Genomic DNA, 246,727 nt, shown 5'->3' with positions numbered 1-246,727 from the left:
GCTGATTACAACACTGATACTCACTTCTCAGGGAGATAAGAGTCATTAAAGAGCACAAAGTCACTTCATATTTAAGAAATAAGAGTACAGGAGGAAATCTAAATCAAGTCAGACCTCATCATGATGATACTCCACATATTAATGATGTAAAATATAATATAAAGGTTTGGAAACATCCATGACCCTGTTCAGGCAAAACCCACAGTCTTTGGCTGCAGAAAAAAACTCAATGATGACCATCTAAGGCAACAAAGAGGCTAGAGATGAAAAAAAAAAAAATGGAGACTCATCTGCTCCAGAAGTAGAAGCAGACATAAGCCAGAATAACTCCACCATGAGGATGTCAGAGATCCTCCAGGGCATGTGCCGGTCCCGGGCTTTTATTGTTGCTATTGAACTGATCTTTCGCCTTTTCGCAATGTTTTAATAACTAGAGCTGAACAATTATGTCCTCCTTTTTCAGTCTGAGAGAAGTCTGCAAACTGAGGAGTGAGGACTCATGGAAACATTCTCTAAGAATACGGTTTTTCCTCGGGCAGTAGAAGACTCTGCGTAGCTCAGTTAGTAGAGTGAGTGCAAACATCGCTAGAGGGCTAGCAGTTTAAACATGACCCCGACCCCGACCATGCATGTGAAAACACATACATTCATTAAGCAGCAGTAATAAAACTTCAAGTCAGAACAACTACTTGCTTATGTGCATTATGCATTAAATGTGTGATTCATTAAATGGGTATTAAGTAAAGCAATTCAAGCTTTAAGCATTTTCTGAAAGTAGCAACTCTTTTTTTTTCTTCTTAATGTCCTCTTGAAAAAAAATGAAATATGTGAATTTAAGATTATGACTGACCACATTGGGCCTTTCAGAACAAAAAATGCATATCTGCAAATATAATGATTAATTCATATGTGAATAACATAAGACGTAGCAGTCTTAGTTGACAGGAGTGATAAATTATTCACTTGCAGCAACCATGAAATTGTTGAAAGTCAAACATATGTTGTGGTTTTTGTCGCATACACGCAAACCTCACCACAATCATCACAGCTACAGCTACTGCTATACATCCTGGTGCGATGGATTCACATGACACGCACTAATAAGCACAGGTTCCCCCCACTGTCTAGCAAATTTTAACACTGACAGGATAGCGGGAGGAATAAAAGTGAGCTCCTCTTTTCCCTTGTTCAGCACGACAGCAGCTTTGTTCTTAAAATAGTCGGCCTTGTGATTTAAATTCAGACTGGAGTATTGAGAGCAATGAGACAAGATCAAAGAGGTCTCTTTAGACTCACTTACCGCAGAAGAGAGAGGAGGCAGGAGGAGAGAGGAGAGAAAAGACAAGTCTCGCTGGATCACACAGGGAAATTGTTCTCTGCACACTTCCAGCAAATCATATTAGATAGAGTCACTGTGGCAACTGGAGAAGATAATCTTTAATGTGCTCTTTAATGAGAGGGAAAATGTTTGTCTCTTGTGATTGAAGCTCTCGCTGTGCAAATTATATCCAAATCAGTTCACCAGCGTGGTCTCTCCACTGATGAAAAGTGGCTGAGGGATAGCATTCAATTAGCGCGCTGGATTGACACAATCAGAACATGTAATAGGTTTTAAGGCTTTGGCTACAGGCTCATCACTTAACAACAGCGAATGGCCCCGAAAAAGGTCATTATTAGATAACTGACAGAGGAATATTCCTTTGGTCTGCCTCCATTAGGAGAGGAGGCTCCTGGCGGTTTTATGCCTCCACCTACTGTCACACACTGGGAGGTCTGGACACATGTATCAGGTTTGCTTTGAGGTCTGACTTCACCAATGAGACAAGTAAAAAATACATTTCCATCTCTTTCCATATCCATCTCCAACAACAAATCCATGTGAAGCTAACTCCATTGTTGAAACACATGTGGATAAATTCGAATTAATGCGCATGCTTTACACTTGATGAATGCCAATTTTAATGAGTAGGTTTGTGCTTGACATTTATTATTTATTTACTTGCATATTTGCACATGTATGACATCGCTATTGGGAAACCTTGAGTTGAACTGATTTACTGAAAACTGAGAGTTGAGTGTCAGAGTTGTGTGTTGTGCTTTTTCTTTTCTAACTTAATTGAACTGGGAGCTGCAAACTGAATTGCCCGTATGGGATAAATAAAGTTTTCTGAACTGAACTGAACTGAACTGAACTGAACAGAACTGAACATGTGACACCTGACTTTCTGCCCGTGAACTGTATGAGATGCTCCAGCCAGGTGCATTACAGGTGAAATTCACATGTGCATCTTCTTCCTGTAGCTAACTGACCGTGAACTGATGTGTGTCGCATTACAAGGGCTTGCCAGAGATTAAATATTGCACTTTTTAGTTGTGAGAGTCACAACAGTATAAAGTTGCAGAGTCCAAGATACCCTGACTTGCACTCTCTGTCATAGCTCAAAACATTGAGTTTTTTAATGGTTTAAGTGGAGTGGTGCAGGGTAGAGTAATGAACAACAGTCATAAAAAATAAAAAAATATATAAAAAAATAAATTTTTGGTTTTGGTGGACATTTGGTTAATGTAAAATTGGTAAGAAGTCCTTCAATCAAATTCAGTATCGGTATCCAAACTCTCCACCAGTATAATCTGCATGACGACGACTCATGCCTGTCTGTCAGACTCACAGCTGTCTGTGTGGAATACAGTTTAACTGACGTGGGGATTAAAATGATTAACTTCATATTCATAATCTGACTCCCTTGCTGAATTTAAATATACCCTATATATTAGGGTTTGAGTTTTGGATGCAGGTGTTTAACAAACAATCAGATCTGTTCTTAATCCAAGTTTGTTACACCTCTACAGTTATCCCAAAACCCATTTTAAAAAGGTGCCGTCAGAACAGATGTACAACACACACACACACACACATATATATATAATATATATATAGCCTACACAATCTATTTACAGAGACAGCAAAGCTAAAGCAATTATGGAGCATCTGCACAAGCCTAATTAAGGCTCTCCAGCCATTTTTCTGTCTATTGTTTTTGTTTTCATCTCTAACATGCAAATTATGCTAATCTGGCAAATTAAACACCTTGTCAAACAAACTCAACAGATAAAAGAGGATCCTTTCAAGAAGACTGTGCAATGCTGACGATAATGATGCAAAGAGCCACTTTTTTTTGTTCTGTGGTTTCGGGATTGTGATTTATTTCCATCCATTAGTTATTTAACAGTAATTGTCTGATCAAATGTAATGTGATTACTGATCAAAATCACCAAGAAAATGTTCTTTTGAGAGACATTTTTTCTTCTGGTTTGGTCTAAATAACACTGCAGGCCCCCCCACACTACAGGCTGTGTGACCTTTGACCCCTGTGCAGCATAGAGGCTCCTCCGAGAAATCAGCTGGACTCCCTGCAGAGTGGCCTGGACAGCTTCAGCCTACAGGTTGATTAAATGATTCCCAGTGGCTGGCAATGTCACAGCCGCCCCCCCGCCCGCCTGCCCATCTAGATTATCGATCAGCGGGACGTCAATGAATTTGGTTTTCTGGGGGGACAGGTGTGAGGGCCCTCCATGGAAATGCTGTATGACATCAACTCCTGCAGGCCACCCGACATGATTAACGACAAGCTGTCAGCACAGTGTAATCGCCGCCTCGCACCTCTCCCCTTTACTTCTTGTCTTTACCTTTCCGCTTCTACTTACAGTATAAAGCCAACTGCATAGCATTACACAGGCAGTGATAGTCTGAAGAGAGAGATTAGGACAAATGGGTGTCTGAAGAGTTGTGAAGTAGACCAAATCGCTTTACATAACACACTCACTGCTACAGTACATGGCGTATATAAGCAGTTCCTACAAGGCTATAGTCTCCTGGTAGTCTATAGTGCATGGAAACTTGTGGTTTCAGAGAGCTGAAAATAGGACACGGTATATAAAATGTAATTGTGCCTGTATCTTCTCTACATTTACTGCTAGGTCACGAATCAACACAAACCTCTCTGCGTGCGTTAGTGTCTTCTTTTCTTATGTTCCCAATAAGTTAGAGTACTTTCTACAACCGCAATAACAACTATCAGTTAGGGATGTCACAATTACTTGTTTTCACAATTAATCGCCACAATTAATCAATCGTAAAGATTCCTAAATACCCTCACTTTCCAAAAAGATTATGTTGGAACAATATCGGCAGATGTGCGCCAAAGTAAAAGGTACATGCACAGATCCTGGTCCATTTACGTAACATTGAACTGGTAGGAATTTCAATGCTAGAGTGTCATTTGTAATTTAAAAAAACAGATTAAAATTAACTTAAACATTTGGTATAGATGACAATTAATGACTTGAATATTTTAAACACCTCCGCTGGTGGATTAATAATTGATCATATTTTAATATTTTGTGTAAATATTAAGAAATGTTTTTTAATTTGGAATACATTTGATTTTACACATTAATAGTGTTGTGAAATTGATAAATGCATAATAATCGTGATAATCCTAACACCATGATTATTTCTGACAATAATCGTACCAAGAAAATCTATAATTATGACATCCCTACTATCAGTATTTCATAGGTTTAACACAGTCAGGGACTTTTCTGCCCTTCTCCACACCTGTGAAGTGGTTTAACATGATAGTAACTTCTACAGCACCTCAGCTTTTATTTGACAAATGTGTTTCCTTAACTTAAGTCAGTAAAAAAAATAATGAAGTGCTCACTTAAGGCAAACAGGCAGTGGCAGCAAAGGTACAAGCTTTCAAAAAAAAAAAAAAAAAAAGCTTTAGGTCATTGATGTCAAGCTCAAGCAATCTTTATACTCAATTTTTTTTTCTACTTGCCATTAAGCTCATTTCGCTCTGTGTGCGATTTTATAGAAACCCAAAATACTGCATTAAAAATTCATAGTGTCCGTTTAACCCCCGCTGCGACAACGGTGCCTGGAGAGGGGAATGAAAAGCTCATTTCTAGTTTGGATTGAGTGTTCAAGAAATGGAAAAATACAATTCTTTTCATAAAGGCTGAGCTTTCGTATCAGCCCTTAAATGAATCTCATCATACCAGCAGCTTTAGCGATCACTATTAATAATATCCACTTTTCATAAAGCTGCTGATTTCTTTTATTTACGCTCAGTCGTCTCTGCTGTCTGCCAGTGGAAAGCGGGCCTGCATAATCACTGCTAATAAATTAAACCCAATAGAACTGTCACATCTCATTTGGACTCATTTGCACATGATTGTGTTTGTTTATGTTCGGTCTGGCTGGAAAAAAAAAAAAAAGAAAAAAGAAGAAGAAGCAGCAGCTTTGACTGGCAAATCGCTAGAATTAATGAATTTCACTACCGTCCCACTCCCACCCTCCCCACCCTCCCCACCCTCCCCACGCTGCATGAGAAATCAAAGGCTTTCTCTCTGTTTCCTCTGGCAGAAACTCAACATGGTGGAGTGATCCTGAGTCGAACACAGCTGTCAGACGTCAACAGACATCTTTCTTTGATATGCTCTGTGTGTGTGTGAGTGTGTGGCTACCTGTCTTTCTGTGGTTGCGTGGACAAATCTGTTTAAACCTATAATTGTAAGAACATCCAGTCCGGTCTTCATGGCCTTAAATTGATGTTTCAGGGTTAAGGTCATGTAGCACAGGGTTGGGGTTTGGCATTTTAGTTGCGATTATGAAAGTGAGAGTAAATGTAATGTCAACGAGTGTCCTCACAACCATAGAAAAACCAGCATGTGTGTGTTTTCAAATGTGTGTGTGTTTGTCTCCTGGATCATAAGTGTGGTGTGTGCATGGAATAAAAAAAGCAATCAGGTGCCAGAGGGAAATGATTAGTCTGAAGATGATGACAGGCAGCGAGCTGAACAGTGAATGACAGTCTGCCTCTCACACAAACACACAACGTGCGTGCGTGCGGAGATGTGCAAAAACGTACGTCACAACAACTGTTTTCCTGTGCAGCGGTGGTTTTAGATCTTGACTCATGTGAAGTACATCTTTAGAAGTCATTACATTAGAAGCACTCGATCATTTACGTTTACCAAAGACTCGAGATCGAACGAGTGGACCAGCTGACTCAACACGATTCTGCGAAGCCACGAGCATGACTAATAATGTAAACCCTAATACTTAGTAATTACTTGCACAAGCTCTTGTTTGTACAAAGTAACAAGAAATGATTCATTTGAAAAGGATCCTTGAATCTAATTATCATGCTTTAAGATGTTTTCTAAGTCGATTCTATTGTTTTCTAAAAATGCACATTACCCTGTCTTTTACACATAATTAAGTGACTGTAAACTGCTGCAGACAGGGACATTTACTTTAAAGCAATCACACAGATCATAAAGATTTCTCCTCTGCAAAAACCTGAAAGAAGTATTAAAGATTTGTGTCCCATTTCCATTTATCTTTTAGCATTAGTCGAGGATTCTGCTGATGCCTTGTTATGTATTATAAACAGCCACCGAATCAGGTTTCACTCAATTTGTATAGTCTACTTTGAAGAATCTAGTAGCAGTGTAATACCACATGTATCATCCTGTAACTTCAGCTACAATCAGAAAGGATAAAGTGGAGCAAATTTATCTGCACTCAAGAGCTGTTTTTGGAAAAAAAGCTGGCAAAGTCTGTCTGGCTTTAGTCAATCAGCCGGCGAGAAACCCGACATCCATCACCTCGCGTCTCCTCCTGTCTGGGCCTGACCCGAACAGGAAGCAGGCCGCCAGGAAGAGCAGGCTGGTTAGGGTTCTCATCAATCAGCAGAGCAACATTGTGATATCTGAGCACATCAGCTCACGTCTCCTCCCTGTCTCCACAAATCACCGCTTCAAAACCTGAAGAGGAGAGAATATCAACACCACCTGGGGGACTGCAAGTTCATTTATCTGTCCATTGGTCCTGTCTGTCTGCTTGTTTGGCATCATTGAACAACACACTCTCTCTCGCACAAACACTTACACACACACGCAGCAGGTATTTATTTGTTGGCAGTATATAGTGCAGAAACACTGAGAAATTATTATTAGTTACTAAATAATTAGTAATTACTTGCACAATTGCTAATCATATGTGGTTGAAGGAGAGTACATTTAAAAGACAGTTTCAAATGTAGTTTTGTTTTAAAGCTACATTTTATTGACACTTTATATTGCACTGTACAGTTTGTGTAAAGATAACATTTAAAGGGGTAGTTCAACATTAGTTCAGAGATACGCTACGGAGGCTCATGGGATTTCTTGGTTTCCCTCATCAAACTCATCAAATACACAATCCAACAACTCCAAAACGCTTTGGTGGACAAGTTGTGACCTGCACATTCACCACGCTATGAGATAACAACGGAAAGTTAAGAGACAGAGTTATTTTAGAGGTAAATGCAGAGACTGCTTGCTGAAAAACTGTCCCCGACAGGAACGCACATCAGCAGTTTTGCAAGAATTTACCTCTAAAACAACTCTGTCTGGTAACGTTCTGTTATTATCTCATAGCGGTGAATGTGCAGATCACATCTTGTCCACCAGAGCGTTTTTGAGTTGTTGGATTGTGTATTTGATGAGTTTGATGAGGGAAACCAAGAAATCCCATGAGCCTCCGTAGCGTAGCTCTGAGCAGCTCGCGGCTCTGCTCCGCCGTTCTAAAAATAGCTTGCACCGACAATTAAAGGTAACAAACCTACTCCTAAAACTATAGGGATTATGGCAATGGGCCAATTTGCCAAAATGTTGAACTATCCCTTTAAAGAAGTGTGACTGCAAATAAGCTGCAATCATCTTTATCAAATACTCTTTACTTTCATTCCTCAGCCCAATATCTGCATGTAAACATAAAATATTCATGTGTTGAATGTGGAGAAAAAGAAAAAAATTGTGTGAACTGACCTGTCATCAGAGTGCGGGTTCGGTTTATAAAACATCTTCTACTAAAACCAGGTGACACAATATAGAAGTTAATGGCAAAAGCTATATTTATGCTAAAAAAATTCAGTTATAAAATTCATTTAAATAAATAAAAAACATTTAAAACAACACCCAGAACCATGGCTGAGTACACAGGAGTTCTCTTTCACTTTCAACACACGTCTGAGCACAATCTTGTGTCTGCAATTATCAATGTCAAATTGCTGCAAACTTCCACATTTCAACATTCCTCAGTGTCTGTTCTTGAGGTGCAGTTTAATCCTTGAGGTTTATCAAGGGCGTGGAGCTTTAAAAAAACAAAAAAACAAAATCCTTCTTGCAACAATGCTTGCAGCAACTGAACAACCCGCCTTTCCTCACTGCTCATCAACTATTCAGGTAAGACACGAACTGAGGTGGCGTGCTGTTCTGCTGCTGCTTACTCTGAGAGAGGAGAGCGCTTCAGCTGTACGGATAAATAATGTAATGCTTCACGAGGTGAGACATGTTTCCTGCCTAATCAACATGACTGCCTTTGATAGCTGCCTGTGTCAACATCCTTGCCCTGCGCTATACATCTCGCTCAGCTCAGCTGCTGCATCTTCCTACGTAACATCTTCCCGCTGCGGAGACAGAGACAATGAGATTAGAGGAGCCAGGAAAAGGGAGGAAGCAGTGTTTTCCCTTAAAGGAAGGAGACTAGAGCTACGTTAATGAGCGGAGAGGCCTGACAGTAGATTCTAATTAGGATGCCGACACCACGGCGAAGCCCTCCAAACGTCCTGTCCTCCATATTCCTGCTGTTGTGCTTCTCCTCTCCTCTGCTCTGCTCTGACTGCCAATTCTACCCATAACATTTCAGGACATCAACAAATCATTAACCACTGATTTAGAGGCAACCAAAGGGTAAAGCAAAAAATGAAAGATCGCCCATAAGATCACAAGCCTGTTGTTGTGGATGTTGTCTTGGTTGAGGTCAGAGATCAATCTTCAGACTATTAAATTGTCTTTCACAGAGCTCAATTAAAAACCAAGCGCACATCTCAAACAACAAGATACATGATAGGAGCACAAGGAGGCAGGAGGCTTTTTACCCTATACACACACATGTCAAGTAATCATCTTACCGGTGTGTCGCGTTCAATAAGAGGTTCAAAAACAAAGCACTGAGACATCTCTAACATTAAAGACGAACTAAGCAGGATTCCTCCCGTGGCTATGCTATATTTTTACCTTAATTAAAAAGCTCCGGAGTAATTGTGATAGTTAACTACATGACTTGTGACAGTGAGAATGGAGGCTCTCTGCACCGCGACACAAACGTGCTCCGTAACCCGCAATCTTTTTCTAACCCTCCTTTGATGTCTCTCAGTGAATTGCATTTGTTAATGCATTCCCATTGTTCTAGCTTCTAGTAAATCCTTTAACTCGCGTCTGACATCTTCTATTTGATGACAAGACGGTCAAGTGTTCACGGTTTCTATATTATTTTTGAATGGAATAATGGAACCAGTATCTGTGTAGCTATGGTATTTTACAGAGTGTGGGATTTTGGCTTAATGTTGCTATAGGCTAGTGAGTGTCTGTAAGTACAAGTACAGGTCATAGAGCGCTGTAGGGCTTTCTGAAGGCTGGTTTAATGTGCTTTTATGCTGAGGAAGTTATTTTAGGATGAAAACACAGCCGTCACAGACGATGAGCTCAAAAAAGGAGTGACTGAAAAATGCCAACTTGTTGAGAAAATGGTAATGGAGTGACAGTGAGAGAGGGATCCATTCTCATTTACACCGACTCATGACTCATGTCATCCAGGAAGCGACTTGCCTGGAGACTGGACAGAAATGTACCCAAATAAGACAAGTATTACATTGTCAAAAGACAATACATTCACTACAAGCCATGGTTTGACAATAGTACTCTGTAATGCACAGTGTGATTATGCACAAATATGTGAAGGATTACTTCAGGATTTGCTGCTCGGTGAGGACATTTGTTTATCTTGCTTGTGTCTGTGGCTATAACAAAATTATTTTAAAATGCTGTAATAGTCCAAAGCACCCCAACGCCCTTGACAAAATGACCGACGCAAGAAGCACAACCACAAACCAATATCACCATCTAAAGACGTGTTGTTTCTAAACAACTTGAACTCCAACTACTTGTTCCCAGCTCCCTTCTACACTAAGTCTCTCTGCTCGTTTTACAATAGGTTTATAGACCATATGATTGTGTGTATAAAGAAATAATGAAATGATGAGAACAGGAAATATCAAAGCAAGTCATCTCGCTTGGGGAGTAGGGTTACAGAGTCATCTCTGAAATGAGGTGATGCTGATTAAAGTCAGTTTGACTCCTCTCGCTCTGATTCCAACGAGCTTATAGACGATCATAACTGTCATTCTTCTACTTCTGCCTCGTTCTCTCTTCTCGTTTCCTGCCTTTGAAGTTTTACGCTGCAGGTTGTGACGACGGTGCATCTGTATTAAACAGCTCTAATGGATCAGATGCTATCACAGACTGAATCCCTTCCTTCAGTCACATCTATTCAGGTCAACTAATCTGCAGATCTGAGTACCAATGACTGGATCAGGGGGAAGGAGAGTGTGCACATGTGCTGCAGGACCCCGACTCTTGCACCCATCTGGCCGGCGCTGATGTTCCCTTTGAACCGAACCCTGGGAAAGATCAGTGACAACCTCTTCGCATGGGGCAAATGCTGATGCTTCACTGTCCTTAAGACTTGTGTGAGTAGTGGAGGCCGATCGGCACACAAGAAAAGAGCCTATTAAGGCGTATTCCCAAGAGTGGTGGGCTGGAAAACTGCAGGGCGCAAGGGCTGTCATGCTCAGTTGAGGCTTTTAGAGTGCAGTTTGGCACACAGTGTGACAGCAACACTGGAAGACTAAAGAGAAATGAGGAGTACTTAAGACACTGGCCACAGTCAGTGAATCATCATCGAAGCAAAAGATTTTCCAACAACTTTGCGTTGGTCCTCAGTTCTATGGGTGGCAAAGCATATTTATCCATTTCCCATGTGACTGCTGTCAAAGGATCTGTTACAAACAAACTGGAGCTTGTTTTAATACTAGTGGAGTAATATATGGCTGTGTGGAGACTTGACTAGAGACAGCGCTGTGATATAAAACTTCCCTTCATATCAGACGGACCATGTTGTCTGCCTCTTCCAGCCTGGCAGTGTTTTTATATCTTTTTATTATTAGTGCTTCAATCATAGTAGTAATGGTTCTTCTCCTTTCTGTCTTCAAGGAAACGGCCGCCGCCTCGTTTTAAATAAACTTTAATGGCACTTTTATGTGAGTGAGTTGATCTGTACAGATGGATTAAAAAGTATAGTGTGAGTTATGAAAACATACAAGATTCATGAAAACACACTGTCTGCCCAGCCTCACACAGAAAACATCTCATGTCGACTGCTCACAACAACAACCACCACGGCCGGTTCTGTGTTGTCAAAAATTTAAGATCTTTCTGTTTTTGAGGCTGATGCTGTGTTCACTAGGGTTGCATGATTATTTCAAAAAAAATTCTTGGTTCATGAGATGGTTCTTCTGTGTTTGTTTGGGCACCGAGATCCACTGCATCAGAACAATTGCTGCCATTGCCAAGCTGCATCAACTAATGGCAAGTACAAGTTTCTCTCTGTGACGGACAGGAGAGAGAGCAGAGCAGAGCATCAATGTGCTACACGGAAAGAAAAAGCTGTTCAGAAATGTGTCAGATGTGGAAACACAGTGGTGAGAAAGAACAAACATTTATCCACCTTCAGGCCTGACAAAAACAACGTACATGTGTCATTAATACATATCCAGTCTGCTGTTGTGTGGAAACAGATTCAGAGATAATATCGTACCATCGCAAATTAATGCAACCATCTGAAACAGAGACCTGGAAGAGCTCAATGGAAAATCGCTGTCATCCAACATTTGTCTGCCCAGCAGAGCCATGGAAATACACATCATATCATCACTTATCACAGAGTGATGCACACACTGTTGTGCTCAATAAATGCTACTCAGTACTGTTGGTGTTGTGTTACCCGCTCTAATGTTACACGTTAATGTTCAGCAGCTGAGGTCGAAGTTTGGGAAAAAAATACATCATTAGTCTGCAGCAGATTTATGGCCAAAGGCTGAGCTATGAAATCATACATGAGTGTGACAATGTTTTTTATCAGTGCTGACTTCACCACCTACAGCCTCTTAATAACTGCTGGCAGCATGTTGTGGGTGGAAAGTTTGTCTATAACATCGTGAAAGCAATTTCTCTCCACTCTTGACCTGATCAAGGCCTCCGTGTTTCGGGGCCACAGGCTGCATCTGGCTGCAGGTGAACTGTGTGATTATTATTTTCATCATCTTTGAAACACAAACAGGGAAGCAGCAGTGTACTGTATGTTTTACATGTTGTTAACCATTTTATTTTTTGCACTGTCTACATGGAGAAAATATAGATTAGATTGCAATAAATACCTTTTTGCAGAAAATGAAGTCATAGGAGAAAATATCTTAATTCTGATTCTCATTTGATCCCTAATTATGTAGCTCCATGTATCAGATGATAAATATTAGGCTACTAGTTTTGTGTTGAGCTGTCACTGAAAACCTTGCCTAAGAATTGTTATACATTACGGCTATTCAATTTTGCCCCAAAACAAAATGCAGATTTTCTTCTCTCAAAAACAGATTACTACGATTTTTTTGCGACCCCGCCCCCCCGCTGAAGAACTCAGCTGTAATGACTAAACCGAGTCGAGCCGAGCCGAGCTTTAACTGTGTAGTGGAAAAGGGCTGTTGGTCTTTTTGGCAACGAAATCCTTGCTGGCCTTAGCAAACACCGACATGTTTGTTTACAGTGTGTGTGGGGAGAGCGTGATGGGTGGAAGGAGGGGGAAGTCACTACGGTATAAACACACACACACACAAAGCACAGAGGGCAGCAGGTGTGAGGAGTTTATTCGTTTTACCTTATCTTAGTAATGGTTCCTTCCTTGTATCTTATTGTTACGCTATGTTGATGATTTAAGTTTCAGTTTAGTTTATTTGAAAGGGACAATGCACATTAATAAACACTGTATAAAAAACACACATGTAAATTTTGTAATTGAAGCTGTTTTTATCTATATTGCTAGCAACTGAGTCTATGTACTGTATGTTGTGCAGCACTTTGGGCAACTAAGGTTGTTTTTAAATGTGCTATATAAATACATTTTGAGTGGAGTTGAGGAGTCACTCAAGGCAACAACAAACGTATGCCCTGAGCTCCTCTAACAGGTTTATGGTCATGATGAAAGCATCTGTGCTTGTTAACTTGTAAAAGCCTTTCAATGAAGTCTACTGTGTACCTGAGCAGACTGTGATGGACTGTGTGCAATCATCATGATTCACAGGCAAACATCACCACCCTGTGGCCGTGCACACGTTTCCCTCTGCAGGTAAATGAGATGAGTGAGTTGACTCCCTTGCATTAGATCCATGTATTAATAATGAGCAGCTCTCTAACATCACATGATGACATTTCCCTAGAGTGTGTCTGTCGACTGTACGGGACACACAGAGTCAGCGGCTCCTGAGGCTTTCTGTACATTTATTCCTAATCTGTTACGGTGGTTTATGTGGGCAGCCGTCTGTCTATAAAAGAGGGGGAGGTGGGGAGGGGGTTAGAGGAAATGAAGGTCAACGTGGTCTAACTTTAAATTGATGTGACCCCTTTGGTGATTTCCCCATCAGCTGCGTCGAGCCTGTGAAACATCTGCGGCCATGAATCAGCGCCGTCGACAGGAACATTTGACAAGAAATGAGACGTGGCTTAATGACGGTCTGGCAGCATTTAATGGCTGGTGGAGACACACTGTTAAAAGATGGTTTAAACGATGACTCATTTTATGTGTCTGAAAAGCACTCATTTGCTGCCTTAAGTGGAATGTGTTTAACAACGCTAATACATTCCTGTGATCTGGGAGATGAATTCAACTATTGATTTTCTTTTCCCCCCGTCGGCTCCCTTAGTTTAATCACAGGCTGGACCACCAGAAAGCGCACACACGCACACGCACACACACACACACACACACACTTACTCTGAGCGGCACTTCTCATTCATCCTCACACTTGCTTCTACATTGATTCACCGCATGCTTCGGATTAGCCAACTCATTAGTCAACGGCGTTAGAGATTTTCAGCCATTTGGAATATTACATGGACGAGAGGGGGTTCAATGGAGAGCCTTTGTCTTTAAGGGGAGATGAGATTGAAAGAAATGGTTTGATAAGCCAAATGCATCCTTCTGTGCTTCTTTTCTTCAGGTCATGCCATCATATTTGTGTACTTTTTGTACAGGACCAGGCCTTTGAGCTCCATATTTACTGTAAAAACCACTGTGTTGCCTTCCTGAAAATGTCTGCAGCATTTAAAGTCTCTTACAATCTCCTGTAAATTGTTACATTACCAGTTTAATAAGAGGTAATGATTCTTCCTATAAACAGCTACAGCTATCTTGGGATTAGTTTCATTATACCAGTTTGTGATCTGTCAAAGGGATGGAGTAAATCTTCATTTCATTATAATTCAGTGTAGAGTCTTTAATGTGAAAAAAAAACTAAAACTAAAAAACTAAAAGCACTGATCTGCTGCAACGATGCTTTTAGGAGAAAATATAAGATGAGGAAACATAGAGATACAGCAACTAGGACTTCACAACAGTGGTGATCTTATATAATATATTTGCTTGAACTACAGAACAGAACACTTTTAATCTTTCACTATGCAGCCAGACTAAGATGTTTTATTATATTTACATCACATTACAGTTTTCATTACACTGCCTCTTTTTGTCCCTTAAAGAAAATGCTGTTGTCAGACAGCTGCCATTAACTAAAGCAAACTATGCATTTCCTTTTGTTAGTTAATCTTCCATCTTATGTTGCAGAGAAACTCAAATGAACTGTGGTCTGATGACTTAAGGGAGGTCTAAATATTTTCTTTCTGACTCAATGATTAAGCTATTTTTGCAACGTGGCAACTAAAGGTTTTTGAAAATATGAAAGCTCAGAACCTGAACCGAGCTTTAAGGGAACGTGGCCCCCTGAACAACACAATAGCAGAGCCCTACTACTGTATAGAAGTAAAAAAAAAAAAAAAAAAAAAAAACATGTCTGAACTTTAATATCGCGTGGTCACATCACATCTTGAGTAAACTTGGAATTTCTCATAACAGCACTTTCTCACATCCTCCTGAAATGAATCCCAATGAAAACGCCCCTCACAGGTTCATATAGTGTATATCATGTAACTGAAGGCTAATTCCCTCCCACTACCTCACATCGGCCACAAAGCGTTTCGATGCGGAGCAAACCCCTCCACCAGACCATTTGTCAAAAGGACAAAGTGCTCTTTGATTAAAACTGCTGTGAGCAATGCATTACAGTTGACAAATGGCCTCCCACTTATCCCTCTGCACCAGCACTATGATAAAGCTCCATCCTCGCGCCACCCCTAATAGGAGCCTCTGTCACCTTATAGAGACCCAATTTAACACATATCGTGTGGTGTAAATTGAATGATGATGGCTCTCTAATGGGCCAACAGTCAGTCCAGCCTCGGTAAAACTCGTCTGTTTGCTCTTTTATGGTCGGATATTTTTGCTTTTAGGAAATTGTTTCTGTGCAGAAGACCTCTAACTCTGGGTCGCTGTAGAGAGAAGGACATTTGTTTCTCTCCTCGTGTCACCGATGCAAAAATACAGAAAGACAAAAACCTTGCAGCAGATATTTTTGTGTTTTCTGTGCAGTGACAGGTCCTCTTGTCGACTCGACACAGTTTGACATTTGCAGATTTGCCAGCAGACACAGAGGAGGCTGGTGGAGAGATGACAGCTGGAGGCTGATTGTTGTTGATGAGAGGTTGATCGCTTCAACCTCTACATCACCACAATCAAACATATAGTATATTCTTGGATACACACACACAAACACACACAGCAGTCACTGGACCTGCTCACCATGAAGCACCCACTAAATGAACACAAATACCAATCATAACCACTAAAATCAACACTTCTCTTTTGAAGGACCTGTGGCACACACACAGTATTTCAAACCTTTTATATTCAATCTGTATAAATAGGTGAGAAGAGCAGTGAAAAGCTCTGCAACAATGGTTCTGCAACAAGGGCAAGCCAACAGTCAGAGCCCTGAATCAATGTGATAAAACCATTGATCTAGTTGATCCAAATCTGAGAAGTGGTGAAGAAGTGATGACATTCATAACACAAGCCATTATCCAACTTAATTCAAATACTAAACAGTTATGATACACTCTTATTTTTTTATTATTTTTTTTACCTTGATTGTATGCAACAGCTCCCAGTTTGCCCTCTGGGGTACTGCCATTCAATGTTGTTCAATGTTGTGTAGAGTTTGTGTGGATGTGCTCTATATGTTCTGTGTTCTTTTTGCCCTTCTGCAACATGAATTTCCCTTTGGGGACAAGAAAGTTTAAAGTTGAGTTGAAGATAATTGACTGTAGATTTGACTGGAGCAATTTTGGATGATAATTCTGAAAAAGAAAGCGAAATCAATACAGCATAAGAACCAAAAGACCCAGTGAAGCAATGGAGAGCGAGCTCAGCTTTCGATATGAGCTTACTGGTAGAGCTGCAGACTGACACCAGAACTGTTACATACACACTGATAAGGTGACCTGCACTGTGAAGATGAAAAAGCACTTTTCCCAACTACAGTACTGTGTCTATAACCAAAGTGGTATCCAAAGCTGCACCACAAGGGGTGTACTCCGTTTTTGTGGACAATGTGACCCCATCCATCACAGGCAATTTGTTACCAGGATAACACAGTTTCAGGATGAAACTTTGAAACTGAACAACAGTAAGAAACTAAAAACCTGCAGAAGCGAGTGCAGTGCACCACCCAAAACACTTCACTTCAGCGGTGAGGGCGGAAGCCGTAGCGTGGCAAAGGAAAATGAAATGGTCATAAAGCTCAACACTGCCGACATCAAAGCGAGAGAGGAACTCCCTTTCACACAAAAAAAATATGTGACTAAAATGACATGCTGGCGTGACCCGCTGAGAAGGTGGAAAATATAGTCGGAGCCCTGAGGTTCAGGTGGAGTGACAGTTTCAACAACATGTAAGTGGTTTTTTATCGTATTTATCCAGTGTTTAAGATTACAAATAAGGTGACCTATTGATTTATTATTGAGTTTAAATAAGAAATTCAATAATGTGTGGAATAATATAATATAAATCTGGACTCGTGCTCTTCTCATAATCTTTGGGTGAAGATTGTAAATTAATGTGGAATTCAGTGCAGTGCATTCGATCCTATGTGTTTTTTTTCCATTATTCTAAGACATCTTGAGATATCATCTGGATACTGCATCGTATACCTTTGTGGTCCATAAATTCTCCTCTCTGGGATGGAGAATGAGGCTATAGCTGAAACATTATCAAGTTTATACTGGATACATTTTCACAATAACGTGTCCCCAAACAATGTTAACAGCTGCACTCAATGCTTTTACAAGTCTGGGGGTGTTTATTCCGTTAGGCAGACTTTAGTTATCCAGCTCCTTTCCTCCTCCACTAGTGGCTGCCGTTGTCAAGACAAACAAATAAATGTCAAATTTAAAATTAAACCATCAGAATAATAGCAGAGCAGTGCATTTAAAAAGGCGCAGTAAAAAACATCACGCTGAACCGAAAAACCAAACATCATCACTCAGCTGCAGACACACATATAGTGTACTTATCTGCCCCCGATTCAAACACAGGAGCACATTTGTTTCTGTTGATCTTGAATTCTCTAAAGGACATGACCAATTTCAGGCAGCCTGAGTGAGAAGACAGAGTAAATTTCTCTCCCGCTCAGTCTCTGATCTCAGAGCGCGGGGCCTCAGGTGAAGACAGCTGTCACCCTGATCTACGGCTCCCTGCAGCCTTGGTAATGTAGGCCAGATTGCCTGAGTCGCTGGAAATGACGCAGTCATTGTGGAGGAAATTGGAAATCAATTCTTGTCATCACTGAACATAACTCCTTTTTTTTTTTTTTTTTTAGCAGAGCCGAGGCTCAGACGTATTTGTGTAGGCGACAGCAGCTTTTGACAAAGATACCTCGAATGTAGGAAAATGAAAGTGGACGGGGTGAAGAATTGAAAAAGAAACACAGCTGGAGGAAAAGCAAAGTAGCGCTGGGAGTTAAGAGCTTATTCTGGTGTCAGATTTTAAAGGGATAGTTCAACACTTTGGCCCATTGCCATAATTCCTATAGTCTTAGCAGTAGGTTCGTTACCTTTATTTGTCGGTGCAAGCTATTTTTAGAACAGCAGAGCCGATGAGTTTGATGAGGGAAACCAAGAAATCCCATGAGCCTCCATAGCGTAGCTCTGAGGGATTTTGGCAATGGGCCAATTTGCTAAAATGTTGAACTATCCCTTTAACATGCACCTGGGCTGGATGTACACATCACCATCATATGACACATCAATTAACAACAAAATTAATGTTGACGACTAATTTCGAAGCCAGTGAAGTTGTTAATTCTGCACAACCTTGAGGCAACATGTGACCCCTGAGATATTAATTTATAAATATAGAGACACTAAAACAATAAGGATTTCTCTGTCGTTATGTCCTCAGGGTGCAGACTGCTCATTAAACAGGGTTCCTCAACAGTAATTCTCAGTAATGAGTTTTTTTTTTTTTAACATATTGAAATAGCCCTTAGCAAGACTAGGGTTGGTTTCCTGGAGCTCATCTTAACATTGTTTACAACTTGATTTATTTGTTCAAGGAGACTTTCACTGACCCATGCAGAGTGTGGTACTAAAGGTAATAACAGTGCGTTAGTGAGCTGTAATTCAAGGGGAGAAGCTCTTGTGTAGACACAGTTACTGTTGATAGACTATTCCTAATGCATCTAGGTCATAGCATGAGCTATGACACAATACAGTGCTTCGGCATGGTGAGGGCTTCATAATGACAATCCCAAGGGCGCCTATGGGCTCAATAAGAAGCAATCAGCAATAGAGGCACACCCTCCTCAGGTCTGCTCCGTCTTCCCACAAGGCACTGCTCCCAGTCAGCCCCCCGCCATCCATTATGCATCAAAACCGGCGCTACAAATCTCCTCAAATAGAACAGAGTGTCAGGCGTGATGAAGAACAATCGACCAAGGGGAGGGAATCAAAGCAGCGAAATTCCCAGGATGAAAAATATTCCACTTTGCTCTCTGATGTTGTTCTTTGTTTTTCTTTGTTTGTGTTGTTATTCAAGTTGTATGTTCATGTCTCTCGTGGGATGCTTGCCTAGGCACAAGTCATCCGTCATCCTAATTGGTTGTGTTTAGAGAGCAACAGTTGTGTTTGATAGAGAAGCTTTTCCACTCCTTCGGTCAAAACAAAGCTGCATTTTCTGCTATCAAAGATGGATGGCTATGTAAATGGAGGTAGCCACAGATGTGATTATCCCGGCCTTGTCTGTTCATCTGAAAATTTTTCCCCCAGTGTGTTCAGCTGCTGTGATGTAGCATCCTTAATCTCTATATGCCTGGAGCACACACATTCAGATGGATGGAAGCCAGTAGCTGCTACGTCTGGTTTTAATGGGATTACGTTAGTTGATTAAGTTACTGGGTTTGTTAAGAGCAATGGGAATCTCAGGGTGGCTGCCACTTTCACAGAAAAACTGTTCCGAAAATTTGAGGGGAAAAAAACTTCAAACTTGAACACTTTAACCAGAGTTAAAAAGGGGGAAAAAAGGCAATTGTGTTTTAACTGTGCAGAAGAAATGGATCCCAAGAAGTTGAGAAATCCAGCAAGTAGGTAATAAACAGAACAAAAGCACACTGTGGCCCTCACCAAAACTATGTTTTACAGAAATATTACTTGTTGTTCTTGAACAAAAAAAAGCTTTCAAGTGAACAAATCTGTCTAAAAATGGCCTTTTGGGAAGTATAAATCAAATGGAAAACAGACCATCCTGCAGGAAAATCAAGGAAAACTGCAATTTTTTTTCAAATAAGAAAAAAAACATATAAAAGTTATAAAAATTGAACTACATTGATGTTTCTCTTGGCGTACAATGGGAGCTGAGTGACATTCTTGAACTGTTTTTAGCAACTTTTTGAGGTCGACTGTACTTATCAGGGTTTACAGTGAAGGACAAAGCCAGCCCCATGGTGATATATTGGACAGTAGGAAACTATGGGAAATCCATCTTTGTCAGTCTGCTACTTTACATGATAACAGCACTGCTCATAACGGCCCATTTTTCACTCCATCCAATCTCCTCACATCTTCCATTTCCTCCCACCATCTCCTGTCAGATGGACATTTAATGGCACTGACCACCCATCATTCATATTAATGTGTATTATCCAAGAAATCACATCACTTTTTACAACCCGACTGACTCATTTGGTCATTAAAATTTTAGATTCCTCAAGGTTTTTTGGGAAGTTTCAGAAAAGTCTGGAAACCTTTTTTCGCTTATACATCCAGGCCTGTGTGAATTTGGGATGCTCTTTACTACCAGAACTGGTTGTTTGATGAGATTCCTCAGAAGCAGCATGTTTGTACTTATGTCAACTAAAGCGTTTACACAAGCAGAACTGGAAATGGCAAGACGTCTTGTTGCCTTCTGTCTGTAGTTTTGAACTATCACACATCATTGATTTTACAACATCTCACCAAACGACTTCGATTTACCTCAAAAAACCTCAAAAAGAGTGCTCCGAACCAGAGACTTCACACTACCAACAGTCAGTGCTTGCTCATTTAATCCAGGTCAGCTAACCTCAACCAAGAAGTATTACTTTTTAAGAACAGGTATTACTTCATTCAAACAATATTTCCTGAGTGTGGCAGCTGCAGAACATGTCAACTTTCATTTCAGCCCCCATGTAAATGTAATAGAGCAGACATACAGGCATCTACAGCAAAGCACGCACTTCTGTCTTCCATGTCACCAGCTAACAACAAGAACAAGAACAACAACTCACTAACAACCCAGACAAATGTCATCCTGGTGGCTCATTTTCTCCGGCAATGACCAATTACTTGTTTTGTTGTTTACATTGGAGGACTTTTCAGTTTGACATTTAGCTAAACGAAATCTTCTATCAAGCTCTACTGAAGCCCATTAAAAATACTATTAAAAAACACTTTTCTCATCAGCAATGGAGAAAAAACAAATCCTCACATACTTAATTTATTCATACATCTTACGCTCTTACGTTTTTTATAGTGTTTTTAATTTATCTGTGACTGACTGGCAGCAGCAGCAGAACATAACCACATTTCTTCACCGACGCGTTGTGGAGGACAGCAGCGGTCCTCATTAGAGAGTTGCACACATGCAAAGCACGACATCTGGAAACCCACAGCAGTTGAGCCAGCTCAGTGTGTGACAGGTGTGAATGAAAATGCACATATAAAACAGAAGAGAGGAGTTTAAGTCACACTGAAGTTCTTGCAGATCAAGCACTGATGGTGGTTTCCCGCCCACCATCACACACACACACACACACACACAACTGGTGAGCCTACCTTTTCAGGCCAGCCTCCATCTGCTTGGCCTTCTCGGTGGCTCCAGCCAGGAGCCGCAGGACCATATGTCAGTGTTTGGATTGAAGAGCTGAATCAAGCTTTCTGGGTCAGCCTTTCATCTGGTCCTTTGATGGGCCTAACTGGCTCTGCAGCTGTGGATAAGAAGGTTGACAACACACACACACACACACACACTTGTTCATGTGTATACTTTATATGCAAAAATGTAATTGTGACATGTCATTGAGATTCAGATTGGGGCTTTTTCCATCCAGGAGCAAAAGGAACACATTTCCTCTTCACCCCTGTGCTCTTGGCTCAGGAATCCTTTGGGACCGGTCACTACATTAGTGTCCAGAAAACAACATGCATGAACATTTTTGGTAATAGCCAATTCGTTTTGGTAACAACTGACAGGTCTGCTACTAACGATTATTTTCATTGTCGATTAATCTTTCAAATATTTAAACGATTAATCGATTAGTTGTTTGGTAGGGATGGGCGATATGGACTAAAAAATTTATCACGATAATATCTGGCATTTATCCCGGTAACGATAAAAAAACATCAATTTACCTGTACTGCAAAACTGTAATGACTCAAATCAAACAAGTTTGAAATGTGAGAACAGATTCAACATTTATTCAAATGCTGGAGCCTCGTTTAGCAACGAGCTCCTCGCTCTCAGCTCTCAGCTCCACCTTCCGCCATGTTTGTTATTGTTCTTCACGTGAGTCAATAAAATGTAAAAAAAAAAAAAAAATGTCAATCAGTGTTTCCAAAACCACTAGATGACGTCCTCAAATGTCTTGTTTTGTCCAAAGAGAGACTCAGTTTATTGTCATAAAGGAACGAAGAAACAAATATTCACATTGAAGAAGCTGGAATCAGAGAATTTGGACTTTTCTTCTTTAAAAAAAAATACCGATTATTAGATTTTATCAAAATAGTTGCCGATTCATATAATAATCGATTATAGTTTGATTAATCGATTAATTGTTGCGGCTCTTCATAATATGGTGAAGCTACATGACTGGCTACTGATCATACTGCAATGAAAACTGGTACAAAATGTGATACTTTAAAAGTAACTGAAAACCAATGGCCAGATTTGTTCTGGCTATTTCTAGTCCAAGAAGGATAAAGGATAAAGATTTTTTTTTTTCAGGAACCGCAATTTGATTTGTGCATGAACATGTAATTTCTTTAAAGCACAAATTAGATATAAACATACGTATGTCACGGCACTCTCTTTCTTGCCTGAGTAACGCATCACTGCTTTAGCTGTGTGATCATGTAATTTGTTCTATGCTCTGCTGCTGTCACAGCATTTCAGGGAAGACCGGTAGGTATGCAAAGACGCTTAACGCTGTTAAGGTCACATTAGTCATGTCACTGTGCTTCTCCATACATAGTTATTCCTCCTCATCATAACTGCAGGTGGTAAGACACGAAGACATGAAGCAAAAATGAACGTGGATGAGGGGAATCAGACAAAGCCGATGCCACGACATCCGTGTCAAAACAGCAATTACACGCTGGCCTGATTCATAACGATAGACGCAGAGCTGGGTTACAGAGGCCGTGAACGCCGTCTCACTGCGCCAAGGTCTCCGAATTCAATTAGCGACACACACACACACACACATACAGTATATACACACATGCTCTCAGGGTGCTGGCAGCTCAATCAGGTGTGGAAACCTTGCCATCGCTGATTTAACTGAAAGACGGTTCTCATGAGTGTGTGTACTTCTTGCGCATGTGTCTTTGTGTGGACCCGTCTGAGCTTTAAAGGGATAGTTCAACATTTTGGCATGGGTGGTTTCACTTTTTGGGATTATGGCAATGGGCCACACACATATGGCAATGGGCCACATTGCCATAATCCCAAAAAGTGAAACCACCCTCCAGAGTGGAAATCTTAAAAACGCTCCGCCGTTGCGTCCAAAGGGTGAAAACGAATGCTATGACCTGAGGAGGGCACAGAGGGCAGCATTACGATGGCCGGCATACAGCCTGCCGGAAATCAAGGTAAACAAGAAGAAGATGAAAACATTATTGGTTGTACAGTACACAGGTGCAGTAGCAGTAGCAGCAGGTCAGACCTCTAAAACGACTCTGTCTGGTAACGTTCTGTTATTATTTCATAACGTGGTGAATGTGCAGGTCACAACTTGTCCACCAGAGCGTTTTCGAGTTGTTGGATTGTGTATTTGATGAGTTTGATCATGGGAAACCAAGAAATCCCATTAGCCTCCGTAGTGTAGCTCTGAGCAGCTCACGGCTCTGCTCTGCCGTTCTAAAAATAGCTTGCACCGACAATTAAAGGTAACGAACCTACTGCTATAGGCCTATAGGGATTATGGCAATGGGCCAATTTGCCAAAATGTTGAACTATCCCTTTAAATATTGGAGGCAGGGAAATGTGAGAGAGTCTGGACATTATGGCTGGTGTACACTGCTGGAGAGGAGGAGGTGGGGGCTCTCAGCTTGTCTCTTCAGCTACTCGACCACACACCGAGCTGTCACACAAACCTCATCCGGACTGTCAATTCAGTCTCATGCGATGGAGACTCCAGTCTAAGTCTGTCCAGTCTGTCTCAGATTGCCATGTCATGCCTGCAGCTGCATCCAATTCAGAAAACTTTGGTTTAAAAATCCAGACCAAGACCAAAAACACAAGAGCAAACATCTGCAATATGCCCTGGAGCAAGACCCTGAGATCCAATGTCTGAGGCTCCTTCACAGACGTGTTTCCCATACGGTAAGTTCATGAGGGAACTCTCTCAGAGACGCTCTAAGCCCTCAGTGACGCACGCATGCAGACCTTGGTTGAGAGAACAAGCCATGACTGATGCATTAAGGTTAAAAAATGAGAAGCCTTTTAGCCTCTATTGATTTTCAGTGGCAGCATCTTAAGGAATACAGAGCATGCAGTTCAATGAACGCAGGTTTACAACCTCTGATCTCTGCTGATGATGTGTAGCTACCTGCTGGCTTTGTTGGGAGAGGTTGCAGATAAGAGAGAGGGAAGCAGCTCCACAAAAAGAGGCCATGGTACTCAGCGGATGTGATTTCAGAAAAGACGTCACAAGATTGTTCAAATAGTGTAGATAAATATAGGTGGTGTAGGTGGCTCACTTATTACTCAAGCTAAGTCATTTACTGCACTGCAGCAGCCGTGGGTTTGAGTCTGACTCATGTCCCTTCACGGCCTGGCTGCATCCCATTCAATTTCTTTTTTCCCCAGCTTTCCTGTCACTCTGTCACTGCTGCTATCAAAATCAAACTGAAAACCTCAAAAGGTCAACAGAAAATAAGTACACAGCAATCTTCAGCAACACCAACCAAAGTTGCCTAACTTAACCCTCCTGTTGTCCTCCTGGGTAAAGGAAGGAAGGAAGGAGGAAGGGGTAGAAGGAAGGAAGGAAGGAAGGAAGGAAGGAAGGAAGGAAGGAAGGAAGGAAGGAAGGAAGGAAGGAAGGACAAAGGGAAAGATGGGAGAAAAGAAGGAAGGGAAAAGGGGAGGAAAGAAAGATGGAGGGAGGGAACAGATTGGGTCCAAGAAGTAAGGACGAAGGGAAGGAAGAAAGGGGAAAAGGATTGTGGAAAGAGGGAAGGGAAAAAGGAAGGAAAGAAAGATGGAGGGAGGAAACAGATTCATTCAAGGAAGGAAGAAGGGAAAGAAGGAAGAAAGGGTGGAAAAAAGGATTGTGGAAAGAGGGAAGGGAAAAATGAAGGAAAGAAAGATGGAGAGAGGGAACAGATCAGGTCAACTGGATCAAAAGAGGAAGGAAGAAGAAGTAAGGATGAAGGGAAGAAGGGAAAAAGGATTGTGGAAAGAAGGAAGGGAGAAAGGAAGGAAGGATGGGGGAAGGGACAATTTTGTTTGGGTCAATTTGAACCAGAAGGACAGCAGGAGGGTTAAATTGTCAAAAACTTCTGCAGGTCAAAGACAAAGACCATGCACAGAAGTTGCTTGAAGTATTATAAAGTCTCAACAATCCTGCGCTCAAGGCTGTGATGATCCTCCGTCTTCCCTGGTGGAGGCAGGAGGGAAACCGTCCTACTGGGCCTATCAGCTCAGTGCCATGATGAAAAGCACCATCTGATTCACTATTGCAGCTAATTGGAGCTCCAGTGTGCTAATTAAATCAAGGAGCCACCTGGCGTGTGACGTGCAGTGTGTGAGTATGTGTGTGTCCTTCCTTCCAGAGATTAAAAACTTCCCACTCCTGTTTATTATGGGGACATTCCAGATGATATTCCAGTTGATTTTCTTCACCGGCGTCTTCCATATGCACAAGCAGACTGTTCATCCCTTGTCTCATTTAAAAGCAACCGATAACACCGGAGCCTCGGCTGCTTGTGTGTCCTGAGCTCTCTGCAATCAGGACCATTTGAAAATGTCAGGCTCCCTTGTTAGCAATTCAAATCGGCAAAGAGGCAATTACACCATTTTCATGTTGCCACAGAGGCCCTTGCTGCCTCCGACACAACTCTGACACTGTGGTCCCGTGTTTTAATGCGGCCGACAGGAACATTACATTCCTCAGTAGCTGCGAAAAACTAAACCAAACCATATTAATGCCGCCACCACCACCCCCTCCTTCCCTTCCCTCCTCACCAGCCTCCATTCCCACACCGCCTCCCTCTCCTACCTCCCTCAATCACCCTTATCTCTCTTTCTCTAGCCCTCACCTCCTCTTTCATTTCCGAGACAGTCTATCATTTGGGCAACATGGCGGCGTGATTGTGGCTTCCGCTGAAGGGGGAGAGCCGAATGCTATCATCACTCCAGGGCCATAATCAATAGTGTCAGTAATGGCGATGGCGGGAGGAGAACAGTGGATTGCTGCAGGGTCCTCAGAGATCATATTGGAGGGCTTTGTCTTTTCCCTGGCTCTCCCCACAGTCCTGTTAAATTATTCTGCAGGCGTTCCAACTGTCAGGCTCAGTCCACCGAGGGCTGCAGGAAGAGAAACACTATTCTGTTATAAAAGGCTGTGGCGCTCGCTGCCTGTTGAAAGGCTTCCAAAGATACAGTCACTGGCAAGGGTGCATTTTGTGCATTTTTGTGCAGCCTGCAAAAATCCAACCTGTAACTAATGAGAAAATGCCCCCTCTGTGGTTATGACTATGTTATTTTTTTAAATGCTGGGATAGCTTGTTTTTTTTCCCCATTTCCAGGACACAGCTTCAGAAGTGTGTTTCCATACAGAAGTGATGTATTGCATGATGCAATATGCCAATGTTTTGTACTCCAGAGGATGTAAATCACACATGAGAAGCGCATCGGTGGGATAAACTTACATTTAGTAAATCATTCAATGCATTTGTCATCTGTAATTATGATCTCTCTACAATGTAACAGGTCTCCCTTTCTCACACAGGATTCACATTTCCTTTACACTCTGAAGGGATTAATTTAATTCTGCATTCTCATCGGTTGGTAATTAATCCAAAGCAACAAGTCTCTGGGCAACAAATTGAATCGAAGGCAACTGGACTTGTATTTGTCTAGGAAGACGTTTCCCCTCTTATCCAAGGGGCTTCTTCAGCAACATCAACCATCAAGCCAAAATGTAGAGTGGACTAATAAATAAACACAGCTAATAACTGAAACAAAAAAAGTTTAGGTTACTTGGTTAGAAAATTACTCGAAATGCCCATGCCCAGTGAGGACTGGTCAGACCGATTCGTTGTGAACTGATGAAGCCCCTACGATAACAGGCGAAGTCTTCCTAGACAAATACAAGTCCAGTTGCCTTTGATTCAATTTGTTGCCCATTATTATAATTATAATAACCCTTATTTAACCAGGTTTGTCCCATTAAGATCCAAGATCTCTTTTGCAAGAGAGACCTGGCCAAGAATAGCAGCAGCCCATAGATGACGATGACCTGGATGAATGAGAATATCCATAGACGTAGTCCTAAGCAGCAGGCACATTGCAAGAAGTTCATCCTAAATTCTGGTTTGTGACATCCGGAGGTACCGTTTACATTTCAGTAAGGTGAAATGTAAACAGAATATAAGAGAAAAGAAGCACTTTAAAGTCAGGCTAAGGATATACTGAAAATATGTGAGGTAAGGTTCATACTGAGCAAGTATTTTTGCTCTTTTGTGTTATGATTACTCAAACATTATGAATATGTCATGCAGGAAGAAAATCTAAATGTCAGACTGCTGCTGATGAGAAGTAGCTTCTGTCTGATGAGATCATTGTGAGTGAAATATTCATTTACAATCATGGCAACAGTCTGTGGACAATTTATAATAAAGGAACATCAGGAGCTTTAGTTTTTCTTTCTAATTATAATCAGAGTCCCCTCTGTGTTAAGTTATTCTGAGCTGCAGCGATGGAGGAAACGAATAAAAGAATCAACAGTGTCCTATCAGGACTCCTAGTGGGATTAAAGGATCTTTGTTTCATTAGAATTAAACTATAAGAGTTGTGTTATTAGTGTGATAAACTCTCTCTGTTAGAAGCTTCATTTTTTAAACCTGCAAAACAATTAAACTGATAAATGAAAATATCTATTACTCCTAATAATTTGTCACTTTATTGCAAGCTAAATGGCTCCCTGCTGGGATCTCATGGGAATGATGACTCAGTTATCCAGTTGGTTAGTTAATCTGGTTGATGACAGATTTGATCTGATCCTCAAAAGTTAACTTTCCCCAGAGCAGGTCAAGTTCGACATGACTTAACTTATGTAACCCTAAAAACCTAGAGTTAAACCTCAAGTTAACACACTAACCCTAACCACCTGCTGTTAAATTTCAGTCAGAGCTAAAAACTTGACAATGTGACAAATACACAATCTCTAATGTGAAGCTATTAGAGAGCTTTAAGATCCTTGGAGACTGACTGCATGTATCTTTGCACTTTAAAATCGATTTGCACTTCATTGATCTAACTTATTTCTATCTAGTTTTTCGTCTATCTATTATCTATTTATGATTTATTCTTGGATGATGGTGATGTTGTTTATTGTATGTTTCTTGTGTTTGTATGTTGTTTATTGATGATTTTATTTGATGCTCTCCGTAAAGTGTCCTTGAGTGGCTTGAAAGGCGCTTTTTAAATAAAATGTCATATTATTATTATTATTATTATTATTATTATTATGATGATGATGCCAAGCTGGAGCTGCTAAACTGCGTTTCATTGTTTTTAACAGTGACAGATAAATTCTATTCTATTATATCATCAATGAAGTCTCTGGCGTGTGAGGAGGAGTCGTCTGCTTTATGTATTCCAGCGCTGTGACATGTCATCCTTCAGGTCAGCGATGTATGAGCCATAAAGCTCCAAGCAAACGTGCCCCCCTGACAGCGTTGAGAGGTGTGGAAGAGCAATCTGTTCTCACAGGGGGGAGACATAGAGAAAATAGGGCATCACTGTCAAGACTTGGGAGAAGCCACAGAGGACCGGTGTAGGATTAGGCAAGCAGGGCCCCAAGCTGCCTGGCTGCACCAGCTCCACACTGCAGTGCACGGCGCTGCTAGAGATGTGCTCAACACACTTTGTAATGTTAACAGATAGCACCGTTTTGCTGTGCTTTCATTACATCTCAATTCAGATGTCCCCAGATGGAGCTTTGCAAGCTCTGTTCGGGATCCTTTTCCTCCGAGTGCTCTTACACGGAGACATTAACCCAGTCGGCTGGTAATATTACAAGTCATGACGGCAGCAGCAGTAGGCTACAGTCATCGTACTGCTGCTGCTGCCGTCTCGAGGTGTTTCTCAGCTTTGCCTTAATAGTTGCAAAAGAGGAACGTAGAAGAAGACACCTGATTATTCAGCTGTGGAGCAGAACAGTTTCACCTCACAGCAGGAAGCGCCACTATTTTTTTTTTTTTTTTAATGGCGAGGAAAAAAGCGTTTTGCCTTCTTTTGGAGGATGGGGAAGGGAGCTGGTATGGGAGGGGGCAGAGGGAGCAGAAAAGATGCAATTTCACAGCTGAGCACGCCCGCTTGGTTCTCCAGCGTGAGCGAGGAAGGATTTCACACCTGAGGTAATAACAGGGCGGAGGTAGGAGATGGGATCAAATTTTTACACTGCTACCCGTCTGTTTCTCTTCATCAGTGAAGACGGTGTTGCCCTTTACAAGGTCTTAAACTAGCACTCACTTTAAAAGAGCAACACAGTGTCTCACATTCACTTAACTCCACTTGTGCTCATTCTTTCCCCCCTTTTGCTCTTCATCTGGTGACATTACCTTATTGCGCAAGGGTGAGATATTTTTGCTTTGGTCTCTAATGACTGAATTTGTTTTTGATTTCATGGCTTTTTGTAATAGAAGTAGAAATATTAAATATGTTGATGAAATATGGTGATTTAATTAATGGTTTCCTATATTTTCCAGAGCCAGACAAGGAATCCCCATTAATCCACCAACAGAAAACCTTTGCCAATAAAAAAAAACGCGCTTTTAGGTGAAATTTCCTTTTAAATTCCTGCCATACTGTCGCCAATTAAGGAGATTTCTAATCCTGCATGTATGGTGTAAACGGATATCATTTCCTTAACTTAGTATTTCCACTATTGCTGAGCTGAAGAGACAACCAGATCACAGCTGCATATCCATTCTCACCAGCAATAATGCACTTATGACCATCTTCATATTCTCCACTGTCACCCTTTGACCCCGCTCCCTTCTAATGTTATGCAGAAGCTATTTCAGCTCATTAGTTGTTAGTCAGGCTAAGCACAGTCCTCAGCTGAAGAATCAATCTGCCATCTCAACGGGCCCGCCGGCACAGCAACACGCACACACACCTTATAGCTCTGGCGGAGGATAATCAAACTCCATAATTGCTTTCCAAATCACAACGTTAATGACAAGATCACTCGATTGTAATGCATTGTAATCACGCTATTAATATGGATATGACTGCAGCATTGGGAGCCATCTGTTTGGCTGAGGCAGCTCTGGACGTTTTCCAACAGACAGTCATTTCAAGGACTGTATTTTGGCGAGCGACCACAGGTAACATAATCAATGTGAATGCTGCCACCAGCGCTGGGAAACGAGGGACCCCAAATTGATCCATCAATCACCTATTCAGACAATGTTTATTCAGCTTTGCCTCACTTCGTAGTTATTCACACTCGCGGATGAAAGCTCAGATGAAAAAAAAAGATGGCAGGGACTGGGAAGCAATAGCGTGGCACAAAAACAGGCACTCTTTACACAAGGCTTTAGTGTTCGCGTTTGGTGAGGTAGGTGATTGCCTTGGGTTACCTCTGGGTGGAATCAATTATACAAGCTTTTTAAAAGGCCCTCTTTGGTCTTCACAGGAAGGCACGAAGCGAGCAAGCTCCTGAGGTGTCTAGCATTATTCCTTTTTATGTGCTTACATCAAACTTTCTCTTTCTTCTCAAACTTTTCCGTACTTACAGCCAGAGTGGAAATGTGGGGCATTTGCGATGTTATTGCTAAACTTCAATTGCCCCCCCTCTCTCTCTTTCCTTCCCCTTATGACTAATGAATTTCCAGTACAAAAGCATATGTTGCTTTTAAAGAAGCTCCGCAGCAGCTCCTGGGTGCTGTCGCCGTGTTTGTGGTCGCTGAGGAGGGGGAGGCGGGCAAGAACAAAAACTACTCCTTATTTTGCCTCAGGGCATTACTGACAGCTTCACTTTGTGTTTTAGCATTAAAGGAAAGAGAACGCCTAACCCCTGCTTTTTTTGTGTGTGTGACATGGATCTCTCATTGGCATTGCTATTCATGCATGCTCTCAGTGAAAGCCTGGGGAGGCCAGAGATTGGGTGAATGGGTGTGTGGGTTATCTGGTGGCATCCCGAAGGAAAAAAAGAAAAAGAAATAAAGACTTAATGGAGCCACATTTATCCAAAAAACCCTCACAAGCAGAGATGCTGGAGGAAAATAAAGCATTTGCAATTGAAATGTAGGACTCCAGAGTTTAATCGAAATATGACAAAAAGCATCCTCACAGATTTTGTCGAGCAACAACGCTTCATTGCCTCATTTTTCTCTACTGAATGTCTACAGCGTTTCACCAATTGCAGTGCTATAAATAGTCTCGCCAGGGAAGACTGTGGGATGTCGATGTAACTGCTCCCTTGATGGTGGTGGTGATGATGATGATGATGATGAATACCAGGGAGACTTTGGGTGACTACAGATATGTTTTTCAGGTTCCTTCCTATTGTACGCTGAAGCAAAGCTCATTTGGCAGTAAACACAAAAGGCAACGGGAGCCCTTAACGTCTAACACAGCACTTACACTTTATGGCTTCCTGGCACCTAATTTGCAATAGTTTCCTGGAGTTACAAAACTCTTGAAAGAGAACATTTCTGTTACATCTTCGCTTAGCTTGAAGCGCAAGAGTATGTTAACCACATGCTACTATCTGTCTGTTACATCTCCTGCCAGGCAATTTAAATTTGGGCCTTTTTTTACCTGCTGAAACATTGGAGCTTTGGGTCTTTTATAGTCTGTGGTTAATTGGCAAGCCTGCCTACACTCCCTCAGAGCAGAAGACGGTCTGCAGGGAGGAGGGCAACCAACGCAACGAATCTCATCTCTCTGCAGATTTCTTCATCTCTTGTAATTAATTGCATCTTTAAAAGAACAAAATGTAAATACGCTGCTGACACACTGCCAATTAATTTTCAATCGCCGTCTTTCCTGATGCTTTCTGCTCAACCGAGGGGGAAATCAAAAGTTTTAGAGGGTGTTACGAAAGCTTTAATAGTGTCCCTTTGTTCCCGGCAACAAATTGTGAAAAATGCATTCAGGCCTGACAAAGTGCTCCTGCTCCGTGTAATCAATTCCCTCAGCTTTCACCAGCCAAAGAAGACAGGGTGGAGGAAAGATCTGAAAGAAATCAGTATCTCACTTGTCTCTGCTTGTTCTTTGATCAGGAAAAACAAGCTTCCTTTCTCATCGAAGAAATGTAGACGAGAAAAGAAAAGAGAGAGAAAAAAAAAACACTCTTTCTGCACAGGACAAATATTCATTCACTTGCTAATGTGACTGGTAATTTAAATGTCAGTAATCACGGTAAGGCCACTCACCATGCCAACCAAATCAACTACATTATGTTAAGATTTTTAATCACTGAGACATAATGAGAATAAGGTAGTTTTACTCTCGGTAATCAGCATTTATCTTCACACAGCGCAGTTCGATCAGCAGACACCTCTCCTACTGTCTCAGCATGTTTAACCTATCATTATGGTCACCGACATTTTTGATTTGTCTTGACCTGGACTGTCTCTGGAGATGGAAATCTTGGCCAAAGCACCAGCACACATTACTTTACATAAACCAGGACAGATATAAAAGTCTGTGTAGGATGCAGGGCGAGACAGTCTGCAGTCAAGCTGGCAGCTCTGTGACGCTGTTTGCAGGCACAGTAGTGATTAGCGGTAAATGCTAACATGTGCATAATGACATACCAAACCTACTTGTGTCAAGTGGCTTAGCTTAGCTTAGCATTTAAGCATGTGAACATTTACGGTTTAGGACAAAACTATTATAGCTGTTGCAGACAGGAACAGCCTTGCCAAAAACATTGAAGCCATTAAAAACTTAACGCAGTGTGAGGATCATCAAAGTTTTAAGAATAAATCCTGAGGGCTGACAAACCGTAACTGTGTACATCACATTTCATGACAATCCACAGTTCAACCACACATGACAACCGTATGGGCAGCTCTATCAAAAGTCGGTAGGAAACATCCTGTTCAAAACACAAATATCTGTTCACAGTCTCATCATGGCAATCCATCCAGTGGAACACAAAGTATTTTATGTCTCATAAAAAGATGTACACAAAACCTACATGGACACAAACAGGAGCTAAATTAACTTCAATGAAATTGAATGAAAATGCTCCTGGTAGCTATACCTCAATGGCAGGAGAGAGTGAAGACGGTATATGTAATGGAGAAGATAAGAGCAAACCTTCAACTGAATTTCAACATTTTCAGAACAAGATGGGCTCCTATAAGCAAATACTTAAAGGACAATTCCTAAGCAGCGGAACTTCCATCCACTCCCATTCATCGCTGCTGTGGCGATGCGGGGACAGACACAACTACCGCACAAAACAGGAGCAATTAAACTGAAAATCTTAAGATTCCTTATTTTAGACCTAAAATGTTAGGAAAATACAGCCCAGAGTTGAATTTGCCCGGAATTGTCCTTTAAATCTACCAAGGTGAAACACTATCAAACTATGCTGTCTTAGGAGAACTGTCCAAGTGTATTTGTGATTTGAAGAATGTCAGAAACAATCCAGTGAGCCTAAGTTGTTTGCCAAACTGGTTCGACTGTTCAGTTTATATATTTCTTGAATAATTTTGATTTTTCTTATGTACTGTAGCAGCCTATGTAACAAAGAAAAATCAGATCGAAAAAAAACATATGAATGCCAATAAATAGGCTACTTGGTTCAAAAAAGAAAATGCTCCCGGAATATTTAGAATTAGAGTTTGGAAAAATCAGAGATATGAGGTCCAGTTAGTCATTTGTTTAAAAAAATAAAAAGGAATGATAAGAATACTAGCAATAATGGACTGTATGAGGGAGCTTTGTGCCACACACTTAAACAGCTGGTTTGAAAAGTCAAACACTCAAAGCACAACTGAGACAAACACTGTGTCCTTGCACATGGCTTAGCAGTAGTCACAGCAGTACGTGGGTGTTATACTGCATTATACCTGAAGTGCCATTCTCTCAAAGAGCTGCCAAGGCCAACAGGGAAAGAACGCTCTGCTAACCTCAATGACTCTTGTAACAAGCTGAAGTGGGATTCTCTGCTGCCTCTTAAGGGCTCGCCTTTTATTACTCCCAAGTAAACAGAAGCAAATAGACCTGTGATGTGAATTGAAAAAAAGCTGGAGGCGGTGTATAGTAGGCTAAGTGCATTAAGAACACCATTTTAAGTGCTTCCCTCCAGTGTTCACGGGGAGATTTCTAAAGAGGTGAAATTGTTTTCGATAAGGTTGGTGTTTACACATCCTTGACTAATGTGCAAGGGCCTGGCAAAGGAAGACACACTACAAATAAGAGAATCAGCTCAAACAGACGGTGCACCTCATTGTCCTGAATCCCAATTACTGTCGCGTCTAAGCAGAATTCATAACAAGAAACCAAGGTCTGCTTTGCCCCCATGGCCCTAAAATAACACAATCATTGATAATGCCAAAAGAATTCAGATTGAAGCCGTAAGTATTAAGTCACCTTGTGATAACAGCAGACATATTTGACATCCATGTATGATGGCAGATTATTAGTACAATATCATTGTCTTCACTTCTTCCAAGGAGAGTCATCTAACCTGTGAGTATACAGCAAGAGAGAGTCAGTCTAATTGGATTTTTGAGCGATGCAACACAAGAGTCTTTGCCAGTGAGCCGACATGACGTCTTACTTTAATATGGCAATCAGATGCTTTAAAACACCCTTGCAAGCTGTCATCCTTTTATCCATCTTGTTAATGGATGAGAGGAAGTCCTGCTCCGTCAGCAGGAACTAGAGGTCTTGTTTTGTGTCAAACCTGCAGGATGCTCTTAACAGATCCATCTCGGCCTGAGAGACACCCTGCTGGCAATTTATTAGGTACACCTAAACTCAAACTAAAGCAGCCGCACAGTAACTCTTCATGACAGTTTTCATTTTCAATTTGTGTTGAAGACTGTTCTACAAGTGCTGCTTCGACTTTGGCTGCATATCGCATTATAAGGACAAGAGTTTCTATTATACTGCAATTATATCACCGAGGGCAGCCAACAGAAACACGTCTGAATAAACTAAAATTTTCACAGTCGTTGCCGATTTAGAAAAGACTTGGAGTCCTACACACTAACCGACTGGCTTCAGCAGATTTTTATGACGACTGGGGATCATCACCACACACTTAACGACTTCGCCAGATGAGGGAGCACAGACTACACTATTTGTCAAACCAACTACCGTAAAGCCACCTGAACGCACCAAACTCTTGCAAAAAACTCCCACGGGAGTGACAGTTTAATGCCACATTCCAGGCAGGCTTTTGAACCCGTTAGCTAAGTCACGACTTCAAGTCACGACTTATGACTTTGTAGCGTTCCAGGCAACCCGTAACTCGTGTTTTTCCGACCTGTTGCCGTGAAAATGCACTAGAACGGCAGTCAAACCTATAACTTCCTAATGGGGAACTCGTATCAGATCGAAAAACACGAGTTACGGGTTGCCTAGAACACACCATAAGAGTGTAAAACCGAAAGTAGGAATTGCTGGGCGAGTCGACCACTAAATAATAATAACAAAATAACGTAAAGACAAAACGATATATTTATCGAAAATGGAGCCATTAACAAGTTGGTAACGTAGATTCATCCACATTAATATGAGACTCTTTTATAACCAAATACAAACTCCTTGTTGTCCCTTTAACAGTTCAATAATACCACAAAAACTACCGCATATCCTCCAAATTAATCATACAGTTGAATCAACACATCTCAGTAATTTCAACAAAAATGGAGCATTTAACCTTCATGAAGAGTTGGATTTATTGCTGGAGCGTCGCATTAGTTTTAGCTCAGTGTTCCTAATAAATTGCCAGCTGACTGTATCACGGATCTGCTTATTATACTGCATGGATGAATGGAGCAGTTATCTTGTGTTTCACATCCGCAACTTAATCAGCTCTGTTGGTTTGATATATTCAAGTACCATCGATTAATGGACTTGCAGAAATGAGAGGCTGCTTCTAATTATGGAACGGATCGTCATGTCAGCACTGCTATAATGTAGCAAATTACTGTCACAGCCATCATCACACAACAAACCCAGCGTGACTTGATTTACAAGATGAACCTGTACAGAAACCATGGACGGACGGACGGCACCTGGGGTTTTCTGTATAGCCATGTCTTCACGCTGAACAGAAAAGTAAACACATCCTTCTGGCTGTTACCAAGAACTCTTTATGTGCAGGAGGAGGTTGTGTTTCAGGTTCTGGGTGTTAGAAGCGCATCAGCAATGCCAGTGAAAACACAACTGCTCTGTGATTTCACCCTTGCTTGCTTCAGGCATCTCTCACAGTGTCAGGAAACTGTGCTCCATAAATGCCTCCACAACACAGACAGTCAGAGATGAGGAAGATGACTTAGGGGGAATGCAAATCAATCAAACCTCTTCACATGAAAGACTACAAAACAGATTCTGTGTATTATCTGGTAATCTGCATTTGTTTTAATATTGCACTTTAAATAAAAACTGCTGATCCCTCTGTGCTGTTGAACTTTTCTCTACTAGATTGTACTGGTTACTGCGGAGTAGCCCATCAGTTACATGCACCTATGAAGTGTAACAAAATAATTTCCACTTACATCATCATATTCTTCATTAACACTGTGAATAGGTAATTTTGCATTGGAACTTGTGTTACAATGAAAGTTTTATGGTTCAGCATAATCTGAGCAAACCTTGAAAACTCTCCTCAGGTTCTTCGCTGCTGCCTCTCAAAAGATTTATTTAATTAATGGGTTTAGTCTGACGGGACAAATCTGTTGTTTTTAGCGTGGCAAGACTGCCCTCTGGTGAATTACCAGGATATCTCTATTAGGATATGATGGCACATCTGCCACAAAATGATTCATTTGTGCAGCAACAAAAAAAAAAGAAGTCATTTCAGTTAATCTCTATAGCCATCTGTCGAATGATGAACTCAAAGAGACGATGGCATTGAAAGGACCTCAGAAGTCAAGAGTGTTTTTTGTAATACAACCACTGATATGTAGTCCACAGAATCTCTTTCAACAGGATACAACTATTTCAGTGAGGAGTTGTACAAGAGGATTTGCATCCACAGGCCATTTAACATTTAGATAAAATACAGAATTACCCGTTTTTGAAGAAGCAATATTTATGAGTTATAGAGAAACCAACTGCAATAAGCTTAAGTGCTCAGTGTTTTTTTTTTTTTTTCTACCATGGCAGAAACCAAGATAATACAGACAGTCTGTATTATGTTACATATTCTCTCTCCCATGCACACACTGTTCTGTATAGTTCAGTATAGTGTTGCACTGTGAAATAAATATATCTCAGTCTGTAACAATATGTCTTCTCAATGTGAACATAAACCACACCTGTTAATGTCAGTTAACTGTGGACAATACCAACTACACCGAGTCTAAATCAAGTTCAACATTTACCATGGTCAAGGCAAAACCAGTAGCTTTCCCCAAAAACAAGCTCTGACAAGAACTTGTAACAGCCAGTTGTGTTGTTACTCAAGAGCATATTAAAAGTGATATACAATATCAACAATTCCCTAGCACAATCCACTGTATCAGGAAATCACTAGATGAAATTTATACTATTTGTTGATGTAGCTATAAACATCCAAACAACGTCTGCTAATCATGTAGGCCTATCAGAAACCATGAGCATGCAACACAGGCTCTGCTGTTAAAACCACAGAGTCAGAACTTAACCTGGTTTAATTAATGCCCTTTATGGACTACTATATGTGCCTCTCCCACTTCTCATAAGAAGGTCAGAAAGTAAGATTTTGGCCTGAAAAGTTTGCAATACAACAGCCAAGTCTTGGTCCCAAAATCCCAAAATGGACGAAGAGCAAGAGACCAAATGACCATGCAAGGAACTGCAGGTTTTGGCACCTGAGTGTTGGCTAACTTTTCCAGCCATGGAGGTTCCCACTGTAAGCACAACTGGCAATCTTGCCCACAGCATAAGCCATGATCCCAGGGCTAATACATTTGCAAGCCAAATGTGATTAGTGGAGAAATACAGGGAAGTTATTATTTTTTTTGCTAATGGGTAAATACAATTTCACTTGCACACACATAGGAGCACAACCAGACCGCAAGTCATATAATTAGTCGAATATTTATAAGAAAACATCTCAAAAGGCACCAGCACCACTAACTACCATAGTGACTGGACTGGTGGGCTGAGTTGAAGCTAGCCAGACAGGTAGCACATCTGCGCCTGCAACCATAGCAACAGCTAGCTGGTTGATATGCTAACATCAGTGGAGGAGGACTTAGCTAAGTCTCACCATGCTATATTTTCTAAACTGCTGCTGTTAATGATATACAGTAATAATGTAGAAAAACGTAGAAAAACACAACAACAACAACAACAAAAACCTATAAGTGGAACCTTGCAGCTGTATTTACCTGAGTTCAACATGGCGTCCTCTCCGACACCTGAAGCTGTCGCCATCTCTGTAAAGTACGCGTTTTCCTTTTAGTCACGTTGTTGGCCTCATTATGTGAATATTTTCTACACATTTCCATTTGTATGGGAACTCAAAATTCGATTATTTATCACGATTTTACCTTCTGTCTGAAACATGCGGCAACGTATGTAACGCGGCATGGTTAGCTTCTAACATCAAACTCTTTCGAATCGAAATATCGCGAGATCATCGTACAGGGCGAGAAAAAAATGCGCGGGATAATGATGGTTCGATTGGATCTCGGACACATGAAAGTTTTGGCAACCCACCTGATGAACTTTATCATCATTTACGCAAAATTCTTTATTCACAAACAGAAATTTGCTAATTCTGTACCTAAATTCACTCCTTTTTTACTTGAACTCTTTTTTACAGTCTATGCTTGAACTACAGGACAATTATGAAAAGTTTTTCCCCAAAACCTCTGACTAACCCTTTATTAATGACTTTTTTTCTTTTTTTAAAATTATTATTATTTTATTTTTTTTATGTATCTTATCATATTTTTCATCCTTGTTGTACCCATCTCTGACTTATTTTTATTTATTTATTCATCTTACTACTAGTATTATTATTATTTTATTTTCAAGCTATATTTTATAATTTACTGTATTATTGTACTGTCCCTTTGTACTTTTTGATGTGCTGTTACACATGAACCTTGTTGGTTCTGTACAATTTGTTCAATAAATTAAAAAAACCAAGCAAGACAACAATTGGAGTACTAAAATGTGTCAGATCAATACGAATTTTTCATTTCTGATCACAGACAAAACACCTGTTCAAATTCAGTACCGATCAGTTGTTATCAGCTCACAATCCTGGTCAACGGCTCAGGTCACAGAGTAGAGATCTCCTCCATGTGCCCAGAGCTTTTAGCAGATGTGACATGGCCTTCAGCATCTATGCATCTAAAGAGTGGAATAGTCTACCACATGATCTCAGAAATGCTCCGACGTTGTGCTCCTTCAAAGCCAAACAAAAGACTTTTCTGTTGAGCTGTGTATTTTCTTAAATGTCTTTGTGTATGGACTTCTGTGTGACTCTATTGCTGTTTACCTTTTTTCATGTCGTCCTATCTATGTAAAGCACTCTGAACTGCTTCTGCATGATATGGTGCTATATAAAAAAAATTTAATTGAATGACCATGAACTGGTTAATAGAGGGGGTGGAGGCCTTCCTCATTGTGTCAAAGAACCAGGGATTACCCAACAACTTCATTTTGTACCAACCACACATTATGAAACAAAAACAAATTTCCTTTGTTTTATTACAAACAAATACAGTACAAAATCTCTACATATTATTTCAAGGCAACATTTTCATCTTTTCAGTTGCTAAGAAAAAGGTCATAATACTTGAATCTTAGAAAAATATGCCTACTGAGGTCAAGAAAATGTACCCATTTAACAATAATCAGTATAACAGCATTTCACTTTCTACAAATTGTGAATCCATAAACACACATTTTATGAATAAATTTGAAATTGTGATTTATTTACATGTCAAAAAGGAGACTAATGGTAAAGAATGCATTTTTCATTAGTTGACTGACTAAAAAAAGACCGTTGAGCGTTGATACACGTCCCATTATGAGCACAGAATGAAAACAGCCCACAGCGGTATGTTATCTGAAAGCCCTTGACAAAAGGTGCATTACTCTGAGTCCATTTGTTGAGGATGAATGGATGTGTTGACAGAAGCCCTTCCTGGGAGTGTCAGTGTCTTTCAGGGGCAGTGTTAAGAGTTGTTTGTTGAAGTCTCCTCCCTCCTCTTCCCTCTAGGACGTGTGTGCTTGGCCTATAAACGTTGTAGGGTGGAGGTGATGATGTCCATGAAGGTGGACTCTACACAGTAGCATATTTGAACATCAGGGTCAGTTCCACCCAGTTCTTCTGCTGTCCTCTGCGGTAAAGTCAGCTTTGAGGATCCTCCTTCTCCTTGAACCAACGCTTCCTGAGGCTTGTCTTTCAGATACTGTAGCCCTAAGGTAAAAAAAAAACAACAACAGATTGCTCAGACATTTATTGAACAAAGGTTGATCCCTTCAATAGATATCTTTACCATCCATCTTGGTGGCACTACAGACTCTACAGACTATTTTTGTACAAAAAAGTAGCATTTTCATGTTGATTTAATTCATATTGTCTAATATTACAAAAGACTTTGTTACTAATCGTGTGTACACCACTTACGTGCAATGAAAGGGTCAATGTCCCTGGCTTTGGTGGCAACATCAGAGGCACAGACTTGCCCCACTTGCACTAACAGAGCTGCAACCTCATCATAAAGTGGAGGGAAGGCCTGGCAGAAGGCCACCAGGCAGGGCAGGGTGGGCATGAAGAAGGAGAAGCGCTTGGCATGAGTCAGCACTAAAAAAAAGAAGACACCACATACATACACTTAAATGTTTACAAAGGTCTTGAGCATTCTTTAAGACAGCAGCTTATAAGTTTGTGCATACAGTATGTTACACTTATGTAATGGAGAGAAAATGCTGCACTAGCTGCCAAAGGCCAGATGGTGGCAGCCAAATATAGAGAGAAACACACCAAGGCAAACACTGTAGGACACTAGGTGATTTATACACAGATTGAGTCTGTTGGAAGGAGCTCAAATGATGGAGATCAACAGATTTGGTTTGAATAAGGCATGGCGACAAGACAACCACAAGCACGAGATAAGTCAAGAAAAGCTGTTCTCAAACCTGTAAGGAGGGTTCCCATGACACTAATGGCCAACCTGGCCACACTGAGGGACTTGGGGAGGGCATACTGGGTGCACAGGTAGGAGAGCAACTGAATTGCAAAGATCTGCGAGGAAACACACACAATCACAAGAGGTTATACATTTTCCTCCTTATTTATGTTGTAAATATAAATAGACAAAGGGAGAGGAGAGGAGAGGAGAGGAGAGGAGAGGAGAGGAGAGGCCTCACCTGTTTTTCCAGCTGGGGCTGGGCCAGCAGCTCTGGGATAAAGTCCAAACAGATATGGATGGAGGGGATGCCCGCCACAGTGAGAGGCAGCAGAGCTTGAGGGTAACCCTGACAAAAAGAGAGAAAATAAAACATGCAATTTACTGAAATAATGAGGGAGGAAATAAAGAATACAAAGTATTTTTTGATCAAGTAATCATTTAGGCTCAAAGGTAACTCATCCAAACTTGTGTGTACAGTATATTAAAAAAATACACAAAGCAGTGTGGACAAAGATGGATTATCAGTGTGACAGAGGAAGGACGGGTGCGGTGAAGTTCACCATCTGGTCGTCTGCTACTTCTGGGAGTGTTGCAGTCACCTACCACTACCGCCATGGCAGAGTGGGATGCTAATGAGGTCAACATGACTTGGCACCTTGTTGAAGAACTGACTAGAATATATTTTCAGCAATATGCCACCGTCACACAAAGGGCCTTCACATTATAACATTAGTTTCCAATGGTAAGCTCAGGAGGAAAGCAGAAAATCTAGGCATGCAGGAATGTTTAAACAAAAGCACCAAAAACATTTTTGACTTGTGTCATATTTTAAAGGGATAGTTCAACATTTTGGCAAATTCCCCCATTGCCATAATCCCTATAGTCTTAGGAGTAGGTTCAGTACCTTTAATTGTTGGTGCAAGCTGTTTTTAGAACGGCAGAGCAGAGCGGCGAGCTGCTCAGAGCTACGCTAAGGACAAACTCATCAAATACACAATCCAACAACTCCAAAACGCTCTGGTGGACAAGTTGTGACCTGCACATTCACCACGCTATGAGATAACAGAACGTTACCAGACAGAGTTGTTTTAGAGGTAAATTTATACAAAACCGCTGATGCGCGTTTCCGTCGGGGGCAATTTTTCGGCATGCAGTCTCTGCATTTGCCTCTAAAACAACTCTGTCTCATAACGTTCTGTTATTATCTCATAGCGTGGTGAATGTGCAGGTCACAACTTGTCCACCAGAGCGTTTTGGAGTTGTTGGATTGTGTATTTGATGAGGGAAACCAAGAAATCCCATGAGCCTCCGTAGCGTAGCTCTGAGCAGCTCACGGCTCTGCTCCACCGTTCTAAGAACAGCTTACACCGACAATTAAAGGTAACGAACCTACTCCTAAAACTATAGGGATTATGGCAATGGGCCAATTTGCCAAAATGTTGAACTATCTCTTTAACAGTTTTCCCTCCGTTTCTGACCACGCAGCCTTTTTTCTATCGTATTACCTGAAAGTGAACCAATTTGGCGATGTTGGGGTCAGCAATGAACATCTGATGCAGCAAACAACAGATGAGACATTGCACCTCCCTCAAGTCGCTGAGCAGACCTCCCTCTGGCTCGGTGTCCTCCATGCCCCCCCTGGCCCTGGGCGCCAGGCTTCCTTGTTTTAGTTTCCCTGGCGTGGGACCCCTGATGCTCTTCAGCAGGCTCTCTGTGTTGGCCCCCAGCTGCTGCTCCTCGGAGGTTGGCATGCACACCTCAAGGAGAATCTGGACTGCTGCGCTATCCTGGGGGGATTAAACAGAAACAGGCGGTTATAATGGATGGGTGTTAAAAAGGTCATCTCACATGCTTTATAAATCTCCCATTGCATTGAACATAACTACTCCTTAGCAAAGTGGGTGTGAATACGTCAGTAAGTAGTTGAAATACCTGTGCAGATAGAAGTGCATTCTTCAGCTCCTCCCTGGTGACCTCAGGTGTGTCTGGCTGTCCAGGAACCCCCAGGCTTGAGACGGTCTGCGTCTGACGATCGAAGTCGGCCGTCTCCTTCAGGTGGCAGTGGAGGTACGCCTTTGAGGCCAGCAGGTAACCATTCAACATGTGAAGCACAATGTCCATCGCAGGAGGACACCTGCAACAAATGAATGAATCAATTACGGTAATAAATGCATACAGAATTCATTGTCTGTTTGTGGCCTTGTGGCGCAATTTGGAAAGTACAGTCAGGGACAACCACAAAACTTAGTGCCTTGTTTTCTTTTTCTTTTTCTAACACTGTGGAGTCATAGATCCCTTAAGCTTTATTGATGATGGAAATACGATTCTAAAAACACATTTAAATAACTACAATAATTCCTCAGAAATATCTTTTTTTTTTTGATGAAATGTAGTGTTTGTTTGTGTATCCACTGGCTGTATCCCTTTGAAGTGTGTGGCTTTTGAGGGCGCATGGCGTCTGTCCGACTTCCTATTTCTCTGACTTCCCATTTCTCCAACTTAAATAACCCTAACCCTCTAGAATAAGTCAGACTAATGGGTAGTCGGAAAAATGGGCGGCCGGACTGACTTTTGAGGGGATGACAGTGCTGTAATTACCTGTACACCCTCTCATCACAGCGCAGCACAATGAGAGGATCCACCATCAGGTCGTTCTGAGTGTATCTCTGCTGCCTGAGCAGCTTCGCCGAGGGTTGGAGGGCATTTACTGTCATCACCCATAACCTGCAACACAACACACATTTGAAGAAGTTTAACATTCATTCATACTTCAATTAAGTGTTATGAAGAAGAGAAAATATAGAACATGACTTGCAACATCATATATAACTGATTAAAAGTTCAGTTGGAAAAGAAATATTCAAATACAATGTGACACACTTCAGTAGGGGTTTAATGACTTTAGTGATTCAGTTTCTCACAGATGAGCTTGTGGCAGGATTTCACCCTCAGGCTTTCTTATCAGACCAACACTAAACTATAAACAGCGGGGGGAACTCTTGGAGCTCCAAGCCTTCCTGCAGCTAACACACTCTCATCAATCAGATGATCTGTGTGAAATCTGACACGGCTGCCCTCCTCCAAGATTCACCAAAGCCTCTGGTCTAGTCCTCTGCAGCATCCACTACTACAAGAGGGAGTTAGGAAGAGAAGGGGGAGGAGGGGGGGGGGGGCAACAATCCCTCACGTCTCCCTCGGTTTCCCTGCCTGCCCTGAGCTCTTCTTGTTGGAGACTCCTATTTGGATCGATAGGATGTCTGCTCAGAGCTTTGGTTATCTGTGCTCCAGGGGCAGAGTGTAGGTCGCTGTCCTCTGTCCAGAGGGTTCACACAGGCCGACAAGAGTTTCCTGGTTCAATACCTCTGATCTATTCACACAGCGGCCGAAACTCTCCAACCACATGTCCTCCTTTAATCCATTTACTACTGAGTCTCATGGCAGCTTTACAGAGCCTCGATAGAGATGACACCAAAGTCAAAGTGCTTTTGCCGACCTTTTCCTGAAAAGTCCAACATAAATTTGACTCGAGAAAAGGGAATATCACTTAATCTGTGTCTTCATATCCATGTTTTTCTTTGGGTCTTGAGTTCAGATGTTATTTATCTCGTATTACGCTGAGCTCCCAAAGAGCCCAAAATCTAATTAGTGAAGACAACATACTTGTTTGAACTCATTAATTTAATGCATACAAATAATACTAACACAGTAAATAAACCACATCCATGAGGAATATCAATTATCTGTTACTTAATGTGAAATCTAAACTTGTACTATGTAAATAAATAGAATATCCCAATTACCATGATCCATTATTCCCACGGGACTTTCAGTGGTTTTCTCGAATGAGGCTGCACAGTTGCATTTTCAACACTTATGTCCACAATGTTGCAATCATGTCTTGAGTGCATACCTGCGAGGCATTACGGTGTTGAGGCCCATCCAGAGCTTGCTGAGAGTCTGCAGTATGCGGCGCGGCACCGCAGGCTCCAGCAGCAGAGCCATGCTGGATGTGAGGGCTTCGGCATAAGGGATCAGGTCACCAGGTGAGAGGAGTGTTAAGTGCTCCAGGATCCGCATCAACCTGGGACTGCTGGATGGCATCTTCTGGAAGGCTGAGAGGTGTGGGGGGGGGAGAAACACTATAGCTGTGAAGTCTTGCTGCAAGTTATCACAAATATCTGCTGTACAAGATAAAAAATAAAAACTACTGAGCGATCGTTCCCTCCAAGCGTAGACCTCAAAATAGTTAATCAAGTCTGTTGTTACGACTCAACTAAAACACCAAACTATGGAAGAAAGAGAAACTATTTCTATTGTTATAATACTTATAATCAGTCATTATTCTTTTCACTGTCATCCAGAAGAGGTTTGCAGTTCAGAAGGATCAAACAAACACTCTAGATGCATTGCAACACTTTTCAAACTTTGCTTAAATACCACTTTGTAAAACATATATACACTATGCATTAACCGGCATAATGGTGTGTAAAAACGATATGTTACACTTATGCTTTTGTTAAGAATCTCTATCAATGAAAAGCCGATTACGGCATAATCCTCTGAACCCTGAAGGATTAACCACTGAGATAAGATTTGAGTTGGATAAAGGCTTTCACCTGCCGATGTATTATCACTTCTCTTTTCCACTCATGACTGATTACATGGCATGTGACTGACTATACATGGCAGATTACTATCACTGGTGGTTAATTTACCATTAAGACCTGTCTGAATTCACTTCTCTTTAATGGATGTTTTTCTTTTTTTTACTTGCTCGGCTAGGGGTATTTTGAGAGAAATAAATAGGCAATCTCTAAATTCAGAATCACTGTCCCTAGCCACATTTCTTTCATCCTTGTTCCAACATAGCTCACCCTGGTGGAGCTGGCTCTGAGAGTATCTGCAGGTGTTGCTGGGGAGCATCATCCTCCTCAGCAGGGGCAGAGTGCCAGTCACCTCCTCCTCACACACCCAGTCCTCCACCAGACATAGGTGGGGAAAGTTGGTGGCCAGGAGCCTCAGCAGGGCCGAGTGCAGGCCTGGGACGAGGGAGGGGAAAAAAACAACAAAGGTTGTTAAAGTTCATTCCCACAAGATTTTTGTTTTAAGTTGTTTTGTGTGCGTTTTAATTTATTAAACTTTTGTTTATGCAGGTAATCTCATTGAGACACATAAATGGCAGAAATTCCCTGCCACAAAAAAAAATACATAAATACTGTACTTTTCGGACTATAGAGCGCATCTAAGTATAAGCCGCACCAGCTAAATTTGAAAAGAAAACACATATATAGGCTGCACTTGAATATAAGCCGCAGGTTTTCATGTTGTAACATGAGATATTTACACAGAAAGACAGTAGGGAACTGTGCAAGTCCACTCGCTTTTCCGCTGTTTTGGTTACGCTCCTCTCGCCCATGTGCATTTGTTGACAACGAAGCCGGCGAAAAATCAATAAATGGAGTGATGGATAACGTTACATAACATATACGATGTTACGGCGTGTGCGTTTGTGTAGTCTTAACCGTCATAAACAAAAGATTACGGGTAACGGAGCGCGTTTGTGTGTACGGTGTGCAGAGACGAGAGCTGGGACACCGGGGCGGGGAAAAAAGTAGCGGCTTATAGTCCGGAAAGTACGGTATACATAATACATAAACATAAATATCCTGAAAATAGCCAAACATATGTATGTTTATGAAGTAAAATGTGGATATATATTCATTAAGACTATGTCTCACCTCCTAGCTCCTGCTGCAGCCCTTGGGCCTGTGTAACCAAGTACTTAATGGGGATTTGGTCCATCAAGGCTGCTGAGTAGGACTTTGGTTTCCTCTGCATCAGGGCTTAAAAAATAGCAAGAAGGTGAATGAAGCAAAGAAACCATGGGGCAGTAAATAGACAGGGTGAAAACATGAAGCAAAAGAAGGACAAGACAGATTATAAGTGTTTTATTTGGCTGTGTAAGGACGGCAGAGCCACTGTGCCAATGTGTTAGAGGAGCGGAGGTGATTTTTCATTGACGTGGGTTCATTACCACTGCTGATGGGCATCATTACTCCTTCCTTGAAGGCTACGGGAGCACTTGGGTAAACACAGCAATTAAAGAGATGGGCATAAACTCTCACATAAATCTGGCCTAATGAAGGGCACAAGGAGAGCTCGTCCTGGGAGAGTATAAACACTGACTAGGCTAACTGCTAATGCTCAATCTAACCTACAGCTGTCCTAGTTAGCTTAGCTCCCACAGCCATTGTACTTGGCTCTTTGTCAGCCCTCCATTTATTCTGTATGAAGCGGCCAACAGTCAGTGTCGGGAGAGAAAAGGATGAATGACTGCACATCCAGAGTGAGAGTGTCTCCTACAACTTAACAGAGGACAAAAGCCGCCATTCTTCTCTCACTGCCTGACAAATTCCCTCCATCTCACATACAATGCCTTCTTCAGTGGAGGAGATGACAATGGGCGCACTTTACACAGCCAAAAGAAGAAAAAAAAAAAAAAGAGCAAGAAATAGAAAGGAAAGGAAGTGAGCCAACAGCACAGAGGGAGGACAAGCACAGTGCTGTATGAGGCAGAGTTATTGTCTTGTACATACCTAGCTGTTTGGTGCTGGCCAACAGGTTCTCCTCATAAGACAGGATGTAGTACAGGATGAGGAGCTGGGTGGTGATGGAGTAGCGCTGTCGTCCTCCTCGACTGGCCTCCCCTTGCTAACCAACAGAGAAACAGAGATAAGCAAAAAATAACATGTACAGGCCAGGGACAGGCAGCATATATGCAGCAGTAAATGTGGGGATAGACACTTCCAAGAGGTCAATATAAAATCATTGGATGCTTAAAATGGGAAATTGATTGATAAATTACAGCTACAATAATTTAGCCTAATTACAACCACCTGCAACTTTAACCATTATCAACTTTTCAACAAATTCTTGACAGAAACTGTTATTTTCTTAAGAAATGTTTTCAAAACAGGATTTTTAATTACAAAATTTGGATAACTATAATCTAATTAAGTGTTTTATTACCAATACGGTAATAATTTACACTGAAGTAATTACAAATATGAAGAAGCGAACATTAGCATGGATTCAATAGACCCATACTAAACGCCAACAATAACCATAGCTAATAATTACAATAATTAAGTCAAGTATATCAGAGTAGCAGGAGTAAAGGAGTTGTTTAAATTAGTGTAAAAAGGTTAAATTATGTTAAGTACCATTAAAGACATGTAACTCAATTAATTCTTAAGAGGAAATCATTGCCTTCAAACACTTAAACATACAGTTGTATAAATATGAGATGTTAATAGATGACAAAATTAACAAGTGCAATGCACAGAACTACTGACTTTTTCAGCTCTTAAGTGCAAGTTTAGACTTTGTCTGTTCCCGTAACTCACCCCAGCAGAGCACTGAAAGACATTGAGGATCTCCTGCTCCGTGATAGGCTGGTTTGTGGCCTCGGGGTTAGCTTTGGATGCTGGAGTGAGGATGGAGTTGATATAGGCGTCGATCAGAGGAATCAGTTGGGTGTGGATGGGGGTGGTCGTCTCACAGAGCTGGCGATAGATCCAGTCCTAGAAAATGCATCACAATATAAAATTATTTATTTAAGACGGACGTAACGAACGCGTAGTAGCAAGTCATCCAGCCGTCACTGTGACATAACAAACCTTGATGGACACTTTGTGCTTGGTGAAGGCTCGGCTCCGAAGCAGCTGGTAGATACAGTGAATTGGGAGGAATCCTGTGATGTTGGCACTTAAATTATTGGTCACTGCGACCCGAACAGCATGGGCTGTAACCACCTAGACACCAGAAATAATATGTCATTAGTACAGAAAAAAATGGACCTTTCAAAGAACACCTACGCAAGTTTGACTACATATTGTAATGGAAATGCAACGGTGAAATAATTTATCTGCCTCCTTCTCCGACAACCCTCTATATCGCTCAATATGAAGGTTTTCACATCACATTATTGAATTATACTGCCATATAAAAAGCCTTAGAGTAACCACAATATGCCATCATCGCTGCAGGAAGAAAATAAACCAGCTGCGAGACACAATGCATGTACCTGTTCTGTGAAGATTTCCTGTGTGAAGATGGTCTTCATCTTGCTGAGAGAGCTCGGCTTGATAGCAATCTGCAGAAAGTTGAACAATGCAAAAAAATGTATAAAATACAATTTATTAAAAAAAAAAAAAAGACCATAAGCAGCAGTAGGTTTACTCTGAGTGAAAACAACCTGCAGGCAACAGTGCTGGTATTTTGTAATTCCCTCCTTTCATATTTCGTAAGAAAAATTCTACATGGCAGGCACAACATCACAACATTGAATTGAGAGGATTGCCCTAGGGTGGAAACAAACAGGCTCTAAATCCAATTACATAACACATCTTAGTGGAAAATACACTGAGACAGGAAAACTACTTAGCGCACAGGCAGGAAACAATTGTGCACTTAATAAGTAATAAAACAGAAAATTGGCCACAGGGTATAGAGTGTCTTGGTAGATATGTGTATGCTGCAAGTGTTTCATCAGTGATATAGTCTTCTTCATATGCGCCACTGCTGCAGTGGAGGAGTGGGGCCAGTAGCTGGTCAGCCAGACTGATGTATTGATCACTGCCTCCCTCCCTCCCTCCCTCCCTCCCTCCCTCCCACCTAGCACCTTACCTTCATCCCCAAAGTAGAGCACACCAACTCAATAATGGAGCTGAGCTGGTTGCTATGGAAATACATGGCAACCAGTAATAGCATCTCTCCAAAAGAAGCAGATACGCCCGCAGCACTGTAAGGAAGAAGACACACACACACATATGCAAGCAAGGCAAGTGAGAAAAAAGACACTTAAGACTTGTTGTTAATCCGGCAGTTTTACAGGACAGAATTTTAATAAAACTGATTATAGTCGCTGCACCAAACCCACACACACATATACACACATAGTCTCCCCTGAAGTCACTTAAGACTGTGATGATTGATGTTTTAAGGACTAGTCATCAATAAATGTGCATTGCTGCACTTATCACTGGTTATTCCCATGAACAACACACATACACATGGGGAATGTCAAATGCCTCCAAAGAGTGGAAACAAGACAGACTCAACTGAGAATACCAATACATCGGATTTGCCAGATTTACTTAAAAAAAAAAGTTAATTCCAATTACTGCAGAAACAAAATTATGCAGCCCCCGAGCTTCCCTACATAGCTACTGAATGTTGGTACTGTTTCTGCCCATCCTCCCCCTCTGTTTTTAGAGTCTGTAAACTCTTCCCCGACTGATCCTCTGCAGCAAAAGATCAGAGAGCAAACCCATACTAGTTTGTGGTAAATACGACAACAGAGAATCCTCTAACTATCACATATTTGCTGACAAAATACTAAAAACGTGATGAAATATATTTGAAATATTAATATTAATAGAACATCCAACAGCAACTGACATTGTTAAACAACTAAAGAAATACAAAATAAGGAGATATTTTTTTATCCAAAATGTGGTTTAGGCATCTTGTACTAAATATATTTATGAAATGTTTATGATGCTTAACTATGTTTGCTAATGCAACATTATGCAATCGTTACTAATTCTGTAAAAGGCAGCCATCCCATCATGAATGGAGTCGTAACACATCAGGATAAATTATGTTACATTACCATTTCAGCTGTTTACAGTGTTCATCTCTAATTTATTATGCAATGTTTTATGATTTTAAAACAGCTAATAGAATATTTAGAGTGGAAATGTAAAGGCAGCACAAAAACTTGTGCCTTAATGCAAATGACATGTTAAACTCAACACAATTTCTAATAATCCTGAGAGAGGTTTTGCTTTAGCTACAGTTAAAAGTGGGTACAAAACGCATAATGTATCACTGCATAATAATCATATCATATAGTGATATTACTTTTCAAAATAAAATTTGTGCCATTTAATTGAGTATGGTTAAATACTTATTATTCACTATTAATGTGCCCATAAAAACAAAGAACCACAGTTTTCCATAATAATACCATGTTATCATAAATATTTTAAACTATATTAGCATAGCATAGTAGTTAGTATAATGGTATAGAGATAGATTTTTCTTGCCTCTCAAAGTATTCCTCCTCTTTGATCATCCAGCTCAGCCACATGACCATCAGCTGCTCTTGCTCTGGAGTGCTAGACACAGACAGACACACACACAGAATAATGTTCACACTCCATATAACAAAAGGACAGTATGAAATGCTCAAAGAAGCAGACAAGACCCCTGGCAAGCAGCCTGCATTGGCAGTGAATCAGGACTCAAGACCACCTGTTAGTTGAATAGAGTTTGTGATCCCAGCTTATGAAAAAACAACTTCTTTAAGTACGTCAAGAAGACTAGCTTTGTGTACCTGACCAGAGTGGGGAAGGCCAGCAGCTTGCAGAAAGACAGGGAGACAAAGCGAACGCCAGCAGGGGTGGCTGGAGGCCGGCTCGTCATCAGCTGTAGCAGCTGCTCTGCCTCTTCATCTGTAGGTCTGAAAAATCGTCACAATGAAGAGATCATTCTTAAAAACGTGACATTTTAAAAGATAAACTCCTACTTTACACAAATTTACTGTCTTTATTTTTGGTTATGTATTAAATGAAAACATTATGAGCTATGACCCAAGCAATATGTTCCATCAATACATTAAAAACCCCAAATCATTATTAAAACAAATACAGTAGATAATGTGTCCTCTCTATCAATGGGCATTACCTGAGACCAGCAATGCCCATTAGGGCGCAGTAGAGTCGGAGCAGAGCGCTGGCCTTCACCACATGCTCCTCTCTGAGGCCAGAGTACCCTGAGCTGCCCTCCCCTATGTCACCGTCATTGGGCACGTGAGTGCTGCGCGAGCGCGGCAGGATGGCGACCAGTTCCAGCAGCAGCTGCCTGCGCATCTGCCACAGCACCGAGCTGCTTTCTCTCTTTCGCTGGCAGGACAGAGAGAAAAAGAGAGGGAAAGACACGGGTCATCTCAGAACTCATAGCAGTGCTGTGCTGTTTAAGTTGTATCTTATTGTGCATGTATGTAAATTATAAACAAAATGGGAAGTTCTAAATGAGGACAGAACATTTCTGCAAGGCCACACAGCTGAGAGAGAGTGTTATTGTCTATTAAAGAAACAATAAAACATTTCTTTTAAAAGAAAAACACTATAAAACTGCCAGGAGATGGAAAGATGTCCATTTCCATGATGTCTTTTGTTATATTTTAGCTTAAAATGTGGGCAGTTCAGTTGAGTTCAGTTGACAACTGATCAGTTCAGTTCAGTGAGAGGGTATTGTCTATGAGAGAACTGGGATCACGGCCAGAGCTTTCATTCAGGGTAATTACATTACTTGCCCATTAGAAACCCAGGCTTTATCCAGACTAAGGTTATCCCACTACTACTACTACTACTATTACAACAACAACAACTACTACAGGCAAAGAACGTGTTAAACCTCTTTACCCTGACTGTCTAATTGAAATCAAACCATAATTCTTGCATGCATGACCTAGTTAAACTTCTCAGCTAAGTTTCATCCATGAGACGAAGATGTAGTAGCTTTGTGTTTGCTCAAACATGGTAACACTGCTTTAACAGGCCATGTGGGTGTGCCACAACATGGTTACACTTTAACACCAGTGCTCATGTTCATTCATATCCTGCCTACTCACCTGCTGTCCATTGCGAATGAACATGCTGAACCAGGTGCGGACTTTGCTGTTGGTACCCAGAAGTAGACCGCTGACATAAGAGACTAGAGGACTGACTGCCTCATCTGCTGTGTCTGGTTTGTAGTCCAAGGTCAGAGCCACACCCAGGCCAGGCAGGTGGCACTCCTCCACCTGGGGACACACAGAATTAGAAAAGATACGTTAAATACATATTGTTTTTATTGTATATTCTTTCACCCCCCAACCAACTCTCAAATGATGGCGTCTTCCAGTATATTCATTCAGCATTCGAAATGTAATATATGTTGCTTCAAAATGCAATTCCTGTTGTTACATCACTGTCCTTGTACCATTACACCATCTATACACGATTCAATCTAATCCATATGTTAACAAACACCAGCTGCAGATTAGTCTTTAAAATGTCCTAATTTCAGCAGAACATGACATGCTCCACTGCCTGAGGAGAGTCCTCCTGATCCAGCCTTCAACAAAGCAATGAAACTGTACAACCTCCTGGGCTTCGTTCAATAACTGACCTTGTGCTATAACCTTCTCGAGAGAAAAGGCGGAGCAAAAAGACAAATTTGTCCCTTCGGGGATCGTATCACAAAGTGTATCACAACATAAATCAGTAGGGACGAAAAATCTTTTGTGATTCTAACCTTCATGAATGAAATGTTTCTAAAAAAAAAACAGACAACACTTCATTTGCTGGTTAATTATTAACTCACTACATCATGCAATACATCTGTGGAGTAAAACGTCATTATTAGGTCTTTGATAATAATAATAAATACAAGCACAACAAACAGTTCTGTTGAAATCACAATTTTTTTTAAGCAACATTGAGTCTCCAAACGAATATCCTGCAACGCAAACATGAGGCCATGCAGCAGATGGTATTTTTCTTTTCTTGTGTTCAGGGCTCCAGACTAACTTTTTTGACTAGGAGCACAGTGGCCCCTAACTTAAAATTTTAGGAGCGCAAGCAGAAAATTTAGGGGCGCACACCGAAATCGACTTGCAAAGTAAATTTGCACATTTCCTCTAATTTTCACTGTATTACTGATAAATACTGCATAAATACAGAAACTATAATGTTTTAAATTCACATTTTATTGTGCAACAGTTTAAATATTGAAAATATAAAGTTAATGTTTAGGCTGCACTGACCAATAACAGAACAAGTAGACACACCACTTGTGGTAAACTCATCCTAGAACAGACCCCCCCCCCCCATAAGGTGCCTGTGTAGGCCAGCCCTTGTTGACCTCCCTGTCTGCTGACCCTGACTGAGCCACATGTGCACGGACTCCTTGGCATCAAACTCGTCGACACCCCCCCCCCCCCCCCGCACGGCCAAAAAAAAAAGGATCTATCGATCAACAATCAATCAATCATTTCCGAGCCTAGTCTGTGCAGCGCGTTCTGCAGCGCGAGTCAACCTGCTTCGTTGCCTTGTGACGATTTGAGTACCGCTGCTGAGAGCGCGAGCATATTATGGGATGTTTAAGGTTTGTAGCGAGCCGTCGAAAAAAAAAAAAATGCAGGTGACACAGCACACACACACACATGCAGGTCACCGGTCTGTGTGTCTCCTGCTGTTTCACACGGAGCTCTGCTGTGGAAAGACGTTTCCTCCGCTCCGAGGTGTAGAGAAGAGAAACACACGTTTCTTTTCACACATGAGCCAATCACAGTGGTCATTAAAAAAAAAAAAAAAAATCGGCAAATTTACTGGTCGCACATGCGCGAGTAGATGAAAAATTTACTCGCACTGTATCAAATTTTAGTCGCAAAATGCGACCATTTAGTCGCAGTCTGGAGCCCTGGTGTTGTTCTTGTAGTAATAATAGTGTCACTGACCACCATGGCTCTGATGTTGAGGGCCTGTGAGGGGTTCATCTGACAGAGCTGCCTTAAGGCCTCGGTCCTGCGTCGCCCACCCACACTCTCCTCATCCTGACGTTCTCCATTCTTGATCAAACCTCTGCAAACTGCAGAGACAGACAGACAGGCAGACAAACATGAACATGTAAGTAAACACGCAGCACATATGAACCCACTGAATTTCCTACAACTGAACATTTTGATCCTTTAAAGAGGCTGATTTGTATCAGCAACAAGCTCACTGATACTGATGATCTTCCAGAAAAGTAAAGTAAAAACTATACAGTCAATAAATTTTAATACTGTATGCCACAATCATTTGAATGATTTAATCTATCCCTAAAGATTTCCTGGCTTTCTGTACATCACTACCCAACTGTAACACTTTATTTCCACACTGTTGTGACAAGCCGTGTTCATCTACACACACACACACACACACACACACACACACACACACACACACACACACACACACACACACACACACACACACACACACACACACACACACACACACACACACACACACACACACACACACACACACACACACACCATAGAATCATGACTCATTTATTTGCCTGTAAATAAGATTTAACAGCCATCAGAGGAGAACATTTCCAAGGATTTATGTCATTTTCCAGCTGACGGTTTAAAAGGCAAACTGTTTATGGTTAGCTGAGACTGAAATGATATTAGCTTCCATCTCTGCCACGTCTGGATTATTTCATATGCCATAAAAGAGCCGGTAGAGTTAGGTCTGGTTACCAGACTGTGTTCAATGTGATAGGCCTTGATGATTCTAGACAGAGTCATTTCCCACACTTCACCCTTAAATCAATTTATTTCACTTTTAACTGTTCAAGGTCTTTTCCAGTAACAAAACCAAAAAGGATTCTTTGACAATGACCGGTATGTAACATACACAAATAAGCTATTGACTTAGCCGTGACCCTCTGCATGATAAGGAGGCATTGGAGACAGCAGGCATTTTCCTTTGAGTCTCTAAGAGCACACACTGGTCGCTCTCTGAGCCAGAGTAGGACTATAATGTTCATCATCAATCAAAGACAAATACGCCTAACCTCAGGCCTGTGGCATGGCAAGAATTACAGAGGGAAAAGGTTCAACTCAGACCACAAACGTAATGGCAACTGAATAACAATCTGCCTAGAATTATAATAAAACGATCACAGAAAGTCTGTAAGGTGATGTTGGGTAAAGGTCTATTCCTGCCACAGGAGCCACACTCAGTAACTATATGATGCCAATTAGCCAGCCACTCCATCTCACATTATCGGCTGACATTAGGTGTAGTGTTGTGACACAGATGAATTACCTTCATTGAAGCTGTCAGGCACATTGGCAACCAGCAGACACAGAAACCAATCACCATTTCGAACATGAAGCAAAGCTTCTGCCACATCCACAATGGGCAGCAAGGACGGCAGCTCTGTGGAACAGAAAAATTAGCACATTTTACACTGTTTAAAATATCAATACAATACATCACTAATATTTACCTGTGTATTCTGTATTTTCACCTCATTATTACTATCAAACTCCCCCCCACACCTTTATGTCGCAATTAGAACCATAATCAACAAACTCACACAATCAGTATATTATGATTGTTAACCATATCTCTGCATGTTTCACCAGCTGAAATTTAAGACTTTTTAAGACCATTATGGATGAAATGTAAGACCTATCATGACAAATAAAAAACATACAAAAGAAATGTGGAGTCACAAAATTAGAAATTGATTACAATATATAAGTTGCGTGTTATAGGCTTGTTTGTAGTTGAAAATACATACAAGATGCAAGGAGTTAAATACCTGCTTGTAAAATGCAGAGGACATCTGCAACCTCTTCCAAATAAACAGGGCTTTCAAAAAGTTCAGACGATTTCAAGAAAAACTCTCCATTTGAATCTGCCACCTGGGAACAACAAGGAAAAAGAAAACATAATTTGATAATCAAACATCCCAAGTCATCAAATTATTAAAATCCTAATAACCTGTTATTCTTTTCCAGTGGAATATAAATATACAAGTTCGGCTAAGTACATAGAAGTTACCAGTGTCCTATTATTTCCCTGGATTATGCTGATGGACCTCTGACTGTACCTTATTCATGATTGCCAACAGTTCGCTGAGGGTCAGGCGGAGTCTCCTGAGAGGATCACTGTGTTCAAACTCCAGGGTCAGGCCGTGCTGCAACTGTGACACCAGGATGCTCTCTCCATTAGAGCCGCCCGCCTTGTGCCTGGCAGAAGAGACAGCACAATGTTTGATTTGCCTAAAATGAATAAATCCCCAAATCACCAGACTCTTGCACTGATATTGTAACTTATATTCTATACCTGAGCTGTTGCTCCTTTCGTGCATCCTGCTCTAAAGCGTGAAAGTCAACAGACAAAAGTGCTACGATGGAGTTGACAGCTTCCACTCCTGAGAGCAGGCGGAGGATGAGCTTCTTGTCCTGTGCCCAGGTCTGGCTCTGATCAGCTGGGGCACACAGAGCCATCCTCACTAGGCAGGGAAGCAGTAGCCTCAGCTCTGGATCACTTAGGGCAGCCAGGCGAACCACATCCACCTTTTGCATGGCTTCAAATGCATAGGCACTGACAAACTGCAGCCCCATACTGTCTGCCATCTCTGCAGACAAACCTTGCGAGAAAAGACAAAACATAGAGGAGTTTCAGTTTGCTTCTGAAGCAACGAGAATAGACAGACTTATATTTAGCCAGCCTGTGGGAAAAGTACAGATGCAATGAATCAACTAAGACTTTAGCAAACACACAGTAACACTACAAAAGTATGTCATGCTAAGTAACAGCAAAAGCTAACAAAGGAAACTTGATTAACTGCAGATGCAATGCAGTGGTAATGCATTCATTTCTGAATTTACAACAGACTGGTCTAGTATTTATGATGCCTGAGAAGGACGTGTGTTTGTAAACAGAGAAAAGACTTAACTTAGTTGCTATGATATGATGTTGCCATTAGGCTAATGCTAATGCTAGCTACTACTGGAAAGCTTGTCAATATCATCATTACACCCGACGTGTTAATTGCAGTCCCCACGTCAGGAAATGACTTTTACTCGCTAATACCACACAGACGTGCATGTACTGTAAAGCACAAATAATACCATAACATATAATTAACTCTAATTTGACAGCTTATCAATGCTTGCCGGCTAGGCTAAGCTAGGCTAGGCTAGGCTAGGCTAGGCTAACTTCTCCTCCGTGTTGTCTAGTCTGTCTCCGCCGTGTAAACATCAAACAGTTTATATAAATATAATAATTAAACCAGGATAATCTTACCTCGTATCAGGACGACGTCTTGTTAAATAGAAATATCACCATCGAGGCCTCGGGACCTCGGACTCGGGTCTGCACCGCCGAGCTCCGTAACACGGGTGACCGGTGACCCGGACCAACTTGTCTAAAACCTAAAACCTTTTACCGATAATTATGTTTATAGAAATAATTATGTCTTAAAAGCAGCGTTATGTCTCACTCACGCCCCTGTCTATTATAGATCCCGCATGTCCACCGGTGTTTTTTTGTCTTTATATCTACAGACAGTGCAGATATGTCAGTGTTGTTTCAGTGAATGAACTGAGCCCCAGTCGGACTCAGCACCGTGTGGTAGCGCTGACAGCACTGACACACTATCAGCGGACAGACTGCAGGCAGCAGGCAGCAGGCAGGCAGCGCTGTGATGAAACACACACACACGTCGTTACTCTCAAAAAGTAATCAGTTGTAGTTACTAGTTCCTTCCTATCCCCCAAAAGTAACCGAGTTGGTAACTGATTACTACATTATTTAAAAGTTACTAATTACTAGGAAAAGTAACTTCTTTTCTTTTTTTTAATGCTCAAATATGTAAAATTACTTGGACTAGCCCCCCCCCCCATAATAACCTCCCATTTATCTGGGACTAACCAACTCACTCAATGTTCCTCCGCACAGGCAGGTTCCACGACTACACAGTGTCGCAGTTGCTGATAAAGTTACTAATGTTAAAGTTAATAATTGCCAGGAAAATGAACTATTGCGTAACCTTTCTTTTATAAAATGCTCAAATATGTCAAATTAATACTTGGACCCCCCCAACCTCCCTTTTATCTGGAACTAACCAACTCACTCAGTATCCATCCGCACAGGTAGTTCCAAATAAACGGCTTTTTCCGGCTAGTTGATGGGCTGAGAAAAAAAGCATATTACGTACACGTTAACGGGTGCATTATTTTTTTTATTTTGTGATGGGAGTCAAGTAACGGCGTATTTTATTGTCAGTAACGGTAATGGCGCTATAATTGGGAAAACAATTTCGTTCTGTACTGGAAAAAACGTATTCCCATCACTGCTGACACATCAAGTCAAGTGTGATGGAGATCTTGCTAAAGAAGCTGCAGCAAGTTGTCTGCCTAGGTTGATCCGACGCTCTACTCTATCTACTCATGAGGATAAAATAACTGGAAAAAAAGCAAGATTACCTTTTGGATACATAACCACCAGAGTGTTCCGGTTTAATTAAATACAAATTGTGATACATTTTCTGCACCATTGATGAGGAATGGAAAATAGATTGCAGAGACCAAAGCTCTTATGGCAGGTGGTCAAGCTGCAGAAATTAATATGGATAACAACGTGGATCATAAATATCTTTATACCTTGTATACATTTCATAGCCTATGTAAATTTAGATTTATATGGCTTGCTTGGTTTTACAGTTCTGTTAGGCACTGTAAGTATTTGTTTACTCTCTTTAATATGTGTTGACTTGCACCCATCCACCCATTGACATGTTATCTGGGTAAATGCCGCTGCATTTTCAAGGGCACACTGACAGCACAGCTGCTGAGGGATGAAGTTCAACACAGGAGGACCTCTGTGTATTCAAAGGCTGCTGACAGCAAGAAGAAATGCAAAGACGTCTCAAATGAATGAATTGCCAGCTGCTGCTACTACATGACTCCAGGGCAATTCAGCAATTTCCAAATTATTTTGCAGGGTTATTTCAATGCCTTTCCTGCAGTGTGGTAACAAGCTTGCAGACTTGGGTGTACAACAGAAGTAGGTGATTACTGCAAACAACCATGATTTCCCAAAAAGAAAACATGGCACTGGACTGAAAATATATTTTCAGGGTTTTTATTAAATATTGAATGTATTTATCTACACTCAAAAGAAGACCAAATACATTTTGATGGTCAAATTTTTCAAGCCAACAAATGCTGGCAAATATGCAAGGTAAAGAGCAATACCAATGGATTTTCAAAAGTCAAAAGTACAGTTTCCCTCAGAACAGGAGAAATCCAGACAGTAGATCTTCCTCTGTGCACATACACTGCATATCAAATGGGCAGCCATCCATAGCTCTGGTTAAAGTTCATTTACACCACACATTTACTTTCACACTGAAGTAAAATGGGATTGGTCTAAATGTATCCATAACCATTATCAGAAGTGGTGCCAAAAGATTCGGACCTCAGCCAATCAGAGTGAGGAGAGGTACAGTAAACTAAAGGGATGTGCTGAAAAGGACACTGCATGTCTGCCATTAATTAAGACATCTGTTCTCACATTCGTGCTCTTGTTTTTTTTTTTTTTTTTTTTTTTAACTTTCTCACCCTTACAAAAGAAAAGATCAAACCTGAGGTCAGCTACTTCCAAGAGTTGCCAATAGTTCTTCCACTCCACTATTGGTGTCCTTGTCCAATTGCACATCACAGTCCCCCTCCCCAAAGCAATACACACAAGCACAGGAAAATAAGTTGACGGACTTTATTCCTAAAACAGAAGCCACACCACCAACTGCTGGCATGGCATTCATATATAATTATTTATATATATTGCCGTTTGGTTTTTGTGTCTAAATGTGTGGTATAAAATACTATATACAACAATGTACCTCTTTATTTGAACACAGTGAAGTTCATTGCTGTACAAGTCCTCTGTAGCTACAGCTTTGCTGTAAGTCCTTCATGCTCAAAGGCATGGAACATAATTCTCCACTCTAATTCTTCTGTACATTGTGACAATACAAATATTCTGTCTCCGTTACAAAAAATAATACTCTAAAAGCAACCTACTGGGACTTTATTTAATTTTTATGGGATTTTCTCCTGGTTGTTTTTTAATTAAGACGATTACATATATCTTAGACCAATTGCTTTAAAGCAGGAAGGTGATATAAACCTTCTCCATTTTATATATAAAAGAGGTTAAGAAATAAGACAAATTATACATTTAAAAACTTACAATAAATAAGATAGATGCAGGCATTTCTTTTGGATACTATTTCATCCAAAGGAATAAAAAGGAATTTCAGGTCTTAAAACCAAAAGATCCATTCTTGAGTTTTTTTTTTCCTTGATCAAATATGTCCCTTTTCTTCCAATAACTTTACAGATAAACTTGTCTCTCCAATACAGACTGGCCAGTGACTGTGCTGCCATGCTACATACCATAACAACCAATCTGTCATTCTCTCACGTTCATTAATTGCAACTCAACTTCTGGTTTCCCCCCACTTCTTTATTATTCCCTTGTCTCTATGTGCATGTCTTTAAATCACAGGGACAGGACCGTCTCAACCAGTAACAGCCATGGGGGGACAGGACCGTCTCAGCTTTAAAACAGCCGTCTAAAAAATCCTGTCGCGGTGCTGCAGGATCCAGCTCCGTGATCTGGCTCTGGTTCTGGTTCTTGCAGTTTTCTTCAGTCTTGATGAAACTCCACCTTGGGAGTTGTCGCTGCTGCTGCTGCTCCTCCTCTTGTCTGAAATGTTTCGCCTACATCCTTCCTTTCCCTTGTAACAGGCTGCCGGTTACAACATGTTCATGATGAAGTTGTACATCTGGTTGAGCACCACAAAGTGAATGGGTAGACACGATCGTCGGTCCTGTGTGGCCGGGTCACACGTCAGCCACGAGAGGGCGTTGTACTGCTCCAGCACGAATCTGTCCAACCACACGAGAGAAAAGCAGTAGTTACTTATAAGTTGACTCATTATGGTGATTAATAGTTACCATGACTGACCATTTATATATAAATCAATATACAAACAAAACAAGACAAGGTAGAAATCCATAACATAAAATGAGAAGTTTTAAGTTTGAGTAAATGTATATTGAGTTTACAGTAACTGTAGATCTAATTTTAATATGTTTTTTTTAAAAACTTTTCTGTTCTGTTTGGTCCTGCTTATTTTATGTTGTCAGGTTTTTGTTTTTGGTCAGTGTATAAATGTCAGTTTATACATTTTGTATGTCATTGCCTGTTTCCATTAAAAAAAAAATCTATATACTGTATGTCCTGTAGAAATTTGACTTAATAAAATAACTGACTTAATAAAACAATAATATTATCTTTTTTATATATATATATATATATTTTTTGGCTTTTTGCCTTTATTTGATAGCACACAGTAGAGATAGACAGGAAAGGGGGAGGCAGAGAGCGGGGGAACGACATGCAGGAAAGGGCTGCCCGACGCGGGGCTGCCTGCGATGAGGACTGTAGCCTCTACATGGGGCGGCCGCTTTAACCACTGCACCACACACTGCCCCAATAATATTATCTTTAACAATAAAAAAATATATAGCTTATATTTAAAAAAAACAAAAACAATTTAAGATAATTGATATACACAAAAAATTGAAATACTACATAAAACAAAAATAAAAACAAACTATTTGAAATTCTCATTACACTGTTGAATCCCATCAAAATATGTATCTATGCAAATGCTAATTCAGTCGTCAGGGTGATAATAGTATCTTGTGTTGTTGTGTTTATTGTTACCTGAGTACATCTGAGGTCTGATTGGAGTCGAGGGGGTGGGAGTGTTTGCTGTGCAGTAGTTCATCTGATTGCACTGAAGACACATGGAGGTGCAAAGAGGCCTGACGGGGGGAAAGAAGTGGTGTCAATGGCATTATAATGAAGTTATCAACTTTCTAGTGCATCTCATCTGAATAATTATTGCTCTATTCGCAGCAGCCGAGTCTGTGGCTAATTTCAGAAGCGAGGGATAACATTGCGAACCAAAAACCAGTGAACCGGTTTCCTTGTAAGTGCCATCTGTTTACACACAAGTCTTAAATTAGCCCAACACCACTCGCTGATGTGGGGTCACAAAAAGCAACAAAAACTGCTACAGAACAAATTTGCAGTTGATTAATGAAGATGTCTAAAAATTCGTTCCGACTCCCAGTGGAGAAAAAAGCTCATGATTTATATCTTAACTGCATTTTAAAGGAAAACTAACATATTCTTAGTGCTCAAAGGAGGGTGTAACAAAATTAATTTGTTTACTGTAGCTGCCTTGTTACAGCGTATGTTAATTGCATCTCTTTTTACCCCTCACCTTGCACTTAATTGTTTTCACTACAGTAAGTTGTCTTGTTCTCTCGCTGCAAAAACCACAAACATAATTCTGCTTTTGTGTAAAAAAAGAAAAGAAAAGAAAGCAGCATTTAAAAGAGGGCAGAGATCTGGTACCTTGAGGAAGAGCGGACACTGGTTCTGAGCCTGCGGACAGGCTGACCAGAACCAGTCGGGTAGCGGTCCGGCTTTAGCAGTAGAGACGAAGTAGCCAAGGGCCAAAGGCTGCTGCAACAGGCCGAAGGCTGCTGCAGCTTCTTCATGAGACTCCATACGGTCCGTACTCTGACCCTGCAGGAGATCAGCGTTTAATTAGATTAAATCAGGATCTCATGGAAAAGTTACATCAGTAATTCAATTTAAAAAGTGAAACTAATACATTACAGTATATACAGTAGATCCATTACACACAGAATGAAACATTTCATGTCTTTATTTATTTAATGTAATGAATATGGCTTACAATTAATGGATATCTAAAATTCAGTATCTTGAAAAATGTAAATATTTAAAAAAAGAAAAATTTAAAAAGCATTTTTGTAACACTTTACTTGAATAGGTATTCATAAGATTGACGTAACACTGTCATAACCATGACATAACAGCTGTCATAAACATCAATGAATACTTATGACAGCTGTCGTTAAGTGTCATTCGGTAAGTTATGTCACTTTTAATGCAAAGTTGACATTGTTTGAGATGTTTTTGTTCTGACAACTTGACATAAAGACAATTTAAACTGTCATAGCAGACCTAATTGCCAAACTTTAAAAAATTATGTCAAGTTCCCATAACAAGGACATCTCAAATAATGTCAACTTTGCATTAAAAGTGACATAACTTACCGAATGACACTTAACGACAGCTGTCATAAGTATTCATTGATGTTTATGACAGCTGTTATGTCATGGTTATGACAGTGTTACGTCAATCTTATGAATACCTATTCGAGTAAAGTGTCACCGCATTTTTAATATGGACATGTTGACCTTCTGAAAAGTATGTCCATTTACATGCACTCAATACTTGAACTGCTGGAAATTGACTTTTCCATGATATTCTAATTCATTGAGATGCACCTGTACGTGTGTGTGTGTGTGTGTGTGTGTGTGTGTGTGTGTGTGTGTGTGTGTGTGTAAATGACTCACCTTGCTGCCATCACCCCCGTGGTGGTAATGGGAGCCAGGAGAGTGTACGGGTGAGGTGGTGGGCGAGATGTTGATGATGTCAGGGTCCACCAACTCGTTCTCCTGGTCCAGCAGGTCAAAGATCCCGATGGCATCAGACCCGTCTGCGGAGAACAGGAGAAAAACTCAACAGGTCTGCAAGTGATCAAGTGATCAAGTGTTTTTTTTTTACTGATTCGATCCATGTGTCTCTGAAAACATCTCTTTTTGATGCCATAACTTGAAGCCATGACTTAAACGTTAAATTCTATTATGTGGTTTATTTTAATTTTATTTAGTGAATATGGAATGAATGAGTGAGTGACCATAATTCAATATTCTGGTGACGCATGTTTGCACAAAGGAAATAAGCCGAGGACACTTGAGGGTTCTGTCTGTGGATGAACTGCTGCTACAACACAAACTCTTATTAGACAGATAAATTAAACAAGAAGAACTTGGATTAGAGGGGAAAACCCTAAGTAACTGCTGCGCTTTGCTTTGACATCAGTGGGTTTTTGTTCAAGGTCCAACAAAGAGCATGAACCACACTGGATTAAAAACACAAGAGAATCGCAGGGAGCGACTGTAAGGCTGTCTTTACGCTACAGGCCTTGATGCCCAATTCCGATTTGTTGCCTATATCCGATTTTTTTTTACTGTCTATTTACATGTTCTATCAGAAGTGACCCATATCTGATATCTGTATTTACACCTGCTTTGCTTGTGTGAAACAACCTGAAGCTGAAGAGGAAATAAGCTAGCGGTTTTTTTTTTAAAGACGGGAAATTGTCACGTTATAATTCCATAATAATTATAAACGAACGCGAGTCTGGGGCTCAGAGTTTATATCCAACACGTCACTATTTACAAAGTAGCTACACGTCAGTCCTTAAGCTGCGTTCACACCGGACCTTTTATTTTTGTCGCTGTCGCTCGTATCACTCAAAAAAAATCGCTCGTCAATTTGTCACAGACTCGCATTTTCGCTTTGATGACGTCATGCCCACTGCCATGTGTCTCTGTTTACACCGGCACCACCGGGATTACGGCAGCCAATCAGCGCTGAGTGACAAGCGACTGACGGCCGGAGAGTTGGGATTTCTCATCTCAAGCGACAGAGCGAAAATCGCTCCGTCACTCGGTCGCTGTCGCTCAAAGCCCCAGCGATTTTTCGCCCGAGCGATTAAACGCTCAATCGCTCGTTTGCATTGACTTAACATGTAAACTCGTCGCCAGCGAGAAAAACAAAATGTCTGGTGTGAACGCAGCTTTACAAAATAAAGTTAGTGAAGTGGCTGTGTGGAGCGGACCTGTTGTGGACAAAACCTCTTGGACACATTTGTGTACATTGTTTGAGGAGGAGAGATCCGATTTGTCTGTTTAGACTGCAGATGTACGTATTGGCAGATATCCGATTTGTATCTGATTTATTTCCACATAAAACGGCCTGAATCTGATCTGACAATATCCGATTCCAATGCGTATTTGTCCCGTTTACACGTTCATGTTAAAGATCCGATCTGTGCCACTTGAGAGGAAAAAAAACAGAATTGGGCCACTTGAACAATGCGGTGTTAAGACAGCCTAAGACAGACAGACAGGCGGAGGAGACAACAGGAGGAGAGCCACCACTGACCTGTGGTGGCGTTGAGGATGTCGAGGTTGGGGTCGATGTTGGTGTAATTGGAGCTGGCCACTTGGACGGAGGCGGAGGTGGGGAAGACCAAGATGTGGGTGCAGGAGGTGTCCTGTGGCGTGTTGAGCTGCGACGTCTGCATGTTCAGGGTGGTGCTGCGGCCAAACACGGAGCCTGTTGATACTGAGTCTGATGAGATGCAGAGGGAAAAAAAAAAAAGGAGAGGAGGAGAGACAAGAGAGGGAGTGACGGGTCAATAAACAGCTCCGCTAAGCAGAATGAACCAAAACAGGAATCCTTGTCACAATCATTTCATCTGCTGTGAGAGAGAAATCCTTTAACTTGTCCCCGACTGAGCAAATTCTCAGTTTCTGAGCCAAGGGCAAAAATAACTCGACAAAGGAACAGACTCTGTTGTATTCAAGCATCAATGAAACGGATGAATTCTGCTGAAGAAATCACTGACGAGTAACGCTACATTAATGCCTCTACAATCAATTGTAACCACCGCTGGTGCTCTGTTCCATGGCGTTTTTAATGATCTGTTTACCCTCTCTATACTGTTGTACTGTACACTGTGTGTGAGCATTAAGAGCAATATTGCTATTTTTTCCATCTTGTTTGTAGCAGCATCAGGCTGAGAGTGAGACAAACAAAAAATCACTGCTTCTTATTTCATTTTATTACTACAGTACACCTCAAACCCTCAACTTAGTGCAATCACAGCTTTACACCTGTTACTACGGTGCTCATGCTACCAAAGCGGATCAAATTTGACGTGACAGGGGAAGCAAAAATTACTTAAAGAGATAGTTCAACATTTTGGAAAATCAAGCCGAGCCGCGAGATGCTCAGAGCTATGTTACGGAGGCTATTGGGATTTCTTGGTTTCCCTCATCAAACTCATCAAATACACAATCCAACAACTCCACAACGCTCTGGTGGACAAGTTGTGACCTGCACATTCACCACGCTATGAGATAATAACAGAACGTTACCAGACAAGAGTTGTTTTCGAGGTAAATTCATGCAAAACCGCTGATGTGCGTTCCTGTTGGGGGCAGTTTTTCAGCAAGCAGTCTCTGCATTTACCTCTAAACCAACTCTGTCTCGTAACTTTACGTTATTATCTCATAGCGTAGTGAATGTGCAGGTCACAACTTGTCCACCAGAGCGTTTTGGAGTTGTTGGATTGTGTATTTGATGAGTTTGATGAGGGAAACCAAGAAATCCCATTAGCCTCCGTAGCGTAGCTCTGAGCAGCTCGCGGCTCTGCTCCGCCGTTCTAAAAATAGCTTGCACCGACAATTAAAGGTAACAAACCTACTGCTATGACTATAGGGATTATGGCAATGGGCCAATTTGCCAAAATGTTGAACTATCCCTTTAATGTAAAACGGGGAGTTTCCTTACAGGCACTAAAACAACATGTAAGACATTAAGTTCAAAGTATCAGCTGTTTTGTACCAGAGTATCTCTACGATTACATCTTGTGTTACTGTGACGTAAAAACAACCCCCCTCCCAGCCAGTCACAGTTTGGCATGTTCGCAAATGTGCGGCTCACACAGCCTTTCTAATCTCTTTCAGCTTGAACAGCTTTTTAGGAAGGAGATGTCCTCAGCCAAGCATTGCTCAACACAATCCTGGTATGATGCACTGACAATCCCCCACTCGTTTCCCAAAATAAACCCATTGATCTGGCTCTCCATCACACTGCATTGAGATCAATGGGCATCTGAGAGATAGTGCTTTATGAGCGAAAGGTACATGATCTCCCCTGCCATCAATCTGCTCCGGACAAGCTGGGGACACGCATTGTGATATGTTGCTGCCATCCATCAGGCACACACGCACATGCACACACACACACACACACACACACTTGCACAAACATCAGCAGCGCTTTACTTTGTAGAGTAATGCCACTGACTCAGATGTGAGTTGAACATAAAAAAAAAAAAAGAGACACTTAGTGTATTTATTTATAATTTTCCTGCTGTGCACACGGTGTACCTGGCATGATGATAAACGATCCCTGGGGTTCCATGGCAACCAAGCACACGCTGAGGATGCTGGGCGTATCTGAGGCGGAGATGCCACACATTCGACACATTTCCTTCAGCCGGCGACTCAGCGACTGGAGGCTCGTCCTGCTCAGCAGAATGCTCCAGTCTGGTGCAGCAAAGAGGAGGAGCAACAAGGAAGAATAAATAAGTCATAAACTGATGTAGGAAACAAAAAAAACTCTAGTGCCTTGAATGCTCTAGTTTCTTTTTGTCATGAAAAGCATTTTAGACTGCCTCCCGTACCTTTTAGTTCTCCATGTCCTAGCCGGCCTAGTCGGCCAATCACCACCCTCCAAGGGACTGATGTCATCTGCACCAGCCCTAAGCACCAATCCCAGAGCTTCTGCAGGCCGAGCCGCCGAACCGAGCCCTTTTTCCTCCGTGCCCTGCAGAACGTGGACGGACACATGATGTGTCATGATGAACATGCTTGACTGACTGCCATGGAAACTTTTCTCTCAGGACTAATTTATATTCAAGCCATTTTGATATAGTAATTAATGCAGAAATCACAGTTTTGATATCAAGCAGACATACAGTATGTTTGTTGTGCAGCTGTAACTGAACGTGTGATATTCACAGAGAAAAAATTAACCAGCGGAGAGCAGTGCCAAACCACTGTGTTGAGGCAAATTATGTAGATAAAACGACATGTACCTCAACTGCATTATAAATAAAGATCCTGCATCCATTTCTGTCAGAAGCATTTTGCATTATGACAGCAATAAATTATGTTAAATCCTTTAATTTTTAGACAAAATGTAGTTTGATAAACTCAGTAAACCTCAACAAAAGGCCAAAAACTCAAGCCCAGAGGTGATTCATATTGATGGTAACTGATGGTTACATAGCGCTGCTGGCCGTCCTACCTGTTGGGCACATCGATGTTGATGATGCAGGTCTCCAGCAGTTCCCCGTACAGGTCAGTGCATGTAGCCAGAAGCCAGCGTTGGTCGTGGGACAGACAGTATCCTACAAAAAGCACGTTGTATTTTTGCGACGCCTCCCCGAACGTCTCCCCGAGCTCCGTCTGCTTGTCCTTTGTCGGCGCGAGAATGAATGGAGGCGTGTACAGACGCAGACACTCCGGCCGCTGCAGATCGGGAGGAGAAGATGTGAGGATAAATGATATGAGGATAAAAGGTCCTGGTAAACAAAACAGCTCCGGATATGTTCATTTTGTACACACATGCACATATTGGAACGTCTTCATTTTAATCTTAAATCCTACTGTGTTAAAGTATCTGTTCAAGCAAAACTGTTGCTTGTGTCAGTCCCTTTGTCTCGTTCCCTGCATGACTGCTCATGTTTTGCTGGTATGTTAAAGGGAAAAGGTAGAACTCTCCCCAAGGAAGGAAGTCGACTGAATTAGCCCCTGATCTGAAGCGCCCCTTTGTCTAAACCTGGAGTAAAGATCCCATTATGGAGGTCTCGGGAGCTAGCCAACCAGATAATGGAAAGAAAACTCTGGAGTAGCAGAGGGTTACAAGTTCCCTTGGTCCTGTTCCAGAAGAAAAACTACGAGGATGGTTAGCGGTAAAAAAACTCGATATCTCAGTGCACTTCTTTCTATTCAGTGGCAGACTGAACACAGCCGGGCCAAAAGGCCGGGTCGCCTCAGGTCAGGCTGGAGAACTGAAGGCAACTGAAATGCTGCTGCTCGGGGCCACGGTGTCAGCCTCTGTTTGCTTACCTATCGATCAGGCGACAGCACCGGCATGTTGATGCTAACGCACATTGCCAACGAGGTGCCGCTTCTGATCGACTGCAGAGCTCACGCGACAACCGTCTCTGCTTTTTACACATAGATTATGTCAATGTAATTAGAGTGCAGCTGCTGCTACTACTACTACTACCACCGCTACTACTTGGCAATCTGTCCTATTTACCTCTGGACTCTTCAGTGCAGTGTCGATGGCCAAGCCGGGGCCGAAGCCCGTTAGCGACTTGACATTGGTGGAGGTGGGCAGTGGCCGTCTGCACTGAGCGAACACAGAGAAGGCTAGAGACTTGAGGTGCTGGGCGTAGATGTTACGGTCTTCACCTCGTACTGGCTGCAGCAGGTACTGGCATGGGACAATCTGGTATGGGAGGAAAAAAACAGGATTTGTTAGATATTGATGATTTTATTCATTAGTTGAGTTGTTTTTTTTTTAACTCCACTTTCTATAAAAAGTAACCTGAGATAAAAACACAAGAGCTGAGATCTTTAACAAACTGAGGCAGGTTTCAAACTGACCCAACAACGAAAACAACCAGAAAAAGAAACAAAGAAAAGTGACAAATTCCTGTTCTGTGTGCGAATATCATGATTTGGCTTTTCTTCCAAGAATGAATCAAGACCTGAGTATCACATGTGAAATGTTGCGGTTTGACTCCTCTTTATTTGCTCTGTAACTGGGCCCCATCAACAATATATTTCCCATAATTTCAGGTGAAGTGCACTGATGAAAAACAGTAGTAACAATACAGAGAGTATTTATAAAGTAATCATAAGCAAGTGACAAATGTGCTTCCCCGGAAAACTCAGATACTCTGACACTGTGTTAGGCAGGTGTTGAGTCTCTTTGTGGTCACGCCTAAACGTTTGCATAGTCTGGATGCTGCATTGCACTACATTATTAAGCTGTTTCTGGTCACTCATCATATACTGTTGGTAATCATGAACAATTTACTGCCTCTGATGATGATAAATATGACAGTAATGGTTGCATTGAGTATAACGCTGAAATCATTAAGGAGCAATTGACACGCCGACACTGAATATACAATTAATTCTCATCATCATCACCGCCGGTGGAATTAACATCAGGATAATGAAACACAATATGGTCAGCAGCACTAACTACAGTATATGGCTCTCACAAGAACTTCACTTGCCTGGACAGAGATCGAATTGCGGACGTGGGCAGGCAGGAACTGAAGCATCTCAAGGTAGCAGCGGAGCAAACCCAGCGTCCACACGCTGGAGTGGGCCGGCACCGGGCCGGGGCCGCCGCCGTCCGTCTCATCGTAGCTGAAGGGGTCCACGATGTAAACAACGATGGCAGGTGGATACGAGATGGCATGGGACTCCCCGTCTGTGGGAACGCCGACCTTCTCCCGTTCCAAAGTGCTGGACACAAGATCACACACACACACGGTATTATTAAACTCATCTTGTCCTATAATTAGCATTTTTTTCAGTTCTGTTACATTTACTGCTTTTAAAAACATTATTTAAATCTGGATGAGGAAAAACTGTAACTACCTGGTATCCTGTGCTAAGAGTTAAAGGCATAGTTCAACATTTTGGCAAATTGGCCCATTGCCATAATCTCTATAGTCATAGCAGTAGGTTCGTTACCTATAATAGTCGGTGCAAGCTATTTTTAGAACGGCTTGGTTTCCCTCATCAAACTCATCAAATACACAATCCAAATGCTCTGGTAGAAAAGTTGTGACCTGCACATTCACCACGCTATGAGATAATAACAGAACGTTACCAGACAGAGTTGTTTTAGAGGCAAATTCATGCAAAACCTCTGATGTGCGTTCCCATCGGGGGCAGTTTTTCAGTAAGCAGTCTCTGCATTTGCCTCGAAAACAACTCTGTCTCATAACGTTTAATTACAATTAACGACAATTAAAGGTAACAAACCTACTATACTATAGGGATTATGGCAATGGGCTAATTTGCCAAAATGTTGAACTATCCCTTTAAGGACTTGTGTCACAAAAATATTATTTTGGCATTGTGATCATAAAATAATGGGACTAATGCTACATGCTCAATTTAAATGAGCTCAGTCTTGTTAGCCACACTTTGTATATTATACAGTATATATTGTAATGTCAAATATACATATTTATTATGGAAGGAACTGTCCTTTCATAAGAAGAATAGATTACTCAGTTGAATACTTTTTTTTATAGGTTTGTGACTTTCTGTCGGTCGTTTGGCTAACTTTTGTCAGCAGATGGAGTTAGCAGTCCCCGCCCTCGTCCCTACGTCACCACATTCACGCGCATCCCTTGGCTGCACACACAGAGAGGACTGCCCCTTTATGCCGTTCTCTCTCCTCACTGGATAAAGGTTGTAGGATACAAGGAAAGTTTTCTCCTCGGCTTAAAGCAGAGCAGAGTGACTGACAGACCCGTGTTTCGGACCAAACACTCTATATAAGTGACTGCGGTCGGAAGATATAACTATTTAAGACTTATATTAACACAAACATTCTGCTTACTTCTGCTTTAAAACGGATCAAAACCAGTTATTTGTGCTTGTGTTTCTTATTTGTCCTGTCCTACCTTTCAGGAGGCTCTGTGGGCCCCGGGGCCTGGCTGCTGGCGTTGTCCCCTGAGGTGCCGGTGTTCTGGGCACCAGCCTGCTGTCCCAGGTGTCCACTCTGGGCGCCACTTCCTTGACCCTGGCCGCCCATGCTCCCAAAAGGAGGGAACGAGCTGGGCTTAGCAGATGGCATGCCACTGCCGGGCTGGCCCGAGGACGTCACCATGCTGTTGGATGATGCGGAGCCGTTTCCGGACCCAGCGTTGTTGTTGTTGCTGTTGTTGCTGCTGCTGCTGCTGCTGCTGTTGTTGTTGTTGTTGGGACCCGAGGAGCCCGAAGCGTTCACCGAGCCCTGTTGTTGGCCCACTGAGCCGGAGGCGGAGCTAGAAAGTTGTGCGGAAGATGACTGGCTGGACGAGGGCGGGGGACTGGGCTGCGTGAGGAGGGAACTGTCCAATGGCTGTGATGCGAGGTATGGAGCTGAAGACGGAAAAGAGAGAGAAACCCGACGTTTGACTTCCATTAATAACATGAAACACACTCGAGTCTATTGCATTTCAGCTCGACCTCCTCCTACGCTGATCACCTTGCTTTTGCATTTCAAAGATCATTCAAGGCTCTGTATAATAACTTAGTGAAGTGTGGTCAAAGGTGGGATTTTAAGCAACAAAGCGCTGTCTCAAACAGGGCAAAACTGCTGCTGTAGTTAACCGGCGGGGGGGGCTGCTACTGTTAAGTGACACGTACCGAGGTTGTGGCGGCACACTTGTGCATAGAGTTTGAGCTTAGTGAAGGCGTCGCTGTTGCCGCTGGCAGCCTTGAGGAACCAGTCGCTCACTGGCTGATCCACGAGGTTCTTGGCTCCGCTGCCACCGACGAGGACGATGCCATCGGGGTAGCCTTTGGAAATGGGCCGGTGCTGACCTAGTCGACATGACTGTAGAAAAACAGAGGAAGAGGCAGAGTGAGGAAAACATGCATGAAAGTCGAAATGGTTTAAGAATGGAGGCTTGACACATTTTATATTTTAAAAAAATGTTTTTTTCTGTCAGTTTATACAAAAAATATAGTTTGTAATTAAAGCTCTCCACGGTCCAGGTTTACTTGGGACTTTGTGTTTATATTTGCCTTTTAAAGGGATAGTTCAACATTTTGGCAAATTGGTTTTAGGAGTAGGTTTGTTACCTTTATTTGTTGGTGCAAGCTATTTTTAGAACGGTGGAGCAGAGCCGCAAGCTGCTCAGAGCTACCCTACAGAGGCTCATGGGATTTCTTGGTTTCCCTCATCAAACTCATCAAATACACAATCCAACAACTCTGAGCAGCTTACGGCTCTGCTCCGCCGTTCTAAAAATAGCTTGCACTGATAAATAAAGGTAACGAAGCCACTGCTAAAACTATAGGGATTATGGCAATGGGACAATTTGCCAAAATGTTGAACTATCCCTTTAAATGTCCTGCTCCTGCATCAGTAGTATATTTATTTCTCCACAAAAGTGTGACTTATAATTTACATACAGAGTATCCAGGAACCCAAAATACAAGAAAAATCTTTTATGGTTGTCACTAGTATAATATTATTCTGAACAGTCCAAGCTAAGAAATATTTACAAAACCCGGTATAACGACGAAGCAGTTTTACATTTGTATAGCACTAAAAACCCAAGAAGTTTGCTCTCTTCTCACCTCGTAGACAGCTGTGAGGTCTTGGAAGAAGCTCTTGGCGCCGCTCAGCAGAGCCTCGTTGTCAGGACAAACCACCAGGTACCCGACGTCCCTGTGGGAGCCGAAGGGATCCAGCAACAGCTTCTCCCAGTAGGGCAGACCGAACGGAGACAGGACCACAAAGTCGTACTCATAACCCACCAGGAAGGTGGGGATGGGCAGGGGCTCTGGGGACTCGTCTGTGCCTGTGGGAGCGAAGCGGTGGAGGAGGAGGAGGAGGAGGAGGAGGAGGAGGAGGAGGATGGAGGCAGAAAGAATCACAAAGAAAGAAAGAAAGAAAGAACAGTGAGCGAGTGGTGTTAACAGGTGAGGTATCAGCCCCCCCACCCCTCCTCTCTGCTCCTCCACTGTGCATCAGATTGTGAGGTCACCAAACAATCTGACAGCTCCTCCCAACAGAGCTGACATCTGGACAACAGCACAGGGACCATGCTGCCTATTGATCTGACAACATCCAGGGTTTTTCTACCTTAAGACACACACACACATCCCAAAATGTCAGACACACTAACATCAACCGTCACAGTAGTTGCAGGTAGTTCTTTTTGTTTTTTTCTCCTTTCTTCTATAGAGAGACTTCTGACACCCTCACTGATGCTTGGTTTTAAAGGGATAGTTCACCCAAAATTGAAATTTCACTCATTATCTACTCACCCTCATGTCGACTAAGGGCTGGGAGAAGTTTCAGAGTCCTCCGTGGCTTCTCTGAGTTACAGGGGGTCTCGGCGTAGCATATAACGGTTGCAAATGGATACCAACTGTCTTCGTAACAAAAAGACACACCAAAAAACATCCAAATACCTCCATGCTGCTCATATGTAATGTCTGTCTTATATTGAAGCCCCGAAATGTGAAATTGTCCCGAAAAAAATTAAATAAGTCTATTTTTCAAGCTTGTTTGTAGCGGAAGCTCCTCTTCCCGGTTCGTCAAATTTGGACGAACTGGGATTTTTTTCGGGACAATTTCGCATTTCGGGGCTTCAATACAAGATAGACATTACATACGAGTAGCATGGAGGTATTTGGATGTTTTTTGGTGTGTCTTTTTGTTACGAAGACAGTTGGTATCCATTTGCAACCGTTATATGGACATACACTGCTACGCCGAGACCCCCTGTAACTCAGAGAAGCCACGGAGGACTCTGAAACTTCTCCCAGCCCTTCGTCAACATGAGGGTGAGTAGATAATGAGTAATTTCAATTTTGGGTGAACTATCCCTTTAATACAGCTACACTGGCTGGTAGCGAAGGATTAGTCAGAAATATGTGTACTAAATAAAACCCGTCATTATTACCGTAAGAGCCACGACCAGCCATCTTGTGGAACTGCTGCCATGTCAGAGGACCCTGAACGCCCCACGACCGCACCGTCCTCTTCTTTTGGATTGCATCTTGGAGTACAGGCTGGAGGGACATCAGCGCCCGCAGCACATCCTGAGAGCAGAGCACACTCACATCCACCGCTGGAAAACAGAAGAAGAGAACAAAAAACAAAAAAGATCAATCACAACATGAAAAACCAAGAAAAAACATCTCAACAAGTCTTTTAAAAAATCCTATCTTTAATCAGTGATAGATATTTTTCTTTCCAACAATCCTAAACTCCTGCTTTAATCACAGTTTTCTATTATAAGAATGAGTTTTCTATTATGATAATTTCAAGAAGTGATTTCTTTAAACAAATCAGATCTAAGGTAGACTCAAAAGTGTTTTTATATCAATGAACGGGAGCATTTTTTAAAAATGAGCTTTGTTTTTATTTTTGAGCTGAGTTGACTTTTGAAAATTATACATTAAGGATTACCTGGAGACAATTGATTTCAGCAAATTCTATAGTTAAATTAAGTACAAAGCTGAAATGTAAAACATAATTTGTATTAGGGGTGAAACAGATTAATAACCTCACGGATCGGATCACAGTCTTTGAGTTTTGGATCAGATCTTTTTCGGATCAGCGGAGGGTGGGGGGATGGTATACAGATGTTGGTAGAACAAACCATTTTGTTGTTGTTGTGCGCATCGTACAGTTGCCGATACGAGCTGAGTTTTTTTTATTGCCTGTTAACTTTTTTCTTTTTTTCATCAACTGAACCGCGGACCACTCGCGTGCCGATCCGTGGAGGGAGAACCGAACGGATCACAGATCAACAACGCTCCGTTGCACCATTAAAGCAGAAGTAAGCGATCCGGTCGTTTTGGCTAACTTCTTGTCAGCCGATGGAGTTAGCAGTCCCCGCCCTCGTCCCTACGTCACCACATTCAGGCGCATCCCTTGGCTGCACACACAGCCCTTCATGCTGTTCTCTCTCCTCATTGGATAAAGCTTGTAGGATACAAGGAAAGTTTTCTCCTCGGCTTACAGCAGAGCAGAGTGACTGACAGACCCGTGTTTCAGACCAAACACTCTATATAAGTGATTGCCGTCGGAAGATATAACTATTTAAGACTTATATTAACACAAACATTCCGCTTACTTCTGCTTTAATTTGTATGTAAGGGGAATCTGACAAAGTGTTGTGTTTCTCACCGTTCTGTTTGCCCCAGTGGTGCAGGCAGGTGCTCTTGACCAGTGCCTCGTCCACTTTGCCACCCGACATGTTGTCCATGAACTGCCTGCCGTGCTCCAGCGCCATGTAGCAGTCGCTGTGGTAATCCCTCTCGTCCACCCTCACGCAGGGCGCTACGGCGGCTCCGTTCGGCCCCCGCGGCGTCACCACGTCGTGGTCCAGAACTGAAATGGGTGAAAACGGATTGGTGCACTGGTCCTGCAGGAGGAGGATCAGCTCGTCCGGGACCCGGTCGCCGCCGCCGCCGCCGCCCCGGCCCACGCCGCTCCGCTCCAGCGAGGAGAGCCGCAGCTCCTCGAAGCGTTTCTCCGCCTCCCTGCTGAGATCCGAGCCGCGGCCCACGATGTCCAGCTCGTCCTCCAGGAAGAGGCCCGAGCCGTTGCCGTACCGCCTGTTGACCACCGCGCTGAAGCCGCAGCTGCAGGACTCGGACTCCTGGCCCTCGCCGACGGGGTCGCTCAGGTACACGGCGGCGTCGGCTCCCTTGATGTTCACGTTGCACACGCAGATGCAGCAGCTGTCGAAGTTGCAGTCCTTGAAGAGGTTCATGACCGACTCGGAGAGGATGAGCGTGACGTAGAGGCTGTGCGCCTCGGGGATCGAGGGCACCGTCGCCGGCTCCACCGAGTTCAGCGGCCGGCAGGTGGAAGGCGTGGACGCCGGCGAGTACAGGTCCGAGTTCTCGTACTTGAGCGAGCCCTGGACGCTGGCGGGGCCGCGCGGCGTCCGTGGGGTGCGGGGCGTGCGCGGCGTCGGGGCGGAGAAACGCGGGGTGGCGGGCGAGGGCAGGATGCCGGTGGTGGCGCTGTTGCTCGGCGGGGCGCTGTTGGACATGAAGGGCGTGTGCGTCTGCGGCGTGTAGGTTTGGCTGTAGTCCTGGTCCATGGCGCTGCCGACGCTGGGGATGTTACTGAGGACGGAAAGAGTCAAGGACATGAATTAGAAAAAAGGCAGCAGGACGAGAAGAAGAAAGCTGCACAGCAGGAGACACGACGGTGGCACTTTAAGGGTTTTGAAACGGGGCCAACAAAGCAGGAATAATCCTATCAGCTCACAGGATCTAACGTCAACATTATTAAAGGACAATTCCAGGCAAATTCAACTCGGGGCTGTATTTTCCTAACATTTTAGGTCTAAAAGAAGGAATCTGAAGATTTTCAGTTTAATTGCTCCTGTTTTGCGGTAGCTGTGTCTGTCCCCGCATCGCCACGGCAGCAATGAATGGGAGCGGATTGAAGTTCCGCTGCTTAGGCTGTTTACATCCCTCAAAGCTGCAATTTTTTCCCACAGACAGCGTCAGATGGCGACTCAAACATGCACCGAGAAGTTTATTTACTTCAAGCAAGCCGACATGTTTGTAAAACTAGATCTAATTCAAAGTCTCGCGCGAGACCCAAGTTGATGCGCTCGGTGTGTTCACGTGCAGTCGGAAGCTCCCGTTTGTCATAAACACAGGAATATCAACTCTTGACTTGCTTGAAGTAAATAAACTTCTCGTGCATGTTTGAGTAGCCATCTGACGCTGTCTGTGGAGAAAAATGAACGGCTTTGAGGGATGTAAACAGCCTAAGCAGCGGAACTTCCATCCGCTTCCATTCATCGCTGCCGTGGCGATGTGGGGACAGACACAACTACTGCAAAACAGGAGCAATTAAACTGAAAATCTTCAGATTCCTTCTTTTAAACCTAAAATGTTAGGAAAATACAGCCCCGACTTGAATTTGCACCGGAATTGTCCTTTAACTTCCCCATGTTCAGCGCGGTAATAAAAAAACCCGGAAAAATCTCACAAAAATGAGGTTGGACGGCAACAGAACATCACATCTGATCGGCTCAACGTCTTGATTGCGGCATGAAAACAAGACAGATGTCCTGTACTACAAACATAATTACGCAGCGTTCTTCTGTACATTGCTTCAAATAACAATATCGTTATCCAACTGTCTCACTGCATTTGTGAAGACGGCTCAAGTAATAAGGCCACAACAACAACAACAACAACGACGACGACATTCGGCTACAAAAAGGAATGCAGCGTGAGCTTAGAGACTGCACACGGTTACACATGAGAGAGCAGGAATGCGGGAGAGAGAGGGAGAAAATGAGGAGTGTAAAGACGCAGAGGGAGAGAGAAAGACATTCAATAAACATTTCAACAAGCGTCCCTCTGAGGTAAGGTTTATTTTTGGGGGCTGGCAAGCAACAGTGAGGAAGCAGCGAGAGAGAGAGAGTGAGGGAGAGTGTATGAGGGAGGGAGGGAGAGCACATCATGTCCCTAGCTATATGTGGGGAACAACTCCTGGCACGGACCCATTAGAAGGAAGTCCCAGCGTAATTCACTCTCCTGCAGCCAGGGCACGGTCGTTCAAGATGGGATGCAGATGCAAAAAAAAAAAAAAAAAAAGCACCAACAACCACCGTCCAGCCGGCGCATTATCAGATCTTTTACCCCCATGACTCTTTTGGACATTTCGAATCGCCACGCTTAAGAAGGTCCGGACGACTCTCCCTCCCTCCCTGCACGCTCCATCTTCACCAGGGTTTCCCACTTCAGTTACACACGTAAGAATATGATAATAATCCTTACAAGTGCTACAAGTGTTATGCATTACACTATGAATGTGTAAAATCAAATAAAGTCAAAATATAATTACATTAACTCATTGTTTACGCAAAATATTTCAAGTATCTATTAATATATGACCAATTATTAACCCCCCAGGGGAAATGTTTGAAATATTCAGGTCATAAATTGTCATCTATACCAAATGTTTACATTCATTTTAATCTTTTTTTAAATTTGTTTTGCTTTGTTTTTTTAAATACAAATGACACGCTAACATTATCTGAGCATTTACCTTTATTTTGGCGCACATCTGCCAATATGGACTATCTTTTTTTGGGAAGTGACAGTATTTAGGAATCTTTATGATGAATTAATTGGGGCGTTTAATACCACGATTAATTGTGAAAACAAGTAATCATGACATCCCTACTTAATAAAAGGAGGACTAATATAAAATTCTTCTTGATAATTATCACCCCACAGTTGCAATAAGCTGCAAAAAAGTGGCGATTCCTATTTATGTAAAGGACAAAGTCAGCGCTTCTACAGCCTAAACCTGCTGGATAAACTACATACTGACAGTTCACTTTTCAGTTACGAGCAACTACGTTTCTAAGCAAAATCGTTTTTCCAATCACAGCCATGACTGAGGGAAATGCTTCGGCTTCATCTGCTGCAGGCAAGTAGAGTAGTTTACAGGGTCTGTGTTTGTTCAAAACCGAATTGTTTCTCGTGCAGACGTTGTTAAAAAAAATAAGCCTAAATAAGAAGTGCAGAAGTTTCCCCCTCTGAAGCACAAGATTAGATATAGATCAGTGAACCCTTTAAGTCTGCTGAGCCTGCCAGATTTCATGTTCCCAGGTCAACACAACACATGGGTTTAATAAAACGAACTCCACGCCAACATAAAAAGGCTCTACAGCCCTGATTATAGAAAAACCTCAAAATCAATAGAACAAAGGCAGTTTTTTTTTTCTTTCATAAAGTGAAATTCCCATGTGTGTGGTAAAGAAAAACAATGACAGATATAGTATACAGCACACCACACTCAAAGCTCCTATGAGCGAGCAGTGAGGTGGCATGGAGCCACTGTGGGGCCCAACTCAGCACTCCACTGATAATCCTCATCTTCAACCAAGAAGGCATTTTACACTCATTTCCCTGCACCGCCTGAGGTAGCCATGGGCATGGGAAATTGAGCTGCCTGCTAAGAGAGAGAGAGAGAGAGAGAGAGAGAGAGAGAGAGGGGGAAAGACCAGAGGGTGTGTGGACAGAAAGACAGCAGAGTATATGACTGCATGCTTCCTTGCACACAAAGCGCAAAAAACCAGCCAGTGCCGCCTTGGCATGTCTGCAAATCTACATTAGAACGCCTCAGTGACCTTCTTCTTGTGCTCATGATAGATCATAATAAGGATTTGTTTTGAAACAAGCCAAAATTCACTCAGAGACACAAACTGTCAGACAGAAACACACACACACACACACACAGTCAGTCATCGTCTCGTACCTATCCTTGTTGAGGAAAGTCATGTCCCGGCCCATGGTCCAGCTCGGTCGGTAGATGCAGTCCTCCGGTACTTTGATGGGCGGGAGACACTGGCTGGGCAACATCTTCAGAGGAGCGAACATGGAGCAGCCTACGAACGCCTGGCACAGCTCTGGCTTGTACACAAATGAATAGTCCTGCATGACGATGAACAGAAAACAAGGCATAGCAGTTAGTTAGTTGGTTAGTTTCAGTTTACTTCAGACATAATAAGAAATAATACAGTAATGGACAGACATAACAAATAAATACTTTACAAAGACAACACATGAAAAAAAATTGAGATTGAAATTGAAAATGAAAATAATTTGGGTTTTTTTCATATTTAAACATATGGTGTCTGACTTTTGTAAATCATCCTGCAATTGTTATTCAATGTAATTGTACTTATGTTCTGCTGCTGCTTGTAAACTCGTCGTCCCTGTAAATGAGGGAAACCTCAGTGACCAACAAGTTAAAATAAAGGTTTAAATAAATATCCAAAAAGGAGTGGGAAGAGGTAAAACTTATTTACTCCCTCCCCCAATTCATAAATTAGCTATCAAGCTTCCTTGTCATTATAATCTAGTTCATTTATAAGTTTATTTAGCAGGATTTATTCTAATATATTAACACTAATCTTTATCTCTCTAATATATGGGCATATAAGGTAGAGAAATAGGAAATGTTCAAACAAAAAAAAAACAAAAAAAAAACAGGCTGCTTCCCTTTATTCCTGTTAACACATCTGTGACAGCTTCATCTACGTAACTTTAAGTGTCTTACTAATATACACACACACACCGTGTCTTGGCTGAACATTAGTTTCAGTTTAAACACGGAAGCGGAAAATGAACTGTGATGTATGCAGTGGCATCATCTCCTCATTAGGACGTTTTCAAAGCGCTGGTGATTTATAGTCAGTTAAAAGCATGGCGGCGGCTGCGAGCAATTCCTGTTGACAACTATCACTGGGATTTTCTTTGAAACTGCAGAAAGCTTAAAAGCGTAATGATTCTCAGGCAAACTCTGGATTTATAGGGAGCGTTTATCCTCTGTGATTCCTTGTGGGAGGACTTGTGGGTGCTTGTTTACGGTGGACAAACGAAACTGTGATACAACTTACATAAAAAAAAAACAACCTCAGATGTAGAAAATTCCCACAGGACCTCAACTCAGATCCCTGAGAAAATGTAACAATCCCTCACTTTTGACTTGTGACATCTGCCGCTTCTGACAGTAAATCCCATCTGCTGGTTCAGTCAGTTGAGATTGACACTCTTAAAGGGATAGTTCACCCAAAATTGAAATTTCACTCATTATCTACTCACCCTCATGTCGACTAAGGGCTGGGAGAAGTTTCAGAGTTATCCGTGACGAACCGGGAAGAGGAGCTTCGAGAAGCTTTCGCTACAAAACAAGCTTGAAATATAGACTTATTTAATTTTTTCGGGACAATTTCGCACAAGACGGACATTAGATACGAGCAGCATGGAGGTATTTGGATGTTTTTTGGTGTGTCTTTTTGTTACGAAGACAGTTGGTATCCATTGGCAACTGTTTTAAGGACATGCACTGCTATGCCGAGACCCCCTGTAACTCAGAGAAGCCACGGAGGACTCTGAAACTTCTCCCAGCCCTCCCAGAAATGTCAATTTTGGGTGAACTATCCCTTTAACAGCTCGTGACAGATAGTTGGACTCGTGTCCGGAGTAACCCACCTTGATCTCAGATGGCTTGGGGCTGCAGAAACTCTCCTCCACCTCGATTTTGAAGTGTCCTCCCAGAGACGAGGTGCCGTCCAGCGTGGTCATGCCTGCGTTGGCCTCCATGCTGCCGTAGTCCTTGCTGCACATGTTCATGGGTGAGTAGCCCATGATGTGCTGCTCCAGCGAGGGAGGCGTGGGAAACATCTGCTGCAGGTCTGCTGAGTCTGGTGAAGTGGGAGAGACATGGGGCTATCAGAATACACACAGGATATCATAGGGGTTATAATGAATTTGAAGAGGAATGAACAATCTCACCCTCATCATCATCATACAGCTTTACAACCCTAAACATGCTGCTGCTGTGGTAGATTTAATTATATATTGTTTCCAGTATTGTAATCCCCCCCCTAAATCCAGCACTTAAAAACAAAGACACAAGGTATTTCTTAAGAGAACAACCACCACGTACATCATGTGGATGACTCAACAATGTGAGATGTGTAATTTGAAGCCGTTGGAAGTCTGTTGTTTGTTACTGCGGCTTCTGTCAGCGCGCTTGCTGATGTATGTTTATGACAAGCAGCTGTTGTTTTAGACAGCTACCATGCAAATACTGTACAAAAACAGATGAATACTTATTATCTGTGCTTAAAGTCAAAAAGGCATCTCGCTCACGACTGATGAAATGTTTGCATAGTTTGTCACATTTGCCTTTGTGTGTTTGCTGCTATTTTATTTCCCTCACTGTATTGTTCCTAAGAATTAACAGAATCCAGCAGAGCAAAGCACTTTCTTTTTATATGCTTTGCATTTACATTAGATAAGAATGACAGGTTTCCTGGTGAGCAGGCTCTATGCAAAATTTCAACACAAAATGAGGGGGATCTAAAAAAATATAATATCTTTTTGGTAATTTTAAGATGCATCCAGAGGCCAACAAATGCAATCCAAGAGTCAATGACTGGGAATTATCTGTTCATAAAATAAAGGAAAGCAGGACATGAGACCAATTTACTTCACAGTAAAAATATAGCATCCTTAAATTCTCTTTAGTTCTACATTAGTGTCCCTGAGCTGAAACACTACAATAAATAAAAACAAAACTCACTGGTGCTCAAAGGAACAAATGAGGTGCAAGTTTAGGTTTTTATTAACTTTAAGGTCAGAGAACCTGCAGTTTAATAACAAAGGAGCCGAAGAGTCAGCAGCTACAAGACGACTCTGTCAGTCATGAGCCAACACTGATGCGCTGCAGAGTTAATTACAGCCATATTACTCACCACTAGGTGGCAAAGCCAAGGGTGAGCATCAATGATGCTTAAGTAGTAAAAGCCTTAATTTTATTTAGTGGATTAAAGGATGTGATGCCATTTCACTTAGCTGAAACTGTGAGCAGCTCGGGGAATACTATGTTTAAAGCTGAAGTGGCTCCTGGCAAAAAAATCTCCGTGCACCATTCTTAATTTCTAAAGGGGCTCAGAGGTGTGTGACCAATCTGATTCTAGATTAACACTTTGGAGACAAATCCGCCCATATAGTTTTAAAGAGACGAGGTGTATCGGTGTTCACGGGGAGAAGGACGAGAGAGTGACATCAGCAGAAACAGGTGTAGAGAGATACGTACTAATGCAGGAGATAGGATCCAGAGTGGATGGCTTCGGTTCCTTGTTGCCAAATTTCTCATCAGTGCCGTTCACCGGTCGTCTGGAACCAGGCTGTGGACAAAAGAAAAAAAAGGACTTTAGCACCTGTCTATTTTGGTAACTCGGCGTGTCAGTTAAAAAAACTGCTCTAAATTCATGCCTGTTACATCTCTCACACCTGTGGGGGCCTATAACACGACGTCTTCTTGGAGTAACTGCGCTGGGTATTGAGAGTTGTCAGCTAATGACATTGTTCTGGCACACTGATGCCAGTGGAAACACACTCGCACGCATGCACGCACACACACACACGCACGCACACAGCGCTAGAGCACTCCCTGTGTAATGAAACACTGACAGCAAGAGTGAGCCAACTTCTCTCTACTAACCGCCAAATCATCCTCGTCTGAGTTGAAGAGGTTGTCCAGGTCGTTTATGGACACCACCAGGTCCGTCTCGTGGATCAGGCTGGTAGAAGCCATGCGGTTGTGAGCCGCCGCCCGCTGAGCATCTGCACACACACACACACACACACACAAACAAAAATACAAAATGTTAATGTTAGAAATATCGGGCCTCCAGCTCTTGAATCCGGTCAGTGAAACTCAAACATGTTGCTTTGAGCTCCGATGGTTAATGTTTTGAATTAACCTCAATTCATGCTTTATTCAATCAAGACAGGAAAATAAGATTTATTTCAAAGTGAAATTATGAAACATGTTAGGACAAATCTGTTATGCGAGATTTTAAATTAGAAATAACAAGAGAATGAATGTTCCCCTATTCGGTGAATGAAAGTAATTTCTATTGACATAATGACAAACATGTAACCAGACAGATGCAACGTTGTGCTGCCCTTTGGCTTCATTGTCTAGATTTTTTTCTAAAGGTGGAAATAGGATTATGTGTGTGCAGGATAGGTAACAGAAAACAACAAAGTGGGCTGTTTATGTGACATAAAGAGACTCCTCACCATCTGATGGACCCGTTCCTCCGTCTTCACCCTGTGGGGATGAAGGAAGATCAAACGGTCAGAAGAAAGAACAAAACAGCCACACACACAGTGACGTGAATATCTGATTAAGCAACAACCCAGACATAAACTGTTTATAAAATTACAATCCTGTTGACGAAGCCGGTCCAAGTTCACAACCATGGGGGGGGGTGTTAAAATGTGGGTGGGCGGAAACTCTTAAAAGCTTCTAACTGTGATTAAAACAAAAAAACCACACAACACGTAAATAAACTTGACTGGACCTGAGCTGGGATAAATGACAAACAGAATGTGGAAATATAACACAAACAGCCAGACTCGAGTCACGAGAGATAAGAGAGGTTTTCTTCTCTCCAATCAATGCAGAAAATAAACAAGATAAGAAATTATAATAACAGTATAATAAAGAGTGAAATTGGAGAGAAACAGCAGATCAGAGAAAAGGCGCTCTGCTGTGGCAAATGAGATTTCCAGTGTGGAGCGCAGTGAAATCATGATCCAAGGAAGGAATGGCCTCTTAGACTCCCACCCAGACATCAATATCTGGGAAGACTGGCCTTCTGTGTGTGTCCATGTGTGTGTGTGTGTGTGTCCATGTGTGTGTGTGTATAGTGTTTGCTGAGCAGTCCTAGCTGAGGGAACAGGAATGTTGTGTCTTACCCATTGATTTTATTACGCTCCAGGGCTTTTCTCTGAGTAACGTGGGCTTTAATCTGTCTCCCTTAAAGGACCAATCTACAGCAGAGAGCACAACATCTGCAACCAAGGCCACAATCTATAGGTGGTAATGATGCCTTAACCCCAACCCCCCACACCGCCCCTATTCCTTATCAATAAACTGGCCTTCGGTGGGGAAAGTGTTTAGGCGCGCCGGCGTCTTTACATATTGCAAAAGCTTGTTCGACTCCAAGGCTGCCTTGCATCACAACATCACGCCGCCTTCCTCCCTCCTCCTGCATCGCACTTTGCTCATTTATCCAAGGGCTTTTTTTCTATTCCCATGCATGCATCTTACACTTAAACCAGCAGCAGCCACTCATTGATATAGGTGCGCCGACTGTGTGCAGATGCGAGTGCGTTAACTTACAGCCACATGTGTCACATGGCCCGCGGCGGAGTAACACTCCTCCGGTTGGAAGATTTCACAGAGAGAGGATGCTCACGTACGGTGCATATTAGCTCTATCACGGCCACCGGAGAGCGCTTTAATACTCTAATGAGCCATAAATAACAAAGCTGTGGTAACATCTTGTCACAAGTTCACAAACAATAGACCTGAAACGATAGTTAAAGAGGAACTACGCAGGATTTGTAGCTTAACTATGCTACATTTTTACCTTAATTAAACAGCTTTGGAGTAATAGTGATGGTTTAATAAATGACTTGTTACTGGGAAATTAGAGGCTCTCTGACTTTTACCTCACGTTTCCTGGCTGAAAACCCAACTTTGCAAGATCAGTGCTGCCGCTGACCCGGTGTCCAAGCTCTTGTCTCTGCGGCACCACAACACAAACCCGTAATCTCTTGTTTATGACAGATAAGACTACACAAATATACACATCCTAACATCATATGATATACTATAACCTTAGCTACCACTCTAGTGCAGTGTTTTTCGACCTCGGCTGAAATATCTAGTAATTGATTTAAAAAAATGTATTATTAAAAACTAGTAATTATCGTTCTTTTTAAAATTAGGATTAAAAACACCACACACAATCTTAAACAACTGTTTTCTATACTTTCACTTCCTCAAATATAAATCGAGTTCAAATAAAATGCAGCATATAATAATATCTAAGCTGGATCTGCATCTTGATTGACGGTCGCCAGAAATTTGTGATGTCAAAATGGGGTCCAGGGCAAAAAAGGTCATTGTAAACAAACGCACATGGCCGGGAGGAGGGGGGGTTAGCGAAAACGAAACAGCAGAAAAGCGACCGGACTTCCATAGTTTTCCCCTAGGTTTCCCCTAGAATAATTACTGGGATCCAAAATCTTTAATATCGTGACAGATAAATTAATCTATCAAGAAGAGGAAACGCTAATGATGATGTTCCAGGTTTATATTCCATATCAGTGCGGTAGGAGGAGGTTCAGTATCTTGCAGCGACAAAGATTCTCCAGAAAAGTTAAGTGGGTCTAACGCACGCCCACAACAACCAGTTCAGCAGCAGCACGTTCAGTAAAAAGCAGACAGACAGCGGTAGGGCTCCATTGCACAGACTAGACTTGCTCTTTGGGGACTGTGTGCTCCACTGAGAGCTCAGCTGCCTTCACCCTTTTTATTCCAACACAGACTGGAGGGTGGAGACAGGAGGAGGAGAAGGGAAATATTTGAGTGTGCAGCCCTTTTAAGCTTAATGGTTCAGTGAACCAGGTGTATTGCTGTGGTTATAGACTCACAGTTCCTTGAAGCCTGCTGCAAACATGCAAACCAGGAAACACACACACACACACATACACACAGCCTCCCTTTCCATGCTGGGGGCAATCCACAGCTAACAGGTGGCCCTTGTCTGGATGTGGAGCCAACAACCCCAGAGGCAGACACACAGAGCAGAGCAGAGGAGTACAGTGAGAAGGGGAAGGAGGGAGGGAGAGAGGGCAGATCAAATAGGAAGGAGGGGGATAAAACAGCGAAAGGAAATTGGACAGGCTAACTACTTGGTGTTCCTCTAGGCTCAGCTAACAATGGGGATTCAGGGATGGCTTCCTGTTCATTTAAACTTGGGCAGTGAAAGCGGATGCATGCAGAAAGCGGCCACACCGTTATTTTTAGTGCGGCGTATTGCTGAGGATGCTCATGGCCTATTTTCTACCTTGCCTGCTCCCTGATATAAAATGTTCTGTTTTTTTGTGTGTGTTTTTTTTTTTACCTTGGGCAACCTATCGAGGAAGGGTGTGGATTAAGTGGTTACTCTCTGTGCTGCCTTTCAGAAAGTATTCACACCACTGAGCATGTTTCAAACTGTCACTGCTTTTTTTTTTTATACAATCAGTGGGGTGTGGCTGCAAACTGGGCTAAAAGCACACCAGCTTGGAAAAGGCACTGTGTGTGGCTCATTCTTCATAGGCAGAGCTGAGGACTTTACAAAGCTGATAAAAGTTCAGCGCCGTGGACTGTTAAACTTATCATTGTGAACTCCAGCCTTTTAGTATTTTACTTCCATAAAGTTGGGAAACTTGTGAGGGAAAGATTAAAAAAACACACAGAAAGGTTAAAATGAAAGCAGCAGCAGCAGCAGCACAGGCTGACACATCCAAACTCTTAGTCCCGAAGGAGAGTTAAGCTCCAAAAACACTGGATCCTACGTTTCCCATAATGGAACTGGATAATATCTCTCATTAGACCCTTCATGCCTCTTAAGTGCACGGCACTTTTTAACTCCACACACCGAGTTTATAACACAAGACTTTCTGTAAAAAGAAAATTTAAGTTCTTAAACCTAAATCGCAAAAAAAAAGATTTCCCTGATGACATGATCAACCACTGATCTCAATTTGTATGATCTATATTCTTTACGTCGGAGTGAGGTTTTAGCACATTGTACGCCCACTTCATTAAAAAGCTATATTCACTTCATTCATAGAGTTTGTATTTTAAAAATGTAACGTAAATCAAATCAAATCAATCAAACATATTTTTTTTTTTTTAGTTTAATTGTTCTCTCAGGCTAATGTGTGATGATACAGTGGTGGAATGAGCCTTTCAGGTAAATAAAAAAAAAGCTAGAAACAACAAAAATAACAAGTGGCTACTGAGCTGTATAAATATCTGAGCATAATACAAGATTATGATCATCTATTATCATTAAAACGATGAATCCAAGATGCATCACATCACGTTTTAAAAACCTGGTGATAACCTTCCTTTAAATCATGAATTTGTTCTGTTCAGTATAGATCCTTCAGTTTGCAGTGATGCAGGTGTGTGTCTCCCACAGACAGACAGAAGTCATAACAGCAGTTTTTAAGACTATGATTCGACTTCAAATTTAATTTTCATTCACCTGTAAAAACTGCAGTAGAAATAACATTAAGTATTTACAGTATATTCAGTGCAGCTGAAGTGTTGAGAGCAGATCTGAACATGTTCAGATGAAATGCATGTAGCGCAGTGATGAGTCGCTGTGGAGCCGCCGGTGGTGTAGGAGGACGCAGTTAAATGTTTATGAGTAAAATGAATGTTTACCAACATGGGAGAGGTTCTGCAGCTTGTTGTTATGGAAACAAGTTGTACAATCTGTTTTCTATTTTTATGTATACCCCTACAATTTATTGACCATTTATTGTTTAAGACAAAACATAGCATTTAAGCTGCCATCTTTCCGATGCACTCATCCAGGGCAACAATAAGCAATTAGTCAGAGAGTTCAGACCATTTCAATAAAAAAGGTAAAATACACCTGTTGCATCCCAGTGAAAACTCACTCTTATATTCAGCTTTTCTCACCTTATGTTTCTTCCCTGGCTCGCGCTCTCCGCCCGCTTTGTCCTTCTTGTTGGAGAACGTGAACTTGACGTCCCCTTCCTCGAAGGCGTAAGGGTCCACCTCCGGCTCGTGATCTCCGTCGGTTATGGCAGCGGATAAATACTGGTTTCTCCTGGCTCGATACATCTGGACGCGTTCCTCTGACACCTTCAGTGGCCACTTCGATGTAGACATGACCCTGGGGAGAGAAGAGTGTTTAGAGGACTCTAGAGTAGCATTACATGACCGTCAGAGAGAGAGAGAGAGAACAGATACCATCTATTTACTCTATTTGTGAGCGCTTAAAGGGATACTTCACCTAAAATCGATAATTCACTAATCATCTACTCACCGTTATGCCAAGGAAGGGTTCGGAGAACTTTCACAGTCATCAAAACGCTTTTGGAGTTCCAGGGGGATTTTCATATAATGGCGGTGGACAGAGTTCACTTTTGAATCGTCCAAAACACACACTATGAAACATCCAAATACCTCCATACTGCTCGTCTGTACTGACCCAAGTGTCCTGAAGCTGCCACATGAAAAAGTTAAAAAATGAATGTCATCTCTGTTTTTAGCCTTGTTGTAGCAGTAGCTCCCAGTGGCTGCATGAGATTTGCTTCATAGTGTGTGTTTTGGACAATTTAAAAGTGAACTCTATCCGCCGCCATTATATTAAAATCCATTGCCAGCCGGATCCCCCCTGGAAACTCCAAAAGCGTTTTGACGACTCCGAAAGTTCTCCAAACCCTTCCTTGGCATGACGGTGAGTAGATGATTGGTGAATTATTGATTTTGGGTGAACTATCCCTTTAAAAGCTCTGTCTTAATTAATTAACCATCTGAAGTGGACAAATAAGAAGGAGCTGCCTGTTAATAAATCTGTTATGTGTCTGTAAATATTATATTTACAGACACAAATTACTTATATTATAAGTCATTTAAATATTTCCACAGCTTCTCCGCTTTGACCCGATGCTGTCTGATATCATAAGTCAGTGTTGTTGTAGCATCGTTATCCGCGGTAACGGAAATGGCAGCGAGCGATTTGCAAACAACTCTTGACAGCTGTCATGCGACAGAACTGATGCATCATGTTTGTTGTCAGACAATCACCTCTCTGGCAGATTTATGGAAACATGGTGGTGACTGACTGACTGACTGACTGACTGACTGGTAGCACCACTGACTGCTCAAACAACACTTAACAGACAGACACATTTATCACCCGTCGCTGTGACACGGCTCATCAAAATCTCTTATGTCGCGACGACTGTGGCCTACTTGTTCCTCGTATGTAAAAGAACCAAACGGGGAGGGAAAGGAAGGAAGAGAGGGAGGGAGAAGAAGAGAAGCGCTGGCTGCACGGCGGCATGACTGGAGGAGGAGGAGGAGGGACTGACCCAACTTATGTGTTCTCACTGTCTCCTACGTTTCTCCCTGTGCTGCTGTCCTGTCCTCTCGTCATGCCTGTCCGGCTCTGATGTGAGGTGATGGTGTGCAGTGGCCCGGGCCAGAGATTAGCCGCCATTCAGAGCAGCGGTGGAGGCTGGGAGGATTACAGCTCACTACTAGAATAGTCCGAACAAGTGGCTGGCCGGGCCCCCTCGGGATTGCATAACCTCGCTGATAATTCCCACTACAGCCTGCTGCTGCACTGCAAAAACTCAAATATCTTACCAAGAATATCTGTCTTCTTTTGTCTTTCTAGTCAAAATGTAATTTCAAGTCAAAACAAATCTCGTTATACTTAAAATAAGACTCATCATATAAAAAGTAGCTTGTTTTTAGACACTTTTTTACTCCTTTCAAGCATATTTTCACTTGAAATAAGTAGAAAAATCTGATAGTGGAGCAAGTTTTTCTTCCTTATAACAAGCACAAAAAACTTGCTTTCACTGGCAGATTTTTCTACTTATTTCAAGTGAAAATTTGTTGGAACAAGTGAAAATGATCTAAAAACAAGTTTAATTTTTAGGTGATGAGTCTTATTTTAAGTGGAAATAAAGAAATGAGACATTTTGACAAGAAGCAAGACAACTATTCTTGGAAAGATTTTGAGTTTTTGCAGTGTGGTCACCGCGCTCGCCTTCACACCGGACAAGGCCCCGTATATCAACTCTACCTTTGCTACGAGCTACAGCCGCCACGCCGATAACCAGCAGATAGTTGTTTTTAATCAGCTTCAACTCTATTACAATAGAGTCCGCCTCCATTACTCTTCCCTCTCTTCCTCGCTCCAACGTGCGTGTTCATGTTTGTGCGTGTGTAGGAATCAATGAGTAGTGCTGGCCCTGCACATTGGAGATGTATGATGTCAAAAGGGCACATAGCAAGAGATTAACATGCTGTGTGCGGCTAAGCACTGTACTGAACGTTTTGAAGCTGAGGGATGAGAGAGGTGGAGTGAGGTGGGGGATCTGAGAGAGAGAGAGAGAGAGAGAGAAGGTGTGTTTTGCATCATTACTCTTTCAAAACAATTTGTCCTGGACTATTGAAAGTGCTCCAAAGCAGCCCAGGGCGACTCTGTAACAGGGGGGAAAGGTGGGAGGGCTCGGATGCCTAACGGCTTAGTCAGGCAGCGAATGGCTGAAGCCTTTATGGTCCTGTATATGTATATGTGTGTGTGTGTGTTTATATTCAAAGGGGTTGGAAAAGTGGTCTCCGTGTATATACTGTAGAGACGTGAAAACCCAAAGGAAAAAGTTAGATGTGGGGTCAAAGCGCTGTAGGGGAGAAGTAATTAAGTCGAGCCATATACTACAACACACTTATGGCGCTTTTCCACTAGCACGGTACGGCGCGGCTCTACTCTACTCTGTATTTTTTTTGCTTTTCCACTTTCCACTACCTGGTACTTTTTTGGCAACGCCTCAGCCCTGGTTCCAAGCGAGCCGAAGCGATACTAAAACAAGACGTCAGCCGACCGCCTTCCACTGATTGGCCAGAGCGTCGTCACTGCTAGAGGAGCTTCTGACACGAAAATCAAATCCGCTCAATTCAAAAAACACACAGACAACAGCACGCCCGCGCGCACTGATCTGTGCTGAGACTGCTGTTGTTCTTTCATGAGAGTTAAATGACTGCTGTGTGGAAAACCAAGCTGTGGTCCATAATTGAGGTGCAGACGAGTGAGTTTGGCGCTGACGAGGGGAGAGAAAAAAGATATAACGACTCCGCCCCCGCCGTGGAGGAACTAAGAACTCAGCTGTGATGGAAAAGCACTTAAACTGAGCCATGCCATGCCGTGAGTGTGTAGTGGAAAAGCGCCATAAATTAATGTATTTTGTCTGTGTATGTCCTCATTATTAAATCAAGATTCTGGATATTTATGATTACACATTGAGTATGTTCCTGAGAACAAGCTTTACTTTCTAAGAGAAAGACGAGGGATTCTTCCAGTCAGGTCAGATAGTGGAGCACAGAGTTCAGACCAGACATGGTGAAGCAGCATTTAGCTGTTGTGCTGCTCACAACTGGAACAAACTACCAGCAGAACTGAAATCAGCCCCAACTGTGAGCACCTTTAAATCCAGGTTAAAAACATTTCCCTTTTCATGTGCTTATAGCTTATAGCTCTTTTTAATAACTTTAAACTTCATCTATTTTCTTTTATTCAACGTTTTTTATTCCTGCTTTTAACTCTGTGTTTTTGTTTTTATGCTGTTCTTTTTTAAATATTTTGTCTTTATGTAAAGCACATTGAGTTGTCTTGATATCAAATGTGCAACCGAAAAAAGAAAAATAGGTTAAAACAAGAGTTAAAAGCAGTTATTATGAGCAAACAATAAACAGATTAAAAGATTTTTTAAAAAGGTACGTTTTTCCGGAGAATATTAGTGAGCAACAAAACTCTTTTATCCTGTTGCTATTTGTTGCTGCTGCTGCACAAATGTAAATTTCCCCACTGTGGGACAAATAAAGGAATCTTAACTTAACTTAACAATCGTCTTGATGTAGTGATCCTGAATATGAACAGTGGCTCATCTTACCCCACTCTCCCCTACAGCATGTGGGTAAAAAAAAAAGAAAATCTCCCAGAGGTGATGCGGCGAGGGTGCCATTCACATCATTTACACACTCATCAAATTATTCAATGGCCGCTGTCCTGCCTTACGGACGGAGGCGCCATCGTTCCGCCTCTCCACTCATCCGTCAGGTTTCTGTCACCTGTCTCTACGTCGCGAGCATCGAGCATCAAGCAGTGATAATTATTACACAGCAGCTGCCACTCACTCTGTGACTGACACCAGGTTGTCCTGCGATGCCGCGGCGTCGTCTCCCCTCAGCTTGTCGCCCGGCAGCAGCGGCGGCGTCACCAGCTCGACCTCTTTCCTGCGCGGCAGGTTGAACAACCGCCACGGAGCGGCGTGCGACCCGTCCTCCTCCAGGTTCACCGCCGCGCCCACGTACACGGTCGGCTCCGGAGGCTCCGAGGAGAAGACCGAGACCCCGGGATGATGATGCTGCGGGTGGTGGTGGTGGTGGTGGTGGTGGGGGTGATGATGATGATGGGAAGTGTGGAAGTGCTGATTCAGACCATCTGGGCCGCCGTGCTCCTCGCCGTTGCCGCCGCCGCCGCCGCCGCCCTTCGCACAGGGCTCAGGCGGCGGCTGGTAAAAGTGTTGGCTGTTGGGGGTCGAAGGGTTCTTCATGCCCTCCCCCGACTCCTCGCCGCGCTCGCAGGGGTGGGGGCTAAGTGGTGGGGGTTGTGGGGAGTTCGCCTGTTCCGACGGCCCGGCGCCGGCGCCGACCGACCCGCCGCCGCCGCCGCCGTGCAGCTGCGGAGCTTTTTGGATGGCGGACACGACGTCGGCGGCGGAGCGAATACTACTACTAGGGAACCTTCCTCCTCCTCCTCCGTCCTGGCCTCTCATGGCCAACCGCTGACCAACCGCGCTCGACTCCGTCTCTATCGAGGCCTCGTCGCTGCTCGTCAGGCTGCGGTGGTGGAACGGCGTCTGCGGTCGTTTCTGCTGCTTGTCGCCTTTCTCCGGCTTCTCTCCTCCAGCTTTGTGCTTGTTGGTCGGAGGCTGCGAGGGCTGGCCGGCCGACTGAGGCTGGCCCGGCGTGCTGCCTGATCGCTGCTTCACCGATTTGTATCTGCAGGGGAAAAGACGGGACAGAAGAACACAGTGAGATTTAGGGATGGCACATGATTAAAGGACAATTCCGGGGCAAATTCATTTTCTTACATTTTAGGTCTAAAAGAAGGAATCTGAAGATTTTCAGTTTAATTGCTCCTGTTTTGCGGTAGTTGTGTCTGTCCCCGCATCGCCACGGCAGCGATGAATGGGAATTTCCGCTGCTTAGGCTGTTTACATCCCTCAAAGCCGCAATATTTCTCCACAGACAGCGTCAGATGGCGACTCAAACATGCACCGAGAAGTTTATTTACTTCAAGCAAGCCGACATGTTTGTAAAACTAGATCTAATTCAAAGTCTCAAGCGAGACCCAAGTTGACGCGCTCGGTGTGTTCACGTGCAGTCGGAAGCTCCCGTTTGTGTCATAAACACAGGAATATCAACTCTTGACTTGCTGGAAGTAAATAAACTTCTTGGTGCATGTTTGAGTAGCCATCTCACGCTGTCTGTGGAAGCGTGAGATGTAGCCTACATGCACATAGATGATTGTGCATCACCAGCGCTGTGCAAAAAAAAAAATCCCACAGAGGAGCTCTGCTGTTCCTCTGTCTTCAGCCTGGTGTTTGGCTGCAGTTTGTATAAAAACAGTTCAACACTGGACGATCTTATCTCCATATGAAGTATGAACGCTGATCAGCTGTTTCAGCGCACGGGTGTGTATTTTAATGGCAAAAAAAAAGTGGTCGCCCCCCGCGAGCGTTGTAATCTTATCGGTCAGGAAAAAAATTCAAAATGTGCATCCTAGTGAGATTACACTGCACCCTGAACAAAGTGGCACAGAGAGAAACTGTGGCATCTGATTTTCATTCTCATGATATGCAGAGATCATGTAAAATCATTAAGGGAGACAGGCTTATTTCAGGCAACACGCAATCAATAAATGTTTTTGTAAATTCACAATTTCATTAGTCATTCAAACCTATGAAATAAACAAAATGCATCCTCTCATGAACTTACACTTTTTACTTTTTAAACGTGATTTCAGGATGTATATTGTTGCATTAGGCAAATTATCGAACAATCTTTCTCTCACTACACTGTGAAGTATTTTCTAAACCCCTGTGGACATGAGTCAGAGTCTTTCAAATCAGCGTCAGTGTTTCTTGAGTCTCTCCATTGTCAGTTCATCACTCAGCCCACTGTTGTGGTTACAAATCAGGGTGTTGTCTAGGAAGCTGCAGCCTCTTTAATGACTCTGCTGCAACACGCGTGTCCTGACTATTAGATGTAAAGATAAAGCAGGCACATGGAAGGTTTGCATCAACGAAACAAAGTTAATGGCCATTAAAAACAGGCAACGCACAGAGCAGAGCTTCCCCCCATTACAGTGTCGCCAAAGCGCTGGCTGGCTTCCAACAAATTAACACGCTCCAGCTGACTGGCCCAATCCACTTTGCTCTCATCTGCGGTCCAAGTCTCCCTAGGTGGGACGAAATCCTTGGCGCAAAAGGATTCCCATCAAAAGGGCCTAAACTTCGGAATTTTCTTTAAATCAATCAATCAATTCAATTGGTTCGGGCTCCCACTGAGGCCGGCCAAGCATCCAGACTTCAAGCTCTCTGCCCGGACTCTGCAGCCTGCAATGAACAGCACGAGGCTGTGTTTACATGTGGTCTTGTGAGTAAAGCAGCTGGCTCAGACTGTGGTCGAGGCAGATGATAAGCTGAGGGATAAGAGGGGAATTGGTTTTCTATTTAATTAAAGGAAGAAGCACCAAAGACTGTTGTTTAACTAAATGTAATATTAACTACAAACTAGGGATGTGAACGTGTACGAAAATATGTACACGTGTACACTGTGCATTTTTTTTCGTGTACACGTGTACACGCTTCAGGACCGCTATAGGTTGCTATAGCCTTATTTTTGTTTAGTCTGATATGCGCAGCCGGTGACACTGCCACCGTGCCGGTGTTACACCGGAGCGGAGGAGACCGGACGGCGGATTCGACCCGCCCCCCTCCCCCCCGACACGCACCGCACCGTAACTGGAGAGATCTGCCCGGTGAGCGTTCAGAGTCGACCACCTCCCCCCCCCCGGTCTCGCTGACCTCCACCCTTCCTGATCCGCTGCAAGTTGCCAGAGCCCCGCGGAGCCCAGTCTCTCCCTCCTCTCCCACACTTCAGCACCTGTCCTGGGCTACAGCTTGGCTCGCTGCACCGTCCTTTATTTTTGAAGTATAACTAATAATAATACACCGTACTGCCTAACTATACACACGTATGCACACGTATATGATCAGAACAGTAAATTGTTTACGCTACTTTTAAAAGGAGTAAGTCATTTAAAACGAGGAGCGAGCCGACACTGTGCAGCCCAGGACAGGTGCTGAAGTGCGGATGAGAGGAGAGGATAGACCGGGCAGGAGCAACCAGCCCGGAGGCGTCTCGTCAGTCCTCGGCCGTCTTTAATGTCTCGAGACACCCCTTTCAATCTGTTTAAGGTTATTTGTTTATGTTTAGGGAGGCTATATTTGCATAGAATATTTTTTGGCAACCAGAAAAGCAATGTCTGACCCGGCGTTTACTCGGTGGCGGCGCCATCACACTCGCTTGCAAAAAAAAAAAAAAAGAAAGGAAAAAAAAACTCACTCACGCACATTTTGTCTGGAGGAGGGAAGCGTGTCACAGCATCATTTTTATTAAATAATAGTTTTCTCTAAATTAAGACAGTGTGAGGGACTATTTTTCACCCAGCCCCCCAAAATGTAGGCTATGTAAAAAAATAAAAAATAAAAAAATAATAATTGCGTGTATCGTTTAGGGATTTTTTACTAAACGTTTACAGTTTCATTCCGTGTAAACGTTTACACGTGTACACAGTCACACCCCTACTACAAACACGTGAGGATAGGACGAAGAGAGTAAACTACTGAAATCTAATTTTTCATGAGGCTGAATTTAGTATAATTATCAACATTAAGGGGTCACACAACGAAATATTAGCCTGCATGTGATTTGTGGTTTCTATGCAAGTGTTCACATTACAATTCATGTCTCTACAGACAATAAGCATCAGTTTTAACTGTGCATGTCTGTCCTAGTAGATAAAATCAGAGCCACTTGGACCACCATGAACACATACTATATGCAGACAGTGCCAGCAGTTTGTCATCAAGAAGGCTGACTGGAGTTTCAATAAAAGATCAGTTTTGCCTCATTAATATGCACATTTATGCAGAAAGGCACACTAAAATTTAATCAGATCATTTTCTCCCAATGGGGTACCCACAACTTAGCCTTCTACAATGTGCTGTTGTTGACTTATGATGTTCAGAATTTGTCTACAGAGTCGACACAAGCAAGACGACACAAAGCCTCACACGCCATGGATCATTGTTGAAGGACATGAAAAGACAGGGTTACTTAAGCGCACATGCATTTGTCAACATCGGGAGAACAAAAACACACATGCTCTTTGTACTCGCACAGTATCCCTTAAGTGCTCTATCAGAGGTTAATCTATTCTTTCTCCTTCAAATTATTCACATCAGTGTGGGAGCAGCAATGTCCGACTCACAGGAACACACAGTCCAGCAGAGGGTTCGGCCCCGGCACGGCTGTCACTTTCACAAAATCGTGATAAATTGAAAAATATGAAGAGTAATATGCTTGTCAAAGTCTAGACGTGGCTATAACTTGCAGATATTTTTTGCTGACCGTGGCCCTCTGTGCCTGTATTGAAAGCTCTGTAGCCTCTATATAACCTCTTTGAAATGTCTTTTGAGTGCACATACATATGAGGCAACACAGGCAGATACTGTCCGTCCACATGGAGAGAGAGCGACTGACCTCGAACAGCTGCAGCACGATCTCTGTGAATGCTCCACAAAATCCCAGGCTCCAACTTTCTCAGTCAGCTCCTCCTCACAGGTACCGTTGGTTGCAGCTGAGAACTTCCGCCTGGGGAGAAAAACAACACTTTTACTCATTTTCTTGGGGGCGGTGAATTCGGACCAGACTCTGGCCACTTCCTCAGCTCTGTTTCACACAGCCTCGTCCTGTTTTTTTTTGTTTTTTTTAATGTAAATTTGTGAAATATTAAATCCTCAAAAGTACACTGCCTTGTCTTGTGCTTCTTTGGTATACCATTGCAATCGGTGAAACCTTTGTGCTGAGGCTGATTTCATAGCTTTGCTTGGAGCAATAATATTTTAGCTGACAAGCCAACAGCTAAGCACAGCCGACATCCTATGCTTGGTCAAGGGGCAACAAATCCCGGGGTGCTCCCAATGTGTCAGATTCACTGATGTTGAATAAAACAAAAGACTAAGGGACAATACGGCAAGCTAACTCTTACTTTAATTACTTGTGATCATTATTTCCAACTGGGTCTTTGAAAACGACCTTTTCTGCCTCATGTATGAATAATAAAACGTGGTGGAAAATGGCTCGACACTTGTGACGTTTCCCACAGAATTTGATTCTGTTTGCGGCAGTGGAGAAGGTGAGGGGGGTCGGATCAGTGAGGGTTGACCCCCAACGTAGAGTTTGCTGCATGCTGGCAGACCCAAGCATGCAGCAAACTCTTCTTGTGCACCCTGAGTGACAGGCACACAGAGAGAAGGGCCGGTAAAGGTAAGTAAGCACCTATGGATTTTTCTGACAGGCCACCTAGGCAGGCAGATCTGGGGTCAGTGTGTCACATGCAGCTCTAAGTAACGATGCTACACATTACAGTAGAGATCTTTCATGTGTATATGTCATAGGAAGTGTAACAATATTCTGTCATGCAAATTAGTGTTCCTGCAAAGAGAACAGGTAACGTACACTACTCACAAAAAGTTAGGGATGTTTGGCTTTTGGATAAAATTTCAGAATGCACCTACAATGCACAATAACCTTTACAGGTGAACTTAATTTAACCTTCTCTAAACTTTTGAATGCACATGTCCAATTGTTCAATGTTTCAGTCCTTATTGAATAACATGCTGTTCTCTAACAAGGTGATTAACCACAAACATCACAAGCACCGAGATAAAGGAACTACCATTGCATCCTTCTACTTAAAAGGCTTTCATGATAGAATATCACTGTAGCATGAACTTTTTATAGGGATACTCTAGTCAAATATCCCTAACTTTTTGTGAGTAGTGTAAGTTACATCTAACTTATTATTTGTTGAAATAGTATCAACAAAGGCCACACAGAGGCAGTGCTACAATAAAGTCTGACTGGATTACACAGTTTTCATTGATGTTTATTAGTGTTTTTGTCTAAAAATAAATTAAAAAGCAAGTCTTAGACTGGACTTCAAACTCCATAAAACCCTGCCACTATCAAAACTCCTTCTTCAATATTTATCTCAGGCAAATTCTCATCTGAAAATCTGTTTTCATAAAATACAGAGTGAACGATTCCAGGAGAATTTAACATCTTATCCTTATTCTGTTCTTCCTTTTCTTAAGCTCAAAGACGGCCCGCAGTGTTCCTCGGCTGTAAATACTTACAGAAATCCCTGTTATCAGTTGGATTAAACTGCTCTTTCAGTTCCACAAATGACATAAATAATGTCTCTTTCAAGGTCCTTAATAATATGCATTGCTTTTGCCAACCATTCATCCTTTATCAGAGATCTTTTCCCTGAACAGATTAAAGGGGTTATTCCACATGGAAGAGTATCTCTTGTTTTTAGTACGATACTCCCAGTATTTTGACACCTCTTCACCCTTTAGATGTTTATACCCCTCTAAGTAATGCGTGGATGTGTGCGTTGCAGGACTTACTTGTTCTGGGCTCGGTTGATATTGCACTCTTGCCAGACGCGCTCCACCACCTGACTGGATAGCCGACGAGGAATCTTGCCTCCGTGGTGACTCGTTCGGTCCACGCTGAACACATCGGATGACGAAGGCATCTTAACCCACTTCTGGGCCGAGTGAGAGTCCACTGCAGAGTGAAAAGAACGTGGTTAAGATACTATTTGACAGAAAATTAATCTACTGTACCCTTATAATGGATGTTATGAGACATTTAGAGCTGGAGAAATAAGAAAGTTCTCTATATTATTTTATCCTAAATGGCACTAGCAATGAACTGCTCTCAACTCTTTTCTTTCTTTCTTTCTTTCTTTCTTTCTTTCTTTCTTTCTTTCTTTCTTTCTTTCTTTCTTTCATGTTTAATTGTGTTCTGTTTCCTTATTTTTTTTAACAGAGTATTTAACTGTGTTTTTAATGAAATATGTATTTTTCTTACGGTGAGCCGAAGGCAATTTTATTGTATCTGTTCTATATGAGAAGTGCTCTTAACCTCCAATAGAAGGAAATAATTTTTCTTTTTTGTTCGTTTTATGTATACCGTATATGTATGTGTATGTATTTTTTTTTTAATTCATCCTCTTCATCTGTCTATTTATATAATTTTTACATTTTGAGATACATAAGTTAACATAACTTTGATTATCTTTATATGTAAACGTGGACGTGTAAATGTGTATGGTGTCTGTATTATTGTCTGTTATGTTTTATGTTCAAAATGAGACAAAATAAATAAAGAGAGTCAGTCTTTATTCTATACCGTGTGTCTCGCTACCTGTCTGCGCCTCCTCAGGTGACGTGGGAGGGGTGAGGGTCACCAAAGAAATGGCGGGCTCTCGCTGGGAAGCAGGCACTTGGTGGCCACCCGAGTAGACGGCAGTGCAGTGTGAGGACCCCACAGGGGCCACAACGGGGATGTCTGACTGGGGCACCAGCACGAGGCAGGCTGGGTACACCATCCGCACACCACCTGAACACACGTAAGCAGCAAATACAGGAATGAAAACAGGTTAAAACGAGTTCCACTGCGCATTTTAATCATATAATCTCATGTGGATAAAGCTTAAAGGAATAGTTCAACATTTTGGAAAATTGGCCCATAGCCATAATTGCTATAGTCCTATAGCAGTAGGTTCGTTACCTTTAATTGTCGTTGCAAGCTGTTTTTAGAACGGCGGAGCAGAGCCGTGAGCTGCTCAGAGCTATGCTACGGAGGCGAGTGGGATTTCTTGGTTTCCCTCATCAAACTCATCAAATACACAATCCAACAACTCCAAAACGCTCTGGTGGACAAGTTGTGACCTGCACATTCACCACGCTATGAGATAATAACACAACGTTACCAGACAGAGTTGTTTTAGAGGTAAATGCAGAGACTGCTTGCTGAAAAACTGTCCCTGAAGGCAACGCGCATCAACGGTTTTGCATGAATTTACCTCTAAAACAACTCTGTCTCGTAACGTTCTGTTATTATCTCATAGTGTGGTGAAGGTGGAGGTCACAACTTGTCCACCAGAGTGTTTTGGAGTTGTTGGATTGTCCATAGTGTAGCTCTGAGCAGCTCGCGGCTCTGCTCCGCCGTTCTAAAAATAGCTTGCACCGACAATTAAAGGTAACAAACCTACTGCTGTGACTACAGGGATTATTGCAATGGGCCAATTTGCCAAAATGTTGAACTATCCCTTTAATAATAAGTATATTTTATAAAACTGACCGACGAGGACCTCCACGGAGGCCAGAGAGTCATCTTCCCAGTCCATGTCCTCCGTCTTGTCCTCCGACACACCCCGCTTCGCGCTGGGACCGATGGGATAGAACTGGTTCCACTCCTCGATCAGCTTCTGGGTGGGCGGGTCCGACATCTTGAACGACTGGCCGGTCAGCGTCCCGTTCAGGCCGAAAGGACTCAGGATCACTGTAGAGAGGAAGAGGAGAGGAGGAAAACAACGTCAGGCGACCCGAGTACATATACTCCTGATGGAGGCGGAGAGGCGAGATCAAGCCTGGACTGACCGCTGTCCTTCTCCTCTGAAGTCACTCCTGTATATCCGTACATGTTTTTGCTGTTTTGCTTTGTGTTTCTGTTATTTCTCATTTCCAGTTTTATCCTTTTTTTTTTTTTTTTTTTTTTTTAACATCCTTGCACCTCTTCTTTTAAAACCCTGAGATAAGTTTCACAGTTTTACTCAGTTCCCATTCTCCTTCCTTATTTTTCTCACTCCTCTAGCCTTTCATCTTTTCTTCTCCTATTCCATATTTCTTCTCATCTCCCCAGACATCCATTCCCACCCTTTACCTTATTCCCTCCTTTCCGACCCACAGCTCCATCCAATCTTTACACTCCCTTCTCCTCCTCCTCCTCCTCCTCCTCTCTTGGCCTTATCCCTTTCTATCATCTCTCCTTCACGCCCTTCTCTTAGGCTTTGTTCTTCATTTCTGCTTTTCTTCATTCCCACCCTCTCTGTTCAATATCTTCTCTTCTAATTTTCACTCTTGCCATAATCTAATTCTTCTTATCTGGATCATCTTTCTCTTCCTACTTCTTCTCCCATATGCTTTCCGTTTCCCCCGTCATTTTCCCATCTCTGGCCGAATCAGCAGCAGCAGCGCTCTGACCTTTCCCCGGCAGCACCGCTGGACTCAGCTGGTCCCGGCTGACTCACCAAATACTTACAGAGCAATCCAGACGCCAATTATTGGCAAGCGGTGGCCTCTCAGAGCCCATAAACAGAGGCTTATAAAAAGGGCCACTCCTCAGCAAACACATTTGACTGCACACAGACATATGGGAGTCGCACAGTGAGCCCACCAGTCTGCTGCTTATATAGAACAGACCTACATCCATCACAGAATGCAAATACTACCATAAACTCACATACATAATGCATACATATGAGCACAAGCACAGAAACTATATGCATATCAACTTGACACAATATTACGCACATATTTATATATATATATATATATACTTGCAGCCGGCCGTCAGCTTGTTATGCTTTCATTCTCTTTCTTTCTATAACACATTTGAATGTGTCGACGAGGGGGATAGAAATTGGTTCTACGATCAGTCTGCCTGGATGGGTGGGTGTGGGAGTGAGCATTTGTTAATGTCCCTCTTGGCTCTGCTTTTTCCTAGTATGCCATTACTAGACTGGATGGCCTCTGTCTCCAGGTATTGATCCCGGGGCCGGACCATAGAACGGCTTCCAGGATGGGAAAATGGGGGGAGACAGACAACAGAGAGAAAATGGTGGGGAGAAAAAAGAAGACGAAGACGAGATGCATTAGCTGCGTTTCAGTCGAGGGGCCACAGTCAGGGAGGGAGGGAGGGAGGGAGGGACCCGGGCGTTTGCACCTCAAGTTATAATCCGTAAGATGTAAAAAATATGAAATCAAAGCACCTTCTTTGATTTGTTTTTATTAGCAGCGGAGCTCACTGTTCCCACACAGGAGTCGGGTTGCCGACATCGTCAGCATCAGGGATTCACAGGAACGAGCCCTGTGCAGTTTCACTTCACTGACACCAGCCGCACACTGTTGACACTCTCCACACTGTGTCAGAGCTGCATTCAGTCACTGATAAAAATACAAACCAAATATTTTTTTTTTTACTACTCACACTGAAAGCATTTGACCGGCAAAGCACTTTCATGATACAATATATTTGTCACCACACACAGAGACACACACATTGACCTTGATGGTTCTTAAAAAAGGCATCAACATTATTTCTAATTGTGTGAGGGAGCAACGGGACAAGAGCAGCAGCTGCAGGTGACAGGCTGCACACCTGAGTTTTCTTACTGCAGCTGTTCAGGCAGAATTTTCTGTCAGATTAAAACTCACTCTTTTGTTAACATGGTAACCACGACGGGTGTCACCAAATCCACCGGGATGGAAATCTTAAAGAGACCCCGAGGAGTTTGCTTTTGGTTATAAAAAAAGTCTCATATTAATGTGGATGAATCTACATGACCAACACTTGTTAATGGGTTAATGCCTTTTCCGATAAATATATCGTTTTGTCTTTATAGTTATTTTGATATTATTATTTAGTGGTCGACTCGCCCAGCATTTCCGAGTTTCGGTTTTCCGGACGTTGCCTGGCGGGTCATGGGAATAACGCCGCCGGATCGCTAGTTGGCATCGTTTATGGTCGGAACTACGACGGTATCTGATCGTCTTTGAACCTTCGACTTTCATTCTTGATGAATGAAAACATTCTTGGCAAATGCTTTCACTTTCATTTCTTTTTGTATTTCACCGTGCGCGCAGAGGCTCATGGGAAATGTAGTGTTTTTAAAACTAGTCTTAAAACCCATTTTTACTCCCTGGCTTTCAACTCCGCATGAGACTCTGCTCTTGTTTTAGTGTTTTATGGTTTGCTTTTATTTATTGTTTTAATGGTTTCTAATTGTTTTTAAAAACGATGAAACAACTATTTTACTGTCTGTTTTATTTATTTTATTGCCTTTAATTGTTTTATGTCTCTATGTACAGCACTTTGTTTTCAACTACGGTTGTTTTAAAGTGCTATATAAATACAGTTGAGTTGAGTTGTGGAAACACTTTGCTTTCTGAAACTCCTCTTAGTCAGTTTAAGAATTACACAGTCAAACTGGACTTTTATTTTTTTATTTATTAGACATTACCTTGCAAAAAAAAAAAGAAAAATCAAATACATAGATCCAACACTTGTGGATATTTTCAGGATGTGTCTGACAGGTGGAGGTGGAAGATAAGTCAGACAGTAGCAGCACTGTCGAGCATCATCAGGCACCTGGTGAGATAATATATTCTTTACTGTCAAGGAGCCTGAGTGGCATTCAATATGCATAAATACAACAGCATTTTTTAAAAGCTTTAGCATGAAACACGACGTTGCTTCATACAAAGCGTCCCGAGTGCCCGCCCGCCCGCCCTGGCGTAACGTTTCACCTCAACCTACAGAACGTTTTGTACTACATCAGCAAAAACCAAGTCCACAGAGGAAGAGGAAGAAGAACAAAAGGTTGTTTATGTTGCAGCAGCAGCAGCAGCAGCAGCAGCAGCAGCACACAACAACATCCAGCTATGGCCCATCATATTAACCTTAATTAAATTTAACCCCGGTCCTTTTCCCTTTCATTTCTCTAGTTCTTGCTGCACACACACACACACACACACACACACACTCAGAAGACCCGGGGCCAGTTGTGGAAGGGAGATCAAATTCAGCACAATTATGGAAATGGTTTACCGTTTTCCCCATCACCACCGCACCGCACCGCTCTTCCCCTCCCTCCATCCCTTCTGCCTCCCTCTCCCTCTCCCTCTCTCTCTCTCTCTCTGCCTGTGAGTCTCTCTCCGACTCCCTGAAGACATGTCAAATGTGCTCAGATCAGTGTAATGGGCTGAGAGTTCATTACATTCACTCTGCGCCCTTTTATGAGGTCACATCCTGGAGAGGTCTGCCTGCCGGAGCGCTCTGCCGCACAGTAAACCAAGCTTGGCAGAGGTTGGGGTGTGGGTTGGGGGGGGTTGGGATAGCGAGGGAGGAGGAGGAGGAGATCGGCTGTGACGGTGAAAATACACACCTGTGCATGCATGGACCAATATGCGGATCATAAAATACAAACACACTCACTTAGTAATAAATCTATCTCCGGGGCCTCCTAATGGTGTTTCTGGTCGTCTTCCGTGTTTAACACTCGTCGCCTCTCAGTGAGAAAAAGCCTCGTCGTCGTTATGAACCCAGGCTTAAGGCCTTTGCATGTTCTCCCTGTACTGTACTTGCGTGGGTTTCCTCTGGGTTTCGCTAGTGGGGCAACTCTCTAAGTATCGGGGGAGGTAGACACACGCACATCCATGTTACCAGTTGCTGAGTCCAAAATATGTGATAAATAAAGAGAGAAAAATACTTTAACTGCTCCCAATAAAAAAATTTAACTTTATAATATAAAGCGGACAACGTTTCGAGCCTGCTGCCTCATCAGGTCACTCATATTGAGACAGATAGATTATATAGATTGCTTTATATAATGATAGAATAAAGTTACATTTTTTTTAATTGGGAGCAGTTACAGTGTCGCAGGTGTTTTTCTCTCTTTTTGGCAACTCTAAGTTTCGCCACCTGGTCTGAGGTGTAAAGGTGAACCCAAGAAGTTGATTCTGTCTAATGCCACGTTTCCTCCACGTGGTACCGGCTCGACTCGACTCGACTCTGGTACCAGGTTCTATTCTAGAGAGCGTTTCCATTACAGGATAGTACCGCCTTTAGAGTAGCTGGACGTCACAACGACGGCGCTTAATAAAATAAAATGAAAAACATTTATTTATTGAAATGTTGTGATATCTTTAGGCAGCGCTGCTGTTCTGTCCAGTTCTCATCTGAAGCTTCACTTTAAATCCAAACAAACTAATGTGGCTGCCAATTTCCAAATGTCTGCAGTGTTTACATGTAACATTTCAGTGTCTCTTCACCTGTTTTGGAACCTCGGACGGGCAGGTAGGCTACTGAAAAAATAATACCGGGTACCAGATTCCAGGTACTTTCTACTTAATTGAAACGCAAAAAATGCAGAGTCGGGCCGGTACCGCGTAGTGGAAACGCAGCATAAGTGCCAGTGATAGACTGGCGACGTGGCCCTTTAAGGATAAGCATTATAGCTAATAGATGAGTGGATAGTTCAATATCAACACAAACCACAAAAGAGTTTAGCTGAAGCAGTGTTAAGAGGATGTTTGTGTGTCTGCGTGTGACCTGAAACGAACCACGTTAAAGACAAGAGAGAGAGAGAAAGAGAGACAAATATAACTAAGTTAAGACAGGTATTCTGTTACTCATGACTGGAGGGAGAGGTATGATCAACCTGAATGACAAGCAAAACCCATCACTATCCTTAGTTTAAAGCGTCCGTACACCAAGCTCCAATGATTGCTGTGTTTATATCAAAGGCCCTGGTCTTTAACTAGACAGGACCATCATCACCTGCCTTCAGGAGGGGCTGCGGAGACGTACAGGAACTACTGCGGTGAATGAAGGAGGTGATCACTGTTATTACTCTGGAGAAGGCGTATCTGACTGAAGATGAGGAGGTTGGAGGGGGGAGAGCATCTTCTCTGGGTCAAAAGTCTCATTTAGTGTAGCTTTGTCGGTTTTCCAGGAAGCACTGGTTTCCATTCAGAAACACAATCTTTTTTTAAAACTATGTGTTTCCTCTAGAGTCGGATGGTATGTATGTTGTTGTTATGTTAAAGACAAAAATCAATCCACTCCACAACAGAGGAAATGATCACACACAGGAGGCAGCGAGTGCAGTTGTCTAACGCTCGGCACGGCTCCACGCTGCTTCGCTTTTGATACAAACAGTAGTAAGTAGATGTGTTCTTATTTACTTAGACTTATTTGAAAATCACTCTAATCTAATGCCGTTACTCAGAAAGCAAAAAAAAACACATTTTCCTAACCCAAAACAAACTGAATCAAAATGTATATTACAGTCATTACGTTAACATCATTCTCAGTGCGAGATGAGATGCAGGCTAACAATGGTTTTGGGGATTACACCGCGTACACAGCGTCTTGGGGTGGGGTAATGAATTTAGAGCCAATGATGGAATATCATTAGGGCTACAGATTTTTATAACTGCGCTACACTGTAATTTAAAGTGACTACAGAGGCTTTTCTTTTAAACTGGCTGCAAGCCAATCTGTAATGAAAGACAGCCTGACAGGAGGATTGTATAGTATGCATTATCTTGGCAACGGTGCAGCACACACAAAGCTTCCTAATACATTTCATTCTTAAATTTACACTACTACCTTTATATTGAGCTTTTAGCCTTTCATATTACAGGGAGGGAAGAGAAATATACTTTTGAAAGCACATTTTCCTTTTTTACTCAATATACTGCAACGCATGTCCTTGGGCCGACAGAGTTTGCTGCTTTGCTCAATACTGGGACGTTACTGAGAGCTCAATGGCGTCTCTGAATCCTGATGATTTGTATAGTCGTTTCTTTGGCTTTTCTTTCATAAACTGAACAAGAGAGTTTTGCTTTAATAATAATGCATTTCAAGTGATGACTTTTACTTCATGCGATGCAGTAAACTCAACCTCTGCAACACAGCTTTATTCCCACCATTAAGAAAATAAAAAAATGAGCTTCGATTACAAAGCCAAAGAACCTACAACTACTTTGCAATTACTTCTTAAAGTTTTGAGCAGCTGCCAGTGAAAAACCGCTCCCTTTGTCATGTCATACAGCTTGATGCACTTTCACTAGAAGAAATTAATAATATGAACAATTGTTTGGCCCTTTATCTTAAACAATATTTTCCACTAGGCTGCAGTAGACAAAGATTCTCTTGAGGTGAGTTTGGAAAAAAAAAAAAATAGCAAACACATCAGGCAACCAGTCCCTTTTGGTGTGGCCGCCTGAGTGTACAGGCATGTGTACAAGCATGCAAATATCAAAGGGCTTGTGCTGGATGGTGTCAGCTGATTACTGCCTTTTGTTTTGGAATGAGGAGCTCCGAGGCGGCTTTGAAGCCAAAACTTGAAAGAGGAAAAACAAGAAGTAAAACATCAGGATTCATTTCTCCTCACAGAAACAGACTGCGTCTAACAAGCTGCTTGTTCACGTCTCACTTGAAGCGTTTTCAGACATTTCAGTCAATTTTTTTTTTCCTTTACAAAACTACCGTACGCCGTCACCACGATGACATAGTTGGCACTCGACTCAGGAGGTCAAGTCAAAGTGACACAGAGGATGACACTGTTTATTTGTTTATCCAGCTACTTGGCTACTGAGGCAGATTTTTTTTTTTAAGTGTACTGAACTGGCTGCACAGGGTTTGTTTCCAACTGGCCCAAACTGGCCAGTAGAGGTGGGTGATATATTTTGATAGTTGATAGTTTTGATGATGTGCAATTTTCCATTAACGAGTATTTACACTATCTCGCAAAGAAAACAATAGACGGTAAAGGAGAGGCGCATGAAAGTCCTCATTCGCCAAATTCATGCCTTAGAAGCCAATCAGTGGGCAGGATTCAGTCACGTGGTGGTAACCTACTCTCCCACAAACAGTCTCGGCTGCAACCGTTAACACAACATGGTCTCGCACGGACGAAATAGGACCCATTACTTTCAATGTGGACGCGTATCATACGCGCTCACAACCCAAAACGACGCACAGCTCAGATCGGACCTGCTCATCCCATTGTGTCCCGGTTCCCCCTCGGCCTGTGTCTCTCCTACTGTTTCACACAGAGCTCTGCCCCAAAGGTGGAGGAAGCTGTGTGTGGCGCCTCCAAGATGGAGAATGTGTTTTATAGAAGAGAAACACACATTTCAGGACAGAATAGACATGTCCTGTGATTTTCAGCCTCCTTTTATATTTAATAGAGGAGGGACAATACCTAGAGTAATAATCTCAGCTGTCAGGATGTGCAGCCTGGAGAAAACCCTGTGTGCAGGTTTTGCAGAACATGTATGAAGCACTATGTTAACACTATTGAGAAATGGTAATGTGTCATCTATTTGCTCATGCATGCATGCTGTACATTACTCATTTAATGTCTCCACACTGGAATTTAACTGGGAGTCTGTTGAATGCTTAAGTTAACAGATAATAAAGAAGAGCCGTTGTTCCGAAAAGCTTTGTCTATCCATAGATGTCCTGGTAATTGAAAAAAAAAAATCACGTTTTTTTTTTTTTGCCCTATCGCCCACCCCTACTGGGCAGCATAGATCATGATGGAAGCAGAGTGTGTGTGTGTGCATGTGTGTGTGTGAGCAGCTCCAAACTCACTGATTAGAGTTCAAAGAGGTCAAGTGTTTGTGGAGACCCACCTTGGAAGGGGCTGGACGCCTGCTGAGCCAGAGTGAGGTGCTCCTCCGTCAGGTGGTATACGGGCTGATGCTGGTTGATCTCCACACTGGTGCACACGTTGCTATCGCCATGCAAGAAGAAGGTGAAGGCGCAGGATAGGTGCTCGCTGTGTGGAGAGAGAGAGGAAGGGGGAAAAAAAAAAAAGCGATATGAGTCATTTGGGATCACACTACTTTAATATGCACCTTTGAAAAGAAGCACGGCCCGCAATGAATAACTCCAACAGAGTGCAAGGTGCAGAAGTGACTGCTGTGGGGAGAAAAAAGGGAAGCAAATCAGATAGTCTAGTTCATGTTCCTGCTCGCAGAGAAAGAAAAAGAAGAGCTGACAGAGAGAGGAGCGGTAGAGAGAGAAAATATGATTAGAAAAACCTGTGTCTTTTTTTTTCTTTTTTTTGGTCAAAGGCTAGAGTGGAATCTCTTTTCTCAGTCATATTCTGCATCAACATGACAGGGACTCGATAGGAAAGATGAAGCCAGAGATACTAGACACAAGGGAGTAGAAAAGAAGCTACTAATCTGTGTGCACCCCTCTGGTCACACAGCAATGCTTTATAATGCATCCAGCATCAAATACACAAGTAATCCCTTAGAAAATTGACACATATGCGTGAGAAATCTGAGTTTATAGTAGGGGTGGGAATCTTTTACCATCTCACGATTAGATTAGATTCTGATTTATGGGGCTACGATTCGATTCAAAATTGATTTTCGATTCAAAACGATTTGTTTCATTATGATTTCTGCTTCAGCCTATCGGTGTGCAAAGGATCCTCATGATCTACTCCAGTCTGCTTTGCAAGACAGAATGACTGAAGTGTCTTTTTCACATTTGAGTTTTTAACATTTATCCATTCTTAGATGGAATTGTTGAAACTGTTGCATAAAAACAATATCACATATTGCTTAAGTAACAAAATTAAAAGTGCTTCTTTATTTTAAAAAAAAAAATAGTGCAGTTAAACATGCTGCCTTTTAAATTCTAAGGGCATGGAGGCCGACAGCCTGCAGATTTGTTTCATTTTTTAATTTTTTAAAATCGATTTTGGGACATTTTATATAGATTCTGAATCGTATTAAATGAGAATTGCGATTCTTATGTGAATCGATATTTTGGCACACCCCTAGTTTATAGAGTTCATAGAGGATGGGAGAAAAGTCAACACAGCAGCAGTGCTCACAGGTGGTTTGTATGTGCGGGGGTCTTTTGTGCTCCTGCGTATCTCGTGTGGATGGAGCCATGTGTAAAACAAAGGGGCAAGCCACCGGCTCTTCTGCGTACAACAACGACGACAACAACAACAACGCCTGCCTGTGCCAGTCTGACCTCAGCAGCAGCACATAACAAAAGTGACAAGTTGGAAGAAGAAACGGAAAGGAAAGGACGGACGAGGCAGATGGAAGGAGGAGAAAGAGAGAGAGAGAGAGGCAGAGCAAAATGCAGACCATTGTCTGCGGGCTTTCCTCTCTCTTTCGCCCCTCGCCTCTTCTCATCCAGCATTCACACACCCCACAAACACACACACACCCACTGTCACACACACTGTCACACAGATGCAGAGAGAGCGGGAGACAGCGCAAAGTGACGGATGACCAAATGAAGGGGTGAATTTGGAAGTGGATCAAAGAGGGTTGCGTCCTCCAAGGATTTGGTTAAGCAAATATCAGTCTGCTCTCCCTGTCTCTCTCTCCTCCTCTCTCTGGCACACCTACTCTGCAGAGGATTAAAGAAAAGGAGCAGAGAGGGAGAGCAAGGCAGATAGAGAGAGTGTGCACTTCAATAAGATAATACCACCTACGTAGTGGAGAGATGCCCTAAGCCCCCCAGAGCTTGACATTAATCTTAGACTTCTTTTTTTTTTCTTCCTCCAAAGATGAGGTGGTGCTCGTTAGTGAACGACTATAAATGTATGATATTCATTTTCTATAGCTGGCGGCAAGTAGGCTAATGAAGGTGAGTCAAAGCAACAGAGACTTTGATATCCTCAGCAGTTCCACCCAAAATATCCATGTTTTAGCGTGTGTCCGTATCGGATTTCTATTGTCATTAAATTAAAGGACAAGTTCAATACAACACTGACATTGCCCGTTTGTCCCCCTGTAATCATTCCCTCCCTCCCTCCTTCCCTCCTCTTAATAGTGGCCGTGCACTCATCTCTCCTTGATATGACAACAGTGTAAGCGATGGTGGGACAAACTCAGCAGTCCTTGTTTCTGTGTTGTCTTAAGTTCATATAAGAAAAACACACAGCCTCAGCAGTCTGAGTTACTGGGCATCCTGACAGAAAACCGCTCTGCTTTCTATAGTCATCAGGGGTCTGAGCTAGACAACTCAAGCAGGGTATATCTTCCAAATATGGTGTCTTTTTTCTTTTCTTTTTTTTAGTGTAAAGTCCCCTCTGTGCATTTCTGCAGCTCTGCCTTTGCTGAGCTGCACAAAGAAGGAACAAAAACTCTGAAAGATACCAGCGTTCAATTGTCCAAGTCTGCACTTAAGTGACATTAGCACTGTGCAAAAACTCCCTCATTCAGGTGATATCAGCACAGAGAAAAAAATCATCCTGCAGCAAAGTTTGGTTCCATCATGTTTACGACTGGAAGACGATGCAACCTCATCCTGCATCTCACGACAACCACGACCAAATATATACAAGCAAACAATAATACCGTACTTTTCGGACTAGTATTGAGCGCACCTGAATCAGCTAAATTTTAAAAGAAAATACATTTTGTACATATATATATAGGCCGCACTTGAGTATAAGCCGCAGGTTTTCATATTGTAACATGAGATATTTACACAGAAAGACAAAAGTTCGGTAATACCCAGTTTAACAATCACAAAGAACAACGTGAACGATGACTGAAACACATCACAAGTACATCATCCAACATCCCATTGACATGCAGCAACACTGTGCTGAGCCTTATGCAACACCTCCACCTAACCTGAAGCACAGTAACTCCTCTCATTCATTAAAGAGGAACTACCGGTATGTAACTACAGTATAGGGTTGCACGGTATACCGGTACTAGATTGGTACCGGGGTACTAACGCATTTAAAACGGTACCATACTGCGCTTAGATGGGACCGGTACTTTCATTCTGCGCAGCGGTGACGTCGCCGCGTGAAGTCGCCGCATTGTAATTTGAGCCGCGAGGAGCGAGAGAGCGAGTCACAAACGAAGCAAGGTGCTTTTTATCATTACCGTTACAGCGCCACCTGTCCATGTGCCTGTGTTTGTGTGTGTGTGTCTGTGTCTGTGCGCCGCGCGCGAGAGAGAGACGGCCGCCACAGCCTCGTTAATAAGTTTTGTTTTTACCGCGGATCACCACTGGCTGCATGCTCTCTCTGTCTCTCTCTCTCTCTCTGTCTCTCTCTCTCTGTCTCTCTCTCTCTCTCTGTGAGTGAGTGAGCACAGCGAAGCAGCGCTACGCAGAGATGAATTAACGGAACGATATTGCGTTGATGGGGGTGGGGGGAACAGAATCAATTTGGTCTACATATGGGAAACAATAGGTGTATGTTTGAGTAACATGAACATTTGTGTTTCATTCTATAAACTACTGATAACAATTTCTCCCAAAAATTACAACTGGTCAAAATAACAAAAAAAGATGCAGTGTTTTCAGACCTCAAATAATGCAAAGAAAACAAGTTGATGTTCATTTTTAAACAGACATTTTTTAATTTAGGAAGAGTTCAGATTAATATAGATGGAATGTTAATCCTGCAGCAGCAGTAACTGTTTACTGATTTCCTGTTTTATGGTCCAAAATGTTTCTATTAAAATAAAGCCAATAATGACATTTTTTGTGTTCTCTTTTTATGTGGAAAAGTACCGAAAAGTATCGAAAAGTATCGAAAAACATGTTGGTACCGATACCGGTACCAAAATGTTGGTATCGTGACAACACTACTACAGTATAAGGCCGGATTTCATATAGATGGCAGAGATAAGGTCAAACCCTTTAGCAGAAGATGTTTTTCCCTGTTTTCAAACAGCATCTTTATATATTTTTATGCAAGATGTGCTTATGATGACTCTGCTGTTTTACTTAATGGCCATTTCCTCCCCTTCCCTCGTCATGTCATGTTATGTTGTACGTTTTGTACCCAGCTGGCACATAGTATATGTATGTTACTAAAAGAAAACAAATAAAAAATAAATAAAAAAGAGGAATCTGGTCGCTTCTTCCGCTGTTTTGCTAATGCTCCTCCTGACCATGTGCATTTGTTTACAACGAAGCCGGTGCCAAAGGCGAGAAATCAACCAATAGAGCGGAAGACAGCGTTATATGTGACTTTATTTTCAAAGGATAGCCCCTTGAGATGTGCCATCTCATTTTCAAGGGGGTCCTTATTAACAACAAAAATACAAAACAAGAGTTCAGTCATCAATAGTACAGGTATATATCGTATATGAGGTTACAACATGTATATCTGTGTAGTTTAATCTGTCATAAACAAGAGATTACGGGTTATGGGGCGTGTTTGTGTCAAGAGCTGGGACAAACTTGTTTTTCAGCCAAGAGACACAATAAGTGACAAGTAAAGTCATTTATTAAGCAATCACAATTACTCCAAAGTTGTTTAATTAAGGTAAAAATGCAGCATAGTTAAGCTACAAATCCTGCGTAGTTCCTCTTTAATGTTGACATGACATGATGACAGTATTGTATCAGGCTCAGCTGCTGAGTGGGAGTCGGGGGGTGAGAATAAAAGAGAAACTGGTGGAATAAAGTCAGACAAAGACAGTTTACGACTACTACAACTACGGCGGTCACCTGAGGAGGATCCTGAGGAGACACACGTTCGAACAGACGGAGGAAACACTGGTGAGTGGTCAGGTGAGGTTGTGAAGAGAGGAGACAACTAGGGAATTAGGCCACATGTTGGCACAGAGAGCCAAGACGCCTTTTGTTGGGAGGTGTGTGTGTGTCTGTGTGTGTGGCGACTGTGCTGAAGTAGTAAATTACGCTTGGCTTCTTTTGACTGCGGTGCACAATCAGGAGAAGGGGAGGGAGGGGAGGGGAGGGCAGAGGGCGAACTTGGACTGAGACGAGGGGTTACTCCTCGAGGCTCTCTTTAAGAAAAGGAACAATCCAATTCTGGGGGAAACGAGTTAACTAATTAGCCTGTCAAGCAACGAGGATGTTATTGTCTGTGTTGTCATTATAAGAATGTACATGCTGCGAATACTGTGCTATATTTACCTACATGGTGGTGGAGGAGAGAGGGGGGGAAAAAAACGGTTTAGAGAGCAGCGAGGGGAGGACAGGAAGGAAGAAGTGAGAGATGGGCTACAAGAGAGAGAGATGGAGAGAGAGAGAGAGAGAGACTACATGTGTTGTTGTATTCTGCAGACATCAACAGAACTGCAGCAGTGAACCATTCTCCTCTCACTCGCAAAGAAAACCTGACACTACACATTCTCACACGTCTGCGTTTGCAGGGCACTTGTAAGCTGGAGCGAGGTAGAGGGCTGGGCTGCCATCTGTGGCTCAGCAGGCAGAAGTACAACAACCCCAACAACTCTCTCTCACACACACACACATAACACACAGAGTGCCACACCAGATTCAAATCAATTCTTCACAAATATGGCTCTATATGTATATACGCATTCATCTCTGTCGGTCGGTCGGTCGGTCGGTGTGTGAGCCTATTGGCTAAGAGGATTATCCGATATCCCAGCTGTTGACATTAAAACAGCCTCATGCTAAAGGATCGTATTATTATTGTGACCCAACAGTGATTAGTGTGTGGGTCACTCTCTGTACACTTCACACATGCTAAATATCTTAACGAATGTGTGTAATCTGATTTCGTCTACTTGATTTAACTGCACCGATCTGTAGTTAAAGGACAATTATGGGCAAATTCAACTCGGGGCTGTATTTTCCTAACATTTTAGGTCTAAAAGAATGAAGATTTTCAGTTTAATTGCTCCTGTTTTGCGGTAGTTGTGTCTGTCCCCACATCGCCACGGCAGCAATGAATGGGAGCGGATGCAAGTTCCGCTGTTTAGGCTGTTTACATCCCTCAAAGCCGCAATATTTTTCCACAGACAGCGTGAAGTTTATTTACTTCAAGCAAGCCGACATGTTTGTAAAACTAGATCTAATTCAAAGTCTCAAGCGAGACCCAAGTTGACGCTCGGTGTGTTCACGTGCAGTCGGAAGCTCCCGTTTGTGTCATAAACACAGGAATATCAACTCTTGACTTGCTTGAAGTAAACAAACTTCTCGGTGCATGTTTGAGTCGCCATCTGACGCTGTCTGTGGGGAAAAAAATTGCGGTTTTGAGGGATGTGAACAGCCTAAGCAGCGGAACTTCCATCCGCTCCCATTCATCGCTGCCGTGGTGATGCAGGGACAGACACAACTACTGCAAAACAGGAGCAATTAAACTGAAAATCTTCAAACTCCTTCTTTTAGGCCTAAAATGTTAGGAAAATACAGCCCCCGAGTTGAATTTGCACCGGAATTGTCCTTTAACTTCAGGTCAACAGACGCTGAACGAACGCTGAAGATAATCCTGCAGACAGACGACGAGCCTCTGCTGAAGTCAACAGGTGCTTGGATGGCGCCGAGCCAGGTGGGCGCCCAAACATCAACATGAACAACAACACATGACACGTTTCCTCACCGCCGAGGCTCTCACACACTCTCCCTCTCTCTCTCTCTCACACACACACACACACACACACACACACACACAAAGGGGAACAGGATTTACTGAAGCTTACACTGTAACAAACTGCAGCACAAGCCTGTTGGATGATCTGTGTGTGTGTGTGTGTGTGTGTGGTAGTGTTCGCCGTCCCGCCCGCCCGCACGTGACACACACAAAACACAAACACAGCATCGTGCCAAATTCAGCTCTTCTGCAAACATCCACGGCCTGCTGGTGCAGTAAACACAACCACACACACACACACACACAGACACACACATACCTCAGCATGTGGGCTAAACATACACCTGCACACATCAGCTGTTAAGTATTGGGGGGGTAAGAAAGTGTGTGTGTGTGTGTGTGTGTGTGTGTGTGTGTGTGTGTGTGTGTGTGTGTGTGTGTGTGTGTGTGTGTGTGTGTGTGTGTGTGTGTGTGTGTGTGTGTGTGTGTGTGTGTGTGTGTGTGTGTGTGTGTGTGTGTGGCTGGACCAAAGGGAAACAGCTGATTAATACGTTTTTTTCCCCTTTATATGATTACACACTGCTTCTCCTTCAGGACAGTAATTGGAGACTTAAGGGGCGTTCAGTGACCTCACGGTTCAGTTTCTGGCTGCAGGACCTTTTTTTTTTTTTTTTTGCAAATTCATACCCTTCTCCATCTGCCCTTGTTTCTTCCATCTCTCTCTCTCTCTCTCTCTCTCTACACTGTTAACTGTCCAATAAAAAGGCAAAATGCCACAAAAAAAAGATGACATACAGGAGAGTTAAAGAAACAGTTTGACATTTTGGGGAACAGGCTTTCTTGCCAAGGGTTAAGATGAGAGAATGAATGCCACGCGTCGGCTCCAATTACCATTAAGAGTCTGGAAAAAGGAGGAAACGGCCGGGCCGGCTCTGTCCGAGGGTAACAACGTCAACCTATCAGCGCCTCTTAAACTAACATTTTAGGGGACATTATAAGCCGAAACGATTTCTTCGGCAGGTGCAGTGATTTTCTTTAAATGTGACCTGATCCAGCACTCAATCAACGTATCAATGTAAAGAGGAGAAAATAAGCTTTAAAATGATACCCTAGTCAAAGTCATACATTGGATGGTTTTCAAGATATGGCCATTTGAATTGTGGTCTTCCACTCTTTTTTCTGATTGAAAACCTGAGAAAACTACATTTAAACATTATAGAACGTCTCTACGTGTGTAAGCGTTGCATCGATGCTAATCTCGGTTTAGCATCGACGCTACGCTCGGTTTAGCATCTGTTCCCGTACTACGTGATTATGTGCACCCCGTCCTTTGTGGTCATAAATGCACCCTTCAAGGACGCTCGGAAAGTGGGGAATCCCACAATTCAAATGCAGTTTACAGCTTCATAAACGGTTCAAAAGTTATTTAATGTTGTGCTCGTCTGGAGGGTTAAAAGTTGCAAATCAACTTTAATCGTCATTTACGTGCCTTTTCTCAATTATCTGGACTATGAAAGTTCGGGAGATTGTTTTTGAATGTCATTTCCTTGAAATTAGCAAACTTCCGACTCATTTCGCCAGAGCTGGTCACAAATTCAACTTCAACTTCAACAGAAATCTCAGTAATGCCTCCAATTCCACTTTAGCTCCAAATTTAATCATCGTGATTAAAAATTATGACTTCACTTCATTTGAAAACTATTTCTCACTTTGCCTCGGGGTCCCCAGGAACCTCCGGAGGGGCCCTTCTCATGACACATTGTGTCTGGTAAAGTGTGTCGAACCTGCCTCCAGGCTTCTCGGGGATTTTTCAGAATGTCATCTCCCCTGCAGTGAGATACTGCTTACACTTCCAAAAGAAAAAAAGGCCAAAAAAACCAAGGCCAGTGCCGAAAAAACTGTGCACGTGTGCGATTAAAATACCACCTGTCAGCAGCAGCACGCACACACATACACACATGAGGTGCATGAGCTAATGGACACAGAAATCCCTCTTTAAATGATTAAATGTTTCTCATTTGGTTTGTTTGCTGTGTCATTAGAGGAAGTCAATACATGATTTTAATAAAAGGCAGGAGAACGTGTGTTGCAGGCAGCAGGCTGCAGCGTTTCCACCCTGCAAGAGGAGAGGAGAGGAAGCCTGTCTGAATATTAGGTTCATCATCATCAACCAGATATGTGGGATCTCACTTCCTATGTTTTTATCTGCCTCTCTTCTTTCTCTCAGTCGTGTAAAGAAAAGCGTGAAGGAGGGGAGGGCTGTCGTTGTAGCCTGACAAAAAGCCACAAGATCTTTTAATCATCTTTTCCCTCTCCGTCTCCACCTTTTCCTCCCACTCCCCTCTCCTCTCCTCTCCTCTGCTCTTCATCTATTAACTGGCAAATAGACCGGGCTGCTCTCTTGATCTGCTCTCTGTCTCTCCTTTTCTGTCACAAAGAGCGAACACTCGCACGCTCGCTCGCTCGCTCGCACGCCGCCACAGAGAGAGACACTCCCTGGCTGCTCCACCTCTCAGATGCAAATGGCCGGTGGCCTTTGGCACGGCGGGCAGGAGAAAATAAGATAATCCTGCGAGGATTTTTGAAGCCACACACACACAAAGGAGGGCAGGTGGGCACATTTGCCTTCAGCTGGCAGTGCCATGGAAATGAGGTGCCAGAGGCCGGCGGCGACCTGCACGGCGGTGGCAGCGGCGGCAAGCGGAGGCAACTGAATAGGACTGACAGCCTCTATCATTGTCACACGGATGGTCTGCTGCTGCTGCTGCTGCTGCTGTGTGGCACACAACACAACACAAACAGACAGACGATCGCACACCCTGAATTTTCAATATGGCCTTTATTTACAAAACGAAATGTGCATGTGCATTACAGCTGGGAACAGAACGAGGCCTTTTGACATTTCACTTTATCTGAGATCTTAATCGCTTCACTGACACATTAACACAGAGCTGGAGTTCTCCCGTGTTAACATTCAGACTGCGATTATGTCTTGTCAAATGTTTCTAAATTGCACCCATCAACATCTTCCACCTTTTCTCAGGGGCCTCTCCTGAGCTGTAACTAATCGCCATTTTAATTAATAATCAATCTCTTGTAAATTAATGTCAAAGAATTGTCAATTAAAAGTCAATCACCACTTGCCAGAGCTAAAGACGATGCTTTCAAAATCCAGAGGAAAGAAGAATACAGTTTACAATGAAAGAAAACACAGAAAAATCAAATCAATTACGACAATAAATTGATTCATTTTGATCATTCATTAAAGGAAAATCTTTCCTCAAACTTTCACTCCTACAAGAACAATTCCTCATCCCCCTAAAACCTTTGTCTTTTTCCCTATCTGACAAAAAAACCCACAGAAATCTGCAATGAAATACGAGATTGTTGTTTCTGGGTAAAACAATTACTGCACGAGCAACATCTCATTATCTCCTGTGTGTGTGTTATCTGTAGCCGCGCTTTGCCAGCAGATGAATTTGTGGCTTGTCGTTACAGCGAATGGCAACAAAAGCAGTTGCCCGTGTGGACCCTAGAAAAAAAAAAAAAAAAAAGGTACAGAGCATCCAAATTCATTCAGTGACTGTTCCAGCTGCTATAAATTCATGTGCATTGTAATTATTTGTGTCGTGGGGAATCACGGTGTTCCTGCCAAACGTTCATGTATCGGTGGCATTGTCGCCATGTTTTTATTTGTCCACTGTTTGGTTCTTTAGATGTTGTTACAATAACTGTGCTCCTCCTGTGTGACGTGATTTTTTAAAGGAATAGTTCACCAAAAAAATGAAATTCAGTCATTAGTGACTCACCCTCATGCTGATGAATACTCCGGAGTAGTTTTTTATTCCTCAAAGTGCATCTGGAGACCCAGGAGGCCGGTTCGTAGTCCAACGAAAACTTTATATGAGAGTAATAGCGCCGGACACAAAAATGTCAATAAAACTACAAACCATTTAATATTCCTCCACACTGCTCGTCCGCTGCAATCCAAGTGTCTTGAAGGGACATAATCCAAAGTTTACTCGAACCAACGTCATTTAGGACATTTTTACAACCTAAACAGTCCTGTATTGAATTTGCCTGGTGCACAATCTTCGTGTTCAGGCGACGCACGCGTGCATCCTGCCAGAGACAAACAGGTCCATAAAACTACACAAAAACCTTGAAATATTCCTCCACACCGCTCGCTCGCGGCAATCCAAGTGTCCTGAAGGGATATAGTCCAGAGTTTACCCGAAACGACGTCATTGAGGCAAGTCCGGGACTGTTCAGGACTGTTAAGGCTGTAAAAATGTCCTAAATTACGTTGTTTCCAGTAAACTCTGGACTATATCCCTTCAGGACACTTGGATTGCAGCGGACGAGCAGTGTGGAGGAATATTAAATGGTTTTTGTGTAGATTTATGGACATTTTTGTGTCAGGTCCTATTAATCTCATATAAAGTTTTCGTTGGACTATACGAACCCGCCTCCTGGGTCTCCAGATGCACCTTGAGGAATAAAAAACCACTCTGGAGTATTCATCAGCATGAGGGTGAGTCACTAATGACTGAATTTCATTTTTTGGTGAACTATTCCTTTAAGTTTCCTTCTCTTTTTGATGAGGTTTCACCCTGCTGCAAATGTAAAACAAACTGTGTACTCACTGTAAGAGCTCCTAACTCTGACTGTCTCTCAACCATTAGTGAACACATCCCTGCAGAGCGGCAGTCACGTGCCTTTCCTTTTTACACACACACACACACACACACACACACAAACACACGTGCAAGCGGTTGCATGAAACTTTGGTGAGGTGAATCAAAAGTCAATTGGTGGCCACGGACACGGAGGGGAAGAACAGTTCAGGGGGACGACATGAGGACAGACAGCGGAGAAAAAAAAGAGGAAGGAGGGCTGCAGAGATGTGACATTCCTCAGATGTTTGTTGGGCTCGGCCGACCGTGCACTATGAACCGAGTTCTTCCGTTTAGCTGATGTACGTTTCCTCAGCACAATAACAACAGCAGCAGCAGCAGCAGCAGCAGCAGCAGTAGTGAGTGTGTCTTTCACTGCGAAGAGAGAGACACCCCTCCATCTCTGGCCACGCAGCTGTCACCTCTGCTCTGTCTTGCACGTGGATATCTGCCATTTGTAGCAGCTTGTTATTGCGATGTGGGCCATGTAAACATGTTTTGACTGGTGTCGCTTGCTGCAGTGACAAGACTGCGCTGGCATGGCTGCAGTTTCTGACGCGATATTAATAAACAATGCATCTGGAATCAAAAAAAACAATCGGTCGCCATGTGAGCAGCAAATTAGCGAAAATCATTTTAAGTTTGGACACAGTGACGCAAGAGAGAGAGAGAGAGAGAGAAATAAACACGTTGCGTCATTAAATCTTAGTAGTTTTACTGGGGGGGTTTGAATGTCTGTTTACACAATCATCTGTCAGCAAGGAGGTGCAAATTTCACTTTCACATACGGAAAGGCATGCGAGGGATTAACATGGCCCGAAGAACCGCGTCAGGCTGTTAAGGATGTACGGTATTAGTGTTAAACAATCAAAAGTTGGCGGTGGCATTCTGGTCAAGGATGAAGGAAAACGAGACAAATAAGGGAGGAACTGTGAAAGAACAAAGACGGTAGACGCCGGCATTGATTTAGAGGACATTTCCAGGGTGATATAATCTTCCCTACTGTCTAGCCACCTGACCACTGGGAAACAACAGCACTGTCTGCTGCCAAAGTAACACAAACACGCAGCAGCAGCAGCAGCAGCTCCAAAAAAGAGGCACCAGCTCCGGCTTTAACACGCAGTTCACACACACACAGGAGACTAGGTGGCTGAGGAAAATACTAAACCGAAACTCTTGAGGCCAACACATTCACTTACACACACTCAGAGCTCTATTACTTTGAATTGATTTCCTTCTGCCACAAATGGAGAGCAGGGTGAGCCTCTTTATATATGTCAGATTAAACTTGGAAGGGAGAGAGAGAGAGAGAGAGAAATGGAAAAGAGATGGAACGAACGACAAGTCCATAAAAAGAGGAGAAATCCGATCCTCTCCAAGCGGTGTCGCAGATACAGATACAGCCAGAGCCGACTAAAGATAATACTGACATAACCCTGACAGCGTTCGGGTTCCAGCTTCCTTCTATTCCTCCTTTCCAACGTTTAGGCAGCAAACAACTCACATATGCACATCAGGGTTCCTCTAATAATAATACACCTGCTGTCAGCTAAAAAGTCGCTCTCAATCTGAGCTAGATACCTTTTTGGCTCTTCAGGAAAAAAAATATATAAATTAAAAATCAGTAATTATACTCATTAGCATGTTCACGTAATCACTTTGCAACTGCATCCTGATTGTAATGCGACATCTGTTCCTTCTTATGAAAAAAGGCACTTAGTGTATTCACCGCAGTGTGATGTGCATTAATTGCCAAAATATGCATGAATAGCATAACACATCCTATTATACACCTGCGAGCGGGGGGGGAAAGTACGTAAACATGTTGCAGCGGCTGCATGTAATGATGGTGGGTGTTTCTTTTTTTTTTAAAGCCTGTTCTTTTAAGCCAAGCTCAAGTCAAGTCATTAGGTCATGGCATTAGTAATGTAAGTTGCACAGTTGTAATAATAAAGCTTAATTACTCAGAGCCACAGCCAATTAGCCGGCCTCATCCTGGATTAAAAAGTGGGCTTCTGCGACCCACAAAGACACGACCGACTTTTGCCCTTTTTTTTCTTTTTTAAATGAGCAGAAATTGCTTGTTGGAATTGGAAATCATGTTGTAGTTAGTACATATAGTGTATTTATAGTTTAGCATACTCATGTTCACTCTAGCTCCGTCTTCCAGCTGCGCTCTACGCACTTCTGCACAGAAACGTAACTGAATACCATGGCTGAATGTCAGAGTAAAGATCAGATGCTGGATGACTCAGTTTCAATTGAAATGTGAAGATTTTAAACCTGTAGATGCTTTTATAATAACACATATGAAAAATGAACATGAATTACAAGCATGTTTTGACTACGCCACTTAATTAAAGTAATGAGATTAGTTTTTACGTCAAATAAAGGGTAGTATATAGGACAAATGTATAATCCTCTGTACTTTTCAGTGGTATTATCCAGCATCGTTGGCTCCAGTGGATAAACCTATGTAAGCTTTTTCCAAGTAATTCAGCAGCTATGTGTGTGTGTGTTGTCCTTGAAAGGCGACTAATCAGGGCGACATAATGAACGCGTCAAACTAAAATCAATTTCAGCATCGGCCCACTCTTGACGGAGAAGTAAGCTGAAGCTAAGTTGAATAAGGTTAAGTTTGTCTTGGACACTAACACATTAAGAAGAATGCTTTCCTGTACACTTATCTTGCCATATCTTAATTATTGCGTGGAAGTGTGGGGCAAAATACCTATGCAAGTAACATCACTCCTCTGTTTCTGCTTCAGAAAAGAGCAGTAAGGGTTATTCACAAGGGAGGCAACAGAGAACCCTCAAATAGATTCTTTATTTCTGCAGGTTTATTGAAAGTGGCCGAGCTAATAGAACTTCAGACCTTAAAAATAATGTATAAAGCAAAAGAACAGATCATTACCAGAACATTTACAGAACTTGTTCAAGCTGGAGGAAGAGGATAACAGACTGAAGCTTGATTTTTTTAAACATACATTTGCAAGGCTATAAGCTTAACACAAATGTGTATTTCTGTTGCAGGTGTAAAACTATGGCATTGACAAAGCAAGGAACTGAAAAGTTGTACAAGCATATCTTGGTTAAAGAAAATGTTTAAAAAAGAAAAAATAAGCGCCTACAAAAAAATCTTAAATATTTTGAAATAGTGCATAATATTGGTGTCATAATATTAAGCCAATGCAATTATAACAATAGAAAGGGGCAGGTACTATACGTTTTTCTTCATCCTGCTCCTTTTCATTTATGGTGACTATGTGTACATTATGTAAATATGTGCAACCATGTGTAGTATGTAAACCATGAATGGAATAAATCCAAAAAAATGTTCATGGAAGTTCAGGTCTGCTTGTTGATGCTCTGGAAACATCTGTTACACTATGCTGGCCTTTACTGCGGTGTTGAAACAAATAAATAAACATAAGAGAGTTACCACAGGTTTATAATCAAACAGCACATTCAGCAGAACAAAAACTGGCAGGTCTTTACAGATATTCAGGAAAACTTTAAAAAAAAAAATCCCCTTGTAGCATTTAGCTCCATTAACAACAAACTGATAAACACACTCTCCAAAGCTGCGGATTTCTGTGTTTTATTTCCAACAGGCTATAAAAAAATTAAAAAAAAACCATTTAGCCTCCACTTAAACTTCATGTCATTCCTCTCTTAGATATGACTTCAAATTAAACACAAAAATGTTTAAAAATGTTAAACCAACTGAGCTTTGAAGACGGGGAGGATGAAAGTGAAAGTGAACCGGGAGCTGTGTTGTCTATACGGTGTCAAAAAAACACACACACACAGACACACACACCGACACATAAAGACAGGATCACTTACAGCCCCCTAATCCCTGGCTCTGTGCGAGGATTACGTATTCTTTAACCCTCAGATGCATTTTAAGAATATTTTAGTTGCATTATTAGCCTACACACTACAGTGAAGCCTACATTTGGCCAGAAGCAGCAGCAGCAGCACAGATCGGTTTGGAGTTAACGAATATTTTGGATTTTGTCTCATTTGCATGAGGAAAAAGAAAGAGAGAGAGAGAGAGACCTCCTGTTAAATCTCTGCACATTTCATTCTGGTTCGGGTTACGGTGCGACCACCTTGCGGTCTACGAGGTGAAATGTATAACACCATATAAGGGATTAGCTTTAAATGTGGCCATCTGTCTGAACCTCTGGATTACAGGACAGCACCATGGGAATCACAGTTACTTGGAAAAGGACAGAGAGGAGGGGAGGGGAGGGGAGGGGAGGGGAGGGAGTGACGCCCGACAGATTAACTATTGAGGACTACTCCAGATCCTCGGCTCGGCTGCGGCCGCGGCCTCTTTCCCCCATAGCCTCTGGTCACATGGGAGGAAGATGCGGAGGAATGGGAGGAATGCTTGGTGGTACAGTCAGAGGAGGAGGAGGTGGGAGCAAAAGAGGGGGAAGCGGTAAGGACACAGGATTCCCTCCATGAATAGTGAAATTTGTCCCTGTCGCTGACACCAATACGGGTTTTCCTCACATAAAAAAAGTCGATGACGCCTGTTACTTTAGTAATGAGAGAGTTCTTTGTTCTCCCAGGGCCTCGCTCACTCGCACACATCAGAGGAAACGAGGGAGGCATTCAGGAGTGGAAATTGGAGGAATACTCAACTCATCCAACATCGGTGGTGCTACTTTACAACCTTCTGATGGTGTCATGTTTCTTAAAAACGTCCTGAGCATTTTGTTCCCCAGGTGTCATTTAGACAGACGTTCAATCAAAGTCCTATTAGCTTCTTTTGTCTCATTGTTTTTGGACACGCTACACCTTGTTCAGCAGCACAGCACAACACAATCCATTCTTATAAAACTAAAACTGAGCTGGGTGCTGCTGCTGCTGCTGCCAACTCATTTAGAGAAAACGCTTAACTCATTTCTCTCTGAGCCAAAAAAATATTAAATGAATAAATATTGTTTCAAACCAGTGTGATTAACATTTATAATATGAGCCGCCTTGAGGATGACAGTTCAAATTAGCGTACAGTACGCAGTTAAAATTGTGTATAAGCTTACACATCGCAGGGGCCTCTGTAAGGTCAGAGGCTGCAGACGACTTTGCTTTGAATTGTTAACACCACACAACATGATGCAACGGGAAATAGACTATTAATAATGTAAAATTCTGCAGCAATTAAAGAAGTGAGCCATACAAAGACAAAAAAAACATAACAAAACAAAAAAAAAACACTGGTCTTTTCCTTTAAGAGCCATATTTATCTCCTGGACAGGATCTCTCCAGCAACATGATATATCCAGAGCGCCAGCCGGGTCACATGGTCCCACAGCCCCGGTCTCCCTGGAGTTGCTTGTTGCTAGAGAGACCGGCGGTGAAGTGCAGGGAGGACCGAGGGGGGTTAGTAGGAGGGTGGGAGGGTAGGAGGGTCGAGTGTTTTGGTGGCGAGGCGTTTTCAGGAAAGGTGCTGAGTCGTCCTGTGTATCTATATCACTGCTGCACGTCACATAACGCAGTTCTGTCCGGCTGCGTTTCTTGTGTCTTACACCATTAATTCCTATGAAAAGCTCATGTGCCAACTCTCTCTCTCTCTCTCGCCGACTGCCCCTCGGTGTGCGGACCGACCGACCGACCCGGGCTTGCACTTGCATGCATGCCGATTGTGTTTGTGTGTGTTGCTCGGTGTCCCTGTGTGTTTGTGTGTTGTGTGCTGGGAGCAGGGAGGGGATAAATTTAGCGCTTTAGCCCCAGACTGGAGGCAGTGGCCCTTTATCCTGCACTGTCCTACTTAACAGAGAGTGCTGCTGCTCTCTGCTTCCGCCTGCCACAGCGCACCAGGGCTCGCACATTCAACCTCCCAACGACCAAAACAATAGAGGAAGAATGTGCACGACGGCATCGCACACAGTCATGCAGAAAAGTGCAGACGGTCGCATCTGTTTATGCACAGGCGTTGTGTTGAGTGTTATTGTATAACTATGTTTTGCATTCATTCATTCATTACATTTCTCTGCTCTTGAAATATGAGCTGCTGCTGCTGCTGCTGCTGCACGCTGGCCTCGTTTCATAACAGCTTGATTGTTAATGACACTTTGAGTCAGACAACAATAACTAGCAGACTAGACATATTTAAATACAGCCTGAGTGGTAATCTAACACTCCTGATTGCAACGCAGTTGGAGCAGCACGTTGTTGTAGATCTTGTACTAAATGCCGTTTTTTAAAAACACCGACATGCATACCAAACAGATTTTTTTTTTTTAAAGAAAAGAAACAATCTCCCTTTTGTCTCGATCAAATTGAAACATCAAAAGATTTAACGTCGCTCCGAATTTCATGTAACAGCAGCCAATTAGAAACAAGTCAACGAGTTAGTCTGCCTTAAGCTGACCAATGGAGCACGAGCATCCCACTTCACCTTGGAAACACACGATCCCAGGGTGCATTTCCCTGCTGCCATGACAACCGAGAGGAGCTCTCCCTTGCTCCCCTCCTCCCTCCATCCCTTGTGTTCCCTCCCGCTCTCTCTCCCTCTCTCTGTGTTTCCTGAAGCCAGTCTACCTAGCAGCAAAAAAAAGGTTCTCAGAAACAACCAGGCTGCACAACTTGGAGCCGCCTGCGCTCCAGACAAAGAGAATTACTGTCAGCTGTATCAACAACACACATACTGCTGCTGGATTTGCGGCTCTGACCAAATCACTGGTTGTTGCACTGATTTATTTAAAGAAACCGGTTGAATAACAGTTCAACTGTTTGTAATATTTCATTTTGAATTTAATCCCTGGAAAACAATATTTGAAGACGAATCATAAAAACTGACATTTTCTGAGCAAAAAAATACAGTTAATCCTCCACGATATCTTGATATAAACAGGTGGAAGTAAATGCAACTGGAGGCACCAGGAGGAGGTTATCATTATTAAATTTTTTTTTTTTTTTTTTGGAAATTCAGTTTGCTGCCTACTGCTTACCACACGCATCAGGCTAAAATGAGAAAGGAGGGAGGGAGGGAGGGAGGGAGGGAGGAGAGATGATGTAAGCATTTCAACACAGGCTGAGGTCTGAGGTTATGAACAATGTCAGCTAGCAACAGCCTCCACCAACTGGAGACTCTAGATGCAGCACAGAGGAGTCGTGCAATGATCAGAGAGAGCCGGGGTATCTATCCATCCATCCACCACCAGTGTTTCTAGGAGCAGAATAACTTTGCCCACCCAAGAAGAATAAGATGAAGATGATGGCAAATTATTTTCTATTTTTAGCTTTTTTACTACTGTGTGGGAATGTATTAGAAAGTTCACATGACTGACAGTGGTGCAATTGTGTAGAGTTGCAACATTTCTAAAGAATATTAATATGCAAACGTGCACATCACTTTATCAGTCAGTTGATTAAACTGTATGGAGGATATATTAATGAACTGTTAAAAGGGAGATACAGTGGGTAATCTCATAAAATCTGGGCCAGATGAATATAAATTATCAAAACCTATAAAGACCTGTTGTCTCCTCACATCCAACCCCCAAAAGAATTGACACCTCATGGACAGAGGTGACACATAAAGAGCGTAAAAACCCCACTAAATCTGTGCATTGCACTAAAAGCAATCTTGGCTCAATCACTGATCGGACCACAGCTATCACTAGAAGACACTATGGACATCATGCATGAAGACGACTAAAATATAACATCCTGTCAAACAGATAAGGAATCAAAGTTGATTATTTTATCTCTCGATGATCAAAAGGCATTTGAAATAAAGTTCAGTAGAATTAGACTTAAAATCTTGCAGCTATCTGAGGCGGATGGAGGGCTTAAACTTTCAAACTTAACTCATCGTTTCTTTGAAAATGTAGATTCAGAAGGGCAGACACACACAAACATACACACACACACCGGCCAGGCGTAACATTATGACCACTGACAGGTGACGTGAATAGTGGGTGGGATATTATATTAGGCTATATTACATATTATATATTCAGCTACTGTTGCTCAAACTGCTTAAGAAGTTCATGCTGGTTCTGATAGAAGCCGTCACAACACAACACACAGTGCATCGCAGTTTGTTGCGTATTTGGCAGCAAAAGGGACCAGAAACGTTTGTAACAACATCGGAAAAAGTCGCTTTTGACAAAACAAAAAAACTAAACAAACGGACAGTGAGTGAGTGTCACGACTTCCTGTATTGGCCCTTCAAATTAAAAGCCCTATAGCCTTTCATAAACAGTTCAGTCATAATGATTTTGACTTTTACACACCTTTTTAAATTAGCTTTTAATATATAACTTTTGTGTGTTTTATACTGTTTCTGTTGTTTTTAACTGAATTACACTCTGACTTGCTCTATTTTATGATTTTAAAAGTGTAAAGTGTCTTTGAGCATTTGTAAAAGCGCTTACAAATGTATTATTAATTTGGACAAGTTTGGAAAGTTTGTTTGTTTTGGAAAGAAATAGGCCCAAGGCTCCTACAAATTTTAACTTCTTGACATGTTCCTATTAAAGAATTGGCCACATGGACCGAGATCACGCTTAAAATCTGGAAAAAGAAACAGACAGCTTTCATGTTAATGAAGCTCATTAATCAGCTGTGGTAAATGTGGTTTTATGGAGACTCTCACACATCATTTAGACATCAAATTAAATTGTGGACTGGTTTTTCTGCAACAGTTTCAGTGGTGACAATCGTAAGATATTAAAAAAAACAACTTTTTTCTTCTTTTCTTTTTTTAGAGCCAACTTTCCAGACCTTGCCTAAGAAGAGACGGAAACTCACAAAACCTGCCGCCCCCATAGAGAACTTTCTAATAGAGATACAAATGAGAATAGGAGATAAGAAGATAATCAGTAAATTATATCATACGGTTTTATCTTTGAATCTACATAATTCCCAACAGATAAATCAGAGAAGCAGGAAGCGGAAACGAACAAGGTCACATCACAGAAAACTTGACGTGCACTCACTGACGGAGGCACAATTAGTTCACGGTTCTTCAAACACTGAGGAAAGGAAAGATTCCCACCCCACAGGTCGTATTTGAGAAACGCCACTTTGCCAAACGCACCTTTATATTGTAGCTATGCAGTATGTACTGAGCCGAGTGTGTTCTGGTCTGGAGAGAGGAATGAGATGAAATCAAAGAGGTTTTCTAAGAGGATATCCCACAAGACCAGTTGCATTATGGGGGAGTAATACCTAAAGAACTGGATGGGAGCGCAAAGAAATACTTTGATATATTCCAGAGTTAATGTTTATATGCAACAGGCTGAATAAAATGCACTGTATATTAAACTGTTGTTGCTGGAAAACTAGATAAAAGTTCCACATAAGAAAACAAGCTGACAGCAAACTGAGCATCTTTAGGTTTTGATGAGTTTATTGAATAAAACAACCTTAGAGGCAGGTGTTATAATGGGATTTATTTTCTTCTGATATTTAAAAGACAAAACAATTAACCAGGTACTTGAGAAAATGACTGTCAGATTAGCAGCAGTCCTTTATAAAGCCGCTGTAAGTGCACTGACAACATGTACGAAGCTGGAAACTGGCTTGTAATGCCATTTAGTCACCAGCTACCTCCCTCAGTCATGTCAGATATCTTTCTTTGAGTCAGAGTTTTCCATCGGCACCTGAACAACCAACCCGGCACAAATTAGGTTGGTTGTAGTAAACTTTTTAAACATTTGGGTAAAAACAATAACTTTGACTGACAGAGATCTAATGACAGTGATAAGAGTGAAACGGTATAAAGTCTCCAACCCAATATATTACGCTCTCTAAAGAAAACATTTTTTATTACACAAATATATTTTTACAAGAATTTTATAGTCACACAGGAGAGAAGATAAAAGCTTTCGAGACTGTTTTGCTTCTCCTTGTTGTAAATCCACTTGTGATTTAGAGGAAAAGACGATACTAATAACAGCGCCTGACCTGTTTGTCAATGAAAGGTGAACAAGGTGCTGAAAAGGAGCCAGATGAGTACAAGTGTTTGCAAACAAACACTATTAAACTAATCAATTTGGTGAGTGTTTCTGTATTGAAGCAGGTGAGGTGAGGAAACCTAGGCGAGAATGATGTGTGTGTGTGTGTGTGTGTGTGCAGGTTTCACTGAACAATACGAGTGGGAATCCCCTGGATCTGCTCGGCCCCGTTCCCTATGGAGTCAGCCAGCCAAGCCAAGCCACCGGGAATGATGTCAGCACAGACAAAAAGCCGCCGTCACGTCGTCACACACACACCACCCATGAGAACGAACGAAGCCTCCCTACGGGGTGAACACCACGTTCTTCTCTCAGTGGCACCGGTACGACGAATCTTCTTGAGCATCTCCACGGTAACAAGACACAAAGACGAGTCGGCAAAACCAGCTTCAGAAAGCACGAGACGGTGAGGGGAAACCGTCAGTGTGTGTGTGTGTGTGTGTGTGTGTGTGTGTGTGTGTGTGTGTGTGTGTGTGTGTGTGTGTGTGTGTGTGTGTGTACTCAGCATTACTGTGTCCTGCACATATGAAAACCAACATTACATGAACCATGGAATAAATTACAAACAGCACAGGCCTACATCAGCTACAACAAGATACAAACACACACAAAACAAACACACACTGCATGGTCAGACCAGCTGGTCTACAAACAGGAGCAAAACATTACAACAATACAACGAGTCCAGTGAATTTCTGTCAAAGGTTTGTGGTGCTTTTTGTTTGTCAAAAAAAAAAAAAATCCCAGCGCGGCTGCTGGGGCACAGCGGAAAACACAACACCAAAGGGAGAGGAAAAACATCCTTGACGACAACTGAGATTCAGGGTGGTTGCACCACTATTTATAACCTGCCCAGTCTGCACTGTGACAGCAGAGGGGGACGGAGGGAAGAGAGGAGAGAGAGAGAGAAAGTGAGAGAAGAGAGAGAGAAAGAGGAGAGAGAGAGAGAGTCAGTACGTTTACATGACACTTGAGAAAACAGAATTATTGCCTTAATCCGACTATAACTGGACAACTGAGTGCATGTAAACGCGTTAGTCCGACTAATATCGGAGTTCTCCAACACCCAGATGATGTGATTGGAATTCGACTTTCTCCAGCATGTACAGTATACGCCGTAATCGGAGTTTAACTGGACAACGCATGTGCGCGTGCTCCACACACACCCCGCGCTGGCGTAAGACCCCGGAACAAAAACACCCAAGAAAGCCGGTCGCAGAAGCTGTTGCTGTAGCGTTACGGCGTTCTTGTCTTGTCTGCCTCTCGAAATCACCATGACCATGAGGGATGGCGTGCACCTTATCTGCACAATAAGTAGCGCGCACATTACGTACGAGATGAACAAAGCTGTAACAATTAACCATCTCGCTGTCGTTCGAAAATGCCGGTCTGCAGGTCAACCGGAAAAGAGGCTGTATTAACCCGCTGAAACGACGCATATCGCCACCTGGTGTCGAGGAGGAGGACACGTTCCCGTCAGTTATTCGACTTTCTCAGTTGCATGTAAAGTGGGACAAGGACAGAAGTCCGATTAGACGCGAAAATCGAATTTTGAGCATAGCTCGATTAAGCTGTACATGTAAACGTACTGAGTGAGAGAAAAGAGAGAGAAAGAGGAGAGAGAGAGAGAGAGAGAGAGAGAAAGAGAGGGAGAACCAGACACACAGGCAGCGGGTGGCCTGTGAATTCCAGAGCAGAGGAAAAGACCATTGTTTTCTTTTTTTCCCCATGACTGGGGCCCTGTGTGATTAGCGTACTGGCTAAAGAGGCAACAGAGCTAAAAACAAGTCGTGAATACAGCTATATATCTATGAATACAGCTTTAAAAAAAAGTGGCTGGTTCTTCTGTGTTATTTTGTCTTTTTCTTTTGTCCATTATTCTGCCAGTTATGTGAAAATCTTTTATCCTCGTCGTTGTCATCGTCCTGAGAGATCATGCGAGTCTCTGTCGACCCACAACACAGGCCGGCGTGGAGAAAAAAAGTCTCTATATTCAAAAAGCAGGAAACTCTGATCTGCCAGCCCACACTGTTGTAATGATAAAGACGTGCTGACAGCAGATAGCAGCACAGTTCTGGCCTTTTCTAACCTGAGCAGCACAACTGGCATGCATGCAAACAAACACACACACACACACACACACACACACACACACACACACACACACACACACACAAACACGTGTCTGTGCATGCACAAGATTATGTCGCCACATGGCCGCCACGGTCACCTGACCCGAGGAAAATCTGGCAACAGCACCAGAAACAACTCCAAAAACAATAACACAGCAGAGAAAATCCCTCCTCCATTTCAGCTGCCGGCCGAACGCCGTGATGCTGCAGAGACGAGTCAGGGAGTGGAGGTGTGTGGGGCAACAAATGCTACGGTCATTTTCTCCTCGCTAACCCCCGCTTCTCCGTCTCTTATCAATAAACCCAGACACTGAAGGCAAGAAATCCAGCTCAGCAGATAGTGAAGAGAGACGGTGGAGGGTGTCTCGGTCGTACACAAACAGACACACAGCAGGCACAGTTGGCACAACAGCAACTCTTTATAAGTTTTCTCTAAGACTCTCACATCACAAGTGAAATGCAGCAGTGCACAATGCAGGATGTTTCCAAACTGATGCACAGGGCCAATCCGTGCAGTTTTCAATGTATTTATAAAGTTATATATATATATATATAAAGCCTAATCCAAAACCGTTTATTTGTTTGTCTTCGGTATAACAGACGTTTACGTAAGTGTCTCTATGTCTTTCTTTGGCTCTAATGTTGAGTGTTAACATTAAAGAGGAACTATGCAGGCTTTTTTTTTAGCTTAACTATGCTACATTTTTACATTAATTAACTGTGATGGTTTAATAAATGACATGTTTCTTGTTACGAGGGAGAATGGAGGCTCTCTGCCTTCCACCAAGCGTCCCTTGGCCGAAAACCAACTTTGCAAGATCAGCGCCACCGCCCCCGGTGTCCCAGCTCTCGATCTGCAGCACCACGACACAAACGCACCCCGTAAACCCGTAATCTCTTGTTTATGACAGATTAAACTACACAAATATACACTGCTGTAACACCGTTTATGATATATAACGTTATGTACCGCTCTATTGATTGATTTCTCGCCGGCTTCGTTGTAAACAAATGCACATGGCCGGGAGGAGGGTTAGCAAAAAAGCGGAGAACCGACCAGACTTGCATAGTTCCTCTTCAAAAGGACAGAACAAACCTAAATGTGATACTTCATTTCATCAAAATCTCAAGGCAGGAGCGCTCTGACTGGTACATTGCACAATACATGCTATTTAATGTCTAGCTCCGTCTGTAGAAGCCATATGAATGTGTGTGTTTATGTCAAGTGCTGCCTGGTGGGACTAGACCCCCTAACCGCTGCGCCGAGGTGTTGGTTTAATAGCCTACACACTGAATAACACATAAAAACTGTAAAAGCCTTTGTCTGGAGGAGCGGTGCTCAGCCCACTGAGCGCCACCCGACCACATCACAGCCAGCAACAGCAGCAGACGTAACTTCACAAAACAGGTTGAGAAAAGACACCTTTGCACACGCCATAAAAGGAGAAGACAAGTCGACAAGAACACGTGGAGTCTGCTTCTCACCTCTTGTTGATGGGCTTCTCATCCTTCTCGTAGGGCTTGACGAACCACTTGCCGATGCGAACGAAGCTGCGGTTCATGAGGCAGCGCTCCAGCAAGTTGTGGATGGCTTTGAAGAGCAGCGTGCGACACTCGTAGGAAAGGCCGTTCTCCCACACCCCATCTTCCTCGGCTGGTAGAGAGAGAGAGAAAAAAAAAAGAAAGAAAGGCAAGACAGAAGGATGTGAGTGGAGTGGACAGCTGTGAGAGTTTTTCGTGACACTTTTACAAATCGGTAAGAACTCTCCGGGGCAAATAATGTCAATGTTGACAACACAATTACACAGTGAGAGAGGGGGTGCGTGTTGTTGGTCACACATCAGCTTTAACACTTGATCAGGTAACAGTGAGATTAAAGTGTGGGAGCATCAGCTGCTGTACTCGACATATTGTCACATTAGGATGCATCATCATCATTATGAAGCTTTGAAAGGTTTTATCATCACGTTCATGTTTAACTTCTGAATGTTTAGCTCTCACTACTATTTACTCTCTTATGAAAATGCAAACACTGTTCACTGCTCACAAGGACAATCTCACTCCTCTCCACGCCATTATGCCATCATGAATCACCTTGCAATTCCAGTCTGACAAACTTTCTAATAAACATGTATGTAGCCACGAGCAATTATATCAACTATTCAAACATGCCGCTGCTGCTGCTCAGTGTGCACAACATTCAATTCAACCCAGTGCATAATTGTAACAAGGTTACTCTGCAGCAATCTAATGAGCACAACAAGCCTGCCTGTTCACACTGGACAACCTGATACAGAAAATTTCACGTTTCCTGGAATGCAAAGCAGCAAGTCATATCTCAAGTGACATCTGAAAAGCACATAAAAATGGCAAACGGAAAGTGTAAATGCAAACAACATGTGTGATCACTATAGGACAGAGAAAGAGGTGAAGCAGAAACCTGCTGCTTTCAGGTGCTCTCTGCTCGGACACATGTTGAGTTTTCATGCTGGGGTTTAAGAGCAACAGCCCTGGTTTTGTTTAGTTTTTTCAGAAACAAATTTCAGAAACAGATTTCTCATCACCTTGCTGTTTTTTCTGCAGGTTTTCAACAAGTTAAACGTTTTTAAGTCTTTTTGAGACCACAATGAAAGCAATTTAAGATCTGTTTTTTGTAAGAAAGGAAGCTAAATCTGTGTCCCCGAATGACTTGCAAAGTAAATTCATTTATTCACATTCAAATGAATGACTACACTGAATACTGTGTAAACAAGAGGAGCATGCTACAGTTCACATTAGTGCTTACATGTTGTTTTGTTGCCTGACCAATACTTTTTTTTTTTTAATTAAGTGAAGATCAGTGGAAAACAACATATTAAGTAAGGGTTAGACAAGCCATTAAACAAAGACAAATGCTATACTAGTGCAAAACAGTGCTGCCTAATCAATACTAAGTTTTCCTTAAAACATTTTTTGGGGGGGAAATTAACACTATTTGATTTCATCTTTCAAATATTTTTATTGGAGCACACTGTAATATAATATTGTTACATATTTACATCAAACACATCCAAGAGTATAATGTGTATCCATACAGAGATGTGTGCAGTTAGGACATAATGCCCTCTTTTTGGCAGATGAAAGAACAGATAAACATGTATCATTATTTGATTTCATACGTTTAAATTACTTTCAGAAAAACTGAGAAAGTTAGCAAACATTGACACTCAATATCAATATCAATTCCAGTGTCCACTGATGCTATGTTTTACTGGGAGACGATGATGCTCGCTAGCTAACCAGGAGTGGTTGGGATGGTTTACTGCCAAACCTCTCAGGTACAACTCGCACTTTTAAGGTTCTTTTTCACACATGCAAAGCGTTAAGACTGTAATTACACTGTTACACCCACAGCACTATAATTATTTGGTTCATATGGTGTACTGAAGTGAAACAACTCGCATACCAAAAATGTACCACGCTGATCAGAGGGGGGGGGTGAAGCTACAGCTCTGGAAAAAATAAAGAGACCATTACTCCAAAATGTTCTTAATAAATCAGCTTCTCTACATGTATGGCAGCCATCGATTCCAGTGTCTATTGAACTCCAACACAAGAACACCTCACTCTACTTACAGTAGCTGACCACCTGAACCAAATCATATTTAATGGAAGAAAGATTATAAATACATTTTTAAAAAAACACTGCTGCGATTAAAAATTGGGATTATTCCACCAATTTTGATTTCTAAACACTTCCTAAGTTTAAAAAGTAGTGTAGTGTTGTTTTAAAATGTTTTCTTTGCATCAAACAAGGTCTGAAAACAAGATTGCCATTTTCTGCAAATAAATGCTCTAAATTACAATATTTTTTATTTCCAATTTGGGAGAAATTTTGTCAGTAGGTTATAGAATGAAACAAAGGTGTTCATTTTACTCAAACACACACCTATGAATAGTAAAACCAGGGGAACTGATCATTTTGAAGTGGTCTCTTAATTTTTTTCCAGAGCTTGTTCCACCCCATATCAGAGTTGCTTTCTGAATCACATTCTGCGCTGGCTGGCCTGAACGCTTTCTTGCTTGCTGGTCTAATCTCATTAACAGCCACTGCTCACATCTTACAGCACTTAAGCTCCTTTCAGTCAAGTCTCTACAGCAAACATCTCCCCGCAAGTGTGCCGTCCGTCTCTGCCTGAGAACAAGACGGAATAAATACCGGAGCGTGGTTTGGTGACCCGTCCCCTTCGCTGTCTGTCAGCCTGACGTAGCACCAGCTATAGGCCCAGAGGCAGGTTAATCAAGTTTTATTGAATTATTAAGTGAACCCACGGCTTGCTCTTGTAATACAAAAGGGGTAGGTAAAAGTATTTTAAATTCAGATGACTCTAGGGCTATCAAAATAGGAAATTACACTGATTTCTTTATTTGAACATGAGAGACCCAGCTTCCGACTGGCAGGTTATAGAAAAGCTTGTTTAAAAAGGAGACGCTAGAGAGAGTGCTTTCGTGCTTTTCCTCCCCGAGTTTAAGCAAACATCCAGCTGTGATGCAGAGGTGCAATTATAAACATATTCTGGAATAAAAATATAAAAAAAATGTAGGATTGTCGCTTTCAATTTCAGAGAGCAAAAAAAAAAAGAAAAAGAAAGCAGTTATCCCCAGTCAATGAAATCTACTTCCAAATGCCACAGCTCAACCTGAGGCATCAAGATCGTCAGGCTCTAAAACATTACACATCCAACCAGAGGAAAACAACATCAGGCTAGCTGCCAAGTAAAGGGGATGGGGGGGGGGGGGGGGCTCATTGTGCCCAATGATTTTGAGAGCAACAGACCAATTCATCAGGTGCGTGCACATCTTGAGGGATAAGATCGGGGACATAGAAAAAAAACAGGGCAGAGGCAGGAAAAGGGGAAGGAAAACAGCAATTTCCCATTAAAAATTAACCACAACTGCAGAATTAGAAAGAGAAAAAAAAGAAAGAAGAAGGCAACAAGAGTATAAATCCATTTAACTTTCTAGAATATGTGGATGTGGTTGCTTATGCATCACTCAAGTACGTTTTTACACCATGTCTGCTTTGAGTGATTCAGCAGCTGGTCTGGACACCCTGACACACACATGGCGGCCGGGCGAGCGAGGGGTCAAAAAGTCAATACGAGATGAAAATTTTAAAAAATCCCACTGACGGCACATTGAGAGAAAGGATGGGAAAACAGAAAAGTAAATAGGATTTAGGCTAAACTCTAATGAAGAGGAAGTTCAGTGTAGATGATAACATCTGAGAGACAACAAGCTGGCGAGGATTTTTTTTTTTTACGGTTAAACCTGCAGTCCCATCTCAGCCCACAGTTGATGACGCTGAGACTGGCAGAAAAACCTCTCTCCCTCCACCTACTTTTTTTTTTTTTTTTACATCAACCACCACCATAGCGATCCCATCTGCTTCCCTTTGCCAAGACCACATCTGCCCTTCGCCGCCGCCGCCGCCGCCTCCTCCTCTCTGTCGCCTGTTCCTCCTCAGTCTCTCCCTCTAGCGCCGCCAAGCAACTCTAAAAAAACAGGCGTCTGGTTTACATCAAGTGTTCCTAACGACCTCATGTTCATCATGCCATGCCTGCTGCAACGCTGCCTGCATCAGACAGACAGATGGACACACACACACACACACATACAGAGTCTTCTGAGTCAAATCCAACGTAAACAATGTGACACCAGCTCACTGAAAATGGCAGTGCAACATTTTTTTTTGTTAATTCATTTTCACGACTAATCACTCGTACAGGGGTCCTCCTCTCCTCTTGGGCCAGATGGGACTTGTGAGGAATCGTGATGATAAATGTCTACGGACCCCACCTGCTACGGCGACGTGGTTACAAACTGAATCCAGATGTAGAACCAAAGAAATAAACAAATGGAAATAAATCATTTATATTAAAATCGAGAAAAAAAAACAAAAAAACAGGATATTTGCTTTCCTTGCTGCACTTGCGTTTCAAGTCCTTGAGGGAAACCTGTTGGCCTTGTAACCTCGCTGCTCGTCAGAAATATGCAGAATCCAAAAGAGAGAGCATCGTCTCAGAAGGTCTCTTTAAATGCACATTTTATATTTAGTGAAAGAAATAAAAAGATATTCGGAAAATTCAAGCTACTGGAAAGCAGTGGGTGATAATTCAAACAATTCATTCATCACACATCATGGCCAAAGTGTAAAACGGCAAAAATAATAACATACTGTTCAACAAATAGAAGTTACCAATCATTAATTTATCCATCTTACTGTTTAATCGTATTACTGTCATTACTGCTAATAATAAGCCAGTTGTTTACTTAATTAACGGACTGCTCATTTTCTCCCCGACATGTCAAATGGAAACTAATGAAAACTGCCCGTTAGATTTCTCAAATTCATCAAATTTCCACACCTGCACAACTTGACGTAACAGCTGTTTGGCAAATCTGACCAAAAAAAAAAAAAAAAAAACTTAAAAAATTAATCATCTGAAGAGTTGTTGATTCATTTTCTGTCGTTTGACTAATTGTTTTTGCTGCGGTAAAAAAAAAAAAAAAGGAGATTAATAGCATCAAACTGTCTGCGGTGCACATTACACACCTACTTCCTCTTTCTGTTTTTAAACCTGCTCTACTATTGTTGTTTTTTTTGTGTACTCCTGCAATTTTTAAGTATAGTAGGTAATAATGACGATGAGCCGCACACGTAGCAAAGTTTGTTTAAAAGATTAATTTTCTGTGTATATACATATATATATATATACACAATATTTTGCAAGGAAGGAGGGGGCCACAGAGCGCTGTGCTGAGGACAGTGCATGGGGCGAAGATGCATGGCCTCATTTAGACAAAGATTTATGTGCTCAGCTGATGGTTAGGACACTTTCATGTCTCTGCCTCGTGTGTAGCGGGCCCAGATGAGCTGACCTTTATAAGAGCTCTTAGGCGGGTTGCACAGCCGCTCCATTAAGAAGAAGACTCACATCCAGCTCAAGCAAAGCAAAGGAAACATCTTTACAGTCACACTACAACACCTTTGTTCCTATTGCACCAAAACATGAGGTGCAGCAGCTTCAGTCCTGTGTTCATCTGAAAGAAAAACCGCACCTCAAAACTCAAAATCACAAAACGCCACGTGGGTGTTTTTTTTTTGGGGGGGGGTGTATATAAAATTTGGAAAGCCACCTCTACTCCTCCCCACCCTCCTCCTCCTCCTCCTCCTCCTCTCCTGGTCTTCTGTGTGTAAGCAATTAGAGCAGCAGTCGGTCATTAAACAGCAGGATTAATGCCTTGTGATCGACTGTGCTCAAGGGGATTCTACCAAGCCTGGCCAGAAGGTTTTCTCCTCTCCTCCACTTCCTCCTTATCTGCAAGGAGGGGAGAGGGAAAAGGAGAGAGAGAGAACCAGCAGTGCTCTGTAAAGTCTCCATTACTAATTAATGAATATTTCTTGAGCAGAGAGGGAAAAGAGAGAAAGATAGAGAAGAGGGAGAGGGAGACTGCACCCATGGGCCAGAGCTGCATGCATGGCCGAGTTCCTGCACTGTGCCAGCCAATGGAGATCCATCAGAGAGCACGAGAGAGAGGGAGAGAGAGAGAGATGGAGCAGGAGGGAACGAGGAAAGCGGAGGGTGGTTCACACAGGCAGGAGATTAGCCCTGGAAAATTGATCCCCGAGCACAAAAGCCATCGGCCTCCTCTTACTTTTTTTCCTCCTAAAGAGTGAGTCTGGGGTTTATCTATTCATCATTCTCCGATGTGTTGCACACTTTAGTTTAGACCCATTTTGACAGGGATAAGGAGAGGGAGAGAGCGCCACAAATCCGAAGCCACAAGTTTAACCATGTGTATCACTGACTAATTACCTTTGATGCACATCCACATCCACATCCACAGCCAGGTGTGTTGTGTTGTGTTGTGTTTGTATTCCAGACAAGCCTTCACCAAAACAAGCCTTACAGTTGTTTGGTACTGATCAAACAGTGTTAAAAAGGAGAATATGCCACTGGCTGAGGAGACAAAATAGATTTTTCTGCTCCAGTTATACATTGTAAACAAGTTCCTTAATTATCTAAGCAATTGCCAGGAGTTGACTAGTGGACTGTTTACAGCTTAAAGAGGAGCTATGCTAAGTCCGGTCGCTTTTTCTGGCCATGTGCATTTGTTTTGGAGTGCATGGAGCAGAGGGGGAGGTGACGTTGTATATCATATAAGTTTTACGATGTGTGCAGAGTTATCTGTCACAAACAAGAGATTACAGATTACGGAGCGTGTTAGTGTCGTAGTGCAGTCCATGTTTCTCGCCCAGAGACGAGCTCAAGGTTGGTTTTTGGCTAAGAGACGCTAGAGGAAAGGCAGACAGCCTCCGTCCTCCCCGTAACAAGTCATTGCTCCATCACAATTACCCCGAAGCTCTTTAATTAAGGTAAAAAACCCTGCATAGTTCCCCTTTAAGAGTGGAGATTTCAAAATTCAGTTTGACTTTCATAGGCTGTCCAAGTCAATAACATTTTCGAAACTCTAAAGAGTGAGTGGCATTTCTCCTTTCTGAATCCTTGCCTCGGGCTCGCACTGGGCTGCAGTGCTTACAATGGGCCTTACATCATTGTAAGGCTGAATCTGAATCACAGTCATTTTTGTGTGTCATCATCGCTCCTGTCACAATCCAAGAGCGCAAATACGCCATTACAGTCATTAAAATAGGGCTGCAAGTGCACAGTCAGATATCCACATAACAGATGGTTTGACATTTTGCCTTTTGCATGCAAATATGATCCTTTTTTTCCCTCTTTCCTTCTCTTTTCTTTTGTTTTTGGTCAAAAATAGGCGACTGGGGGGAGAAAAAAAACTGTAGTATTGATGTTCTCCAGGCCGGTAGAACCGAGCACCAGGAAGCAGCACCAATCAAATAAACATAACTTATTAGACTTAATATAATTGATCATTTAAAATCACAGCTGTCCATCTCAGATTACCAGGAAATGAGGTTGAAATCTACCATGTGTGCACCAGTGCAACAGTATGCCACACAACCGATAAATCACTCACTGAATCATTTTAAAGGCTACTTATCAATGACTCACTCACATGTGGGAGAAATCTGTTTGTGTTTCCTAAAGAATCTGATTGAATCCATTCGCAGCAGTTTAAAACTTAATAATATTATTTTGGATGCACAACTGTTTCCTGTACTGGATATGAGAAGTTAGAGTGTTAGTAATTAATGAAGAGCAGGAACAAATTCGGTCACATTTCGCTGCAGGTTCAGGGAGTTTTGTTTCCACTATCTGACCATCAATAACAGCCGGCTCTGTTTGTGGACAGTCAACAAACATATTATAACCCGCATTATGCAGGTACTGCTTCACACAGTTTCTCTCACAGATGTTAGGGCAGTTCAATAATTTTCAAGTTAAGATTTTATTCACAGAAAAGCCTGCAAAAAGTGAAACTTTCAGCCAACACAACATTCACAGACTACTGATATATGCCCTTTGGAACCAGATATTTTGCCCTGAGGTGCAAAGAAGGGTTGCTGTTTTTTTTTCTCCACCTTTGATTCAAATGGGCATGGAAGAGAGTGGTCAAACATGAACAAAAAAAATCCTATGAAACTGGCAAAGCTAGAAAAATTCAAAATGTTATTGCAAACCAGCAAAAACAAAAAACACAGTCAGGAACTGAGCTTTTCCTCCCTGGATGATTCCAAACAATCAGTACGTTTACATGCACAGAGCTTAATCAAGCTGTGTTCAAAATTCGATTTTGGCGTCTAATCGGACTTCTGTCCTTGTCCCAGTTTACATGCAACTGAGAAAATCAAATAACTGACGGTGTCCGCCTCCTCAGGTGGCGATATGTGTCGTTTCAGCGGGTTAATACGGCCCCTGTCCTGTTGACTTCTCTGTCACAGAGTAAAACACTGAATATAAACAACTTAATAAGCTTAATAAATTCTCAACTACAGTCCCCGACCAGATCCACAGGTCTGGGCCGGGTTCGGGCTGAGAATAGAAATACAAATGCCGGTCCACGGGCTTCCTTTCTCTCTCCCTCTCGTTTTTTTTTTTTCCTACAGATGTTACTGGTTCAAATTTGCGGACTTCACGCGTGGTCCACGCGAGACGGCACAAGACTCATGCATTTTTTTTCTTTGGCGAGACAAGAGGTTTTAATGAAAAGCCTCAATGTGCCAAAACAACCGCCAGGTGGCATCTGTGAGAACGGAGGACGACAGGCGGATGACTCAGTGATCTGTGCAGTAATCCACAGCTTAAACTCTAGGCTATTAAACTAGAACTAACTACTGTATACACTGCCTAAATCACAGAAACTATTGTAATATGATAAAGCCTGTCTTGCTTTATGACTTGATGATTATGTATCACATATCGCCGCGATTAGGAGTGGCGCTGTTCATGATACAGAATACAAGAGGATGAAAGGAGAACTAGCTGCAGACAGTAAATAATATAGTAGCCTAGTTTTTCAATGACAAAATGTAACGACGGCAGCTACAGTAGACTATAGCCCACGTCTCACTCTCTTTTTTCGGTCATCTGTCTCGTCATCTCCAAAATGTGTTTTTAAAATGAGCCAACTACAGTACTGTGCAGTAGTGCCGCAGATTTCTCACTCCGCACCTTGTTTGAGAGTGCAGCTGGATGATTTCTTGTGAATGAACGGGTCTGTGTCACTTTGGGGCTGGGCGATAAAACATAGGATAAATAACTTTCCCTCGATAGAAGACGCGGCCGATACAAAGTGACACCGTCAGCCATGCAGCCGGCCTGGACTTTTTATTTTTAATTATGAAGGATCATCTGCGCAAGGCAAAGATGATAGCATCAACAAAACACGGCGTAACACACGCGGCTGTATGGGACAGGCTTTTATTTAATTCAGAACAAACCGCTTAGCAAAAATGGAAAATATAGTCTATAATAATTAATTGATCTGTTGTTTGGCCACTGTTTGAAAATAACCCGAATTATGAGCAAATAATCTGATCCAGAACAGCAGTCATAATCAGACTTCTTCTAAATAAACCTAAACATTAAATAACTGGGTCAGGTCGGACCATGGGGTTATTTTTTCTCTTCTTCTTCACAGGAGAAGAGGAGGCTATGTGCAAAGTACCACATTAACATCTCTATTCATATAACGCCCATCGAAACAGCTGATTTACATGTCGGCCGTTAAGGCAAGGCAAGGCAAGGCAATTTTATTTGTATAGCCCGTTTTTACAAACAGTTTGTCTCAAAGGGCTTCACATGGCATCGTAGCAACATCCTCTGTCCTTAGACCCTCACATCGACTGAGGAAAAACTCCATGGAAACCCTTTTAACAGGGAAAAACAGGAGAAACCTCAGGGTGAGCAACAGAGGAGGGATCCCTCACCCAGGACGGACAGACGTGCAATAGATGTTGTTACAGACAAGAAAACAGTTTACAGTTTGTCACAGAATGTGCGGAATATGGAAATGTTAACACATGGCGATTGGCCATTCACGCGGCTTTGTTCTTGGTTTCGGCCAATCAGCTTATAAGCACATGGCTAATTATCAGCTTTCAACCAATCGCACTGTTTTAATGTGTGTGTGTGAAAGTTATTTTCTTTAGTTCATTTTCGTTTCTTTTGGATTTTTTTTACAACAATGTATCAATATAATATTGTTTTCGTTTCATTTCGTTAACAGACCCGTTCATTCACAAGAAATCATCCAGCTGCACTCTCAAACAAGGTGCGGAGTGAGAAATCTGCGGCACTACTGCACAGTACTGTAGTTGGCTCATTTTAAAAACACATTTTGGAGATGACGAGACAGATGACCGAAAAAAGAGAGTGAGACGTGGGCTATAGTCTACTGTAGCTGCCGTCGTTACATTTTGTCATTGAAAAACTAGGCTACTATATTATTTACTGTCTGCAGCTAGTTCTCCTTTCATCCTCTTGTATTCTGTATCATGAACAGCGCCACTCCTAATCGCGGCTATCAGGCTGTCAGCATTGTCCCCAAAACGTCTGAGCAGTATTTAGTACGGTGCTGCCACCTAGAGGAAAACAGTTGTGGTGAAAAGTCACGCGATCACGCGATCCTGCAGTGCAGGACAAACCCCGCAAATTTGAACCAGTAACATCTGTATACTTTGCTAGGTTCAGACGGCTTCTCTGCTCCACATTGTGCCATCTCTACTGTTGTGGAGCATGCGCACATGCATTGTCCAGTTTCAGTCCGATTAAGGCGAATACATGCTGAAGGAAATCGATTTCCAATCGCATTATCTGGGTGTCTGGAGAACTCCCGATATTAGTCGGACTAACGAGTTTACATGCACTTTAGTTGTCCAGTTACAGTCGGATTAAGTCAATAATTAGTTTTTTTTCTCAAGTGTCATGTAAACGTACTGAATGTGATTATTATCATGAGCCAGCAGAGGAGATGAACATCTTAAACGTTGAACTCTCTCCTCCCCCCACAGACCACCACCTCTTCCCTCCGTCACTCTCCAGAGATCTGACCAAGCATCCAGTGAGGAATAGATGTGTGAGCTCCGGGGACGGAGATGGCTGATAACCTGCTCTGGACGAACGGACGGACGGACGACCAATCTCACTTTTTAACCTTCCCATTTAACAGCTAATAATACAACGTGTAGCCCACACCGCATGAGCTAAGAGGGAGAGGGAAGGGGAACGTAATGCAGCGAAAGCCCCAGTGGGACTTGCAAGTGAAAAAAAAAGGGACCAGGGCAAACTAGGAGAATTTTTTTTTTTTTTTTTTTTAAATAATGTACCAAAGAGCAATTACCCTCACATACAGACATCTACTCCTCGATTCTATGCAGAAAAAGATCAGTGGGTCTCTGAGAGGAGGAAACTGCAGCCATTTATCTTTCGCTGTAGATGCCCCCGGTCAGGAGACTCCACCAGCTTTTGAGGGGAGAGGACGAACGAACAGAGTGTAGGATTTGCATAAGAATACATGCCTATAGTCAACCACTGGGAGGGGAGAGGAGGAGGGGAGAGGAGGGGAGGGGGGGAGGATGGAGGCAAGCCATTTAATTCAGCAACGGCATTCTCTTGTTGGGAATAATTTCTGTGCATGGCCAGGGGAAGATTAGAATTGGTTTTCCCGTTGTGTTACGAGCGAGGCGGGTTGTCCGACAGCGTAGAAAAGGGGCTTGGTGGTTTGTTACCCTTACATTTCTTCAATGGTGATTAAGTGTCAGACGTTAAAAGATCCCTCAAGTTTTTCCGCCCTTCACTACTCTCGTCTCTCTTGCTCACTCCTTCCCCCCCCCCCCCCCCCCCTCATCTCTCTCCCTGGAGAGAAGGGATTACTGGCACACTGGTATACAGAAATGGCACTTGCTCAAAATTAAAAGACTTTCACAGGCCGCTAATCTAATGAGGATGGAAGGGGAGGGAGGGATGGAGGGATGGATGGGGGCAAGCAAGCGCTATTTCAGCTGCTGAAATGAAAGGACAAGAGCGGATTTTCATGTTTACCACCAACATTGCACTAAAGACAAAAAAAAAGCCCAAAACACAGAAATGAAAGAAAGTTTTTTTTTTCTTTTTTTTTTAACTATTCCCGAGACGTGCGAAGACCGAAGGCAAAAAATAAATATAAATATATTACATCGAACTGGTGGCGGTTAAAAGGCGACAACAGTTGTGACATTACAGTTGAGTGCACAGGTTGGGCTGGTCCGACCACAGTCTGCCCTGCCAATGCTCACTCCTCCTTTTTTCTTTCTTTTCTTTTTTTTTATTTGTCGATTCGCACCTCCACAGGCGGAGCACCCAGGAGAGTCCAGCTGTCAATCATCATCGTTCTGACACACACACACACACACTCACACACACACACACACACACACATACAGTACAGGCACTCTACCAGAGCAGTGATCGTCAACCCCGGTGCTCAAGACTCAGAAAACGTCTCACACTGTCTTGCCCTCTCTGTATTCACCCGACATCTCATTTGTTCTCAGTTTAACAGCCGGTGAAAACCAGCGGGAATCTGGGGCCTTCAAAAAAAAAAAAAAAAAGGAGGACGACGCCGAAGTCAACCGCACTAAATATATATATATAAATATAGCGAGGACAGCCCAGGCAGACACACACACACACACACACAGGTTGACAGATCCAGGTAAAGCCATCTGGACAAGAGATCCGGACATTCCTCCATCCCCGTCGCAGCTGAATTATCAGGTCTCAGGACACAGTATCCTGAACAGACTGATCAGCAGCTGCAGATCAGAGGTTGCAGAGAGAGGATGAGGAAGGAGGGAGGGAGGGAGGGAGGGAGGGAGGGGGAGAAAGAAAGAAACCCTCCGGCTGACTTTATATCCATCTAGAGAGGCTGCCCTGCTTCATTTCTCTGGCACAGCCCTGCAGCAGCTACAGAAGGAAGAAGGGGGGGGGGGGGGGGGGGGGGAGGCTCAGAGAGGAGAAGACATCTTCCACTCGAGAGACGGGAGCAACAGCTTCCAAAACAGGAAACTGCAGATTATGACGCCGCCCATCTGGGAACCATTCACACCGACACACAGCTGAGTCAGGGTGCAAAACACTTGAGGAACACGGGGGGCGGGGAATGTGAAATATCTCATCAGGTGCTCAGGATGCAAGTCTCTGTCGAGTGTCCGTGGGGACGGGGAGACAGGGGGAGGAGATGCACTGACTGCACCATGTTTTTTTATTATTATTATTAAAAATTCAGGTAACACAACATCTGAAAACAAGACCTGCTAAAACATGATTCATCATTTTGTGTTGGAAAAATACGGTGCAGATTTACTGGTCAATATTCAATTATGTAATTTCTATCTCCTGCAACACATGTTTAATCTCCCCAAAGCCTGTGTATAATAAAAACACAGCAGTGACTACAACAATTTCCAAATATAGATTCTCCATACCACCCCCTCCTACTTGAAATGTAGCACACTCCATTAGAGAGAGGGGGCCTGAGCCAGACGCTTCAGGTTATTACCAGGACCCGTTAGGCCTGAATGAGCTGCCCATCGTAGCCTTCAGCTCCTATTTTTGAGCCCCCTTCAGGCACAATGTCCCATAATGAAGGAGGGTCACAGACGGCGCTGTGCTTGGCTCAGATTCCAAAGTTCAATCTACATGGCAGAGAGCATGAATAAAGATGGCCTTTTCCCCCCCATCTTCCACAACTAATGTCACTGTTACTGAAGAAGGAGAAGAAGTAGAAGAAGAAAGTGTGGGGGGTGGATGCATTTGCCTCCTTTCTGCATGGCTGCATCTGCACGGCTGCGTTTCTCGCTCAAGTTATGATATGACTGAACTCGCGCTCGTACACCTTCATCCTGTCCCTGCTCACTCACCCTCTCCAGACCAGAACAGCATTAAAGGACAATTCTGTATTACCATTTCTGTATTTTCCTAACATTTTAGGTCTAAAAGAAGGAATCTGAAGATTTTCAAGCAAGCCGACATGTTTGTAGAACTAGATCTAATTCAAAGTCTTGTGCGAGACCCAAGTTGATGCGCTCGGTGTGTTCACGTGCAGTCGGAAGCTCCCGTTTGTGTCATAAATACAGGAATATCAACTCTTGACTTGCTTTGAAGTAAATAAACTTCTCGGTGCACGTTTGAGTAGCCATCTGACGCTGTCTTTGGCAAAAAAAATTGCGGCTTTGAGTGGATGTAAACAGCCTAAGCAGCAGAACTTCCATCCGCTCCCGTGGTGATGCGGGGACAGACACAACTACCGCAAAACAGGAGCAATTCAACTGAAAATCTTCAGATTCCTTCTTTTAGACCTAAAATGTTAGGAAAATACAGCCCAGAGTTGAATTTGCACCGGAATTGTCCTTTAAACACGTGACTTCAGCCAGCTGGTTCATCTTCACCAAAAATACAATACACGGTGCTGATTCATCGACTGTCAGGCCGTGGACATTTGGATATGATAATCCTCTCTCTCACACTCACACACACATCCAATAATAAGGCAGTGTGATGCCCAGTGTGTCCAGGGAGAGGGAGTTTCCCCGCAGGTGTTGGCACGACCAGCCGGGCTGGCGAGTTGATCAGTCAGAGGAGGATAAGAGAGGGGAGGGAGGTATCAGATTACACAGATTTTAAGACTTCCCTGAGGTCTTCGCTCCCTGTGCATACCTGACAATCAAGCAGAGGAATCTGTATCGTTTTTCATTGTGCAGCTAATAACGTATCTCGACAGAGACATCTATGTTCAAGTGCCTCTCTTACAAAAAGCTGTGAGCCCTCTCTACACTTCCCGTTATCTTTTACAGCCATCGTTCTTTTAGCTGTATAACCTTGAGTGGATCCAACAAAGGGTGCAATGGTAGTGGAGGTGGAGAGCATATCCGCAAAAGGTAGTGACTCAGAAAAATAGAGCAGCAGAGCAAACCTTTTCTTTTTCTGACTCTTTAATCTTTTAATTTTGCCAAAAAGCTGCAAAAACCCATCTTGCTACAGGGGGTAAATTAAGTGCTCTTCAAGCAGCAGAATTGACTCTGTGTCAGAGAGGCTCATTTACCTCAACTCAATCACTTAATCTCGACACGCACCCCAGATGTTGCTCTGTGCCTCATCCTGACCTGCGTCCTTTTGCGCTGACTGAGCGAGCAGCACAAAGTGGACGACGTCACGTATCTGCACAGCTTCATAATAAAACATGCTTTTCTCTTCCGTATTAACACGCAGCCTTGTGTGTGTTCGCGCCTCACCTGCGAGCTCGTGGTGGATGAGATCTGCGAAGTTAGGGTCGTCCCCCCACCAGAAGAGCCACAGCTCCCGCCGGCCCTGCCGCTGACTCCGCCGCCACACGCTGAGCACGTCGGCCTTCAGGCAGCGGCTGAAGCTGCACAGGATGGGATCCTCCTCCGTCACCGGGAAGAGGATGGGCGCAGAGGTGGGACCCTGCCACACAAACTTCTTCCATTTGATCCCTGTCAAGTCAGCCTGCGGGAAGGAGGAGGAGGAGAGGAAGTTACAGTGTGCAGAGTGAGTCGCCGCTTCCAGATCCACTCAGCAGCATCTCAGAGCAAACATGTGCTGAGCTGAAAGTAAAGAGGAGGTGTTAACCCTCCGTTTACACTCCAGCCACACACAAAAAAATGGACGACTGTGTACTTCTGCTTCAGGTTTTTTCAATGACCATGAATGTTCGAAACACAAATAGGAAAAAAAAAGTGAGTGACACAGCGCTATGCGGAGATGAATTAATGGAACGATATTGCGTTGATAGAAAAAAAAAAAGCAGAATCAATTTGTGGCTTGGTCTACGCCACACTTTGGTCTACGTATGGGAAACAATAGGTGTGTGTTTGAGTAAAATTTGTGTTTTTGTTTCATTCTATAAACTACTAATAACAATTTCTCCCAAACAATTACAACTGGTCAAAATAACAAAAAAGATGCAGTGTTTTCAGACCTCAAATAATGCAAAGAAAACAAGTTGATATTCATTTTTAAACAGACCACTAATGTTTTAATTTAGGAAGAGTTCAGATTAATATCAATGGAAATTTCAATTTTAATCCTGCAGCAGCAGTGATTGTTTACTGATTTATTGATTATTTACTAATGCCTATGTTATAGTTCTAAGATTTTCTATTAAAATAAAGCCAATAATGACATTTTTTGTGTTCTCTTTTTATTTGGAAAAGTCCCGAAAAGTATCGAAACAAGTATCGTGACAACACTACCACCTTAATCCTCATTATTGGTGAGTGCTGTCTGTGTGTGTGTGTGTGTGTTCTTTGCCTTTCTATAAACACTGTCCGGCTTTTATAGAGAGAACAAAACACGCAGGAAAAAGCCTCACAGGCAGTAAATCACTGACGGGGTTATTAAGTGTTAAAGCAGGAGCATTACACTCCACTGGTAGCTACCACTGCTGCTTATCAGCTAAGCACCAACCGACCCATGTCTACCTACATAAACACACACACAAACATTAACTACCACACACACACACGCAGCCTTAAGGCATACATCCCCATTTCAGCTGGCAATCTCAGTCCTCTATCTATGCTTGTAGACATTACGAGTAATCTGTGCGAACATGGGACTGCTCATTTTTCATGCAGCGTATAGTCCTGTTGCATCAGGTCCGTCCGTCCTTCTGTAGGTTCAACCAATTAATCCATTACAATTCAGGGGGATATCTTAACTCAAGTGCAGATGCGCTGAGCCTGAACAAGTGATTACCCGTGGTTGTGGCGAAGCGGTGGTCTTTCGCCTGGCTAGGGATAAGCTGGGAGATTTGTGGAGTTATTTGTGATGGTGTGTGTCTGTGTGTGTGTGGTGAACGTTTAGGCTGGGGAGGAGGACTGTCAAAACAGAGCATTGTGTGGCATCAGCTGGAGCAGAGCTGGATCACAACAACAAGTTAGCAAGCCATGCAACGCTGCCTGTGACCTCATACAGGTCAACAAATCATTAAAGGATAATTACCGTTTTTTACAATCTGGACCTTATTTCTAGCATAAAATACGATCATTTACTCACCCAGATAACTTTGGTGTCATTACAAGTTGTTCCGACGAAATTAGCTCCAGCTGAGAGCTGCGTATATCCGTATAATGCGAGTCTACAGCGCAGCAGAATGCAGCCTCTAAATAACACATTATCTGCAGAGAAACTCGTTTATTTCACCAATATTTTGTTATGATACGTTAGTGCTATTCCCCTCTGAATCTGAGGTTAACTGTTATCAACATCCGGGGTCTGTAGCTTGACCTACTGACCTCTGACCTGGATGATGTCATCTCTGAGCGCTGTGCGGCTCATTCTGATAATAATCATTCCAATTCGGCATTCGGGTCCATTTTTATCTCAACTATCCGGAGCTTTAGTGAGTCCAGGTTGAGGAGAGGAAGACTGTGGAAGCTGAACTTCATCCAGCTGCTCATTTTGTTCTGACAAGTCGGAAACACGCAGAAACGGACCGTAGCATTAGCAGTAGCAACAAGCCGCGCCGCACGGTGCTCAGAGATGACATCATCCAGGTCAGAGGTCAGTAGGTCAACCTACAGACCCCGGATATTGATAACAGCTAACCCCGGACTCAGAGGGGAATAGCACTAGCGTATCATAACAAAATATTGGTGAAATGAACAAGTTTCTCTGCAGATAATGTGTTATTTAGAGGCTGCACTCCGCTGCCCTGTAGACTCTCATTATATGGATATACGCGGCTCTCGGCTGGAGCTAATTTCGTCAGACTTGTAATGACACCAAAGTTATCTGGGTGAGTAAATGATCGTATTTTATGCTAGAAATAAGGTCCAGATTGTAAAAAAAAAAACGGTAATTATCCTTTAAAGACCTAACATTTACAGCTCCTGTTCATGTCCAGGTAACACACCATATAGCAGCGTACACAGACTCAGAGGCCGGACTGTTATTCCACAATTAAGTAACGACCGTGCGCTTCATCAATAAACAGAGAGCATGTGTTTAATTTGTTCTCCACCACTAACTCCACAAAAAAAAAAAACATGTCTGGAAAGCATACAAAAAGCCCAAGTGAGAGCACACAACACTGATTGTGTTATGCTCAGGATCAAAACATCATGATCTCAGATGAACAATCAGACTCGTAATAACAGAGATCAAAAGCTGCTAAACATGCAGACTAGGACCAAGTACCAAGGTGCAAGTGTAGCACAGTTATAGGTCTGTGTGTGTGTGTGTGTGTGTGTCTTTCTGTGTGTGTGTAACGACAGTCGGGGCTTCTCCTTCCTGCTGGAGCGCGAGAAGCACCACATTACACCTGCATCTCACTCGGAAACATCTGTGCGCACAATGCAAAAAGGGGGGGAGGGAGGGTGGGGACAACGGTTAACTGTGAAACCAGATCATAAGCGGCAACAGATCAGGCAATTAGCACAGGAACAACCACCATCATCTTACTGACCGTGGACCGGTCCCCTGTGGTATTATGTGCTTCACTGTATGAAAGGGTTTTGTTCATGAGAACCCTACAGATTTTATTATAGACCTCTTCCCCCACCTCCCCCTCTTACAGATATTGGTTTCACACTTTTAGACATGATTACGTGGCTGCACTCAGACAGCCAGGCATCAAGCTGGTCACAGGGCGCTGGATCCTTTGGTTTGAATTACATGACTCTTATTCAAATGAGTGTTTCGGTAGCGACTTGCTAAACTAGTGGTTACAGTCAGTAAACATTGTTTCATTATCCAAATGTGCATTATGCATTAGCAAAAAATAGCTCTTATGAATTCATGTTTTAGGTTGACCTCAAGTCAACTCAACTGTGACACATTGCTATTGCTTTTTATAGGTCAGAGGAGAACACATCAATCCTGCACATTGTGCTATTGTTATTGTAGAGTGCATTGTCCTGTCTTACTAAAAAATGTATGTGATCTATATAAATGCAAAGGGTTAGAGGTCTTGGTCCCTTGATGTTTCCATCTGTATGTTAAGTTACACAGAAGAACCAAAGAGTAAAAAGGAAATAAACTAAACTGCTACTACTTTCAACCTTCAAGCAATTACAGCAATTAAGCATTCACAATCTGTCCTAAACAATTACACCATTAATTGAGTAGGGGAGCAAAATAAAAAATTAAACTGATGACAACTTGGATTAAGTCTCAAGTGTAAATCATTTAAGAAGTAACAATTAAAAACTACAGATCTTCTCACCTGACCAATGAAGTATTTCGTAGTTTAATTAAAAGTCAGTCTGAAATCAGCTGACTCCTAAAATGGAAAACACTGGCATGCTTCTTGTTATCATCTATAGTTACCGCAGCAACTGTACACTGAAAAGCGAAGCGACTTGACGACATTACATCCTGTGGGCCGACGCAGCTTTGACCCGGTTCATTTCTGAAGTTCAGCTTGTGTAGCGTAGCACTCGCAGCTAAAATACTGATGAATGCTGCTGCTGCTGCTGCTGCTGCTGCTGCTGCTGCTGCTGCTGCTGCTGCTGCTGCTGCTGCTGCTGCTGCTGTTAATGTGTGAATGAAATACAACAGCCTACATGAGCAGAAGGCCTGAGTCTTCATCTTACATTACAGAGCTATTCATAACCATTTTGCGACTGGTTCTGCTACTATCAGAATATTTTCATCTACGGTGCAGTTTCCCTGCCAAGTAGGCAGCTGAATACATTATGAATCTCTCATTTAAAATATATATATATACCACTCACTACAGTAACCGCACTTTACAGAGGCAAGTACTGTATACCGAGGGCCGTGCGTTACCGTCATTAAACAATTATCCCCTGTAATCAACAAATCACTGTACGTTTTATGTTTATTACTATAAGTCCACATCTGACATCTTCATCCTTAATACTAAACTCCATCATTAACAGCTTCAATCCATGATTATTATTCTGCAATAAGGAGCACAGCAGATGCATTATTCACAATACTTAAAAAACAATCCGCTTTGATAAATGCACAATATTTAACATCTTACATCAATTCTTAAACAATAAGCTGCCAAAGGGACAAAAACAGCCTATAAACAAAACACTGATCCTGAACTTTGTCTCTGCTCTGAACAAGATGCAAGGACACATTATTTCCACGGGCGCTTTGTTATAATGTGTTGGGAACACGACAACTCAGCCTGTAGGTTGAAATCTACCGAACAAGTTTCAAACTGCGAGGTCTGAAATCCATCGTAAACTTCTGCACGGCGCTTATTATTAAGACACCTTGGAGTGTAAAGAAAGTGATTCAGACGGTATCAGACAGGTGTATTGTTGGCTGAGGTCTGTACACTAATGCACATGTCATGGCTTTGGCCTGATGTAATGAGGTTTTGGCTGGATATATAAATATATATATATATATATATATATGAATAATTGCCTGCCATTAAGGCTAGATTTACAGATTCCTTATTGCCTGGCTACATGTTCACTTGGAGGAGAACTTGTGGGTGTAACAAAAGCAAATACAGTGCCTCATTACATCTGCATTTTTGGCAGTGAATAGGATAATCTTAATGAGTTGGAAAAGCAGAAAAAGGACTGTTACCGTATGGACAAACTGGCTCAGGGAATACATTGACTCATTAGCAATGGAGCAAGCAGTGTTCGTCCTCCAACAAAATCAAAACGGACAAAGTCATCTCTAAATCACAAATAGAGACATGTACACTACGCAGGGAGAAGCAGCTGCAGTAACGGACAAAAAAACCCACTGCAAAAGTTTTTGTTCCAGTGTAATGACATTATATATATATATATACTGCTATTACCCGTGTTGATATTACAGCACATAATGTTGAGCATGGAGTTAAAAAGAGTTCGCTGACATTTAGAGCCATCTTTTCTCGTTCCGATTAATTGGAAATTAGACAGCAGATCAAAAACACTTCCAGTGTTCACAGTCAGTGTGAGTGTGGTGAACTTAATCTGAACCCAAAATGAAACTAGATAAAAGTTTAAGTGACTGTGTGTGTGTGTTTGTGTGGGTTGGGTGACTTATCCCATACATACAGGACATACAAGACAAAAACCACAACAGCCCCGGTAAAAGAAAAGCGATAAGTGAGGACCTGAAGTAGCTCAAAAAAAGTGGATGAGTTGGTTTTAAACCTGTTGAGCTCTTCTTTTTTTTTCCAAGAATCGTACAAAAACGTCTGTAGTCAGTTCAAAAGAAACAAGTCTCATCCAGCAACAATTTCAGCCAGAATGTGTTTAGTTTATAGAGGAAGTGATCCAGACTGCTTATTCATGATACATCTAACTAATAAAAGACTGATAATGCAATTTATGATTCTGCAAACAAAATAATAAAAATGTGTTTCCCTGTTGCTTTATCTCTATACCGTATTTACAATAATGCTGAGATGAAGGTTTGTTGAGCAAGGCTGAGTGACAACTGTGTGGCTCTGAAACATTAAAGACTTAGAGGAAAGATTTGTCTTACAGCTCAGTCATCAATGAAACCGCATCTTGTACAACTTGATCACACTCAAACACTACGCTACGCCTCACCCACTGCGTGTAGCTGAATGCTGCACGGGCTTGAAACGTTATCTTAATGGCTGTCTATAGCTGCATAAATGTGCAGTAGGGCCAATTACTTAGGAATTAAACTGGTGTTAAATTGCATTTGCAATAGCATCGAACAACGACAACTTCCATAAATTACCCCGCTTATAGTTTTCATCTGTTTTGTTTTTGTTGTCATGATTGTCCTTAATCAGATTTGGCGTAGAGTACATGTGACTGTGTGTTAAACCAAACTGCTGGCTCAGTCTTATCCCTGCAAGAGACAAGAACGTTTACTTCTGTCCTTAAATACTCTGAGTTTGAATAGGCAGAACTGAATAGCCCCTCTGTCAAAGACTAGACACATCAGTACTTCAACTCCTCTCCTCATCAACAATAAAAAAAGAGACAGACTGCTCTATCAAGGATAAATGTGCCTTCTGCAGTTGTTCTGTCTGTCCTTTCAAAATAAATTAGAGGCAGCCTGTGTGCAAAAGCAGAGGGTGCCAAGGATATCTGTGTATTTCCTTCCAACTTGTGTTCCACATGCAGGCAAGACAGTGTGCATGAATGTGCCTCACACACACTCTGCACGGTTATTCCCTCTTCCTGTGTCTTAGTAAATGCTAAGGTATGTGAGCAACTGCTTATAAAATGTCCTGTTGGCAGGACAAGCAATGTGGGTCGTTAGAAGTTTTAGCTTTCATATGCCAGAGCCAAAAATCACACTGCTTTGCAATGGGAGGGAATCTAAGGCTAAAGACACTGGATATGGGCAATAAGTTTTTCCTGAGGTGATGGCGTACTTGAGGGGTTACGACCCGATCGTGCCAGCTGCTCACCTTCCCTCTGGCCACTTTGGGTTCTGGGTCTCAGTCGGGAACACTGTGTTCAAACAGCTGCCTTCTCTGCCTTTTAAGATACGAGACAAGCAACAGGTGAAGCCGTTCAAATCATGTTGCAGATGCTTCTTCTGCTTCTTCTTCTTCTTCCCCCGACCAAGTCTCTGTCTTTTCCTGTCTGTCACCTCTCTCTCCCTTCAGTTTACCGGCCTGTCATGATGGCAAACATGAAACTAACAACTGTGCGTTTGCATTTTTCTGTTGAGGACAATGCAAATTCAATAAGTTTCATTTGAGCTTTCTGGTTCTGGTTCGTTTGCTATTTGCCACATTCAGCGCTACAGTATCTCAGTCTCACCCAACAGATTTTTTTTGCAGAAGGTGTGTGTGAACTTGTGCTACAATATTGAAACACATGGCAGCCAAAACTACAAAGTTTGGGACAAGCCAGCTACACAGATGCACGACAATATACAGGAATAGATAAACAACCTTACTCACTAACTTAATTATAACAAACCCACGTTAAAATACAAAAAAAAAAAAAAAAAAGTATGCAACAAGTAGTATCATATTCCAGAGATGACCATCATCCAGTGAAAAACGAAGGGGGTAAAAAGTGCCACAATGTGTTCACATTCTTTCAGCATAAAACCACAAAGTGGAGTCTGTTCAGTGAGTGAGTCATAACAGCATTGGTGTTATGCTTAGTCTCACTGTGCAGGAAAATGTCAGCCAGACAGGCACAGCACCACAACTACCAGCCACTACCTCGTCTGTCCACTGTAGCCACCGCTGCCTTCAAGTGCTGTCGTAAACATTGTAATTACGAGTTCAGCACACACACAATCGACCCAAAAGAGTAGTATTGAGAGAGTGTGTGGGGATTTTCTGCAATGAAATGTTAGCTTCAGGGGGGGCGGACAGCTTGGGAGATGTGTCAGCCTGTGATGCAAAGACATGTACTATGTCACTCTATTGTTATTACACTGGAGTCTATATCAATAACACTGTCTATGCATTTTTTTGTACTCTCCATTCTCATTTAACATTGTCACATAAATGTATTTACATAGCGGTCAACAGTCGACGCGCTTTATGTGGTCTTTTACTTACGCCGCTGCACCACAAATTGATTCTGTGACACTTAATCTATTAAAGAAAATCTACTTTTTTTAATGGTTACCTTTCAGCGGCTGACAAATCACATTGTGGAGTGAGAAAGCTTGAAACGAGGACACAAAGCTAGCATTACAGTCCTCTGCTAACCTATAAGTGAAACTGTAGTTAAGCCTGCTGACAAGCCAATTAACTGCAACAACAAACACACACTCAGACCATGTTGTTGATTATCCCCTGGCCTGAGGAGGGACTGTACAGTCAAACAACGCCTTTACATTAGCTGTGGTAGTAACAACTGTGGACTAAACACAGTGCATGCTCGCCATGCTATTTATCTCACAGGGGATTTAAATAATACCTATGAACTTCAAGCGAGTGGCAGCGCAACCACAACTATTTAGGGTAATGTCAACTACCCACAACTGACAACATGATGAAAAAGAAATTGAGTGACTGACAAACAGGTCAGCACAGTATATGCATGCACTTCTACCCAATTCATACTGTAGCAACATAAAAGAAAAAGTGCAGCAGAGATATTGCAAGTACCTAGATGTTTGTAATGCCCAGGAATGCATGCCAGAGATTATATAAATCAGCCTGGGGCCTGTGCCCTAGTTGGTGTGAATACTAGCAAATGAAGTCCAAGGAGATTGAGCCACTGACAAACAAGATGATGACATATTAACCTTTGCAAATAAATATTGTTAACCCAAACAATCTTGTTAGAGCTTGTTGCTAAAAAAAAAAAAAAAAAAAGACAGACAGAAAGAAGAGGAAGAAGAAAAGAGAAAGAGCTTTCTAGGCAACACATAAGAGGAGCTGCTGGTCCTTGCATGGACAAAGCTGTGCAACTTTGGGCATTGACATTTCGTCCAACCAGGAGTTGTCAGTGCTGCACAGAAACTACACTCAGCAGCAAATGCACCACCAGTCTCAGTGGTTTTAAACTTAAGACTGCAAACTCAAAGTGCATGAAGTGTTTGTTTTTTTTTAACGGGTGCATCACTTGATAAAAAGCATAGTGGAAATGTAATGTAATGAGGACGAGATAGCAAGTTAATAAATGATAACAAACACGGCGTTGAGGCGAAGCAGAAGCAAGAGAAAGTGCTACAACTAACTCACACACTCACTCATTGGGGAGATTAAAATCAAACTGTGTAGGTTTTTGACAGTACAATGCATAACATTTATTTCCGTGCTGCTAACAGGCGATATGTTGTTGCTATGTCTGTCTGTCCTGTGGTATAAGTAAGTGTCAGTGAAGCTGTTTTTGTTTCTGTCAAAAAGGGAAAGAAAACTTAACCCCCCAAAAAATGTGGTTAAAAATGTGTTATGGTAACAAACAGGTCATTACAACTGCGTGACAAAGTGTTACAAATAACAACAACAAATGGTACATGGTAACATAACATAACATAACATAACCCTTGTCCTGAAAAGATGTCAGCTCGACAGGGCCTGGTTAAACTAAGCTAGGCTAAGCTAAGCTAAGCTACTATCAATTGATAATGCCTGTGTGGTGGCTAACGTTAGCTTAGCCGCCGCTCAGCTAGTTAAAAATGGCTGCTTTCCTTTAGTTTTAAATCTCTTACCAGACAGAATAGATTTGAATGGCAATCCTCCAAGCTGGCCCCGTTTGGTACAAAACAAGAACTCATCCTTCTTCACTGTGGGATCCAACTCTCCATCATTTCACTTCCCGGGAAATAAATAAAGAAGAATTTGCTTGGTTTTGTGTTTTTTTTTTTTTTGTTTCTTGTTTTTGTTTTGGTTTTGTTGGTTGTTTTTTTCCTACGATGTGCAGAGGCTTAACCAACGAGAAATATTTCTTGTAACATTTGGCTGCTGGAGGAGGATAGTAGTAGTTAATTCAACAACCTTCCTTTAGCGATTTGCAGATTGCAGTTTCTTTCCCCTTTCCTTTCCCCCCCTCCGCCGCCGCCGGAGCTAAAAAAAAAAAAAAAAAAAAAAAAAAAAGCGGATAAAAAGAGACTGTGTGGGGTCTTCACGTCGACATCTCAGAAGCGCACAGTGGAAACAAAATTTAAGAAAGCGACAAATGTTCATAAAACAAAAAGAAAAGGAGGAGAGCCAAAGAAGCAACTCTCCCCCTCCCCCTTAGCCCTTAAAACGGTCTCTGCTTGCTTAAAAAAAAAATAAAAACGTCCTGTCTTTACTCCTCCATTGCGAAATTGAGCCTAAAAACGAAACACATCCCACAAAAGCCTCTCGAAATCTGCCATCGGCCTATATTTTCACGATTATTTCGATCATTTTTTTTCAGCCTCGGTTCCTGTTGGTTTCCATTTGAATTCATGGATTCCTTTCTTTAATGGCGGCCACAGGGACAACTCTGCCTTCCACAGCCTATTGGCTCATTCGTGGTCAAAGCTTTGTCAAGTTAACCGCACGTAGACAGATACACATCAGACAGCGGGCAATATTTCCGGCAAAATAAAGGTCCATAATTATTTCCCTTGCATATTATCAATATTAGCCCGATTAAAGTCTTAAGGAAGGCAATTTTGGAGTCTATATTTAACATCTGAGTGCATTTTGTGCTTTTCTGTGAGTGTTGCATGTGATAATAAGACGCAGTAATAATGTTGTTATAAGCAGGTGTTTTATTTTGACAGCTCCAATAACGACTTCCGCCTTTTGGAATAGCTAACTTGACAGTGTCGTGGTCATGAGGGCTGTAATAACACAAGACTGATAGGTATTGCCGCTAGGCCAAGCGCAAGTGGCGCTACTGAGCAACAGATTTTGTTACTAATGATCAAACCCTATAAACTTGCTCACTTACACAGTGCACCACCTAGCGCATGTGATGTTGCATTTGAAATTGCAACCCGAGATGCACTGATGTGCCCTTTTGTTTTATTTCAAACAAATACACTCACTTTACCTCATTTCAACAGAGTGTGGCTTAAGTGAGATAAACAAGAGCAGTGAAATCAAATATGTAGCTTACACCGTGCAGAAAAGCAGGAATCAAACAAACGCATATTATGGAGGGGAAATACCTACGTGAAACCGTTATATCATGAGGATATACTGAGAATACTAAAGGATGAATGAATCAGACATGTCTTTGTTGATTCAGCAAGGATAGTAGATATACCAGCATCAAAGCCTGGCAATAAGGATGATTTATGTTCTACGTCAAAGGAAAACAACAGAGCAGAGGTAAATGAATGGTAGCCTACCACTGCACAAATTGCAAAAATCAAAGAGAGAATAAAGTTATGACGTTTACTGACACAACATAACATAATCTAATATTAGTAAACCTATAAGACAAACTAAATTGAATCTTGCCTGAACAAAGTTTCGACAACACACACATTTATTCACATCTTTATTGAACGCAGTGAGGAGAAATGAACACAATTCAGTTCACTTTTATTCCACATGAACAGCAGAAATGAATCCAACTGATGTAGGCAAGTCAAATAGCATCGCCTAAACCCTGATCATTTCATATAATTTGATACCCATTCTACATTAATAATAACATAATAACTACTACATTAATAATAACATAATAACTACTACTAATAACAACTAATCAGCATGTTGATTGAGGATATGTCAGTAGATTGACTGTGGTAGCCTACTTGAAGTGAGTCAGGCCTCATTAGTCACACTCTGAGACTTGAATACAGCAGTGCACAAATACTGAACTATGAGGTAAATAGAAATATTAGGTCCTAAATTTAGGAAGCAAGTTAGTATTTGTGCTGCACTATTAGCAGTGCATGAGCCATAGTAATTGCCGGATGTGCCTTCACTTTTAAAGATATAGGAATTGTTTTCTTTAGGCTAGAATAGTCCTTTGCATTATCATCAGTTTTGAGAGGCTTCGTCTTTTCAGAGCATTTCTTTCATTGATTCAGGACTGTAATTAAAATAGTGTATTTTTAGTTTTTTTCTGCAGGTTTTGGCTGCAGCCTGCATTTCCTTCTAAGTAATCCCCAACTCAAACCACACAGTTGTATAAAGTTAGAATTAAAAATTTACCACAGTCATAATTATAATTTTTCTACAATATTGCAAAACATTGCACAACTGAGAGCTGCACCCACAATATTATACCACCAGCATCCAAGCTGGTGTTTGGTCAAACCCAAAAAGGGCTCCAATTACAGCTGCAAAGTGTAAGCGAGACAAGCCAAACAAAAAAAATGTTGTTTTTTTTCTCCCCGTTCCTTTGGTTTTTATGTAGGAGTACTGCGCATTACGCTGAAGGCTAACTGATTTCTATGGGAATTGGTGTCCAGTCTAATTTGCATTATCACTATATATACAGTATATAGAAGTTTTCCCCCGTAGCCTGTGCATGCAAATCCTGCAGAGGTTACAGGCAGTTTTATCGTGGTTGACATTTACAGATCGTTTCAACAATGACTCAAATCTTTACACTGTGAATAAAAAATATATTATAGTGTATATATTATACTGTGCATTCGACAGTGTGATGCAAAATTGTCAGCCACTGTCACACGAAATTGTTTTACAAATTCTGTCATCACCAGCTCTCTCTCTTCCTCTCTCTCGCTCTCTTTTCTTGGATCAAATATTCTGTTTTGCACAATCAATTCTTCAGGTAACCCAGGAATTTTATTTTTACCCTAAGGCGCACTCCCAGCCAGAATATTACTTCCTCTATTTCCAAGTGCGAGCTCTGTAGGTTTATGGAATATTAATAATGGGTTTTTAGCAGGTCCCTTTTCCATTACTGTGCAATGCCTAGTAATTATAATACAATGTAAGCTGTCTTTAGTCATGGTAGTTTCTTTTTAGAAATTAATGGCAACTGGCCAGCTATCCCATAATTTCTTCTGTGGTTCACTAATGAGTAATTAATTTCCTGAGAGTGGAAGTTGTATTCAGTAGTCCCGTCTAGTAATACCACTGCTTTTACCATGTAATCCCAGCTTTAGTCCTTGTCTCTACTACTCTAAACTCATAGCTCATCATTGCTATTGTAAATACACTGGATCGAATTGTTTGCTCAAAAATTAGAGCTATACATAACAATTGGTGGCAGCCCAGCACTCACAAGAAATGCATAAGTAGCATTTCTTGTGAGTGCTGGGAAAGCCAGGCCATAAAGGAGGCGATGAAAGCAGCTCCTGAGGCCAGAAAACAGCTGTTCTGCTCCTGAAGTGCCAATGGAGTCGTGAAGGTGTGGCGGCCTAAAGAGTGACAACTCCGTACCAAGAGAGAGTCACTTTGTTCCAGTTCACTTGTCAACTATTTCCTCCATTGCCAACATTCGGCCTTTTGTGTGTGTACACTACACACCATGATGACACTGGACAAAAACCACACTGTCCCTCTCACGTGTCCCAGCGTTGCTCCTCTATGAGCCTAAGCCAAAAGAAGCTTCTGTCTGTCACATGAAACAAGACTGGAAATAATCTGCATCTAAATAACATGATCTGGCAGAGACATGTTAATTCTGCGAGCGCTTAAAACGTGACACTAATACAATGTATAAAAAGAGTTTTGTGTTTGTTTTGTGGCGTCTCTGAGGGCCTGCACAATCAGCTTTGTTTCTTCAGTCTGATCCTTAAGGACTGAGCAGCTTCCTCAACCTTAAATCTCCCCACAGGAATGAATGAATGATAAACTCACGTTCAGCGCTTCCCATGCCTTATCATCACTCTCCTTGATGCGAAAAAACAATCGCGGCTTGATACAATCTGCATAAGATTGTTTAACAGAAAGAAAAAAAAACACATCTAATGGCAAAGCCAATGAGCACAGTTGTCATAGCAGAGTAACTAATGTGGATACCAGATTGTTATCATATCTGGTGATGGTTTTCTCTCACTTATCGCAAGCTCCCTCTTATCTAATCCCACGGAGACATTCTGTCATGTATATTCCTTCCCAGCAGCACTCAAAAATATTGAGGAAATGAAAGTGTAAAATAGTTTGGAGACGGCCAACTGCTCTTTTGACATTTGATTTGACATGCTCTGTGGTCCCTGTCAGTCGGCTATAGGAGCATTCGTCCTGTCTCACTGTTGTATGACTAAATCCTGCCGGAGAAAGTGAATAACAAATCTGAGATTTAGCCAGAAAGAGAACACGGCCTGAATTTAATGTGTGTCTGTGGTCAGATAAGACAGAAAAACTGTGTGCTGGACAAAAAAATTACACTCAGTTATCCTTCATCAGGCTCAAATAGAAGAACATGAAATATTCAATGTGAGAATATACATGGAGAAATGTGTTCGTGTGTGTGTGGCTGTGAATGTCCTACGACCTCAGACAAACTGTGAACAGTCACAAGAATCACGTGACATATTTGAAAAGCTTTGTGTAAATCAATAAAATTGACCATCCAGGCAGAAAAGGGGGTTTTTGTTTCTCCTTCCCTGGCAGACAAAGCCGAGGCATCCAGCAGCTAAAGAGCGCGACTCCGGGGGTCAGAGTTCAACAGCGTAACTTGTGTTTACAGAGGCTAAGTGGTAATATCCCATTCTTGGCCTCTGCAGAGCAGGAGTAGCTCTGCACAGGTCAACGAGTGTGCCATGTTCAAATAAAGTAGCTATCCACCCTGCCCCCCCATGTTTAAAGCACACAGATGTGCTCTTTACTTTCCCTCCCTCCTTCCCTCCCTCCTTCCCTGCTTGCCTCTCTCTTATGCACACAAACAAACACAAGCATACTTATGGAGAATTGTTCTCTCTAGGCAGCAACCATCGAATACCATCTGCAAAGATGGACTGAACGGCGCTTTTGAAAATAATGAGACCAAAGCACTTATTCCATTCATTTACTCACATAACAGGCATTTGGGCCTTGAATCCAAAGTTATTAGAATATAGAATAAAAACATCTTGAGAGTCAAGGTTGTGCTTGAATTACCATAATATAATGTTTCATTGCCACTAGGCTGATGTGGGAAAGCGCATTAGATTCATATACTTATTTAGTTCATATGGTTATTATCTGTATTGTCATCAACACTCAGCAAAAGCCAAGAGTAAATAAATGAATTTACTGATCAGAGTTTTTTTTTTTTTTTCATCCAATAAAAATAACCAATTAATTTTTTTCTGAATCCTGTTTTAGAAGGAGGAACCTGAAAAGCAAAAACGTGAAAAATAAAAGCCTGCCAGAGCGGGAATGTGCTGATGTAGTTGCATCTTGGAAAGAGTAGAGTAAATCTAACTTGTACTGCAACATAAAACATAATGATGCAGTTGGCTCGTAAGCCAAGCAATGAAAATAAAACTTGACCTGAAGGAAACAGAGAACATCGTGCACAGCTTTTAAATGGCCTCGTATTTGCCTCCAGTTCAGACATTTATATTCAAAATGTTCCTCTGTCATCAGAAACTGAGCAGCATTGTGGCATTATTGTTACACGGTGCAGCATGCATGTTCGCCACGGATACAGCTATTATTTCATCCAGGAAACGCGAAGCATGATATACCACAATAGGTGAATCTGACCTTATTTTACTTTACTTTCAAGAGATTTCAAACAATGCTGTCATCTCTCCTTGATCATTTTGAAAGGGTCTTGAAACAGGGGATCACATCAAGGAACCTGCTTCTAAATGAATGAATAAAAGGTGGGATCAGTAGGTGTTTGCCACGACGACTGTCTGATCTCTGCCAGATAAAGCATTAGGGCTGACTGACAGGTCTTAAGGGAAAAGGGTATTCTAAGGTAATGTCGTTTATCAGGGGGGAAAGAGAAGAAAAAAGTTTTTTAAGGGCAGGAAATGTAGACAGAAGTTCTACTCTACTTGAACATCATCCCTCATTCTCCTGCTGGAGTAAAAAAAAAACAAAAAAAAAACTGAGAGATAGCCTAAAGTTGAATGGGAAGCTCCCAGTCCCTCCTACATGCAGACAGACAGACTGAGAGTTGTTCATGTGACAGAGTAGGAGCGTCATTATAGCTTGAGAGGGCTGCAGATGAGTGCTCAGGATGCAGAGAGGCTGCAGCCGGACCAGACTGTGTGAATGCTCGCTGAGTGACGGGTCATGCAAAGCAGATTGTGAAGTGCTCCAAAAGAAAAAAAAACACATAAAATATCCTGTTTAGTTTTGCAGGTCAACAAGGCTGGATCTGCTATTTCAAGACTGGGTTACAGAGTTAGGCAAAGTAGCTGCTTTTGAAAGGATATCCTATAGTATAACAAATGATATTGATAAATATAATGAGAATTGGGGAATGTTTTTAAGACTATATTCTTTACAGGGTATAGCGAAAATGTATCTGCATACACTGATCATTACTGTATGGGCTGTTCTTGGGGGGACATGGGACAATGAATAGACATGCAACAGTGTGGTGGTTATCTCCTGGAAACACTGCTTTACATATTGAGCACGGACCAATTTTACCTGTCGTGGACTTCTTATGTACTTTTTATTGTTTTATTGTCATAATAAGATTGTGTATCTTAACTTTGCCTTATTTTCTACAGTTTTTTAGTTTGGTCTTAATAAAAGTTGAATCATAACAAAAAAAATGCAACTGCTGCCTGCTTGTGCCCCGTCTTCACGAGGAAATGGATAAACTTCAGCTCATTGTCAGCCGACAACCTGCTCACATCCAACTCTACAACCTGCTTTGTTACGGGACCAGTGTGCTACAAACAGAGCGACATCAAACAGCGTTATTCAGAGGCAGTTAGGCAGAGAGAGCTGCTGTTTGTTGAATCACTCCTGTAGTTAAATAGCGGGGTGAAGTGCTTGTCAGCTCAGTTGTTGCAACACTGCTTTTGTTTTCTCTATCTGAGGGGTGAGGTCTGGCTGGCTGGCTGAGCTTATAGCCCCCCATGTTTCCTCCCTTGATGGAGGATGAGGGGTAGCTGTTCGGGTGCTGCCCCCGTGCACACAGGAACATTCCAGGCACTCAAATAAAGCCGTAGCTGCGCCTTTGTTGCAGTGCTGACTAGACAAGAGCCTTTCTGCAGGGCTGCTGCCTTTAAAAAGACGAAGTCGTGCATCCCCGCTGGTAAATGATCTGACACACTTTTTCCTGCTGCAGTCTTTTCACAAGCCCTTGTTGTTAGGCTGTCGTTGTTATTCTCCCTCTCCCTCTCCCTCTCCCTTCCCGCCTTCTTGGTTCCTTTACTCCCCCCTCCTCCCTCCTCCCTCCCCTCCTCTCTCTCCTCTCTCATACACTTTTTCACACACGTTGCAAGCAGATGGGGGAGAAGGTGTCTATATCGAAGATATCCCCCCCCCCCCCCCCCTTCTTAAGCAGCCTTCCACCCTGCAGAACCAGCATGGGATTAATAAATTCAATATGAATTGAAAGCTAATGAAATGTGCACCCACCTCTCCTCTCCCCCTCCTGACTGCCAGCCACTGGGAAGAAGAAGGCTGAGCTGAGCTGAGCACAGACAGAGCTCCTTGAGAGCAGCCAGGGAGAGGGAGAGAATGAGATCATTGTCACAATTACACTATCAAAAGCAGCAGTCAGCAAAACCATAAAAACTGGCCTGCTGTCAGGAGTCTGACCTGGGCGACTGGCTACAACATGCCCGGCATTCTTCTGTGACACGGTGCTTTGTCATTTCCTTCACAGTGACACCGTGGGACGGGGGCCACATCCGAGGGAGCGGCATTCACTCTCTTCCAGGGTGGTGTAATTATTCAGGTTTTACAATGTCGGTTCCTGTGTGCGGCTATTTTTTCCTAGAGCGCGCATGAATACTCATCGTGATGGTTTGCTATCTTTGAAAATAGGGAAATTAAATTCAAAAGGACACACATGCAAGAGGCTAAAGCCAGGGTCCTGCAGAGTGTAGGCTACATACTGTATGCATATACACAAAGATGCTGCTGTGCTTCAGTCCTCAGTCTTACCCGCGTGCATTACGGCAGCTCACGCCGTAATAAAGGACACAGCAGCCACAGGAAATGCATCCAGGTTTGCAGACACTGCAGTTTTCCCACCATCCATATGGACTGCTGCAATTAGATCAGAAACAGAAGTAGAGAGAGCGAGGGAGAGACAGAAGGAGACATGCAGACAGACAGAGACAGACACAGAGAGAGAGAGGGAGAGATAAGGAGCAAGAGGGGGCAGTGAGAGCAATGTTAGAGTTCAACTCAAGGGCATCATGCAGTATGGCGGCGGCTGAAGGGCTGTTGATGTAGTGGAAGCTCCTCGTGCAGCAGGACCAGCTATGTTTCCAATTAGAGCAGCCTCAGCTCCTAATTGTTTAATTGGAGGCTGTGTGTGGGATGGAGGAGGCTCCAGAGCCCATGTGTTCTCCTCTCTCTCCCCCCCTCCTCGGTTGATTAATACAGTGGCCTGTTCACCACCCAGTGGGCCTCCACTCCTCATGATAGCATCTGATTGCCCCATCAGCACACACACCGCCCCCTCCAAACCTCGCCCTTTAGCTTCCTGCACCGAGCTCATTACATTAGTTGATCATGCTGTAAAAAAATGCAACACTTGCAGGAATGTGTAAATTAAAGTGGCAACGAGTGATGGATGGGTCTCGCCAACCTCTATTTCAAACAAACAGCGGGCGTGAGACACAATGACCCTTGTTTGAGTCACTTAACTTGTCTGGTCCAAGTCTCAATTAAATTCCCAGCTCTTAAATGTCAAGTGTGACGCCCTAAGTCAAGGCAGCTCACAAATAAATTGTGCGACAAATCATTGAAATATGGCTGTTGCGTAATGTAAGGCATGGGACATACAAGAAAATAAAACATTTACAGCTCTCATCTGGTCCGAGTCACAGACTATATTTATTTATTATATGAATTTCTATTTATTTTATCCTATATCTGTAATATTATGTTAAGTAGAAAAATATATAAACTACTTTATCCACATTACAGCCAAGGAATTTCTACGCTTTCTCCAATTTTGTATTTGGATATCAGATCCATACATTTATGTAAAATTATAATCTTGCATTAAAATTTAATTGAGTTTTATCATTATAATCACTTTTATTTACGTTTTATTTGTGAGGGTCGTTTTAAGAGTTGCATTAAGTTTGAAATTCTTGGTGAGAGGCAGAGATGGGGACTCGAGTCACTGTGACTTGGACTCGAGTCGACTCGAGTCGCTATTTTGATGCGACTTGACTTGACTTGACAAAAAATAAAAGACTTGCGACTTGACTCGGACTTGAAGGTTAAAGACTCGGGACTTGACTTGACTTGAGACACGATGACTTGAATGACTTGAATGACCAGCCGCCACCGCTGAATTTTTCACCGGCACGGCACCAGATCAGTCGGTGTTTTTTTTTTTTTCCCCGGACTTTTTATGCACTTATTTTGAAAGGACCGCTGGAGAGAGAGAGGGAGGGGGAGAGAGTGAGAGGGGGGTTTGGTACGGAGGGGCCTCCAGGGTCGCTGCAGCGGGCGTGCTACATGGATCTATTAGGCTATAATATAATACATCCATGGAGTGCTATGACGCTCGCAGCTCAGGGTTTTTAAACGGAGATTTCATCCGGAGTTTCAGTGACGGTGAGCGGCCTGACGCTGCTTCATTAACGCTGCGTCGCCGCCGCTGTTCAGAGTCGGGACAAACGCACAGTAACCAATAGACCTATCAGTCACCTGTTACCAGCGTTACCATAGCGAGAAGCTAACATGTCCTTTTAAAAAAATTAAAAAATCTCCTCTCCTTCAGCCTCACGTTCTCACTGCTGCAGAATCTGCAGTGACTACACAGCTGTTTGCCTGTCACTCATAGCATCCAGGAATGTTTCAATGGTACACATTCTTTGACTTTTGAATATAAAATATCAAATTAATATCTAACTACTTGGTATGAGTGCAGGCTGAGAATGGTGTTGTCATGATAGAATATAGCTAATAGATTTTCTATTCTATTCTATTGATGTAGTAGGAGTTAACCTTTTGTGATCAGATCAGGTATGAAGAGGCTCATTCATGCATTATAAGACATGATAAGACATAAGACATAATAGATGTTCTATTCTATTCTATTCTATTCTAATATATTGTCTTCACTTTATTTAGATTAGATTCTGCGGGTGAAATTGCAATAATAAGGTGACTTGACTTGGACTTGACTTGACCTATGCACGACTTGACTTGGACTTGACTTGACATAACCTGTGACTTGACTTGACTTGACTTGCCCAAAGAAAAATGACTTGACCTTACTTGAGACTTGAAGGTTAAGACTTGAGACTTACTTGAGACTTGCACATGTGTGACTTGGTCCCATCTCTGGTGAGAGGCATATTAAGAAACTTTAAGGGGCGCTTCAGGATTCATTTGGTCGATAAATGAAGATTTAATTCTGAATAAACAAACTGCTGAACCATTAAATGATGAAAAGAAATGAAGTTTCATTGCAGGTTTCCACATTCTGTACCTTAGGAAACAACATTGTGCTTCAGTTATTCGTTTTTTTTACTAAATCTTCTCAACTATTTACAGAGCACTGTCGGATTCATGTAAAAAACATTTGAAAATAATTTCACCCTCGCATGCATCCACAGGGAAACAAACAAAAACACACAAGCAAGGATCCAGCACAGCACACTCGTCAATATTTTATGGAACGTCGGTCAATATTCATGAGCAGGGTTTATTTGAACATGCTAGTTACTGGTCAATAAGTTTGCCAAGTGCAGCATTCAAGGTCTCTGTAAACAGGCGCTTCCCAACGGAGAACACCGACAGACACAGTATCCTCCTCTGCTCTGTGATCAATACATGCATTGCATCAAATCTGTTGATGTAAAAGAACAGAACAGCAACGGCTTCTCATTATTAACACCGAATGAAACTGTCATAATCTGCAGAGGAATAGTAGCTTTCATTTCTATTGTATTAACGCATCCAATAACATTTTGCAACATGTCATTACCTGCTCAGTACAAGCAGAGCAGGCGGCGGCGGCGAGGAGGCATCGGCCTGTGGGGCCAACAGAGACTAGACGGCTCATTGTGTGTCTGCAGGCACGTGTTGTGTTGTGTTGTGCTGTGTGCATCAGTTTCCACCCACCCAAATCTTGTGTGCATGTGTGTACTGTACGTATGCGTGTTTGGACTCCACTATTCACAGTTCAATATGCCATAAATACTCTCAACATAGCACACTCACTTTGCAATGTGAACACTTGTGCTCAACACTCATGCATTATGCATGTCTGCATCTGTGTCTTACATTTACTGTGTGGAGTGTCTTGTTCAGAGAGGGGCAATATGGTTGGCATAATGTGTATGATCAGCTCGCTCCATTTTCTACACTGAATGGGATTTATCAGATGTAATCTCAGGCTGTCAGCTTGGATCTATCATCTCATGTCACTGTTTCAGCAACACTGTGTGCCCAGTACACGATCTGGGAAAAATAAAAAATAAAAATTAAGTTCATTTTGAGAATACTTGATTTTAAATGTTCAATCTTTGATCGAGTGAACTTTCACTTTTATCTATGATCGAACTGTGCATGTTTACAGGAGCAGCATTTATTTCCGTTTTTAAAGCTTCTGTCACTCTGATCTGAAGACCACTGCAGATTGAATGAAAAAAATGTGTCATTTATTATTCTGTCAGTTCATTTACAGCTTGTGGCAGCTTCAAAAAAAAAAAGCCTTCATACAGACTGTAAGTGATATAATTTAATGTCAAATGCTTCTTTAATATACTCCACTTGTAAACAATTGAAAGGGACCGTTTTGGCTGAGGGTATTTGGTTTGCAAATCAGATATGCCCTTACATGTTTGAGTGCTTTCATGATCCACTTACAAAGCCTGGGAAGGGCACAGCCGGCTGAGTTTGCCTCATTATCACCACCGCAGCTTTGACTGGAACACTGCCACAGGATCTCAAAGCTGCCCAGTCAGTCGACTATACTGGAGGTTTTTTTTTTTTTTTTTTTTTAACTCTGCACAACAGGTAGTAGTGCTGCAGACAACAGTATATTTACTGGAGCCACGCTGTAATAGATGACAGATGATAAGACTCTGCTGTAATCTACTTTGTGCTCATATTGATTAGAGATAAACATCTGCCCACTAGTATCAGCCGCAGGCGCAGCGCTCTTGTGTTGATATGGTTTTGAGGACATATTAAACCCCTTTTATTGTACCCCTGGCACCTTTCGCAGCAGCGCACACAGCATTCGCTCCTCTGGCCTTTTCTCTCTGATTCATGGCAGCGTGTGACCTGATGAGTCAGAGCTGGCCTCGGTGTTATATAGCGCATGAATGAGTAGTGGTGGGGAGCTGGTGGTGGTCAACTTCTCTGTCACTCTGTGGCCTTTTCACCTCGACAGCGCCTCTGTCGCCAAAAACATTTTTCCTTGGATCTTGTTTGTACTTTCCAAAAAAAAAGTGGTCACACCCATGCCTGTGTGAGTTATTCGATTTATCACGTTGCTGCTGCGCCACCTATAGGTGAAACGCCAACTCACTCACTCAACTCACGCAGATCAAACACACTTAATGCATGCTATTCAAATGTGGTTGTAATTACACAGCATGTAGAGGAATAATTAGAGCTAGATATGTAAAACAGGCCTCACCCACAGGAATTTAGTGACTAATTTGAGGGAAACAATGTGACACACACATGAATGTGGATGAAAAGCTTTTTGGGGTTCATCAAGATGTGTTGATGAGGGGATGAAAGCAGAGAAATATTTTCCCATCATTGCACTTATAATAAAAACCACAGAACAGGGAGTTTTTTTTTTTTTTTTTTTTTTATAATCGCACACCTGGTGATATGAGACCAACGGGGAGGAGGAAAAGAAAGCTCTTAAGCCAACATGTGAATAGGGTTTTTTCATGTTTTTTTCTGCCCATGAGTCACAGCAGGGAGCACACCGGACGCTCAGTACCTGTGTTCATCACAGCGAGCCCCCGCCGAGCGTCTCGCTGCACCGAGCACTCGGTTAACCCTTCACAGAACAGGAACTGACCTTGTGAGAGTGGATTTAAAAAAAAAAACTCTTGCTCACCTCCCCGCCCCTCTCATTTTGCCTTTTGACAAGCCTGGCAGTGAAAAGCTCAGTAATGGTGTTAAAGCAAACCAGTATTGATGGAGAGAGTGGTGGTGCTTCTTCCTATCAATTTGACTGACTGTGATTTTTTTTTAAAAGAAAGAAAAAAAAAAGGCCCTTAAGGATTTTCAAAGTAAGAGGAAGTAAATATCCTAAAACATGAGGGTGCTGGAAGACAGATTTTAAAAGTAGAGATGTATCTCTATTGATTTTATAACTGTAAATGAGTCAATGTAATGAATTTTTGCAGGGGGTTGAATTGCACATTGCAGTTCTGCAGTCATAAAGGTTTTAGATATTTCGGTGAAGATATTTCCGATGGATTATATTCAACAACACCGACTGCTTCCCTGTAGATACAGATGAAGGGACCTCAGTGCTGCAGCAGAGCAAACTCTAAATCATTCAGGGGGAAAAATGTTCTTACAGCTACAGTGAGACATTTTCTGGATGTTTTCTGACAGTCTTGCATGCAATTACTTTTATAACTACCAAGTGAGTCAGGCTGCAGTCAAATTAATTTACACTGCAGGATTAAAATTAATTTCATTTTTGCGCTCAAACGGATACCTTTTGGAGTGAACCTGGGATAAAGTTTGTCAGTGTGTTATCTGCAGACGTTGCTCCAAATTGGCATGTGATGTAAATAGATATGTTTTTGAGGCTGATTTGCTCTCATCGATTTAAGCTCTTTATTAAAAAAAAACAAAAAAAACGAGAAAAACATTATTTCCTGATGCCACAGGATAGTTAAGGTGCTGAATACTGAGTGGAGGAAGCAATTTCTTGGAACTACGTAAATAAAGCCATAATAACAGATGTTGTGACATCTTATAAGAGGTGGACGTTGGTGCTTCACAAACATATAAATACTATAATAATTCACTGCAATGCTAAATCTGTGCAGAATACATAACAATCAAAACATATAACATATTACGTGTGACATACAGTGTAACACCATAGAATGAGATAATCCCTCATCTCCATCTGCACCAGTTTTTTTCTGAATGCCAGTGATGATGTAATTGATTATCTTATTGTTGATATTCCACAGCTACATGATGTATAGATGTAATCTGTGTGGCTCTGATTCTTTTATCATCAGACTGTGATTTTCACTGTTTGGCAATGCTTCTTTTTATATAGTTAGATGGGAAGGTCAGTCTGCTGGTCAGTTGATTGGTCAACGATGTCATTATTTGCAGACACTCGTCTTTCTGCAGAGGATGAATCCTAATGATTGTGGTGATCTCATGACCTCAGTAGGCTCAGTTTTCACTTATATCCCCAGACATTATGTGATTGATATGTCCAAAGTTTTACAAAATAAGTGGCAGACCCCTGACCCTTTCCTCAATTTGGATGGTTTGCCTTTGGTTGAGACATTTCATGTTTTAACTCAAGCATGAATTCCTTGACTTTTTCATTTGCCCTCATCATCATTACTTCCCAAACCGATTCCCATGAGCCTCTTCTGTGCTTTGTGTTCACTGCTAATTAACACACGATAGCACGCTACCATGTCGAGCTGTGATGGTAAAACTTATGCCAAACCTGATAAACATCAACATGTTAACAGCTGAGCATTTAGCTCAACCCACTGTGCCTAAACACAGCCTCGGGCAGCTGCTAGCATGGCAGCAGACTAGAACTGCGCTACTTGTCTTCTCCGATTTGCTTTTTTCATTTATTTATTTTTTATTTTTTTATTTTGTGCAGCCACTCACTATTTTCTACATTTTGGCATCTACCAAAGACCAGACTTCATCCTTGTTGTTTTCAGCTGCTGTTTTACATGTGGGTGGGCAGAGCATGCAGCAGCAGCAGCAGCACCGTGAGAAGGGGCAGCGGTTTTCAGGTCAAGAAAAACAAAGAGAGGTGCGCTTGCTTGCTTGCTGCTCAAAAGACTTGAACATGTCTTTGCAGTTTCTTCTCTGCCCTCTGGGCTCCTGAGGCTATACCGCTGATGGAGAAATGAATTTCTCCCATCTCCTCGACAGTGCATGCATTCCTTTGTGTATGATGACACTGATGCAAAGTGATGAATCTTCAACGACCACCAACTTCGTTAACAGCTTGTAATGGTTAGAATAAACGTGTCTGTGCAGTATGTCTTCTATGCCTTTTATAAAACTCGTCGTAGCTCCTCTGCGCTGTGTGAACAGGTAAGTGAACATGCACTGAGCGTCCCTCTGGAAATAGACTGTTAAGCTTACAAGTTCAATTCAGAATGCTATAATTAGGCTTGGATATTAATGAGTGTTAGCTGTGTAGCTATGTGTAATCTTAGCTGTCAAACATGCTCCAGTTATTTCACTCCTGGAACAGTTTGCTGTCAGAGGAAAGAGAGAAATCCAGGAGATCTGAAGTTGCATTTGGTTAACAATGCTCCCGATCATACCGCAGCTTCTCTGTCACTGTTTACTTTCTGAATATTTAACACTTGCACGTTTGATTAAAGCCACATTAACTGGTTTGTGGGCTCAGTTTTCCCCCCCTGCAGACAGCTTCCCCTGCCTTTTTTTTTTCTTCTTCCTGTCAAACATATTCTCCCTTGCACTCTTTCTCTGTCTGTACGTGTCTCTCCCTTTGTGTGTCTGTCTCTCTGTTCCTACCCCCCCCCCCTACACCCCTCCATCCCACCCCACCTCCTCCTCCGTGCAGCTTGGAGAACACCAATTGAATGTCAGTTCAGGGAGTTTGTTTAGAGGGATTTCTGCTGAGGGAAATACATATTTTATGACAAATCTGAAACTAGCCTCACCCAGTTCAGCCAGCGTCACCCTCCTCCTCCTCCTTCACCTCTGTGGAGCTAATGTCCGCTCCTCCCATCACTTCACACACAGAAACAGAAACAAGAGGGGCGGATGCAAAACCTCACGCACTTGCTTGTGTTTTACAACTAAGGCTTTAGCAGCAGTCACGCTCACAAAATGCAGGAGCATATGTTGTCCGGGGCTAAATTAGATTTGCAGTCTGCCTTCATTTATTTATTTATTTATTTGCCTTTCAACAACTGATTAGTCTCCCATGGCCTCGGAGTTTCATGCTAGACTTAGCATTTCAATTCAGCACACATCTAGCTTTATCCTGGAGCCAAATAAGTGTCTGTCTCCAGTGGGAGTTTCAGCCCACAAGAGCGCAACCACTTCTGTGAGCGGCGGAGGGGTGTGAGAGGAACAGGGGAGGTGAAGGGGGGGTGAGGCATGCACTCTCACTCGCAAAAAAAGATGAAAAATGAGTGATCGCCGTGAGGGGAACGAAATCTTCTGGTGTAGACGTCACAGCAACGCAATTACGGCAGACAAACTGGACAATGCAGAATACCCCTTTCCACATCTGGAGAGGCTCCTCCACGACCACAGGCCCAGAAGGAGCAGCAGCAGCAGCAGCAGCACAACTAGTGAGGGGGGGGAGCTGAGGGGGGGCCTATGTGTAACAGGAAAACACCTTACCAGTACATCTTAATGACAGGTGACAAATGAGCCTCAAGTTCGGCTGGGTTATTCCCTGTTCATAAATCAAGGCAAACTGCAGACAAGGGTGTATGTAAGAAGATTGGTTTACTCACTGCTCCAGAACAAACCTAAATGACACCAATGAAGCAAGCAATCTAGATCACAGATGTAGGCAAGGCAGCAAGGCAGCAGGGGGGGGGGGTGGTAAAAATTCTGCCTGTAAGCACTTTGTCACATCGACAGTAGTTCAACCTTTTACAGCCAACAGAGTGCAGGCCTGAGTAAAAAGCACGCTGTATGTAATGCCGGCGTAAATGTTCTTCTAATCACTTCTTGTGCCGCCGGTTACGATTTCAGACTTATATATGCACAGACTTATACTATATAAACTGTGTCCATGGAAATCGGTGTGAAAATCCGTTTTCAAGTTATCCTCTGCAAGAATGTGTCCTTTAAATGGCCATGTTGTTTGTCCCCTTCCTTCATCTAAGGCTGTAGTTCTGAACATCTGGAGCACACACAACCCCTCAATACGCCAAGACTGAAGAGGGTAAAAAAAAAACACAGAACAAAAAAACAAAACAAAAGAAGAAAAACCACGCTTGTGATTTAAGGCCTGTTGGTTTGGCCATCTATCCTCCCTGAGCCCCATTTTTACTCTTCCCTTGTCCTCTTAACTCCAGGCTGTGTTGGATGAGACTGATGCTTTTTGCCGGACTTTTCATTTGCCAGTGAGCTTGGCACAGGAATAATTACCTGTCTCTATGATCAATTACCTGATTACTCACTAGAGACGCACAAGATGTCTGAAGAGCCGAGCCTGGGTCTGTGCTGCTGTGCTGCTGTGCATGGTGGAGGGAGGATGGCGGCTGCTGCTCTGCTCTGGCCCTGCACACACACACACACACACACAAACACAGGCACAAGAGATTAACGCGTACACAATGCATGCATACAAACTCCATATCGATAGATAGCGCTCTCTCTCTCTCTCTTTCTCTCTTGAAAACACATCAGACTCACGTCCTTATGTTGTGCAGGCAGCTAAGCAGCTGTCAGAGTCAAGGACACACTGACTGGTGGTGGGCCATTGAAAACACAGGGAAATCATTAAGAACGATCCCGACACACATAAACAGCCAGAAAGCATCCCTGTGTGGGGCAAAAATAATCCCCTAAACTGCCTTGTTAAGCTGAGAAATGTTTGCCTGAGAGAAATAACACGAGGAGAGAAGAATGCAAAGGAAGCACTGGACGTTGTTATAATGTGATAGTAGGATATTATCTGCGCGGTCTGAATGAACACTTGAGTCAGATTATCATCGTGTGGCACAAGGCCCCTGCAGTATAGTCATCCTGATGTGCAGCTTGACCTCTAAATAACACTTAGACATACGCTCCATCATCCACAGACACACGACGACGACGACGACGACAACAACAACAACAACACAGGAGCATGACATCCCCTCCATCCGCCCGCCGCCATGTCACATCTAATCCCACACATGGCGTACACACAAGCAGCTCGTCTAATTCTTGGCTGTGAGGCGGCGTGTAAAGGAGCTTTCTGTGAAACCTCGAGGGCTGAATATTTGTTGTTTGCGCTGCTGCTGCTGCTGCTGCTACACCGCCGCCTCGTATCCTCGTCGTGTTCTGCTCAGCATGTGACACACAACGCCACAACCTGTTTCTCCTTAATCGCACAATAACATGTTGATCGCAATCTGCCCCCTTTTTATTGAGCAGACCACGACCGCCGCTGCACCGTCGTGTCCTCAGAGGAAATGAAGGTTAATGCACCTGTGTATCAGCAGCACATGTGAGGTCAGTCAAGTGTTTTTTTAGTGTCTGACCATTTGCAAAAACAGTTTAAAATGTCCGTCACCAATAGAAAACCAGATGTCACCCTGACAATAACTGGATGCAAACAAATAACAGCCTTAGAGATGACAAGGTGCAGAGATCAAAAAGACAGTGGCTCTCTGACCTTTTATACAGTCATTCAGGGGTTGTTGTATGTTATGATCAGACAAATGGGGCAACAGGTGGTGGATAAGGGGCACCGTGCAGAAAAGTACCTCCCTAAGACATTTTAATTGTAGTCAAATGGTAATTTCTTTCAAACTGTAATTTCCCAGCAATGGGATCAATAAAGTATCTATCTATCTATCTATCTATCTATCTATCTATCTATCTATCTATCTATCTATCTATCTATCTATCTATCGATGCAGATGTTTTAACTAATCATGCTTCTGGGAAAACACTGTGCTGGTGCTGTCTTGGCCAGGACACTCTTGTAAATAAAGCTCTGGTTAAATGAAGTATTTTCTTTTTTTAAATGGTAACCCTTTAATTTACAGGCTGCTAATTACCTGCTAATTACGTGATAATGTCAAGAAATAACACTTAATTGCTTAGCAATGTCAAGAAATATAGCCAAGAAATAACGATTGATTGCATATCGGTCAATTGCAACAACTTGGTGGAGAAAAATTCTGGCCTTTCACAAAAAATTCAAAGCATGAAAAGCATATGTAATCATTTGCTTTTATGAAAAACATGACATGACTATGAAACTGACTGTTAACTATAGGCTATTTCTTGACATTGCTAAGCGATTAAGTGTTATTTCTTGACATTATCACGTAATTTGCAGCCTGTAAATTAAAGGGTTACCAAAACAATCAATAAAACATTCTCAAAGAAAGGAGAAAGAAAAAAGAAAACAAGGTGAAAATGGTTGTTGATACCGTATGGATCTGAAGTTAATTATCTCACTGAGTTAAAAACCTGTAATAAAAATATTTTTGCTGCTTGTTGTGGGACAGTATTTTCTGAATGACTCCCAGATCTCCTACTTGTCCCACTTTTCCCCCATTCATCCAGGACCAAAACCAGGACACAGCCATTGCTTAAACGCTCAAAGAGAAAAGACTCAGCTATTGTCCCCTGACAATAACTGTTTTTATATTGTTCCATGAATAAGCCATTTAACCCACAATAAAGGCTCCAAACTCCACATCCCTTCTGCTTCTCATCATGTGAATACTTGCAGTTTGCTCTCTCTTAACATCACGTTCTCATACTGTTTTGTCCACCCACCACTGCACAATTACACAAAAAAAATGGACAGATGAAGACGGTACACTGTGAGATCAGCTCCTGGAGAGTCGGCTCTTTCATTCTGAGGAAAATAACACAATCTTTCCAATCAGTTTACTCCACTTTAGCCAGTAATGAGAATTGGCAGGCCTGCAGACAGCAGCTGCTCTCTCCAGTCATCGCCGCTCAGAGAAGAAGCTGAAATCCCAAGGTCTGTGTGGGAAAAGGTAGAGCAGCAAGTCAGAGAGGGTGACTCAGAGGTGCAGGGCCGATTCCCCTCCAGCTGGAAGGACACACAGTCTCTCAGAGCTGAATTAACATTACTCACGATTCCTCAGAATAATCGCTAAAAATTAATGAATTATTTCAAATTCTCGAACACACATACAAAGTTTTTTTTTTAAATCACACACAAACAGCACAGCCATCACTCAGATGTATTGCATCTTGCACAGTTTGGTAAGTCAGTCACACAGACAAAGCTCTGCTCAGGGGCAATCAAAGCTATGAATAGCTCTGGTTAGTGCATACAGAGAGTGAAAACCTTGAAGCCGACTGCTTTCATGAGATGCAGACTGAGTGGCAGGAAAACACAAATACTACTCCACAGTCCTTTCTTCTCTTCCAGCAGACGCCACATTAACATAATGTAGTCTGCTTGGATTCCTTCGTCTCCACACAATTATGACTCCCCATTTAGACTTGTTGTATGCTAGTCCATAAATCCATGGCAGCAGCAGCAGCAGCAGCAAGTCACAGCCACTCTCGCCGGCTCATAGATATGCAGATGTTATGATCCAGAGGTTCTCTTATTTTCCCCTCTATGGGAGAAGCTATTGACCTTTTCCCCACTCCCTTGCATGTGTCACTGCAAATAACAACAAAACAGCAGCTTGGCAGAGAGGCACTGTGGTCCAGACATCATCATTCAGGTTACATACAGGAGTAGATCATAGAGGAATGCATTGCCCACAGACAGTAGCGCCCTGGCAGCACTGTTAAGGAATATGAAAACAGTGGAGTCTAAAGGTGTCATTAAAGTCACATCAAAGATCCCTGAGATGTCTCTGAATGAGAAAATGCAGTATAGCCTCTGGAAAAAAGAGATGCAGCTTCATAGCCAGCAGGTTGCTGCATGGTTCAACCCTGTGGACCAGCTGGAAAAGGACGGTTTGGACAACTGGATAAAGAAAGTATGTTCATTTACGCAGGGAAAATTGAAAGAATTTAAATTAACAGTGGCACAAAGTAAATTAAATTTCCACTTTACTTTGAATTATCTTTTTTTTCCCAGACCCTAAAAAGGCATCACACCACTTTCTACTTATACCACCACTTAGTCATACTTTACAAACGCTGTACATAGTGCAACAGATAGCTTCATTAACTGGTAATAATGGCCAGGATTAATGACTTACAAACATGCATCACTGCAGACTCGATTAAGCAGTTAAGGGAAATGTCACTTGATTTGACTTATACAGCTGAAGTCACATATTAATCTATTATTAGAAAGCTTTTTGCACAACTGTCCAGCTCTTATACTGTCACGTATGGAAATAAATGATGCGCATGGACAGGGGAAATTTCAATGTACACATGATGTGCAAGTGATAAAAAATTAGACAAATCCTTTACTCCAGTTATTTCTTCATGATTCGGTGAGGGGACATTTTAAAGGGACAGTATGTAGCTTATTTGGCTTTTTTTTTTTTTAAGCAAAAATCAAATATTGCTTTCATAAATACGTATTTACCGAAGTCTAATCACAACCGCATACAAATGAAAACCGTCTCGTAGCTCAGAATAAGTTGTTTACAAAATGCATAGGTGGTAGGTGCACCCACCGGAGGCTGTCATGTTGCATCGCCATCTTTGAATACGGTACGCGTCGCGAAAGCGGACAAACCTGGCTCAAACGCACTATTGAGTGTCTGTGACTAAGCTTTTGCCCCTGGAGGATGATTGACGTAGTTTTTTTTGTTTTTTTCTGGTCCTAGTTAGCATTAGCAGCTATATCTTACAATGCTGAGCTGTTTTTATACAAAGTGCAACCAAACACCAGGCTGAAGAGAGAGGGACAGCAGAGGCTCCTCCTCCACGTCTTTTTTTCTTTCTTTTTTTTTAGCAGCGCCGTTGTTACAGCTGATCATGCCGTATCTATGTCCGAGTTCGTTTGTCCACTGACCTTCCTTCATGGGAACGCACTGCGTAACTGGCACATCCTCCTGTGTAACTTTTTGCTGTGAAATATGACTGAAGGCACGAGTGGAAGTCTGCACATGTGTTAAAAAAAAAAAAAAAACGACAGTAATTGGTCAAAGATATTGTTAGCAGTTAGTGGTTAGTTTGCGAACGTGTTTGTCCTCGGCGGCCACCGTCACTTTGCCGACAAGAGGAGAATCTGAACGCTGGATGTCACGGTTACATACTGAGGCTTTGCCCTTTTTTTTTTTTTTTTGTCCTGTCCGTTTTGTCTCATCTGTTTTGTCATTAGTCCTTTTTGTTAGGGATTACTTTTTCTCATCTTTTGTAAAAAAACAAGGAAACATAATTGTCGACTGTTAATTTCTGTGTTATGTGATCAGTTTCCCAATAAACATATTTGAAACATACTGAGGCTTTAAGGGGTCGTCATGCGTGGTGAAACAGACCAATAAAAGTTGTACAAGAGGGACTTTTCACAACCCGACAGCCCATTTTGTTTTTTATAACTGGTCAATAACATATTAATAACACGATGATGTTTAGGAACTTGCAGGTAAAGTAAGATAAGAGGCTGTAAACGTATTCCTTAGATACCCTGACTGCCTCCCTCAGGCCTAACGCACGACACGAGGTCTTAGACGGATTTATACTGAGGATGGAGAGGCGGCCATCATCCCATCACAACACCTGACTAAGTTCTCCTACTGTCCTAGTACTCTGGTTGTTTTCAATTGGAAATTCATGTCTGGGTCTGGCGCAGTAGCTATATCTCAGCAGCAGCTCCTATATAGGCTTTTGGATTAGAGAGACATTTTATAGAAAGAAATCCATGCTCCCTAGAGAGCAGTATGGCTGTCAAACGCCTGTAGAGTGGGAGGTTACCATTACTGTTCACCACACAGTAATTACAGATCTTTCATTACTAAGCCTCACTATATACTCTACCTTTCTTTTAGAGGGTGTACATTTCCCAGACAGCTCTTTTGATCACACAGCACACGCACACACAATTTCTGTATGGAAGCCACTGTATCATTTCATTTGTGGCAGCAGCACTGCTTATTTTCTAAATGTAAGCTGTTCTCTGTCGTTTTGAAGGTTTGCTTTCATGTCAAGCTGAACTGCGCTGCATCTTAAAGAACTTTTCTTTTTCTTTTTTTTTCGCCGTCGTCTTCACACACGCACTCCTTTTTTTACACAACCAGAGTGAGGTGTGTGTGTGTGTGTGTGTGTGTGTGTGTGGGGGGGGGGGTGTGTGTCTAATAATCATCACTGACATTATTGTCATAGACGCTGCTGTATCTGTGAACAGTGTGAGTCATTGCAGTTGTAACATGAAGGTGGTGATGCCTAATTATACAGAGACCCAGAGAGGGGTGTGTGTGTGTGTGTGTGTGTGTGTGTGTGTGTGTGTGTGTGTGTGTGTGTGTGTGTGTGTGTGTGTGTGTGTATCGGGGGTGAGCTTGGCGCCTGTTACACAGCAGCACGCCGCGGTATGGCTTCCTGGGAGCTGTCCGCCTTCTTTGATTCCTGACACTGCGAGATACCGGGCGAGGATCTACTACACCATCGGCGGAGAGAAAGAGGAGGGAGAGGAGAGAGAGGAGGGGTCATGAAGAGAGGAGGGGCGGGGGGAGAGGGGGGGGGGGGGGGGAAATGGGAACAGAGAGGATGAGTGAGATGCAGCAGGTATGAAGGAGGGTGAAGACGACAGGCAGGGATTTAAAAAGAGAAAAAGAAAAAAAGGAGATTAAAAAGGAAAAAGCATCGCCATGTACCTTGTGGCTCCCGAACCAGGGTGCTAATGGGGGAGTGGGGGGCAGGAGGAGGAGGGGTGTTGTAATCTGGTGAATAAAGACAGAAGAGCTGGTACAGTATATTAGATTTGAGCAGCACTGATGATTTGCTCAAGCCAGTGATATACGTACAGGCAGCTGCACAGGCAGATTCAGATCCCGATCCCGATCCCCCCCCTCGGCACTGTTGGTTCTGCCTGATTATTTAACAGGAGCAACTGGAAGTGGTTGACATGGTTTCATGGGCTTTGTGCAGTGCGCACTCCTCAATTATGGATGTGGAAAAGTGACACTGTGACAGCTGTAGCTCTCAGGGGGTTGGAGAGAGAGAGAGAGGGAAGAGAGAAAGAGAGAGTATGCAAGGAGTAATTCTTTTCTCCTCAAGCGGGAAAGATAGGAGACAGTCTTCAGTGTAGATGTGACATACACATAAAGACACATGCATAAATACACACACATACATCCATGCACTCACACACACATCACACACAAGCCCTCTCCCTCTTCTTGTTAAATTAAATATGCCCTGAAAATGACGGGAGGGGGGGTGGGGGGGTAATGAGGAAATTATTCACAATCCTTGACATGCTTTAAATCAGATTATACTCTCCTCCGCCTGCCTCACCGGGCCCAGTCTAAAGACACAGTCCAATCCATTTCTTTGCTTAAGGCACAACGCCTCCTACACACCCTCACACACACACACACATACTTTTGCACACACACACTTTTGCACACGCACACACACACAATGGAAGGTACAGAAAAGCTCATCTGCATCCATCTCAGTTTAGAGACAGCGGTATAGTGAGGAGAGGTGAATTATCCACCACAGATTTCTTTCTTTGTGGCTGGATGCAACGTGGGAAGTGCATGGGCCTGGACCTGCTGCCATCTCTCACAATCATTACGTACGATCCTTCTGGGGGGGGGGAGTGAAGGAAGAGACGAGCCAAAACAGCATGGTTCCCCCAACAGCAGGCCGTCTAATGAAATGCATATTAACCAGCTGAGAAGGAGGGAGGGAGGGACAGGAATAGAAAAAAAGAGGGATAAAGGAGACATCACTGGCTCCAGCCCCCCCTCCCCTCCCTCTTTCAGCAGCTAACATGCCATTACATACATCTACAGAGGAAACAGAGGGTCCATTGTTTAGCATTTAGGGCTCTTGTGCTAAAGAGAGACATCTTCACTGCTGCACCCTGCAATTATGTGGAAATGAGGTCCATGCATTTCACATTTCACATGTCTGCTTGAGTGGTTGGAGCAGGTAGCAGCATATAGAGCCATATAGTGTCAGAAAAAAACTTGGGGGAGGGCATAACAACTGTGTTAACTATACGTATGTGGTTGGAGATGTGCTTGTCCAACAAGTGGAAGAGGAAAAGGATATACTAGGTGTGGTGGTTGATGGCTCATTAGAATTTCAAAAACACATTTGTGATCAAATAAAAATAGCAAATTCAAGGGTGGCCATAATAAAACGGACCTTCACAAGTAAGGAAATTGTTTTACCATTGATTGTATAAAGCTCTGGTGAGATCTCATGTCGAATTTGCAAGCTCTGTCTGGTGGTGTCCCTATAAAATAAAATATATTGAAAAAATTGAAGCAGTTCAGAGAAGAGTAACCAAATTAATCCCAGGTCTTTCATATGAAGAAAGATTAAGGCACTGCCAACTCTTGTCTATAGGAGGCATAGGGGTGACATGATTGAGGTGTATAAACTTGTACGTACTATATACTACTTATACGATTCCACAGTGGAGCCGGTTGTTAGTTTCTGGAGTAATAGGTTTGAACTAAGAGGGAACTCCTTAAAACTCCGACCAAAAAGGTGTCGTTGTGACAAAAGAAAATATTTTTTTGCACTTAGGGCTGTAAAAGTATGGAATGAGCTTCCTGAGGATGTAGAGCATGTATTTAAGTGATATTATGTGTCTGATATGACTTGTACAGCACTTTGGTCAACAACGGTTGTTTTTAAATGTGCTATATAAATAAACTTGAACTTGAAGTGATATTATGTATGGGTTATTGAAGTTCTTAATGGTATATTTGTGTTTATTTTCTGTATGTTGTCGTTATTTTGAGTCTGATGTAGAGGATCTATATCCTGTATCAGATGTATTTTCACCAAAATGTCATTAAAAATCTCTGCCACTTGTTCTAGAAATAAATCAAGGCTGCTCCGCCGCCGCCACCGCCACAGCCGTCGTACACGTTACGCTTTGCCCTCCTATCTAAAGAAGAGCAAACGTTTCAGCAGTGACCTTGTAAAGTAGCGTCGACATGTATGATCTATGGTAATGTATGTTAATTAAGAGCAGTGATTGTATAAATTACAGCTTAAGATGTGTGTTTAGAGATGCATGTTTGAGTTTGTGTGTATGTGTGTATGTGTGTGTGTGTGTGTGTGTGTGTGTGTGTGTGTGTGTGTGTGTGTGTGTGTGTGTGTGTGTGTGTGTGTGTGTGTGTGTGTGTGTGTGTGTGTGTGTGTGTAGGTTAAAAAGCTCCACAGCAGGAGGTGCTGGACGGGCAACAACATTCAGCTTATACAAACACAACCAGGCAAGAGAAGAACACACACACAGGTGCAAAGACAAATGCAAATGCGAATTCAAGGAAGGTGCACAACCACACAGCTGATTCGCTCAGCTCTTTGTTGTGTTGCTGCAAACACACACACACACACACACACACACACACACACACACACACACACACACACACACACACACACACACACACACACACACACACACACACACACACACACACACACACACACACACACACACACACACACACACACACAGTCTGATTAGTGCAGTCAGCTGCATTCCTCTACACAACCAGTAAACCTGCATGCGAGGGAGCAGCAGCAGCAGCAGCAGCAGCAGCAGCATCATCCCCACTCCTCCTCAGCTACTGGGATGCTTTCCAAATCCACTTCTAGTCTAGTTACTGTAATTCATCTTACAATGTAAATACACTAAGTAGTCCTCATCTGTAACAGAGGTGTAAGCTACACTAACAGGAATGTTCACAATCCTGTTTAGCCGGAGTTTTCCAGGGCCAGGAGCATCCGTCTGTGTCTGTCCCCCGAGGACGGAGGAAGAAGAGAGAAAAGGGTAAGCTGTTATCTCAGAGATATCTACCACCACCACAGCTGAGGCCAAAGGCAATAACAACAACTGTGATAGACAAAAACGGTGTTGACAGAGAAGGATCGAAGCTTTTGGATGAACGGATGAAATACAAATAAGAAATGGATACAGAGAGATGATGGAAAATGTGTCTTTAGTGCATACAGTTGAGAAACACTTCCCCCCTCAGAAGAATGACTCTCAGTCCTGAAATGATCGCAGATGTTCAAGGAAGACCACGGGAAACAATCACGGACAGATGTGGGGTTTTTTTGCACAAGGAAAAAAAAAAGTCATCGATATTCCAAAACTGTTTCTCCGCCGGTTGCTCGTGCTCTGTGTTGTGTTTCTTGTACAGCAACACACAACCTCTGCATGTCTGTGTGTTTTATTTTCTTTTGCAACATGGAAAATAATCACACCATCTTTGGTATAATTACCTTCCATTAAAGTAAAATGGTCCAGTGATAAAAGTTTAATCTGACCATTACATAAATATTAATACATCCTAAAAAGGAAAACTGGGAAGTAATTTCATATCTATCTTTAATTCCACTTAAATGATAATCGAACCTACAGTTTATAGAGATTTGACAGTTGCAGTTGCGTTTCCTAAGATGTGTCAGATATCAAAATATGTCAGGCCGTTATGTAAAACGATGCACAAACAGATATTTCCATAAGATGGAAAGCAGCAGCTATAGACGAATCGATTGGATTTGAATATCCTGAAGCTTCACGTACTGTACGTATATGTATGTAATTGATAGTTGGGATTCTTATCAGTGGTGGTCACCAGTAATAGTGTTGGGAATGTTTTCTTGACTCACTTAAAACATCATACATACTTAATACGTCTTGATTTGAATGCTGCACCCTCTGAGTATTGTTGCTGACCATGTGCATCACTTAATGGCCACACTTCACCATCTACTAATGGCTACTTACAGCTCTCCCGTGCTCCATGTAAGTAAAGGTCCTCTGAAACTGGTTTCATGAACCCTAACCCCACAGACCTGAATCCACTGACACCTGGGCCCAGTTGTTCAAAATGTGTAATCTGGATAAAAATTATTCAGATTTTGAAATCTCTTTTTTTTTTTTTTTTTTGCTATCCAGGATCACGTAATCCGTCTCAATTTTATCCCAGTTGTTCAAAGCAAAGTAGGATTGGATCAGTCTGATCCAGATCCAAACTTTTCAAGATTACCAAATCCGGATAATGATGCTCTAGATGGGACTGTGCATCACAATGAAGGCTGATTGGTCTGTAAACAACAGGTAAAACAACAGCAGCATGGGCTCACTCATAGTGTGTTTATTTGAAGTGTGTGTGAGTGTATGTATTGTTTTCTGTGCTCTTTGTTGTTTCTTCAATGTCTTTTAAACAGCCAGACTCCATCTGGTTGGGCTGTTAAAATAAATAAAAAAGCAAATACAGGCTACAGTACTACATTAGTGAAATTGTGAATATTTCCCCATGTGTTTCAAAATTCAAACTTCAAATTTCATTAAATTCAGTTTGGGGAAAAGTTTTTCAGTTGTTCAAGTTTCAAGTTAACTTTATTTACTAAGAAATTAGGTGCAAAATATAAATCAATAAATGTATATATACACACACACACACTACATTATAAATATTGTTTATTTGACCAGTTTGAATTTAATCTAAATCACATTTTATTCCTGAAATCCACCTGACTGCTGGGATCAGAATAATCCTGTTTTTTTGGATCAAAGTTATCCCAATCCTACTAAAAAGTTTTGAACAACACAAACTGAGGGTTTGATCCAGATGAAATCCAAGATTGGATAGGTGCTCTTATCCGATCTCAGAATCTGTTTTTGGTTTTGAACGACCCATTTTCAAGATTTGATCCAATCCATTATCCAAAATCCGATCAGTTTACTTTTGAACTGGAGTTACTCCTTTGTATAACTTCACCCCTGAGATTTTTAAAATAAAGCACTTTTTTTTGTGACTTTGTTCAGTTGTGCTGCTGCACTCGCTGGTTGAGTTTTCTGTCACTGACTTGACAGCTTGACTTGAATACTTTAAGCTGGACCACAGTTGCATCATCTCCTCCTTTTGCACGCTGTCTCTCTACAGTTTCATCTAGTTCATGTTTGCCGAAGGACGGCTGCAGGTATGGCTGGAGGTCATTCCTTTAACTAGCATTTTGCAAACCTGTGAGTACGGTGTTGTGGATGAACATCCTCTGTAGTAGGGCAGCAGGATCGCAGCTTCTTGGAGGCACAGAGCATCTCTTGCCTCAGAGGAAGAGCTCACATCACAGGTTTTTTTTTTAAGGCAATAAAAGCACTTCAGACCTTCAGAGTGATGCAGTTCTCTTTAAATCTTTACATTACTGAAACTCTTATCTGTTTCTCTTCAATACAACACAAACAGCCACACTGTAAAATATAAAATTCCTTTATAGCCCTATCATCTGTATGTTCAATAACGGGCATCTGGGGGGGAGGGAATCAAGGTTGTTCTTCTTGCACTGTGTTTTTCTTGTGTGTCAAGTTGCATTACAGAATCTGTGCAGCCATAAATGATTCTTGTTTCAGCCTCCCTGGGCACAAAGGTCCTGTGGGTTCAGCTAATAAAAATACAACAGGATGCAAGGTCAATCAAGTCTGCAGCGCTGATAAGCAGTATTTCCTTTTCTACTAGAAACAATCAGTAATATTTACGAGAAATAAGAAGGAAATATGGAGAGGGGGGGAACAACAGAGGCTCCTCAGCTTATACCTGTACAGTACGGCTGTTTTATGTTTTATTCTATACTGCACAGAAAACACTGTAATAATTAGCTTTTGGCAATCAACATTAGATTATCTGGTTAATGAGTGAGAAAAACAAATGGTATCCATCCTACTGGTAGAGGAGCTCCAGAGCGATCAAACTCGCAACATAATTAGGAAGCCTGCTTTACACTTCAAATTAGCATGAAACAGCTCTAAGATAATTAAACTAAGGTGGAGGTTAGGCCTATACTGGAGATGGGAGATTTGTGAACAAATAATCACACTGGCTTATTAATGAGGCATAAACAATCATCCAAAGTTTAATATTATTGTCTGGATACCAGGATGAGCTGTTCATGCTTGAGAGGTCGACTTGCTTTCAGCTAATACGGGCATTCAAATCCAATCAAGGACTCAATTGAAGGTAAAGAGGCATGCTGTGGAGGTAACGGTCTCATTTTCGTTATCTCAAGTGGACGTTTCAGTCCTTGAACCTGATGAAATAAAACCTGGGACCAAGTGTCCCGCTGTCCGGGACTCCGCGACGGCAAATACAACAAGGTGTCATCAATTAGTCGAGAGTTTTACAATCACTTATCAAACATTAGGAGGTCTGGTTTTCTTTGGGGGGGTGGGGTGTGCATGGGCGTGGTAGTGGGGGGAAAAGGGGACCTGACTACCCAGCGCCCAAGTAGGAAATCCTGAAATTATTATTTTTTTGTGTGATGTTTTTATTTCGAATGAATTGGGCCCTCTAATTAATTGGTGTCATAATTTATTTCAAATATTGATAACAGAATGGACTCTGTGTCACAGTCCTCCCAACATATTGGACATTCTGGGGATGCCCCCTCTTGGAGGCACAAAATGGTTTAGTCCGCCCAAAGACAGCGGCCAGCGACAAGTGTAATGTCAGTGAGCCCAGATTGAATGACCTGAAGGCTAATAGCTGTCATCGATGCAGCCCAAAAAACATAAATTGGGATATCAGAAAAAGAAGGAGCGGAAAGAAAAAGAAAGACGGCAGAATTAGGGGAAGCAACTGTTAAAGGGATATTTCAACATTTTGGCGAATTGCCCCAATGCCATAATCCCTATAGTTTTAGCAGTAGGTTCGTTACCTTTAATTGTCGGTGCAAGCTATTTTTAGAACGGCGGAGCAGAGCCGTGAGCTGCTCAGAGCTACGCTATGGAGGCTAATGGGATGAGTTTCCCTCATCAAATACACAATCCAACAACTCCAAAACGCTCTGGTGGACAAGTTGTGACCTGCACATTCACCACGCTATGAGATAATAACAGAACATTACTAGACAGAGTTGTTAGAGGCAAATGCAAAGCCAGTATAGTGCCGAAAAGAGACTGCTTGCCAAAAAAATTTGTATAAATTTATCTCGAAAACAATTCTGCGCTTCGTGCAGTGTACAAGGCCCAGAATTTGGTGCTACGCCCCTGGATGTGTGGGGTATGGGTTATGGGGGGGTGCGGGTGGGCAGCAACCTGAAGCAACCGTGTGCTGTATAGTTTGTCAAAAACTGTTCATGATCTGTGCGATCACACAGCGTCTGTGGTGTAATAAAGCCACCGCTCTAGCTGTGTCGGTGTGTGTGACAGGCTGAGCGCTATAACTGCACACAGCGTTACCGTGATTTAAACAAAGGTGCAGGACGGTGTGTGTGTGTGTGTGTGTGTGTGTGTGTGTGTGTGTGTGTGTGTGTGTGTGTGTGTGTGTGTGTGTGTGTGTGTGTCTGTGTGTGTCAGTGTGTGTGTGTGTGTGTGTGTGTGTGTGCCCCCTCAGGACCTTGAGATAGATGGGACAGCAGGAGACAGTAAGGGAGAGAGACAGAGTTAGTGCCTGGGTGTATATGAGGAGAGTATTTCAGAGAGAGCAGAGCCTCATTTACATTCACTACAGGCACACAGACCGAACCAAGCCCCCCACTCCCACCCACCACTCACCCACCCACCCAACAGCACCACCACCCATCAGACCCCAGGGGAGCTGCTGCTGCTGCTGCTCTCGCCCAGGAAGAGTAGACGGGGCCGGCCTCCTCTGCTGATGAGGAAGCATGATTTTATTAAACAAAAACAGAGAGGGAGGGAGTGTCTGGGATGAATTTTGTTGTTGTTAACGCTGAGGACATGAACTCCTTTGGTAGCGTCCCATATGTGGACATGTGTCTGTGTGTACAGTTTACACACTGGTGTTATTGATGGTGTCTCTGACTATTTCCATCCTGTTGTGTCACAAAACACAAACACAACGCTACAAATTCACAAAACAACATCAATCTCTCAGCTCAAAGACTATACTGTAGGGCTATAAAGTTAACAGTACATATTATGTTGCAATAGACCAAACAACAAAACTCATCTTATTCTCAAACAGCTTCATAACTTCTCAAGTTGAGAAGCATTGAACTGAACAAGTGTGTCTCCCACAGTCTGTCACTTTTTATGTCCCTGTAAACACTCCTGTTGTGTGTGCTTTTGAACTTTTGCAGCATGTTTGTATATTTGCAGGGGTTGTAAACGGATGAATCCTCTCTAAAAAAGGACAGAGATAAATCTTAGGGGTCATGATGAGAATTATAGAAGAGAATAAAACACTGTGTTCTGCAAAACAACTCTGTCTCATAACGTTCTGTTATTATCTCATAGCGTGGTGAATGTGCAGGTCACAACTTGTCCACCAGAGCATTTTGGAGTTGTTGGATTGTGTATTTGATGAGTTTGATGAGGGAAACCAAGAAATCCCATGAGCCTCCGTAGCGTAGCTCTGAGCAGCTCACGGCTCTGCTCCGCCGTTCTAAAAATAGCTTGCACCGACAATTAAAGGAAACGAACCTACTGCTATGACTATAGGCATTATGGCTATGGGCCAATTTGCCAAAATGTTGAACTATCCCTTTAAGTATCATATGTGAGTAAATGTTCTGAAATGTTGCTGCTCTGAGCTGTGTGAATCTCTGATGTTGTGTCTGAGCCAACCAAACCATCCAAACACACCTCCCACTTTTCGGTCCAGTTGCTGTCATTCCCCTTTTATTTTAATAGACATATTCCAGACTAGAGGCGACTCAGGTCAAATTGCCCCGAGTTAAAGTTATGTGGATTTTTTTTTTTTTTGCCAACATACACTTTGTCCTGATTTACTCTCAAAAAGTTCAGATTCTGATCTGTAAGAGCTCAGTTCACGAGGTCAAACACTAAGATTCATGGTATTAAGGTAAAAAAAAAAAAAAAAAATCTGGCTACTTCGCTCAGACAGGAGGGAATTAAGTTAAGTCCTGGCCCTGATTCACTGCGGGTTGAGGTGTCAGTGGATGCCAAGCACAGTTGTGGATCCTCCCATTCCTGTAGGCTCCTGCTGGGCCACACAGCATCCATCCACTGCAGTAATTAAACACAGCCCACAAATACACACACACGCGCACACACACACACTCACACATATATACACACATGCACTAATTGCAGGCAGGAGGCATCCTACTCATTATAGGCCAAATTAAAGCAATCAATTGAAACTAGAGACCAGCAGAGAGGAATTCATTTATGGGGGCCTGATCTCCTCTATTAAGACCGCACAGGCTGTGTCAGCTGTAAAACCAGACAAAACCCACCTCTATTGACCAGGGTCTGTCACACAATCAGCCTGTTAATCACCGTCAACAGTGAGTCGGCTAATGGGGATGTCCTCCTTATAAAGCGATGCTAATACATTAGCCTTATTGCATGTTATATGAGACCCATCAAACCTATTTACAATGTAGAATTATGTTCCTCTGCGCGCCAACAAAAATCTTCTTGGCTGACACGAGAGGCTACATCGCTGCTGCTGCTGCTGCTGCACACATCTGCAAGGCATTTACTAGTCCAGCGCCTCTCTTGAGTTTCTTCCTCCCTTCTTCTTGCTTTTGCTTTCTCCAACACAAATACACACACACCAGGCACACACCAGAGGGGATCAAAGTGTCGAACATCATGGAAAAAAAAGAAAAAAAAGAAAAAACGAGTGTGGCAGGCAGGTAGGTAGGTAGGGGTAATGCTCTCTGTTTGTCTCTGTGTTTAGCTGCACGAGGCCGGAGAAAATGAACACATCTGCCAAAATCAGCCTCTGCATCTCCTCCACACAAGCTGCACACGAGCTTAAGGGAGAGCGAGAGTGAAGAGTGTGCGTATCCAATTCCAACATTCCCTGTGTTTTTACAAACACATCACGCTCCTGTCACTAGGGAGTCCCCCCTCTCCTCCCCCCCTCCTCTCCCCTCTCTCCCCCCTCCACCACCACCCTACCAGCCAGGCCAACTGTTGCTCCATCTCCAGGGCAGATTAGGGGAAGTGCTGGCTCCTGAAGAATGCCGGCCTGCTGCTGCTGCTGCTGCTGCTGCTGCTGCTGCCGCCACTCTCAGCTGAGGATTTATTAGGACTGGCATGGCGGCCCCGGCTTTTGGCCTCCAGCTAGCAGGGGGGAGAGGAGGAGAGAGAGAGAGAGAGAGTGGTGTGAGAGGAGGACCTCTGCTGAGATATTACACGCCATCAATTGAAAACATCATGGTGCCTCTTAAAGTCAGCGGCGGCTTTTTTTAAGTCTGTGTTTTTAAGTTCATTCAGACACCGACAGACAAATGTTAAAGACATTAAAGCAGAAGTAAGCGGAATATTTGTGTTAATATAAGTCTTAAATAGTTATATCTTCCGACAGCAATCACTTATATAGAGTGTTTGGTCCGAAACACGGGTCTGTCAGTCACTCTGCTCTGCTGTAAGCCGAGGAGAAAACTTTCCTTGTATCCTACAACCTTTATCCAATGAGGAGAGAGAACGGCATAAAGGGGCGGTCCTCTCTGTGTGTGCAGCCAAGGGATGCGCGTGAATGTGGTGACGTAGGGACGAGGGCGGGGACTGCTAACTCCATTGGCTGACAGGAAGTTAGCCAAAACGACCGGATCGCTTCTTATCTGCTTTAAGTTTCAGATAAGCAGCAATCAGCTACCAATCAATCAATTTTTGGTTGATAAAACGTAATGGGGAAAAGGTTTTTGCCTCTGGTCACAGTGACATGAACGCTATAAGACGACGGGTGCAACATGAAGAACATTTAGATGGACATCGTGTTACATTCAGGTCGAGCTACAATAACAAAACAATTACACCACAACAGCAACAAGATGTGACCAGCGATGTGGATCCATGGTGAGTGAGTAACTAGGAGCCTGCACAACTAAATGCAGTGGCCTAGATCCAGGCTGCACACATCTATCAGATTGACAATTGAGAGGCCGTGTCATGGCCGATAAGGCTGTTTTTTTTTCTTCTCCTATGGGCGGCTGGGAAGAAGCCCATCTATTAAGATGAAAGAGAAAAGGACGGCAATCACGTAGCTGTTGCCTGTGGCGCTGTAATGTAACATACTGGTGTGACTGGCTGCTGGGCCTGAAGAGTGGGAGGAGGATGGAGAAGGAGAAGGAGAAGGAGGAGGAGGAAGAAGAGGAGGAGAACGACGACGACGAGAGGGGAGGTGGGGCATATTTTAAATAAGCAGTAGCACACAGACAGAGGTCACTGTAAGATGATTCTTTTCACCTTGGTGGCCACTGGCGAGCTGCTGTGAGGATGAGCAGCGAGCTCTTCCACCTCTCTCTAGTCTGCAGTTGATATTACGTTATGGATTCGTTGCTCCTCAGCTGTTCAGCAAAACCAGGACACTATAGATGATTTGTGATGGCTGATGATTAAGGACGGCCAATTATAGGAGGAAACATCTATGTTTGCATCTGACATGAACGATACATCACAGAGCAGGCCCGCATTAGTGTCCGTTAGTGGCTGTTGCTGAGTTTCATACAGTATTATCGCTCTTATGATTATATTATTTATTTACACTCGTTGTGTGGTAGAAGCAGCAGCAGTTGTGTGTTATTTCAGTCCGCTATAGAAGGAATAATTCATCTAGGCATAGGCTGCGCCTCCTTTCATCACTTATCATACAACACCACCTGCTGGATGATCAGAGAAACAGTGAAACCGTGAAGTGTCAGAGGAAGAGTTTGTCCTTCAGTGTCTTTGATGCTCTGCAGGTCTGTTTTTTTATTTTTATTTTTAATGGTGCATACATTATTAAAAAAAAGGCCTGAGGTAATATTTTATGCTACGAGTGACCGTATAAGAGGTCAATCAGTCCTGTAACTTAATTAGTTATGTAAACAGTAGTGCTAAAATACATAAATGTCTGTTTTAAATTTGATGAAGTGTTTAGAGAAGCTGCAAAACAAACTGCTGGCAACTGATAACAGCAGAGTGACAGGATGTTTGTGGAGGATCCTCTGTGGTTTTCTGTGTCTTTACAGTCCAGTTTCTATAAAAAGTCTGTGGACAAAATGTTTGCAAACAAAAATAAATCAATCAAATAATAATCTAATAAACTGACTAATATACTGTATCAAATCTGTTGCTTTGTATTGTGCATCATAAAATTATTAGTGAAAAATAAATGGTACTTAGCCGCCTGTCACGTAAACAGTCAACTTTCCACACAATTATATTTGGCACTATACTATACACAACAGTGGCTCAGGAGGAAGCGCCATGTCCAATAACTGGAGCAGGGTTGGTGGTTCAAATCCCGAGACTGCAAATACAGAGACTGCTTGCTGAAAAACTGCCCTCGACAGAAACGCGCATCAGCGGTTTTGCATGAATTTGCCTCTAAAACAACTCTGTCTGGTAACGTTCTGTTATTATCTCATAGCGTGGGGAATGTGCAGGTCACAACTTGTCCACCAGAGCGTTTTGGAGTTGTTGGATTGTGTATTTGATGAGTTTGATGAGGGAAACCAAGAAATTCCATAAGCCTCCGTAGCGTAGCTATGAGCAGCTCGCGGCTCTGCTCCGCCGTTCTAAAAATAGCTTGCACCGACAATTACAGGTAACGAACCTACTCCTAAAACTATAGGGATTATGGCAATTTGCCAAAAATGTTGAACTATCCCTTTAAAGAGATGAGACGAGAATTTCTTAACTAAAAACCAAACTGAAAATATACATCAGCATTAACTGCAAATGTAATTGTCCTAGAGCCGAAGGGCATGGTGGTACTAGCCTTACAAAATGTAATCTGAGTAATCCTGGCATCAAAACATTTGACACACACACACACACACACACACACACGACTGTGGACTCCTCTGGGAACAACACACAGACATAAATCAAGGCTGCAGATGAGAGAAATGTGCCTCCCACACATTCATTATCGGCACAGGAGTTCTTCACCAGTGACATAATGTGGACAAGCCTGTGGAGATCCGTGTAACGCAAATGTTTATGGACCAGACAAGAGAGTCGTCTCGAAGCAGACGAAGAGGAACTGTAAGACTGACACCTATAAATCTCCATGAGCAGACCCTCCTCAACAAGATGCACTGGCTATCCAGTTGCTGTGAATGTCAAATATTTACGTAAACTCTCAACATATTGATTGATCGACAGGTATTCAACACGTTGCAGTTATAAACAGGTAATCAACCTGTGTCATCATCATTAGAAATCTTATTATATAATAGATAAAAACCAACAAGTGCACACTAGTAATGTCATCTGGAGAAACTTGATGGGTCTTTTCCCTGTTGCGAAAATCAATTCAGAGAGTAATTCAGCATGCACTCAGATAGTGAAATGTTATTTGATGCTATAAGTGAACTAAATAACAACAACACGTGAACAGGCGGCAGATGAAAACAACAAATTACTCCGGTGTATCCGTAATGCATGCACACATAAACACACACACACACACACACACACACACACACACACACACACAAATGCACGTATACAAAAGACAGGAGAGAGCATTTGGCAGCTCCAGTAAAGACATCAGATGAAGCAGCATCTGGCACCGTGTATGGAGAAAGAAAGGGAGAGAGAGAGAGAGAGAGAGAGAGAGAGAGATGACAGTGGATATACGAAGTCTGTCAGAAGCAATGTCAGGTCATTGCTCTCCTCATCTGCTCTCTGGCGAGCTCCATTCATCTTGGCAGATAGCAATTTATATGTCAGGTTAACCTCCCTCCACAGACTTTTTCTCCGATGTCCCTACTGGGGCAGTACAACTCCACTGACACATCTATAGTGCAATAACACAATTACAGGGCACAGGATGGAGCTATGGGCTCTGACAGCTGTAGTACATTAACCTCCTTTCACCACTATCACTGACTTCATGCTAATACAGTAGCGTCAGGGCGCGGCAGGGTCAGATATTGAAGAAAAACAAAACCTCTTTAACAAGAAACTGGTTGAATTCATTCAGATCTACTCTGTGAAAACAAGACATATGTCATTCAGCAGCCTCTGTGGTTGAGTTATGTGAAATTGTACTCTTTATACGTCATTATAGTGTCACCCAAAACTGTATCATTTTCTCCTAACTGAGGTTTTGCAGTACCTGTTTTTTACTTACACTAAAGTGAGGGATACTCGGCTTTCGGAAGAAAAGAGGGGAAGGGGGAGGAGAGATGGGAGATCCTCTCACCCTGTGGGTCTCCTACTGGGGTTCCCGGCTGGGCTCCGGGGCGGGCCGGGGCGGGCCCCTGCTTGCCCTCCTTCCGGCGGCACGACCTGACCTCACCTCTCATTGCAACTTATTACTATCATGAAAATTAATCTACACAAAGGAAAATGATTACATGCATCTTTTTTTTTTTTTTTTACAAATTATAATATATATATATATATATATATATATATATATATATATATATATTTTTTTTTTTCTTTCTTTTTCTTTCTTTTTTTTTTTTTGTCCCTTTATTTTCAAAGTCTTATTTCATTATTATATACATGTATTGCTCCTTTCTCTTATTATCTATTCATTATCCCTAATATCATTATTTGTTTATTTTCTTTTCTTTATTATTATTACTGTCACTATTATCGTATTATATACCATATTGTATATAAGTAATAGCACTCCACTAACCTCTCATCCACGCACACACACGCACACACACGCACACACACATACACCTAACACTACATTTATGTATCAACGTGGCATGTCTTTTCCTGTTGTCTGTACTTATGTCAATTGTTCGTATGTTTGTCTATGTGGTTATATGTGCTTATAACGTTTTTTGTCCCTCACGTCACCTTGTCTATCACTTTATCACCAATAAAAAAAAAAAAAGATATTGAAGAAAAACAAAACCTCTTTAACAAGAAACTGGTTGAATTCATTCAGATCTACTACTGTATGTGAAAACAAGACATATGCCATTCAGCAGCCTCTGTGGTTGAGTTATGTGAAATTGTACTCTTTGAGGGATACTCGGCTTTCGGAAGAAATTTCAAAATGCACTAAAACCTTTCACGGTGAACTTAATCTGACCTTCTCTAAACTTTTGCATGCACATGTCCAACTATTTAATGCTTCGGTACTCATAACATAACATGCTGTTTTCTAACAACGTGATTAACCACACAAAAGAACAAGCGTCTGACCTATGAATCTACCACTAAATGTTCTGCTTCAGTGACAGTTTGTATTGAAACTCTTCATCCTGCTGTTCACATTATGACATCATGAGACACCTAACAGCCCATCAACAGTACATGTTGAAGCTTCAGACGATGATGGGATGTTGAATGAATGCATCAAAAAAATATATACAAAAGGAAGTTTAAGGTAGTAACAAAATATAAAACTGGTCGAAAAGGGTTTCGGCTGATAGCTATAGCTGCCGAACCCTAGTTTCCCATTTCGTTACAAAACCATAATAAGCAGTAGTCTAATGAGAAAGACACATACATAACACACAATACGTCCCCCAGCGACAATCCTATAACTATCCACAAACCTACACAACTCAAAAACTAAACAGGTCGAAACCTCAATTTTCACTGCTAAAATCTTTTTTAGTTTCCTACATTACACAACCAATATCCATCCTCAACTACAAACATTCACTAAAAAGTTATTTCCCTGATCCTTTGTTGCTCTCAGCATTTTCAAGTTTGTACTTTTCAAGTAGGCTATGTTATTTTTAAACATTTTGGGCAACATTTTTGCTCTCTTTCATATCTTCTGATAAGCTTTTCCAAAGTTTCACTCCACAGACAATTATCAGCCCGATATTGGCTGATAATTATCATCATCGGCCAAAATACGCAGTATAATGTTAAATTCATCTCAACTCACTACATTTTAGCCTTTCTTAACTTAAAGGGATAGTTCAACATTTTGGCAAATCGGCCCATTGCCATAAATCCTATAGTCATAGCAGTAGGTTCGTTACCTTTAATTGTCAGTGCAAGCTATTTTTAGAACGGCAGAGCAGAGCCGTGAGCTGCTCAGAGCTACGCTACGGAGGCTCATGGGATTTCTTAGTGTCCCTCATCAAACTCATCAAATACACAATCCAACAACTCCAAAACGCTAAGAGTTGCAGAGTTGTTTTCAAGGTAAATTCATGCAAAAACGCTGATGCACTTTCCCATCGGGACAGTTTTTCGGCAAGCAGTCTCTGCATTTACCTCTAAAACAACTCTGTCTGGTAATGTTCTGTTATTATCTCATAGTCAAGTCATCAACTTATCTTCAACTTTACACATGGAGAATACAAAATACTGTGTGTGTCTGTGGTTAACACTTCAATTGCCTCTGGTATTCTGTGTCATCAACATGATCCAGGACTTATTAGAGTATTTTTTTAGGCAGCATTTTCAACACCTCAGATTGTCTGGTAACGTTCTGTTATTATCTCATCGCGTGGTGAATGTGCAGGTCACAACTTGTCCACCAGAGCGTTTTGGAGTTGTTGGATTGTGTATTTGATGAGTTTGATGAGGGAAACCAAGAAATCCCATGAGCCTCCGTAGCGTAGCTCTGAGCAGCTCGCGGCTCTGCTCTGCCGTTCTAAAAATAGCTTGCACCGACATATAAAGGCAACAAACCTACTGCTATGACTATAGGGATTATGGCAATGGGCCAATTTGCCAAAATGTTGAACTATCCCTTTAAGGGGTGTATATATAAACTATAAAAAATGTTATCAGTCATTGGTCTCAATCAGGACAGCTGCTTCACTCACAGCTCAGAGAAAAAACCCTGTTTACTTGTTTCTGTGCTCTTTAACTTTAGAGAGCTACCGTGTTACCTCAAATTAAATCTCACAGGAGGAAATGAAGGGAGTATAATTCACGAACCAGTCTGTCACAGAGGAGGTTAGAGGACGTTCGGTTCCTCTCTCTCCTTCTCTCCTGCTTTGATTCTCTCAATTTATTAAACTGTGGGAGATCGTATCAGCTGCCTTTAGCTGCAGGTGAGCGGGAGCGGGCGGGCGGGCGGGCATGGCGGTTGGATGGAGAAACAGATGGCTGGTCAGGGGCCCAGGAGCACCAGGCAATAGAGGAAGACTAACAACATGTTCATAGAGTAACTGTGTTGGCTCGCGCTGCTGCCTGACTGCAGGAGGAGAATCAAATAGCCTCATCACTTCATATCCCCCTACTCCCCCCGAACTCCAATTCATCTCACAAACATAATCAGACTAACTAATCAAACAAACTCTTAAACTTTAGTCAAGCATTTCAGGGGGAACTCAGCCCACGCATATTAGCTTTAATCTGCTGTATGCATAATAAATGCTAATGCTCACTACTGTTTGATGAGAGGAAATGTTTCAGTGTGTGTCTACTGCATATATATTCTATGCAAATGCCTAAATGATCGTTTACTCTGCATAACCAGAAATATGTGGACACCTGAATATTACACCCATATGTTGAGAGGCCTATAGCAAAACCATAGGCATTAAAAAGGGGCACTCCAACTATTTTACTCTTAAAATAGAAAGTTACCACCGCAAATGTCATCATCACAAAGATATTTTATGGTCTGTTTTGTTGCTTCAGTCTTAAATTTGTTCATAAATTGAACAGTTCCTCAAAAATAAAGACCGACTCATTTTAAGCCAAGAAAATTAGACACTATATCCCCAGCTGCACAAACAACAACAACAAAAAAAGAAAGGAAAACATGGATCATAATTTGTGGTTTACTTTGGAAGGAATGAGAAGGGACAGAGTTTTTTGAGACCATCTGCAGCCAATCTTTCCAAATCAAAAAATTTCTAAGCCGAATTTGAAATGTAAAATGTTGCTTGCAATTTTTAATAAAAAAAAAAGTCCCAATTTACCCAGAATTCACTGTCACACACTCAGGCGTATGATAATCAAGAACTCAACTGCTTTGATTAATGGATTAATTTAGCATCAGTCTATTGTAAATCTGACTATTTGTTACATCTAAACCGTACTCAATGTCTTTCTTTGTGAAACCTGCCCCAGGGGGTTATATCATAGACTGTGGGTTATATACAGTATTAACCAGTTATATATGAAGGGTTGAGGTTTGAAAGACTTAATATAATAAAGCAGCACTACTTACAGAACTTACACTGTTGTAGCAGATGGTAATCAGTCAAGAAGATATCTTGGATAAATTGGTTGCCACAGGCTCAATCCTTCATCTGTTGCTGTAATAACTAATCCATACATGATGTTAATTCTTCGTTGATTGTACATTTTCTAGCCCTGCCTGTTGTGTCGGTGTCCACATTTGTCTTTCTTTCTGTGTGTTTATGTCCAACTGGGTGTGGCTTCCGGTCTCTTGTCCCACCTGCACACCTGCTCTCCATCATCCAATCAACTCCACAGGCCTCTGCTCTGTTTAAGGCCCATAAAACAAACTGAATCTGACTTCTCTTCAGTCAACCTTGATGCCTTCCAACCATACCCTCTGTAAACATACATAGACTCATTTAAATGAGGAACAGACTATAGTAGGCTAGTAGGCCTACCTATTTTCTGCCTCCACTGGTAAATGAACATCCTCCCATTAAAGCTATCAATGAAATACATTCGTCTTCATACAACTATTTGTGAATTTAATAGTAGTCTATTCACCATTCATATTAAACATTTAATTCAAAACTTAAAAATCAAAATTGACTTTTTATATATAAATTAAAGGATGTCTAGTAACCCCCCCCCCATTTCGATCTAAGAAGTTGGATCAAACTGAGTTTTATAGCTCCAACAAGTTGTAAGTTTTGTATCGTCTTTGCATGCCTTCTTAGGTTATAATTGTTAACAATAAAAGTTGATAACAAGGGATAAGGTGGTAAATTGTGACACTGCAGCATGTCCACAGTAAGAGTCGTACAGTCCTATGAATATGATTGATAGGAGTAATGAGACATGTGTGCTACAAAAAAACAAACAGATATTAGCAGTATTATTAATAGTTTTTGAGATAGGGTCGATTGGTTCGTAGGCTATTCATTTATTGGCTGAGTTAATTAGCACGTTAACGAGCTAAAGTTAACAAGCCAGGTGTGTTGACAGCAAGCTAGGTAGCCTACCAGCTAATTAACTTAGTGCCAAAGTAAATGAAACGATATCAGGATTTCACTCACCTCAATAGGCAGCAGAACGACAGACTTCCTCATGTTCAGTCAGTCCTCGAAGGTAGAAATTATTATCTCCAGAAACAAAAAAAAAAGTTTTTGTGGCAGTCTGTAGCCTAAGTTACTAACCATGTTAATTTTTGCTGCAAAAAAATTTAACATGAGAGGCTAGATGAACCATACAGATACAGAGGTTAAATAAATACATAAATAAATAGGTTTAAAAAGAAAGAAAGAAAGAAAGAAAGAAAGAAAGAAAGAAAGAAGTTTTAATTTCTACCAGTGTGCTCCGCATGAACATAGGTGTAATTTGTAAACTCTCCAGCAGGTGACGCTGTTGCATCACGTCACATCCGACAAGCCGCGAGAATTCCAACAGAAGAACTCAGTGACGTCACTCCACTGCTGTCGTAAACAACGTCAAAGATGTCTGAATGAGCGGTTTATGGCTTAGCCCCGTAAGCTAGCAACTTCATTTTCTTTTTCTTTCTTTTTTTTTTAAGTTACACTTTTTACTTTTGTTTCGTTTTGGCGCCTTGGACGTTGTATTAGATGGGGACCAAGAGCTTACCATGAAACTCCGGGTGCAGAATGACAGGTGAGGTTGTTGCTGTCGCTGTTGCTGTAGCCATTACTGTCCCTGATAGAAAACATCTGTTAGCTGCTAATGCTAACGACATCCCGGATCTATGCAGGAAACAGCTCAGCTCTCTCTCTCTCTCTGTGTTATCTGTCTCTGTCAAGTACATTTGTGTTTACTACTACTGCCCGAAAATGACTGTGTCGGTCAGTTCAGCTAACGACAACTAGACTAAACATTTATATCAAGGCTGACGTGGTTAACGATGAGCCGAGGTAACGTTAGCTTCGTTAACACTTTCATTTTTGCATGCTAATCTAATCAGTCCAAGTTGGCAAACAAAACTCCAGCTAAACGCAATTATGAACTCGATGTAACTAGAAACTCGCACTAAATACTGTCATCTTTGTTTTTTGTCAGCGAGAAAATATTTTAATACACTCAGTGCAAAATGCTCTCTGGGACTCTGAATATAAGAACTGCGAAGTAATGATACAACCTCTGAATACTGATCATTCCTGACACTTTCTGCATGGTGTATTTTAAGATACAATACTGTTTATTTATCCCACACATGCAGGGCCCCAAACTACCCTAAATGGGAGCATTTTGCCCCTAAAATTTTCATTAGACAGTGCAAGTCTCTCTTTTTTTTACTTTTATCTACTTGCACATTTGCAACAAGTAAATTTGAAGGTTATTTATTTTATGAGGATCATGAAAAGTGAATATTTGCTTCCAATTGATTTGTGCCCCTAATTTTCCTGTTTGTGTTCCTAAAATTTTAAAGGTCCAGTGTGTAATATTTGTCAAGGTTTGTTGCAGAAATCTGAATATAATACCAAAAGAATATAAGTGTATAATCGCTATAAAATAAAACCTGTTTGGTTTTCGTAGCCTTATGATTCTTCTTTTATATAGCAAAGGTCTTGCCTAGAGAGTTTCGCCACTTTGCGCCGCCATGTTTGTACGGAATGGAAAATCCAGCCAACCAGAGAGCGCATTTCAAGAGTTTCACATTCATAAATAAACAATAGAATCATTTAATAGATAAATAATATAATCTGAATGCTAGATGTCACTGTTTTTCCCCCTTTTTACAAACTGGACCTTTAAGTTAGGGGCCACTGTGCAAGGTAGTCTGGAGCACTGACGTGGGAAATTTGGTTGTTACAGTAGTGCATTGTAGCATACAAAAGGGAAAAAAAAGTAGAAAAATGCAAATATAGAAATATAAAACGATATACAGCAAACAGAGAGAGCGATTCTGTGACAAAGTTACAAAGTTGTGTCTTTTGTGTCACAGGAGTGATTCCAGAAGAGCACTGAAACTGAGGGAGTCTCCTACTGTAATGCAGCCTAATTCAAGCGAGCGAGACGCTCATGCAGGAAATGGTTTATCCCTAACTCTGCAACCGGAGCTTCTCACCAGGACGCCGCCTCCCGGTGCGGCTGCTGCCAACCCCGAGGGCAGCGAGGTACGGATACCCATGGCGACGAGCGGGTCTGGAGAGTCTGGTGGAGGAGGCCCGTCATCCAGGAGATCCAGAGTGAGCTCCCACAGCCACTCGCATTCACACTCACATGGACACAGTCGGGCGCAGCATCACTCCAACTCAGAGCCTGAGCTCGACCCGCCCGACTCTGATCTGGACTCGGGAGAACCCAGCGCCTCCTTGTCTGAGCTGCGCTGTCTGTTTCGCTGGCTCCAGAAGAGCCTCCCTTTCCTCATCATACTGTGTGCTAAACTGGTCATCCAACATGCTCTCGGTGAGTATGACCTACACATAGATCAACTCTTAAAGGGATAGTTCACTCACAATTGAAATTTCAACTCATAATCTACTCACCCTCATGTCGACTAAGGGCTGGGAGAAGTTTCAGAGTCCTCCGTGGCTTCTCTGAGTTACAGAGGGTCTCGGCGTAGCACTGCATGTCCATGTGACAGTTGCAAATGGATACCACTTTTCTTCGTACAATACAAGACGGACATTACATACGAGCAGCATGGAGGTATTTGGATGTTTTTTGGTGTGTCTTTTTGTTACGAAGACAGTTGGTATCCATTTGCAACCGTTATATTGACATGCACTGCTACGCTGAGACCCCCTGTAACTCAAAGAAGCCACGGATAACTCTGAAACTTCTCCCAGCCCTTAGTCGACATGAGAGTGAGTAGATAATGAGTGCAATTTTAATTTTGGGTGAACTATCCTTTTAAGTAAAACAGTAAACGAGAAACGAGTCGACCAAATCATCATAACCTTTCTCTTCATTTACCAGGTCTAGCAGTTGGCGTTGGCCTCTTCACAACCTTTTTATATGTGAATAAAAGCATCCAAACCCAAGTCTTTCTTCAGGTGAGTGAAGAGCAGGGAAGTCAGTGGTCGATGATTGAGGAACATAATCGATTCCTAACGTGTGTTTTTGTTGATCATCACTCAGGGTCATCATTCAAAGCTGCAGTGTATATGGCTGCTCCTCTTCCTGACCTCTTCCACCCTCCTGCTTTACTACACTTTCCTCACTGAGACACTTTACCATTGGTAAGGCTTCATTCATTATCATACATTAGTTACTTTGTCCTGTGCCCAATTACCTGTTTTTATTTTTTTTTTTTATTATATAATCTAGTTTCTGTCTGTGGGATGAGTAAGCAGCTATGATACACAGTCATTAATTTGTCCTCTGGTTGTCATTGTCCCTTTAGCCTCATCCTCCTCAGCCCAACCATTGAGCCACTGGGTTTCTGGGAGGTTCTGTGGGCAGTCGGCATCACCAACTTTGTAATAAAGTTCCTCTATATGGGGATTAAGTGCCTTATTCTGCTGCTGCCATCTTCACTGGTGACCTACAGGGCCCAGGTAAGTGTCGACTGGTGGGTTTTCTATTGGGATTGTTGTTTAAAGGGATAGTTCAACACTTTGGCAAATTCTCCTATTGCCATAATCCCTATAGTCATAGCAGTAGGTTCATCACCTTTATTTATCGGTGCATGTTGTTTTGAGATCTGCGGGGCAGAGACGTGAGCTGCTCAGTGAACACAATAGGTCCCCTGTCCCTCATCAAACTCATCAAATACACAATCCAACAACTCAAAGACGCTCTGGTGGACAAGTTGTGACCTGCACATTCACCACGCTATGAGATAATAATGTAACATTATGAGACAGAGTTATTTTAGAGGCAAATGCGGCCGGAACTACATTCCACACACGGCTGCTGCTGCTGGGCGGAGTGGTTTCAAAAGAGCAAGTAGTTCAGAGTATTTGCTTCATGTGTCGTAATGTTACATAATTGTACATGATTATTTCATAGCGTGGTGAATGTGCAGGTCACAACTTGTCCACCAGAGCGTTTTGGAGTTGTTGGATTGTGTATTTGATGAGTTTGATGAGGGACAGGGAACCTGTACCGTTCACCTCCATTGTGTTCACTGAGCAGCTCACGTCTCTGCCCCGCAGATCTAAAAACAACATGCACCGATAAATAAAGGTGATGAACCTACTGCTATGACTATAGGGATTGTGGCAATAGGAGAATTTGAAGAAAAGAATATACCGGTGTAATGCTGTGTCCAGGCATTTTTGGCCCATAACACCTCTTCTGTGTTCCTCCAGGGGCGGTGGTTGATGCTGACGGAGGAGCTGGGTCAGGTGCACCAGGCCACGGCTCCGTTTTCACTGTGGTTCCGCTACCTGGTCATCTACCAGGAGTCGGACGGCACGCCTGGACTCACACTAGGGGTTCTGCTAGCTTTGCTCTACCTCATACTGAAGGTGTGATAACTGGAACAGCTGAAGATCTTTGATATATTAGAAATGTTCTGTCTTAACTGTTTTTTTAATTTTTTTTTTTATCTTCGTTCTTTCACGTCCTTCCAGCTTTTAGCATTGTACGGACAGTGGACATCTTTACTGAAAACTGTGAGGGTATTCCTGAAGGGCGAGCACACAGGCACAGCAGCCACTAGGAGTCAGTGCAGCGAGGCCGGAGACGTCTGCCCCATCTGTCAGGGAGAGTACAGGGAGCCGCGGGCGCTACTGTGTCAGGTAAAACCACATCTCAGCCTTAGTCGTCATTGTAGCAGAAGTACTTTTTCTCTAACGGCTCTGTGGAAATCAAGAGGCAGATAAAATCCCTCTGTCAGACATTTCAGTGCTATAAAACAACCACAGTGTGCAGCACCTGAGGAAATACTTTTAATTAGATATTAGGAGCATTGTTACTATTACAAACAGTCTGTACTCATCTATATAATGAATTGTCTCTATTTAAAGGGATAGTTCAACATTTTGGCAAATTGGCCCATTGCCATAATCGCTATAGTCATAGCAGTAGGTTCATTACCTTTTAATTGTCGGTGCAAGCTATTTTTAGAACGGAGGAGCAGAGCCGCGAGCTGCTCAGAGCAATACTACGGAGGCTCATGGGATTTCTTGGTTTCCCTCATCAAACTCATCAAATACACAATCCAACAACTCCAAAACGCTCTGGTGGACAAGTTGTGACCTGCACATTCACCACGCTATGAGATAATAACAGAACGTTACCAGACAGAGTTGTTTTAGAGGTAAATGCAGAGTCTGCTTGCTGAAAAACTGACCTAGACGGGAATGCACATCAGCGGTTTTGCATGAATTTGCCTCGAAAAACAACTCTGTTTGGAGTTGTTGGATTGTGTATTTGATGAGTTTGATGGGGGAAACCAAGAAATCCCATGAGCCTCCGTAGCGTAGCTCTGAGCAGCTCGCGGCTCTGCTCCACCGTTCTAAAAAATAGCTTGCACCAACGATTAAAGGTAACGAACCAACTGCTGTGACTATAGGGATTATGGCAATGGGCCAATTTGCCAAAATGTTGAACTATCTCTTTAAACTCCTACTCTTTTATTTAGTGCTGTAATAATAACCATTGTTTTTTCTTGTAGAAACTAAACTTAGCTCTTCTAATCCCTCACGTTTTCTTGAATCAGTTGTTATTTTGCTGTTTTCGTGTACATGACGTCCTGACATGTCGTCGCTTCTCTGTTCTCTGCAGCACATATTCTGTGACGAATGCATCGCTCTGTGGTTTAACCGGGAGAAGAGCTGCCCTCTCTGCCGCACTGTGATCACAGAAAAAGTCTATAAATGGAGGGACGGCGCCACATCTCCACACCTGCAGATCTATTGATCCATGACGTACAGGTGCGAGAGACGTTGGTATTAGCTTGTATTCAATATGTGATTTTTCTTTCTTTTTTTAATGGTTGTCAAACCCCACTGACAAAAAATGTTGTACACACTGTTTGATTCATCAGGCAAAGGGCTGAGCCTGTTCTGGGCCGAGGTCAGTAAGGTCGCACAACTTGCAACTACAGCAGGCAACGGGTTTCTGGATTATTTACCAGAACACAGCTGCTGGTCACTCTGATAAGACAACTGAAAGTTGATTATTTTCATGCCCTCAAGTGTTTTTTTTTTTCTTCCTATTTTTTTAGTTTTTTCCTCGTGTTGCTTTTACCTTTTAATCTTTAATATAAACTTTCCTCACGGGGCAGCAAATTGTTGCACTTCCACTGTTTCTTCTACCTGTAAATATGGGGACTTCAGAGAAATATATTAAAGAAAAGTATTTTAAACAGATTTTTTTTTCCTGTCACAGTTTGAACAAACTTGCAACACATGAATCTTCTTATCCAGTGTTTTCTATATCTGTGGATTTGTAACAGTGAATGTGTCAAGGTCAGCAGCTTGCACACACCTCTGCTCAGTGTTGAGTGCTTGCTACATTAAATGGATCTTGAACAGGTGAAAGTAGATGTGACACTACAGGGCCGAGGACGAGCAGCGCCCTGCTGAAGCTTTTAGGAAGCCAGCGTCACATGATCCAGTACAGACCATGATGATGATGAAGAATCTGTTAATGATCTGGGTGAAGAGTTTCCCTTTTGTTTTCAACTATTGGTGACTTTTTATCCAACTGGTAAAAAAAAAAAAAGTTTGCAACGAAGACTGATTTACACAAATTATTTTTCTATAGAGGTGACTTGACCTCGTTTTTGTAAAAAAAAACAAACAAACCAAAGATCGGGAGAAACATCTATTTTGTTATGTATGAAAATCATTTCACTGTTATTTTTATCCATTTAGATCCATAAACTATCTGAATAAAGATCTACATTTGAATCATGTTGGTGACTTTTTCATTTCATTTATTGAAGCTTAAGAAACTTAAAAGGGATAGTTCAACATTTTGGCAAATTGGCCCATTGCCATAATCCCTATAGTTTTAGCAGGTGCAAGCTATTTTTAGCCGCAAGCTGCTCAAAGCTACGCTACAGAGGCTCATGGGATTTGGTTTCCCTCATCAAATACACAATCCAACAACTCCACAACGCTCTGGTGGACAAGTTGTGACCTGCACAGCCACCACGCTATGAGATGATAACAGAATGTTACATGCCAGAGTTGTTTTAGAGGTAAATTCAGAGACTGCTTGCTGAAAAACTGTCCCTGAAGGCAACGCGCATCAGCGGATTTGCATGAATTTACCTCTAAATCAACTCTGTCTCATAACGTTCTGTTATCATCTCAGCGTGGTGAATGTGCAGGTCACAACTTGTCCACCAGAGCGTTTTGGAGTTTTTGGATTGTGTATTTGATGAGTTTGATGAGGGAAACCAAGAAATCCCATGAGCCTCCGTAGCGTAGCTCTGAGCAGCTCGCGGCTCTGCTCCGCCGTTCTAAAAATAGCTTGCACCGACAATTAAAATTAACAAACCTACTGCTAAGACTATAGGGATTTTGGCAATTTGCCAAATTGTTGAACTATCCCTTTAAACTTAACTTAGTAACACAGTCACTAGGAAAGGGTGAAATCCATTCATTTTATTTTGAGTTTATTATGTACATGATACATATGAACATTCCCCATCTGAAGGGTCAGGTCTACGGGTGACAAATCAACAGAGATGCTATTCAATGCCCATCGGTGACTAAAACACCTCTTATACTGAAAGATGATGTTTCCCACCTGAATAAGCTCGATAACATGGTTGTTCTTAAACGTCTAAGTGTGGAGGATGCTTCTCAAACATACCTGAACAGAAGCAATATATCACATCATCATCATTACATCTTATTGGTGAAGCAAAGAAATGCACATCCTTGAGGTCTAACAGGAAGTGAACCTCGTGGGTCAACCCCAATCTTTTCCACACATTTACAATATACAGCATACTGTACATACACACTGTTCTGTCAGCAAAAGGCACAATGCCGTTCATTCCCATTAGTTTTTGCATTAGCTTTTTTTTAAACTCTTTTTTCTTCTTCTTTTAACCGCCCTTCCTTTAAGCACTGCAAAAAAGACAAACCGAAGTTCAAGTTTTCAGCGAGGAAAGTGTAAGATATCAAAATGTTTTCTGAAAAAACCCCTTTGAATATGATACTCTACTACACAATAAATACTGTAAGACATTTAGGTCACCGTCCTCAGTTTTCGAATAAAGAATAATAATAATTACCAAAAAAAAAAGAAAAAAGCTGCATCTGAGGTTGTGTAAGACATGTTCTGTGTAAATAAAAATCAAACTTTACTCTACATGCTTATCATTATGACAAAATAAGTCTCTGTTAAGAAGAATGCCAAATTAAATGATCACATTCTGCTGCTTTATCTAAATAATACTACATAATAAATACCTAGTTTGCATAGTGTGAACAAAGCAGTGGAAATACAACGGCGCTTTAAATAAATAAAGAACTGGAGTGACGGCTGTTTTACCAGAATGGTAGAAGAAAATTAATCAAAAATCATTTCAGCCTCACACTGATCCATATTAAAACATTGATCTCTGCCATCCTTTTACACATGTGCAAAGTAACCTCAACAAAACAAATTAAAAATCTCACAATGGAAAACAAAGAAGATATGGTTAAAAAATAATCAATGTATAAGGAAAACACGGTTGGTCTTTGAACCTCGAAGTTCTCACAGAAGCCGGAGTGATACTTCTATCTACAGTCGCCCAGGGTTTCGTCATTTGGTTCCTTAAAAAAAAACAGTGCTTTTGGTCAGTTCAAAACACCCAGTATTTGGATATAACGAGAAGCATCAGGCAAGCCATTCAAATTCAAACAAGCTCATTTTTTCATGCATTCAATTTTCCAATTAGTTATCATGGGAAGTTTTAGGATGAGAAGTTTTGAAATGGCTTCAATCCAGAGGCTCAAACCACACAGCTTCACATCACACAAACAGTCAATCATCTCAAAAAAACACTTGAATGGATATAGTTCACTCGTGGAAGTCTAGTAGGAGGTTTATCTCCCCCATTGCTGGTCAAAATACACCAAAAAAAAAAAAAAAAGCACGCAATAAGCACATCAGACATGAATTCAGCTTGAATCAGTAAAAAGGCAGTGATGACAATTTGGCTGAGCCAGCGCATTTTGGGTCGACGAGTAGAGGAGGTAAAACAACAATGCTGCAGGGATCATTGGAACAAAAGCACAGGAGATTTAAGTGACACACACACACACAAAAAAAGGCATTTGAAGTCTGTTTACATTCAACACAAGGAAACTGAACGGTGCTCCTGGACAGAAAGCATTCCTCCTGTCGACCAGCAGGAAAAGCAACTGTGTGTCGTGCATTTGGAATCAATTGTGGTGGAAGAAGCGATTCATCCCTTCATGTGAAATTTCTCATTTCATACTGTATCTTATTTACAGCTGCTTTTTTCGTTAAGTCGTACAGCTGTATACGTTCTCCTGACCACATGCTCCAGTGACAAAAAGGCAATGCAAGTCTTTTTTTTTTTTCTCTCTCTCTCTCCCCCTCAAACATAAAGGAATAATGTGTTCGCTGTGGAATCGTTCTGCAATAATTCATTCATAACAGCTGACAGTGTTTCCCGCAGGTTCTTATCACAAAGTGAACAAAAAACAAAAAAAAAACAGCCTGGCTTCTCAAGGGAGAAATAAAATTCTCAGACTGTGATGGAGGCAACTAGTCATAAACACTAAAAGTAACATCGTCTGGACTTGAGGATAAAAGAGCACCAGTAAATCATATGATAATGCCAGTTGAGCAGCACACACCAAAACAACCTCAGCCCACTTTCATTGGGAAGCGCCTCTCTCTCTCTCTCACACACACACACACACACACACACACCAAGTAAGAGGTCCAGCCAGAACACACCTTGACTAATGGATACGTTTTTGTGATGTAAATCAAAACAGGAAACCAAGATGAATTATTTCAGACCTTTTTCTAAGGACAGAATAAAGGGACCAGCCGCGGTCCTTTATGTCGGCATAAAGGACTGCGGCTGCTCCCTTCCTGCAAACTTCACCGGACTGTTTCAGAGGAAGCCTTTTATTATTCCTCTGAGTTATTGTGACACATCAGCTCTGTTTTGTAAGGTCACTAATAAAACAGATTACAGGGCACCATTTAAATGAAATAGTAGTATTATTATTATGTTCCTTATTGTGTTTTCATAACTAGGAACTGTTTTTGTCAGCTTGAAAACAAGTCCTTCTTCTTCCTCTTAGCCTGCCATGTTGCAGCACCATCTCTGTTATGGGTCTCTATACATCTGCCTCATTTATTTTCCTTTTTTCAACTGTTATTTATTTTATTCATCTTTATTTTTTTCTTCTTCCCAGTTTAGCTTGATGTGTTATTTGTAGTTCTTGTTGCTACAGGATAATTCAGGAGAATCGTCTTAAATATCTTAAATATTTTAACATGTATGTAATATTTGTGTTTTCAGATTGATCATATATAGGGTATACAGGAAGAATAGTAACAGGGATCCATAATAAACTAAACTAAAGCTATGTTTCTACTAAAATTGGACAAATTCAGCCATGGATCCAGAGAGAGCCTTTCAAATTATCACTGAAAAAGTTCTTAGACATGCTTGGAAGGAAAGAGGCTTTAGGTTAGAAGCAATTTGCATCATCACCACTAGATGTCACTAAATCCTACTCACCAGTCCCTTACTGTGACCTTACACAAACGTTTTAGTTTGTTTGCATCACTTTACTTTTGAAATTATGCTTATTTTTTCTGCAGATATGATGGGGTTTTTTTGTCTTATCATCCAAACCCAAAAGACCAGACATATGAAGCATAGGAGACTGTGGTCACATTTAGGGACCATTAGATCATTGGATTTCATGATTTAAAGTTCTGAAACGCTATTTCTTGGTTTAATTTTCTTTTTAACATCACAAAAACCTGTCATTTGAACAAGGGGGTGCAGAGACTTTCTATCCACCACCACACTGTGATTATCTGTGAGGAGGCCGGGCTGAGTCAGGAGGATTTTGGAGGCCAAGAAGGGAAGGGGGGGGGAAGGCGCTGCTGGAAGAGCTGGTGATCGGCGTTGACAGTGTCAAGTCAAATTTGTTAAAAATATTTCTACAAGTCTCTCAGAAAGAAGAAACGATAAGAGGGAAGAAGAGGAAGAATTTGAAGAGTCCTAGAGTGTTCGTTCGTGAGCAAACCGAGCGTCATAGATTCATTCGTAGATGCTCGGGCCGCTTGGAGTTCATGGGGTACACCTGCTTCTTGTACGGCGCCGCGTTGACGCCCGACGGGTGCTTGATGGGAAGTGGCGCCGAGGCCTCCAACGAGCCGCCGCAGCTCGTGTCCATTTGCTCCACGGCCGACACGTCCATAGGTTGTTGTTCTCTGGAGCCGCCGGCAGACAGCAGGGAGGAGCTGCCCGTCAGCGTGGGGCCCCGGGGCCAACAGACGCCTCCCGCAAACTTTACGGGACTGTTGAAGAGGAAACCTTTTATTATTATTATTATTATTATTATTATTATTCCTCTGAGCTATTTGTGACACATCAGCGCTGCTTTCTAAGGTCACAGAGGCAGTTGTGCACGTCACATAGCTGGAAGAAATAGTGGAGTAAAAGCCCTACTACTCTATAGGTCAATATTCGGGTTAAGGTTAATATTCCGGTTTCTGAAACATTCGGAATAACCCGTTTACATGTGTGAGCAAACAGGGTTATTCCTGTATAGTATATACATGGTAATTGTAATCAATTGGGATATCCCGATCAAAAACAGCAACGCACGGACAATGTCGTGACGCAATGAGCGTCATTTCAGCTTCTTCTGTCCTGTATCCAAAAACAGCAGCAGCAGCAGCACGGCCAGGCACGTGCACACATAGGGCCCAAAGGGTGCTTGAGCCCCTGCCCTTTTTGCCTCGTATTAAAAAGTGCCCTTTTTTAATTTTTTTTTTTTTTTTTTCAATAAATGCATTCCTGTTGTGCATGAGGATGTAAACAACCACGCTGTAAAAATGCCACGGTTATCTACCGTACGCATTTCCTTGTAATATACACGGTATTGTGTATGTAGACGTTAGTGTGTGTGTGTTGTCCGCTGCTGCCCCGCGGTGCGCGCTCCCTCACATGCACGTCCAGAGAGAGAGAGAGAGAAGTAGAAGCTGCTGCCTCATCGATAGTGTTATCCAGATGAGACGTGACAGTGGAGCGACTTGTGTCGAATCTTGTGAGTTATTATAAATCCACCAACATAACTTCCTTGTCGGTTCTGACAAGTCGCCGTCCACTTATTCAATGAGCTTAATATGAGTCATATTTCAGAAAAGCGCCCATTTGTGTTTGTTTAGCTAACTGCTTGTTAAGAGTTAGACCCACCCCGTCCTCTGTCTAACATCACCTGAATGTAGTGAACAACAACAGCAACAGGAGGAATCACTCACTCAGCTTGATTTCACTGACTATTTGAATTTGTTTCCAGATATTGAGTTACTGGTAATTGTGACTTTGCTGTTGTAAATATTGCTGCTGTTCTGAAATATGCACAGTAGCAGTCACAGTAGTCATTTCTTGGTTTTGTGTGTGTAACCTGTAGGCTTAGCCTACTTCTATTTTGCACTTGCACTCACATGTTTTTTTTTCCTGCAATGTTAATGTGCACCCAATACCATATTAGCCTTAGCCTACCAGTTCAGAAGTCATGACTCTGTTTCGGGAAGTTGGGAAATTGGTCCAGCGTGTTGACTGCAGTCCTGAACGCGTGCAGGCTTTCTCTACCGACTAAATAGTGACTGTAATTTATTTTTATTTATTTATTTTGATATTAAGGCCTGAAAAAATTGTACATACTGTCCTTTTCTGATGTTGAGCCCCTGCCCCTCTATAGTCATGTGCACGTCACTGAGCACGGCGGCACAGTTGCCAAGTCCACTTGTTAAAAGCGACTTTGGGCTTGTTTTTCTGTGAAGTCGCTTATAAATATTGGTAGGCGAGATTGTCCTTCTCCACTGATAGAGAGAATAAAAGCCCGGTCTATTTCTATTTTCTTGAATGTACAAAACCTCTCATCGCCCACGTTCGCCCGTTTGAGCAGTTTCTAAGCTGCTTCATTTCTCATTAGAGTTCTCAGTCGGCCTCGGGTGTTGAAGCTCGGACCCGCCGCGGCAAGAGCAACTATTCTCATCCTGAACGCAGCCGAAAGCGGGGGAGAGGGTGGCGGGTGGGGGCACGTCCGGCCCGTTGAGAACTCCGACTGACCGAAGCAAAGAGCCGGAGCCTACAGTCTGTGGCCGGAGCACATATTTATTTATTAGAAGTTAAAAAGTTGCTGATTAAACGCCTGTCTTCAATATAATAAAATTTGTATTATTTACAGGTACGGTAGTTCCTGTAGGTCAAAATACCTAGATACCATCATGCGCAGAACACAAATTAATGTTCCTTTCAATGGGGATAATCTGATAGATCAAATATTCGGGTTAGAAAAGGAGTTTTTTAGGTTTTTAAAAACCGGATTATGAGCATATTCAGGTTTTTCAAAAGGGTTATTGGTGTTTACATGGCCGTGCGCAACCGGGTTATTGACTGCATGTAAACGCAGTCAATGATGTCCAGAGTATCCTCCTAAAAACCTTGTTTTTCAAATTCAACTCCACCGCTTACTTATCTGACCTTTACGTTCATGCCTTCTGAGAATCCCTGTTGTGGCACTGAAGCTTTATTTACACAAACAATGGGTTTATTTAGGCCAAGCAGGCGACGTTTATAAAGTCAGCAGATGAGTCATCGATGTGGGGAAGACTTGCTGCTGCAGAAATTTATAAATGACCAATGGAAAAAAAAAGAAAAGAAACAAGAGAGAAAAACAAACTTGCTGTTACCTCACAGGTGTTCTTGGGCTGCCCGGGAACTTCCGAGGAGAGCGGACTTTGGGTTCGAACGAGAACTTCTCCTTGACGTTTTCGAGCACAGATGGGGCTACATATGTGAAACCCTGGGTGGAGGACAAAAACAGAGACATCTGAGTCCACCTCTTCAAAGACCGTCTTTCCGAAAACAACCCACAGCTGATGATGAGCAATGAAACGCTGAGTAAACCATATCATGCAATGTGGTGAAACAGTGAGCGAAGCTTCCAGGAAAACCAACAGGACTGAACCAGATGGGATACATTAACCGCTTCTCGTAAGACCTACATGTTGAGAAGGAAGTCGAAGAAAAAACATCATGTCCAGAGCGTGCCTCTGTTTTCATGTTTGTTTGCAGGCAACACAGAAACTGTCAAGGACAAGAGGGTTGTTGTTCTCCCTCAGCGCTATTAATGCTGCTCTAGTACTACTTGTTTTCTTGGTCACTAGGTAGAGAATTCCTCAAAAGAACTGTTTTTTGTTCAATGCACACACAGTTTGACATCTTATTATGAGGTGCACAATGATTTATCAAAATGCTTGACTGATAGACAACCCAAAAACGTAGCTTATGTTGACACCATGTCGCTTTTCATCAACATATACATACGTATGACTCTCCATTGTGCTTCTAAAGTCACATTTACTCTAAGACTGATGATGCAAACAAAGAAATATGTTATTTAAAAAGGAGCTATTCTAAAAACAGGAAATCTTTAACATTACATCTGATTGGCTGCTCAGCTTGTCTGGGATTATTTCTTATATAACTCTGGGAACTCTATACCAGATGTCCAGACAGCAGAGCAGCACATGCATCCACCGTTTTCTGGGAAGTACAGGACTAGTAGAGTTGAGTTACCCACCAGGAAGACTTGATTGGCACTTTCGCTGAGCGTGGAGTCGTCCGGGCTGTCCACCGGAGTCTGGCTGGTGAACTTGGAGTCGAACTGGCTAACATCATCGGCCGATTGCTGCCAAAAGAAGCAGGACGGTTATATATCGTCATGAAGCCATGAACAGGTCGTAGAGGAGGTTGCTGTGTATAAAAAGACTGACAACTCACCAGGAAAGGTTTGAATGGAGGCTCTACTTTGCGAGCGAGGAGGTCATCCCAGTTTATATGTCGGAAGAATGGATGGGCCTACGAAAACACGAAGACAGTGACGATATCTTAATATTTTATTATCACCGCTACCAGCTTTCATCGAGAAGGATTCTCATTTCCAGAGGTAATGTATCCCTCATGTTTCTAAGTCCCACTTCAGTATGTGAACACAGTGCATGCACACACACACACACACACACTGTCGGTGAAGTGTATCTACCTGGACCTCAGCAGCATCTCCTGGTCCGGCCCCAAGTCGCAGTGAGGCGTTTCGTTTCAGCAGCTGAAAAAGAAAGTTTGAAGACTCAAGTTTAATTTTTCTGCCTCTCCAAAATCTTTTAGGAAAGAGACAACACAGCCAGCAAACCATGCGGCAGAAAGAAGTGTCTTGACAGCTCACCTTTTTCAGAAGGTCCCTGGCTTCTTGCGTGAGGTAAGGTGGAAGGCTGAGTTTACATTTTAAGATTTTATCTATCGTCTTCTTTCGGTTTTCTCCGGTGAACGGAGGCTGTGAGAAAGCAAAGCAATGTCAGAAACAGCGGATCAGACGGCCCACAAATGCATTTGCACTAAATTTAACAATGGGATAAAGTGGTGTGTGTGCACTTACTGCCCCTGTGAGCATGTCATACATGAGCGCACCCAGACTCCACCAGTCCACCGCCCGGTTATGTCCGCTCCTCATCAGGATCTCTGGAGCCCTGAGGAGGAAGAGGAGGAGGGAAGGACAAACTGATAGAGCAGATGCAACAGACCAGACCAGGGATTCCCAAACTGTGGTGCGTGAGCTGCTGCTAAGGGTGCGTGACATGAAAAGAGTAATGCCGATGCTACGGGGTTATATTTTACGGTAACACTTTATAATGAGTACACACTATTAAGCATTAGTTAAGCATGAAATACTGAATTCATCATTTATAACGCATGAATACTCATTAGTATGTAGTTTATAGGCACAGTTAAAAATGTTTTACTCATCATTGATAAGCACTAACTGTATTTATAAACTACATACTATGTATTCATGCGTTATAAATGAAGAATTCAGTATTTATTAAAGCTTAATTAATGCTTAATAGTGTATACTTATTATAAAGTGTTAGCTATTTTACTAATACATTTTAAAAAATGACTCGTACATTCTTTGAAATTAGGTTTTCACAGCATAAATAGTAAAATTCAAGAAAATCACTTTGTCGTCAAACGTTTTAATGAATCATTTTCATATAAAATAAAATATTTTTTTAAAACGTACCAAAAATGCAGTTGATAAATAGACTGTGCCTATTTTTTTTTACGTGTCGGACATTGGGGGTGCGTCACAGCTTGGTCGGAAAATAGAAGGGGGTGCACGGCCGAAAAAGTTTGGAAACTGCTGCACTAGACTGAATCGATGTACAAAGTCTGCATGATGATTGTATAACATACATGTATTCAATGGTGCCACAGAAGGTGTGGGTGACTGTCCCATCGTGGATGGACTCTTTACATAGGCCGAAGTCTGTCAGCTTCACATGCCCTGGGAAGAAAACGGAGCCAAACGCAAGAACATGAGAGAAACTACACTCAAAACAAACAATAGATCAAGTGTCCGATTACCCAGAGAATAGGATTCCTTCTGGGAACAAAAAGTTCATATGTGGGAAGGTCGTGTATCTGGTTGCAAGACCATTTCAGGCTTACGTACCATTGTTGTTGAGCATGATGTTCTCAGGCTTCAGGTCTCGATAGATGATGCCCTTCTGGTGTAGGTGACCCAGTGCCATCGAGATCTCAGCCAGGTAGAAACTGTCAAGAAAAAACATCAAGCAAAAAACCCTGAGAATCTGTTTTTCTCCGAGTATTCATCGCTGATTTTGAACCTCTAGAAATTTTACCACCATAAAGATCTTACTTTCCCCCACTGCTCCTCAGCGATCTATGCATTCTCAGTGTCATTTTAAGGGATAGTTCAACATTTTGGCAGATTCGGCCCATTGCCATAATCCCTATAGTCATAGCAGTAGGTTTGTTACCTTTAATTGTCAGTGCGAGCTATTTTTAGAACGGCGGAGCGGAGCCGCGAGCTGCTCAGAGCTACGCTACGGAGGCTCATGGGATTTCTTGGTTTCCCTCATCAAATACACAATCCAACAACTCCAAAACGCTCTGGTGGACAAGTTGTAACCTGCACATTCACCACGCTATGAGATAATAACAGAACGTTACCAGACAGAGTTGTTTTAGAGGGAAATTTATACAAAACCGCTGATGCGCGTTCCCGTCGGGGGCAGTTTTTCATCAAGCAGTCTCTGTATTTACCTCTAAAACAACTCTGTCTCGTAACATTCTGTTATTATCTCATAGCATGGTGAATGTGCAGGTCACAACTTGTCCACCAGAGCGTTTTGGAGTTGTTGGATTGTGTATTTGATGAGTTTGATGATGAGGGAAACCAAGAAATCCCATAAGCCTCCATAGCGTAGCTCTGAGCAGCTCGCGGCTCTGCTCCGCCGTTCTAAAAACAGCTTGCACCGACAATTAAAGGTAACGAACCTACTGCTATGACTATAAGGATTATGGCAATGGGCCAATTTGCCAAAATGCTGAACTTTCTCTTAACGTCTGTTCAAGGCATTATACGCCCTCATTCATTCAGCAGCTTAGTTTGTGTTATCACCATTTTCATCTCTAGGCTGTTTATAAAACAGAACAGCATCTAAAGGAAGTGTGTGTGCAGCCGTTTCTCTTGTTTTCACAAATCTGGATTCTCCAAGTTCTTCACTCAACATCTGTGTCCTTAAGATACTGTTTGCACATGTCGGTGTGCTGATGTCACAATCCTCGTCACTATCGCTTTAAAAAAATTTGTTTAATTGTAAGCATATGTATGAAACAGATCCCACTGACGATCAGACATCATCCGGCATTTCTGTCCCTGCTGTGTCATCAGAAGTCAGCGTTACAACAAAATGACCCCCTGAGAACTTGAAATGCTGGGTGTTTATCAAAATTCCCAAACTGTTATCATTTGGGAATAATTTAATATTGTGAAAATATGTAAACACATGTATGAGATGTACGTAAAATAAAATTTAAAAAAAGCAGATGCAAAGTTCAAGTAAACTTCAAACTGACGTATTCAAACTAAACATCCTGACACCAGAAGAGCTGAAATACTCAGAGGACATTACTCCTCAGAAAAACGCCAAACAATGTTCGGAGAAGCTAAAATCTCCTCCCTGGCCAGATGTTTACGATGGTCTGCAAAGGATGGATTTAATTTATGCTTTTATCCCCCCTATAGTTTTAGCAGTAGGTTCGTTACCTTTAATTGTCGGTGCAAGCTATTTTTAGAACGGCAGAGCAGAGCCGCGAGCTGCTCAGAGCTACGCTACGGAGGCTCATGGGATTTCTTGGTTTCCCTCATCAAACTCATCAAATACACAATCCAACAACTCCAAAACGTTCTGGTGGACAAGTTGTGACCTGCACATTCACCACGCTATGAGATAATAACAGAATGTTACGAAACAGAGCCGTTAGAGGTAAATGCAGAGACTGCTTGCTGAAAAACTGTCCCTGAATGCAACGCGCATCAGCAGTTTTGCATGAATTTCCCTCTAAAACAACTCTGTCTTGTAACGTTCTGTTATTATCTCATAGCGTGGTGAATGTGCAGGTCACAACTTGTCCACCAGAGCGTTGTGGAGTTGTTGGATTGTGTATTTGATGAGTTTGATGAGGGAAACCAAGAAATCCCATTAGCCTCCGTAGCGTAGCTCTGAGCAGCTCACGGCTCTGCTCCACCATTCTAAAAATAGCTTGCACCGACAATTAAAGGTAACAAACCTACTGCTATGACTATGGGGATTATGGCAATGGGCCAATTTGCCAATTTGCCAAAATGTTGAACTATCCCTTTAACACTGAGGGAAACTGAAGTTCAGCATCTGGCTAATGAGCGTTTCTACAACTGGGCAGAGGAGCAGAGGTCAAACAACCGTCATTAAGTGATCCACTCCACTCTGGCTTTCATCTAAAATAACTTACCATGCCGTGTCCTCCATGAAGATGCCCTCTCTCTCCAGTTGCATGAACAACTCTCCTCCTGCAGCAACGACACAAACAAAAATCTATCAGTCAACTGTATTAAAAAAATAATAACTGCAGTACGATGGAAACCACCGCACATGCTTAACATCTCTCACTGGTATTGACTTTTCTTGCTATTATCTATCTAGAAGTATCTATAGCCTGAATCCATAGTGCAAAAAAGCTAAATATTTTATCTTGTCATATGGCAGCAGATCAAATTGAGGTCAGACTGGAACGATGAACTCAAAATGAATTCACCCTGTTGCAACTATCCTTGACCTATTCTAAAGTTGAATGGCCCTCACTATCTAACAGATGATGATGACACTGTATTTGGTTTATTTTTAAAGCTCTCACTGGTCTTTTTACCATCCTATATTAACTCTTTAGTATCTTTTAAAGCAAGTCTCTACCATACACGGTCAAAGGACTGGCTGGCTCACACTGCAGGTTTCCTCTGTTAACACTGAATTTGGAAAAGTCCAGTTTTTCTTACTGTTGCACCTGCAACCTGGAACACTCTGCAAAACCATCTAAATCTTACCACACTTTTTTATCATTAGGACCTTAGGCCTCCAACTGCTCCTATTTTTAACTAGACTTCTCTGTTTTCAATTCATCTTTGTCACTTTTACTTTTTGGTATTTCAGATATGCTTATGTATGTTTCAGACATTTTGTATTTTATCTTGTCCTCGAATGTTTTGTGCTTTGTCTCGGCTATGTTGTAAATGAGGTTGCTCCTCAATATATTTCTGAGTTTAAATATAGGTTATAGCAATAGGTTATAACTTTTTAACTTTTGTGTATTTGTTTATTTTTACTATCATTAGTATTATTATGTTTTCTTTCTTTGTTATGATTTGTTTTCATCAAATGGTTAATAGTTGATGCCACTACTGCAAAAAAGAAAATATAAATTAAAACATTTGATCACAAAAAAAATAAAATTGTACACAGAGCAGAAATGCACAACACATTTAACAGCATAGAAAACACGCACACAAATTAAATACTGTATATAACAACAAATTAAGAAAGTAGAGCTCTGTATTGATCTATGTGGACGTCACTCACCGCTGAGATACTCCAGGATGAGGTACAACTTCCCCCCGGTCTGGAAGGCGTAGATGAGGTCCACAATGAAAGGATGCTTCACTTCCTCCAGGATGTTCCTCTCAGCTTTGGTGTGCGCCGTGTCCTTTGCGTTACGCACAATCATGGCCTAGTTGGCACGGGGGCAGAAAAAAAAATCACCGTTAAAAGTCAGGGCGTGAAAATATTTAGTCAATAACTTAAACCCCTATTAGCGGGGTGTCAACAGCAGGAATCCCGACGCCAGGATGGTAGCTCGCTACAGCGAAGGGCTCATTAAGCCAATAAACACAGTCATTAAGCAAAAACCTCAAGCTTCGGGGAATATGAGCCGGTTTTTCTAGCGAAGACACACATCAGCTCTGTGTCAGGCCAAGCTGAACAGGAGCAGCAGCAGCTCTGAGGTTTCATGGGAAGAAAAAAAAAAAGCCTGCTGCCATTATTTTGGGTGGTCTACTCTGCGCTTAGCATCTGGCTGCAGAGCTGAATGCACCAACTATGTCACCATAAAAGACACACAGTGACACGCAGCATACAACATGACACACTATACACAGTTAAGCTGCACAAGGCCTGGTGGGAGTCAGCGGAGTATTTAAAGAGCTTTAAAGTCCCCGTAGATGTGGGCTACTTGTGTTTCTGGATTAGATCATTCAGATGCTATTTCTGTAACACTATACTTCTGTGTGTGTGTACACTAGGGGGGGGCACATGGTCTTACCTTTAATCAGCATATTTGAATTTAACTCTATATTTATACATAATATATTTAAACTTTCAGCCAGACCCAAGAAAAGGCAGTTTCACTCACCTTCTTCAAAACCTTCATAGCAAATATCTTCCCAGAGGTAGCACCTGACACCTTTCGCACTTGAAACACCTATAAAAGAAAAAAAAAAAAAAAAAAAAGAAAGAAAGGAAAAAGATGAATACATCAAATAAAGCCCACAGACATTTACACAGACTTCCACTGGGGTTCACAGAGTTCAGTCTAAGACATTTAAGACCCTGAAATACCACGGAGAAAGGAATTTAATATGCAGTCATGCTAGACCAAAGTATGAGTGTATGATGAAAACCAACAGCAACGATATGGCCTGGGATTACCATTACTTTATTTTACATCACTTTAGTTTAACAAGATAAGGCAAGACAAAATCTTGAATTGATTTCCTTCTCGTTTCTTTTTTTTTTTTGGCCTTTATGCTTTTGAAGATTGTGTAAGACCTGCAGATAGAAAAAAATGTATAGGCTCTGATCTATGTCTCAACTATGGCTTGAGACATTTCAAAGAAATGAATATTCTGGTGGTTTGGAAGCTGCGTAATGTGTTATTATCATTCAACAAAGCAACAAATTAACACACGATTGTTATTCTTGTGTTATCCTGACGACAGTGTGACCAGCCACTGATCTGATTTTGTGCGAGCCAGTCTGTATTTTGACTTTTGGGTACACCAGCATGAATGTTGAAAGACTATTTGCTCTCAGTTTTAAGGCCAAGAAACTTGTGCCAATATATATACTGCAACCACACAGACTGGATCAAAATAAATGAATGTAAAAAAAAATCCAATTACTTTGTAATACTGAGAAATTCCCAAGTTGCATAAAAATGACATCTTTAGTCACACACACAAAACCACTTCAAGAAAAGATTAAGTCATGTTGCTTTTTGTTAAGTGTAAAATGTCTCCAAAATAACTGTTGTGCGCTGTCACTGTTCGGCTCGGAAAACAAAACGTCGGAAATTTTCCAGAGCTCTACACCCACATTTTCCCAGTTTTTATTGAAGATTAAGTCCTAACAAAGTTTTAAAAAACAAAACAAGTTTACCCACAACTGAAAACCACACACATTTCATAGACGGATGTTTTAAAAAAAATGGTGAAATTCCAGTTAATGCAAACTATTTCTACTATTTGATGACTTAGAAACCCTCTGTCTGTAAAAAAGGCGGTGTGGGATGGGAACAAACTGTCATTACACCCTCTGGGAAAGCACTAGGATGCTGCTCGACTGCAGCAAATAGATCTGTACATTGTATCAGACTGGTGAGAAAGTGTTGACAAGCAACAAAGGAGATTAAATTGGTTGGTCAAAGGTTCATCCTACAGCAAAACAATGAACAGAGGCATTTGTTCTGGGAAGTTTTGACTTTTTTGTGAACAACATGCATCTTTAAAATATTGCTTGGTCTCAACATTAAATGGTGCAGGTTGGCGTGGCTGCAGCAGGAGATCTTACAGTTCAAATACAATTTATATTAATTAGCCACAGCGAAAAATCAACCTATTATATCTCCAGGAATTAAACAGGTCATTGATAAACAGCCAGTGCAAAAAAAATGCTGATATTTCTTATGTGCAAACCTTAGTAAGTTCCTGTAAGTCATTAGAAAAATTTCCCCACCCACTGGAATTAAAGTCAACTGCTCCCCAGTGTAACAAATGTTGTTCTCCACACACTTGAAAATAAAAATGAGTGACACACAAAGCTGTTTAAGTCAGTTTTCCAGTCTGTGTGCAGAATCTGTGATTACAATCATCAAAATCACAATTAATATTTACATTTCCATGCCCATGAGTCACATGCCTTACCTTTCCATAGCCACCTTTTCCCAAAACTTTCAGCAGCTCAAAGCATTCAGGCCTGATCTGCTCTGTTCCCTTGTTCACGCTGTTCTCTGAAATTTCAAACTTCTCACAGTCATCCATGTTACTGGCAAAACAAAGAATAAAAGAAATAAACAAAAAAAGCATGTTCAAAACATTCATTCAGGATTGTGTTTACAGTTTCCAAGACAGACAAGTTGTATAAACCAGTGAGTTTCTGCACAATGACGTGGGTCATAGTCGAACCGAAGCTGTTGGTGGTACGACAGCTTTGTTGTTGGGAATAAACAGTCGAATGAATGAGAGTAATACATGGTTCCTAAATGGTTTTTTGTTGTTTGTTTTTTACAATTATCCCTAAAATAGGTCCAGATTAGAGTTAGAGGGACCAGTTTAATTATATTCTGCCTCAAGAGACCCTTTCCAAGATAACATCAGTGATTACTGAGCTCTTGTAGGTGGGCGACAAATTAAAGGAAAATCTTAAATGAAGGAGCAGGGAAAATAATAACATAGTGTATGCAGATGAATCAACGACTACAGTCTGAGTGTGATTTTTTTCCTGTTAAAACAGGTTTAAATTCACAACATGATGCCACAGATGTGTAGTATCTCTCTTGTACATGTATTAATTTTAGCTTTCCAAAAACCTGATGTCATTTGTGTTTTTTCCTGTTACTTGAAGTTTCAAAATATCATTCATCATATAGCTGCGACTCCCCAAACCTGACCACCACCACTTCTTCAAAATTATTCTAGGTATTTCTGCCCTATTTAGTGTGATCTCCAAACAAACTATTTTTGGTATAATTTTATGTTTAAATCAATTCAAAAGGCAGGAAAATGCATCAATCTTCAATCTTTTCAATAATGGGTATACAGTTATTTGGATATCACGCAGTAAGAACAAAAAATAGATGAATAAATAAAACATATCAGATCCTCATTTGATAAAACAGACAAACAAAAGAATGCTTTGTTCCTAAACACTCTCAATGACATTATAACCAAGAACTGAAATAAAAAACCATTGAGCATGTGGAGGAAAATAAATAATTTAAGGATAAATCATGGTGCATCACAACAGTTTACTTTACACCAGTGGTTCTCAACCTTTTTTGGCTCGTGACCCCATTTTGACATAACAAATTTCTTTTTTTTCTTTTTTTTTTTAAGTATATTTTTTGGCTTTTTTGCCTTTATTTGATAGCACACAGTGAGATAGACAGGAAAGTGGGAGGCAGAGAGAGGGGAATGACATGCAGGAAAGGTCTGCCCGACGCGGGATTCGAACCGCCCCAACATCACAAATTTCTGGCGACCTCCATCAATCAAGATGTGCCAGCTCAGATTTTCTATGTTGCATTTTATTTGAAGTCGATTTGAGACAGTGAAAGTATAGAATACAGTTGTTTAAGGTTGTCTGTGGTGTATTTTAAAAAGAATAATAATTAGTTTTAAAAAAATTATTTGAATCAGTAGTCTTTTTTATCAATTAGTAGACATTTCAGGCGACCCCAAGGTTGAAAAACACTGGTTTACACAGTTAATACATGTACAGAACGGCTATAATATTTGAGCCCATGCAATAGTATTGTTATTTTACGTAGTTTACATTGGTCAGTTGGAAATTCTTTCATGTCACTGTGTATCAAAAATATTGTATTGTTATAACTAACTATCACCTGATTTATTATAAATATCCAACTGATTGATTACTCCATCAATCCTTTCAGCTGTACAATCATAATTGTTAAAAGTTATTTATAAGTCCTCCAGCGGTTGACATGGCAACCCCTCTATTGGCTCCATTACAGCAGGGTGAACCCACTGTGAACTATATACTCACAATTCAAAGCTACTGCACTGGTCCATGTATTCATTGAGCTGGCCCTGAAAACAAGAGGACAACACACACACACACAGAAAGTCTCAGCATAAAAGCGAATATACCAGCGGGTCTGGGCGGCTTGTTTAGGAAGTTACACAGTTTTACTGTTCGTGTTTATTTGTTCATTTTCCATGTGATGTTGTATTTATTTAACCTGTAACGTTATGTTTGCCTCAGGTTGACTAGACTGTGTCAGGTTTAGCTAACTTACACCTGAACACCGAGATAATCGACTTCAATTTAAATACAAATATGGCTCTGTCTGTATGTGATAAGCTCATAAAAGCAGTGACCTAAAGTTGAAAGCCGCTGATCTCAACAACAAACTTCCCGTTAGGTGAGCGGACAGCTCAGCTCGGCTAGGAGCTAACTAACATCGCCACAGTCAGCCGCGCTGCTAATTGCTAATCGGCTGCGCTGCCCCCAGTTCGTTGACATCACATGTACTTCCTAAATGTTTAAAACTATTGTCCAAACCATAACTACACATGGTTTTTGTGATTTTACTACAGCGTATGTATGTGTATCCCTCCCTACAACACAACACAACATCACATCACACAAATGACGATAGGATGTACCGTAGCATCACTGTATCTGTGACTCCATTATCGGACAAGCCGCCTAACTTACCGCCGCTCGGTGCTAACGTTACTGATAACACACGCAGGACGTAAGTTATTGGTGTAGCGAAATCAAAGCGCCATAAAAGTAATACATACATATATAACGTAAATATAAATATATATATTTTAATTAATAAATATGCTGTCATGGTGGCGACTGGTTTCACTCACCCTCTGTTCAAAGTAAGACCGGACAAGATATCATGCACCTGAGCGGTCGTCAGGTTAACTTCAACAACCTGTCCGCGGTGAACACTTTGAAATCACTGGAAGATTTCTTTTTTTGTTTTTTTAACGTAACAAGATTTGGGCTTGTATCGCTTTTTTTGTTTACATGAATAAAGTGTAAAGGAAGTTTGTTGAAATAGAAAAGAGCAACCATATAATGGGTTTGGTTGCCAGATTTCGCGGGAAAAGGGGCGGACGGGGACATGTCCGATAATGGACCGGGAGGTTGCCAACGCAGGCCTAGGCGTTGCTAAATGCTAACTAGCGAGCTAGCGGCTAATGGTGCTATGCTGCGTTTGAGAAAAATCGGAACTCGCAAACGTTATTTTTAAAAATTAATTTGCTTTTGTGCCCTTTGTAAAGTTTTTATGCCTTACGTGCAGCACCTTGTATGCACAGTCTGCCCATGCCCGCCATGTTTTTGGTTATATTCTGGCGTGCTGTGTCTCTTTGAACGTTTTGAAGTCAAAGCTGGCAGTTTTTTAACTCGAAAGCTTCCGAGTTCCGACTTGTTCCGAATGCAGCATTAGCCTAGTTAGCACCGTTACCCTAGCCTAGGTTAGCTAACAGGCTACCAGCGGCGGTGTGTTAGCATGCCTCTCATCAACGTTAACGTGAACTCACCCCGTCCTCAAGTTCGTCGTCAGAGACATTCTCATCCGGTTGATCCAAATCGATGTCGAAAACCGCGGCCATGGCCACGGCACTTCACTCGGCGTCTACCGAACCACAGAAACACAGCACAGCCCCGCTCCCCCGCCTCATGGGAGAGCCATCACCACCGTTACAGTCAGGCAGCCGGCGGCTACAGCAGCGCAGAAAGCGTGGGCTAACATCCAGCTAACCAAAACAACACAAGCCAAGGAGCGAGCGGCAGTTTAAAAAAAAGAAAAAAAGCCTCTAGTGTCGGTCACCGGCACTACTCGGCTCAGCGCAGCTCAACTCGGCACGTTACAACCTAATAATACAAAATTGACGAGTTGTAATTTACTTACAACTTTTTAACATTTAGTCGCATTTATCTAAATTAATTATAAAACATAATTTTCCCATTTAAAGAATCTGTTGTGCGATTTATTTTCTTTTCTTTCCCCTTTATTTCTTTTTAAGTACCGGTATTTCTTTTTAAGTATTTTTATTGGCTTTTTCAAGAAAAATAAACAGCTCAACATAAAGGGGCAGTAGGCCTACATGAAAAACAAGCACAGTAAAAGACAAAAAGGGACAGTAGCCTACAAAACAAGTAGGCTACAGTAATAGACATGGTAATAATAATAAAAAAACATTTACATTTTGAAGTTGCATACGGTAGGCTAACTTAAAAAAAAAAAAAAAAGATTATCACATTATGATGAGCAATGAGGCAAATATATAGCCTACAGGATAAAAAGTTGTAGAGGTCCATTATGCCTATAAGAAAAGAGGGGAATTAAAGCCTAGTTCTAATGTACTTGTCCATAAATGGTTTCCAGATTTTCTCAAAGTTATCTGAGGAGCCATGTTATGTGAATCTCATTTTTTCAAGTTTAAGGAGCTGTATAACTTGCCTATGTCACTGAGTTCAGCTCGGTGGTTGAGGATTTCTCCAATTGCGAAGAATCAGTTCTCACGCTAACAGAGTGACACATTTTGTAATTTTCAGCTTGTTTCCTGGAAGATTTTTTATTGTTCTCTCCCACTATGCCAAAAAATAGCTATCATGGGATCTGACTGAACCACAGTTTTGAAATGTTGTGTAATTTCTTTTTTAAAATGTGGCTTTATGTAGCCTATATTAAGTATTTCATTTGAACTCTTGTGCCTTTTATCTAATGCTGCATTTAAACCAGAATAACTAGGCTACTGACTCAGTTTGTTGACAGAGTGAATGTAGGTCTACAGTAGCCTGGATATTTTACTGTAATCTGTTTTATACTGTGGAAAGATTGTGTCCTTTAATTTGACTAAGTGACTCATTGTTATAACATTCTTGAAAAAAAACACACATTCTCACGAGAACACAGCATTGCCGTTGTCTGCAAAAGTTGAAAATCTAATGGGAAAGTATGAAGTGGCATCGCAATAACACCCTCAGGTGAACATTATGGCATTAAAAGTTGGTTATAAATGGCAACAGCACTGAATCACAAGGTCATCTGGCCTAAACCTTACGTGCACAAAAGCGGAGCTGTTGACATGGTTCCAACGTTTCCCAGAAATCAGAGTTTCCTAATGATTTTACTCACAGACAGCAGGATGTGAAAACCTGAGTACATCTGTTCTACTTGCTTCCTCTGGTTTCCTCCACTTACAATTTAGACACTTATGCTCATACCCTGCCAAGTCATAATCCGATAACCTAAATGGTATTATATGTGGTTAAAGGTTCAGCGAGCCATGGTGGTGGTGGTGGAGTGGTACAGTTTTGGGGACTTTTCATAAGAAAAGCCGAACTTCCCCTTTAATATTTCACAATTCCGTTACCACAAACAGTCATTTTCAATCTGACCTCAGTCTTGATGTTTCTATTTAACTCACACCTGATTGACAGAGAAACACAAGTGACCTTCGTTAGGTTGGATAAGTCTTTGTTGTTCGCTGTATCTATCTATCTATCTATCTATCTATCTATCTATCTATCTATCTATCTATCTATCTATCTATCTATCTATCTATCTATCTATCTATCTATCTATCTATCTATCTATCTATCTATCTATCTATCTATCTATCTATCTATCTATCTATCTATCTATCTATCCAAGACCACAAACCAGAATTATTCATAAACACACAAACATCACTTAAAAATAAGGGAGGTACATTTCATTTAGATCAAAAGCGGTGCAAAGATTGAATTAGGACACATCACCTCTTTTTTTTTTTTTTTAATTCTTACTATTTACATAGACCAAATGATACATTTAGAAATATTTTTCACATATATAAATAACTGTCAGTTGCAGCCAATCATCTTTACAGTAAACTCAACCCTGAGATCTGGTGTCACTATGATCAGCTGCGGCTAACCGAATGAAATGAAATAGATACACCTGTAGTTACAAAACTGTGTGGCGCTGTATCAGTTGTCTGATGTTATTTTTTAAATATTGTTGCAGATGACACCACCCATGTAATTATATACTTGTTTGTTAGAATTAAATATATCAAGACACATTACAGTTTTTCTCAGTCGCTTTGGTGCTATTCTCACATCACTCTTAACATTTGCACAACAGTTAGTGCATTTCTCAGAACAATTATCACAAACTGCAAAACCTAGTGGATGACCTGCAAAAGCGCGTCACTTGCTCAAAATGGATTGTCCATCCCTCAAAAGCAAGTACTCATGTCAATGAAACTGTCAGTGTCGTCAAAATGAGAAGTCCTGACACCATCGTTTATGAACAAGATAGTCAAATGGCTTTGTCATGTTTTCATTAGGACACTTTATTCTTATTATTGTTTTCCAATGCAAAAAGTGACGATACTACCTGAAAATGCTCCAGACAGCACTATACACTACTAGTACAGCCATGTGAAAACTACAGTAAAGTTACACATTACTGTATTTAGTGGAGATACTGAATATGTATGTTTCACATTTCTACTGCATATGCTCTTTGCAATTCTGATTTGTTCACAGCGTTGTGCAAAGGAAAAATACACTACAGTCATCTACAACAAACATAAGAAACACTCTTTGGGTACAACTTTACATAAACAATGTTGCAGTACATATAGTAACTGAACCTACAGAGTACTGTAAATCATTCCTGCACATCCAGACGTTCCAGTCACATTTTCATCTACATCACTCTGTCAATTGTAGGGATTGAAACAGATTCAATATTCCCAAAAGACCTTATGCCATTGTTTGTAATGGGCTCAGTCTCTTCCACCTCTGTGAGGTTGTCTTGTAATCCTATGTGATGCAGAGTAAAATTACAGTAATGTACAGTACATGTACTGCATCAACCATTATAACTGTAGTGTACAATACTGTAAAGGTGCTTCCTACTTGTAAAATGCTGTAGTACAGTACCGTACTGTAAAGATGGGAAATCTTTACTGTACATCTGTTCTCTAGTGAAGCTGTAAGTCTAAATGTAAATGTAAAAAAGTTCTTGTCCCACTGTATCTTACAGTAATGCCTGACACAATGACAGCAGTGCAGTTTGTTTAGTGCTGAATTACTGTCCAATACCATACATACCTGTTCTTCCTTACTGAAATGTTTGAATAATTGAATTCACAGTGCTTCTCCCAACATTTAAAACTAGTTTGACAGATTTTGAAAACTAGTTCAAGAATTTTGTATGTAATGACTCAAGCAATGAAATGAGGACTATTAGTTTTATAGGGAAAGACTATTCAGCGTTCAAAAGTATAGTTCATTTTGACTGACATGACATAAACAAATGATAATGTTGTAAAACAGCAGAGAATTGTATGAGAGCAACTGATACATGTCAAAAGCATTTGCAATTTGTTCAGAGGAAGGAGAAACTGCTACTATGATGTGGACAAATGACTACATGTTGTGGAGGTTGAACTAATAGTTATGAGAACTTTCATTCTGATCTGAGAATAGCACCAAAGCGACTGAGAAAAACTGTAATGTTGGGCATCCTGCTGAGAGGATGCAGAATAACAAAAATTAAAATGTGTTTTTTTTTTTTTTTTTTTTTACAGCAGACGTCCTGATGACGTGCACAGGTGTCAGCATTACTGTAAGATAAACGATGAGGATCAATTGTTTTGTTCTTGCTGACTCACGGTCACACTATCATGACTCACTGAGACACAACAGAGCCAACAATGACTCTTTTTTTATTTTTTATTAGTGACACCTGTTCTACTATGACCACGTTAAAATGTCTTCCATTGAAAAAGGTCCTTTTGATGCTGTGGCTGTGGCACCTGAAGAGGTTATACTACCTTTCTGTCTGTGGTGTGTTTCATCCAGTCATGACCAGAGTTTACTGCAGGATTTGTCTACAGCCTTACAACTCTTTTCTGACCAGTAGGTGGCAGCAAATAAAAAGGGAAGTCCACCTCAAGGTGTGAGAGCCATTCTTCACTCATCTTCAAAATCTGTGAGTACAGATACAATATAGGTTCAATAATTACCCTGCAATTCAATACATGAACGGTCAGTACATTACAAAATACAGTATATATGCATTTTATTGTTGAAAGTCAAATAAGACTTGTTGTTTGCTCCCCCTAGTGGTTTAAAGCTTTATTCAGAGATTAAGATTTAAAAAAAAAGGTAATGACAAAGTGATTAAAATGAAGAAAAGAGGGGAGAAAAAAGGTGGATCTATGAATTTCAAACGCAGGTTATTAATGTCAGTGTTCCCAAGGAAAAACCTGGTTTGTTTTATCTCACAGAAAAAGAAAAGTTGGTATCAAAAATTCCTGATATGCTGCCACATCTCTGACCTCAGAGCTGCAACGAAGTTGTTTTCTTGTTTTAGTGGCCACATGGTGACTGACCACCATGTTGTATTTCTTGTCAAAGCAAATACAATAATTGTTGTGATAGCCTATTCTTTGTTTCCAATATTGTCTCATATATAGGCAATAGGTAAAACTGGTATTAGATATTAAATTTCATTTCAAAACCATGTTTTAAAGCGCTACTTGATTGAATCCTGTCTAAATCTCTTAATACCAAAAAGATTTGGATCATTTTCCATCTAGTACACGCAGAATAAAAATGGATGTTGACATCCCCCCCTAGACCAGATAAAATGAATCACATATTTCTTGGCTGGAAAAAAAAAAGTTTGATAAAGTTCTTAAAATCACATCCAATCACTGACAATCCAGAGTCTGACAGTTGATCTGCTGGAGACAAGACATCGCCTCCTTCCTTTCTCAGTGTTTGTGTATTGGAGGTTTTAAGTTTCCACAAAGTTGCGCACTGGGCTGTGATTGGCTCCCTGGTGTTGTCAGTAATCACACTCGTATGTGTTAAACTGAGACTGAAGATGAGCAAGGGGAAACTTGCCCCCCCATGCAGATGAATATGAAAACAGCCGTCAAACAGCTGTCAAACTCATCGTCGTCCGGCACGGTGAAGCATCCAAGTCGACAAACAATAAGCAACATACATTTATTTTATTTTATTTTATTTCCTTTGCATGTGGAGTGGAGGGGGTTTGGTTTGGAGGCTTTATGAAAGTTAATTCAGCACAGACATGACACACTCATATCAAACAGCGACATGTGATCTGACTTGACAGCACGAAGAAGAATTCAGTTTCAGATATCATGCAACAAGTCGTCCATTATATATATATATATATATATATATATATATATATATTTTTTTTTTTTTTTTTTTTGCACAGTGACGTGTAGGAAACAGCCCCTTGGTTTAGGTCAGCAGTGCACACAGGTTGTTTTCAGAATCTGTGGGTATGGCATGATTACTCATAATGATGATGGAGTAAACAGGAAAGCCTGTTGGAAGTACATATTAAATAAATTGAATCTTCAGCAATCCCTTCCCTTCCCGCTGCCTTCCTTCACTGCAGCAGATATGAAAGCAGTCAGCAGGGTGTCACAGCTGCCACAAGTATTTCTTTTCTTTTCTTTTTCTTTTTTGTAAGAGAGAGAGAGGGGGAGGAGGGGAGGGTGTTTGAACCCAAAGAGAGGGGTGACATCCACCCTCCCACCACCTCTTATGAATCTGTACAGACAGGCCCTAAGCAGTATAGATATTGGATAGATAGGATGAGTCTTTGAATGATTAAACCATATTTGGGTGACTTTACTTGACGCCTATCTCTATAATGCATTATAACCATACTTATAGTGAGTTATAATGCAGTTATAGCACTGTATTACTATAGTTATAAACACTCATAAATGATCATAATGCTTTATAACAATAATCATAACACACTATAAAGCATTTCATCATGACTTATGAGCTCAGGTATTATAATACATTATAACTGTTAGTAGCTGGCTGACAATATCCACGTTGATAATGCTTTATAATGTGTCATAAACGCTTAAGCTTATAAACGTGTATAAATATCATTATAAACACTCATAAATTACCATAAGGCTTTATAACAATAAGTATAACACATTATAGAGCATTATAGCGTTATTATAATACTTGACCTTATAAGCCATTATAAAATGCTCTATGATGTGTTATGCGTAGTGTTATAAAGTCTTATGATAATTTACGCTTGTTTATAATGATAGTTATACACATTTATAAGCCAATTATAACACATTATAAGTACATTTATAATGCATTATCGATGTGGGCATTGTCAGCGAGTTACTAACAATTATAACGTACTATAATACCTGAGCTCATAAGTCATGATGAAATGCTTAATAGTGTGTTATGATCATTTATGAGTGTTTATAACTATAGTTATACAGTCCTATAACTGCATTATAACTCCTTAATAGTATGGTTATAATGTGTTATAGAGATAGGCGTCAAGTAAAGTGTTACCCATATTTGATTAAGTAAATGTGACGTAGATAGATGAATTTATTTGTAAGTCATAATGAAATGCTTAATAGTGTGTTATGATCATTTATGAGTGTTTATAACTATAGTTATACGGTGCTATAACTGCATTATAACTCATTATAAGTATGTGTTATAATGAGTTATAGAGATTGGCATCAAATAAAGTGTTACTCATATTTGATTAAGTAAATGTGACGATGATTTACAGATGAACTTCCCACTAAAGTCGTCTGTCTCGGAGCTGGAAGGTCAATCTTCACCACAGCTTCTTCTTTTTTTTCTTTTTTTTTACTGTGGGGCTCAGTCTGAGTCTGTGTCTCTCTCTCTCAGGGGGCTCAGGAAAAAGCCCCCCTACAGGGCCGCGTTACTTTGAGCGCAGCCTCAATTTCATCTGATAGTTTGTTTTACTTTGATTGCCCAGTGATCAGAACCAGATGCGGCGGGTAACAAAATCTGTTTTCTGTGTGTGTTCTCTGTTTTGTTTAGCTTTGTTTATGTTTACAAAAGAACAGACGAGACACTGGTAGAAAGTCACGGCGCTCTGTTGTGGGTCTGAGTGTTGACTTGAGGTCGGCATTGTGTTCATTCAAAAATCACTTTGCATATCAACTGACTGTGTTGTGTTCTCGTGTTTGGACTTTGTCAATATGGAAGGTCATTCATTTAAAATGGAGGGTGAAAGCTGTCAGCGTCTTCATTTATCTTTCCCTCATTTCTTTCTTTCTTTCTTTCTTTCTTTCTTTCTTTCTTTCTTTCTTTCTTTCTTTCTTTCTTTCTTTCTTTCTTTTCTTTCTTGGGAGTGCATGTGCCTCGTTGTTTGATGCAGGACAAAAGAAGAGTTGTGGCGTGTTCTGTGTCGCAATGTGAATGTTTTCACATGAATGATAAACAGCAATAACGTGAGAAAACAGAACTGTAGACTGTATCTGTTTCCATGAAGCTGCACAGTAACACTACGCTGTTTAAATGACAGGTGTTCCCCTTTAAAGGGATAGTTCAACATTTTTGCAAATTGGCCCATTGCCATAATCCCTACTAGTCATAGCAGTAGGTTCGTTACCTTTAATTGTCGGTGCAAGCTATTTTTAGAATGGTGGAGCAGAGCCGTGAGCTGCTCAGAGCTACACTACGGAGGCTAATGGGATTTCTTGGTTTCCCTCATCAAATTCATCAAATACACAATCCAACAACTCCAAAACGCTCTGGTGGACAAGTTGTGACCTGCACATTCACCACGCTATGAGATAATAACAGAACGTTACCAGACAGAGTTGTTGTCGAGGCAAATTCAGAGACTGCTTGATGAAAAACTGCCCCCGATGGGAACGCGCATCAGTGGTTTTGCATGAATTTCCCTCTAAAACAACTCTGTCTGGTAACATTCTGTTATTATCTCATAGCGTGGTGAATGTGCAGGTCACAACTTGTCCACCAGAGCGTTGTGGAGTTGTTGGATTGTGTATTTGATGAGTTTGATGAGGGAAACCAAGAAATCCCATTAGCCTCCGTAGCGTAGCTCTGAGCAGCTCGCGGCTCTGCTCCACCGTTCTAAAAATAGCTTGCGCCAACAATTAAAGGTAACAAACCTACTGCTATGACTATAGGGCTTATGGAAATGGGCCAATTTGCCAAAAATATTGAACTATCCCTTTAATTGTGCAACATCATATGGAGCACCAACATCAACCATCAGTGAGAGGGTGGCGACGACATTTACTGTAACACGCAGGAGGAGGAGGTGGTTTGTTTTCCAAAAGAGAGTATATGGGCCGCACAGTTAGTTTTTGAAAGCCAGATATCTCAGCATCTGCTAGAGTAATCCCTGTAACCCCTGCATATTATGTTTACTTTGTGCAAAAGGGCCACTGGTCTCGTGGGGTCGACCATAATATATACGTCAGGTCAGCTCTGCTGGTTTTGGCTCTGATGTGCGTCGGAACAATTAAACGTTAAACCATGTTTGAAATGTCTGAAGCAACACAATGCTTCCTGAAGGCTTCGCCCAGAGGAGGAGGAGGAGAGGTGAAGACATTCTGCAAGTGGAATAACACTAACGCTCACAGGCCAACGGTAGCTATATAGGACATATATACATACATACCTAGTGGCATATATTTTTAAACAGTTTATGGCATTTTTATGGTATTATCTTTTAAAATATGGTTATAGAAGACCATTCTCCAAGCATATACCTATATTTTTAAACAGTTTATGGCATTTTTCTTTGGTATTATCTTTTATGGTTAGATATGGAGGCCCATTTCTGCAAGCAAAAAAAGATAAGATGAACGAAAACCAAAGAAATGTCTACTTTCTCACCACACTTGGTATTGAAAACTATTCTGGCCTTGAAAAAAAGTCGAGATTACAATGTACAATAAGTAGTACAATGTAAATACTCATGATAAGGCCAAACTAATTAAAGTATTGACTTCACGTGAGTGCTTTTATTTCTGCTGTGATTTCTTCCCCTCCCCCCTCATGTTTTTTGGCAGATGTTGTCTTCCATATGGAGCAGGTGGGTCAGAGACAGACAGGTGTGAAAGTTAATGTTTCAATTCCCTCAAGATCGTTGTTCAGATTAGGAAAATGAACTCAAGCACTGCTCTGCCTTGGTAATTAAGGACATGAATTATTGTGAATTCCCCCTAGCAAGTGTAACTAGACATGCTGACCGTCGATAGCTCTGCCCTACAAAGGTACATTTTTTTTGGACCAATCAAAAGTGTGGCATATTCTCTTCAATCTGGTAGAATTTGATATTGGTACTGCTAAAATTTCCAGAGTTATTGGGCTTTTTATTTTGCTGTCCATCCAAAAAGGTACTGTGAAACCAAGCCAAAGTGCTGTATCTGCACCAAAACCAAGACAAAAGTGCAGTATCTGCCATAAAACGGTCAAAATTGGTCAGAAAGACAAACTACAAAATATATTTAATTCAGTCCACCTTTATCTAATCAATTATAGACTTGGTAGTTGTTCATAATTTGATGCTTAAACCTGACAATGAAAAACACAAAATGCTGTTTTTCTCAGTTTGACATTTTTACAGATACTGCACTTTGCCTTTGTAGGGCCGAGCTGATCACAGCTCAATAGTTGGCCATTGATCCGACATCTGCCGGCTGCTGCAGGTGAGGTTGTGAAAGCAGTACAAGTCTTCGTAGTGACTCTCGCAGCAGAAAGGCCAGTCCAGATGAGCTGGCAACAGTGTGTTTGTTGTGTAGTCTGGCATGGATGTGTCTTGTTTTGTTTGCTCTCTGTGGTTGTTTGTGGCACACTGATGGGCACGCTGCATACAACCACACTGCACGCGGTAAACAGGCCTCATGTAGAGTTTGTGGACACGACCAAAATCAGATCTGATTGCAGTGAAGGCTGAACTGAAAGGCTCGGAGGTTGGTTGGTTATGGCCACGGATCATGTCAAATATTTTTGATGCTGCTGGGTTATAGAGAGACACAGAGGACTCGCTGAACTTCCTGAACCGGGGATTCACGGATCGGATACAAATACAACCGACTTCACTGGGTGTCTCTCCGGTGTGTAGCCTAACAAACATCACACAGCACAGGCCTGCTGGTTGTTTTCAAACCTACTGACCTATATAACCTGCTCTACACTGCAAAAACTCAAAATCTAACCAAGAATATTTGTCTCATTTCTAGTCAAAACAAATCTCATTATACGTAAAATCACATAAAAAGTAGCTTGTTTTTAGACACTTTCAAGCATATTTTTACTTGAAATAAGTAGAAAAATCTGATAGTGGAGCAAGTTTTTCTTTCTTATTACAAGCACAAAAAACTTGCTTTCACTGGCAGATTTTTCTACTGAAAATTAGCTTGAAACAAGTGAAATTATCTAAAAACAAGTACATTTTTCGGTGATGAGTCTTATTTTAAGTGGAAAGAGATTAGTTTGGTTAGAAATGAAACATTTTGACAAGAAATATGACAAATATTCTTGGAAAGATGTTGAGTTTTTACAGTGTAGCGCCACCGGCAGGATGACTTTTGTGTTTTCTTTTCAGGAGCATTTTCTCCCAACAAACACCTATACAGTACAAAGCATTAGCCTTTGTCCCCCATATTTAACTATTGGCACGTTTTTCCGGTTCATTCTTCTGTTGCTTCATTTGCATCTACGACAGGAAGGGCAGACCACACTTTCCCAGCATTGGTATGCTTGGAAGGCAGCAAGACACATTCCTGAGTCATATTTCTGAGATGGCATCATGTCATCGTGACACAGAAACCTGCATTGACATGTAAAGCCGTGCTTAAGCAACTCTTCTCGATAAGATCTGCTGCAGCAGAGTGGGGACACACACACACACACTGCGAAGGTGGACTCAGTAGTAGAAGTCCTCTCACATCAAAAGGGGGCGTGTTGTTTCTGACTCTCTGTGTGTGTAGGTGTGTGGAGCATTGTACGTGCTGCAGCTTCATTGTGTTTTTTAAAAAATAAAAAGTCTTATCACAGCAGCAGTCATGTCCTCTGTGTATTTACGACACACCTGAATGACTCATTTTCCTCCTGGGACACAAAAAAGGTAGAAGACATAAAGAAGCATGATGAGCTATTACGCAGCTGTACAGCCCCTCTCTGTCTTGTTATGACACTCAGCCACGTAAAGAGGGGGAAAAAATACGACCTGTGAAATAACTCACGCAGTCCAGGTGTGAATACGCAGAACTAAACTAAAACTGTGATTTATTTGGGTACAGCGGTGAACAGAAAGTTTAGTCACAGCAGGTATTTTTTCCTCCTCCTCCTCCTTCCCACGAAGTTGAAAGTTTATTGAAAGCACTTTGAAATATCAGAAAGCACAGCAGCAGCAACAGATACTCAGCAATCACACACATGGGGCAAAGTATTATCGCCTTGAGAAGAGAGTGTGTGTGTTTCGGGGACAGACATTGCCCCGTCATTGCCACCTGGCAGCAGCCATTAGGCCGTCTGCCATGTTGGCACCGTGTGTGGGCAGGAGCAGCAGATGCTCTCTAGCCTAACTATGGTCTGTTAAAATACCCACACATCATTTTAAATGTAAATGTACTTTATTTATACAGGCAGCCCTTTACAACAACCCTTTCGGTGTACCAAAGTGCCTTACAGCAGGTAATAAATAAAGAGAAGAATAAGTAAAAAACAATTAAAAACAATAAAAGAACAGTGAAAGCAATAAAATACAAGATAAAAGTGTCACCATACTACTGGGTATTAAAAGCCATTAAATAAGTAGGTTTTTAGCCTGGATTTGAAGAGGCCCAGGTCAGAAAGAAGATGCATTTTGACCTGGGCACTGCCAGCAAAAGTTGATTTGTTGAACTCAGAGCTCTACCAGGATTACAGACAGTTAAAAGCTCAGATAAATACGATGGGGCGAGGCCGTTGAGAGCTTCAAAAACAAACTTTAAGAGTTTAAAATCAATTCTATAAAGGACAGGAAGCCAATGAAGGGAGTTAAGAATAGGAGTGATGTGCACAGTGTTGGTTAAAAGACGGGCAGGCGACTAAGAGAAGACTGGGAGACGCCGACACAAATTTTATTGCAGTAAGATGTGTTTGTGCTGTGTCACATTTAATCTTAGGAACACAACATCAATAGATTGTAATGATCCAAATGAGATATTTATATGATTGTAAGTCACACAACAACAACAGAGGCTGCAGCACCGACTCGAGAGCCTGTTGATAAGTTGAGTTAGTTAGACACTCCATCATTTCCCACTGACCTACTGATCCAGTTCAAATGAGACCAATAACTGCTCTGCTCTCACATGGAGCGAATTAAGAAGAGTCGCTGATAAGCTTGTTTGATCGTGGCACACCAAAGCCACAATAAAGGAAACAAAGGCTCTGGAGCTGGGGCTTTGCAGTAACCGCAGTTATGATGAGTGTGTGTGAATGTGTGTGAATGTGTGTGCAATGCATATTTAAACATGTGTAGTGTGTGTGACAAAGAAATACATATCCATGCATCGGTCACTTCTGAATATCTAACATAAACACATGTCATGTAGTTCAGGTTTACACTCACAATTGATTCAATACAATAGATTTTACAAAGTACACTATACATGTAAAATGTCTTGACATTCCTATAATTTAAGTTTTATATTTGAATTTCCTTGTTATTTAATATTTTATCCTGTTACACTGTTAAATTCCTAATAATCAAATTATTAGAACATGTTAATTCCCTTTTCTCTGTAAAGCACATGGTGACTTTATGGATATAGTAACAACAGGAGTTTCAAAGGTAGTTTCAAAAGTACAGAAAGAGACACTTTCTATTTTTGATTTAGTTTTAAATGTTGTGCTGCAGGTTAACTTCATCAGAGGCTAAAAAAGTGAAATGAAAATGACAACAGCTCCTTTGTTGACTCAATCTATTTATATCCTACAAGCGTTTTATTCTGCAGGTTCTTGTAGCAGAAGTTGTTTCGTATGTGAAGAATATTTTTGAATATTTAATTATTTTTTTTAAATCAAGTTCCCCTAAGTAAAAATTAGAGGAAACAACTTGATATGTGATTTTTTTTTTGAAAATCATTTGCATGATCTTATCATTTTTATTCAGAATTTATTTAATGGGGCTTTAATCACATTTTGATCATAGTACACATATTGTATAAGATGTTTTTTTTTTCTTTCACTTGCATTGAAGTAATATTCAACCAGGAGTATCTCTATTCTGCCTGCAGTAATGAAGCCGTTCACTTTCTCCACCTCGGCTGCACAGCATGGTAGCGTAACGTGGTTAATCCCGGGGTGACTGACTCACAAATTGTAACTTTCCTTTTGGTTTTTTCTCTGTTATCATTCGGTTTCGTCCGTTCACTCACTCACTCACTATATACTCCACTGTGACCCCCTGACTGACTGACTGCTACTTTACAAAAACAAAGGACTTAATGTGATTTTGAATGAAAAAAGGGGAAGACGAAAAAAAAAAAAAAAAAGAATCCACATGGTCAGCATAATTTAATGAGACAGAGTGTGAAAGGAACTAAGTGGATAACCAAATGCAGAGTGGGGCTTGTGGGTGGGTGGTGGATGAAGTCAGTGATATTTCAGCATCCCTCGGTGGTTAGCCTGCTGACAGGGAGAGGGGAAAAAAAACGGAGAGTGAGAGACAGTGCGGGAGGTGGGAGGTGGGAGGAGGGAGGGAGGGTCGCTGTGCCAGAATCTAAACCAGCACCACCACCACCACCACCGGATTCAACTGTAGTAGCTACGTATATGTGTTCAGCATATGGAGAGATAAGAGAGAGGAAAAGAAAAGAAAGAAAGAGGAGGAGGGGGAAGGACACAAAAGCAGTGTCATTATCTGAATATCAGTCCCCCAGCCTGTTTGGACAGGCAGGATTTGCATGTTAGGTTTTCCGCCGGAGCCCATGGGCAGGGTGGGGTAGAGCAGAGTGGAGTGTGGGGTAGTAGAGTAGAGTGGGGTGTGGGGTGGGGTTGGGTGGAAATAGTCATCTTCATGGTGTTCTGGGTGTGGCTGCTCTGGGAACAGGACCTCTCTCTCAACATGGGGTCTCTCGATCTCTGCACAGCACGGCACAGGTCGGTCGCACATCTGACCTCAGGATACAAGATCACGCTGCGTTCACACACCGTCATCTTTTTTTTCTTTTTAAATAAATATTATTATTCATCATAACCTCAAAGAAGAAAATACCTTGAAACTGCGAAACCCACAGAAACGACTGTGCTCTGTGTCTGATATGTGACATTTTTGCATATTTATATATATCACTTTATAACAAATTCATCATATTTCATCATGTTATGAAACACATTATCCATCAAATAACATTTCGCTGTATCGATATCATTTACTGACACTAGCACTAATTCTATTTTAAGGTATATATATATATATATATATATATATATATATATATATATATATATATATATATATATATGGAGGATGTATTTATATATATACAGCTTCAATTAGCCAGCAAGAGATAAGCTCGTAGCTATAATTCACAACTCACACCAAAGGATTACTGTGGAATCTGAAATGAAGCTGATGTCAGTATATGGAGAGAGAGCAAATCAGTAATGTGATAACCGTTTGGATGTGAAACACTAGACGGAGAAATCGGAGTTGTGATGGACTCAGTATCCTCCTTGTCCCTCTTTCTCGGCTGACATGTGAGATTCTTTAGAGGCCTGTGGGTCAACACTGGCCCAGTGTGGGCAAGACTTATCACATAATGAACAGAGCACCAATCCTTCTTTTTAAGAGACTTTATTTATAGTGCAAGGCAGAAAAAAAGAAACAGTTACATACACATTTAAAATAACCCAGTTACAGACATCTATTAGACTGTAAGAAATACAGGCACTTACTTACACATAGAAATATAAACAGAATTTCTAGACAAACATGCACACACATTCAGACAGGCATGCCAAAAGGGGGCTCCCTTATGGAACAGGACATCCTGAAACTGCCAAGAAAAACACTCTCTAAGCCAGCGAGCCATTCCAGTGTTATCCAATGATTTTGCTTTTATGACCAGGAAAAACTTTTTACACTTTTGCTCTATTCTAGAAAAGAAAAAGAAGAAGAAGAAGAAGAAGAAAAAGAAGAAAAAGAAGAAGACTCTAAAATAAAACTGAGGCTTTGCGGCAAAAGTATCCACTGGTCAAGCAATGATTTTCAGCTTTGTATAATTACCAATTTGTGGCCCTTAGAAAAACACCCCCTCCAGAGAGTTGTTCCAATAAAATGCAGCCTTGCTACAAAAAAAAAAAAAAAAAAAAAAAATGCGTATTGAGCAACAGAAGAAAGTTCTTAGTAAAAGAGAAGAGGGAAGTGTAAAAGGGAAGAGGAGAGCTGGGTGAGCACTGTGTGTACCATACCTAGGACTGGGTGTCACAATGTGATGTGTTGCAATAAGGTGTGTACTGTCTGGATTCTCTGGAAATTCAAGAGGACAGAGCCAACACACACACATTCACACACACACACACACATTCACACACACACACATTCATACGCACGCATGCAGAAGTACACTATTGACATCACTACATCTGCATTTGCAAAACATGTGAAAACACAGTTCCCCCCCCACATAAAACCACATAAAAAAAAAAAAACCCATTTCAGACGTCAGCATGGAGGAAATAAACAATAGACCCCATGTCTCCGATGTTTCACAAGCGGTTGGGATAAAGGGGAAGTGACATCGCAGCAACAACACACCTCTAAATGGGAACTGATGCTATAACTGAGACAATGACAGTAACAGAAGGAGGAGGACAAAACAGGATGCTGGTCAGATGAAAGAGCCCGAAATGTCAGACAGCCTACAGACTGTTGTCGCCTTGCAATCTTAACAGCCAACACCAGTCTGATAAGCTATCTGACAGGCCGAGAGAGTGACGGACATGCCTGACTGACTGACTGACTGACTGACTGGGACGTACGTATACGCATGTACAGGAAAACGACAACAATGAAAAAAAGAAAAAACGGGAAGGGGGGAGAAAGAAAGAAAGAAAGAAAGAAAGGAAAAAAAAGAAAAGAAAGAAAAAAAAATCCTAATCCTACTTACCGTGACAGGAGAAAAGAGGAGATGTGAGTGTTGGTTCTGACTAGAGCTGGTGCAGAGCACAGGGTTCAGCTCGCTCAACAGTACCCCTCTGTTTTGAATCTACTCGAGTGATTCGTCTCCTGGCTCCGTGACTAGGGCAGTGCAACGAGTTCATTCGAAGGTTCAGCTGAGGTAACGGCACAGACGCTTTTCACTGTGCGCTTGAGGGTTTTTTTTTTCTCTCTCTCTCTCTCTCGCTCTCTCCCTCTCTCTTCCCCCCCCTCCTGCCTGT

The 246,727-nt window shown here is 41.9% G+C and overlaps 5 protein-coding genes across 13 annotated transcripts in view; 1 reads left to right on the top strand and 4 right to left on the bottom strand.

Annotated features, from left to right (window-relative positions):
* Positions 1-40,027: 40,027 nt before the first annotated feature.
* Positions 40,028-58,664, bottom strand: ints2 (integrator complex subunit 2). The gene is made up of 25 exons (XM_083986312.1): positions 58,365-58,664; positions 57,399-57,705; positions 57,163-57,301; positions 56,872-56,974; positions 56,370-56,483; positions 55,004-55,134; positions 53,135-53,305; positions 52,186-52,403; positions 51,836-51,961; positions 51,546-51,617; positions 50,122-50,236; positions 49,520-49,588; positions 49,113-49,247; positions 48,840-49,016; positions 48,030-48,144; positions 47,172-47,276; positions 46,308-46,472; positions 45,344-45,545; positions 44,032-44,157; positions 43,366-43,567; positions 42,939-43,220; positions 41,672-41,779; positions 41,441-41,546; positions 40,929-41,105; positions 40,028-40,718 (listed from the first exon to the last, which is right to left on the bottom strand). The coding sequence occupies exons 2-25, from the start codon at positions 57,689-57,691 to the stop codon at positions 40,534-40,536; spliced, it is 3,636 nt and encodes a 1,211-aa protein (XP_083842438.1). The 5' UTR covers positions 57,692-57,705; positions 58,365-58,664; the 3' UTR covers positions 40,028-40,533.
* A 1,674-nt stretch (positions 58,665-60,338) lies between these two features.
* Positions 60,339-161,334, bottom strand: med13a (mediator complex subunit 13a). 4 transcript variants are annotated; one of them, XM_083986042.1, is made up of 30 exons: positions 160,575-161,334; positions 150,743-150,977; positions 135,490-135,658; positions 110,528-110,673; positions 102,402-102,602; positions 101,448-101,657; positions 100,658-100,820; positions 98,724-98,834; positions 94,026-94,892; positions 89,772-89,988; positions 85,295-85,325; positions 84,711-84,832; positions 84,303-84,393; positions 82,691-82,902; positions 80,952-81,127; positions 76,836-77,785; positions 75,604-75,771; positions 74,270-74,493; positions 73,331-73,520; positions 72,604-73,063; positions 71,194-71,428; positions 70,203-70,394; positions 69,183-69,406; positions 68,557-68,699; positions 68,261-68,419; positions 66,246-66,434; positions 64,589-64,731; positions 63,558-63,731; positions 62,859-62,959; positions 60,339-62,014 (listed from the first exon to the last, which is right to left on the bottom strand). In XM_083986042.1, the coding sequence occupies exons 1-30, from the start codon at positions 160,638-160,640 to the stop codon at positions 61,882-61,884; spliced, it is 6,702 nt and encodes a 2,233-aa protein (XP_083842168.1). In that variant the 5' UTR covers positions 160,641-161,334; the 3' UTR covers positions 60,339-61,881. The 4 variants fall into 4 exon arrangements, with proteins under 4 accessions (XP_083842168.1, XP_083842169.1, XP_083842170.1 ...); XM_083986043.1 differs by having other exon boundaries at positions 76,836-77,773; XM_083986044.1 differs by having other exon boundaries at positions 101,463-101,657.
* Positions 161,335-204,353: 43,019 nt separating this feature from the next.
* On the top strand, positions 204,354-210,641 carry rnft1 (ring finger protein, transmembrane 1). Of its 3 annotated transcripts, XM_083987288.1 has the most exons (9): positions 204,354-204,538; positions 205,827-206,290; positions 206,804-206,880; positions 206,966-207,066; positions 207,231-207,384; positions 208,141-208,299; positions 208,405-208,572; positions 209,561-209,709; positions 209,823-210,641. In XM_083987288.1, exons 1-8 carry the CDS (start codon positions 204,513-204,515, stop codon positions 209,693-209,695), a joined length of 1,284 nt encoding a protein of 427 aa, XP_083843414.1. In that variant the 5' UTR covers positions 204,354-204,512; the 3' UTR covers positions 209,696-209,709; positions 209,823-210,641. The 3 variants fall into 3 exon arrangements, with proteins under 3 accessions (XP_083843414.1, XP_083843413.1, XP_083843415.1); XM_083987287.1 differs by having other exon boundaries at positions 209,561-210,641; XM_083987289.1 differs by lacking the exon at positions 204,354-204,538 and adding an exon at positions 204,688-204,795 and having other exon boundaries at positions 209,561-210,641.
* Positions 210,642-211,408: 767 nt separating this feature from the next.
* rps6kb1a (ribosomal protein S6 kinase b, polypeptide 1a) lies at positions 211,409-231,655 on the bottom strand. 4 transcript variants are annotated; one of them, XM_083986049.1, is made up of 15 exons: positions 231,523-231,655; positions 228,476-228,519; positions 226,612-226,732; positions 224,823-224,891; positions 223,994-224,141; positions 222,873-222,930; positions 220,528-220,628; positions 220,269-220,359; positions 219,451-219,541; positions 219,241-219,348; positions 219,061-219,123; positions 218,799-218,876; positions 218,599-218,706; positions 217,706-217,818; positions 211,409-215,302 (listed from the first exon to the last, which is right to left on the bottom strand). In XM_083986049.1, the coding sequence occupies exons 2-15, from the start codon at positions 228,499-228,501 to the stop codon at positions 215,035-215,037; spliced, it is 1,443 nt and encodes a 480-aa protein (XP_083842175.1). In that variant the 5' UTR covers positions 228,502-228,519; positions 231,523-231,655; the 3' UTR covers positions 211,409-215,034. The 4 variants fall into 4 exon arrangements, with proteins under 4 accessions (XP_083842175.1, XP_083842174.1, XP_083842176.1 ...); XM_083986048.1 differs by lacking the exon at positions 231,523-231,655 and adding an exon at positions 229,996-230,200; XM_083986050.1 differs by lacking the exon at positions 231,523-231,655 and adding an exon at positions 229,996-230,200 and having other exon boundaries at positions 211,409-212,556.
* A 13,470-nt stretch (positions 231,656-245,125) lies between these two features.
* LOC310996625 (vacuole membrane protein 1-like) overlaps positions 245,126-246,727 on the bottom strand; it is a 67,167-nt gene continuing 65,565 nt past the window's right edge. The window contains exon 12 of the mRNA XM_083986055.1: positions 245,126-246,727. This exon is cut by the window's right edge and continues 1,769 nt beyond it. The gene's annotated coding sequence lies outside the window, so the exon portion shown is untranslated.

The sequence above is a fragment of the Trachurus trachurus genome (genome assembly GCF_905171665.1).
Source record: "Trachurus trachurus genome assembly, chromosome: 14".
NCBI lineage: Eukaryota > Metazoa > Chordata > Actinopteri > Carangiformes > Carangidae > Trachurus > Trachurus trachurus.
The sequence above is the reverse complement of the archived record's forward strand: the minus strand, read 5'-3'. Positions and strand labels throughout refer to the sequence as shown.

What these genes read in the sequence shown, in the direction of transcription:
- med13a (XM_083986042.1), bottom strand. Translation starts at nt 160,640, where the DNA reads ATGAGTTCTTGTTTTGTACCAAACGGGGCCAGCTTGGAGGATTGCCAT. An exon ending in GGCGTCCAGCCCCTTCCAAG is followed by an intron (nt 102,603 to 110,527) that starts GTGGGTCTCCAC and finishes TCCTCTCTACAG; the next exon opens with TGATCCTGAGTCCTTTCGGC. An exon ending in AGGAACGGGTCCATCAGATG is followed by an intron (nt 84,833 to 85,294) that starts GTGAGGAGTCTC and finishes GTGTGTGTGCAG; the next exon opens with ATGCTCAGCGGGCGGCGGCT.
- rps6kb1a (XM_083986048.1), bottom strand. Translation starts at nt 230,067, where the DNA reads ATGGCCGCGGTTTTCGACATCGATTTGGATCAACCGGATGAGAATGTC. An exon ending in GAAAAGGTGGCTATGGAAAG is followed by an intron (nt 224,892 to 226,611) that starts GTAAGGCATGTG and finishes TTTCTTTTATAG; the next exon opens with GTGTTTCAAGTGCGAAAGGT. An exon ending in GAGATGCTGCTGAGGTCCAG is followed by an intron (nt 218,877 to 219,060) that starts GTAGATACACTT and finishes GTGTTTTCGTAG; the next exon opens with GCCCATCCATTCTTCCGACA.
- ints2 (XM_083986312.1), bottom strand. Translation starts at nt 57,691, where the DNA reads ATGGCAGACAGTATGGGGCTGCAGTTTGTCAGTGCCTATGCATTTGAA. An exon ending in AGCACAAAGTGTCCATCAAG is followed by an intron (nt 49,017 to 49,112) that starts GTTTGTTATGTC and finishes TGCATTTTCTAG; the next exon opens with GACTGGATCTATCGCCAGCT. An exon ending in CCAAATTGGTTCACTTTCAG is followed by an intron (nt 41,780 to 42,938) that starts GTAATACGATAG and finishes TCTTTTTGTCAG; the next exon opens with GGTTACCCTCAAGCTCTGCT.
- rnft1 (XM_083987288.1), top strand. Translation starts at nt 204,513, where the DNA reads ATGAAACTCCGGGTGCAGAATGACAG. An exon ending in AAACCCAAGTCTTTCTTCAG is followed by an intron (nt 206,881 to 206,965) that starts GTGAGTGAAGAG and finishes ATCATCACTCAG; the next exon opens with GGTCATCATTCAAAGCTGCA. An exon ending in TGCTCTACCTCATACTGAAG is followed by an intron (nt 208,300 to 208,404) that starts GTGTGATAACTG and finishes ACGTCCTTCCAG; the next exon opens with CTTTTAGCATTGTACGGACA.